A 235,082-nucleotide genomic window follows, 5' to 3' on the forward strand; every position below is an offset into this window, starting at 1 on the left:
GTCAATGGTCAAAGGGGCGGTGTCATAAAACAAAGAAGGTAAAATCAGATGTGTACCACATAAATATATGTATAGGAAAACAAATGTGCAGTTTTTAGTAAAGAAGCTTACATCCTTGTACCATTTTTCCTCCCTATGTATCTGATTTTTTCCTCCTTTCCTCTTTGAACTATGACCCTTATGTGGCCATACAACAGTGCAGAAAACTTCCCGCAATCCCCTTGGCTTGCATGTAAAGTTAAGACCAGCTGCCAGTACGAAACAGACAAATCATGTGACTGTGATTGAACTGAGCATGAGTGACCCAACCTAGTGTTGAGCAAACTTGTGAAAATATTTAGGTTCAGCAACGTTAGCCAAACACTCAACGTTTGATTACCATGGCTGCATAAGTTGGATGTTGTCCCAAGGAGTCCTGGAAAACATGGATACAGCCACAGACTAAATCCAATAGATGTCGTCCCAAGGAGTCCTGGAAAACATGGATACAGCCACAGACTGTATCCATGTTTTCCTGGCAACCCTACGGTGGTACGTAACTTATGCAGCTGCAGGGAATCATATGCAGAGTGTTCGGCTAACGTTGCTGAACCCAAACATTTTGACAGGTTCTCTCAACACCACTGGAAAGGCTTTAACCGAGGGTAACAGGTTACCAAACAGTGTAGCACATGCCGGACAAGCGAGTCTATAACTTTAAAGATATGCTTATAAATTTGAAACAGGTTTCATTTACCATAATGCATCACTATAACCTAGTTTTCTTTGTGACACCAACCCTTCAAAGGAGAACTCTGGCCAAAATATAATTTTTAATATGCTATTACATAGGTAAGATTAGACAAAATCCTAATATACACTAATTATGGTAAATGCACATATAGTGCTATTTCCCTCAATTTAGTAGATCAGATAGGCTTTATTTTCTCTCTAAAAAAAAAAAGGTGACGTCACGAACCCTGTGTATAAACCTAATATGTCCAGCAGGGGGGGCGCAGTATTGTGTAGAAATTACATGTAAAAAATAAAAGGAAGCAGGGGATAGCGGCATATCAATAACATTTATGGCTGGAGAGGTGCTGGAGGGATACGGGGGACATTTGGTGATGCTGCTGGGCAGGGAGGGGTTAGTGCAGCAGGAGCAGACACAGAGTCTCCTTCAGGAGATCTACTAGTGGAGAGTCAGTTAGGGGAGCCTATCGGAGCCCAGGCAGTGAGGAAGTCACCCAGCAGGAGCCCCTGCATGCTGTATGCCGACACCTGCAGGAGGTAGTTTGGGACTGGCATAGAGCAGCAGCCCTGCAAGCTTGTGTGATCGCATAATAGAGGATCCCGGAGGTCCAGGAGCTGCTGCAGGAGGTGCCACTAGCATGGTGCATTCTCTGTCTGCTCCAGAGAACACAGCATGCTAGCGGCAACTCTTGCAGCAGCTCCTGGACCTCCTGACTTTTCTATTATGCGATCGCACAAGATTGCAAGGATGCCGATCCCGATCCACCTCCTGTTGGACAAAGGTATATATTTAAGGGATGGCTGAAGCGTGGAAAAGGGGTGTAAGACTGTGACATTTTAAGATGTCTTGTGCATAGAATAAGCACAGGTACAGGTCTGCCATAGAAGATAAAATGGTGACTGGGTGGTCAGAGAGAGAATAGCTATTGAGACGCTTTCATAATAAAGAGGAAAAGAAGAAGATAGAAGAGAAAAACCTGGAAAAAGCAATGTGTGCAGAGATATAAAAAGACTAAGTAAGGTTCCATGTGGCATAAGGTAGTCTTACATATATTCTTAGCAGGTCCGGTTATCTTTTTGTTGATGTCCCAACAAAAATCTCCAGTATACTGTCTGAATGTTATGTGACATCAGGAAGCGTGGATAGGTATGTATAATTTATTATTTTACAAGGGCTGCACGGACATCGCTAATGATATATATACAGACCTTGCTGCACAATTATTGGGCTGTATAGGGGGAGATTGGCGCTCGCTTACTCCAAGTCATCAGGCCATGTAAAACGGCCCTAAGTCATGTGAAAGGGGAAGACAAGACAGAGAACCGTCTGCCAATCAGTTACAAGAACCTTTAAGAAGTACAATGTGCTCTCTGCAACTGCCGGGCCTAATATGCAGAAAGTTCCCAACTCTTCTGTGAGAGTGATTAAGAAGGTAGTGGGCGGTCACCTAACACGCCCCCATTATAATTCACCACTCTGTACGACAGGCATGGATTTCTGTTAATGACCGTGTTTCAACCTACACATGAAAATGATGATCATTATCTCCTTTAGTATAATTGGTTAATAATACACCTGACTATAATCCTATAAATCCCTGACTTTGTTGCTGCGTTCAAACGCTACATTTATTTTTTGCTGCAAATTGTGCGATCTTGGTAAAGTAAAGGTAAAAAAATATGCTGTTTCACCACGATTCACTGCAAAATAGCTGCAAAAATGCGTCATTAAGGCAAAAAAAGTCATGTGTGAACAAAGCTTAAATGCGTGTATCTAGAATTGATGCTGTATTGAACACAAAGGGCGGTCACACCAGATATTTATTTTATTTCAATTTCTCTTTTTTTTCCAATTTCCCATTTTTTCCACAACTGCCTAAAACGTTTGCACAGTATTGTACGTTTACTAGAGATGAGAGAACCTTGAGCTCGCTCGGGTTCGTCCAAATCTGAGCATGTGGCATTTGATTACCGGTGGCTTCAGAAGTTGGATGCAGCCTTGGTCCTGGAAAACATGGATACAGCCTATTACCTATGGCTCAAACACACTCGAATTTCACTCATCTCTAATGCTTACGTAGACAAGCCAACAACCCAAGGACATTATTACATGTCATGTTTTATTGCAAAATAAAATAAATCCTTTGGAATGATGTAATCTCCCTTAGTTATACATCCATTAACCAGGCAATCTCATAAACATTTCTCCAAAAAGTTGCAACGTTCATTAAAAAAATATTTCACCGTGTTGGCTTATGACCATTGTGCTGTGGTTGCAGTAACGTCTTATGGCCGTCCTGCAGTCAGTTCTCGGATGAACTATGATTCATAAAATTTTATGGGCTTCAAACTTACTATATATTAAAAAAGACACAAAGGCAATGTCTCAGAAGACTATGACATGGCCTTAAGATTTCTTTGTAATGACATGGTATATTATCTTAATTACCTAGCACATAAAATCTAATTGCCATGTAGTTGTCTAAGTTTAAACTGTCTCTGGGCGTTTGTCTTCACAAGTTCAGTAGCTGTCTGCCTGTAGGGACAGAAGCCTGGTGTATATTGGTTACTGGTGGATCATTTTTTACAACACTATGCCACATTTTCCCCAAATATTATTTCTCATTTTAGGTTGGGTTCATATTACATTGTTTACTGTATGTATGTATGTATGTTTACTGAGCGCACATACTGACGTACCCACCTAGGTTTAAGCTGTGTGGAAATTGACCTGCAATGGTTGATACCGAAATGTGCTGGATTTTTAACAGTGGAAAATTTCAACTACGTGGCTATAACGTAAGTATGTCCATAGGGGTCCATTAGCAAAACAAAAAAGCAAATGAATGTTCTTTTGGCCTCTATCTAGCTGCTGATTGGCAGTTGAATGCTTATCAACAGTATGGATAGATAACTGTCAATCAGAAGCTGGTGGGCGGAGTTTTCTGCTTCTCATGATTATTGAGGACTACCGGGCTCATGTGCTGTGACATGTCAATTCTTTGAGTGGAGAGGAGCGGAGAGCGCAGTAGTGCAAGCTATCCCATTCAAACAGATAGAAGGCAGGATTCGGTGCCGAGTCTCTGGGGGGTTTCTGTGTAGAATTTCAGCGCCAATTCTGTAGTGTAAACGGGCTGTTAGATAGGTCAGCAGAAACCTACTGACAGACTCTCTTTAATGACAGTTGGGCCCTCTCCCCAGCCATGAAGCCCCACCCAGTTGACACTGTCCACCGATGAAATGAAGCAAAAGTTAGGGGGATTACAATACCACTTTAATCCTCTTGGCATTACAAAGTTGCTACAAAGTTCCAGATGCGGACTTGTTTACATCAGCTCCTAGGACCTGATTCTGACCATTTCTCTTGATAGTTACTTGGACCTTAATACGACATCCTGGTACTTACCCCACTTTGCTGTCTTTGAGCCTCTGTCTTGCATTTAGTTAGAAAAACACCATATTTCAGTTGGGAGGTGCAGGGCAGATCATCTAACTAGACAAGGGTGTGGGCAAAGAATATGGCTGTTTAAAGGGGTTATCCAGCACTACAAAAACATGGACACTTTTCCCCCTACTGTTGTCTCCAGTTCAGGTGTGGTTTGCAAGTAAGCTCCATTAACTTCAATGGAACTGCTGGTGGTTTTACACGGAACGATTTATCGTTCGAATTTGCACGATAACGATCAAATTCGAACGATCTTTCAACATGTTCTCAAATCGTCGTTGATCGTTCACAAAAAATTCAAAGATCGTTCTGTATAAACAGTCTTTCATCGATTTCACCTCTGTGTGAGATAGACTTAAGCGATCGCAAAACGATTTTTCCGTAAGATGTATCGTTCCGTCTAAACACTGATCGTTATAAAAAACATTGTTCATTCAAAATCGTTAATCGCGCGATCAGGTGAATTATCGTTCCGTGTAAAAGTACCATGAGTTTCAAAACCCCACCCAAACTGGAGACAACAGTAGGGGGAAAGTGGCCATGTTTTTGTAGCGCTGGATAACCCCTTTAATGTCTGTTAAACAGACACATTAGGAAACTCTAGTGACAGAGCATCAGGCTTCCGAGAAAATATGCGAAGACTCTGGCTTTGGGCTGAAGCAGGGGGAATGTAATATTGCCTGTAGGTCACAAGGTGGCAGGACCAGACCTCATGCATAGCATTCACCTATCCTAGCTACTGATGCTCAGGTGCCACCAGGACTTACAGCATAGTTGAATTGTGTATCAATCAGTCAAAAGACGAATACATGATATCACATATTAAGCAGATAATGAATAGCAAGAAAAGAAATTCATCAAAAGATGACAGAAAACAAATGATGAGCATAAGGGGTGATGGGTCAAGAGGATGGTGGAGATGTCAGTTGGGACAAAAAGCAGGTAGATAAGGAATAGAAACAAAATGCAAAACCAGAGTCTAACTAGTAGGCCCTAATCTCATTATTATCTAGTTTGCCTGGAATTAGATGAAGAGAAGGATTTGAGCATCAACATCCACAAATATGGTTAGTTACTCCAATATGTTTGGAACAACCTCCCTGCCGAGTTCCTTTAAAAGCTTTTCTCTAACAGACCACCTTTTTGAGAAGACTACTCCTTATGCAAACCAGATCTAGTCCAGGTTGATTTATATTCTGCTCAATGGCATTTACAGTTCTCTCTGCAGGCTTTTGGTTGGAGATGGTGCTGATTGGCTTCCACTTCAGTGATCGCGCTCCTGCATGTATTCCTCCGGTATTGTGTAATAGATCTGCATTTTTCTGGCACTGAAAAGCAGCCCTGACACATAAACCCTACCAGCTCACATACAAATCTCCCCACACCCATTGTGCCAACTGTGCGGCGCCAAAAAAATTTCAGTCACCCCATTATTTCCCCCATGTAGTAGTTAATTCCCCAGTAGTAGGTAATCCCTCCCAATACTGTCCCATATACTAGTCGATTCCCCCAACTGTGTCCCATATAGTAGTTTAGACCCTCAATAGAAGCCCATATAATTTTAAATCCCCCTAATAGTGCCACAGGGGGGCTGAGGACTGAAGGGGCTGCCCACTGCCAGACACTCAGTGTAATGACCAAGTGTCTGGCAGCGAGTCGGCTCCGTCAAGTCCGACTGCGGCCGTCAGCCCCGATTAGCAGTGTGCTGCCAGTTCATCTTTAGTACCACACTATTTAGTTTTGCAGCTTGAACAGCCTCCTCCGACTGGCAATGTGGGCAGCGCACCGGGCATTTACCCCATCAGCCAGATTGTCAGTCTGGGCATGTTCTTAACCTCACCCAGCCACCTAGTTTTTTCTAGCTGGACTGAGTTCCCTTTACCCATAGCAACCAAGTTATATTTCTACCAAGGGGCCTTAAAGCCAAAGTATTCAGTCAACCTGCTATTTGCAGTATTTGTAATGTGATAGTAGCCAAATATTGTAACTTTCTAGCATAAAAGCTGTATCTATCTTGTGCTCTATGAGACTGTATCACTGCATTGTCTATCACTAAAGCAGCTCATTGACAGAGTATGTGGTATGCTACGCCATATGACATATCCAATGTGCTACATAACGTATACAATGCACTACTGCACCTGCTAACCCTGCACTATACGGACTCGCACAGCACCAAGGAAACCAAATCACTGAATCATGAGCAGATTAAGCAGCACACAGATCACATAAATGACACTTATGCAATAACCAGTTTGATGTATTAACTATGAAAAAGTATGAAGAATCATGAGCGGATTAAGCAGCACACAGATCACATAAATGACACTTATGCAATAACCAGTTTGATGTATTAACTATGAAAAAGTATGAAGAAATCTGAGCCCGAAGGTGTATACATATTGTACAGAAATAGAGAAGAACAATAGCAAGTGCTATATTTAGCAATCCATGTAAATGAATCAGCAAGACCTGATGACAGTACAACTCAATGACGTCTGTTCCTGTTCCTGCAATAGCAATACAGTGAAATTCTTGTGACCAATGTTTCTGCATCCAACAATCCAGACATTCTCATAGTCCAGCACTAGTTTCCAGCATATAGCTACAAAGTAACCTGATTGTACACAGCTGTATAGCTATATACACAGTAAGATTACATTATTATGATCACTCCATATTGTTGATGTCGGGAGCTCATGTATAGTGAGCTGGCTTGGTACTCTTGGTATATAAGGAGTGTGATAGGCTGCCAGCACACACATCCCTCAATGCTGTCAGGGGTCATTTGAGCTAAACATGGTCCAACTGCGAATAGGTGACAAAGAAATTACGATGCTATGATGGTGCGCAAGGGTGAACTGACATGCTAAAGTGCAGCAGATCACTGCCAAAATTAACCAGAGGGGGGCTATCGAGCAAGTGTCTAAAACAATATTTCAGGGAATCCCACTGCGTGTTGGGCTCCAGACAGACAGATGGTCACTGCACCTCCACTAACCATGTTCCTTTAGCAGAAAAGACTTCAGTTTCCACGGCATTAGTGGAATTAGACTGCTTCTGATTGGCAAAGGGTCTATATGATTGTCATATTATAAGTTACTGTACAGTATAGCAATCAGCATGTTGGGCATGTAAGGGCATAAACGTGAAAAACAGCAGCAGTTTGTAGATACAGGATGGAGCTGCAGATCCCCACAATGCAGTAGCATAGTACAACAGGCTAGAATAGAGAAACAGGGCTGCTGTCAGAGGTCTGTGTGGTCACATGACAGCAATGGGGGGAGGTGTCAGCATGGACCAATCAGGAAGTGAGAATCACAGAGCTGTGCAGGAGGAAAGTGACAGAAACTTTTCTATACAGCAGTGGGAATGGCTGAGTGTGAGTTCAGGTACATTATAGCAGCAGTGTGTATAGCTGAGTGTAAGTGCAGGCAGATTATGGCAGGAATGGAGAGGATGGGAAACACAAGGGCTGCAGGAAGCATTATTCTGCTATAATTCGAAAGGTGAGGGAGACTTCCTGGGTGAGAGTACAGTGCTGTAGACCACGTTATGCAGACCATGCCCCTCCCCAACTCCCCCTCCCACCCAGTACAGGGAGCTCTTAAACCAAAGCAATGCTCTTAAACCAAGTTACAATTTTGAAAAACGGTGAGCTCTTCTTGCAAAGCGCTCTCAATCCAAGTTACTCTTAAACCAAGGTGCAGTGTCCCAGAACAGAGTATTTATTTGTCACTTTATCTCTGCACCTTTATTATGGCCAGTTCTGTTCTGGAAAGCTATGGTCCACTGCAAACTGTGTGTATTGTGTCAACTCTCTCAGTGTTCAGGTCTGCTATTCCATTCATTTCTTGTATGCATGTTCAGTTATCAGTGCCTAATGGTATTATGTCGCCCCCCCAGTGTTCAAGTATGGTACTTCTCATGTATATTCAGTCCAATATGCCTAATGGTGTGATGATGCAATGGCTTGGTGTCACGTGACTGTCCCCTGCTGCCATGGTAACTCCAATACCTGTAGAGCTTTGGCTGGGGGATACCATGTGACTTCCTGTCTGCCTCAGTCCGGTCTTTCACCTTCAGGGGGACAGGTTGTGTGTTGCTGCTGCTCCTGTGTCACAAGGCCGCAGCCCTGCGGTATCTGCAGCAGCATTACCAGAAGTGTTTCTGGCTGTGTTCTATTCTCAAGTTCTCAAGATTCTCATCCTAACCACATAATCTGGGTGCCGTTCTTCAGTCATTCCTCTCATGATCTCTAATCATCAACAGCAAGTATTCATCTCAGTTCTATTCCGCCCCGCATCTTATCCTCAGTATCACTACTACTCCCATCATTCAGCACAGCCTATTGCAGCATCACCCATTACTCTGGCTTATCCAAGTCTGTCTTATTCCCGGTTGCATCTGGAGAGACTGTTGCTACGAGTTACCACCGTTATAATAAATACACAACTACCGTTGTTTCTGAACCTTGGCATTGGTGCAATTATTGGTGCCCTGACTAAGGACAACGAAGAATTGCTCGGCCTCCGCTTGGTCAGGATTAGCGGAGTGGCTAAGCGCAAAGATACCACTGTATTTGGGAATAACCCCTTTAAGGGTAAGGCTATACAGCCATTAAGTGCAATGGAGGTCACGACCAAACATTGCTGAGTTGGGGTGTGCTGCACCACGGATAAAGCAAAGTATATGTGGTTGTGCCGTAACCCACAAGTGGCCATGACCGGGACTCGACACATAAAATCAATCTGCAATATTTTAGTTGGGTGACTCCTAGGCCATTTGCTGTCACAGGTCACCATGTAGCACCAGCCTTATGTCGGCTCAGTCACTCAGTACTTCTTGAGATACCATAGTTTTAGTATATTAGTATAACAAACCCAGTGACTGGAAGGTGAGTGCTATGGGGAGGGGGTCACACACCGTCCCGGTATATGGAGGCGGCTCCTCCGAGAACTCAGCACACCCCACACAGTCACGAGAACTGCGCTCTGGTCTCCTAGCAACTGAAACTCCTGTCAAAAGGTCACTAGGCTGAAAAGGAGGCGGGGAAAGGCTTGGCCACGCCCGGTCTATATTGTGCAGGCCTGAGCCAGTACGCAGCGTCAGGGGGAACCTCTGCGTCTTGCGCAGTGACGTCACGGGATCTCCTAGAAGCTGGGAAGTGCGCTGTGTTGTCCCTGGGTCTGTGCGCCTGATCTCCGGGGAGCAGCAGCAGCAGCAGCAGCAGCAGCAGCAGTAGTCTCCGCCTCCTCCTCCTCTCTCCTGCCCGTCTCCTCATGACCCGCAGTGAATGTGTGCGACACAATACTCGGTGACGGAGCCCGGCTGCCTGGAGCCTTCCCGGGGGGACAGTGATGGAGCTGCCGGAGAGCTGTGAGTAGGGCGCAGGAGTGAAGGCAGCGCGCACGGTACAGCGGTGAGTGACACTTGTGGCTGCACTTGTTGCTGTCTTGTATCTCTGCGCTGACAGCTTCTTACTCCTCCATTCTGCACTCATGCTGTGCTGCAAGGGAAGCGTACAGTGTGGTATTATACTGGTGTACAGTGTGGTATTATACTGGTGTACAGTGTTATACTGGTGTACAGTGTGGTGTTATACTGGTGTACAGTGTGGTGTTATACTGGTGTACAGTGTGGTATTATACTGGTGTACAGTGTGGTATTATACTGGTGTACAGTGTGGTATTATACTGGTGTACAGTGTGGTGTTATACTGGTGTACAGTGTGGTATTATACTGGTGTACAGTGTTATACTGGTGTACAGTGTGGTATTATACTGGTGTACAGTGTGGTATTATACTGGCGTACAGTGTGGTATTATACTGGTGTACAGTGTGGTGTTATACTGGCGTACAGTGTGGTATTATACTGGTGTACAGTGTGGTGTTATACTGGTGTACAGTGTGGTATTATACTGGTGTACAGTGTGGTATTATACTGGTGTACAGTGTGGTATTATACTGGTGTACAGTGTGGTGTTATACTGGTGTACAATGTTATACTGGTGTACAGTGTGGTATTATACTGGTGTACAGTGTGGTGTTATACTGGTGTACAGTGTGGTATTATACTGGTGTACAGTGTGGTGTTATACTGGTGTACAGTGTGGTATTATACTGGTGTACAGTGTGGTATTATACTGGTGTACAGTGTGGTATTATACTGGCGTACAGTGTTATACTGGTGTACAGTGTGGTATTATACTGGTGTACAGTGTGGTGTTATACTGGTGTACAGTGTGGTGTTATACTGGTGTACAGTGTGGTATTATACTGGTGTACAGTGTGGTATTATACTGGTGTACAGTGTTATACTGGTGTACAGTGTGGTATTATACTGGTGTACAGTGTGGTGTTATACTGGCGTACAATGTGGTATTATACTGGTGTACAGTGTTATACTGGCATACAGTGTGGTATTATACTGGTGTACAGTATGTTATTATACTGGTGTACAGTATGTTATTATACTGGTGTACAGTATGTTATTATACTGGTGTACAGTATGTTATTATACTGGTGTACAGTGTTATACTGGTGTACAGTATGTTATTATACTGGTGTACAGTGTTATACTGGCGTACAGTGTGGTATTATACTGGTGTACAGTGTTATACTGGCGTACAGTGTGGTATTATACTGGTGTACAGTGTTATACTGGCGTACAGTGTGGTATTATACTGGTGTACAGTGTTATACTGGCGTACAGTGTGGTATTATACTGGTGTACAGTGTGGTATTATACTGGCGTACAGTGTGGTATTATACTGCTGTACAGTATGTTATTATACTGGTGTACAGTGTTATACTGGCGTACAGTGTGGTATTATACTGGCGTACAGTGTGGTATTATACTGGTGTACAGTGTTATACTGGTGTACAGTGTGGTATTATACTGGTGTACAGTATGTTATTATACTGGTGTACAGTGTTATACTGGTGTACAATGTGGTATTATACTGGTGTACAGTGTTATACTGGCGTACAGTGTGGTATTATACTGGTGTACAGTGTTATACTGGCGTACAGTGTGGTATTATACTGGTGTACAGTGTGGTATTATACTGGTGTACAGTGTGGTATTATACTGGTGTACAGTATGTTATTATACTGGTGTACAGTGTTATACTGGCGTACAGTGTGGTATTATACTGGTGTACAGTGTGGTATTATACTGGTGTACAGTGTTATACTGGTGTACAGTATGTTATTATACTGGTGTACAGTGTTATACTGGCGTACAGTGTTGTATTATACTGGTGTACAGTGTTATACTGGTGTACAGTGTGGTATTATACTGGTGTACAGTGTGGTATTATACTGGCGTACAGTGTGGTATTATACTGGTGTACAGTGTGGTGTTATACTGGCGTACAGTGTGGTATTATACTGGTGTACAGTGTGGTGTTATACTGGTGTACAGTGTGGTATTATACTGGTGTACAGTGTGGTATTATACTGGTGTACAGTGTGGTATTATACTGGTGTACAGTGTGGTATTATACTGGTGTACAGTGTGGTGTTATACTGGTGTACAATGTTATACTGGTGTACAGTGTGGTATTATACTGGTGTACAGTGTGGTGTTATACTGGTGTACAGTGTGGTATTATACTGGTGTACAGTGTGGTGTTATACTGGTGTACAGTGTGGTATTATACTGGTGTACAGTGTGGTATTATACTGGTGTACAGTGTGGTATTATACTGGAGTACAGTGTTATACTGGTGTACAGTGTGGTATTATACTGGTGTACAGTGTGGTGTTATACTGGTGTACAGTGTGGTGTTATACTGGTGTACAGTGTGGTATTATACTGGTGTACAGTGTGGTATTATACTGGTGTACAGTGTTATACTGGTGTACAGTGTGGTATTATACTGGTGTACAGTGTGGTGTTATACTGGCGTACAATGTGGTATTATACTGGTGTACAGTGTTATACTGGCATACAGTGTGGTATTATACTGGTGTACAGTATGTTATTATACTGGTGTACAGTATGTTATTATACTGGTGTACAGTATGTTATTATACTGGTGTACAGTATGTTATTATACTGGTGTACAGTGTTATACTGGTGTACAGTATGTTATTATACTGGTGTACAGTGTTATACTGGCGTACAGTGTGGTATTATACTGGTGTACAGTGTTATACTGGCGTACAGTGTGGTATTATACTGGTGTACAGTGTTATACTGGCGTACAGTGTGGTATTATACTGGTGTACAGTGTTATACTGGCGTACAGTGTGGTATTATACTGGTGTACAGTGTGGTATTATACTGGCGTACAGTGTGGTATTATACTGCTGTACAGTATGTTATTATACTGGTGTACAGTGTTATACTGGCGTACAGTGTGGTATTATACTGGCGTACAGTGTGGTATTATACTGGTGTACAGTGTTATACTGGTGTACAGTGTGGTATTATACTGGTGTACAGTATGTTATTATACTGGTGTACAGTGTTATACTGGTGTACAATGTGGTATTATACTGGTGTACAGTGTTATACTGGCGTACAGTGTGGTATTATACTGGTGTACAGTGTTATACTGGCGTACAGTGTGGTATTATACTGGTGTACAGTGTGGTATTATACTGGTGTACAGTGTGGTATTATACTGGTGTACAGTATGTTATTATACTGGTGTACAGTGTTATACTGGCGTACAGTGTGGTATTATACTGGCGTACAGTGTGGTATTATACTGGTGTACAGTGTTATACTGGTGTACAGTATGTTATTATACTGGTGTACAGTGTTATACTGGCGTACAGTGTTGTATTATACTGGTGTACAGTGTTATACTGGTGTACAGTGTTGTGTTATACTGGTGTACAGTGTTATACTGGTGTACAGTGTTGTGTTATACTGGTGTACAGTGTTGTGTTATACTGGTGTACAGTGTTGTGTTATACTGGTGTACAGTGTGGTATTATACTGGCGTACAGTGTGGTATTATACTGGTGTACAGTATGTTATACTGGTGTACAGTATGTTATACTGGTGTACAGTGTGGTATTATACTGGTGTACAGTGTGGTATTATACTGGTGTACAGTGTTATACTGGTGTACAGTGTTATACTGGTGTACAGTGTGGTGTTATACTGGTGTACAGTGTGGTGTTATACTGGTGTACAGTGTGGTGTTATACTGGTGTACAGTGTGGTGTTATACTCGTGTACAGTGTGGTATTATACTCGTGTACAGTGTGGTATTATACTGGTGTACAGTATGTTATTATACTGGTGTACAGTGTTATACTGGTGTACAGTGTGGTATTATACTGGTGTACAGTGTGGTATTATACTGGTGTACAGTGTGGTATTATACTGGTGTACAGTGTGGTATTATACTGGTGTACAGTGTTATACTGGTGTACAGTGTGGTATTATACTGGTGTGTGGTATTATACTGGTGTACAGTGTGGTGTTATACTGGTGTACAGTGTGGTGTTATACTGGTGTACAGTGTGGTGTTATACTGGTGTATAGTGTGCTGTTATACTGGTGTACAGTGTGGTGTTATACTGGTGTACAGTGTGGTGTTATACTGGTGTACAGTGTGGTGTTATACTGGTGTACAGTGTGGTGTTATACTGGTGTACAGTGTGGTGGTATACTGGTGTACAGTGTGGTGTTATACTGGTGTATAGTGTGCTGTTATACTGGTGTACAGTGTGTTATTTATACTGGTGTACAGTGTGTTATATTGGTTTACAGTGTTATCATACTGGGGTACAGTGTTATTTTGGATTACAGTGTTATACTGGTATACAGTGTATTATACTGGTGCACAGTGTGTTACACTGGTGTAGCAGTGTACAGTGTGTTGTTATACTGGTGTACAGTGTTATACTGGTGTAGCAGTGGACTGTGTGTTTTTATACTGGTGTACAGTGTGTTGTTATTGTACCAGCATACAGTGTGCTATAGTGTTGTACTGGTGTAGCAGCATACAGTGTGTTGTACTATTGTACTGGTGTAGCAACATACAGTGTGTTATATTTTGGTACTATTGTACTGGTGTAGCCGCATGCAGTGTGTTGTACTATTGTACTGGTGTAGCAACATACAGTGTGTTATAGTTTGGTACTGGTGTAGCAGCATACAGTGTGTTGTACTAGTGTAGCAGTACTAGTGTAGCAGCATACAGTGTGTTATAATGTTGTACTATTGTACTGGTGTAGCAGCATACAGTGTGTTGTACTATGGTACTGGTGTAGCAGCATACAGTGTGTTATAATGTAGTACTATTGTACTGGTGTAGCCGCATGCAGTGTGTTATAGTGTAGTACTATTGTACTGGTGTAGCCGCATGCAGTGTGTTGTACGATTGTACTGGTGTAGCAGCATACAGTGTGTTAGGGCCCTATTCCACCGGACGTTTAACGTTTGCATAATCGTTAACGATTAACGATCTCAAGCGACCGCTATTGCGAAAGACCTGAAAACGTTCGCTCATTTCCTTGGAACGATAATCGTTACATGTGATCGTATTTGCGATAGTTTGTTCTTCGCGATTTCTTCGCTATTGCGTTCGTATCTACTGCGAATGACCGAACGACGTCTTATTCAATGCGAACGATTGGCGAACGTTTTGCGAACGAGCAACGATAGAAATAGGTCCAGGTCTTATAAAGCGATCAACGATTTCTTGTTCGGTCGTTAATCGTTTACTGCATTTCAACCGAACGATTATCATTTAGATTTGAACGATCTGAACGATAATCGTCCGGTGGAATAGGGCCCTTAGTGTAGTACTATTGTATTGGTGTAGCAGCATGCAGTGTGTTAGTGTTGTACTATGGTACTGGTGTAGCAGCATACAGTGTGTTATAGTGTTGTACTATTGTACTAGTGTAGCAGCATACAGTGTGTTGTACTATTGTACTAGTGTAGCAGCATACAGTGTGTAGTACTATTTAACTGGTGTAGCAGCATATAGTGTGTTGTACTATTGTACTGGTGTAGCAGCATACAGTGTGTTGTACTATGGTACTGGTGTAGCAACATACAGTGTGTTATAGTGTTGTACTGGTGTAGCAGCATACAGTGTGTTGTATGGTACTGGTGTAGCAGCATACAGTGTGTTATAGTGTTGTACTATTGTACTGGTGTAGCAGCATACAGTGTGTTGTACTATTGTACTAGTGTAGCAGCATACAGTGTGTTAGTGTAGTACTATTGAACTGGTGTAGCAGCATATAGTGTGTTGTACTATTGTACTGGTGTAGCAGCATACAGTGTGTTGTACTATGGTACTGGTGTAGCAACATACAGTGTGTTATAGTGTTGTACTGGTGTAGCAGCATACAGTGTGTTATAATGTTGTACTATTGTACTGGTGTAGCAGCATACAGTGTGTTGTACTATGGTACTGGTGTAGCAGCATACAGTGTGTTATAGTGTTGTACTATTGTACTGGTGTAACCGCATGCAGTGTGTTGTACGATTGTACTGGTGTAGCAGCATAAAGTGTGTTAGGGCCCTATTCCACCGGACGCTTATTGTTTGCATAAACATTAACGATCTCAAACGACCGCTATTGCGAAAGACCTGAAAACGTTCACTCATTTCCATGGAACGATAATCGTTACATATGATCGTATTTGCGATAGTTTGTTCTTCGCTATTGCATTCGTATCTACTGTGAATGACCGAACGACGTCTTATTCAATGTGAACGATTGGCGAACGTTTTGTGAACGAGCAACGATAAAAAAAGGTCCAGGTCTTATAAAGCGATCAACGATTATCGTTTAGATTCGAACCATTTAACGATAATCTGAACGATAATCGTCCGGTGGAATAGGGCCCTTAGTGTAGTACTATTGTACTGGTGTAGCAGCATACAGTGTGTTGTACTATTGTACTAGTGTAGCAGCATACAGTGTGTTATAGTGTAGTACTATTGTACTGGTGTAGCAGCATACAGTGTGTTATAGTGCAGTACTATTGTACTGGTGTAGCAGCATACAGTGTGTTAGTGTAGTACTATTGTACTGGTGTAGCAGCATACAGTGTGTTAGTGTAGTAATATTGAACTGGTGTAGCAGCATATAGTGTGTTGTACTATTGTACTGGTGTAGCAGCATACAGTGTGTTATAGTGTTGTACTAGTGTAACAGCACACAGTGTATTCCTACATCAGGGCAGCAATGTACGTAGTTGTTGTGTTGGTGGCACTGGCGCTTGTGGTGTGCTGTCACTCAGGTGCAGTGTCACACAGTGTATTGCTATGGCAGTATACAGTGTATTGTACTGATATATCACATCATGTATAATTGTGCTCAGTGCTATTCTTGTACTATCCAGGGCAGTCAGTGCTGTCAGTTCCTCTCTTACACCTGGGGTGGAGACGTGTTTGATCTGTCAGCAGTTCGGAGTGAAGTTCACTGTCATTTGTGTATGAAGAAGAAGAACACCCCCACCCCCAGTTATCACATATTACAACCTGTTGTTGTACAATAAGGAAACAATGGGGTGGATACAAAATGAAAGAATATTTGCTATGTAAACAGCTAGATCAGTAGAAAACATTTGTTTTTTTTCGTGTTCTTTTATCTTTATTCTTTTGGTCATAGTGATATTTTTATTTTCCATGCTGCCATTTTTGCACCTGTAATCCCCATAAGCAGATGCCTACCTGTACATGCTGAGAGAGTGACGGCTTGTTGTCAGTCACTGAGAAGGTTTACCAAGTGACAACCAACCTGACACTGATCCTGCTGGTGCTTTTACAAAAGAAATGACAGCTGCAATGGAAGTATATGTGTGAGAAGAAATCCAGCAAATGGCTCCACCTCTGTAGCTGTAAAGGCAAAGAGAGTCTCCTATGATGACTGACACAAAGGCAGGTTAGTAGCAGTGAGAAAATATTCGATACAATTGGTGTCAGAAAGGTATATAGATTTGTAATTTACTTCATTTTAAAAATCTCCAGTCTCCCAGTACTTATCAGCTGCTGTATGTCCTGCAGGAAGTGGTGTATTCTTTCCAGTCTGACACAGTGCTCTCTGCTGCCACCTTTGTCCATGTCAGGAACTGCTCAGTGCAGGAACAAATAAACATAGAATAAACATAGTGTCCTGTTCTGGACACTTCCTGACATGGACAGAGGTGGCAGCAGATAGCATTGTGTCAGACTGGAAAGAATACACCACTTCCTGCAGGACATACAGCAGCTGATAAGTTCTGGAAGACTGATCAGCTGCTGTATGTCCTGCAGGAAGTGGTGTATTCTTTCCAGTCTGACACAATGCTATCTGCTGCCACCTCTGTCCATGTCAGGAAGTGTCCAGAACAGGACACTATGAGGGAGATTTATCAAACATGGTGTAAAGGGAAACTGGCTCAGTTGCCCCTAGCAACCAATCAGATTCCACTTATCATTTCACACAGACTCTTTGGAAAATGTAAGGTGGAATCTGATTGGTTGCTAGGGGCAACTGAGCCAGTTTCCCTTTACACCATGTTTGATAAATCTCCCTCTATGTTTATTCTATGTTTATTTGTTCCTGCACTGAGCAGTTCCTGACATGGACAAAGGTGGCAGCAGAGAGCACTGTGTCAGACTGGAAAGAATACACCACTTCCTGCTGGACATACACTAGCTGATAAGTACTGAAAGACTGGAAAATTTTATATAGAAGTAAATTACAAATCTGTATCACTTTCGGACACTAGCTGAAAAGGGAAAAAAGTCACTGGAATACCCCTTTAAATAAACAAATTGGTGATAAATCTGTCAATCAGGCAGCCAAGGAAGTGCTACAATCTGGTGGAGACATCCTGGTAAAGCCGTGCTGTGTATGGGCTACCATTATCTTGTTGGGAAATGTCAGTAGAAAGCTGCCATGAACGGTAGCACGTGGCCGCAGGATGTCCTGTGCATATCACTGAGCTCTTTGTGTCCCTCGTATTACTATTAGGGGTGACAGGCTGTGGTGTGTGACCGGTTGTTGGCTCCTCAGATCAACACACCAGCAGGGGGCAGTGTGTCACTCCACAGCACAGGCAGGGTAAGATAAGAAATGGTTCTATTCTCTGGCAGTCCAGGTTTCTTGTTTAAAATTCCACTTTAAACTAAGGGTACTATTACACGGTGCGCTTTAGAGGAGCAAGCGAGCGCCGATCTGTCAGGTCAGCAGTCGCATGCTCCTCATTTGCTGCTCGCTGCTGGGTAAAAGCCGGAGTGGGGCACAGGGAGGCTGCCCGGCTGATTGCTTGATCGTCCGGGCAGCCCATAGGACATAACGGCGGTCTGCTGCCACCGATCCTATTACACGGAGCGACGGCAGCATATGGCTGCTATTGTGATAGTTGATCTTTCAGCATGTTGACAGACAACGATGAGCTGACATCATGCATGTTGGCTGATTGTTGTCTTCTAGTACACAAGATGATTATCGGCCGATAATCGTTTCATGTAATAGAGCCTTAAAGAAAATTTTTATTAAAGTATTATATTGCCCCCCAAAAGTTATACAAATCACCAATATACACTTGCTACAGGAAATGCACATAAAGTGCTTTTTTCCCTGCACTTATTACTGCATCAAGGCTTCACTTCCTGGATAACATGGTGATGTCACTTCCTGGATAACATGGTGATGTCACGACCCGACTCCCAGAGCTGTGCAGGCTGTGGCTGCTGGAGAGGATGATGGCAGAGGGATGCTCAGTGTCCCTCAGTGTCCCCCTGCCATCATCATCTCCAGCAGCCACAGCCCGCATAGTTCTGGGAATCTGGTTGTGACATCACCATGTTATCCAGGAAGTGACCTCACCATTTTATCCAGGAAGTGAAGCCTTGATGCAGTAGTAAGTGCAGGGAAAAAAAACACTTTATAAGCATTTCCCATAATAGGTGTATATTGGTGATTTGTATAACTTTTGGGGGGCAATACAATACTTTAATAAACATTTCCGCCAGACTTCACCTTTTAAAGAGGATGTACCACCAGGTACACCCTCTTTAAGCTAAACCCACGGATCAAATGGCGCCGTCACGGGGAAGCTGGTGCCGCCCCCAGTGGGAGGGATTTCTCTTCACTGTATGACGCGGCTCCCGTTAGCTGTGGGAGTTGCTTGTGCTTGTTGTTGGATGAAATGATTCTTTCTGCTCGTGGTCTGTCTGACCCCTCTGGAGCCTGTTCGCCATGTTTTTATCCCCTCAAGTAACCACTGCTCCCGCAACATCTTGGTCAGAACAACCTACAGGGTGGACAGTTTATTGAAATGACCGTCCTGTTTTTTCTCAATCCAGTGATGCCCCCCACTTAAAAACTGAGTGTATTTTACAGACAGTCAACGAGCTCTCACAAAGAGGTACACAACACAGAAGTAGCCTCTGGGAGCCTTTTTATAGAACTACAGGGAAAGCAGTTTACACCCTCTTGTGGCAGGACCCAGTTTCCTGTTATATTATTAGCCTGAGACATAACCTAATGCTGCGCTTTGAAGCAGTAAGACATTGCATTGTATCCGGCATGAGAATTCACAGTATTTGTTTGGCTCCGTTCACACAGAGCAAAACTGGCGGAATCCCGCCAGCCTCAGTGTCATAATGACAATGGTAGGATCGCGTCCCTCCTCTCTCTGCATCTCTCCACACTGAAGAATTGACTTGTCCATTCTTCGGCGCGGAGAGAGGAGATACACGAGTCTCCCATAGACTGTCATTATGACAAGGAAGCTGGCGGGATTTGACAGTTTTGCTCCGTGTGAACGGAGCCTTTCTGGTTACACGTTTAGGGATTCGGTGGGATTTCTTGAGCTCTTTTCCCTGGGTTGTAAGGGCCTCCTGTCTTTCCTCTTCTGACGTTCTTTGTGTCAGTTTTCCCATCTTATTTAGACTGGGAGGGTAGGATCCTTCGTATGATTACCAAGGAGTCATTCCTAGAGGAGGCAGTCAGACATGGGAAGTAACTTGTTTTATTGTATTTTCAGGCATATAAAATATTCCTTGTGTGTGATTATTTTCCCTTCATTAAGCAGCTGTTTGGCTGATTTTGGAGCCTTGCAGTCTGTATATCCAGAATTACTGTATCTTCCTGGGTAAAGTGAACATAGATGAGAAAATGGAAAAAAAATTGCACAAATCTACACACCTTGAAGAAAGAACTCTTAATAATGCTCCTCATGGTTGGACCACTTCCTGAGGACTGCTCTTATGACCCACGGATCGGGCAGCATGAAAGGGATGACAGGTTCCCTTTAAGTTTAGTGCATACCCAGGGAATGCTATTGTGCAAGTTCTGCGTGTCAACCACAATGTGAACAGATCCCCACCCCATTCATCCTAGTAGAGTCAGCTTGTTCTTACATCAGAATAGGACAGTTCCACAAACGTAATCTACTTTGCACTTGAATGGAAATGTTCCAGTGACGTATATTGTAAAGTAGTTCTATGAAATCGAAATTATCTGTGAGTTTTACATGGGACTGCTGGTCTCTTAGCTGAATACAACTCTATAGATGTAACTAGCAGCGACTTGGGACTTTCTAGGGGGGAGATTTTTCTTCTGTAGTTTACGGTGGAACATTCACAATCCGTATCCTTGGCCTTTGGGCTTCTTATGTCATATTGACTTCCTAGGATTATCCTTACAGATCTCTAGATGTATCCTTGTAGTGATAAAACCCTGAGCACACAGCTGTATTGCAGTATCACACAGTGTGCATTAGCATGTAATACAGCCAGGTCTGAATGGGAGCTAAGATATAGAACTCCTATATTGTATGTTGAAAATCTTTAAGTTGAGAAAATGTTAGTACAACTATGAGAAAGAAGCTTGTGTAGCCTGTGATTCATATTCCCACATATTCTCCTGTGTTCAGTAACTGTACAGAAAGCCGGCAACATAAACGTATAATATTAGTGTCCCAGGTTCACACAGTGTATTTTGCATCTAGTTTAGCACGTATTACTTACTCTCAATTTGCGTTCCATCAATTTCAATAGACAAATACGCACTAGTGTTTACACGGTGCATTGTTAGTGTTTTTATGCATATGAGAAAAGGCAATGGCCAGTTTGTGTGCATTGTATGTGCACAACGCATGAAATACGTCTAATACACAAAATAGGTGCTATAATATGCTTTGCATATTATTCCCGTATTCTTTTGCCAAATGATGGCCGTCCAAAAAGGTGGCCATGAAATGGCCAAAAAAATGTTGTGAGAACATAGCCTAAAAATGCTTACAAAAAAAAAATTGCACAGATTTGAGGATGTGTTTCTGTCTTGTAATACACTTTATGGTGTGTGAATGTGGCCAAAGGGCTGTTCTAATCTTGTTTATGGACTGTTACCAGAACAAGTTTACAATTAAAATTCATAAACTAATTTTAGTCAAATGTCCGTCTGTATTTTATACCATCTTCTCTCCATCCATCCATTCATTCTCACTTTGATATGAATCTATATAATATCTTTTTTTTTTATGCGAACATCGGAGGGGATCCGGATGCTGAGACAACCCCCAACCCCCCCCCCCCCCTCTTTCCTGGATCACTAGAATAAAAAGGTAGCAGCACTCCTTGTTTCTGCTCATCTTTCTTTTGAATGTCTATGAGACTTTCACTCAGGGTGGATAAAGATCAATGATTTTTTTAAAAAAATCAAAAAAATCGGATTTTTTTTGATTTAAATCGGATTTTTTTGATTTAAATCGGATTTTTTTCAATAAACTGCTTTTTGAGGAAAATATTTTACCATCCAAAGGTTCTTCCATCATGAGATAAAGCTGAGTTGTTTAACTCAGTAGAATAAAGGCTGTATATGTTCTCAAATGTTACAACATGAACAGAGTTGAGAAAAAGACCTTAATCCTATTGTTCTACAAACCTATGAATACAGAATCATCCCCTTCAGTACCAAGTCCAAGAAGTTAGACAATATGTTTCTAATTGTTTGGACTATTTTTTTTTTTTTTTGTTTAGCCAAATTAGTTAACATGGATGTTTGTTTAAGCAAATAACGTATGCTGTAATGTTGTTATTGTTTCAGTTGAATAAATCCATTTAAATTGTTATTAAGTTCAGGATTATTTTTCTCCTTCCTAAGTACAACAGAACAGTGGTGTCCAAATATGAATGATTAACCCATTAAACTGGGGAGAAAAAAGTAATATAAAAAGTGATTCTAAAAATCTTCATCTACTTGCATGTTAAAGTAGCAAGAACTAGTTTAGGTAGAAACTTTGATTTAAATCACTGATTTAAATCAAGCCTTCCGGACTAGTGATTTAAATCGTGATTTAAATCGTGATTTAAATCAGTTTGATTTAAAACAAATCCACCCTGCTTTCACTTGATCCATACTCTCAGATCGCAGCTTTTTTAAAGCGAATATACCACCGGTACATTGCTTTTTTGATATTTAAATGGATAGAGCATGTTTGCATGTCAGTAATGCCAAATGTATGGGAGTCCACTTGATCGTCTGACAGTAATGGTCACTATACCATGGGTCTCCAAACTGCGGCCCTCCAGCTGTTGCAAAACTACATTTCCCATCATGCCTGTACAGCAAAATCCAAAGCTTTAGCTGTCCAGGCATCATGGGAGTTGTAGTTTCGCAACAGCTGGAGGGCCGCAGTTTGGAGACCCAAATAGGTAATTCAAACCTTCCACAGGACCAGTCTACTATCAAATGTGTATGGCGGCCTCATGACTGACATAACATCAGGGAAGAGAACGATCTGACATGCTGAATTTTAGAATAAAAAATGTACATGTAATACGTTCATGTGCAACCAATGAACAGTCAAAGGTTAACTTGTTTAATTTGTTTTTTTATTTTCTAGAAAACCTCTACAAAGGAAAAATGTTTGAAGTACAATAAAAAAGATATAAAACTTTTTTTTTAGGGTAGCGGATTTTCAGCTACAGATCCGCAGCAGATTTGACTAATCATCAAATCTGCTCCAGATCCGCAGCAGATTTGTAAGTGCGGATTTGATGCTGTGTTTATTCATTTAGTCAAATTCCGCTGCGATGGGGTGTGTGTGAAGCTACCCTAAATTATATTGTCTCATTGTCTAGATAGATCACACGCTGAAACTAGTGCTCCTTTCCTGTTGGAGGCGCTGTTGCTGTAGCTTTTTATATCCTATGATGTATGATACAGACTTCTTGTAGCTGACTGATTCACTTATACAGTTTATAGGCTGGGTTCACACTACATATATTTCAGTCAGTATTGTGGTCCTCATATTGCAACCAAAACCAGGAGTGGATTAAAAACACAGAAAGGATCTGTTCACACAATGTTGAAATTGAGTGGATGGCCGCCATTTAATGGCAAATATTGGCGGTTATTTTAACAGCAAATTTTTATTATTTTACATATATGGTGGCCAACCACTCAATTTCACCATTGTGTGGACAGAGCCTTTCTGTGTTTTTAATCCACTCCTGGTTTTGGTTGCAATATGAGGACCACAATACTGACTGAAATATACGTAGTGTGAACCCAGCCTATATGTAATTTTATGTCGTAGGGAAACGTGAGGCTACATTGTTCCACCCTGTAGATTATCACATAACTGTCTGCTGAGATAGGCATCGCTGTTGCTCTTTATCATATCGATGGTGACATTTTCTTCTTTAAGAAGAACTGCCAAAAACTGCCATATAAGAGAATTTTTTCTAGTAGCATAGTACTGACGTTTCAGGCTCGCCTGTCGCTGCTTCCCTCTGGCTTCACGGTGCTTCGTGCTCTGATCTCTGATGATTCAGCCTTGTCATAGGAATTTATTACCAAACTCTATTTTACATGATGGTCTTAGCTGAAGATATGTTTGAACTTCATTTATTAAGAGGTGTTTTTCCGTAATTCAAACAGTTTTTCTGGTCTTAATTGTAGTAAATTGTGTTAAACCGCTGGAGGCAATGCACTGCCCTGTAAACCCTTCCAATTTTGTGTATAAGCGGTGTTATCTGCACAGTAGTTGCACATTTTTGTGCATCAGAAAACTAACATATAGGGGGAGATTTATCAAACATGGTGTAAAGTGAAACTGGCTCTGATCAATACATCTGATCTTCACAAATGTGGAAACTAATAAAAAGTCGAGATCATGGCGCAAAAAATGATGCCCCAGACAGCCCTGTACGTGATAAAATAAAAGCGTTATACGAGTCACAATAGGGTCACTGTAATCATACCTATTTGCAAAAAAGTCTTACTGTTAAGGCCCTATTACACGAAACAATTATCGGCCATATGTGGCCGAAAATCGCCCCATGTAATAGAAGGAAACGATCAGCCAACACGGACGATGTTGACGATCGTTGCAGTCATTTGTCTTTCAACAATCTGCTGCCGTGGGTCAGTGGACTAGTGGTCACCCAAAGGGGGGATTTATGAAGACCAGCGTACGAGTATGCTGGTCTTATATTAGGCCCCGCCCCCTTTCCCCAGGCAGGATTCACTAAGAGGTGCACGCCCGGCGTACTAAATCTACACCTGCGGGAAATCATGATAAATGAGGCGTGGGAGGCCACGCCTCCTCCCCGCCTTGTCACGCCCCCCCATGCTCCCCCAGCCCGCCCATTGGGCGAGTGGGGCATACGCCAGGGAGAAGGGGCGAATCTGCACCTTCTCCCTGGCATACATTTCATAAATGTCCCCCAAAATATGTGGAATTGCATTTTTTATCCCAGCTTCACCCCATAAAAAGAATATTTTGTCATTTAATTTATGGTACAGTGAAAGATGCCATTACAAAGTACACCTTTTCCTGAAAAAAAACAAGCCCTCACATGAGTTATAGCTGTTTGAAGGTGAGGAGGAAAAAACAAAAACGCAAAACTGAAAATTGGCGCAGTCCTGAAGAGGTTAACGCTTATTTTGATTGTTTTGTATAGATGTTATATTTAAAAAATGGATAGATTATTTGAAAATCTAAATTTTTTAAAACGTGACTTATCTGAAAAATTTACATGTGATACCCCAGCAGCACCAGAGCGCTAGATGTGCATAGGGCCTTAAGCCATTGGCTTCAGGGGACATGAATAAGTGCACACTATGGGGGACATTTATCAAGACTGGCCTACAAGTACGCCAATCTTATATAAAGCCCCGCCCCCTTTTGCCCAGATGGTTTTACTTAGATGCAAGCTCCTCCTAGTAAAGCCGACTGGCCATGCTTCTGGAGCAGGCATTGCAAAATAAATCTACACCTGGAGCAGGTGTAAATAATGATAAATGTGGCGCGAGAGGAGGTCACGTCTCCTCCTTGCCTTTCCGTACCACCCTACCCGCTTATCAGGCAAACAGAGGATTTTGCGCATATTCTTAAATTCTCTCCCCCCCCCCCCCCCCCTTTGGCTTTAACCCCTTAAGGTCGGGGCCCATTTTCGTTTTTGCGTTTTCGGTTTTTCCTCCTTGTTTAAAAGGCCATAGCACTTGCATTTTTCCACCTAGAAACCCACATGAGCCCTTATTTTTTGCATCACTAATTGTACTTTGCAATGACAGGCTGAATTTTTGCATTTGGTACACTACGAAACCAGAAAAAAATTCAAAGTGTGGTGAAATTGAAAAAAAACAAACGCATTTCTTTTATTTGGGGGAACTGTGTTTTAACGCCATTTGCCCTGGGGTAAAACTGACTTGTTATGCATGTTCCTCAAGTCGTTACGATTAAAACGATATATAACATGTATAACTTATATTGTATCTGATGGCCTATAAAAAATTCAAACCATTGTTAACAAATATACGTTCCTTAAAGCGTAATTGTCATTTCAGGGTCATTTTTCTGAAAACATTAAATATCAATAGTACAAGCGATTTTAAGGAACTCTGTAATAGGTTTTATGTACTAAAAGAGTTTCCTTCTGTAGTGAAAAAGCAATCTCCCAGCCTCCCCCCTCACATCAAATGAAGCAGGATTTCTCTCTCCATTATGTGGCTATGGAGAGGGGAGGGGCTGTTAGGAGTGACTGAGCACCGGAGGATTTCTGCAAAGCACAACACCCTGCAATCTTCTCTCAGTAAGTGCATAGATCACTGACCTTTCTGATACCTGAATCCTGCGTTTTAGGTGCCCAGAGAGTCTACAAACAGCTGACCTTCATGTCACCTCTTTCTGCTACCTCATCTCCCCCAGCCCCTCCCCCCGTCATAGGCTTACAATGGAGAGAGCAGAGCCCGTCTTCACTGGCTTCTCTGTAATGAAGACGTGTTTGCCTGATAATGCACAGATAAGAAGTCAGGGGGGGGGGAGGCTGGGAGATTGCTTCTTGAGTACAGAAGGAGGCTTTTTTGGCTGATGAAACCTATTACAGAGTTTCTTAAAATCGCTTATACTACTGATTTCTGCAATAAAAAAAAATATGACAGTTACGCTTTAAAATCGCTCCATTCCCAGGCTTATAGCGCTTTTATTCTTGGGTCTATGGGGCTGTGTCAGGTGTCATTTTTTGCGCCATGATGTGTTCTTTCTATCGGTACCTTGATTGCGCATATACGACTTTTTGATCGCTTTTTTATTACATTTTTTTTCTGGATTTGATGCGACCAAAAATGCGCAATTTTGCACTTTGTTTTTTTTTTGCACTGATGCCGTTTACCGTGTGAGATCAGGAATGTGATTAATTAATAGTTCGGGAGATTACGCACGCAGCGATACCAAACATGTTTATTTATTTGTTTACTTTTATTTAAAACCTGCGAAAAGGGGGGTGATTCAGACTTTTATTAGGGGAGGGGGCTTTTTACTATAAACAACACTTTTTTTTTTTACACATATACTAGAAGCCCCCCTTGGGGACTTCTAGTATATATACTTTGATCTCTCATTGAGATCTTTGCTGTATAGATATACAGCAAAGATCAATGAGATAGGCACTCGTTTACTTCCGGCTGCTACAGCAGCCAAAAAAGCCAAAAAAGCACCCGGGACCGCGGCGCTTCAAAGCGGGGTCGCCGCGCAGCCCTGCTTTGAAGTGCTAATGAGGACATATGACGTACAGGTACGTCATATGTCCTTAAGAGGTTAAAGAAGTCCAGCTAAAATTTTTATTAAAGTATTGTATTGCCCCCCAAAAGTAATACAAATCACCAATATACACTTATTAAGGGAAATGTTTATAAAGTGCTTTTTTTCCCTGCACTTACTACTGCATGAAGGCTTCACTTCCTGGATAACATGGTGATGTCACGACCCGACTCCCAGAACTGTGCAGGCTTTGCCTGCTGGAGAGGATGATGGCAGGGGGACACTGAGGGACACAGGGCACTGGAGGGACACTGAGCATCCCCCTGCCATCATCCTCTCCAGCAGCCACAGCCCACACAGCTCTGGGAGTCGGGTCGTGACATCACCATTTTATCCAGGAAGTGAAGCCTTGATGCAGTAGTAAGTGCAGGGGAAAAAAGCACTTTATAAGCATTTCCCGTAATAAGTGTATATTGGTGATTTGTATAACTTTTGGGGGGCAATACAATACTGTAATAAAAAGTTTCACATTTGCTACTTTTATTTAATTTCTTGCCATTCAGGACTAAAATCTTGTATGGAAAACATATTTATGGTTTGACCTTGGTCGTCAGTCACCTATTGGCCGGCTTCCTATTGGAGCTCTCCATGTAGTCAGACAAACAGCTCCATGTTTGCTCAGCTTAGAACATTTGTTGTTTGCTTTTCCGTTTCCCGTTCGCCCACTCGTAGCTTCACAAGTGGTCAGTGTAGATGTAACCTTGTACTTGTCACACAAGATCTCACCTATGCACCTGCATCTGACATGTCATATTTGGCAGCAACCAGATATATGGAAGCCAAAGTGTCACTGCAGCTTGACTTCTAGGAAGTACATCACCCAATGATACTGGATGTCAAAGCCAAGGTTTTGGTCAGTACAGTGCACACTAGTGGGATTGCAGGAAGAGAACCTGTCAAATCTCCTGATATCAGTACAGTGTTTGCAATTTATTTATTTATTTTGAATAACCATAGTTACACATTGTAACGTTCCTTTGTTACACTTGAAAATTTATCGAGAATTTACAACTGGGTGTTACCATTGAAACTGTCAATAAGTGTTGACCGTATCAGATTGACTCTTGATAAACGGAAAAAAACGCACAGTTGTCGAGGGATTCCGAGGGACAGCTTAATGGAAAGATGCTCCAGGAATATTATTTTATGGGAAGTGCAAGTTAGTTATAGGTGTTCTCGGGCATCAGATATAAAAATAAACATGCTGTAGAATCATATAGCATTGCTTACCTGTCTGCTTCGGTTCTGAAACCTCTAAAAATTCCTTTATTTTGAAGTTTTAGTTCTGTATTTTGTAGTTGTATTTCCTGAGTATTAAAAGTCCCAGAATGCAATAAAGAGCACCGTGTCAGACTGGAAAGAATACCTCACTTCCTGCAGGACGTACAGCAGCTGATAAGTACTGGAAGACTTGAGATTTTTAAGTGGAACTAATTTACACATCTATATAACTTTCTGACATCGGTGGATACTTTGACATTTTATTTTTTGCACACATGTTTTTCTAAGGAGACAAACACCTAGGCTGAGAAATACAGGAGGGTATGACTTTGTATCCTGTATTGCTATAATTTCCACATCTGTCTCCTTGCCATTTGTTTTATTACAAGCCTTTCATTTAACTGCAGGCACTTTGAGAGTACAGGGGCTGCTTGGCATGTTTTATTATCCAGCCAAAGAAAATGACATGTGGGTAATCATAGTGCCCACATCAACAGAACTGTGCTATAAACATGGCCTTGTGACAGGCTGGACCTACCTAGGTGGCTATACCAATCCGGCGTAATAAAATACAGCTGGCACAGGTATGTAGATTACATAGAGTAAATAAGTGTTTTCCGCCCTGTCTGGAGCTACAAATCTGCAGGAAATGGTAGTCCTATCCATCACAGGACTGAGCGTTCATGCCTCCACAGAAATACACAAAAAGGTTAAATTCTATTAATCTGAAAATATTTAAATATGAAAAAAACTGTTCAAAAATTTACCTGATTGTTGGGCTTATGTGGAGAACCTGGGTGGGCTGCAGTAAAAGTCCTGTTCCATGGAGCAACAGCAGCAGACCGTTGCTATATAAGTCGTTTGTCTTTCAACATGTTGAAAGACAAACGACTTCAACGATCAGCCGACATGAACCATGTTGGCTGATCGTTGCCTCCTATTCCACGGGATGGTTAACGGCCGATATCAGCCAATAATGGTTCCGTGGAATAGGGCCGTAAGTAACTGTGTAACGTGGATCTCTGGGACCTTCCATTCAGGTGAAAACCAGTGCATCAGTAACCCTCCTCCCATAGTAGTCAACAAGACAGATGAGGACCCTAGAGTGTTGGTGGTGGGACAGGGAGTTTACTGACTGAGTAGTATACTTATTTATTTTTTATTTTTAATCTCCAGATGCACCCATTGACGCATACCCTAAATGTGTGGACCAGCCCTGTCCTAGATAAATACACAGAGCCACTAAACTGCAAAATATTTCTTCTCCTCCTTTAAATAATTTATATGAAATATCAGTAATTTACTGTAAAGTGAGTGCTAGTTGCTAGGTTACCTTCCACGTTCCTATGTTTTGCAACATCTCAGTTACTGAGTTACCCATCATTTCATTCTGCCGTCTCTACATTGTAACTGATATATTCTGTAACCAGAGTTCATCAACTAACGTTACTTAAAGAAACACTCCCAACAAATATTATCTTTTGTGGCCCCTTCAGCTCCCTCTGTAGTGTACATTGCTAAATATTTAGGTTTTTTTTACTGCTACCTTTATGAGTCATTTATCAGCTCAGTTCTAAAATACAGGAACCGCGCTCCTACGCACTGAAACGTGTAGTGTGCTTGTGTGCTCTCTCCATTCCTTCAAGTGAGTGCATCCACTTGCTTCTCCATAGAGTGAATAAAGTGACTTTAGCTGCACACTTAGGGGGACATTTATGAAGACTGGCGTACACCTCTTATTAGAACCGGCGGGACCTGCGTTTGTTGCAGGAATTGTGCCAAAATCAGGAGCAGGTGCAGGAGGATGCCACGCCTCTTCCTGTCTTGTCGTCTCACCCCTTCTCGCCCATTAGTCGAGCAGGGGATACAGCTGGTGTACGCCAGGGGCACATTTTGGTAAATGTCTCCCGTAAAATACTGCAAATTTCAGTGAGTCTGTCAATCACTTGATCCAGGTCAGGACCTTGAAAGGGGTTACACAGTTTTAGAAAAAAACACAGCTACTCTGCATAAAGAGCACCACCCTTGTCCTCAGGTTGTGTGTGGTATTACAGTTCAGCTTCGTTTACTTTAATGGAACCAAAGTGCATAACCCACACCCAACCTATGGACAGGAGAGGTGGGAGAAGTTACCCTGATTTTAAAAACCTGGTTAACTCCTTTAGCTGACCTGGGAACCAGTTCACATAACTGAAAAGGGTTGGCCACTTTATAGTAAAATAGTTTAATGCACAGTATTAGTAAGTGTACTCATTGTAAATACTGACAGCAGCTCCCTGTGTACCTCATAGAACTTTAATCAGGCTCCCCTCTTTCAGGCTGAGCTGCCCTGCTCTGTGGTGAGTCTGTCCATAAGATGGCCGACATGGAGGAGCATGTGACCATGCTCCGTCCCCTGTGTCCTCCATAGGCATATACAGGCTCAGTGGTGGAGCCTGAAAACTCTGTCAAAAGTTTTTAAGTGACATGTACTCTTTAAGTCCAGCTTATAGATCTGTTTTCCCAAGTGACAGCATTCCTATTCACCCATAAAGACCGGACCTTCCAACACCCAGCCCAGTCCCCACTATCAAATGGAAAGTTGTGCAGGATGACTTAGGTGTCTTGTAAAAGCATCTTACCAGTGAATAGTGGTGTTGCAGAAAGCTGCAACAAAAACATTTCTTAAAAAAAAAAATTGACATGCAGCTTTTCTCAGTAATGTAAATGACAGCATACCGCGCAAACACACAGTGCCACACACATACAGTAAGGTAACTGTGCACCTTGTGTCCTCAGAGAGGCTCAGCATCAAGTTCCAGCTTCTCTGACGTCTTTTGGGTGTTGCAGGAATGTCTTATTTTTGTTTCTTCTCTTTACTAGCAGAACTGTATTTGCCCGTGGAGAGACTTGGCGCATATGTTGTTTACAGCTTCATCGCTGACCTGCATTTTTCATCTCCAACAAGTACGGTAGTGAATAACGTGACGTTTCTTAATAGTTTTATTTTTAACTTCTTATATGCACTAAATAAATTAAAAAAGGCAATTGGTAGTTTTTGTTTTCGAATTTTTGATGATAAAAAGGTTGTTTAGCCCATATAGACAGGGACTGCCTTTCCCAAGACTGGATAGGCACTAACAAGCCATTCATGGCTCCATGGAATACTTTATTTACAGCTGGGGATTTGAGACACTTGACGTCCAAGCTTCAATGTAAAAGGAACTCTTACATCAATTCTATTTGTCACATTTTAACAAGCAATATGTGACTATTTTATGTCATTAAAAGGAAATATGTCTAGATAGTTATCATGATATAACTTCACGCCATATAAATGACTTCCTGCTCTGGACAGTTCTTGACATGGACAGAGGTAGTAGCCGAGAGCACTGTGTCAGACTGGAAAAGACATACCACTTCCTGCAGGGCATACAGCAGCTCATAAGTACGGAACATCAATGGCTGATTACCATCCATTTAGACTAAATGATTTGTCTGTCATGGGGACCACAAATGAGCACCGATTAGGGAGATTGGTGCTCGTTGGCTGTGCCTTTTACACAGCATAACAAATTAAGTTGCCAGGCTGCACAAAAGATCCATGTGTTGTTCGTGCAGCCCTATAAATTGACATATATGTGCTGTCCGTTTCCAGATCACAAGCAGTGTGTACTGTATACTTACTATCAGCACTGCTTTTTTTCCAGTCTCTCCAGTCTTCCGGCCGCAAGATGTATCTTTATGTCCCGCCTTCTCCGGCACTGCTTGTGATCTGATCTCTCCAGTCCTCTGACCGCAGGCTGTATCTCCAAGCCCCGCCTCCTACGGCATTTTGTTTTTTATTCTTTTTGTGTATTTCATATAAGCAGGGCTAGACGATTTAAAATTTTTGTTTGGTTATCTCGAAGAGGGAGGCAGAGAGAGTACATATAACTGCAAAATCAGACTACAGATAAAGTTTGTTTGTAGTCTGTCACCATAGAGACATTAGAGTGTGAAAGCAATAAATACTTTGCAAATTGTACTGACTCGTAAAGCTTACATAAAAAAAGTCAAAAGTTTGACAGTGATTGTGAACTTTACTCCATGCCACAAACAATCAAAATGTCCACACATGTGATTAGTCAGACGTGCACATTTGCATCGATCAGATCATACCTGAATCCTACTTCTCTCTGCTGTGCAATGACACTGGCACCACAATGCCATAGGGATGGGGAAGGCGTATTGATCTACAGGCTTTGAAAGGTTCTGTATGAGCAGAAATAAGTGAAAATGGAGCAGGATCATTATGGAAGGGGTCACATCATAAAAGCAGCTCTGGTAAACCGCAAACTACTGCTGATAACAAGGTAAGATGAGAGGGGATTACATTTAGGAGGCAGCTCTGTGTGCATAGCAAAAACATAGAGTGGAGTGCTCACAGCAGTGACAGCCTGGTCAGCCAATCACTGCTGCGCTTTCTCATCACAGAGGTGCTATGAAAAATCAGAGTAGATGTAGATGTGTGTGGGTTTTTTCTTATGTCACCCCTAAAAAAAAAACAAAAAAAAAAACTATATATATATAATTTTTTTTTATCTGAAAAAACTTTTTAATTCACTTACAGAAGTCACTCAGTCTTCTCTGTGTATCTTTGACTTGCTCAGTACTAGTCTCAGAGATACATACAAGACAGTGACTACTGGGGGGATAAAAGAAAAAAACAATTGTAATGTTCCTTTAAGATGTGTCATGTAATTTAGTAATGCTAATAGGTCATCTCGGTGATGGCGATGCGTTCCTGAAGTTCCATCTCCCACCAGTGATCAGAAAGAACACACTTCAATGCTTTTTCATTGTAATCAATGAGTTCTGGAAATCTACAGGTGAGACAAGATACTAAAGAGAAACCCCTTTTATGGTGTACCTTGTATGTTCTCTGCCCTTTTTAAAATAAAAATAAAAAATCCCATGAATGAGTTGGGTGAATGATGGAGGAAACCAGCGGAGCTTTCTGTTCTACCTGTATAGTGGCTCCAGCCAAGACAAACATCTTACATCCTGTTTCTCCAGGATTCAATCATTGAACTTTAATCTTTAAATGTCAGATTGGCTGCCTCTCTGGTTTATTTGTCTTCTCCCCTGCCTATTCTGATGGCCAGCAATAAAAGACCTGCTGGGATATCAGGAAGGAAGTAAAATACCATCCACCTCCCTGTTATCATGACAATATCACAACTCTGTAATGAGCTGCTGACAGGATTCTTTGTTCTGTTCCATGTTCTCACACCATTAAAACCACTTCATGGAGTTTATAACACATCTGTTGCCTATGATGGTGGTTGTAGTGTAGCGAAGCTAACAGATGGTCCGCACAGTAAGTAACATACATGCCACTATCTATTTTACATTTTTTATTTATATTTTTCCTTGTTAACTTGTTTGTAAGATTTGAAACCAGTTTACAAATAACGATGTTGTTTGTTTTCTATCAGTCATAATGATTTTTAGCAAGTGTAAATGCAAGAAACGATCAATGGTAGAAGCATTGTGTATCACTGAGCAAAGCTGATCAATCAGACATAAACACTATCATTATGGTATCTTTGCCGCATGTCCTGCAATTACATGTACAGTAGGGATCCCGCTGTGCTGGAACGTGCATGTGACAGTGCCGCACATCTACACTCATTGTACCTGCTGACACCTTTTGTTAGAGATTTGAAAAACTGATTTTTGTAAATGATCTTTACCGGGGCTCTGTATGTGTGCACAACGTTAACGGTGTGTTTACACTGAGGAATTATCTGATAGATTTTTTTTTTTTTCAAGCTAAAGCCAGGAACAGACTATAAACAGAGAACAGGTCATGGAGGAAAGACTGAGATTTCTCCTCTTTTCAAATCCATTCCTGGCTTTGAATTCAAAAATAAAATAATCTGTCTAGAGCCGTTAGAACCCAGAAAAAGTGGACATTTTCCCGCTGATCATTGACACTTTCATATGGGCCTATTATCATCCAAATTACCATTTCTAACAACTGTTGCCGATAATTGGACCATGTAAAGGATCCCTGAAGGTGCAGCAGGATGAACCACTGCGATAAATCTGGACTTTTTTTGTTTTAATTGAATTTTTAGACTGTCTACTCTATGCTCGCAACGTCGCACACAAAGGTGCACATGATAAATCTCCACCACTGTGTACACATTGGAATATCCTATAGAAATCCTGAAAGAGATGTTATATGGGCTGCAGCTTTGGCAGTATTGTCCTTTTAATTCACGGAAGAGCACACGCAGTGATCCGTAGAATGGGTGTTATGAAATGTGGAGCTGAACTGATCTCCGTTTCCCTTTCTCTTCCTGCCTGGCAGTCTGTCAGCAAGACAAACACCAGCTGAGTGCTTTATACCGAGCATTGAGATAAAGCGCTGCACAAGCTCTGGGCTTACCTCTACCATATGGATCTCTCTTTATAGCTGGAGCACATGGCTGGAGCACTTTTCAGGTTTGGGGGTCACTTTTATGTGCCGAACTTCTGTATGTAAATCCGGTAATTAGTAGGAAGGTTTGGGGGGAGGCTGTAAAGGCTAGGACATGGGGTAAGTGGGCTACAGCTATTAATGGGCTGGCTTCAAATTTCGAAAGAGTTTAGGAGATGGAATCTATTGGTTATCCCTCTACTTCTTCCTTAGAATGATTCGCATGTACCGCGAGTGACTATATAATATAATGTGTGTTTATATGAGATATCAGTCTGACATATGGAATGACACGCTATGTGCTAATCTGCAGTTGTTATAATATACAGCTGGATGTCTGCCGGCAGCAAGGCCACATGTACCTGTGCTAAATTAGCATTATCCTTTGCCTATTGTAAATGTGACATGTATTTTACAAGAGGGTGCACAGGTGGTATAGACCTGTTATCATTCAAGGGGGCAAATTTATGAACAATTAGGAAGAAATTTCCTATATATATAACCATAAAGGTGTCAGGCACCAAGAAGTTAGCAGCAGATCCCTTAAAGGGGATGTCTGGGATTTAAGCAGGGTCTTGCCTTGGCCGCTGAGTGGGCCTGAAAGGCCATATCCCAGGTCCCCACTCAGACCCAGAAGTGCCTTGGGGACTGGAGTTGCTGGATATCGTCATCAATACTGGAGTGGGCTAGGTGAGGGCATTTTACTACTTCCATCCTCCCCCTCTCTGGCCAAAAATCACCCCAGCCCAGAGTTCTTCTTTAAGGGCTACTACTTAATTATGTATGAGTACACCTTCACTTTTAGCAGAGCAGGCCCTGAGGGTATATACTGATATATTTGTACTTGCTATACCTGAGCCAGCTTTTAAGAGTCACTGTCATTAATAATAGCTTTTAACATGTCATCATGCATGTCAAAAGTCTCACTGAGACTCGCTGCGATCAGGAGAGAGTTCAGTGGCCCTGCAATCCACTCCCCCGGATGTGTCTCCTGATTAGATAATTCTGAAAATATACGTCTATTATGCTGCGTTTACACGAAACGATTATCGTTCGAATTTGCACAATAACGATCAAATTCGAACGATAATGGTACGTGTAAATGCATCGAATGATCAAACAACGAGCAAGAAATCGTTCATTTTGATCTTACAACATGTTCTTAAATCGTCGTTCGCAAAAAATTCGCAGATCGTTCCGTGCAAACAGTCGTTCACCGATTTAATCCATGTGCGAGTTAGGCTTAAGCGATCGCAAAACGATTGCAAAACAATTTTTCTGTAAGATATATCGTTCCGTCTAAACGCTGATCGTTATAAAAAAATCGTTACTTCGAAATCGTTAATCGTATGATCGGGCGAATTATTGCTCTGTGTAAACACAGCATAAGGCTTGCAACTGGTGAGCAGCCAGGGAGTGGATGGCACAGTCACTGCGCTCTCTCTCAGGCTAACTCTTCTGATCACACCGGATCTCAGCAGTGAGACTCTCAATAACTTAAACATGTCTTGGCATCTGCAGCATGGTGTTGCACTTTTCTGTTTATGCCTGATGACATGTCAAAAGTTAACTTCAATGATAGGTACTTTTTATGGACATTGTGTAGAATCCCAGAATATGTTATTCGTTAGATTGAAAACCTTTGGTATGTCTTGTGACAAGTCAATTTTTTTTTTCATTTTTCATAATGCTTTAAAGAGATTTATAGTGTTAAAGGAGAAGTCCCACCAAAGTTAAAAATCTCAGACAGGCAGGGTGGCGCAGCAACATAATAAAGAAAGCATACTTACCCATCCCTGTGCCCCCGCAGTGCAGACTTGCTGATTCCTGCCAGCTGCTAGTGTCCTGCTGGTCTTCCAGCTGCAAACGTCACATACCCCGCTGATTGACTGTCTGCTCAGCCAATCATTGACTGGGACGATGTCGCTGCAGTTACTGACTGGCTGAGCGGACAATCCATTAGCGGGGTATGTTACATTTCAGTTGGAGGGGCCAGTTGCTGGCTGAGAATGACATCTGATAGGTGATAGCGGCACGATGGGGGGGGCACAAGGACAAGTAAGTATAGTGTCGTTATTGTGTTCCCACACACCTGTCTGCCTGAAAAATTTAACTTTGGTGTGACTTCTTTTTTAAAGCGAATGTACCATCAGGTACATTCGCCTTAAGCTTTGCCCATAGATAGAACAGCGCCAGGAAACCGGTGCCACTGTCCTTTTTTTGAAACTGCGGCCTGGTTCCAGTGTACGGTGCGGTTCTGTTTACGGACACCGGCCAGTGGTGAAGCGTTGGATGCGGGCTGGTCCGTCCCCAGTGGGAGCCCCTCTATCATGCGGCTCCATTGATTCTAATGGAGCTACGTCATAGAGGGCCAGTAATTTCCTCCCACTGGGGGCGGGCCAGCCCTCCTCTAGTGCTTTACCACTGGCCAATGTCCGTGAATAGAACTGCGATATACACGGGAACACGATTCAAAAAAATTATCGCGGCACCGGCTTCCTCATGCTGGCACCATTCTATCCAAGGGCAAAACTTAAAGTGAATGTACCTGAAAAACTGGCATATTGTATCAAAATGTTTTGTAAATTTGTAACATACTTTATATCTCTTCTACTGCTTGCTTCCAGTGTGTTCAAACTTTCTGAATTATGTTCAGAACTGATAAGACTAGTTCTATTAGGGTCCTACTACACAGAACACTGGAGGGAGCATCCCCTGCCATCCTCTCCAGCAGCCACAGCCCGCACAGCTCTGGGAGTCGGGTCGTGACATCACCATTTTATCCAGGAAGTGAAGCCTTGATGCAGTAGTAAGTGCAGGGAAAAAAGTACTTTATAAGCCTTTCCCATAATAAGTGTATATTAGGGATTTGTATAACATTTGGGGGACAGTACAATACTTGAATAAAAGAATTTGCCGGACTTCTCCTTTAACCTCTTAAGGACGCATGACGTACCGGTACGTCATGCGTCCGCAAGAGGTGTTCAGAGCGGGGGGCGCGCAGCGACCCCTCTATGAACCGCCGCGATCCCGGGTGCCACGTGTAGCCCGCTAATTCAGTGCCCGCTAATTCAGTAATCGGATTCAGCTGTCAAAGTTGACAGCTGCATCTGAATACTGTATGCAGCACTTCCCTGGTGTCTAGCGGGGTGGATCGCTCCTCCGGGACGTTGTCCCGGAGGTGCGATCCACACTTCCTGCTCCTGCCGGGGTCTTCGCCAAAATGGCGCTGATCCCGGCTCGGCACTCTGATGCTTTGGGCTGCTGCAGCCGAAAGCATCTGAGTGCCGATCTCATTGATCTTTGCTGTATAAGTATACAGCAAAGATCTCACTGAGAGATCAGTGCACTTATTCTAGAAGTCCCCCAGGGGGGCTTCTAGTATAAGTGTGTGTAAAAAAAAAAAAAAAAAAAAAAAAAAAGGTGGTGTTATTAGTAAAAAGCCCCCTCCCCTAATAAAAGTTTGATTCACCCCCCTTTTCCCATGTTTTAAATAAAAGTAAATAAACATGTTTGGTATCGCTGTGCCAGTTTGGCACAGGGCTGCAAGTTTAAAAGTTGTTTTTTAGGACAATAACTAACTGCATCACCTGCCGAACGGACCCCAGGACAGATCTTGGATTAAAAGCAGCTATCTGAAGGTACAAGTGGTTTGGGGCGGACAGATTGTGGGTACAGAGTCTCTTTGAGGGATACTTAATAGAAGCCTTTTCTGTGTGGTGCCAGGAGCATAGCTTGCTGTTCCGTTGAAGTTGCATATTTGTACAGTGTTTATGTAATGCTATGATACATTCTGCTATAAATGGCGCTGTATAACCTAAGAAGAACTAAAGTTATTTAAGTTCATCTTTTTTCCCTCTGTAGTACAATGTGACTTCCTGCACAGGGTGTAGATGTCACGAGAATTGTTAATTCAGCGCGTAATAGATTGGAATAGGAAGTGCATTCTGTGCCTGTCCATGGTACTGATTTATTTCAGAGGGATTGTTATTTATTAAAGGGATTGGCTATTCTCATAAAGTCATATGGCCTTCCCTGTATCTTCATGTACCATGAGTGATAATATGTACAATTATGGATAGGCTGGCATCCTTGAGGGCAAAGTGATATTAGGTTAGTGTCTTCCAAACTATTGGGGTTTAGGTTGTAAATTATCAACTTTATATTTTATCTTTCTGAATCTGGTTCGTCTTTACTGAGCTATAGGAATCCTTAGCTATGACCATATGCATTGGCAATTTACATTCTTGTAGGAATATTCTATCCACTAAGCAATGCTATTTTGGGTGGTATGATACTACTACGTGCTCTGATAGGCAAGTGTATGCAATGACATCATTACTTGTGTCTCTATGCTTAATGCATCTATCCTCTATGTGGCCCCCAAAATGCAATTGGTCCTCTCGTCTATCAAGTAAACCTGTTAAAAATAGTGTTTTGTTAAAAAAAAAAAAAAGAACATATTTAAAGGAGTTATCTGAAAAGTACAATATATCACCTATTCACAAGTTGGGCCTATTACTAGAGATGAGCGAACCGGGTTCAGGCTCGACTCGATCCGAACCCAAACGTTCGCCATTTGATTAGCGGGGACTGCTGAACTTGGATAAAGCTCTAAGGTTGTCTGGAAAACATGGATACAGCCAATGACTATATCCATGATTTCCACATAGCCTTAGGGCTTTATCCAACTTCAGCAGCCACCGCTAATCAAATGCCGAAAGTTTGGGTTCGGATTGACTCGAGCATGCTCGAGGTTCGCTCATCTCTACCTATTACACACATCCATGTTGGTTTTGAGGTCTGCAAAACCATAGATTTGCAATGCATAGGCTGCCAGCAATTGTGGACAGCAAGGACAATAGAATTCTGGATGGACGGATCTAGACTGTATAATGACACGTCTGGATGTTTTGCATCCATTCTCCAGGCAGATGCATGGATTGTGGAATTCAGTTATGTGCATTGATATATAGAATACAGTGGGGGAGATTTATCAAACATAGGGGTAGATTTATCAAACATGGTGTAAAGTGAAACTAGCTCAGTTGCCCCTAGCAACCAATCAGATTCCACCTTTCATTTTCCAAAGAGTCTGTGAGGAATAAAAGGTGGAATCTAATTGGTTGCTAGGGGCAACTGACCCAGTTTCACTTTACACCATCTATATCATAAAAATCAAAGTCTGTCTGTCTGTCCCGTATAGACTTCCAAACGCTTGAACCGTTTGACCCCAAATTTGGCCCACAGATACATTGGGTGCCCGGGAAGGTTAGAGCGAAGGTCCCGTTCCCGCCAAATGTACAGGAGGCAAGGGGGGAGGGGGAAGAGCGCCCCATAGAAATGAATGGGAAAATCTCCACACTGCACACACTTGCCAGCAGAAACGGCAGTTGGAGGTCTTGGCAACCAATAGGATTACTACTTTCATTTTCGCAGGGAGCTGTGGTTGCTAGGGCCAGCTGCCTCACAACATCCGCAGAAATAACTGGTAGACCTCCTACTCCATCTATACAGTACGTGTATACAGGACCCCCTACTCCATCTATACAGTACATGTATACAGGACAGTATTACCAGATTCTGCTGCCCTAAGCACTTATCCTGACGACGCCCCATCTTCACTCACTAATTAGCATCAGGATTGGTAGGTAATAGCTTCAGACGTCACATTTAACACCACCACACCAGGCCTGACCAATACCGCCATACTATGACTGGGTAACAGTGACATACCAGACCTGAACAATACCGCCATACTGTGACTGGATAACACCACTATACCAGACCTGACCAATACCGCTACACTGTGACTGGAGAACACCGACATACCAGACCTGACCAATACCGCCATACTGTGACTGGATAACACCGATATACCGGACCTGACCAATACCCCTCCTCGAAAAGACACCAGATTTTCTGGCAAGTCTGAACGGGAGGGTACTGCCCCTCTGCAAGGTGCTACCATAGGCACCAGACCATGGGTGCCTAATGGTAAATACCACCCTGCAGGACACTACAGGTATACAGGACCTCAAAACTTTACACTACAGGTGCACGGGACCTCCACCAACTATATACTACAGGTATACAGGACCCCAAAACTATACACTACAGGTATACAGGACCTCCACCAACTATATACTTCAGGTATACAGCACCAATTATATACTACAGGTATACAGGACCTCTGAACTATACAGTACAGGTATACAGGACCTTCATCAACTATACACTGCAAGTATAGAGGACTTCCCAAACTATACAGTACAGGTATACAGCCCCCCCAACTATACACTACTGGTATAGAGGACCTCCCTCAACTACACACTACAGGTATACAGCCCCCCCAACTACACACTACAGGTATACAGGACTCCCCCAACTATACACTATAGGCATACAGCCCCCCCACCCCCCAACTATGCACTACAGATATGCGAGACTTCTAAAAACTATACACTGTAGGTATACAGAACCCCTTCAACTATGCACTACAGGTATACACTAATTCCACTAATTAACTAAAATGAAACAATACCTTTAGATTGGCCTCCTGGGCACCTTAGAACAAATCTAATTAACACACTGACAGCGCAGCGCCGGGTACATTTTCTAGTGTTTGATAAATTTCTCCCAGTGGGTCTAATTTTGTACACAGTTTTGGACAGTATGCACACTGTGAGGCACGAATGTGTGCAAGTGGCCATAGTTCATAGCTGATCAGTGGAGATCTGACCACTGGGCTCCCCACTAGTGTTGAACGAACTTGCCAAATGCCCTAGGGCTACATGCAGGGCCGTTTCTAGTACCGTGCCAGCCGGGCGGCCGCACAGGGCGCTAGCAGTTAGGGGGCGCCATAATCCAAACATAATAATAGCAGTAAAAAAATTTAAAAAAATCTAATTGTGGGCGGGGTCACGGGAGGCGGGGCGGGGCCAGGCCAATATCGCGCGTGGGGGGGAAGGAGAGTGCTCACCTCGGTCAGCTCCACACTTCAGGAGTGGGGCAGGCAGCGTAGCTGACAGAGCTTCATTGCTCCTCCAATGAAGCAAGGAGCTGTAAGGGCCGCCTACTGCCAGGGGAAAGACAGGCCACCCCCCCTCTTGCACCACTGCCTGGGCCTGGAGGAGAGGAGGACTGCCCTGGATGTTTTAGGTAAGGCCTGCTGGTGGAGGGGGTGGAGCCAAAGTTGGAGTACTGCCTCTTCATATACTGTCTAGGACCTAGTGAGCAGTATACAGGGGGGTCCTGATACAGTACTCCTCCCCCACTCCATGTACTGTTCAGGGCCTAGAGCCCATATATACAGAGGGGTGGGGGTTCTTTATGGGCACCAGGCTCTGAAAAGTACATGGAGTGTGTGTGTGTGTGTGTGGGGGGGGTACTGTATCATACAGGACCCCCTCTCTGTATTTTGTTCACTAGGCCCTGAAGGTTACATAGGGGAAGGGTGGGGAGGTCACCCAGCTTTCCTAGCATCTTGTAGGTAGTATAATGGGGTCATCCAGTTTGCCCAGCGTTCTATACTTAGTATGATCAGGATCACCCAGCTTTCCCAGGATCCTGTAATCAGTATGATAGAGGTCATACTGATGGGGGGTAACTGAACACATGGGGGGTGCTGGGGGTTACTGCACACATGGGAGATGCTGGGGTTACTGCACACATGGGGGGGTGCTGGGGGTTACTGCACACATGGGGGGGGGGTGCTGGGGGTTACTGCACACATGGGGGGGGTGCTGGGGGTTACTGCACACCTGGGGGGGTGCTGGAGGTTACTGCACACATGGGGGAGGCGCTGGGGGTTACTGCACACATGGGGGGTGCTGGGGGTTACTGCACACATGGGAGATGCTGGGGTTACTGCACACATGGGAGATGCTGTGGTTACTGCACACATGGGGGGGGTGCTGGGGGTTACTGCACACATGGGGGGGTGCTGGGGGTTACTGCACACCTGGGGGGGGTGCTGGGGGTTACTGCACACCTGGGGGGGTGCTGGGGGTTACTGCACACATGGGGGGGGGGTGCTGGGGGTTACTGCACACATGGGGGGGTGCTGGGGGTTACTGCACACCTGGGGGGGGGGGTGCTGGGGGTTACTGCACACCTGGGGGGGTGCTGGGGGTTACTGCACACATGGGGGGGCGCTGGGGGTTACTGCACACATGGGGGGGGGGGGGGCGCTGGGGGTTACTGCACACATGGGGGATCTGGGGGAGGGGGGGGGGGCTTAATTGGCTGACTTGGGGGAAAGGGGGTTAAAGGGGTTGTCCGGCACTTAAAAACATTCAATATTTTGCTGCAGTAATAAGAATAAGAAGCAAAATAAGAAAGAGCCTATTGTCACCACACCTGTTGTCCTCCTGTGGCATTTCTACCCGCTCAGCTAATCACTGGTCGCATGGCTGTCCCATCTCAGTCAGTTATTAGCTGAGCGGGCTGTCACCGCTGATACGAGTTCACCACAGAATGGGCAGTGGTCAGCGCAGTGAAGTGGTAGAGACGCCGCAGGCGGACCCCAGGTGTAATGAGGTGAGAGATACATATATATATTTTTAATCAAAACCTATAATTGGGGGGGGGGGGGGGGGGGGAATGGGGGCGCTTTTTTCAAATCCGCCCTGACCTAGAAACTGCCCTGGCTACATGCAACTGCTGCAGCCACCAGGAGTCAAAGTCTTCAGTTTTGTCAAGTTTGCTGAACACTTATTCCCACCCATCAGAAGAACAGGGATTGGGGAAGAGTTCTGCTGCTCTATTCACTCGCTATAGGAACATTTACTGACAAATGCCACGAGATTTACTTCTCTCAAATGAGAGGGTCGGGGAAAAGCCAACAAGTTCTGAAATTATACTTTTGTGCAGATTCCAGTAGGAAAAGTGTCAGAAAACGTCTTGGAAAGGGACATGGCATACATGCTGTGTTTTTAATAATAGAGATTTCTGCACTGCACACGCACCACTCTCTTGGCAGAGGTCGAAACACTTATTTTTAGGTGACCCCACATGAACCAGTAAATCTACAGGAAGCTCAGCATTTATGTAAAGTTACATGGCCTTCTCTCTGATCACCATACTTATTGCTCAGGGATGAGAATGTCGGCTAATGACATTTCTGTTGCTTTGGAAATACATTTATGAAGTGAAATATGCATTGTGTTTCTGTATTACAATATGATTCTGCTGCCACCACCAGAGCGTGCAGCCATTTATGATTTGTTCTGAAATGTTGTCGCATCTCAGGGGAAAAAATTGGACTGGAACAGGGCTTCAAGTCACTAGGTGGTCTCACTCTACTTCTCGACCCCAGTTTTGACTGATAGATCTCTTACTATATAGAGAGAAGTTTATAGGGGTTATCTGGGGAGTTGAATAGGTCCGGCCTGTTTTCGCTCCCTGTTGCTCCACTTCCTCTCTCTGGCTCTCATGCACCCGCACCCACCCGAGGGAGGCAGTGAATCTGTCAGCAGTAAAGTGATGGGACCTGTACCTTGTTTTTCGTCTGCCATCTGGAAGTTGCAGTCTGTTTCTGCGGTTGTGGATGCCTTCACTTACACTGATCTGTCCGATGATCTCCTGAGTTCCTTTTTGATATAGAGTGATTAATATCTAACAGTAATCCTTATCTAAGGGGTTTGTAACCGAATGGCCGGTCACTTCCTCATGTCTCATTCTTTAATTTGCTGACAAGTGGAAATACAGAACACAGTAGAGTCTGGAAGGCAGTAAGGAACAGGTAAAGAATGTTTTAATTATAATCTGGTTACTATACTTTTTAATGAATGTATTGGTAATGTAAGTAAGTGTGTGTGTGTGTGTGTGTTTGTGTGTGTGTGTGTGTGTGGGGGGGGGGGGGGGGGGATCTGCAAGAATCTAGTGCTTTCTGGAATATATAAGAAGGTTTAAGTGAGTATAACAGGGAGAGACACCAACATCCTAGGAGGCTCTGTGGAACATTACAATGAATCTATTACCTGAAGCTTCTCTTGACTCCTAGGGGGGCATATATCAAGAGCCTGTACAGCCAGGTGTAGATTTATATCATGATTTACAAGGCGCGTTAGGAGGCCCATATTACCCCTAACTGCTGCAGCTCAATGTATAATGGTACGTTTTAATGACAATTATTACAAAATAATATAACTTTATGACATCTTATACAAATTGTAACTTGAAGGGGAACTATTAGCAGGTTAGAAAAATCTAACCTGCTGATAGCCCCTTATAGTGCCAGGGATGCTGAGGAGGAAGGAATGCGTTTTACCTTCCTCCTTGGCACTGGTCCCGTGTTGTTAGTTAGAGTAATCTTCGCTCTGGTGCACTGTAAGGAGCACTGCTGCGTCATCCGGCCCACCCCCTCCAATGATTATCATTAGAAGGAGCGGGCCACAGACGCAGCAGTACTACTAACAATGCACTAGAGTGAAGATTATTCCAACTAACAGCACGGGACCAGTGCCAAGGAGGAAGGTAAGTTACATACCTTCCTCCTCAGCATCCCCCGCTCTATAAGGGGCTATCAACAGGTTAGATTTATCTAACCTGCTGATAGTTCCCCTTTAAGACTATAGCATTGTGGCTTCCGTTTATAAAGGAGCTATAATAGCTGTGGCAGTGAATGCCAACGTACATCATTGACTCTTAGGTGTGTGTTGGGGTCTCGGCATTATTTTTTGCCTCGCTATTTGTAGGCCAAAACCAGAGGTGGAACATAAACAGAGAAAGGCATCATTAAGAGATTTTCACCTCTTTTGTGTTTTGGACGCGCTCCTAGCTGCGGCTGACACATCCTATGGTTATGTGTGCACATCTTCCTGTGAAGTATAGAAAGCTATGGAGTGTGTTGGTGTTCTTTTTTACTCTCATTATTATTATTATTATAGTTCAGCTACTTTTAGGTTTTAAGGGCCTCATCTAGTATATGCATATTGTGTATATGTAACGAATAAATTATCGCCTGTAGTTTTTCTCTAACTTCTCAGTCTCTTGTGCCTTTATTTGCTCTCGGGCCCAATAGCAGAACCAGATATTAATTTGTGACTTAATATAAGCTGACACACCAGATGTCACCGCTACCTCTACAGGAGGGGTTCTTTAAAGGGGTACTCCGGTGCTGGAAAAAAAAATCAATCAATCAAACCTAGTTTTTACATTTACCATCCCTCCTGAGTCTGTCTTCTTTTGAATTTCCGGCTGTTTGCAGTTCCCTGAAGCTCCAGTTGGTGGCTTCGTTTTTCTTTACTTCCTGGTTTGAGGTTTCCCATGATGCACTTTGTCTCCTGTGATGTGTAACTGGTATTGGCACCCAATTGATCAGTTACTGAATGGTGTGGATAGCTCATCAGTCTGTTTTGCCTAGAAAACCCCTTTAAAGGGGTAGTTCACAAATTTTTCAAATCATCTGGTGTCATAAAGTGCCAGAGATGTGTACTTCCATTTAGAAATATCAAGTCTTCCAGTACTCATCAGCTGCTGAATGTCCTGCAATAAGTGTTGTTTTCTTTCCAGTCTGACACAGTGCTCTCTGCTGCCACCTCTGTCCATGTCAGGAACTGTCCAGAGCAGGAGCAAATCCCCATAAAAAACCTCTCCTGCTCGCCAGACTGAAAAGAATACACCACTTCCTGTAGGACATAAAGCAGCTGGTAAGTACTGGAAGAGTTGAGATTTTTTAATAAGAAATAAATTACACATCTCTAGCACTTTCTGGCACCAGTTAATTTGAAATAATTTGTGCTGAACTATCCCTTTAGCACATAAACAGAAGAAAGCTAGATTACAGTGGGCTAGAGAGAAGAGCGATGGAGTGTGGTGGATTGGATGGAAGGAATTACCAATCCGCACTTACCCAAGGGCTGATACTGGAACTTTTCTTTAGTACCTTTATAAAGAATCGACATGAATGACACCATTAGAAAAAAATCCTATTACCTTATGTCAGGTAAAGGCTCTAGGGAGATGGTCGTTATTACCTCAACATTCAGTGCACAGGTAGGCAAGGAAATATTTTTTTGTTTTTTTTGTCGTTCGAAAATAAGTTTGGTGATGATGAAGTCATTTTTCCTTAGTAATAATGTATATGGTTTCTTCAGGAGAGGCGAAACAGCTCAGTGCAGCGGTCAGCAAACAGTCCATGTCTGATCTTAAAATGTATGGTAGGAAATAAAAAGAGGTATGCCGGCTCAGTCCTGACAAGCGGATCTGTCGCCGCTCTGTGTGCGAGTAGGAAGCAGCTCGATGTAGAAGGTTGTTTATCATTAGTAAAGTCCATGGCCAGTCATAAAAGGTAGCAACAATGGACTAAATGAAATTTTTTGTTAATGACTCATATTGAGCGCATCTATAATTTCTTCCTCTGCTTAATCTGGGAAAACGTTTTCCATTAATTACAATTACAATTAATTTCCTTTCATTACTTTGAGGGACGTTTCATGACGCCAGAATGTTTAGCATTAAATAAACAATGAGTCACCTATATGAAAACAATTGTAAAGAATCACTTTGTTGGCCATAGCATCAGCACAGCTTTCCCCCTACAGTAGAATATGCAAGGAAAGGTGCGCTGTAATTGGTTGCTATGGACCACATTCTTTTTTTTATCAAATGGAGGGAAGTTTGACAAGACAGTGACCATTTAAGATTCCATAAACATTAGATCAATGTTGGATGAATCCAGCTATTTTGGATGGACCAGATGACTAAATTGTATAAATGAGAGTAAGGCTGGGTTCACACTACGTTTTTGCAATTTTTTATTTGTTTATTTATTTATTTTTTTGCAAAAAATGGTTGAAAACAACTGATGCAATTGTGTGCATCAGTTTTTCCGTTGACTTCCATTATAGAGAAAAACTGATCAAAACGGATCTGTTTTTTTTTTTAACATACACAAAAACGTAGTTAACCTCATTTTTGAGTCCGTTAAAAGAAACAGATCTGTTTTGATCCTTTTTTTTTCATATAATGGAATAGAAAAACGGATCAAAACGGATGCACACAATTGCATCAGTTTTTTTTTTTCATCCATTTTGCAAAAAAAAAAGGATTGCAAAAATGTAGTGTGAACCCAGCCTTACCCAATTTACCTCTGACGACAGATGTTGGAGGAAAAAAAAGGGTCCGACATTTGGACTTCAACATGACCAACCCTTTGGTTCTAATAGGAGGTAAACCACTAACGTAGGAATCTGGCAGCAGGCTGCCCTTCTGTTCCCCTTTCAGACCACATGCATGCTCGGCTGAGCGCACGTGTATGGAGGAATCAGTAGGGATGGCGGTTGAACATTCGTCCAATGGCTTTCTAATGTGTATGGCCAGAAATTCATCTGACTATCCAGCGTATCACTCACAGTTTAAAGAGTAACTGTCATGTTTTTTTTTTTATTGCAGAAATCAGTAGTATAAGCGATTTTAAGAAACTCTGTAATAGGTTTCAACAGCCAAAAAAGCCTCCTTCTGTACTCAAGAAGCAATTTCCCAGCCTCCCCCCCTGACTTCTTATCTGTGCATTATCAGGCAAACACGTCTTCATTACAGAGAAGCCAGTGAAGACTGGTTCTGCTCTCTCCATTGTAAGCCTATGAAGGGGGGAGGGGCTGAGGGAGATGAGGGAGCAGGAAGAGGTGACTTGAAGGTCAGCTGTTTGTAGACTCTTTGGGCACCTAAAACGCTAAATTCAGGTGTCAGAAAGGTCAGTGCTTATCTATGAACTTACTGAGAGAAGATTGCAGGGTGTTTTGCTTTGCAGAAATCCTCCGGTGCTCAGTCACTCCTAACAGCCCCTCCCCTCTCCATAGCCACATAATGGAGAGAGAAATCCTGCTTCATTTGATGTGAGGGGGGAGGCTGGGAGATTGCTTTTTCACTACAGAAGGAAACTCTTTTAGTACATAAAACCTATTACAGAGTTTCTTAAAATCGCTTGTACTATAGATATTTAATGTTTTCAGAAAAATGACCCTGAAATGACAGTTACGCTTTAAAATCCTCTATTGACTATATTTTCTGCTGGATGTCAACTGCTCATATTGACCTTATGTCATGTATTGACAAAGCCTCATAGGGCATGTCACTAGGGCTACTGTCTGAAACCTGATTTCCATTGTACTATTTAGTGACTGGCTGACGCGATAAGTTTCCATAGGTTTCATGGGAATAATATACGGACATGGAGAGAAAGGAGCGGCTGCACCTTACACCTATGGCTGACACTAATGCCTCTCGGCTACATTTAAAAACCAACGCCAGGATGTTTGTATATAATTTGATCAAACCATATTGTCTCATGTACCACGTGGTACATGGGGCAAAATGGTTTGATCAAATTATATACCAACATCCTGGCGTTGGTTTTTAAATGTAGCCGAGAGGCATTAGTGTCAGCCATAGGTGTGAGGTGCAGCCGCTCCTTTCTCTCCTTGTCCTTATTTTACGTTTTTCTCTTTTCTGAGTGTTAGCACTCCTCCTGGTAAGACCCACGAGACCCCAATCAGCAGGAGGCACCTGTGCACACATGACTAGTACCTCCTATTTTTCCCATTCTACCTGCAGGAGCAATGGTGAGTGATAAGACCATGTTCACACTTGTGTTGCTTGGTGGCAGCTTTCTCCGCCAGCAGTGCATGCTGGATTTTTAGGGGTTCTTGGGTATTGGTCCTGTGACAGTGGGGTTGCAGAGCCATTCTGTGGCCTCCCTTCCCTGTTTGTGCCCGTTTGCAGGGTTAGCAGTCGCTGACTGACACATAGTGGCAAGTTACTGTAGGGACTCAGGGGGAACCAGGGGACCTGCACGTGGTACATGGGGCAATATGGTTTGATCAAATTATATACCAACTTCCTGGCGTTGGTTTTTAAATGTAGCCGAGAGGCATTAGTGTCAGCCATAGGTGTGAGGTGCAGCGCTCCTTTCTCTCCTTGTCCGTAATTCATGGGAATAATATGCCATAGCGGAACACCGCAGTAATGTCAGGGGGGCTTTAGAAGTAAAATGTATTTTATTATTTTGTGCATAAATTTACCTATTTCATAGATTTATTGATTTCTTGCATATTTCTTCACATCAATTCTGTTGCAGATTATACCTATTTGCTGGGCTCTTTTATTACAGTGCTTGTGCACCTAGCAGCAGCGCTTTGCATTGTTGAAAAACATGCGGCAAGACTGGTCACAGCTATACCGCAAATTACAGTGTTCAGCCGCTTGGTTTTAAACAGGTGAAAATGTATTTTTACCGTGTTCCACCTGTAAATACAGCGTAGCCATAAACCACTTAAATACCGCCCTCAGTTCAATTTATTTTTGTCAGACTCATGGTCCTTCAAAGGAATTTATTTTGGTGGATGTACTATTTCCATTTTTACTACTTGAATTTTCTGGGCATATTTTGAAGTAGCGTACATTTCTACTGACTATAGCAAAGATGGGTAAAATTGTGTGATTTAAATCTTGTTTTTCTTTTGTTCTCCCTTTTGCTAAATTAACAGTTTTCTACTTGCAGGCAGCCTCGGATACTATTTTCATGGTACCTGTAGTATTCGTGCACCCCCCCCATAGGCAATCTCCCTGTAGTAAGCACCCCTGTAGATAAGCTCCCGTCCTTTGTGGATAATCACCCCTGTACTAAGACCCTTCCCCTGCAGGTAATTCAACACTGTAGGTTATCCCCTTGTAGTAAGCAACCCCTTTCCTCCCAGACAATTGCTTTCAAATAATCTTTCCTTTGTAAAAATGTAAAATAAAATAACAAACACACATACTCATCTGACTCTTCGGCAGTCCCCTGGTTTTTCCTCTTCCTCCAAGTCCTGCAAGTTGACAGCTGGGGGAAAGGGCGGCCTCTTGTCTGCAACCGCAAGAGTCACTGTCAAGGCGGGGAATCAAATGCTCTTTGCACTTTCGGTGCACTGTACTGCTAGTTGGGAGCCCTTAGGGTATGTGCACACTTCGGAAAATAGACGGAAAATCCGTTGCGGAATCAGCCGCTCGTGCCTCGTGTTTATTCTTTGGACTGATGACGGAATCCGCCCATGCATAGAATGGAGTCTAAGACATGGGCGGAGACGAGCGCGGCCGCCGCAGTCCACGAGCTGCGGTTTCCGTGGTGGATTTTCCATCTATTTTCCGAAGTGTGCACATACCCTCATAGTTAAAAGCATAGGCACATCGCCCAGCAGCTGAGCTCCCTCTTTAACCCTTTCTGTGCTGCAGCCTGTGACAGACATAAATGAAGCTCTGCCTCACAGCCTCTTTAACGCTTTAGCTCTAAGCATGATCTCAGATTTTTACTCTTGTATAAATACGTTTTAAAACGCTTGAGATTTTAATAAATGAAAGAACAATTCTGAATATGTTCTTAGGGTCATAATTGAATATACACACCCATCTGTACACATGCACTGCTCCCTGTAATCGACACTCCGTATAGAGCCTGCACAAGGTGCCATCAGTTGTGAGGCCCTTTCCTGCAATGAGCTGACCCAAGTAATAGGGCCCTTATTCTTGCAGGGAATCTGTCAATAAAATGACAATGCCCTTTGTCATTTGGCTCCCATAGCGGTAGAACCAATTTTTGGTGTAGATTCCAAAGTAGAATATTTTGAAATAAAATTTAAGCATCTATTACACCAGTGTTAAAAAAAGAGCAATGTTTCAATCCCTCCATAGATTTTTTATTTTTTTTTGCTTAACATTCTATATACAAGTTAAAAGGTTGCTGTTTTCCCACATTGGTGTAGTAGACGCTCAAATTAAATTCTGTAGAGCTGTTGTATCTTCTACTTTTCATATAGAGTGATGCTTTCTAATCATAGCTGACATTGTCACACTGGTTATAGACACACCCACTTGGCAATTTCTTCATAAATTTCCAGGTGGAGTAATAGAGGGAACTTTAACTAAAGGTTGTTATCGTTAGGAAAGGCACAATATAATATGATAAGAAAAAGCCTCCAGTATTGCTTTTTAATGAGGAATACAAGTATTTAATCATGACATAATAAATCTAGTTATTTATTTTCAAATATTTCCTATCACTATAGTATTTATGGTAATTGCCCGTAGTCCGTGGCAATGAAACGTATGCTCATTTGGATGCGTGTAAATGGTTGATGGAGTGTTTGGCTTTAGAAATTGACTGTGATAAATGACTCTTGGGTCGTCCCTCCCGATGCACACATGAAGCAATGCTATACCACCCTCTTGGTAGATTGATTTATGCTGATGATTTAACACTTACCTCACATAGGAAAAGAGCAAATGTTTAAACAGAGGTATCATGCAAAACTAGTGGAACCTGGAAAGAAAAATATATTCTCTAGATGGCAACCCTGACAAGTAAACATATCAATGTCTGACTCTTTGATCCCTTCGGCTGGATCGGAGGCCCTGTTTAAACCAGTCATTTGTAAATAAAGATCATTCGGAGCAGCACTAATGCCGTCCCCACCTGCTGTTCAGAGTGCCAGCTCAGGATGAAAGTAGGCATTTTTTTTTATTTTATTTTTTTTTACTTTAGGAGATGGATTCGCCACAGATATGGTTATACGTGGTTCAGTATATTCGGCTTTATAATAGGATTTTATGTGTGGGTTACTATTGGCCAGACTAGATAGGTGGATGTTGACTAGGACTGTGCAGAAGCCACATTTCTAGTCAACATTACAACATAAATGCAACTTGACAATATTTTCTGGTGTAAACTAGTGCATGAGCTCTCTTTTTTTAAAAAAAAAAATTTTATTATGTGACTGGAACAGTTTTCCCATTTTATCAAGAACAGTGTGATAGTCAACATTGGTGGCGAGATTCTCTCCTCAAAATTTGAGTTGCAGGAGATTGGCATATCAGTGGCAACACTTTATTTACCTTACAGAAGTAATCTTATTTTACAAAGTTATGTTTTCAGGACATGCCATCACCTTGTGCTCTGTGCAGGTACAAATTCTGGCAACCCCACCAATTACTTTGAAGGAAAACTAACAGCAGGTTAGAAGACTTGTGTTACCATAGTGCACAGGATGCTGAGACGTGATGGCCATTTTTTTTACCTTCGTCCTCAGACACCTTATCAGTCGTATATCACAGAACTATCAGTTGCATAAAACTTGAAGGCATACAGCATAATATTTTTTTTTTATATTGCTAGTGTGGTATAAAAATATAAAAGTGTAACTTGCTTACCTGAGTCCCCTGCAGCTTCCATTCCAGAGACTTCCAATACCCTAGTGCTCACTGCTTCTCCCTACTTTCAAGATAAAGCCTCGGAGCAGGACATATTGCTCAGCCAATCATTATATGCAGCAGAGCCATCTCTAGGGGTATTCTGTGCAACAAATCCAGGGGGACAGTGGTTGTGGGATCATAATAAAGTAGTCCTATTTACCTGTCCCTGTGCCCCCGCAGTGCAGCATCATGGCTCATGGTCCTCTGCCGGGCTCCCAATCCTGTGATTTCACGGCCCCTATCAGAAATTCCCACTCAGCCAATCAGTGAGTGAGGCGGGGCACAGCTGCAGTCACTGACTGGCTGAGCGGGTAGTTCTGTTGGACTGCAATGAATCAGGAGCGCAGATGCTGATTGACAGCTGATAAATCTGGGCCTATGGCTGACCTCTCTGTATCACTATGTGTGACCCCTCTATCACAAGTATCTGGCATTGTTAGTAGTGTTTCTTTGTGTATGGTGAATATCTAGTTAGAGACATAGAAGACTGTTAGCAGGAAAAGACCACCTGCTCCATCTAGTCTAGTTGTGAGTTGTTCAGGACATGGAGGCTGGAGACTGGCTGCATCCACTGCACACACAGCAGAAGCTGCTTAATATCTTTCCTTATTCCCTCAGAAATTGCCCCAGGATCATGTAGGACATTAGGGAGAAGCTGCTGAGCCAGTGTGATAAATAACTCCCCTGGTATATGACTGTCCATTTATGAAGGAGTCTGAGTCTATGCCCGATAAGTTCTGCTTACCGACTCAGCCCTGAGAAAAAGTCCAAATAGGTTTCTGCTCCTGTGAATTAGGGGTCATTGGGCGATAACAGGGATCAGACAGTGACAGATCATAAAATAATAAAGCTGATTAAGCCTATAGGGTGTTCTTGAGATACAAGTAGCTGCTCATCGGCTTATTATCCTTATTGGACGCACATCTCTTCGTGTAAATAGGAGACGTGTGGCAGATAACAATAAATGTTAAAGGCTGCATAATTTGTTGTGCTTGGTAAAAGCGCCGCAAACGAGTGTGGAAGTCCGAAGATTTTTTAATGTGAAGGGATCCTAAGTTAGGAGAGAAGGGTATGACCATTGCTGGGGCTTTGCGGCCCAGGGAACACCCCAACTTTACAATTTTTGTTTTTGAACTATTCATCCACATGTCTTAAAGGGTTAGTGCGGCGTTAGAAAATTATTCACTAAATAACACACATTACAAAGTAATACAACTTTGTAATGTATGTTATGTTAGTGAATGTCCCCCCCCCCCCCCCGGAAGTGTAGTGCACTATACATACCTGATTCGTGTCGACTCCGGCCGCCCTCCGGAAGATTACATCATTGTCACAAGATGGCGGCCGGGCGTCAACACGAATCAGGTGAGTATAATGCACCACACTTCCGGATTTAGCGTTGGGGGGGGGGGGGGGGGGGACACGGGGAAGGGGGCCATTCACATACATAACATACATTACAAAGTTGTATAACTTTGTAATGTGTGTTATTTTGTGAATAATTGCTTAGCGCTGCAATACCCCTTTAAATGTGTGAAAAATCAGATGCCTGCATATTCATTTAGGCTACAACTATGTGGAAGAGAGCAATTTATATCTGCTAATCTACCAATGCGAGAACTGACTGCCCTTCTATACGTCTAGCTTGATAATTATTCGGGTCCACCTTGTTCCTTTTTACAATACATTATTTAATAATCGTCTTCGTGGAAAAACAAAAAAAAGCCATTAGAAGCATAAAAGGAATAAAACTTGTTTTCTGCGAGCGCAGAGTGTGAAATCAATATATTATATTTGTACAAAAAAAAATCTTGTGATTATGCCGAAGCCAACACCAGCTTATTTCCATGCCTCAAATTACAGCAAAATGTAACAAAGGAGCACCAATGCCCCCTAATCTCCCTGAAATCAGATTGTCTGCACAATGTTCCACAGTAATGAACTGCGTCTATCTGTAAATAATGGAAAATTAAATTATCTGCCGTTTACTTATTCTATGAATAGTGTTTGAGATATCGGATTTGTGGATTTACTAACAAAAATGCCAACATTGTTATCTGCCGCCTAATTGATTTTGCTGTTGAGAAACTTTCCGTACCTGCAGGTTCATGAGGTGCTCAAATATACTTACTGAATTATCAAATATACATGTATTCTTTGAAGATGATAACCACTTGACATGGCAGGGTCAGCTTCTCAAGTGTTTGCAGTTTTTTTCCCCCCCAGTGTTGAAAGAAAGATGGCTTTGGCTGTAAAGCATTCACAAGTGGTGCATTCATTAAAGGAATAAAGTTATATTATTCACGTTAAAATCTCTTCTCTTAATGGAAGCTTGAAAGGTTATATCCTAATTTATTTTTGCTTTAGGGTTGTATCACACATGGGGCAGAGGAATAAAAAATGTCTTAAGGCGGCCATACATCTTCAGTAACTGATGGAAGAACATGTGTTCTTAGAGAACGCTCATGTTAATCCAAACCCAAGCGTGCAGCATTTGATTACCGTGGCTAAAGAACTTGGATACAGCCATGTTTTCCGGGACTCCCTTGGGCTGTAACTTCTTCAACCACCGATAATCAAATGCCACACGCTTTGGTTCGGATTAACCCAACTGTGCTTGAGGTTCAATCATCTCTGTCCATTATTTCTCCCATCCTCCCCATACACATTATTCATCACACCCGCACCCTATGTCTACCAACATCAACTGTCATTGGACTTTAGGAGATACTCATACACCTTATACCCATGGCCAACAAAAGTATAAGGTCTATGGGGACCTTTAGACAATGTAAACTTGGACAGTCTATAGACGAGCCAGATTTTCAAACAGTCTGGACCACTGTGATCATACTGGATTATCTTTATACTGGTGGTGGGTTCAGACAACTCTAAAGTGTATGGCAATCTCACAACTCTCCCTTTAACCTTTACAAGGCCCAATCCATCTACCTTGTTTGTAAGGGCTGAGTACTGTTCTTAATGGTCGTTTACAGCTACAATCCTAAAACACAGATTGGTAATTGTGCAGAGAGGGCTGCACCAGTGATCGCTCGATTCTACATGCAGCACCTCCCTGCCATTATTTGTTCTGACAGGTTAAAATAAAAAATCAATGCCACACATCTCCCTTTGTCATTGACGATTTGTAGCCAGTGATTGTGTTTTTTTTCCTTAACCTGTCAGTACGACCCAATCAGCAATGAACAAATGTTTGTTCATCAGGTGATCGCTGCCGCTATTACACAGGGCTTTTTTATCGGCCTTTAAATGTCCTATAACTAAGAAGGCCTATCTTAACATGAGTTATACTCTCTGCATAAAACAGATTGGAACATTTTTTTCAAATATCTCTGATGGTGCATGATGCTGTATGTGAACAAAGGGGCCATCAAGGTTGTCAGATTCCTAAATCTGAAGAATATAATTGACCATTTAATGACTTGGAGGTTCATCATATTTACTGTAGGAAAAGTTTCTTGCATGCAGTGTGTATCTAAAAATTACATTTTTATGATTTTTGTTTTTCTTTGTACAGGGATTGAAGCCATTGTAAATGTATGTTTTATCCATGATGGCAGACCATCATCCTCCACCGCTGGACACCACCCCAATACTAACAACTGATATTCCGCTTCTGCCCGCACCCATTGTAAATGGAGAAGGCAACCAACAGGTAAGACTGCTTCTTTTATCCTTTTGTAATCTTTGAACTTACACTTATAAATGTTTGGTATACTACAGATATTTATTTTCACCTTTTAAAGAAACATGTCATTTTATATTTCTTCATATCTTAAAGGGACATTCTGGAACATTCATTTTATATTTAGAAGAAAAAGTGAAAAAAAAAAAAGTAAAATAAAATTGACCTCACTTGCCTCCATCTCTTCGCCAGTGCTTCTGGCTCCTGCCGTACATGAAATGCACACTTGGCTAATCCACTGGTTGTAGTGATGACCCACCTCACCAGTGAATGGCTGAGAAGGCATTTCCTGTGTATCAAGTAAGTGCTCTGGAACAGGCATTGGTGGGGAGATTGGGGACAGGTGAGTCCTTTTTTTTTTTTTTTTTTTTCTTGGTCCTTTTTAAATAAGAAAATGACTGGTCCTGAATACTATTTATTTATTTACTTTTTACTTACAGCAGAACAATTTTATAGATAAAGTTTCTTCAAAAACCGTTTCAGCAATATACATGCTTAGGTGACCCACCCTCATTAAATTGCTGACTATAATACCGTATGTTCAGCCATAGTAGATTCATTTGTTACAGTGTCAGCAAAGTAGATGAGAGTTTAAGACATCTCCACTTACTGTGAAAGCATTTACGTTCAGGTTTTGTTGCAGATTAGCCGTGGATTTGTGGCAGAAATCCTTGCTTCATTTGCAGCAGCCATATTCGCTGTGTGAACATACACATAGCTCATGTCAGTACTTGGTGGTATACTATTCATACCTAAGCCCATATTTTTATAGGTTACTTGTTTAGGGATTACATCAGTGCAGTATTGGTAATCTACAAACTATGAACTGTTTCAGTGTTCGCATGAAAGATGACTTGGTGGCAGACTGCCAGAAACATTTCTACACTCACTTGATTGTGCTGATAGAGTACTCTGCTTCATGTTCCACTGAGTCCACAATCTAATTTGTTGACTAAGACGAGTGACGTGCAGAGGGTCACAAGCTGCGCACGAGGGAATGCAATTCGGTTTTCCCGATTCCGATTCGAGCCTTATGGTATATTAAAAGATAAATAGATCCGGTGGTGTACGTCTGCTATTTCCAATTTCTATCATTGGGATTTAACAGGCAGAGCCAGCCAAACCAGCCGTATGCCTCATCCACCTTGCTGTGGGGTGCAGCTCATGCTGCCATCACCTTTTCTTCCGAGAAGGCGATTCTGAACTGGAATACAACAGGAATTTTGAGAAAACTTAAAGTAACATTGTCACCCCCTTTTTGCATTCTGACTTCTCTACACAGGTGTAATGGGTAAATTTAGCAGTTTTCATACCTTATTTTATATCATGCGTCATGGTGCTTGTTCAAGTAAAAAGTCATCTTTTATCATCTGCAGATTGTGTTAAATGGGCGGGGCTTCACAACATCAGCACCACTTAGCCCCGCCCACCCAGCTGGGTTTACAAATGTCCCTGCAGCTCCGGTGCTCAGGGGATTTATGTAGAGGCGCATTGCCTCTACATAAATTCCAATCGCACGGAGCCCGTGTGAAAATCATGGCACTGATTAAGGCTGCGGTTAGCAGCTGAAACGCGTTGGTGTATCTGTTGGTGGGGGGGGGGGGGGGGTTGCCGCAGTGTGTGCACGGTGTTTGGGTGAGAGGTGGGGCTCCGTCTGTATCCACCCGGCCGGGAGCTGGACTCATCTTTTCGTTTTGCTACCTATGACCTGTGACTGATATTGAGCTATAAGTACTCCACTCTGATCATTTGGTCACTAGTCCCTAAAGGATCATTTACGTGGGCCCATTATTTTCAAATTAAAGTTTGTTAGAACCTTCACTCCTATCAAACGAACAATCACTTAAAATGACAAAAGTCAAGGACCACATGAATGATCCATTAATTGTTTATGTGGCAGATCACTTTCGCCATTTTAACCCGAATGATCATTCTGTGTAAAAAGGTTGCTTGCTTAGTGGGCGCACCGTCCCTCTGTATTCTGCCACGCTGCTCTTCTGAGGCTGGTGGGACACATGCATTATGATTGAGGCATGGGCCCCTTATATTAGTTATTACAGCTGTATTCTAGAACACATTTCTATATAGAAAAAAATTAGCTGGAACAATTGTGAAGCACGCATTTCTGCGACTCGAGCCCTTCTGAGATGGCATGGTAATAAATAATGCATGTGCCAGAAACAAATAATAATGGATATGTTTTCATGTGGTGAGTTCTGTCGGATATGAGATTGTAATTGCTTTACTTTTGTTTTGTTTGATGCACATAGACAGTGTCTGCCTTTAATTGTCCCGCCGCATACTCAGCCTACTGAGACTCATTGATGCCTGCCGGAACCTTTATTAATGATATTATTCTCTGCAGGTTGTGTTCTTATTTCATATTTGTTTGTTGTGAGGTTCTGTCCGTTTTTTTTTTATTAATAAGAAAAATACAGAAGTAAAGATATACATAATCTACAAATTCTAGGGCCTTCCTGGTATTTTAAGGAAAGGAGAAAAAAAAACAAAGGTAACCACTGTCCAAAATTCTTTTTAGCTGTGAGAAATGTTGAAGTATACATTAATACCCACATTGTCCAAAGATCTTCCTGTATTTGGTTCTATTAGAGATTAGTGAACTTTGGTTGATACTGTGGGGGCATGGGGACAGGTAAATATAATTTCTATATTATGTTCCCACACACCCCTGCCTGCACTGGATTTTTCATTTCTCCTTTAAAGGGGTTGTGTCATTATGTGAAATTAAACCTAATTTAAAGTGTACAAGCCTGTCCATATATGCCTACTTCTGAGTGAAGTTTGCCTATATACATGTTGTGGGTAGGTATGGCTTAAATGAGCACTGTCACTTGAAAAAAAAAAAAGGTATATTATTATAAGTGTGGGCTAAGTGTGTGTGGCTGATAATGTAAGGAGGAGAATGAGGAGAGTGCTTAGCTGCATGCTTTTCTCACGCTCCTTCTGGTGATCAGTTAGGGTCTGAACACTAAGAGGGACATGTATGAACGCTGCCTCCCTGACGTTAACCCAGGGAGAAAGCGCAGATTTACCCCTTCTCCCTGGCATACGCCAGCCATGTCCCCTGGTCTTCTGATTAGCAGGCAAGGGGGTGCGGCAAGGCGGAGAGGAGGCGTGGCCTCCTTTGTGCCTGATTTACCATAATTTAGGCCGTCTCGCAGGCATAAATCATAACAAAAATCTACACCTGCTCAGGAGTAAGTGTACCTTTCTGCGCCTGCCATACGGCAGACGCTGGTCAGCCATATTTCACTAAGAGGCGTGCATCTCTAAGTGAATTTGTCCGGGGCCCAATTTACCACCGGCGTATGAGTAAATGTCGCCCTAAAACCTTGACAAATCAAACTTCTGACATGCCTGTAGGTGGACTCTAACACAATATTCAGTATACTGTGTCCAAGTAAATTATGATTTCAAACTTATTGATCTGGATTATGAATTATGAAGGTGCTTGGGACATTTCTAAAGCATATACAATTTTATAATATTGTTTTGTCTTTTTTTGTGTAGGCTATGTTCACACAACGTAAGTTCCGTTCCACGGAGCTTACGTAGTGCTGCCTTCTGAAGGAATCCCAGCCGAGTGTATATACATAGTATACACTCCGGCCGGGGTAAAAAACTGACATGTCAGTCTTCTGCAGCCGCTATTCATTGAATAGCGGCCGCAGAAAACCCTGTCAGTGCACACTATGGAGCGAGCGGCTCTGTCCGCTCGCTCCATTATGTGCAGTGGGGAGTTCTGATGCGGGCGCACACTGATGCACCCGCATCAGAACTTAGCGGCGCTAAAGATCATCCGGTCAGTACTGCAGTACCGGCCGAGATGATCTTTTCAGAGACCGGTCGTTCCGTGCATCTTGCAGTCAATTTTCCACAGCTCCAAAGTTAAATTGAGGGGATATTCCACCTTAAGTCACATTTCCTCGGGTCAGGATGAAATCTCATCATGTGAGGGATCAACTTTCATATCCTTATTGCATAAATCTTTGCCAAGTTTTCATACTCTAGGATTAGTAAGGAGATTGGGCAATAAAAATCATTGCCAATGCCTCTATATCTGGTTCAAGTAGAGTAAACACATCCTCTCCTGAGGAATCCGGCACGTTACCGCTGTCAAATCCATAGCTAAATATCTCAAGCAGTAATGGGAGGATATTGTCCCCATAAATTTTAAATAACTCAATTGGCAAACCATCTAATGCCTTTATGCCTCGGAGTTGATCCCACAGTTAATTTAAGTGCCCCCCTTTAGTAAGCGGTGCGTGTAACAGGAGGCTTTTATAAGGTGTCTGACTTGTTAATGGAATTCCTTCTCGGTGTGCCAGTATGTCTTTTATCTCACGATTCAATCTCAGAAATAGAGTTGTATAGTACCCACTCTTTTAGTATGATATTAGGTGTAGGGATAAAAGAATCATAGCAGATCCTAATTTCATAATGTTCTTTCCTCTAGTTATAAGGGGTCGTAAACTGCACAGTAAGCAGCAGAGAGGCTTCTCCTCCTTGTGTAGCAACACTGATCCAGATGCAACCAAGGCTGTTGAAGCCGCCCATATCCATGAGAGTTTTAGAAAGTTTATTACGGTCAATACATTTGTCTTCCTGGCAAAAAATCAACTAGAGTTCTCTTCCGGCCACTTGTTCACCTCTCTCATAAAATGTTATGCATGTTAAAGATGACCATCAGGCAGGGCTGTGGAGTCTGCGTCGTGGAGTCTGAGTCGGAGATGGAGCTAGTTTTGGCTGGCGTCGGAGTCTGAGTTTGAGTCGGAGCTAGCTTTGGTTGGAGTCGGAAAAAAATGTTCCAACTCCAGCTTCAAAAAAATATTTTAAAAATGTAGAACTGAATTTTGATATGAATTTTACAAGCTTTGCTCATGAATATATATTATGAGCAACATTCTAATAAGACACTGGCCCTATTACATAAGGGTGGTTGGGGAATATATCAGTAATAGGACACTGGCCCTATTACATAAGTGTGGTCATGGAAAAGTTGTTGGTCACTATTTGGCAGTCTGTTTCTGAGCTGGAAGAGTCCATTGTGTGGGGGGGAGATCTGTGCTGTTCTCTTCCTGGATGCTGGATGACTGTATATGAGCAGCAGTGTAATATGAAGATATCCTGTGTAATATAGAGTAGGAGGAGAAGACATATGTAGTGTAGCTGTAACCTCTGTCCTCAGTGTGGTGTTTTCTCTCTGGGAGAAGATTGTGTGTTTTTCTTCAGTGTTCAATGGCTGCAGCTCTGTGTGTGTGTGTGTGTGTGTGTGTGTGTGTGCGTGCGTACGCACGCTATGGCTGCAGTAGGCTGTGTGTGTGCTATGACTACAGCAGGCTGTGTTTGTGTATGCTATAGCTGCAGCAGGCTGTGTGTATGTGTGCTATGACTGCAGCAAGCTGTGTGTGTGTGTGTGTGTGTGTATGTGCACAATATGGCTGCAGCAGGCTGTGTGTATGTGTGCTGTGGCCAAAAGCAGGCTGTGTGTGTGTGGTGCACTATGGCTGCAGCAAGCTGTGTGTGTATGTATGTGCTATGGCTGCAGCATGCTGTGTGTGTGTGTGTGTGTGCTATGGCTGCAGCAGGCTGTGTGTATGTGTGCTACGGCTGCAGCAGGCTGTGTGTGTGTACTATAGCTGCAGCAGGCTGTGTGGGTGTGTCTGTATGCTAGGCTGCAGCAGGCTGTGTGTGCGTGCTATTGCGTGCCCCCACAGTGACCTTCTATATCACTGTGTGACCTCTATATCACTATGTGTGACCCCTCTCTATATCACTATGTGTGACCCCTCTCTATATCACTATTTTGACCCCTCTCTATATCACTATTTTGAGCCCTCTGTATCACTATGGCTGACCTCTATATCACAGGGATCTGGCAGTGTTAGCAGTGTTTCTTTAAGTATGGTGAATGTTTAGTTAGAAACATAGAAGATTGTCAGCAGAAAAAGACCACCTTCTCCTTCTAGTCTTGTTATGAGTTGTTCAGGACATAGAGGCTGGAGACTGGCAGCATCCACTGCACACACAGGAGAATCTGCTTTATGTACAGTATTCCTTTATTCCCTTAGAAGTCGCCCCAGGATCATGTAGGACATTAGGGAGAAGCTGCTGAGCCAGTGTGATAAATAACTCCCCTTGTATATGACCGGCCATTTATGAAGGAGCAGGAGTCTGAGTCGGGAGTCTGAGTCGGTCCTGATAAAATTCAGGAGTCTGAGTTGGAGTCGGAGCTGCGGCTTACCGACTCCACAGCCCTGCCATCAGGTACACTCTTTTTAAAATAACCCATGAATCGAACGGCGCCATCACGGCAAAAGCCGATGCCGCAATGATGCCGCGTCATGGAGGGGCAGGGGTTTCCTCCCACTGGGGTCGGGAAGGAATTTTTCTCCCTGTGATGAGGAAGATGGCATCTGCCTCATGAGGGTTTTTGCCTTCCTCTGGATCAACACAGTGGGGTTATTAAAGGGTAAACTTGATAGACTCTTGTCTTTTTTCATCCTTATTAACTAGATAACTATCATAGTCAGCAGACCATCTATATTAACGTGAGCATGGTTGCCCAGATTTTTCTTGCTTCACAGCAACACACATTTGACACGGAACAGAATTTAAAGTGGTTTTCTGGGCACTAAGTATTGAACACCCATCCACAGGTATCAGTGCCTGATCATTGGGATGCCTAGACACCCCCCATCAAGCACAATAAATGACTTGAAACAGCTGGCAGATCAGTGGGCGTCTCCAAGAATAAGTGCACCGCACCATATAGCCATCAATCTATTCATTCTCCATGTGGTTCTTGAACATTACTCTTGAACAACTCTACATTCCCCTTATTCCAGGGTCCAGTTTTCCTTTGTTCTTGAGATCGGAGAAATATTTGCTATTAAGTATAACAACTGGTATGTCATGAAATGAGAGCGTTCAACTACTGAGCACTGTTTTGTGTTATATCAAGCATGTCAAAAGAGGTCCAAGAAGAGTGAGGGTTCTTCTCTTCTTGGAAAATCGCACAAGAACATATTCAGACTTAAAAACACTCCCAGGGAAGGCTGCCAGCTATGGGTAAGAAGCCGCCATAGCCTTCAGACAGTCGGCACTCCTGCCACAGTTAGCCGATTTGGCCAACTTTGTCTTAAGTATATTGGGCTGTAAAGTTGTTGCCCTCCAATGTATTTTCAACTTTAAAAGTGTCAAGGTCAGGCTGAATAAAAAATAGAAAAATAATCTTGCTTGTTGTGATCTACTGGTGCAATTTCAACAGTGCCCAGTCCTTGCATCCCACCACTTTATGGAACCCCCTCCGACACTGGGAATGACCACATCAGAGTGGCAGTGGCAGAGGAGCAAGTACAGAAGTAACCTGGTCGGGCTGCTTTTAGAAGTAAAAACATTTCACTGGATAACCCCTTTAAGCATACACACAATATTGTATACATTATTATAGAAATCATTATAGTATCTGCCGTACTTTACCAGGATGTAATACTTTCTCTGAACACTGATTCAGCAGAAGCATCCAGGTCCTTTGAGGAGTCGCCATGTCCGGCGTGTGTCTAGCCATAATGATATGACACATACATCGATGTGTTTGCGTCACACCCTAATGTAGAGCTTGGAGACGTCTTCCTATTGTGCCCTTCTTGTCAGCGTTCGGTGAATTTCCTGTGACATAGATGGAGCCGCAGCTAAATGCTTATTAATTACTGTTTAGCTTGCCTGCTCCTGCTCTCTGCAATAAGCTCCAGCAGAATGTTAATATCTAATAGTCTATGTATTCCAACATATTTCCAGAGACACAAGCAAAAGCTGCCTAGTGTACAGTAGATGTCTCGGTGGCCAATAAAACCGCTGTATTTGTTTATTAAAACTCCTGTCTACCATTTATTTTCTGCCTCGGGCTGCCAGGTATATTGCCGGCTGGGGAGGCTTCTTACTTCTCCTTCTGTGATTTGCCAGTAAGCGCTCATTCCATTATTCTGTATTTTGAGAATCGGTATTATCAGAAGAGGAAAAAAAACTGAAAAAATTGTATTTATTTCTGACAGTATTTTATTATCCGGATAGGTCAGTTTGTTAGAAAATACATATAATGACATATTTTCCTACAAATAGACATATCAAGATAATAAATTACTTTACAATCAACTGGTGCCAGAAAGTGGCGAGGTGTGTAATTTACTGTTTATTTCTATTAAAAATAAGCTCCAATCTTCCAGTACTTATCAGCTGCTGTCTGTGCTGCAGGAAGTGGTATTTTTTGTAGTCTGGAGAGCAGAAGAGGTTTTCTATTGGGGATTTTCTACTGCTCTGGATAGTTCCTGACATGGACAGAGGTGGCAGCAGAGATCACTGTGTCAGACTTAAAGGGATTATCCAGCGCTACAAAAACATGGCCACTTTTCCCCCTACTGTTGTCTCTAGTTCAAATGCGGTTTGCAATTAAGCTCCATTTACTTCAATGGAACTGAGTTTCAAAACCCCACCCAATCTGGAGACAACAGTAGGGGGAAAGTGGCCATGTTTTTGTAGCGCTGGATAACCCCTTTAAGAGAATAAACCACTTCCTGCAGGACATACAGCAGCTGATAACTACTGGAAGACTTGAGATTTTTTAATAGAAGTAAATTACCAATTTCTGGCCCTTTCTGGCACCAGTTGAATTGAAAGATTTGTTTTTTTGTGAACTACCCTTTTAAATATATATAACAATATCAGTTTTTATTTGTGCTGATACCTAGTGGCTAAACAGGTTGCACCACAATGATCTCATTTTAGAGCGGTTGTACAGGGTGCCCCCATGCACATGTCATTCATTTTTAGAGTACCTGTGGTGGGCCTTTTGACTAATATAGCATAATGTAATGTACTAGTGACTACATTTGGTATGTTTCCAGCATTGATCTATTTTGTTTCCTGCATTTGAGCCCTGCAAAGAAAGTATATGTTTAAGAAACAGGTCAAGAAACTTTGTCACTCTAGTGTAGTGTAGATTACTCACGCTTTGGGTAAGGATCCTTTTACACATGATGCTTTCTCCGCCAGGGGGCGCAAAATTGCAGTGCCTTTACACAGCATGAGAAATTGAGTACCCGGGCTGCACGAACGATCATTGTATCGTTTGTGCAGCCCTGGAAACTAACAGCACAGATATGTATATATCCATGCTGTCAGTTTCCATATGACAAGCAGTCTGTACTTGGCACCCTGCTTGTGATCCAGCATCCCACTGTCCAGTCCTAAGTATTGAAGGGTTCTCTGCTCCTTGATAGTTAGAGCAGGGGGTCTGCTGTCATACAACATCCAATTTCCTGTGATATTCTGCACAGGGGACCAGTGCCAGGCTACTTTTGCCCCTCCAACAAAAGACGTTCTCTGGTCATTAAGGGGTTGGAGTACGTAAATAGTTGAAACTCTCATGTGTGCCTCAGCTTGCTGTCCATGCTATGCCATATGTACTTCAATGTGTTCTCTATGCCATGTGTCCTGCAATGTGTTGCCCATGCTTTGCCATGTGTCCTGCATTGTTGTCTGTGCCATGTCTCCTCACCATATTGTCCATGCTATGCCATGTGTCCTGCTATGTTGTCTGTGCCATGTCTCCTCACCATATTGTCCATGCTATGCCATGTGTCCTGCTATGTTGTCTGTGCCATGTCTCCTCACCATATTGTCCATGCTATGCCATGTGTGCTCCAGTGTTGTCTGTGCCATGTCTCCTCACCATATTGTCCATGCTATGCCATGTGTCCTGCAGTGTTGTCTGTGCCATGTCTCCTCACCATATTGTCCATGCTATGCCATGTGTCCTGCTATGTTGTCTGTGCCATGTCTCCTCACCATATTGTCCATGCTATGCCATGTGTCCTGCAGTGTTGTCTGTGCCATGTCTCCTCACCATATTGTCCATGCTATGCCATGTCTCCTGCAGTGTTGTCTGTGCCATGTCTCCTTACCATATTGTCCATGCTATGCCATGTGTCCTGCAGTGTTGTCTGTGCCATGTCTCCTCCTCACCATATTGTCCATGCTATGCCATGTGTGCTGCAGTGTTGTCTGTGCCATGTCTCCTTACCATATTGTCCATGCTATGCCATGTGTCCTGCAGTGTTGTCTGTGCCATGTCTCCTCACCATATTGTCCATGCTATGCCATGTGTGCTGCAGTGTTGTCTGTGCCATGTCTCCTCACCATATTGTCCATGCTATGCCATGTGTGCTGCAGTGTTGTCTGTGCCATGTCTCCTCACCATATTGACCATGCTATGCCATGTGTCCTGCAGTGTTGTCTGTGCCATGTCTCCTCCTCACCATATTGTCCATGCTATGCCATGTGTCCTGCAGTGTTGTCTGTGCCATGTCTCCTCACCATATTGTCCATGCTATGCCATGTGTGCTGCAGTGTTGTCTGTGCCATGTCTCCTCACCATATTGCCCATGCTATGCCATATGTCCTGCAGTGTTGTCTGTGCCATGTCTCCTCACCATATTGTCCATGCTATGCCATGTGTCCTGCAGTGTTGTCTGTGCCATGTCTCCTCCTCACCATATTGTCCATGCTATGCCATGTGTCCTGCAGTGTTGTCTGTGCCATGTCTCCTCACCATATTGTCCATGCTATGCCATGTGTGCTGCAGTGTTGTCTGTGCCATGTCTCCTCACCATATTGTCCATGCTATGCCATGTGTCCTGCAGTGTTGTCTGTGCCATGTCTCCTCACCATATTGTCCATGCTATGCCATGTGTCCTGCTATGTTGTCTGTGCCATGTCTCCTCACCATATTGTCCATGCTATGCCATGTGTCCTGTAGCATGTTGTCTGTGCCATGTCTCCTCACCATATTGTCCATGCTATGCCATGTGTCCTGCTATGTTGTCTGTGCCATGTCTCCTTACCATATTGTCTATGCTATGCCATGTGTCCTGCTATGTTGTCTGTGCCATGTCTCCTCACCATATTGTCCATGCTATGCCATGTGTCCTGCAGTGTTGTCTGTGCCATGTCTCCTCCTCACCATATTGTCCATGCTATGCCATGTGTCCTGCAGTGTTGTCTGTGCCATGTCTCCTCACCATATTGTCCATGCTATGCCATGTGTGCTGCAGTGTTGTCTGTGCCATGTCTCCTCACCATATTGCCCATGCTATGCCATATGTCCTGCAGTGTTGTCTGTACCATGTCTCCTCACCATATTGTCCATGCTATGACATGTGTCCTGCAGTGTTGTCTGTGCCATGTCTCCTCACCATATTGTCCATGCTATGCCATGTGTGCTGCAGTGTTGTCTGTGCCATGTCTCCTCACCATATTGTCCATGCTATGCCATGTGTGCTGCAGTGTTGTCTGTGCCATGTCTCCTCACCATATTGTCCATGCTATGCCATGTGTCCTGCTATGTTGTCTGTGCCATGTCTCCTCACCATATTGTCCATGCTATGCCATGTGTCCTGTAGCATGTTGTCTGTGCCATGTCTCCTCACCATATTGTCCATGCTATGCCATGTGTGCTGCAGTGTTGTCTGTGCCATGTCTCCTCACCATATTGTCCATGCTATGCCATGTGTGCTGCAGTGTTGTCTGTGCCATGTCTCCTCACCATATTGTCCATGCTATGCCATGTGTCCTGCTATGTTGTCTGTGCCATGTCTCCTCACCATATTGTCCATGCTATGCCATGTGTCCTGCATTGTTGTCTGTGCCATGTCTCCTCACCATATTGTCCATGCTATGCCATATGTGCTGCAGTGTTGTCTGTGCCATGTCTCCTCACCATATTGTCCATGCTATGCCATGTGTCCTGTAGCATGTTGTCTGTGCCATGTCTCCTCACCATATTGTCCATGCTATGCCATGTGTGCTGCAGTGTTGTCTGTGCCATGTCTCCTCACCATATTGTCCATGCTATGCCATGTGTCCTGCTATGTTGTCTGTGCCATGTCTCCTCACCATATTGTCCATGCTATGCCATGTGTCCTGCATTGTTGTCTGTGCCATGTCTCCTCACCATATTGTCCATGCTATGCCATGTGTCCTGCAGTGTTGTCTGTGCCATGTCTCCTCACCATATTATCCATGCTATGCCATGTGTGCTGCAGTGTTGTCTGTGCCATGTCTCCTCACCATATTGACCATGCTATGCCATTTGTGCTCCAGTGTTGTCTGTGCCATGTCTCCTCACCATATTGTCCATGCTATGCCATGTGTGCTGCAGTGTTGTCTGTGCCATGTCTCCTCACCATATTGACCATGCTATGCCATGTGTGCTGCAGTGTTGTCTGTGCCATGTCTCCTCACCATATTGACCATGCTATGTCATGTGTGCTGCAGTGTTGTCTGTGCCATGTCTCCTCACCATATTGTCCATGCTATGCCATGTGTGCTGCAGTGTTGTCTGTGCCATGTCTCCTCACCATATTATCCATGCTATGCCATGTGTCCTGTAGCATGTTGTCTGTGCCATGTCTCCTCACCATATTGTCCATGCTATGCCATGTGTCCTGTAGCATGTTGTCTGTGCCATGTCTCCTCACCATATTGTCCATGCTATGCCATGTGTCCTGTAGCATGTTGTCTGTGCCATGTCTCCTCACCATATTATCCATGCTATGCCATGTGTGCTGCAGTGTTGTCTGTGCCATGTCTCCTCACCATATTATCCATGCTATGCCATGTGTCCTGTAGCATGTTGTCTGTGCCATGTCTCCTCACCATATTGTCCATGCTATGCCATGTGTCCTGTAGCATGTTGTCTGTGCCATGTCTCCTCACCATATTGTCCATGCTATGCCATGTGTCCTGTAGCATGTTGTCTGTGCCATGTCTCCTCACCATATTATCCATGCTATGCCATGTGTGCTGCAGTGTTGTCTGTGCCATGTCTCCTCACCATATTGTCCATGCTATGCCATGTGTCCTGCTATGTTGTCTGTGCCATGTCTCCTCACCATATAGTCCATGCTATGCCATGTGTGCTGCAGCGTCTTGCCCATGTTTTATTGTGTATCTCAGAATACGTGTGCTGTCTCAGGATTTGCATAGGACTGTAAGTAAAATAAACACAACCGTGAACAAAAGAGAGCATTATAATGATTAATATAATGCAGAGCATTAATATAAACAATGAATTTGGTGTGTGTAATCTATCCCCATATAATATGCCTCATGTTTACCAGTTTTTATCTACTATATTGTTTTTCTCATTCCTCGTAGTACGGCAATATTTGTGTTTTTTACCTTGAGGTACAAATATTTCTTAACTTTTGTTGCTACGGTAACAGGGAGATATTGGCGTAACCGCCCTGTAGTTCTACCTAGGTGTGCTTTGTCTTCCCCTGCTCTCAGCGCAGGGCATTAGACGTGTCTTCTGCTATGGTTTCTGTATGAATGATAAGCTCTCTCTGTGCCAGATAATAAAATCTGGCTTTGGCGGATTGCACTATACACTGTGATTCTTCTATTGAGTTTATAGATCTGGGGATTTTATTTCATAAAAAAAAATTCCTGTGCATTGCTGCACTGTTCTCCTAGTAAGCAGCACTGTGTTCTGCCTATAGAGGTGGTAAGTGCTCCTCCCCAGGCATACCTAGTATGTCCAGACCTATTCAGTAAAGAAGTACATCTGTGTCGTCTACTAGGGGAGGTTGATGCCCCCCTGGGCAACTGCACCCAAGGCTGGTTAGACTTGGGTTATCTCAGAGAGTTTGAGCTTGGTGGGCTTTTTCTCAGAGAAACTATAGTGTAGTTTCTGCTGCAAGACCTGTGTATGTACAGGTGGCCTTTCCTGTCCTTATACTACCCATTTATAGCGGTCTCTATACAATACAAAGCTTTTATAGCCACTCTCCTGAAAATGTTGCCTGTAGTACTGAATATTTGTGTAGGGACATTGGCCTCCATTAAAATGATGGAATAATAAGAGTAATGTCACCTGAGTAAAGACAAACATGGGTCAAAAAGCTCAATGTGCATCATGATGATCTGTTTTATGAATCTATGTTCAGGAACCATGGCTGTGAGGTCAAGCTTTGTTTACCATGGCTTTCTGCACGGTCGTGACCAGGGGTTGTTTCTGTGCTCACAATCTTGACGGTCAAAACTTTTAGAAGTTAAAGGGGTTGTCAGGGGCTAAACAGAATTTGTTCCAGTGCTGGACATGGTATAAAAATAATAATATACTTGCCTCCTCCAGTCCCCTAGAGCCACTATGCCGAGCCTCCCAGTCCTCCGCTGGTCTCAGTTTCTTTCAGACTTAGTGTGATCTTGACTACGCATGACCTGCCTTCTCAGCCATCCATTGGCTTCAGTGATTCCTTCCCCATCACTGATTGCCTGAGCAGCCAAGTCCTTTGGGGCTGGGATGAAACTGAACCCAAAAGAAGTGCAGATCAATGGGGACAGGAGGTGAGTATAGATTAAAATTTGTCCACCACCCCAGCTTTAGGGTACAAACAAACACACACACCGTATACGCAGCAGATACGCAGCAAATACGAAGCAGATGTGCAGCAGATTTGATGGTGCAGATTTGATGCTGTGTTCAGTTATTTAGATCTAATCTGCTGTGTATTTGCTGCGTATCGCAGCAGTAAATACGCTGCGTATACTGTGTGTGTGTTTATACCCTTAGGGTATAAACCCACACACCGTATATGCAGCGTATTTACTACTGCGATACGCAGCAAATACGCAGCAGATTAGATCTAAATAACTGAACACAGCATCAAATCTTCACCATGACATCTGCTGCGTATTTGCTGCGTATACGGTGTGTGGGTTTATACCAGGGGTGGGGAACCTTTTCCATGTCGAGGGCCGGTCGGGCATTAATAAAATCATTCAAGGGCCGCATACCGTGTGCAGCAGTTAGTAGTTCCCCTAGTGCCCCTGCTATTGTAGTTAACCCCCAGTGATGCCCCTGCTATTGTAGTTAACCCCCCAGTGATGCCCCTTGTAGTCTAGTTAACCCCCAAGTCATGTCCCTGGTAGCCTAGTTAACCCCCCCCAGTGATGCCTCTGGTAGGCCTAGTTAACCCCCATCAGTCATGTCCCTGGTGGCCTAGTTAACCCCCATCAGGCATGTCCCTGGTGACCTAGTTAACCCCCATCAGGCATGTCCCTGGTGCCCTAGTTAACCCCCATCAGGCATGTCCCTGGTGGCCTAGTTAACCCCCATCAGGCATGTCCCTGGTGGCCTATTTAACCCTCCATCAGGCATGTCCCTGGTGGCCTAGTTAACCCCCAAATAAAAAAAATAAACATCCCACTCACCTTACCTCCGCTCCCACGCTGCCCATGTCCTCTTCTGTCCCAGGTCCTCTGTGCCGGTCTTCTCCTGCAGGCGGCGCATGATGAAATGACGTCATCCCGCGCGGCCCGCAGGAGACTGAAGACACGCGCCGCTCTGCTGGGGAAGAAGCCGGCATAGACAGCATCCTCCTGTGTCCGGCAGCTGTCACAGACACCGGAGGATGCTGTGTATGCCGGCTCCTTTCTCCTCCAGAGCGGCGCGCATCACAGGGGAGCTGTTCGCCGCGGGCCGCATCGGGAGGTCTCAGGGGCCGGATGCGGCCCGCGGGCCGGAGGTTCCCCACCCCTGGTTTATACCCTTAGAGTAATTTTTTCCCTGGCAAACCCTGTAAGGCCTCCTTCCATTTAGAGAATTTGGCAGATTTTGGCAGGACTGGCCTACTGATGTATAGGGCACTCCTGATTCTCTCCACACAAAAGAAAGTAATTGAAGAGAAAGATTAGGCCTGTTGAATTTCAACTGCCTGATCCTTTTGTCCTCCGGGAGACTAGAGGAAACTGGGATTGTCTAAGATAACATGATCACAATATCAATTTGAAGATTGAAAACAATATGGCCAGAATATATCTCATCATACATATAAGATTTTCCATGGTCCTCAGCATGGGTGCTAACTGCCTTAATTTAGGTTACAGGAAATAGTGAGCTCATTGCATTGCCTCGAATACTGCCCTTGCCAACAGGCTAATAGGATGCCCACCCACATATGTTCTTTAGCTCTGTAACACATTTGTGACTCACACTATTTAGAGTGCACAATTGGTTTACTTGATGTTGATTTGTGTCACAAAATCCATTTAGCGTAAATGTTGGCGCCAGAGTTATTCCTCCATTTCTCCCTACGCTCAGTGTCCAGTATCGTCTTCCTGTGAAATAGCTCAGAAAACTCAAAGGATGAACCGTCGTAGGTTTACAGAAGGATGGAAATCAGGAAATTGTATCGAGAAGCCATCTTTGGTAATCATCTGAATATTCTAGTTGATATAGCCCAAAGACCACTATGTGATGATCCACCTGGTTGCCGTGTATAGCAAAGTAAATTCCAATTTATAATAAGTGTTAGTAGCGCCAGAGCCACAGTTGAAACCAGGCAGTATACATTGTAAGTCAATAGGATCTGTCAAGGTTCATTTGGGAACTGATCCTTCATAACTGGCATGGTCCTTTTATAATCGGAAGTCATGACTTTGATGTAACAGGAGCCTTATGAATTAGGATTACAGAGGTCAACAGAGACTATAATACAAGGGGCATTGGGCTTAGTTTCTATGGAGTAATCGATATAGATCTGACAATCATATACACCCTCCATATTGGAACTGCAATTTGCAATTGGAACATTGAATTTGCCCCCAGTGTGCCAAATAAAAACAGCGTTTAGAAGGTACGAGAATCACCTTAGTTCTCAGAATCCCTGGGCCTGTGGGAACATAACAGCAGGTTAGAAGCAGAAGCCTTAGAAGGAGTATGTAAGAGATAACATTAGCTTGAGTATATATTATAATAACCCACCTCATAAATCCCTTGCTGTTCCTTGTGGCCCCTTTCAAGCTATTTATGGCATTTTTCTGGACTGATAATGTACAACTTGATGTACATAAGCTGACCGTTTCAGCCAGTCGTTGACTACCGTAACAATGCTAACATGTACGCCACATGCCCGTCAAGGGTAGTATTATAAAGATGATAAAAGTGCCAGGATAGCCCCTTTTAGGTGTTGTCAGACCTAAATGATCTTTCATTAATTTGCAATTATCGGACAAAAATCTAGTGTGTCAATAATGCGCAAAAGCAATTGTTTATTGATATATTTTAACGTTGTTAAAAGTTGACCATTTTTATAAACTTTAATGTATATGGCTACGTATTACTCCTGTGGCTGAATGGGTGAGAATTTCGGCAACCGTGGTCTAGTTCTTCTAAAGACTTCCTGGTAACTAACAAGACACACCAATGGATGTAAAAAGAGATGTTCACCAAGCACGTGCATGTGATGACCATGTAGTTTATCAGCAATTCGGTAATTCCATTTGCTTCAACTGTTAAAAAAAAAAAAAAAAAAAAAATGCATTTTTTTTTTCTCCATATTATAAACTTAAGTGCAGGAATCTTTATCGGAGAAAATAACAAACACAGTCTGGTGTTGTCTCTCCTGCTGCGAGTGATATGTTGACAGACCGTGATTCCAATCTTTTGAGCGACTCCTTCCACAGACATTAAAGGCGTTTACTTCCAAGCTGTTGTTCGCATGCATTGCAATCTCAGGCGCTATCTTATCTTCTTTCTGCACATTTTTCTCAAAGCTTTCTTTATATTTCTATTCAAGTCCTTTGCTTACGTATTTTTTTACAAAGCTGTTTCACAGAGAATAGAAACGTCACATGAGAATACAAAGAATCTATGAGGTTTAAAAAAAAAAAACAACAACCTGAATTAAAACTCTGAAGTTCTGACACCCCTGTGCATTTTTACCTGTGTGGCTTTCAGCTCAGAAGCAGTAGTTGTTGGATAGCTTTTCCTAGATTACCTGAAGTCAGCCCTACGTGATTATTCAGCCACACTATGGAGAATCAAAAATTCCCCTACTTTATGTTAAACATTATATTTTGTAAGGCCTGTATGCTAATGTTGATGCGAAGCCATCCCGCATTGGACTAATTGGACTACTGTATGGTATTGTCTGTTCTGTAGGGATCTTTTCAGCAGTCTCTTCCATATCATCACAGACCTGAGATTGTGCAACTAGGGAGCTGTATGGCACTGCGTTTCAATAAATGGCAAAAATGAGCCACTCAGTATTTTTAATTTACAATAATTTGCCTTCTTTATTGAAGGTACAGTTTCATCTCGAGATTGGGATCTTCTATGTGGAGTGAATGTCATATCTAGGTCATAATCCAGGTTCTCGATACTGTGGACCCTCTGTGCTACCCAAGCCGGTTTGGCTTTGGTCCTCTAGGGCTTTACCCTTTATCCCGCTCCATGTTGCGGAAGCTGGACTTCGACAGCTAGAGAGACATCAGGCCTCTGGTGTGGGTAGAAGTTAGTCCTAAGAACTAGAAAGAGACGGTGCAAAGCCCCTGGAGAACAGGCAAGATGTGTGTAGTTGGCAAACCAAATCAGAATTGGCACGGTACCAGGGTTGAGAGAGCAGCATAGTCAGTCAGGCTCAGGATCAGAGCAGACAGCTTTGGATGCAGGTCATACAGTTGGCAACAGGTATGACAAGCAGTAAAAAAGGGGTCAGGCAGGCAAGTGTAGTCAACCGGATCGTGATGTCCGCTCTGCTGGAGATCCCGTAGCCTAGCAGGGGTGCTGAAGAGGCCAGTTGGTATACTCTATGTTCTCCCCTGCCCCTGTAGTTAGATTTTATTTTTCTTATAGCCGGACTTCTTCTTTAACCATCGGACACTAACTTGCCCAATCAGGGTAGTCATCTGTCTTAGAACTTCTGCTTTGCTGAAAATTCATCCTGGTCAATATGTCATCTTGTAAAAAGGAACCAACAACTACTTAAAGCGCATGATCACACACATCAGACAAAGTCTGGATTCAATGGGGGTAGCATTCACTACAGTGTTATTGCAACTCCATATCCATAGAGACCCAAATTTCAGGATTAGCAGTGGATCCATCATGATATATAATAGTATGTCTGCTTTTATCTCCGATAGCAGCCAACTAGAGCTAAGCTGTCATCTCCAGTAACAAGAAATATCACATCTGATTAGTTACTGTGAACAAGAAATCCACATTTACTGCTAGATAGATTGATTATATCTCCCAGTATGTTCAGGTGTCTTTCATTTATTAAATTAACATCTCCTATGGTCAAAAATCCCGGTTTGTATATTATTACCGTTTCCATTACTAGGATATATTTTTTTTGCAACTAGTGCTAAAATTGCTACACTAAACGTATAATATATTTATGGGCTGAAAATTCCATAACCCCAGGGGGTCTCCCTCCGGCTGCACTGACTGCGTATTGTGTTTCAGTTTAACTATATTCAGCAGTTCATAGACTAGTTGTCCAGAGGACTCTGTTCACGTCAATTTTGGACTATATTTTCACCATATACATGCGGAAATTCTCTCAACATATACTGGCCATACATAAGGCCAAGATATATGCAAAATACTGCAACCTTAGGCTCCCATGCAATGTATTCCACAAAGTTTGTTGTATAGAACATTAATCACTTGCTCAATTTATCTAATCCCTAGTATTGCGAAAGATATACTTTCTAGACTCCCCCTACATCTGTATGTAGTAGAAGTTGGATCAGTTTTAGCAGTGTCCATAAAACCTGCTCCTATGTGTCTCCTATCATCTTGAGATCAGGATTCTCCCAGAGCTCTCATCTGAATGGTGCAGCAGGTAAGTACTGCTTAGACATTTTTTGACCGTAGGGGCCGCAAACAAGCACTGATGAGCAAGACTGGTGGTTCGTTTGAGGTGCCTTTACACGATCTTTGTATTGCTCATGCAGCCCTGGAAACTGACAGCACATATATGTATATAGGATAGGGCTGGGCGATTAATCAAATTAATTCGATTAATCGTCCAGAACGTTGAAATCGATTAGATTTTTTTGTGAAAATCGTAAATTCGATTTTCACAAAAAAATAATTTCGGGCTGCGGTGCAGGAGAGGAGCTGAGAGGAAGGGGGGTTGCGGTGCGGGCCGGCGGGAGAGCCGTAGAGAGGCGGTGTGGGTGAGCGGGGAGAAGATGCTTGGTGGCCAGGCTGGAGAGGGGCGGTGCGGTGCCGGTGGCCTCCAGCCACTGACAGCGCCGCCGCTGACCTGCCCCCGCCCCCTCCACTGAGCGTCCCGCTTTCCTCCCGGCCAGACGTGGAGGTCCCGGGTCTGTGGAGGAGGAGGCCACAGGGACTACAGTAGGTGGTGATCGCGGCGCTGCGGGTCACGGAGCTATACAGTGGGATCGGGGGGCTCAGTGCAGACTCCCGTTCCCGCTGTATAGCTCCGTGACCCGCAGCGACGTGATCACCACTTCCTGTAGTCCCTGCGGCCTCCTCCACAGACCCGGGAGGTGAAAGGAGGAGGAGATCTATGTGCCCTCCTGCTCCAATCACCTACAGCTGCACCAGTCACCCCCCCCAGTCCCCTCAGTGTCCCCCCAGTCCCCCAATCCCCTCAGTGCCCTTCCAGTCCCCTTCAGTGTCACCCCAGTTCCCTTCAGTGTCACCCCAGTCCCCTTCAGTGTCACTCCAGTCCCCCTCATTCTCCCCAGTCACCCCTCATCTATACCTCCACTACTACACCCCCTTTTCCACTAGACCTCCACTACTACACCCTACGTAGAAAGAGGCACAAACAAGATTTCCTATACTATATGGGGCCTCTGTTACACTGGAAAGCAATACAGTTGTTGTCTGAAATATCATTAACCCCTTAGCGACCCATGACGTATCTGATATGTCATGGTGCCGCTTGGGGTGTTCAGAGCGGGGTCCCGCCGGGACCACGCTCTGAACGGCGCTGATCCCGGCTGACATGTGCAGCCGGGCAGTGCCTCTATTAGCCGGCGCGGGTCCTGTTGCCGCGACGGCTAATTAAGCCTCTAAGTGCAGCTGTCAAACCTGACAGCTGCACTTAGAGGCACTGCGCCGCACGTCCCTGGTGTCTAGTGGGACGGATCCCCCCCCCCCCCCCCGCGCGATCGCATCCGTTCTTCTGCCCGTGCCGGGCCTCAGCGTCGGAATGACGCTGATCCCGGCTCGGCAATAGATTGCTATGGCCTGCAGCAGGCCATAGTAATCTATGACCGATCTAATCGATCTTTGCTGTGTATATACACAGCATTGATCTCTATGAGAGATCAGTGCTGTCTATATACAAGTCCCCCAGGGGGGCTTCTAGTTACAGTAAAAAAAAAAGTAAAAAAGTGTTTTTATTAATAAAAAATCCCCTCCCCTAATAAAAGTCCAAATCACCCCCCTTTTCCCATTTTATAAATATAAATTAATAAATAAATAAACATATTTAGTATCGCCGCGCGCGCGTAATCGCCCGAACTATTAATTAATCACATTCCTGATCTCGCACGGTAAACGGCGTCAGCGCAAAAAAATTCCAAAGTGCAAAATTGCGCATTTTTGGTCGCATCAAATCCAGAAAAAATGTAATAAAAAACGATCAAAAAGTCGTATATGCGCAATCAAGGTACCGATAGAAAGAACACATCATGGCGCAAAAAATGACACCTGACACGTTATACATGTTATAGATCATAGTAATCGTAACGACTTGAGGAACATGCATAACAAGTCAGTTTTACCATAGGACGGACGGCGTAAATGCAAAACTCCCCAAAATCAAAACAAATTCGTTTTTTTTTTCAATTTGACAGCGCAAATGATTTTTTTCCGGTTTCGCAGCATATGTTATGGAAAAATAATGCCTGTCATTGCAAATACAATTGGTTTCGCAAAAAATAAGCGCTCATATACGTCTCTAGGTGAAAAAATGCAAGCGCTATGGACTTAAACTTAAAATGGAATAAGCAAAAGCGCAAAAACTAAAATAGGCTTTGACCTTAAGGGGTTAAAATAGTATCTGATGCTTCAGGGAGAAAATGTTCTGTTTATTTAGCAAAAAAAGAAAAAAATAATCGAGATTTAAATCGAGAATCGTCCAAAAAAAATTTTAAATCGAGATTTTATTTTTTGCCCATATCGCCCAGCCCTAATATAGGATATGTATATATCTGTGCTGTCAGTTTCCAGATCACAAGCAGGCTATACTTACCAGCCACACTGTTATCTGGCATCTGGTTCTCCGGCCTTCTGGTTACTGGCTTTATCTCCGCCTCCTCTGGGTGTCAATCATTGTGGAGGAGGTGGGACCTGAATATACAGCCAGCGGACTGGAGAACCAGATGCTGGATAACAGGCAGCATAGCTGGTATGTATATATGAGTGAATCAGATTCATTTTGCTTTGTACGAAGCAAAACTAATCTGATTCACTTATCTCTACTGGTATGTAATAGACTCCTGCTTGTTATGTGGAAACTGACAGCACGGATATATACTGTACATATCCTATATACATATCCGTGCTGTCTGTTTCTCATCTTTCTTGGCCGCACAAAACGCTGTTTACACAGGGAGGTGTGCGGCCAATAAAGTAAAATTTTTGAACAGGTACAAGAGATGTTATCAGCCGATAATCGGGGCTCATCGCTGCCCTGTTTACGTGGGCCGATTATCTACCGCAGGATGATAATCGGCTGTGTAAAAGGACCCTAAGGAGAGGTGGGGATAGCAGAGTACAGCTTCTAGCTATTTTTCTCATTCTCAAAGACAATCAATACAGCACCTGTGCACGTTCTTGACTGCTGCTCTACTAAGATAGGAGCTTTGGGCATCCTCTTCTCGAGAGCATACTCTTATACCCTATCCTGTGTATAGGAGGTAAGTGTTGATGGTGGCAAACCCTTTCATGAAAGATCCTTTTTTTTTTTTAGATTATTGCAACCAAAATGGCTATTTATCTAGGTAGTTTACAGTATTCCACCTGGTATAGTGGTAGCTGTTTGCAGTGCTGTTATATCTCCATTACCACCTCTTCCCCAGGTAGTAATTTTATCTAGAATCATCTTAAGCATCTGTCTCATTTTGTAGATAATTGAAGGAACAAATCCACAGTATTCCTAGACACTTAATCCAAACAAATAAAAGCGACATTGCTTTGATCTCTCTGGAGATGCTTGGTGCAAATTACATTGAACTCTTTCTCTCTCTGGTATATCTGTTGCTGCCCATTGTCTTCCATTTTATTGGGTTTCTGCTTTTTTGTTGTAAAGAATATATATGATCCTATCTAGTGGAACAAAATAAGAATAGATATGACCATGTATTATCTATAGCTTAAGAGAGTAACTATTTATTTATATCACAAAATGTGCTTTAATGTATGATATCTGAGGTGCATGCAGTATAATAGTTCACTTGGGACCATCAATGAATTCAGTTCTCACTCTGGTCTACATGGCGCATCCACATATATAATCATTGCCCATTGACTTCAAAGAGTTTAGTGCACTAACCAATTTACCCTAAGCAGCTTTGCGTGAACACACACAGCCTGTAGAAATGTTCCAGACAAAATAGCAGCGAAGGAAGCAGTGAGCGCTTTGATCCAGTGCTCTGTGTGGCAATACACCTTCCTTAAGCCTTTATAATGCCGATTTATGGGTCCATGAAATCCGTTTGGATTGATACCAGTGTTGGTACCATTGTTTATTACATGCTGTGAAACTCAAGCGGCACAAAATGCAGTTATTGATGTGTCCCCTGGGCAGAATGGTCGCACCTCTCCAAATAGTCAAAAATCTGGAAAGCAGGTTGTACACCACTTACTATCCTGAAAACTAGAGATGATCGAACAATCCTAGGTTCGATCGAACTCGAACATTCCCGAACCTTCCGCATTAGATTGCTGATGCCTTCCCGGTCCGTGGGGAAGGAGGAGAGTGCCCGGGACCGCCTAGAATTCCGGGATTCAGCCTAATACATAGGCTGAATCCCGGAACTCCAGGCGGTCCCCGGGCATGCTCCTCCTTCCGCACGGGTCGGGAAGGCATCGGCAATCTAATGCGGAAGGTTCGTGAATGTTCGAGTTCGATCGAACCTAGGATTTTCTGATGATCGATCATCTCTACTGAAAAGATAGTAAAATAAGCACCAGTCAAGACAGCTGTTTTTAGAGTAGAGTGGTGGTTGGTAACCCAGACAACGAGCTGTCAACAATGGAAGGAAAGAGCAGCATATCAGAGAAGGAGATGAGTTTGCCAAATGAATGTTTTCACAAAAATATTTAACTTGATGAGCCCTACAAGATTAACTATGTTGATTGATATGAGAATATTCTTTTAAAGTATACTGGTCACCTGTCATTATAACTTTCAAAATCTAAACCAACAGTAGATGTGATATAAAGCAAGTTTGCAATATACACTCATTATTTTTAAGCTGTAAAACAAAGCTGAACTTACCAGAAATCCAGGTCCAGTCTCAAGAAGGCAGATTTTCTGACTTGTGCAGATGGAAAAAAACAGACTAAACGCGGGAATTACGGCCAGTACAAAGAGTCACTTCTCTATGTGTCCGACAATCACATGACTGCCTTCTCTCTGTGAGCACTCAGATGGCCTGGGATACACAGGAATTCCTGATTGATTTCTGACTCCTTTTTTTCCTTAAAAAGTCAGAAAACAGGAAGTGCTGTGTTTTACAGCATGATAACTAACAAAAAAAATAATAATGTAAATTGCAAACATCTACCGTTTGTTTAGATTTTGAAAGTTATAACGACAGGTACACTTTAAACTCGGCATATATTAACTTTTCAGTTTGTAGTCCCCAGATGCCAGATAACTTTGAGCTATACAGGTACTTTCTTTTACACTAGTTTTTATAATAGCTGTCAGCTGATGTCGGGAATCTGTGTCCTCAGAGCTGGTGGCTGTAGCCGAGCAGCCTCTGTTAGATGCTCAGCACTAATACTGTATATGCACTTTTGTAAACTCCCTATAATTGTTACTTATATGTTTTTATCTTAAAGACTATACAGGGTGCCGTAAATTTCAGCTTATACCGCACTGAACTCGGCGACTGCAGTGTTAGCGTACCTGGAGCTTGTCCTTGGATTATACATACACTATATCAGACATTGTATGTCTGCTGCTATTTATGTAGTCTTTCTGCATTGTTCTCAGCAGGTGACATTACATATGCATATCACCCTCTATGTAAGCAATAAAGGGTTAAAGGGCTTATTTGTATGTTAGTGTTTCTGGAGGTTCTCTGACCTGGAGACGTGAGATAAAGTTGTGATTGTAAGTAATATAATTTTATTTGGCAAGTACAGAGCATAAAAGACTTACATTTACAATGTTAGGCTTTGCTATAAAAAGTATAATAAAATATATAGTCCAAAAGAATCCAAAGTTGCAAGGAGAAAAAATGGGCAAGAGTAGGATTCTGGGTGACTGTAACGTGTACCTCCAGAGCTTTCATCAGAAATGAGAAAAGTACAATGGATTGATGACTGGTCAGAGCATCTCCAGAACAACCAATTGTCTAGGGTGTTCCTGGTACATAGTTAGTGTCTACAAAAAGTGCTTCCTGGAAGAACAACCACTAAACAAGTGCTGGGGGCCATGGCCACCTAAGACCCATTGATGTGTATGGAGGAGATTTTGTAGCACAGACTGCTGAAAAAGTGACTACTGGCCACAATAAAAAGAATTTCATAAGACATCACTTCCTTTGCAGAAATGGAAAGAGACCTGTCTATCAAGCCCAGTTGGACAGAGAGAAGCTTGAAGGGGTCCCCCATTTTCTTTCTTGTGCTATTCCCAGCTCCTTTCTAAATTTAGGACTTATAAATTATGCCGTGAATTATTTTTATGCAGTAAACAAGAGGGAAGAATAGAAGGCGTTGCCCCAAGTTGCAGGTTCATGGTTGCTGATGATGCACTGTCCCCACAGGAGCAGGCCTGTTCAGCCAATCAGTGATGGAGGTGGGACACCACTGGGGCCAGTGATTAGCTAAGTGGGGCACTTCCTGCAGAGACAGCACATCATCAGCAACCAGGAAGTAGGCAGCAGGATCAGGATGGGTGAGTATACCATCCTTTTTTTTTTTTTTTTTTCAACTACAATTTATTATCCTCAGGTAAGCCTTTCCGTGCTTAGAGTGGCTTGGCCATTATGTTAAGAGTTGTCAATAGTTCAGAGAGACTTTCCAAAAAAAGTCTGTATGTATATAATCTATGCATTCATAACCTAGGACATAATGCACGTATGAAGAGGTGTAGTCACAAGCAAAAGCACAAAAGCCTCTACAGCTTGTATAGCCTGAATTTCCTGTAATGCCAGTTCTGCTATGACCATGACAGATTCATCTGTTGCACTATGCTGCTGTATATGTCTGCCGTTAATTCACATTTTTAGAAATTGTATTCCATGTGAGATACTTTTTTTTTTTTTTTTTTGCAAGATCCCAATGCATTAACCCTTTAAGGACATGGCCCATTTTCGTTTTTACGTTTTCGGTTTTTCCTCCTTCTGTTTAAAAGGTCATAGCACTTGCATTTTTCCACCTAGAAACCCCCATGACCCCTTATTTTTTGCGTCACTAATTGTACTTTGCAATTACAGGCTGAATTTTTGCATAAAGTACACTGCGAAACCAGAAAAAAATTCAAAGTGTGGTGAAATTGAAAAAAAAAACGCATTTCTTTTATTTGGGGGAAATGTGTTTTTACGCCATTCACCCTGGGGTAAAACTGATATGTTCCTCAAGTCGTTACGATTAAAACGATATATAACATGTATAACTTATATTGTATCTGATGGCCTGTAAAAAATTCAAACCGTTGTTAACCAATATACGTTCCTTAAAATCGCTCCATTCCCAGGCTTATAGCGCTTTTATCCTTTGGTCTATGGGGCTGTGCGAGGTGTCATTTTTTGCGCCATGATTTGATCTTTCTATCGGTACCTTGATTGCGCATATACGTCTTTTTGATCGCTTTTTATTACATTTTTTCTGGATTTGATGCGACCAAAAATGCGCAATTTTGCACTTTGGGATTTTTTTGCGCTGACGCCGTTTACCGTACGAGATCAGGAATGTGATTAATTAATAGTTCGGGCGATTACGCACGCGGCGATAGCAAACATGTTTATTTATTTATTTATTTGTTTACTTTTATTTAAAACCTGGGAAAAGGGGGGTGATTCAGACTTTTATTAGGGGAGGGGGCTTTTTACTATTAACAACACTTTTTTTTTTTTTTTTTACACATATACTAGAAGCCCCCATGGGGGACTTCTAGTATATACACTGTGATCTCTCATTGAGATCTCTGCAGCATAGATATGCTGCAGAGATCCATGAGATCGGCACTCGTTTGCTTTCGGCTGCTGCAGCCGGAAGTAAACGAGTGCCGAGCCGAGGACGGCGCCATCTTGGACGCGTCCCCGGCCGGCATCAGTAACGGAGATCGCTCCTCCGGGACAAGGTCCCGGAGGAGCGATCTCCCCCACTAGACACCAGGGAAACGTTGCCTCCGGTAATCGGAGGCAGCTGTCAACTTTGACAGCTGCCTCCGATTAGCTAATTAGCGGGCACGGCGATCAGACCGTGCCCGCTAATAGCGGCGGTCCCGGGCTACACGCGGCACCCGGGATCGCGGCACTTCAATGCGGGGCCGCCGCGCGGCCCCGCTTTGAAGTGCAAGTGAGGACATAGGACGTACCGGTACGTCCGATGTCCTTAAGAGGTTAAAGAGTCACTGTCGTTTTGTTTTGTTTTTTCTTTTTTTTGCAGAAATCAATAGTCCAGGCGATTTTAAGAAACTTTGTAATTGGGTTTATTAGGCAAATATGCCATTATCTGCATTCAAAAAGACTTTTCCCAGCCCCCCCCCCCCCCCTCCTAGTTTCCATTAACTGCAAAATATCAGGAAATTGTGACTTGTTGCATTAGACACAACCCTGTATGTTCCATAGATAGGGGAGGGGTGAGGAGGGAGTTAGTCTGCAGCAGAGAACAAAGGATTACACAACATGGAGGTGGGTCACAGCAGTATTCAGAGGTCTGAGAGGTCAGTGCTGACTTTCAGAGGAGATAGCCGGGTGATCAAAGAGGTTATCCAGCACTACACAAACATGGCCACTTTCCCCCTACTGTTGTCTCCAGTTTGGGTGGGGTTTTGAAACTCAGTTCCATTGAAGTAAATGGAGCTTAATTGCAAACCGCACCTGAACTGGAGACAACAGTAGGGGGAAAAGTGGCCATGTTTTTGTAGCGCTGGATAACCCCTTTAACTGTAGATTAACTCATCTCTCTCTACCCCTCCCCTCTCCATAAGCAAGCCATGAAGACAGGGGTGAGAGCTTCAAACTGTTTTTTCATGATAAAAATTAATTTTTCGGCTAATAAACCCAATTATAAAGTTTTTTAAAATCGCCTGTACTATTGATTTCTGGAAAAAAAAAATTAAACGACAGTGACACTTTAAACAGGGTAGTTAGAAAAAAATAAAGCAGCTGAAAAGACATGCGTTTGCTATATATTTGACTATGAGAGTCTATTGGCATGTCAATGCATACATTGCAATGTCCTGCAGGTGTATACACTGTACGCACATTAGATGTTTTAGTATAGTTTATCATGTCTAATGGGACTGTGACAACTTCTTCCCCTTTTGTTTTGTAAGTTGTAATATTTCTGTTTTTGTAATATTTGGAATACCTTGTCTTCTGGAGTATCTCCAGAAAGCTGGCGTCGGGCACACCTCCTGTGTGCATGCCAGCTGTCATATTGCTGGAGTGGGCGATTTATCAAGCCGTGTCTCCCGTGGTTTTCAAATCACTGTAAGAAAAAAATTTAGCAGGAGAAATTAAAAAGCGGTGGCGGCAGACAGTGTCTGACAAGTCTCAGGCCCGCAACTCGGCTGTTGTCTACATTCATATCTACTTTAATTTCCACCACAAAGTGTCTTCATGAACTTTTTTTTTTTTTTTTAATAAGTTTCCCCATGTCTGGATGGATTGGCCAGGGCACAGCTGATGATGTTGTTATAAGTCACATGCCACAGGCCACTCCAGGATCTTTGCTAGGTTTGTAACTAGATCTGTCAGTCATTCTTTCTCTCTCAAGTTCTTCAGCCTTCTGACTGGTAAGCAGTAGCTGTGCCCGGGGTGAGGGCTAAGTGAGGACAATGGCTCACGTTCTGCTATAGTAGAACAGCAATCTTTACTATGACTGGCAACATGCACAAATGTGAGTGATGCTGAAGTTTATATTGCTTTTTTGACCTTGATTGTCTGCCTTGTCAGACGCCACTATATGAAGTGCCATGCCGGATATTTGTTTGGACAGATTGTCCTTATATTGTAGGCATGTCAGTGTGAATTATACTTTGGGAATACAGATATCCCCTACAGTGCGTATAGTGCGATGAGTTCATGTTTTTGGTGAAGTAAGCCATAATAAACACACACAGGCCTCTTCAAAGGATTCGGTGGTTACTGCACATCTGTGCCAGTTGTCACGCCATGGCACACCAATATCAGCACATCGCTCTTGAAACCTTTGCCCTGAGCCTTTCCTCGTCTTTAGGCTTGCCGCAATGCTCTGTATATTTTCAGACTTGTAGCCCTGTTATGACAGCTGTAAGAGGATTGGGTGATATTTGCATTTTTGTGCATTTATCCTTAACACCTTAACGATGGATGACGTACATTTATGTCATGTCGTCGCTAGGGGAGTTTATTGGGGGGGGGGGGGCGCTCTGAACTTCCACGAATTAATGTATACGTTTTTTTTATTTTTAAGTGTTTTTATTAATAAAAAAAAAACCATATTTGGTATCGCCACATGCATATTTGACCGAACTATTAAATTATCTCTTTCCTGATCTCACATGGTAAACGACGTAAGAACAAAAAACTGCCAATTGCTAAATTACGCATTTTTGTTTGCATCAAATCCAGAAAAATTGTAATAAAAAACGATCAAAAAGTTGCATATACGCATGCAAGGTACCGATAGAAAGTATAGATCATGGCGCGAGAAATGAAACCTCACACAGCCCCATAGATCAAAGGATAAAAGCGTTATAAGAATGGTAATAGAGCAATTTTAAGAAATGTTTGTTTTCTGTAAAATGGTTTTATTTTTTTAAAAGCCATAAATATTATAAAGGTTATGCAAGTTGCATATCGTTTTAATCGTACCATCTTGAGGAACATATATAACATGTCAGTTTTACTATAGGACAAATGACGTAAAAACAAAGGGCCCACCCCCAAATAAAAAGAATTGTGGGTTTTTGTTTTTCCCAATTTCACCGTGCATACAATTGTTTTCTGGTTTCTCAGTGTACTTTATGCAAAAATTAAGTCTGGCATTGCAAAGTACAATTAGTGGCGCAAAAAATAAGGGCTCATGTGGGTCTGTAGGGGAAAAAATACAACTGCTATGACCTTTTAAACACGAGGAGGAAAAAAGAAAATGCAAAAATGAAAATTGGCTCAGTCATTAAGGGGTTAAAGGGACCCAATCATTATGAGGCTATGTTCACACTACGTAAAAGTACAGCGTACTTTGCACGTTGTGGAACAATACCTATTTTATGGGATCCCAGCCGGAGCGTATACACATCGTATACACTCCGGCCGGGATCCCGTGTGGCGCCGCAAAGAACTGACATGTCAGTTTTCTGCGGTCGCAATTCAGTGAATTGCGGCAGTAGGAAACCCTGTCAGTTCACACAATGAAGCGAGCAGCTCCGTCCGCTTGCTTCATTGTGTCCTGAGGGGAGTTCTGATGCGCGCTTGCTGATGCCGCCGCATCAGAACACTACGGCCATAAAGATCATCTGGCCGGTACTGCAGTCACGGAATGGCCGGTCTCTTACTTAGGGTGCCTTCACACGTACCGTATCGCTGCGTATTTATCGCTACTAGTTTCTTGCACATAAATCCAAAGTGATACTGATTGCTATCAATCCAATGTATGTGTATTCTCACTGCGTGTTTGGTGCGAGTTTTGATTGTCACTTGATTTTCACAGCCGAGGTTTAACAACACAAAAAACGCAGCTACTTTCATGCAAGTTTGATGCGAGTTTTGTGCAAGAAATACGCAGCGATACGGTACGTGTGAAGGTACCCATAGTGTGAACATAACCATAGGCTGGGTTCACACTATGTATATTTGAGGCTGTATTTGTGAGGCTGTATAGCAACCAAAACAAGGAGTGGATTGAAAACACAGAAAGGCTATGTTCACATAATGTTGTAATTGAGTGGATGGCCGTCATTTAATGGCAAATATTTGCTGTTATTTTAAAACAACGGCTGTTATATTGAAATAATGGCAGTTATTTACCGTTATATGGCGGCCATCCACTCAATTTCAACATTGTGTGAACAGATCCTTTCTGTGTTTTCAATCCACTCCTGGTTTTGGTTGCTATGAGGACCTGACTTGAGGACCAAATACAGTCTGAAATATACTGTGTGTGAACCCAGCCTAAAACTGTGTCTGCAGTTATAAATACAATGTAATATAGCCTGTAGCTTTGTTCAGCATTACTGCTATTCCTCCCTTTGTAAATCACATGCACCATATGTAAATGATATCTGTGTAGACATTGGGGTGACCATCAGTGGGTAAGTAGCCAGGTCCTTTGCTAAGAATCAAGCCCAGAGAGGCGTGATTAGACAGGCTTTTTCCCGCCATCTGTGACTACTTACCCACTGAGCACAGCCCCGATACCTACATAGGTATCATTTACCGGGAGATGTACAAAGTGCTTACTTATATGGTTGAGAATAGTGCTGTAGGCTATATCGCACTGTATTTATAGCTATAGGCACAATCTTCTGGTGACTGGTTTACTTTAAAGAGAATCTGTCAGCTGTAATTCATGTTCAAAGGTGCTGTCACTGTTAGATTGCTGTTAGGGCCAGGAGACACATGTTACCTTTCATTTATCTGGCTTCCATAATGTTAAAAAAACTTTAAATTTTTTCTATTACACATGCATAAATGGGTTTAAAGGGGTAGTGCGGCGGTAAAAAATTATTCACAGACTAACACACATTACAAAGTTATACAACTTTGTAATGTATGTTATGTCTGTGAATGGCCCCCTTCCCCGTGTCCCACCACCCCCACCCGTGTACCGACACCCGTCTCCGATCTTCAGCGAGTGACGTCTTCTTCGGGCGGACGGCGAACAGCTCCGACTGTCCCGAATGCTGGCCGCCCTCAGCAGCATCATCCGATGCTCAGCCGCGATTGGCTGAGCATAACTGTGCTCAGCCAATCGCGGCTGAGCACAGTTGTGACGCGGCGGAGGGGGGATGGGCGGCAGCGACTCGGCCGTCCGTCCGAAGATGACATTTGGCACAAGATGGCGGACGGCCCTCAACACGGATCAGGTAATGTATAATGCACCACACTTCCAGGTACACGTGCGGGGGTGGTGGGACACGGGGAACGGGGCGATTCACAGACATGTAATGTGTGTTAGTCTGTGAATAATTTCTGAGCACCGCACTACCCCTTTAAAAAAAACAAACCCTTATGGATTTGGCTTGTGAACTTGTCAGATTGGCAGAAGTGTACTGTTTGTGCCAACCCTCCATTCAGCACCATGGACAGCACACACACCATGGCATGCACAGTGCCTCTCAGCAGCATGGCCACATAACGTCCAGTCTTATCATTAGATTAGCTTGCTTGCTGATTACATTGCTGAATCATCAGATTGTGTTTGGGAAATGTGAATATGATTTCGACATAATAATATTTTACTGGAGTATGTTGGAGCTGATTGACGTGATCACTAACCATTGTTTGACGTTCTTATCGTTCATGAGTATTAAAGGAAGTGAAGGTCTTCTGCTAATTAATGTAAAACTTCTGATTTAAAAATACAGATAGAACAGCTTCTCTTTAAGGTAATCAGAAAAGTTAGGGAAACTTTTTTTTTTCCATATATATATATATATATATATATATATATATATATATATATATATGATTATTTCTTACTACGTAATTCTTTGTTTTTGAGGATACCACATTTATGACATCTATCTGTCCTGCTAAAGCATCAGAAGCGGAGTTTACTACATAACACAACCAATGTAATATTCCTGCTTTACCTTTAGGGCCAGTTCACACGGAGTAAAACTGGTGGAATCCTGCCAGCCTCCGTGTCATACAGGCTGTCTATGGTAGGGCTTGCGCGCCTCCTCTTTCGGTGCCTCTTCGCTTGGAAGAATTTACATGTCAATTCTTCCGAGCTGAATTCTGCCAGTTTTACTCCGTGTAAACTGGCCCTAACGCAGTCAAAGGAGTTCAAAAAAACATATAGTTTGTTTTATGATGCTGGAAACATTATAATCTGTTAATGTCCGCCTATACTTGCCACTTAGTTGCACTATATTCGGCCATTATACAACATATATAATTTGCAATGTCTATCAGCAGTTTCCCCCTCTGTAAACGCAATGTCTAATTTTCAGTTGTGCCTGAATTAGTGGGTGAACACTGGCTGCTATGATGTCTCGCAAACAGTGCACATACAGAAGAGAGTATGTCTTTAGTACCCCAGAAACAGCATGGCGAACATTATAGAGCAGTACTGAGCAATGTAAGCTTTTGTCTCCCACTCAAAGAGATGATTAAAAAAAAGTGGAGAAAAAACCCCCAACAATCCAGAAATCCCTATTCATCTTTCTTGTCCCTCTGCCACCACTGATATCCTAGAATGTAGTGATTCTGGGTCTAGTGACATCTCAAGCTCATTCAGCCAGTCAGTGACTGCAGCAGTGTCCCACCTCAGCCACTGATCGGGTGTGTGACTTCATGCCCACAAACCTGGAATCTCTGCAAGGCAAGAAATTGTTCTCTAAGATAGAAGCGATGGGGAAGCAAAAAAGAAGTGTGTTTTTTGTTACTATTTACTCCTTTTGTGAGTATGAGTTAAAAAAAAATTAATGGTGATGCCTGGACAACTCCTTTAAGCACTGGGCTGAAAATCTTATGCTGACTACATGCCACTGCCGCTTTTGCCTCTGTCTTGCTTTGCACTTCCCTCCTCCCCTCTTTGTAGACTTCTCGATGCCCTCACACATTTTTTAGAGTATATAATGAGCTATTGGGTTAAAGAAAGAGAACAGGAGCCTAAAAAAGGGTAGAAAGTGGCATTTTTCTTTTAAAGGGATTGTGTCATCAGAAAATTACATATTGTTTAAATAGTGTTTTTATGTTAAACATTTTTTAACAATATTTGGTGACTTTTTTAAAAATTTCCATTTTTCTATCTATTTTAAACTAATCTTAAAATCTTGCAGTTTTCATAAAACTGTGGATAAAACTAAGCTGAAACTTCCTGTTGTGTCTGTGGTGATAAGAAGAGGCTGCTGTAAAGGGATCTCAACAGCATTGCAGCAACATGTGACACCAGTAGGTAGAGGAGACAATAGCAGCTCCCTGTTGAATGACCTTTTGAAAAGTCACAGAATACGTTCAGTAATGTTTTACATTCATCTCAAGGAGGCAGAGTCTGTCTATTGTCATCTATGCTTGCTGTAAAGCATGTCACTAAATGCTGTTAAAAACAGCTAAGGCAAGATGGCCGCCCCCATAAGAATGTAAAAAAAAGTGTAATAAAATTTTTTTCTGAAAATAGAAGCAGATTAGAATAAAAGAACATGTTTTAGTATCTGACTGAAAATTTAGATGATACATTCTTTTTAAATGGAAACTAACAGCAGGTTCATACTTACAAGCCTGCTGATATGTACCTGTAGGGGGGAGAGATGCTGATTCCAGCGCTAGTGTATTTATATTTCTCAGTTCACCAGCCCCTTGGTGCACCGTTCTACCTGCCACTTGCCTCCTACTTATACTAAGTAGTGAGATCTGAGCCAAGGAGAGAGACGTATGTAGAAGGCAATAAATAAGCTGACAGGTGGGTGGGACAGTGCACAGGGTCAGGGATTGCACCCAGCGCACAAAACAGACAAATTAAAAAATTTCATTTGGGCTAGAACGATCATAAAATGGTTCAACATAGGATAATACAAGGACTAGCGTCATATTCTGCGTCTCTCCCCATACAGGTACATATATCAGCAGGTTTTTATGTACAGTATGTTAGCTTCCCTATAAGATATTTTACAGATTTTCTCACACTCACTTGTACTTTTGATTGATGTAAAGTTAGCTGGAAGTGTGGTGACTGTAACTTTGTATGTCGGAAATATCTATATATAAATGTGTAAAATGTTGAACAGATGCAGAATATTGATGGAGATGAGTTAGAAGTAAAATCAGTAACTCCATGGGCAGGTTAGTAGATGTTCCGTATTCTTCAGGGTTAGCATGATGTTATTATGGAAACAGATTTCTTCGGATGATTGAGATCTCCATGGCTGGTTCAATATGAGGCGTAACCCGAGGTGATCCTTATTCAGTAATAACATGTCTATAAATTGGGAAAATCCAGCAGGCTAATCGCATTGTCACCTCCAGATTAGCAGCCGTGATCTCTGGAGCTGCCGTACAGATGTAGCTGTGATTGTGGTAATGTTCTGCTGTAATAAGGTTTTCAGCAAGAAGCAGATGGGACATGTTGGGAACCTCTTTACATGCCTTGTGGAAAATACTACATGGTTAATAAAGGCTGATGCGCAACCTGTGGCTTCCAATATCATGGCTCAATGCCGGGCAGGTAAAGCGCCTTGTTTATGTGTAGTACAATTGTAGTTGAAATTGTATATTGTATTAACCAAAATACTATTTTATGAAAAAAAATTGCATATGTTTGATCAAGATTAATGTGCCATCAATGCGGTCTCAGTCTTAGGTTTACTATGCAGAACCCCCCCCAAAGCCGGAATTAGAGCCACCCACTATGACACTCTCTCACTCTAGCCGGCTATATATTAAGTAATAACATAATTATATATTATTGCATGATAACAGCTGATCCATTTTTTCCTGTACAAGGCTGCATAAGGTCTCGTTTTTTATTCCCATGGTTGGTGTCGTTTCAGGGTAGCTAGTAGAGATGAACTGAACTTGAGTCTGATGGCTCAGCATTTAAATACCGGTGGCTGAAGAAGTTGGATGCAGCCCTAGAGAGTCCTGGAAAACATGAACACAGCCTGTGGTCTATGGCTGTTTCAATGCTCTCCAGGAAGCCTTAAAGCCGTATAACATGGCCCAATGACTAGTGTAAACCTAGTATCCAGCTCGATAATTGTGCAACAAAGGCTGTATATATGTACATGCAGCCCTAGCCTTAAATAAAAATAAAAAAACAAACTTTACACTTTACCTTTCCCCGGTGTTCTAGCTTCTGTCCACTACCTGCAGCCACCGCTTGCACTTTTGAGCTAGTCTCAAAAGTGACAGGCTCAGCCAATCACTCGCGGAGACAGGGAAGTGCCGCTACCAGTGATTGGCTGAGCAGCCTGTCACTTTAGAGATCGGCTCAGAAGTGCTGGCGGAGGCTGCGAGGAGCTGGCAAATGCTTTAGGACACCTGGGCAGCATGGACAAGTAAAAATAAAGGTTGTTTTTTTTTTTTTACACATCCCTCAGCCGTCGGCTGGGCATCACTATTACATGTACGATGCACTGTTAGTGGCCGATGATTTTTAAGCTAGCCTAAATGACAATGATCAGCCGAAGACTGTTTCTTCAGTTGATTGTTGTCTTTATTACACAGGACGATAATCTGACAAATCAGCCTGATTTGACAGATTATCGTTCAGTGTAATGGGGCCCTTCAACTTCTTTAGCCACCAGTAATCGAATGCTGCGGCCTCAAGCATGCTTTAGTTGCGCTCATCTCTAGGACTTCTTCGTCACTTTTTATTCAGTTGGTAGTGTGTAGGCCCCGGGTTGCCACTATGCCAGATGTTATGGAGGTCACGGTTATGGCTCGAGGGATGAAGTGGCTAGACCACGGGATCCTAACCTCGGGTGGCCCCGGCAATTCTTTGTTGCCCTTAGTCAAGGCACCAATGACTAGACCAATGCCAGGGTTCAGAAACAACGGGAGTTGTATGTTTATTGACACGGTAAATGCTAATAGCAACAGTCTCTGGATGCAACCAGGAATAGGCAGAGTCAAATACAACTGAGGAGATGGGTGGTGTTGCGATAGGCCATAATATGGTATTGACTCGGTGGTTTGGAAAGATCTTTACGGAGGATGGGAGTAGTAGTTCCCTTGAGAATGATGCTGGGTGTAGTGATAATGAGGAGAATACTTGCTGTTAGCGATGGGACGAATATGGAGACTTAGGAGGTGTACCCAGATCTTGGGGATAGGCGAGAATCCTGAGAATAAGCCGGGTCTGGACTGGACCGGAATGCGTTTTGGAGATAACGGACTAAGGAATACCAAACAGCTGCCTTCTCCCTGAGGAGCAGAAAGGAAACACACCCTTCCCTCTTGAAGGTAGAAAGAGGACTGACTGACCCCAGCCAAAAGCTCGACAGCTATTGGGGTTGCTATGGCATCTGGGGAAGTCACGTGACACTAGGCCGTTTGCATCACCACACCATGTGACCAACATATAAGAATCAATGTACATAGCAGAATACTGAGAATATAAAAGATGAACACTGGGGCAACATAAACCAACCCTTTGCAGTGGCCACTAACCTTTCCAGCACTATAGCAAATATATATGGATATGGAGAGAAAGAACCTTTCGTGCTGGGACACTGCATAGACAGCAAGACTTGATAAACAACCAGAGGCAGCATGAAGTTTAGTAAATCAGCATCACTGCATTGGTTGAAGGGTCTTCCAGCCTTATAATATGGATAGTCTATCCTCAGCATAAGCCATCAATTTTACTTTGGCAGGGGTCTGACTCCTGTCTCCTCTGCTAATTTGCTTTTGGACGGGGCCAAGCGTACACTGGAGCTACAGTATGCTTCTAGTAGTGGGAGTGCAAGGTATTGGAGCATTGTCCTATGTGAAGATACCACAGTGTTGTGGTATCTAGTAGTATTGACCTATAACTTCATGTGGTCATATCTCAGCATAGGAGTTAACAAAAAAAAAAAAGTGTTTTTGTTTGGTCTCCATATACATAAAGCATTTGTACATGGTCTTAGATGGGGATTGAGTCACTAAGCACTAACCAAACTTGTAGAAATTGTGTGGTCCTATAGACAATAACCTCTCCAGAATTTGGCCTCTGGTTGGGCTGACCACTGGTACATTCTGTGCCCCTAATAAACACTTTTTTGTTCCTTTTTTTTTCCCTTCAGAAAAAGGGTTGTGGGTAAGTGTATCTTTGATATGCTCCAATTTTTTTATGCTCCAGTTTTTTTAGGACCGTGCAGACTCAAGGCCCTATTATAAGGAATGATTATCGGACGATAACCGTCCTGTGTAATAGAACACAAGGATCAGCCGACGTGAACAATGTCGGCTGATCATTGTAGTAATTTTTCTTTCAACATGTTGAAAGACAAACGACTCATATAGCAGCGATCTGCTTCCGTTGCTCCATGGAATAGGAGTGGCGGCAGCAGACTGCTGATATATGCTATGGGCTGCCCGGATGATCAGGCGATCACCTGCGAAACCACCGCCCCCCAACCCCCCCCCCCCCCACAGCTCCCGTGGCTCCCCGACTCTCACCTCCTCCCTGCCGTCGCATGTAATAGCGGTGGCAGCAAGCGGGGAATGACCAAACGAGCGCTGACAGCACTCGTTTGCTCCTCACAGTCGCCCCATGTAATAGGGGTTTCAGACTAGACAGTCTAACAATACACATGATTTATGAACGTACATCATGCTGTTGTTCATTATGGTGCATCTCTGGACTGTCTAGTCTAGGTTTAAACCAACTATTGGCTTACTTCAGAATGTAATACTACAAATTTAGCGAGTTATGCCCCCCACCCCATTGTATATAACCATTGTTGAGTCAGGCTCTCAAGTGCAATTCTGGTGCATTTTCAGTAGTCGCTAACCCCCTTCTGTACTGTATAGGTTTGTTTCAGTTTTGCAATTATTTTCAATGCAGTTTACCCCCGGCTTTTCAAGGTCTATTCTGTCTGATTTGTGGTCTATAAATTAGATGGTCCATGGATGACAGTAGTAGAGAAGCATTTGTGGCAGGGAGGGGCAGACGTCCCTTTTCTTTTTTTGCCCGGCTGTCGACCATTCGATGATGATGATGATGAAGTGCAGAGTCCCTGTTACCATGGAACCATCCCCTTGACTTATCAGAGTTAGATGCAGAAAGCTGTGACTTTTATCCCGGAATCGCAGCTAAATATATAAAATGTGGCGTTACAAGGGGGGCATTTGGTTGCCCGAGTTCTCTTAAATCCTAACCTTCTGCCGGCTGACGTTTGCTAATCCAGAAACAGATGCTGCCGCAGCTATTTGTTGATTTAGTTTCCATGGAAACCTGATACATTCGTCTACAGTAGGAAGCTCCCTGCACATTGGTTGATTTGATAGGAAGCGAGTCTTGAGGTAGGTATTGATGACTGCACTGATAATTGGTCATACCTTTTAACATTCAGCATCTTCATGCATTTATCCATGGACTGCCAGATAAGGGGCCACAAAAATCTGATGCTATCGGAAACCAGGAGGTAGGTTAGGTCGCTGTGTTCAGCAGAAAAGGGCCCCATGACCTAGACGTCAGTGCTGCTTATCTCACTCTGTAGTGAATGAAACAGATTGGACTCTCGAGCCTCCCTGCAGCCTTTGTCAGCGTGCTAACGCCTCTCTTGAATGAGCAACATCAAAGGATGCGAGCAACAGTAAGTGGAAGTGTTAAGGGTTTTTTTTTCTTTTTCTATTATTTCCCCCCCTTTTTTCCCCCAGATGCTTTGTCAGATGGTGCATATTGCCAGACTACAATGCTGATCGGCTGTGTTAGCTAATGTGCAACACAAAGGAACAAGAAGGGGAAGGCTTTTTGAGTGATCCCAAGACACCGTCGTCTTCAGAGCATGTGTTCGGCATTTTCACAGCGATACTCGGGTGGGATTCATTTAGCCATTGTGTCTCCGTGCAGCCCTGCAGTGCGTTCAATGGGGTCTGACAAATGGCAAAGTGATGTGCCATAGTGAATCACCGGACTGCCACATTGGGCTGTCACGTTTAGCTGCCTCGGCACAGGCCATTCTGGCAGGGGAAGGGTTAGCGGGTCGTCTCCGTGTGGGTTCCATATAGCACTTCAGAATATTCAGCCATGAGTTACATCTGCATATCTCGAAGTCTGGTTTATTTCTAGAGTTTTTGAAAAACTTTGATGTACTTTGAAATTCATTATGTTGCCGTGGTTTATTAAACTGTAGAGTATTGTAGCTTACATGTTTATTAGTAAAACTTTACGTACGACTGTCACAAGGCAGCCAATATATGGCCGCATATAATGATTGCTTTCCATCTGATGAACATGAGGAGCAGACTTTCCCATGGCTTTCCTTTTTATAACGTGTTGGTAATTTCTTTATATACTCAGTTTGTTAGTTCTTTTTTTATTTTACTGTCATTGTGCATGTTATTAGTTCATTCATTCTTTACTATCAAAATGTTAAATTAAAAAAACATATATATATGTATATATATAAATTATTATTTTTATTTTTTTTTAATGCCCCCATTTCTTATATTAGGTGCTCCTCTTGTAAGCTATGCTTTTATAGACTTTGTACTCTGAGGTTTGGTTCTCAATAGTTTAGGGTGTCCAGCCACAGGTGGCTATATGTCATACGTACATAGCAGTAAATGCATACATTGATTTGCCGCTTTTTGTTCAGTCCCTTTGTATTACATGTAAAGACTTTATATCCAAGGAACCATTATATTATAAAGTATTCCCTCACCATCATTGTGTTACAGAAAAGGCAAAGGTGACCGTCCCCTCTATTGGCACGTCTCCATGATGACAGACATGCTGAAGGGGGTGGGATTTTCCCATGCTACGTATGTTCATGTTGTTTTTGCTACTTTTCAATGAAGTGCCCTGTATGGTGATTCCTAGTTTTGCATTTGCCAGTCCCCGCTGGGTATAATCCAGTGTTTGGTGTCTGTGTTATCTCCTTCATTGTTGTGGAGGGGCAGAGGGGATCGCTTTTCCCTGGGATTGGAAACCACACAAAATGCCTGGTTTGTGCTTTATGTTTAATCATTTCCTTCAAAGGAGAATCTCATCAATGGATATTTAATCTGTAGGAAAAAAAATTATCATTTTACATGAGGCATTTGCAGAGTGGCGGAAACATTGACATGCATTTATTTGCATTGACTCATTTACCTTAGTAAAGTTAAAAAAAAAAAATCCCTTAACTATAGAAATAATGGTAATCTATTGCATGCCTCGATTCATATTTTAGTATTTTGAGCAGTATTTTTAGCCAAACCCAAGAGTGAAACCAACACAGAATAACTAATGTGGAAAGTTTTAGACCCACTCTTGGTTTTTGGTTAAAATACTGACCACATGAACTCAGCTTAACACTTGGAAAAACAAATGTATTTGTGTGCATCCGTTGTGATCAGTTTTTCCATTGACTTCCATTATTTAAAAAAAAAAGGGATCAAAATGGATGTTTTTTTTTAATTTTTTTAACAGACACATAAATGAGGTTGACTGCGTTTTTAATGTTAAAAAAACGCATCTTTTTTGTTCCGTTTCTTTTTTTTTTTTTATGATGGAAGTCAATGGTAAAAAGGATTCACACAAATGAATTCGTTTTTCCATCTGTTTTTTTGTTTTTGTTTTTTTAATCCCTTTTTTGCAAAAACAGATGAAAAAACGGATTGCAAAAACATAGTGTGAACCCAGCCTTATGCAGAAACGGCTGTGGAACCTACACATAGAACATATAATGGAAATAAAAAGTATAAATACCCTGTATTTTGGGTCTTCGACTAGTTATAGAAATAAAAAAATTCCAGCAGTAACGACTAGGTTCTGTTTGTTTATTGCAGAATCCCACAAAAACAGATTTCACTCAAACGAACAAACAAACAAACTCGTTTTAGTTCAGGTGATCTTACTCATAGTCCTAACATCACATGTTTCATGCTTCCTTTTAAATGGTAACCCCATCCCCTAAAGCCAAATCCCACCTCATGTCATAGGGCGGGGATGGAAAGGATGGGGGGGGGGGAGGATGATTACATTCCATGCTTGATAACAAACATAAGAAAAACATGGTTACATAATGGTGACTATATTGCAACACTTAAAGATATAGTACACAGAGTAGATATAGGTCAGGGTAGGAAAGCAACATTTAGGGCCAGTTCAGTAAAACTGGTGGAATTCCACAGCGGAACTCTCCGACGCGGAATCCCGCCAGCCTCTGTGTCATACAGGCAGTCTATGGGAGGGCTTGCACCTCCTCTCACCTCGCCTCTCCACTCAGAAGAATTGACATGTCAATTCTTCCGCACGGAGAGAGAAGAGACGAGCCCTCCTATAGACTGCCAGTATGACACAGAGGCTGGCGGGATTCTGCATTGGAGAGATCTGCTGTGGAATTCCGCCAGTTTTACTCCGTGTGAATTAGCCCTAAGAGTATATCTGATCAGTAGTGGTGCATAAGATCATGATGATAATTTAGCCCGACTAGATACCTTGCATTTAAAGAAAATATACAGTACGCCTCCCTACTTAAAAGGAGACTCACATTCGATTGGTTTCTCTGTGTGCTCTATCCCTATACCTAGTTATCGTTCACAGATACCCGCCAATACCCTGCCGCCTGAAAGCGGCCTTAATTTATTCAGTCATTTGTATTTCGTCTGTATAATGATAGATTGCTAAAGCGGACAACCATTAATGCCAACGATTACTCTGCCCTTAGTGTTAGTACTCCGCTTTCAACAGGGCTCTAATGGCAATATTAATCTATATTTGTTGGAGAGATAAACATCTCTCCCTCCCCCGATCCTGTAAATTCACTCTCTCCATTCTGCTAGTGTAAATGTCACAGTAGTCCTGGTATCGTAGTAAAGTGGTGTTGGGATATTACTGCAATGCATAGGAATTAGAAGGTGGCTGGCTTCATTCATCATCATGCCAAAAGGCAAACAATTTCGGCGCTCATGAAAGTCTTTTAAAGCGACTCTGTACCCACAATCTAACACCCCCCCCTCCCCAAACGCTTGTACCTTCAGATAGCTGCTTTTAATCCAAGATTTGTCCTGTGGTCCATTCGGCAGGTGATGCAGTTATTGTCATAAAAAAACAACTTTTAAATTGGCAGCCCCGTGCCCTTTGACCGTGGCTTAGTTGTGTATGCATTAGGCTAGCACAACCTCTCCGTCCCTACTCCCCACCCTCTTCACCATTTTTCCTGTTCCTCTTCAGTGAAAACTACACAGATGCCTTAACAATCCAGCCCATGTGCCGTCCTCTCACAGCTGATGAATAGGAGGCAATCTGCCTGGAGCATTCCTAATGATGAGGAGGGCGGGGAGGAGGGACAGAGAGGTTGTGCCAGCCTAATGCATACACACTGTACGCCACGGCCAAAGGGCACGGGGCGGCCAGTTTAAAAGTTGTTTTTAAGGACAATAACTGCATCACCTGCAGAGTGGACCCCAGGACAGATCTTGGATTAAAAGCAGCTATCCGAAGGTACAAGTGGTTTGGGGAGGCAGATTGTGGGTACAGAGTCACTTTAATGAAGAACTCCGCACACCTCTTTGAATTGTACATTGAATATATGTGAAGTGTCTGTCCTGTTTTGATGGACCCTCTTTAGATAGACACTGTGTGGAATAGTAAAAGGAAAGGCTTTATGTCAGTGATGGGGAACCTTCCACCCTCCAGCTGTTGCAAAACTACAATTCCCATCATGGCTGGGCAGCCGAAGCTAAAGCTTTAGCTGTCCAGGCATGATGGGAATTGTAGTTTTGCAAGAGCTGGAGGGCCGAAGGTTCCCCATGCCTGCTTTATGTGAATTCCTAATGTATATCAAGTCACGAGTGTCAGAATCATATAAAGCGATCCAAGGTCAGCGCTGTAATGAGAAGAGCCAGTACAGCCCCAGCGTGTGTGTGTGAAGAATAAGTAAAGTCCAGACATATAAGGGGGCCATCACATCAGGATGTAGGATGGCTGAACATAAAGGAACCAAAAAAATGTGATGTGTAGGTAGGGGCGGTGATAATCTACTGTATATGGGGAAGTATGCCACCTGAAGAGGTATGCTGGCATTTTCCCTGAGTAGCCAGTATACCCAGACTCATGCACGTCTATCCATTAGAGACAGTTCTCGCTTGCTTTATTTGCACCTTTCTACAAATTTTTCTCAGGCCTGAAAATTCCTTGATTGGATTTTCCTGAATATTTAGGAAGAAAACATATATTTTTGGTATATAAATCATAGTAAACTAAGCAGCTTCTCTTACTGTAGTCTGTAGGAGTGTCTTGTAAAGGTAATGCATGCAGGATGAACCCTGTAAATGTAGGGGGTGCTACGTTCCAGGGTTTTTCAAGCAAGCACAAAGCCTCTCCATCAGTCCTTGGTAATATTCTACACAGTCATGTTGTTGGGATCCTTGGCTCTGGCCCCCATCCTATTTTTTTTTCTAATAATAACCCTACCTATCTAAAAATGCGAGCATTTTGCCTTATTCGTTTAGAAAGGAGCTTTGTTCATTATTCTTGAGTCCATGCAGTACGAATGCTTGTGATGACGACAGACGAATCCTCAGACTACAGGATTGTATTGTGTGCAACTCAAGGTTAAGCGATGACTCATTATTCTCAATATACATCTATGCTGCAGTTTTCTCAGTGGTCAGATAGTTTTAGTAAAAACCAATCTATTATAATGAAACTATTACTGGGCTTGCTTAGGGAAAAAATGGAGTCGTCTTGGAAATCTCATATTGAAAACTAATGCAGGCTACACAAGGATAAAGATTCGTCAGTTTATATAGATCCATAATGGAAATGTTTGTATCAGGAATTGGAAATACTAAAAATGTCCGCTTTATAAGGTCCCCCAAAATTAAGTAGATTGCAGGGAAGGTTTGCTCCCATTCATGATAAATTACACGCCAGATGGTTCCTGGGTCCTACACCATGCCACATTTTACCACATGGGGCAACTTATGTAATGTTGGATGCAAATAAAATCTAACGTGTTGCATCAAGCATACCCATCGAGGATGCCAGACATATGCTAATCTAGCTGCATCAGATGTGGAGGGATGCGATAGTCATACCAAAAGAGAAATTAAGTATTACATGACACCTAATAATTGAAATATATAGGCTGAGTCCACGAACAAGAGACTCCTTGCAGCCTTTCTCGACTTCAGCCGATTGACAGAGGTGCCAATACTATGGAGTCCCCTGTGTATTCACTAAAAAATTTTCACATTTAAATTCATTTTAAACCACTTTAATACCTTGATGTAATATTCTCCACATATATGTGCCCCAGTGTCCTTGGGCAAAGGGGTTATTCCATCTGTTTGTTGGTGGTCTGACCACTTTGGCCCCTACCAATCATAAAAACAGGTTCATTGTTCCTCAAGTAAATAGAGCAGCAGTGAATATTCTCTGCCAATTCTCCATTGGGACTTACAAGCATAGCTGAGGGCTGTATTTATAAGTCCCATAGAGAGCAAGGGCCCTATTACACCAAACTATTATCGGCCATACTTTTCATGTTAAAAGGCAGTGATCAGCCAACATGCAGAGAAGGAAAATAATGCTTTGGAATACTGTGTATCCCAAAGTATTATGTTAATGGTCAAGAGATTGCTTGGAAAAACCATATGACTATGAGAGCCAAATTGTTCAGGTGGATAGATATATGGTATGTTTAAGAGACATGGCATTTTACCCAAGAAAAAAAGGTACAGCCTACCACTTCGATCACTACCTGCACAAATCCTCACTCCAATTTAGTGTAGGGAACATAAAAAAGGAAACAGCTGGGTTCAGCAAGTTGGAAAACACGTCCATCCACTTTATTTATAGCTCTTAAAGTGTACCCACAATCTGACCCCCCCCCCCCCCAAACCACTTGTACCATCAGATAGCTGCTTTTAATCCAAGATCTGTCCTGGGGTCTGTTCGTCAGGTGATGCAGTTATTGTCCTAAAAAAACAACTTTTAAACTTGCAGCCCTGTGTCAAATTGGCGTGGCCTAGAGTGTGTATGTCCTAGGATTGCAACGCCCTCCGACCCTCCTCCCCGCCCTCCTCATCACTAGGAACTTCCCCAGCCAGGATTTTTCCTATTCATCATTTGTCTGAACATTGCACAGGTGCCTTAACGATCCAGCTCATGTGAAATGTCCACACAGGTGATGAACAGGAGAAATTGTTCTAGGGGAAGTCCTAATGATGAATGAGGAGAGACGGAGGCGTGTTGTAATCCTAGGATCGGGGTACTCTAGGCCACGCCAATTTGACACAGGGCTGCAAGTTTAAAAGTTGTTTTTTTAGGACAATAACTGCATCACCTGCCAAACAGACCCCAGGACAGACCTTGGATTAAAAGCAGCTATTTGACGCTGCAAGCGGTTGCGGAAGGGGGGGTGGTCAGATTGTGGGTACAGAGTCACTTTAAAACCACCACAGTGATCGCATACAGAGAGCACCCCCAGGATCAACTCCGACGCATTTCTAGTGCGATTCCTGCACAATGGTTCTTCATTGTTGACATGACTTTGGGCATTGGTACATCATTGAGATCTTCTGTTTTTTGTCATTACTAGAGATTATTGCAACCTCGACTCCACTTGTTCGGTATTTCATTACCGGTGGCCGCCCTAGGGAGTCCTGGAAAAACATAGCTACAGGCTATGGCTCCCTATGGCTGCATCAGACTTTTTCAGCCACCGTTATTTAAATGCAGAACAATCGGACTTGAGCATGCTCGAGTTGCACTCTTGCCTAGGTTCACATGACATAACATTTGGTCTGAACACAGACTTACTTATTGTGAAGCACTTATTGTGACTTTACTGCATTGTGAAGCTTGGCTTGAGATCCCTGTTGCTTGTCAGCCTGTTTTGATACTAAGGCCCAAATTCTTTTCTCGACATCTCCTCCTTTTTTTCTAGGACATAATAGGCTGACTTATTTATCCCAAAGCTCAATGAACTATAGAGTCTGAGGAAGTCTATGCAAATTTTGAAGGTTTTTTCCCCCCTGATTACCATAAATTACAAGACTTTTGTCCGTAGAAACCCATTGAAATAGTTGTGTGGCTTCTGTCTGTTTTGGTAATTGGCGTATCTTATTGAGGCCAAGAACAATCCAGTGTTAAATACATCTGGCGACACTAGTTAAGTGATGTCTTGTCTGTTTGTTAGAAGGAGAAGGGGCTTGCTTCTGCATCCAAGTCTTCACATGCCTTAGTCTTGCCTATGGGGACATGTTCGGCCCACCATGAATGCTGGCCTGCATAGCATTGTTGTAGAAATACAGTATTATGGACAATTTCAGTATGCAGAGTGCCTTAAATGTTTTCTTATGACTGTTATGGTTCATGTATTATATTCTACACAGTAAGAGGTAGATTAATAACCCCCTATGGCCACTGTAATATGGTGCCAGCTGTCTCTTTCTACATATAATATATCCTCACTCCATAGTAGCTGCATAGTAGATGCTCTTCATATGGTCCCAGGCTCTGAGACCTTAAGGTATGTTCACACTATGGAATCCGCGCAGAAACCTTAAACAGATTCTGCTGGGCGGCCTTTGCTTGAAGTTCCACCCATCCCATAGACTCAGTGATATTTTCCAGTGGATTTCGCCATCTGCCCAATGTTAATTCTTTGGGTGCATGGCGTAATCTGTCGGGTAATTTCATTAAGTCTATGGAACAGGCGAATCTTCAAGTGGAGGCCGCCCGTCAGAGTCCGTTAAAGCTTCTGCGCAAAATTTACCCTAAGGGTATGTTCACATTGAGTAAAACAGGTGAATTTTGCAGCGGAATGCCATCCTGTCTCAGTGTGCCATAGCCCGTCTCTGGGAGAGTGTGCGCTCCTCCGCAGCTGCCGCTCTCCGCTCAAAGAAGTGACATGTCACTTTGAGCGGAGAGCGGCAACCGCAAAGGAGCGCGCGCCCTCTGATTCACTCACATCGGGACACTGAACTCGGCGGAATTCCGCCATATTTGCTCAGTGTGAACATACCCTTACACTGGAAGCTGAGAGATTGGCTGCTTCCCTTCCCTACTGTGATGTTGTTTTCTCAAAACTAAGTGAACTTGCTATCTCTGGGGGAGACTGGGATAGAGCATGCCCTTCCCACAGACTAAAATGTTTGCATTGTTCAATCTATTGGCCTACAGTATGTAAAGTAAATAGGGTGCTCTCTCTGTCTCGCACACCCAGTTTATGTGCAAACATTAGAATCACACCAGAATGTAAATTGATGCAAAAGCAGTAAAATATTATAATTTCTGAATGCAGGAGCAGCAGGATAGTGAGAAAGGTAAGTGTCTATATGTCTCCACATTAACTTTGTATGCACCATCCTATAGTGACTTATGGATTGTGATTCCCCTAGAAGCGGTTCTTCTAGGGCAGAGTTTCTGTGTAATACTTGTGTTACCACCATATTGCAGCCCACAGAGTGGATATGGCCTGGAGTCCTAAGCCTGCGTGATGTTTTTGCCGCTGTTGCAGAATAACATTATAATAGCAGCCTATCCACATCTGCGTCTTATCTAGTGCTTTTAGGCTCTAGTTTCTGAGCTACGTCACCATGGCTTGAGCAGCGTGGAGCTCTGAGGCTAAAATGCTCACTTTGCATTGTGGCACAGGCCCTGATTGTCAGGCTTTCAAGAACCCTACACCTCAGGGTTTTCGTTTCCCAAACCAACAGATATATTAACGCGTGTAATGGCCTTAGTAAGTCTGGCGGGTTTCTCACTTGACAAAACTTAAACCCAACCTTCCCACCACACTAGGGGTAGCTAATTTTGAGACCGCAAAACCCGTCAACAAAATGATGGTTCGTTTAATAAATCTTGTTATGTGCATGAAAGGGGCACACAAATAGGGTGTGTGTGTGTTTTTAGAGATTTGTGTGGTATTAATAAATACAGTGAAATGAGAAACCTTCGGGGACATCTAGTACAAACCATCAGTCTGATGACGGAAACACATTAGTAAATCAGGGCCACAGGGCCTTGTTCCGCAGTGCTCACCATTACATTCATAGAACTGTCAAGGACTGTTACTATAGAGGAAGCTGTCACGCTTTTATATGACTGAACCTTGGTTGTGTGGTCTGAGTCATTTGGCCATCTTATGTAAGCTATAGTATGGAGGAAGTTTCAGCTTTACCAAGGTGTTACAGAAGTAAGCAGCCAGACTCCTCTTCCTCTCCAGCCGTTATACTGACGTCTCCCCCCTATGCCAGGCACTGCACTGGTTACCCATTAAATACAGAATACAGTTCAAACTCCTCACCCTCACCCATAAAGCGCTCCACAACTCTGCCCTTCCATACATCTCCTTCCTCCATCATCCTTCCCGTGCTCTATTCTGCTAATGACCTTACACTAACCTCTTCCATCATCAGAACCTCCCACTCCCGCCTCCAAGACGTCTCTCGCGCTGCACCAGTTCTCTGGAATGCTTTACCAAAAGACCTCAGACTTATCTCCAACTCCCACAGTTTCAAGCGTGCCCTGAAAGCTCATCTCTTCACCGCTTATAACATTGCCTAATCTCATCTTCCTCTCTGCTATCCCTTCTCCATCCACTCTATATCCTCCTTGGAGCCATGTACTTTCTACCAGAAACAAGACAACGGCGTTTGGACTGGCTCGCCCAATCACCTATAGGCACTTTGTCACTATGTACAATGACTGGAACATTGTGTCACCTCCAGTCATCCTAGTCTGTAAGCTCTCGTAAGCAGGTCTCCAACTGTTTGTATTGTTTTTATTCTATTTTATTTATTGTATAATGTATTATAAATATTACCTGTTTTGTACTTATATATTTTTTAAAAGCGCTGCGGAATCTGTTGGCACTATACAAATTAAATATTATTATTATTATTATTATTATTATTAAAACTTGATTGTACATTTTGACCTTTTCAATTGACTTTACTGCTGGTTATTTCTATTATGATGCCACAAGTTAGGCTAGGTTCAAAAAACAGATGCATTTTTTTTGACTGACACAAAAACATAGCTGACACTTCTTTTGTGTCAGTTAAAAAAACGGATCGTTTTTTGTTTTTTTTACAATGGAGGTCAATGGAAAAATGGATCAAAACGGATGCACATTAATGCATTCGTTTTTTCCATCAGTTTTTTTTCCAAAAAAAACTGATGAAAAAAACTGATTGCAAAAATGCAGTGTGAACTTTGCCTTAAAAAAATATATATTTTTTTTCCAAAAAACTAAGGATGAGTTTGTCCGACAGCGTTTCCCCTTGGCCCGGGTAGCAAAGTGCCCGAGGGAAATGGAAATTTTAACTGATCCCATTCATTTTTTGGGACAGTTTGACGCATTCGGTGCTTCAATTGGGACCCTGGACCGATGAGTAGGTCAGACGGCAGAACGGATCTTGCAAGGTTCTGCTGTATTCCCTTGATAGTTAATGGAAAAAGTATAAGACTGATGCATTTTTGCGGGCACGCAACTGCGAACAGAACATGAAACCAATGTTATCCTATGGCCCCGTTCACACGTCCGTACGTGTATACGGGGCTGCGATCTGTGCCGTAAAAAAAACGGACATGGGGTAATGATGTGTGAACGGAGCACTACGGATACACATACGGTAGTGCGGGCCGCGGCCTGCACTACGGGTGTGTGAATGTGGCCTTACTTATTTCTTGCAAGTTCTAGTTTTCGGGACGCATCTTGTAACAAATGGATTATTCACAAGGGCTGAGCTATACAATGTAACACATGAGAAAGTGGTATAAAACACTCAGCTTATATAGATATTAGTACTTTTCTCTCTTGGTCTCACTTGCAGAGCTTTTCCCCCATGTAATCCATGCCTCCTGTTGTGTGCTGAATCTTGATATAAGAATAATTGCACGGTGCTAATCATACGTCTCCCCTCTCCTCGTGTCACAACTCGCAGCGCTGCACCTTTACTCTATAATTATACATTTCCCATTCCTTTCATGCATTGTGTTGCTAATAAGTTTTGATGTTCCTTAATAATGGCACTAGGCAACCTGTGGCTTAACAGCTGTTATTGAGGATGACAGCCCCAAGCAAAGCATACAGCTGTTGGGAAGCCATGTGTTTTCTGCTTCTATCAAAGTGGGCTCCTGAAACCTTGCAGAGCGAATAATACTGGCAAACCTCTTGACCATACTTTTAACCAGGCATTTATGCAGATTCATATACATTGGTGGAGATGTCCATACTGTATATCCCCCTATTAATCTCCTTTACCGTATATATATTAGGACTTTACTTGTAGGCCTCTCTAGATTTAGTAACTAACTAATAGGAAGGATGTCTGCTTATTTCTGATCACAATGGGCTGTAAACGTTAACCGCTAATCCAGCGTAGCAATATGTCAATGGTGCCTTTGCCATAGACTTCCTTTGTCTGATCCCCCGCAGGTGTCACCATTGGATGTCTTGTTGGTCTTTGTCTTATGTCCTGCCAAGACCTCCTCCATTCCTGCAGTCATCCTGTTGACTCTCTGGCTGGAGTTCTGGCTGCTGCTTCTCATGGTTTGTTTCATGTAACATTGAAGACTTTGTTCTAAACATCCAAATCGCAGGTATCAGAGACCTCTGGTTTCCAACATGTTTTCCAGCATTTCGTTTTTAAAACAGAATCCCATTATGTATGAGTAAACCGAGTGAAGTTATCCTGGCCTGTCCTTCCAGCTTTGAGTGCATTGATTCTATTGGAGAGGCTATATCTTCGGACCCACACGTGGGTCTAGAAATGGTCCAAGCACAACTGCACTAACATACTCAATGACCTTATAATGCATATATACTTAAAAAAAAAAAATACAACCTACAGCACTCTATACTGACGTCTCACCATGGCTACAGACTACAAGCAGGCCCTATGTGTAATGTCTAATTCTGGAATTATGGATGGTTTCCATCTGCTCCCTTGTCTTTCCCCATGGAGACACATTGGTCCATTTAGATCTATCATGTCAATCTCTGGCTTGTGGGCCAAATCTGGCCCATGGCGCCATTATTTTTTTTTGCCCACCAGGCAATTTACAGATTGAATTGCATCTGGCCCACTGATATTGCATTATAATATAATAATACAGACGCTCAGACCGTCCAGATTGTAATCTTGTAGGCCACAGGCAGTTTTTAGCCTGCTGCCTAGGAGTCTATGAGCGGTTTCCCGACACCGTCAGCACAGTGACATCATCACACATGTCCTGCGCTGGGCGCCTCCCACGACCTCTGAGCCACAGAAAAGGGTGAGTCTAGGCTAATAGGGTAAGTATGTGGGGCTGTATCCAGAGGTAGGGTGGGTTCAGGGGCCATCCACGGGTGACAGGTTTCATTTCACAACTGTTCTAGGGGCTGGCTACTATATAAGAGACTACAGGGGAGGGCTGGCTACTATGTAAGAGACTATGGGGGTGGGATGGCTACTATATAAGAGCCTCAGGGGGAGGGCTGGCTACTATATAAGAGTCTATGGGGGCCGGCTGGCTACTATATGAAACTATTGGAGAGGGCTGGCTACTATATGAGACTATTGGGGAGGGCTGGCTAGTATATGGGACACTTGGGGGCTGGCTACTATTTGGACACTTTTGGGAGGGCTGGCTAATATGTGGGGCAGTTGGGCAGTTTTGGATGGGTTGACTACTACATGGGGTAATTGGGGGGGATTGGCTATTACATGGGTTGGGGTTTAATCATATCACAGCTATTTATCATAGTGCATGGGGCTGGAGATGCACTTCACTGACAGTGCCAGGACTGCGGCATTCATGCTTCAATAATTATCAAGGTTGGCCCGCGACTTTGTCCAATTTATTAGTTTCGAGTATTCGAGTTTGACACCACTGCTTTAGATGCTACAAACACAAAACCATATATATTGTCAACTTCATATGTAAAGTTACTTTTTTTTTTCATTCTTTTAAAAAGGGGTACACTGGCCCTTATATATATATATATATATATATATATATATATATATATATATATATATATATATATATAATATATATATGTAACATAATAGCCTATTCTTATCCTACCACATTCCCCAGGGGTCCCCCTGTATTGTCTCTGGTTCCCCTGCTAATCGCTCTTGCTGCCACCACTGAGACAGACTCATCTCAGCAGGGAAGGGAAAGCTAGCTCAGCCAATTACTGGCCACGCTGCTGTCCCGCTTCAGTCTGTAATTGGCTGAGCAGACTGTCACTGCTGAGATGAGTCCGCCTCAGAAGTGGCAGCAGGAGGGTTTAGCAGGGGACCCGAAGATGCTGCAGGGGTACACCAAGGGAGCATGGTTAGGTAGGAATAGGCTCTTTATTATGTTCTATATAAGGGCAGCAATCTTTTTTTTTTTAAGTGCCAGAGTACCCCTTTAACAATGTTATGAGGTAATACCAAAATTGTTGTAGAAGTAAGTACCTTCCTCTCAACCCCCATCCCTTTGAAAGCATGGGCATACTCCTGTGTTCTTCCTGCATAACCAGTTCTTCAATGAGTCCTTTAAATGTCAGGCAAAATCTCCATCCTTGTTGCATATTTATTTTCTTACTTGTAGTGTGTGATATTATACTGCCTAATAGAGATGAGAAAACGTGCCAAAAGCTCGGCCATAGGCTGTACCATGTCTATCATGTCTTCGGGCTGAATCCACCTTCTCCAGGCAGCTGGATTCACATGCTCTCGTCAAGTTCTAATATAGTAATATAAGGGTTTTTAGTGTAACTGTTGGGCTGTGACTGGTAGGTGAAATGTAAGTGGAAGTGGTGTTTCTGGTGGGAGATGAGAGGAACTACTGTGATTACTGGTAGGGGCAATTACTTTGACAACTAGAGATTGAAGAAGAGGACACTGCATTGACTAGGAGTGGGGCAATGCTGTCACTATAGTTATGTGGGGTGTCTCTCCACCTCTCGTCCTACTCTGCTGAGGTGGTGGGGCACATAACACAGTTGTGATTATTGGTAAGAAAGCAACACTTGCATAATTACTGAACATTTTAGGAGAAACACTGCTGTGACTACTGGGGAGGAAGAGACACTGATATTGAATACTAGATATCTGGGGGAGAGGAACTGCTGTGACTACTGGGGAGGAAGAGACACTGATATTGAATACTAGATATCTGGGGGAGAGGAACTGCTGTGACTACTGGGGAGGAAGAGACACTGATTTATAATACTAGATATCTGAGGGAGAGGAACTGCTGTGACTACTGGGGAGGAAGAGACACTGATTTATAATACTGGATATCTGAGGGAGAGGAACTGCTGTGACTACTGGGGAGGCAGCCACACTGATTTATAATACTGGATATCTGAGGGAGAGGAGCGGCTGTGACTACTGGGGAGGCAGAGACACTGATATTGAATACTAGATATCTAAGGGAGAGGAACTGCTGTGACTACTGGGGAGGAAGAGACACTAATATTGAATACTAGATATCTAAGGGAGAGGAACTGCTGTGACTACTGGGGAGGAAGAGACACTGATTTATAATACTGGATATCTGAGGGAGAGGAGCGGCTGTGACTACTGGGGAGGAAGAGACACTGATTTATAATACTAGATATCTAGGGGAGAGGAGCTGCTGTGACTACTGGGGAGGAAGAGACACTGATTTATAATACTAGATATCTAGGGGAGAGGAGCTGCTGTGACTACTGGGGAGGAAGAGACACTGATTTATAATACTAGATATCTGAGGGAGAGGAACTGCTGTGACTACTGGGGAGGAAGAGACACTGATTTATAATACTGGATATCTGAGGGAGAGGAACTGCTGTGACTACTGGGGAGGAAGAGACACTGATATTGAATACTAGATATCTGAGGGAGAGGAACTGCTGTGACTACTGGGGAGGAAGAGACACTGATTTATAATACTGGATATCTGAGGGAGAGGAGCTGCTGTGACTACTGGGGAGGAAGAGACTGATTTATAATACTGGATATCTGAGGGAGAGGAACTGCTGCGACTACTGGGGTGGCAGCGACACTGATTTATTATACTGGATATCTGAGGGAGAGGAACTGCTGTGACTACTGGGGAGGAAGAGACACTGATTTATAATACTGGATATCTGAGGGAGAGGAACTGCTGTGACTACTGGGGAGGAAGAGACACTGATTTATAATACTGGATATCTGAGGGAGAGGAACTGCTGTGACTACAACTTCTGCAAAGAAAAGGGGATTGACACAAGTGTGAGGGGGGCACTGCAGTGACCACTGAACTGTAAAAGCAAGACCCTGCTTTGACTACTGGATCGCAATGAATTCAATTAAAATAAAAAATATATACATTGTGCAGCATATAGACTTCAGCAGGGTTATAAGCACCTAGCACCATAATATTGCATTTACGTATAGTATATTGAGCATTACATGTTAGTATAGGCTACCTTTTTTTTCAGTGTATAATTATAGTTTTAGCTACACAGCACTGTGGGTGGTGATAAAATAGAAAAGACAACAACAATTTTCTCTTTGTGCTATACAGCGTGTTTTACTATATTTTTTTCTATATCATTTTTTTATTTTATCTGTTTTCTCATTTGCTTGCAGGTTATTTTGGTCCAGGTCAACCCAGGGGAAGCATTTACAATAAGAAGAGAAGATGGACAGTTTCAGTGCATTACAGGTCAGATCTCTACTTTAAATTGTTTCTTTACCTGGAAAAAGACTGTGTAAATAGCAATTTTGAGTAAAGTTTAAATCGAGACTTCTTTTTTTGGACACCCACATGTTATAAAGCCTTTTTTACTGTCAGTCTGGGGTACTCCAGAGGGAAAAAAAATCTTGAAATCAGCTGGTGTCACATATTTTACACATTTGTAAATGTTTTTTAAAAAATACCAAGTCTTCCAGTACTTATCAGCTGCTTTATGCCCTGCAGTAAGTGGTATATACTCTTCAGTCTGACACGTTGCTCTCTGCTGCCTTCTCTGTCCATGACAGGAACTGTCCAGAGCAGGAGAGGTTTTCTGTAGGGATTTGCTACTGCTCTGGACAGAGGTGGCAGCAGATAACACTGTTTGAGACTGGAAAGAATACACCACTTCCTGTAGGGCATACAGCATCTCAGGGGCGTAACTACAACTATAGCAGCCATAGCGGCTGCTATGGGGCCCGCCGCACCAGGGGGCCCCATGGCCTGCTCCTGCAATACACTGGGCCCCCTGAGCCGTCATCATTTGCAGCACCGGGTGGCCCTGCTGGTCTCCTGGGTTTTGCAAATGTCCCTTTAACTGCAAGCACTCCTGACCAGAGCTAGCAGTTATGTAGTTATGACTTCACTTGACCGTTTAGTGGTCAGTCGGGGGGGGGGGGGGGGGGCAGGGCAATCAAAAGTTTGCTATGGGGCCCAGCCATTTCTAGGAATTGTCCGCCGCGGAATGCCGTTAGCCTCCCGCTCATAATGGGAGTCTATGGGAGGCGTTCATTCTTCAACGCGTACAGAGCAGGAGCGCGCGCCTCCCATAGACTCCCATTATGAGCGGGAGGCTAACGGCATTCCGCGACGGACAATTCCGTCGCGGAATTCCACTACCTTTGCTCAGTGGGAACGGGGCCTTATACTATAGAAGATGTCAATAAATAGAGACTTTTCATATGACTGTTATTAATAAAAATCTTCCTTTAAAAATACATTCTCTTACCATCTACAACAGTTTTCATGCATGTTCCTGTTTTTTTTTTGCTTTTCATTGGCTCAACAAGGATAAGCTAATGATTTCCTTTGGCTGGGTTCACACTGGGTTTTTTTCATCCGTTTTTTGAAAAAAAAACGGATGCATTTGTGTGCATCCGTTTTGATCCGAATTTCCATTCCCAAATAAAAAACAAAAAAAAATCAAAACGGACCCGTTTTTTGACGGACACAAAAACATAGCTGACACTATGTTTGTGTTCATTAAAAAAACAGATCCTTTTTGATCCGTTTTTTTTTTTTTTTTTTTCCAATTGAAGTCAATGGAAAAACGGATCAAAACGGATGCACACAAATGCATCCGTTTTTTTCATCCGTTTTCTTTTTTTTTTTGTGCAAAAAACGGATGAAAAAAAACGGATTGCAAAAACGCAGTGTGAACCCAGCCTTATTCTATCCGCCAGATTCAATGGACAGGTGTCTTTTTTTTTTTTCAGCCATAAAGCCTTATAATGTTTATAGCTATTTATGGGACTACAGAATAACATTTGTCCTTTAATTAAACTTATATAAAATAATTATTGTAAAAGCAAACAAATAAAAAAAAGCTTAATAGAAGCCCCATTTTGTCCAAGATGTTTCCACTATTAGGCTAAGTTCATACAATGTCTAAATTCATTAAACAATGGCCGTAGTTACAGTTTTGCAACCACGGCCATTATTTAATGAATTTGCTGATCGCTTTAATTGCTATGGAATCCCCGCCGGAGTGTGTACACTATGGGGGAGATTTATCAAACATGGTGTAAAGTGAAACTGGCTCAGTTGCCCCTAGCAACCAATCAGATTCCACCTTTCATTCCTCACAAACTCTTTGGAAAATGAGAGGTGGAATCTGATTGGTTGCTAGGGGCAAATGAGTCAGTTTCACTCTACACCATGTTTGATAAATCTCCCCCTTGTATGCACTCCGGCCGGGATTCCATGCGGCCGCACTAAAAACCGACATGTGTTTTTTATGACAGTGACCGTTCTGTGACACGGCCGTGTCACAAAAAGGCCGCTGTCTGTGAAGTACATGTGGCCCGTACTACAGGTACTTCACAGACAGCGTCCTTTTTGTGACATGGCCGTGGCACAGAACGGTCACTGTCACACAGCGTGTAAACCCGGCCTTATACTGAACCCACCACTTTTTAGAAAGTACTTGGGGCTTTGTGTGACAGGGTGAAACCTCCATTTCTAGGCAAGATTAGTACAATTCACACCAGAAAACTACCTTGAATTATAGCTGAAGTGCACAGCACTAGCTGGTGTATATTCAGGCTGTGGGGTATGGGCATGGAAATATGTATTTTACTACTTGCAATATAAAAAGCAGAATTTTCAAGGATAACTTTGGATTTTGGCAATTGTAACTCAGCACCTAGAGGAGAGGAAAATATTGCAACTTGGCTGCCATTATATACACAGGCTTTGAAACTGTGGCTTCTACTATAACAAAAAGGCAACTTTTTTAAAAGATGCAAATCATAAATTAGGGGTGAGGATGCAAAACTATTTTTTTTAAAGAGGTCAGAAATTCACTAATTTTCTAGCAAAAATGTGCGCAATAAACCCTCCCGGAACGTTTCTTTTTGCGCAAAAGCCACTGCAGTCTGGACACTATGTAATCAAGACAATGAAAATCTATAGACATAGCGTAAAGACTTGAGTCTAAGTTATGAAGCGAGCAGTGGGTTCATCCATCAGTAAAAAGTGTATGGGGCTCTCCCAATACTGCACTGACGGATGATGTCTGGGGTCGGACTTGATGGAAAATCACTGCCCATTCTCTTTGTTCTCAGAGAGATAAGCCACCACCACAGTAATCTGGCTGCAGCTTACCCTGCCCATTTCTATAGATAACATAGCTTTGCTGAACGTTCCTGTATATGTGGAGAACAGACGGGAGAGAGAAGTGACAGGACGGGAGTGAGAAGTGACAGGACAGGAGAAACATAGAAGATTGTCGGCCGAAAAAGACCACTTTGTCCATCTAGTCTGCCCTTATATTCTTTTCTATCTTATTATCTTAGGATAGGTATGTTTATCCTAGGTAGGTTTACATTCAGTCATTGTAGATGTACCTACCACCTGTTTAGGAATTTTATTCCTAGCATCTACTACTTTTTTTCTGCAAAGTAATGTTTTCTCGTGTTGCTTCTGATTTTTCCCCCAACTAACCTCAGATAATGACTCCATGTTATTGTGTTTAGTTTTTTTCTTAATTATGAACACTTCTTCTTAAACCTTATTTAGTCCTTTAACATATGTAAAGGTTTCGATCATGTCCCCCCTTTCCCTGCTCCAGACTATACAGATTTATTATCCTTAAGTCTTTCCTGATATATTTTATGCCTGACACCCTCCACCATTTTTGTAGCCCATCTTTGGACCCGTTCTTTTTTATCAATGTCCTTTTTGTAAATGAGGTCTCTAGAACTGGACACAGTATTCCAGATGTGGTCTCACCAGAGCTCTATACAGCGGGATCACAATCTCCCTCTTCCTACTGGTTATACCTCTAGCTATACAGCCCAGCATACGATTTGCTTTCCCTACTTCCTGGCATTACTGGTGACTCATTTTGAGGCTGTCAGAAATAACTACCCCTAAATCCCTCTCTTCTGAAGTCTTTGCCAACACAGAACTGCTGATATGATATTCTGATAGAGGATTCCTCCTCCCCGAGTGCATTATTTTACATTTGGGACCATTGAATTGCAGCTTCCATTATTTTGACCATTTACTTATAACTATTGTTTGGCCGACAGTTATTAATGATGTATGGACTCCTTTAGGCACAACTTCTTGACAAAAAAACTTTGGTGTAAATGAAATAGAATTAATGTTACAAATGTGTCAGATGATGAATCCTCCCTCAGTGTCTTCTCACAGGCTTTTGTTTGTAGAGTCTAGTTTATTAAAGAGGACCTGTCACCCCCTGTGCCGGGGTGACAGGCTCCCGACCTCCAGCTAGATCCCCTTATACTTACCTCATGTCGCCGAGTCCCCGGACGGAGATATCCCGGTCAGAAGCTGGCGCGCGTGCTGTGGACATAGGTCCGGTGTCCATAGAGAATGAATGGAGCTGTGCGCGCGCTGCAGAGATGAGTCTGGCTCTATTAATTCTCTATGGACGCCGGACCTATCTCCACAGTGCGCGCACCGGCTTATGAGCGGGATATCTCAGTCACAGCTCCGGGAGCTGGACTCGGCGACATGACAAGTATAAGGGGATCTAGCTGGGGATCGGGAGCCTGTCACCCCAGCACGGGGGGTGACAGGTCTCCTTTAAGAGGCTTTAGTCCTATCTGGTTTCCAAGCCACCATTGAAGTCCCCCCCCTCACATGCTCCTACTGCCGTCTTGCACAGTCGAGCAACCTTTTACCTGCTCCCCCACTCACAGACACAGATATTTTGTTCTCCTTCTCACTTGCCCCCTCCTCTCTTTACTCCCACTACAGTGTAATTTAAAATCAATGGACGCTGTGGATTCCTTTGTGACAAGGCCTTATTAGATAACTTTTTTTTGTATACTGGTAGATATGGCCATTATTTCTTCCGATTCCCCCCTGACTAGGTATGTTTGCCCGTTCCTGGTTGCACTCGGCAGATGTTGCTGTGTCTTCATCCGTCTGCTTGCATTTTGCACTTATAGGCTATCTTTTTACATTAATCTTTAAAAATGTATTTATTGAGACTTCCTGTCCCCGGTGTTAGCCTACTATAGGAAGGTTACGTGTTTCAATATAAAAGCCTATATGGTAGCTGGAGGGGTTATAGTATGATAAATAGCTGTCTGCAGGGAAGACATGCCTACTAAACCATTACATTAATCATTGTGCGAAAGGCATTGTGTAGGACCACTGCAGGAGCAAGTGTGCTCAGATGTCGCTGCTCTTCATTATGCTTCACTTGTTGTTTTTAATGAGGAGCTTATGCTTTACAGAGGCTTGTAGGGTATGTAGATATACATGTGAGGACAGGGCTACAGTACTGTACCCAAGTGACGAAAAATATATATGCAACAGATATATAGATGTGTGTGTGTGTGTATGTATGTATATATATATATATATATATATATATATATATATATATATATATATATATAAATAATCAGGACACCCTTTTATTTCAGCAACAAAGTGGAAAATTACATACCTGAATACCCCAGCGAGTAATGGGTGAGGGGGCCTAGCTTTTATGCTATGTCTAGAGCATGGTAGTAAGCTTGAAAGCCACAATTTTTTCCCCAATAGTAAGGTAGTCATGTAGACCATCATAGAAGACCATAAGTGAAATGAATTTCCGCAATCAGATTTGCAGTATCACTTTTATAGTAGTTTTTAAACCAAAGTTGCAACAACAATCAGGAACGTTCCCTGTGATGCGCAGCTATTTGACGTGTTCAGTATGTTGTCCATGGTGCTGAACACAGAGCTGAAGCCAAACACAAAGCAATTTCCTTTGTTAGAGAGATTATGAATATATCCTACATGAACACCTTCCCATTGAAAAAACCTTCATCCAGTATGGCGGCTTTCTAGATGGTGGCCAGGTTCCTGGCACAGCGTAAAACAGTGTTTCTCAATTCCAGTCTTCATGGCCCACCAACAGGTTTTGTGGATTTTGTATGGGATCCTGTCTGTGTCAGGAACTGTCCAAAGCAGGAGAGGTTTTCTATGGGGATTTGCCCCTGCTCTGGACAAAGGTGGCAGCTGGAGATGAGCGAACCTCGAGCATGCTCGAGTCCATCCGAACCCGATCGTTTGGCATTTGATTAGCGGGGGCTGCTGGAATACATGGATATAGTCATTGGCTGTATCCATGTTTTCCAGACAACCTTGGAGCTTTATCCAACTTCAGCAGCCCCCGCTAATCAAATGCCGATCGTTCGGGTTTCGGGTTTAACAAAAAGCACTGTGTAAAAGAATACATCACTTCTTGCAGAACATACAGCAGCTGATAAGTACTGGAAGACTTAAGATTTTTAAATAGAAGTAATTCACAAATCTGTATAATGGTCTGGCACCAAATGATTTTAAAACTATTGTTTTTTTCTAGAGTACCCTTTTAAGTAACAACTTAGTGGATGTATAGCCTTTAGAGATGAACGAACCTCGAGCGTGCTTGAGTACATCCGAACCCGATCGTTTAGCATTTGATTAGCGGTGGCTGCTGAAGTTGGATAAAGCCCTTAGGGTGGTATTACACGAGCCAATCGGGGCCCGATAATACCTGTAAACAAGCAGCGATCTGCTAGATCGTCGCTCGTTTACTGGACCTATTACACGGCCCGATAATCGTTAAACAAGGGCTGCAGGGACATCGTTACCAATGTCCTTGCAGCCCTTGCTTAACTACATACATTACCTATCCACGTTCCAGGGCTGCTGCTGCGGTCACTCTGAAGTTAGAGCACGCGGGACCCAGGGAGAAGAAGACCGCAGCAGCAGCCCTGGAACGTGGATAGGTATTGTATATCGTCAGTCGCCGGCGGCGCACCGCTATTACACGTAGCGGTGAGCGGTCGGCGCCCAAAGAAAATAGGTCCAAACCTATATCAACGATCGTTGTATTTATTACATGGATCGATAATCGGCCGAATTGGGCCGATTCGGGCGATTATCGTTCCGTGTAATAGTACCCTAAGGCTATGTGGAAAACATGGACGTGTTTTTTTAATGAACAGTCATTCTGTTACCATCTACAACCGTTTTCCTGCATTTTTCGGGCTATATACACCTCAGACATATAGGAAAGCAGACACACTTATTAAGGATGTCCTTTATTAAACTTGCGCATAAAATAACTTCATCTTTTTATTGGGAACCAGAAATTTTTCCAACTGCAACTTAAAATAATATACCCCCCCTTTCTGTGGTTGTCTAGTCCGTGGTGGTAACACTTTGCCTTCTAGGAAATAATTATATATCTCCCTGCTACGATGGATTTGACTGTTAAATAATAATCTGTGTCTGAACACACGTGTAATTTTACTCCTGTGACACGCTTAACACACACAACTCCATAAGGTGCAAATAACCTACTTAGACTGAGGCAATCTTTTTATAGCTCCCAATGACTCTGAATTGTAGCATGAAATACATGTGTGTGTACAGACTGTCACCGATATGTAAAATATTTGCTCCGTTCCCCGGAATAGACATATCGCCTCTATACTAGCGAGTGGAGTCAGAATCGTATGAATGGGCACCATTTGTAGCTGAATAATCCATTCATGAAAATCTGTGTGCTGCACACATCGTGAATGGAGATGACTCATTCAGGGCACAGTCCCAAGCCTCTGCTAAGAGCCATTAAACGCTGCTTGACATCACAAGGAAAACCATGCTATAGATGGTTTGGCTGGGAGGAAATTGCCACACATCCAGAGAGCTTGGAGGAGGGGGGGGGGGTACCGAATGCAGATCAGGATGAGTCATTTGTAATTAAATCCTGAAGAAGTAATAAAGCATCTTTAGATGAAGAGGCGGCGACAAATCCTAACTGCAGCTCTTCAATAAAGTCGCCTTCTGCAGTCATTTCATTTTGTACATTACCTGGGTGGGAAGGGAACCTGCTATTACATGAAGTAGTTAATGGAGCTACGAAACTCAGGGCATCCCGTTTCTTTTCTGCAATGTTACTGATCTGTAATGGATTTCTTTCCGCAGATTACTTACGGCGTAGGTGTTGAGGTACTGTAAATTTTACATAACAGTCGGGCTAAAAACAGCTGCCGGCACACATCGCGCGCTAATGCTTTTTAAAGAAACTCAAAAAATATATTTTTTATTATACTTCATCTTTACCCAGTAATTTGGGTTTTGCTGAAATATTTCATAAGCACTTAAAGTGGATGGAAGACCGTCTGATAACTACATAGTGGTGGAGGGGCAGTGCATCCATTCCTGTGGAATGATGTAGGCATAGATCATGGGTCTCCAAACAGCGGCCCTCCAGATGTTGCAAAACCACAATTCCCATCATGCCCGGACAGCTAAAGCTTTGCATTTGGCTGTCCAGGCATGATGGGAAATGTAGTATTGCAACACCTGGAGGGCCGCAGTTTGGAGACCCATGGCATAGATCAGGAATGGGGAACCTTCGGCCCAAAAATCACACCCTACAAAAGGTCTTTTTAGACATAAAGATTTGGGGCCACAAATGAGCGCTCCTTTGCAGTGCTTTTACACAGTGTGACAAATCAACAATTGATCCTTGTATCCTTTGTGCATACCTAGAAACCTATAGCATAGATATGTATATATATATTATAGGGGAGTTGCTCAGGTATAGCTAGGTAGCGGTAGCAGACAGAGGAAAACAGGCAATTCACAGTTCAAATCTTAGTGTTTATTCACACCACAAAAACAAATGGAACAAAAATCCAGCATTACCTTCATGCTGCCATCACACATAAGTGCAGTTCCAGCTTGGCCTTTAAAGCAGTAACAGAAGTTCTAAGTGTTGGTTCAGACCTTACCGCAGCAGCTGCCTTGTACACAGTCCATGTGTCTGAACACAGTCCAACCAGTCCTCCTAGACAGATCACATAGGTGTACTCCAGACTTGAGCACACACCACCTCTCTCTGCCCTCACTCCCAGCTCAGCTTTGTATGTTGGGAAATGCCTAAAAACCTGGAATGGCTTAATAACTCCAGTCCAGTCCTTGAACCTAGCTCTCTGCATTACTCAGAGCAAGACAAGCTGAGAGGAAAATACCTCCCATCCAGCAACAACCCCCGGACTGTGTCACAATATATATATTTTTAGATCACAAGCAGTGTATACTTACCATCTGCACTGCTTGTAATTTGGCATTCCCTCTACCGGCTCTCCTGTCCTGTATCTTAAGGCCCGCCTCCTCTGGCTGTCAAGAATTATGGAGGAGGAGGAGGGTCCCGAAGATATAACTGAGCTGGATCAAAAAAAGTGCAGATGGTAAGTATGCACTGCTTGTGATCTGGAAACTGACAGCACTGATATACATATCCTTTATACATATCTGTGCTGTCATTTTTACTGTTGGGTAAAGGTTGCTTACCATACACATAAGTTGTTGTGCAAATAATTGTTGTGTCAGGGATCATGTTAACCCTGGCTACATCTGTAGTGTGATCAACATAGCCCAAAGCTGCATGAGATGGTCACCCAGCCAGTATGACTTTGTGTGCAGGTACGAAGTGCATTAGGGTGCAGGGGAACGTGATTGTTACTAGTTAATGAATGGATTAAGTCCTTAGGTATAATAGGGATACATTTTGACACTAATCCAGTACAGTATATTGTGGCCCTGTTTCCATAGGGCCCTCGAAGTTCAGTTTCTGCTTATTGGCTGTCAGTAGAGATGAGCAAATCTCGAGGGTGCAGTATTTGATTATCGGTGCCTGAAAAAGTTGGATACAACCCTGAGGCTGCCTGAAAAAGGATTCCCTAGGGCTACAACTTCTGCAGCCACCGCTAATAAAATGCTGCACGCTTGGGTTTCCTCATCCCTAGCTGTCCAGTTAAGGGTGTTATCCACTGCTCCAAAAACATGGCCACTTTCTTCCATAAAAAGCATCACTCTTGTCTCCAGTTTGCTGCGTTTACACGGTGCGATGATTCACCCAATTGAATGATTAACGATTTTGAAGTAACTATGTGTTTTTTATAACGATCAGCGTTTAGACGGAACGATATATCGTTTGGAAAAATCGTTATTGCAGTTGTTTAAAGATCGCTTAAGCCTATCTCACACATAGGGTGAAAGACTGTTTACACGAAGCGATCTGCAAATGTTTTGCGAATGACTAACGACAATTTGAGAACATGTTGGAAGATCAAAATGAACGATTTCTCGTTTGTAGCTTGATCATTCGCTGTGTTTTCACGAGCCGATTAGCGCTCAAATGCGATCGTTATCACGAAAATTCAGACGATAATAGTTCAGTGTAAACGCAGCATTGCTCAGTTCCATTAAAGTGAATGGAGCTTAACTGCAAACCACACCTGAACTGGAGACAAGAGAGGTGTTGTCTCTGGAGGAAAGTGGTCATGTTTTTGTAGTGCTGGATAACCCCTTTAACCTTACAATGACAGGAGGCTAGTCCTTGTACGTCCTCATATGCTCTCTTAACACCATTGCGTTTATTAGAAGTGCTATATCTTGAAATAATAGGTTGTTATATTGTTTCCTACTTACACTTGTTCTATATAATGTTAATAACTTACGGTTATTGTATGCATAATGAGCCACATTATATTATAAAGGCAATGGCGCGTACAATGATTAAACTGATACATAGTGCTAAAATAACACTAAATATATTTTATGCATGTAAATGATGCAAGCGAATGCAGCTCTGAAAGACTTTCTTAGTGCTTGGAGTCATAAAATAAATAACGACTGGTTATAAAGATAGTGACTCACGGACAGAACAGCTGGATCATTATCTGGGATTGTAGCCATTTAGGAATCATGTACAGGGTAATATATGCTCAGTTGTCAATATCAGCTGAGATATGGCTGGTTTTATAGACAGGCCGTCCTGCCGCCCACCCAGCTCATGTAAGAGCTAATGAACTGCTATCCAAGATATGGACTATATACTCTAGTCTTTGGATGGTTTAGTATAGGAAACAAGTTAACTTTTTTCATGATCAGGAAATAATGGAAAAATGTCTAAATTGTGGTCGACAGGGCTGGCGTCATGACAGGGCCTACATGTGCAAGTGCCGTGGCCCCAGCACCTCTAGGGGCCCATAGAGGGAGAGAGGCCCGGTGCTCTGATGTTCAGCCCCTTCACTGTAGTGCAGGAGGGAGCGCTGAACATCAGAAGACAAAGAAGGAGCAGGACCTGTCAGCATCCTGTAGAGCAGGGGTGTCAAACTCAAATACACAGTGGGCCAAAATTAAAAAATTGGACAAAGTCGCGGACCAACCATGATACTTAATGAAGATTGCATTCAGCGTTTCTGGCAGCGTGTAGCATTCCTGGCACTGCCTATCCTAATGTAATTTTCCCCACATGGAAGTTACCAATTATATCCCTCAAGCAGTAGGTAATCCCATAATTGTGCCCCATGTAGTAGCCACCCCAAACAGTGCCCCACATACTAGCCAGGCCTACTATTAGAAACCTACATAGTAGCCAGCCCTCCCGATAGTGTCCCATATAGTAACCAGCCCCCAATAGTGTCTTATATAGTAGCCAGCCCTCCCAATAGTGTCTTGTATAGTAGCTAGCCCTCATAAGTGCCCTATATAATAGCCAGCCTTCCCCAATAGTGTCTTATATAGTAGCCAGCCCTCCCCCATAGTCTCTTTTATAGTAGCCAGCCCTCCTAAGTGCCCAATATAGTAGCCACCCCTCCCCCATAGTCTCTTATATAGTAGCCAGCCCTCCTAAGTGCCCAACTTAGATACTTCTAGGCCACAGGCTAAAAACTGCCTGCGGCCTATGAGATTATAATAAGAATGGTCCAAGCAGCTCTACGGACCACCCATATTATAATCTGCTGCAACGTCAGGTGGGCCAAATTTAACACCGCAATGGAAAAGCATGGCGGGCAAAAAATTATGGCACCACGGGCCAGATTTGGCCCGCGGGCCAGAGTTTGACATAACTGCTATAGAGAGAGGGGAATGAAGGACGTGATCATGTGACCCGCAGGTCCTCAATAAATTACAAACCTCGGGCACTTTCAGACACCAGTTGATTTGAAAGAAAAATTATTTGGGTGAACTACCTCTTTAATGGATTTGCGATTCTGAATCCTTCGGTTTGTTTAAATAAAATTGTGCATTTTTCCCTGAAAAAAAAAAGTCTTGTTTGGAGCTTCTGTTCTAAATCATCTGCTTATAAAATCAATCCAATATGAAAGACTGGAATTAACCTTGTCTTATATAACGGTGCGTTGTGATTGACCGGAAAAGGGCCATCTGTCACCTGGATTGTCAGAATAATTTAACATGATATTCCTAGTATTGTTCGTTATGGGACTTAATGTAGCTAGTCCAGCACTATCACCTATTGTTCATGCAGGGAACAATGTTACCACCAAAACCTTTTTTTCAAGCTATTTGGGGTTTTCTTTCACGCTGACCATAGAGGTGCTGATCAGCCCTGCGGCCATGATTGGGGAGGAAACAGGAAGCAGAAGTAGGTGGTGCTCTACACTAAGGGTCCATTTACACAGAAAGATTATCTGACAGATTATCTGCAGATTTGAAGCCAAAACCAGAAATGGATTTAAAAAGAGGAGAAATCTCAGGCTTTCCTTTATGACCTGATCTCAGTTTGTAGTCTGTTTCTGGCTCTGGCTCAGATAATCTTTCTGTGTAAACGGACCCCAAGGGTGGTATTACACAGGCCAATGGGGGCCCGATAATACCTTTAAACGAGCGCCAATCTGCTAGATTGGCGCTCGTTTACTGGGCCTATTACATGGCCCGATAATCGTTTAACAAGGGCTGCAGGGACATCGTTACCGATGTCCTTGCAGCCCTTGTTTAAACTGTATTCATTACCTGTCCAGGTGGCAGGGCTCCTCTTGTTCTGTGCTTCTCACAGAGTCCACACGCTCAAGCTTCAGAGCGGCCTGTCTCAGCTGACAGGCCACTCAGCCAATCACTGGCTGCGGCGGTCCCGGCCTGTGATTGGCTGACCGGTCTGCCAGCTGAGACAGGCCGCTCTAAAGCTGCAGCGCGGGACCTGGGGAGAAGCATAGAGGAAGAGGAGCCCTGCAACCTGGATAGGTATGTATTCCTCTTTTCATATTGTCAGCGTCGGCCGCGCACTGCTATTACACGTAGCGGTGCGCGGTCGGCGCCTGACGATTATAGGTCAGAACCTATATCAACGATCAGCCGATGACAACAATCATCGGCTGATCATTGTCTTTATTACACGGAACGATAATCGTCCACATAGGGCTGATTATCGTTCTGTGTAATAGTACCCTAACAGTCTGTAATAATACACCAATGTGAAGAAGGGAAGAAGTGGCGATCACTCAGTAGCTATATATCAGTGCTGTTTAGTTATCCAAAAAGTGCAGGACGGAGCAGGACAGAATAACAGATTTTTGCAGGCAGTTTTGCTTGCATAAACGCTTCAGAGGACGGCTGTTATTCTTTCACAATATTTTAAGCAGTTTTAGTACATTATATGGCGGAACATCCCCTTGATGAAATAGCTAGTGCACTAGCATTTCAAACTATCGAATGGGGTATTACAACTATCCAGTTTTCTCTAGATAAGTCATTGTATAATTTCTTTACAAAATTAAACTGAAGAAATTAAAAAATTTTATGCAAATGTATCTTCTATTGTCTGAGATCTCCCCAGGAAGGAAAATGAAGGCCCATATACAGAACAGGGAAGGAGGATAAGGAGAAGAGAGACTGCACTCTGAGGACGAGACACATGACGTGACCTCAGTCGGCAGCTTTGTCTGCTACAGACTAGAGATGGATCTGCGATGACGCCCTGACTTGTGGAGATACAAAAGAGAAGCCTTATTATACTGGTGGTTAGAAGAGGTTAAAACATAGAAGATGACTGGAAGAGAGTATTGAGGACATATGAGTATACAGTTGTGAAGTTTGAGGCCAATAGGGAAATGTATGTGAATTTATATGAGATGAAGAGAAAATTAACAAATGCTGGAGGAGATCTTGGGGGATGGTTGGGGGCTGCCTTGTTACCGCTGAGGTGGGAGATAATGAACAAGAAAGGTTGTTGGTGTATATCATACTGTCATTCCTATGGTTCATTACTGTAAGTATAATATTACATCTAAGCCGCTGTGTGTGCCTTCGGCTGTCAGGCCATGATGGGAGTTTTGCAACAACCGGACAGCCCTAACATGGAAGAACACTGGTCTAAGCTATTGTTGGATTCCATCAATATGGGTTAAGAAATTGTTGATCATTTTCTGTCAGCTTTAGTATTTTTTTCTCACAGCCTACCAGGTTACACCCTTTATTTTTCTAGGTTATAAAATAAAAGAACTAATAATTATTGCAATGTAACCTATCAATATCTTTTGGGGCTTAGACAAGTAATGTGTAATGTGTCTGATCACTCTTAGGCTATGTTCCCTCACAGTATTTTTGCTCAGTATTTTGTAACCAAAACCAGGAGTGGATTGAAAACACAGAAAGGCTATGTTAACACACTGCTGAAATTGAGTGGATGGCCGACATTTAATGGCAAATAATTGCCATTACTTTAAAACCACGGCCATTAAATGACGGCCATTCACTCAATTGAACACTGCACAGGTGCTGGGTCATTAAGGCACATGTGCAGTGTTCAGACAGGTGATGAGTAGAAAAGAAAACGGAAACAGAGGGGCGTAACAATTCTAGGGCATGGATACTCTAAGCCATGGCTGTTGGGCACAGGGCTGTAAGCTTACAAGTTGTTTTTCAGGACAATAACTGCATCACCTGCCGAACGGACCCCAGGACAGATTTGGGATTAAATGCAACTATCCAACGCTGCTTTCTTTTTATATCCTCATTGATTGTCGCAGGCTCGGGGTTACTGGTGATGCAGTGCTTTTTGTTTTTAATTGCTGTCTGATTCCTGCGCTCGGTGCCAGTCTTTTCCCTAGCATCGGTCGACCCGGAGCTTCAGGGGCAGGTCTGCCATGTGGCAATATCCCCTCCGCTCTGTGACGCAGGCCTGTGTTCGGGAAAAGACCGGCGCCGGGCGGCATCCCCACACCAGTAAAAAAAAAAAAAAAAAAAGCAGCGATGTAATTGATAGTATATTTGCTTTAAGCAGATCTGCTGCATTAAATGTGCACAGATTCTACCCCCAAACAAATCTGTGTGTATACAGTCCGATACAGATCAGCATGTGTGAACGTACCCTAGTGGAGGAGTTTAGTGCCGCTGTTTGATATGATCTCTGTAATCTCAATCTGGTCCTTCACAGTCTGCATAAACATAGTAACATCCTAAAATAAATCTTCAATGAGCATCCCGTGCAAATAGGAAAAATACTGGGACCATTCCTTGCCTCCAAGGCTATTGATCCAATACAGTTTGTTAGTTTTGATTGGTTAGGTGTCGGCGTCAGCAGCGATCTCTATTGTTTCAGAGGGCTGTGGTCTTTGTGTTTGATCCTGTCACTGTCTGCGTCAGTGATGCATATCATTGGCCATGTGATGTCAAAGTGTGGGTGTTCTGTTAGAGAGAGACAGTTCATCTAATGTGGTGCTGTAAAAAGCCAGCACTGTTGCCTCTCAGGGAATAACAGCGAGTGATTCATCGCTGTTCACATTAGCCTGATGCTAAGTATAGAACCATTCACGACCCGCACATCCGCATGGATTAGTATCTCCGCTTGCTAAGCTGAGGGTGCCAAAATGCTAAGCTAAATAAAGAAAGAAAGGAGAGGAAAATACATCTTGCCTGGACCCTAAAATATAAACCTCAATGACTATACAGTCTATGCAATTCTGTACCTGATGGCTTTTTTTTTTTCTTTCAGGTCTGGTACTTATATTATTAGAATGAGCAAATTGCAGTTTCACTTGGCGGGATTTCCTGTTCTATGTGGTTCCTTGCCAGACATAACACCCTTACTCTCTGTGTTGGTAGTGTAATACTAATACAGGGTACATAGTTTAGTCGGAAATAGTTGTAAATCCATTAAGTTAAACAGCAAAATCCTAGTTCACCTGGCTGATACAGAGACTAGTGATAAACCGCTGAAGAGTGGTCTAGTTTGCCTTTCTTCCTGACCTCTAGCGGTTATCATAGTGAATCAACATTTAGCTAAGCAATGGTTTTGTGTTCTTTTTTTAGCGGTGCTCCGTACATCTGGGGGCAATCGTTATAATAATAAAAAACAAAGAAGATTTATTTAATAAAAAGTATGTTTTTTTGTTTTATAAAGAAGAAAATGTTTAAGAAAAACTGCAGATATTATGCTGCTTTTGCACAGCAGTTGTGTTTTTTGTTTTTTTGTTTTTTAATATGCTGCAGCAATTGATGTAAATATTGAGGTTTACTTAATAAATAATAATAATAATAATAATAATAATAATAATAGCAATAATTTTTCCCCACTCCAACAAGAAATTTTCCAAATGCTGAAAGGGAACCTGTAACATTGGGAATACAGTTTATTATGCATTATACATGTTACAGAGTTAGGGTTCACACTATAGAATTTTAAGCGGAGCGCACACCGCTTGATTATCTGCCTGTCCCATTGATTCTGTCCGCCCAAAGTATTGACAGAGCTGACAAGTATATCATATGTGTTTGTGGGAAGTGTTATTTATTGATCTAAATCTATGCTCATTATAGTCTTGGGAGTCCAGTGGGCGGTACTAATCAGTGTTAGAACAAAAGGTGCCATGGGCAAGTCTAATTGTACAAAAGATCATGTAAATAACTGTAGAGGATGTTGCAATTTATATAAAACTACAGTATTTTCCGGCGTATAAGACGACCCCTCAGTTTTCCAGTTAAAATATAGAGTTTAAGATATTCTCACCGTATAAGACTACCCCTTCTCCAGTGCACACCACAAAAAAAAATATATATATATATAAAAACCGTCAGACAGCAGCGAGATGTGAGAGGCAGAGAAGGAGGTACAGTAATACTGGTTTGGATGAAAGAGGTGTTTTTCTAACCTTTCTAACCTTTTCTAACCTTAAGTCCCTATTACACAGGGTGACTGTGAGGAGCAAACGTCCGCAAACTGTCAACACTCGTTCGCTCCTTGTTTCCCGCTCTCTGACGCTGCTATTGCGTGCAGCGACAGCGAGCGGATGAGAGCTGGGGGGGCTGGGGGAGGTGCGGGTGATCACTTGATCGTCCGGGCAGCCCATACTAGATAACAGCGGTCTGCTGTTGCCGCTCCTATTTCGACAGCAGCAGATCATTGCTATATGAGTCGGTTGTCTGTCAACATGTTGAAAGACAAACGACTACAACGATCAGCCGACATCGTTCATGTCGCTGATTGTTGTATTCTATTACACACGACGATTAACGGCCGAATACTTATAAGACAACCCCTGACTTTTGAGAAGATTTTCCTGGATTAAAAAGTAGTCTTATACACAGGAAAATACAGTAAAGAGTTAACTTGTGCCACTCAAAGAGTAATAATATAGTTTTATTAAATACATATAATTACCAACATAGGTGGATAGAGGTAAATAAATAAAAGGCAGCAGCGAGGTATGTCACTATACTCGGATGCACAGACGGTTCATAACTATTAGAGTTTGCACCTATACACACTCCTGGTATTAAATGTATGGGGTGCACCCTAATCCTTGTTTCTACACCCTAAGTATAGAGAATATATAGGCACCACACTTTGGGCCCGTAGGCTCTTTATAAAGTGTCCCTTAGGCCTTCTTTACACGTTCTGTAATTTTGTCCGTAGTTGCAGATGTGCATTTAGGGCCCATTGATTTCTATTGGGCTATTTACACTCGCTGTAGTTTTACATATCAGCAAAAATATAGGACATGATAGAATTCTATGGGATCAATACAAGTCTATTGGATCCACATTTTTTGCGGACGTTATGGGTGTAAAGTCTGTAACATCTGCAAAAAATGTTGATCTCCTCAATTTAGAACTATCACCTTCCCATTTTTTTTGCAGATCCACAAAACATCCAGATTGCGGATGGCAGACATAATATACAGTTCGGAAAAATTACTAAACGTGTGCATGAGGCCATTGTGTCTGTGCTACTATTACAGATGGTTATTTAGTCAAAGGGTCCCGTACTTCCAAATTTGAGGACTAAATAGAGATTTCAAAGACACTCAGAGCATAACTGTGTGTACTACTCTTTACTTGGTTACTTACTATAAGGGATAGATTTGATTAAAATATTTAGATTTAGTTTACATAATACAATACAATGTATCATCAAAGAGACTGGGAAAACTGGGTGAGGCTTGTCCACGTGACTAAATAGAATTTTTCATTCCATAGCAAGCAACATAAAGGAAGTTATGAAATTTATTTTACCTTTTTTATTTTTTATTTTTTGCTTCCTCGTTTTTAAAAAATTGAGCTTGAAATAAAATCTTCTTTTTTGCATACCCTTTTGGACTTGAGTCATTTGTCTTGTTTGCTTTGTTTTCCTTGCACACACGCACACACGACTCACCCCTTACAGAATGTCATGTGACCTGGTCATGTGGTTTGCTGGCTGCTTTTCCTGTATCCCACAGTGCCTGCTAACGTGTGTATTCTGCATACCCAGGACCTGGCTCTTCTTTTCTCTTTTCTGGTTGCAGACATGAGTGGTAAGGACTGCAGACTATGTTTACACCCATACGTATCCATCAACCAGCACCACACGTCCACCGTGACTGCACATGCTGCTATGCCTCCATATGTTGGCAGGCACTGGCATGCCTAGCTTTGTGTGCAGATCTTGTCGTGAATGGATTCTATCTGCACCAGGAGGGTGAGGGGATCTGGCACGTTTAGTGACAATGCAGACACCAGCTGTTAGGAAATGCTCAGGAGCCATCATTGGTTAGAACGTGCCGCTGAGTGCCGCCTGCATTGTACTGACTCTTCTGACTCACTCATCCAATTGCTGAATCACTCGGCTCTCTACTGAGGTGCATTTATATAGAAAAAAATGACATTGTTTTCATCTTGTCTGCAGCTTGGAGTTAACAAATCCAGCTAAATGTCAGGTCTCACCCCTGGCTACAGCAAGCTAGCTGTTATGCCATCATTGTGACAGGTCCTGGGTAACCCTTTCAGGGCCGTCATGGCTGAACTAGCTGCTGCAAAGAGCACTTGTCTGATTGTGGACATCTGCAGGGCTTTCTTTCATTCTAGTCTGCATCTTTTGCTATTATTCTTCTAAACAGCTGTTGTTTTCTGGATTTTTTTTAATCATGATGTCATATTGTGCCTTTCGCTTCACTAGCATATCTTTAAAAAAAATTCTATCTATTTTTTCCCTTGTATTTAAATATAACAATCAACAGAAAACACGGTCACAATTTCATATTTCATTCGTTATAGTTTTATATATTTTTCCTGTTATTAGAGACAAGTTTAGGACATTGGAGGGGCGGGGTGAGATGGGGGGGGGGAATCATCTCTGTACATAGCTGTGCTATTAAATTATTAAAAATAGGGAAAATATGGCTGCTTTCTTCCCAAAAGCCACCATTTACACAGGTTGTATCTGGTTTTGTAGTGCTGCGCTTACACGAAGCGATAATTCACCTAGTTGAACGATTTTGAAGCAACGATTTGGTTTTTATAACAATCAGTGTTTAGATTAATAAATCTTTAGAAAGATCGTTAGAAAATCGTTTTTTAAGATCGCTTAAGCCCATCTTTCGCATAGGGTGAATCTTTGAAAAACTGTTTACACGAAGCGATCTGCAAATTTTTAGTGAACGACAATTTGAGAACATGTTGAAAGATCAAAATGAACGATTTCTCGCTCGTCGCTTGATCGTTTACTGTGTTTACACGAAACTATGATCACTCAAATGCGATTGTTATTGCGAAAATTCGAACGATAATCTTTCCATATAAACGCAGCATAGCTTTGCTCAATTGAAGAGAATGAGATTGAGCTGCAATACCATTTACCACATACAGCATGTGGACAGCTGTGGTGTTTTTTTCTGGAAGGAAGAAACTATGCTTTTCTAAACTCTTAAAGGGGTACTCTGGTGTCAGAAAGTTATATCAATTTGTTTATTGGTTCTATCTGAAAAATCTCAAGTCTTCCAGTACTTATCAGATGCTGTATGTCCTGCAGGAATTGCTGTATTCTTTTTAGTCTGACATAGTGCTCTCTGCTGCCACCTCTGTTCGTGTCAGGAACTGTCCAGAGCAGTAGTAAATCCCTATAGAAAACCCCTCCTGCTCTGGACAATTCCTGACACAGACAGAGGTGGCAGCAGAGAGCACCCTGTCAGACTAGAAAGAATATACCACTTCCTGCAGGGCATACAACAACTGATAAGTGCTGAAAGAGTTGAGATTTGTTAATACTGGTTACTGGGTACTGGTGAATGTCTTAGTTTTGAGTATCACGGGGCAGGCCCTACAGTGTCCACAGCAGTATGTGCCTGCACCTTGTTTTGGTTTATTCTTATATAATGTCTGTCTAGTCTTATATAAACATTGTCTGTCATTCTCTGTGCAGGTCCTGCTCAGGTCCCTATGATGTCCCCGAATGGCTCAGTCCCTCCAATCTATGTGCCTCCAGGATATGCTCAGCAGGTATTTCCATTCACCGGAGAGATTTTGAAATCTTTGTGGTGTTCGTGCAGTAATCGTCTTAACTCTCACAACAACACGTACAACACATACTAAATTAGCAGGTCGACATCATGTCCTTTCAGTCTCTTCTTTTGGCTACAAGCAGCTGATCTTCAGTATAGCCTAGGGTCAATCAGTAACCTCATTTGACCATGGATAATACTAAAAAAAGATCAACCTCCTGCAATAGTTTCCATCTACAATAATAAATTAGATATTTTTTTATTTTTATTTTTAAGAATTTGACAAACTCAGTAGAATCTGCCCCTTCTGTTTGTCAAACCTCTAGAGCCCTGTCGTATCAAGAGGTTACACTGTAGAACATGCAAGGATCAGGACTGTGTAAAAACTATATAGTAGTTATTAAATTGCAGGTCAGATCTGGCAGCTTTGGATAACCTTCTACCCAGAATTGTTGCTGTTTATGGATCTTATTTTTCAAAAATGTTTTTTTTTTTTTTTTTTGGTTAATGCCTGGGGCTGCCACCCTGCCTAAAAGATACATGTAAATAGTCGAATGGTCTGCATAGTTTGTTAATATATTGATTCCTACTTCATACTTATGTTGGGGATCAAGCTGAAGCAGCTGTAAAAGAGCTGCACCCACTAAGCTGTGCCCTGGAGAGAAGAAAAAAACTTTGGTTGAATCCATACGGTCATCTGCAGCTCTTTCATTATGTTATCGATTTGTGATATTTCAGGAATATACTTTACTGTCAAGATATGGATACTTGACATTTTCTGCAGAATAAGGTCATATTCTCTTGCTTTGATACACACATTGACTGCTGCCCGGTGCCATAACCTTTGTTCCATCTAGATAGATACAGTAGATACCGTTAGTTAAACTTTAATTGTTAGACTGGTATATCTCCTGAGGAATAACTATGGAAGGAACGGCCTCTGATCATATAATGGAAGTTGTAAGTTCTGATGAATATATTTTCTTATTTACCAGATATTCTAGTTTTAAAAGGGGGACTATGAGCAGGTTAGAAGAATCTAACCTGCTGATAGCCCCCTATTGTGCATGGGCGCTGAGGATGAAGGGAAGTCTAACCTGCTGATAGCTCCCTATGGTGCACGGAGTACTAAGGATGAAGGTATGTATCTTACCTTCATCCTTGGTGCTGTTTCTGTGCAGGTTTAATGTAATCCTCTGTCCGGTAAGGCTGTTTGGATACTGTGTGTGAACCCGGCCATAAGCCTGGATAGGCACTCTGGGGAGGAGCAGTGCTCCAAAGAGCCTTTCCAGACAGAGCATTAAGGCCGGGTTCACATACAGTATGACACCGGCTGTTCTGTGACACTGCCGTGTAACAGAACGTCCGCTGCCAGTAAAGTTCATCCCGACCGATACTTCAACACTTGCCGGATGAACTTAATTTCTTTAGAATTGGCATGCAGGCACATTCTGGTGTGCCTGCATTCCAATTACCCATAGCCAACAATGTAAAGTGCATCCAGAGCTGCACTTTACCTTGTCAGTCTTGTGCGGCTGCTATTCAATGAATAGTTGCCGCACACAACTTACATGTCAGTTTTTGGTGCGGCCGCAAGGAATCCCGGCTAGAGTGTATACACTCCAGCCGGGATTCCATTACAATCTATGCAATTTTTTATTTAGTAACGGCCGGTGTTACAACGGCTGTTATTAAATGAAAAAAATATGTTGTGTGAACTTAGCCTAAAACTGCACAGGAACAGCCCCATAGATAAGAGACTTACCTTCTTTCTCAGCGCCATGTGCGCAATAGTTACATATCAGCAGGTTAGATTCATTTAACCTGATAGTTCCCCTTTAGTAGTTGATGTATCTGAATTTATGTAAAGGCATTTAGATATGTATCTACAGTGTAACATTGATGCTACTGGTTTACTCACTTCTCCTTCATGCAGAGTGCGCACAATAGCAGTTCTGTTGTGGATCTAACAATAGTTTTGTCTAAATCAGTTGTACATGATGTTAGTTTTCTGCCTTCTGCACTTTGGATGTCCACATGTTGGCCAAACAGTTCCCGGTACAGGGCAACGGCCTGAATGACTGTAAATGTAGTGGAATGTGTCCTGTCTAAAACAACAGGGGCAGGTTAACACTGATAAAGAATGAGGACAGTTCCTTGCTAAAGACCATTTCTAGTTATAATTAAATAGTTAAAGGAGAAGGATAGTTAAAGGAGAAGTCCGGTGAAAATTTTTATTAAAGTATTGTATTGCCTCCCAAAAGTTATACAAATCACCAATATACACTTATTACGGGAAATGCTTATAAAGTGTTTTTTTTCCCTGCACTTACTACTGCATCAAGACTTCACTTCCTGGATAACATGGTGATGTCACGACCCGACTCCAAGAGCTGTGCGGGCTGTGGCTGCTGGAGAGGATCATGGCAAGGGGATGCTCAGTGTCCCTCCAGTGCCCTGTGTCCCTCAGTGTCCCCCTGTTATCATCCTCTCCAGCAGCCACAGCCCGCACAGCTCTGGGAGTCAGGTCGTGACATTACCATGTTATCCAGGAAGTGACATCACCATGTTATCCAGTAAGTGAAGCCTTGATGCAGTAGTAAGTGCAGGGGAAAAAAAGCACTTTTTAAGCATTTCCTGTAATAAATGTATATTGGTGATTTGTATACCTTTTGGGGGCAATACAATACTTTAATAAAAAATTTCGCCGGACTTCTCCTTTAAAAAATATTATAACTTAGCTAGTGTGTTATGATCATGAGTGTAGCCCTGAATGGAAATTCTGTATAACACTGGAACTGTAGAGCTCAGGAGAATTATAGGTGCATATCTGTGAGGATACGTCCTTCCAGAGACTGGGAAACACAGATGACTGTCTAAAAGGTACCCATACACATTAGGCTAAGTGTAATCATCTATGGTGTCTATGTTTAACAGCAAGTATGGGGGATGGAAGAATCGGCTTGTTGGATTTCAACATACCTAATCTTTACTGCTGCCAGACACCTGCAATATGGTGTATGCTGTTTGCATTATCCAGATGATATGATATGGTATGATAAACAGTGTCAACTATGATTTTTATTACAGTTGGAGAAAAAGGAATATAGAGGTATAGGAATAGGAGCAGCGGCAGCAGACCGCCGCTATCCCCTATGGGCTGCCCGGACAATGTAGCCATCACCCGGGCAGCCTCCTGCACTCACCCGCTCGCTGCCGCCTCGTGTAATAGCGGTAGCAGCGGGTGGTGAACGAGTCGGCCCGTGGAATAGGGGCTCAACTGCCATGAAGCCCCATCTAGGTGACACTGTCAACCTATGAAAATGAATTTTAGAGCAGAAAGAAGACACAAACAATTATATACAGGTATATATCAATTGTGCAGTATCTAAGCTTCTGGGTGGCGTGGAGAACTACACATAGAATGAGGGGGGATGAAAATATAACTTTGAGGGTGCCTTTACATGTACCATAGAGTAGCGGATTTCATGCTGCGATACCTCTCTGTGATACCCTCTATGTGTACTGTCATGGCCTATGGGCTCTACATTCTCACAGCAGATTTTCATTCTGGTCCCAGAATTATGTAGCCAAGGCCGACTTAACCCAGCATCTGCAGGGCTAAAAAGCGAATACATTACTCGTCCTGCACTCCAGCTTGCTCCATCTTCTCTTCTAGGTCATTGAAGACAATGGTGTGCGGAGAGTTGTAGTCGTTCCACAACCTCCAGAGTTCCACACAAGCGGTCATCCTGTCATTCATCGGCCACCTCCCCCTCTGCCAGGTTTTATACCCCTTTCTGCTATGATGCCTCCACCTCATCGCCACATTTACTCAGCAGTCAGTGGAGCAGGAGATATGACTGCCCAGTACACCCCTCAGTATCACCCTTCACAGGTATATGGAGATTTGGGTAAGTACTCTACCTTTGCAGATGCAACAATTGCTTGTCAGCTCTTATGTGTTGATCCATCGTGAAATGACCTGTTAATATGCATTGAAAAAAGATTGTGGCCATTCCTGAGATGTAGGGGTATCATCAGATGGGCAGAAACTTTATTGCAAAATGGGATGTGGTTAAATGAATGAAATGTCTTGCAAGAACTACATCACGTGCTTGTTGCCCGGTTAGCCAGTACACTGCTCTTTACCGAGAAAGGTAAAGGACCTTTTAAAAGGGGTAATCCAGGATAACAATTACTACTTTGCTAAAACAGCTCCACCCCTGTCCTCAGGTTGTGTGTGGTATTAAAACTCAATTTTATTCACTTCAATAGAACTGCAAATCCACACGCCAACTGAGGACAATATTGGTGCTGTTACTGGAGGCTATTGGCCATGTTTTTCTAAGCCTCAATACCCCCTGTAATGGGTCAGGCAGGGATTTACAGGGTAGCTACCCATATGTGACTCAGTCCAGTTTCCCCATTGACGCAGCAAATGACTTTAAAGGGGTTATCCAGCGCTACAAAAACATGGCCACTTTCCCCCTACAGTTGTCTCCAGTTTGGGTGGGGTTTTGAAACTCAGTTCCATTGAAGTAAATGGAGCTTAATTGCAAACCACACCTGAACTGGAGACAACAGTAGGGGGAAAAGTGGCCATGTTTTTGTAGCGCTGGGTAACCCCTTTAATAATGGGATTCCTCCTAGCATCAGTTTCTCTCCAGCGTTTAACTAGGGAACACTTAGCCCGATGGGTCTACAAATGGAAAAAGGGCCTATATTAGTCCTTGGCAAAATAATTATCAACCCCATGAAGTATGGGGTTATCTAAGGGGTTAAGTAGGCATTAGAGATGAGTGCAGCTCGAGCATGCTCCAGTCCGATCATTTAGCATTTGAATATCGTTGGTGGTAAGAAGTTGGACGAAGTCTTAGGGTATGTGTACACTAAGGAATCCTGACGGAACACCCGTCGAGGCTCCGCAGCTCGTGCTCACTGGCGGACTCTGGTGGCCACGCCCATCTCCGCTGCTACCATAGGCTTTATTCTATGATTTGCCAGATTCTGCCGTCGGCCAGAAGGATGAGCGGGTTCATTCTTTGGGCGGTTGGTGTAATCTGGCAAACCATCGAATGGGGTCTATGAAAGCAGTGGAGATGTGCACGGGTGCGAGCTGCGGAATCCGGACGGGTGTTTTATCAGTGTGCACATACCCTTAGGGAGTTTGGAAAAATATGCTGTGCCCATGTTTTTGAGTTCTTGCTAGGGCTTCATTCAACTTCTTCAGCCACTGGTATTCAAATTCTAAACAATGGGGCTAGAGCATGCTTGAGCTGCACTCATCAGAACTGGAGTAGTTGTTTAATCTGGTGTCCTTTTGATTTTTTTGCAATCTGTTGGCAAACCTTCATTTGGATGTACATTATACATTCACTAATGGCTGACACTCATGGATGCGTCTCTTCTGTATTGACAGCATTTGGAAAATACAACATATGCTTCACAGTAATTATATGTTGTCACAGATCCTTTGTCGTCACTATAAGACAGTTGAATATTTTATACCATTTTATGGCATTTGGTACCTTGTCAAAAGTTTTCAGAAATGACCGTCACACTTTACCTTTCTGCCACATAACACTACAATTCTGTTACATTAGCCAAAGCAATAAAAGTCTGTGGGCAGGTGAAACGGACCTGGAAAAATCAGCTGGTTTGGCAGGGGGGGGGGGGGGTGGACAGGCTCCTGGAGTGACACCTGTGGCGATCAGCCAATATCTCTGAGAAGTTTAGTGAGAAAACAAACCCCCTAGAGCCTTTGGGTTTAATGGAAATTGCATGGATTGGGACACTTTAATGTCTTTACCATTATATCCTATTCATGTGCATAGAGAATCCTCTGCTATTTGCCACTTTATATAGGGTTATATAGCTTGAATGTTATTTCTTATATAAATGTACATGGCTAAATGTGTGCACTTAAAGGCCAGAGTTCTTATTTAAAGTTTGTTTAAATTGGACTGTTTTTCTCATGTTAATCTTTTAGATGCTCTTTCTAGTCATGGGAGGTCCGGACTTAGGGATGAGCGATCAAGTAAAATCCACGAACGGTTGCAGAAGAAGTTGAAAGACAGACATGGTGCTCAGAAAGACAAGCTGAATAGCCCTCCCTATTCACCCAAGAAAAGCACGTCGCCGGTCAATGAATCGAATGGAATTATTAAAGGGCAGAATAGTCCGGGATTAAATACGGGACAATCTAAGAACAAACAGAAAGGAAAGATTTCATCCCAGGTAGAAACAGAAGTACAAGGTAATTGTTATTATTGACAATGTGGTAAGAACTATGTACCAGAACTGAAAGGGTGAAGTTCTCATAAACTATATGGTATTGTATCATTTAGGCAGTAAAGTGGTATTCCAGAACCTTAAAAGAAGATAAAAATCTTAAAGGAGAAGTCCGGCAAATTTTTTTATTAAAGTATTGTATTGCCCCCCAAAAGTTATACAAATCACCAATATAAAAATGGTGATGTCACGACCCGACTCCCAGAGCTGTGCGGGCTGTGGCTGCTGGAGAGGATGATGGCAGGGGGACACTGAGGGACACAGGGCACTGGAGGGACACTGAGCATCCCTCTGCCATCATCCTCTCCAGCAGCCACAGCACGCACAGCTTTGGGAGTCGAGTCGTGACATCACCTTTTTAGTCAGGAAGTGAAGCCTTGATGCCGTAGTAAGTGCAGCGTAAAAAACACTTTATAAGCATTACCCGTAATAAGTGTATATTGGTGATTTCTATAACTTTTGGGGGGCAATACTATACTTTAATAAAAATTTTCGCCGGACTTCTCCTTTAAGCTAAACAGCTTCACTTTTGCCTATAGGCTGTGTCTGGTATTGCAGCGCATGTTAAGTGATTTATTATGGGGAAAGATAGTATGCAGAGTAGCTCTTCTTCAGAAAGAGTGCTAGCTCTACATTGCCACCTACTGGAAGCAGCCTATACAGCAAGTTATTTTATTTATGGTGAAGAGCTACTTTGAATACTATTTTACCCATAGAGCGTTGCATGGCTTGTAAGACTATATACTCCAGTTATCAGTCTCCTCAAGGAGACATGCACCCCTCCCCTTGCCCCAATGGGGGAAAGAATTGCTTTCACTAGTTGTATAATAATAATCATCTTCTTTATAATTTACCTTTAGTACTGCAGACAAACTTGTATAATTCTGTATCGAAAAAGTTTACAAAACAGCATCATATCCCATGCATGCATATACTGCAATTAAGTGTCTAAAGCTTATCGTAGGATAGCACTGGATATTTTTTTTTTGTTTTTGCAAGACAGTAACCTAATAGAATAAAATCACAAAAAATACAGTGCAGCAGTAGTGTCTGTACACAATTTATCCTACTCCATAGGGTGGGTCCCCTACACAATCCGACACTGTCAAGAAGCAAAGGGCCAGTCTAGACAAGGAAAATGGTGACACACAGTTGTCAATACTGTAATATATATATATATATATATATATATATATATATATATATATATATATATATATATACATATATTAGCTATGTATTTACAAGCCACTATTTAGAGCAGAGGTGTGGTCAGTAACTTAGACAACAAGCTGACAAGCTGTAGAAAAAGCAACTTATCAGAAGAAGGAGGCAAGTATGCCTAACTAATATATTTAACTTGATAGGCCCTCCAAGTACAACTATTGGAAATGGAAATACCCCTTTTCAGAGGCGCATCCCATTTGAAACAATGGGACAGGCAGAATTCCCAAGCGACGTCTGCGACGCGGGTTCTGCTTGAAATTCTGCTTCTTTCGCTTAGTGTGAAAGGGCCCTAATTGGGACTACAGCTGTTTTTCAAAATAGGTCTGGGGGGTGGAGACTGCTTATTTGTTTCACTTTACTTGCATCCTATTTCACAAGTGACTTTAAGGCTTCCTTCACACATCCGGTAAATTTATCTAGGTTATTTAACAGGAAATCCTGATAAACTTCCAGGTCCGTAGGGTTTTATTCAGCACGGATGCTGTTCAGAATTTCTCCTGAAGGGTGTCTGTGATGGAAAGTAGAGGACATGTCCTATATTTGTCTGGAATTCTGGCACGGATGCCCCATAGAAACCCATGGGGACATAGAGCGCTGGCCAGTGTTGGCAATTGGACAAGTGCCACCGTTTGCGGACACTGGCCCTTTAACTGTACAGGCTCCAAATCAGGAGTGCATACAGTAAAATGCAGCGCCTTGATTGACAGGGCCGGGAGCCATTGGCTCACGACCCTGTCAATTCCTCTTATGGCCAAAGGGAGCATAAACCTCCAGCCACAAGAGGCCGCTACCTCCCCCAACATTGCAGTGCACATTGCAGCAAAGCTAAAAGAGCAAAGGAGAAGCTGGAGGAGGACGCCACTGCACCCTGTAATATGTTTTGTTTTGGGGGGGGGGGTTGTCCTCTGTTTTTACTACCAGGAAACACTGATGGTTTCCTGAAGCTTCCTGCAAGACTTCTCTATAAGTATTTACTGCCCGAAAAAAACAGCCACGGAAGTGTGAAGGGGGCCTAATAAGGTGATTCGATGTAATTGTATGCAGTGTATTGCGCACCTCATCTTACAATATCATCTAAGGAAATAAAAACAAATTGCATTTATTCCCATTATAGAAAAAGATGAAGAGACAAAAGCATTGGAAGCGCAACTCTCCAACATTTCAAAGCCAGCGGTAAGTAGTGCACTTATGGTGTCTATATATTTCTAGCAGCTCAGTTTCTCCATTTTCACAATGACAGATGACAGCTCTATTGTACCACTGAAGGCTGTGTGCATAGACGATACTGATGAGGTATAATTATTTGTTAAACATAAGTAGTAAAAGGGATGCGTATTTGCATTCACAAAGTACTTGTTTAACCCTTTTTCACCGTTCCCCCCCAAATCCCCCCCTCTAATTGACATAACTTTTTTTTATTTCTCCGTTAACACAGCATATGTAGGACAAGCTGTACTTTTTATTGATGCCCTTAATTTTACCATATAGTGAATTATTTGTGTAAAGGGGATAAAAAGAAGAAAACCTCAATTCTGATGTTTTGTGGTGGTTTACTTTTTTACAGCATTTACTTTGCGGTAGTAATGGCATGTTAATTTCTGTGATTATTGCAAGTATAGGGATACCACAATTACCTTGCTCTATAATGGTCACCCACAGTCCTCTCTATGACTTTGTGCCACTGCCCCCTCTTTATGACTGTCAGCCATAGCTGTTGATGTTTATTCCTAACATGCTAAGAACATGGGGACTATACATTACCATATTTGCAGTACACATCCCAATATTGGCAATATATTTAAGTTTTTGTACTTCAGTTTAGAGATATGTCCTCTCTCTAGAGACATGTCAAAAATTTTGATCGATCCGCCTCTTAGTGCTCAGATGCGTACTGATCGGGAGATGGAGCCGGGAGAAGACGTGCTGCAGGGCATCCTCTCCGAGCTCTGTGTCACGTGATCAGTTGGACTTACAACAGAGCCGACTGATCATGTGACACAGAGTCGGGAGTGGACGCTCTGCAGCACGTCTTCTCCCGGCTCTTTCTCCTGATTGGTATGAGTCTGAATACTCAGACCCGGACCAATCAAAACTTTTGACATGTCCCTATGACATGTCCAAAGTTTCGTGAAGTGACATTTTAAGTATGTGAAAGGACTAAGTAAGGTTCAGGAGGAAAGTGTTTTTAATTTAAAAAAAATGAATAAAAGAAAGAGGAGGACACAGTGGGAGGTTAGTTGGGGAAAAGATCAAGAGGAATATGAGAAAATATCACTTTACTGAAAGAGTAGTAGATGCTTGGAACAAACTTCCAGCAGAAGTGGGGGGTAAGTCTACAATAACAGAATGTAAACCTGAGATAAACATATATCTTTCCTAAGATAATAAGATACTATACTAAAAGGGCAGACTAGATATACCAGATGGTCTTTTTTTGCTGACAGTCTTCTATGTTTCTATGTAAGCTGTATGTGCACTGTGATTTAGGTATTGCCATGTCACCGGTATAGGTATTGCCATGTCACCGGCACATACCAAGACGTAGGATGTGACACAGATCAAAGCTCTAAGAATCAGAAATTGCTTGCTGCTCATTTTTACAGAGATGAAAGATAAAAGTAAAGCATTCCAGTCATTGGCAAATGCTTTGGGACCTACATCAAGAGCCCAAGATCCAGGGAACCTCTTTTATCAAGCACTCTTTATTAACTTTGGTAAAAGGCTGGACAGTCTGTAATAACATTAGTAATGCTGAAGTGACTATAGATAAAAGCCTAACATTAGAAACAATTTACAATTGGGGGTGGCTTTAAAGCCATGTGGAGCTGCTAACCATGTTCACTGTAATGGACACTGTGACATGAATAGCAGACCAAGCAAAGTCTTGAAGCAGGATCTGTTATATATATATATATATATATATATATATATATATATATATATATATATATATATATATATATATATATATATTGTAGGGATCTTCCCGGGGGATGGTGTGTTTGGACACAGTTCACAGCAGACTTCGACTTGTAAAATAACAGCTTGGCGTTTATTTGCAGCATAAACAGTCCATCAAACAGAAATACAGCAGCACCGTGCTTTAAGAATAAAACAAACAAAAAGGTCTTGCCCGTCTGGGCACTTACTAACAAAACAGGTCACCTATCTGTCACTTCGATAGACAGTATCGCAGGGTATGAATAAGCCCCAGCAGCGGTGGTATCCCTTGCTCCCAGCAAACAGAGCATGCAGGCTGTTCACTCCTGGCTGAGAGCAAGGACCTGTACCCTCTGCAGGGCTTTTACCTTCTGAGGCTGATTAGGGTGAGATCTCACCTGATCCCAAAACCTGAACTGGATCGGGGGGAGGGAATGGAAAGTCCCACTACCAACCTACCCGCCATTCCAGTAAATCCCAGCCCGGTAACAATAAATAATATCTCAGCAGCATAATACTGCTGAGTAACAGATCTCTCCCAGATTTACCATCTCACACTAAGCAGTAACCTAGGTGAGATGTATCTCCCCTCGAACACTTTACCAGTGACATGTCCACAATATATATATACAGTATATATATATATATATATATATATATATATATATACACATATACATATATATATATATATATATATATATATATGTATATGTGTATATATATATATATATATATATATATATATATATATATATATATATATATTTGGTTGGTCCTTTAGATATTGTCAGAAGTACTTTTTAGGTGTAAAGCAATACTGTCATTTGGAGAAACTTGTCATCTGACACGGACTGTGTCTTAGTGGCCACCTGTGGATAGGAGATATGTTCTGTTATAAAAGAACACTTTTACCTTCATGTGATAGTGACTTTTGTGTAAGATCACATCATGTGGTCATGATGAATGCGATGATGTAGCATCGTAAGATTGAAACAGAGGAGACCAGTGATAAATTTTATATAGTTTGTATATCATTAGTGAAGAGAATCAAAATTTTTCAGCAGGCATGGTGGAACATAATAAGTGGTGCTTGCCTTTCCCTGTGACCTTGAAGCGCTGCATCACTGGCTCTTGGACCGCTGGCAGAACTACTTTCTCCAAGAGTTCGTGTCCTCACGACTCTCGAGAAAGTACCTACCCAGCCAATCAGTGACTGCAGTGGTGTACTGACTGGCTGAGCTGGCAATCCATCAGCTGAGTTGTGATGTCACTGAAAAAGGAGATCCTGGAGCCTGGGGGGCTCCTGGGGCAGTAAGGCAGTGCTGCAGAGGCATGGGGAAAGGTAAGTAGGGCTTGTTTATTATGTCTGCCTGGTGGCAAATTTCCCCCAGACTTTCCCCAGAAAAAAAAGTTTGCCCCCAGAGTGCATAGAGTGAAGTGACAACTGCTATAGCATCATTTCTGGCTTATCATATGGTATGTGTCATTACAGGTGTCTGACATTCAAGCACGGTCTGTCATTTTGACCTGGTCACCTCCTTCCAGTCTGATCAGTGAGGAAAATGATGGGACAGTTACCCCTGAAGTTTACACCTATGAAATACTATTATCTAACAATGGGAAGGATGGAAAATACAAGGTTGCCTATAGGTATGTATACACATTTTTAATTGCAAATATTGAAAGGTTTAAATGTAACTTGTCAATGAGCTCCTTGCCTGGCAGATGCTACTTCCATACCTACACAGTGATAAAATCTCCCAACCGGTATGTAGATGCGACTGCTGCCAGAAAATCTGGGCAACCCGATCATCCACCAGCAACGTCGATCCCAAACATTGGCTTGCAGTAACTAATACACTTCTCAGCATGAAGCATGTCACAATGAAATAGACAATATTATATAGGCTAAAGACATTGGACCAATAATAATCCCCACACACACACTATAGCACGCAAGGTGTTATTCTTCTGCATGTGACTGTAGGAGTTTAAAATGCCCAAAACCCATCATAATAAATGTGAGGCATGCCTTGTATCGCACTATTATGACAGCTTTCCACAATATATTTCCTTTTGGTTAACATTGCTTTCAGTGCTGCCGTTTATACCTAGAGCCCCCCAACCTTTAATGCACTGATCCAGAGAGAAAGGCCCCAGTGATTATGCTGTGAGCAAATCCTCTCAGTGGGATCTCAATGTAAATACATAAGACGTCGGGGAAGTAAATTATTGTCACGCACAAGTCACTGAACAGCTGAGTCACATATCATTTCATTTTCTTTTCAGCGGAGAGAAAACCAGCGTTACTGTGGATGATTTGAGGCCTGCGACAGATTATCACGCCAGGTCAGCGACACCTTTCTGTTTTATTCCGTATAAAAGCTATTTGTGGAAATGATTGTGTCTCTCTGTGGCATTATGTATGATAAGTGTATTCAGTGTATAAAGTGACTGCTCGACAATTACTGCTCGACAGCCATAGCTAAAAGCAATTAACTATATTAGGGGCTGAGAATCTCTTCTTGAATAGTACATTATAGAATGATTTCCAATGCAGAAGACCTTATTTTACAGTAAGCATTTTTTTTAAAGGGGACGTCCGATATTATCCTAAAAAGAACACTGTATTAATGTTTTCTTTAATGATCTATCATGGACATATAGTATGGAAGCTGATATTACATATATATATATATATATATATATATATATATATATATATATAATATAAATCTCAGCCTATCGCAATGGGTTCAGCTGCAGAAAGTTGTGGCAATTTGCTTACTAATATGTTACCTTTGAATGCCCACCATGATGTACTACATAGATACGGCATGAGATGCTCTTTGTTTGCAGCTCTCCACTAATAGATGAGGGTCAAACACATAAGTATCATCTGACATCAAGGGGTTGACACACAAACAAAAGATATCACCTATCCACAGGATGGTAAATATACAATTGCAGAGGGTCTGGGGTTCCCTGTTTTAATGGAGCAGCAGTCATGTATATACTACCTCTTCAGTAATTGACTATAGGACTGACAGAAGTAGGGTCTTTACTATATCCATTGGTCCCATGGGCAGTGACTGAAGTAGCAGGTTAGTAGGTATGTATGGGGGACCCATACACCCATATCTGTGATCGCATTGGTCCCAGCAGTCAGATCCCCAGGATGCATACGTTTATCAACTGAACATGCATCATCCTGTTATTTGTGGTCCATATCATCTGTTGTACATGAACAGATACTTAGAAGCGAAGGACAAATGCCAGCAGAACATTCTTCCATTAACATGCATCACCGTAGACTTCAGAAGCAAAAATGGATGTTTCATTTGGTCTCGGACAGAGATGATCAAACCTTAAGCACACTGGAACACGAGCGAGCAACATTTGATTACCGGTGGCTGAAGAAGTTGGATGCAGCCCTAAGGCTGCCTGCAAAAGCTGGCAGCATTTAACTCCTTCAACCACTGGTAATCAAACATTTGGGTTTACTCATCTCTAGTCTCAAATAGTTAGCGTATGCAACATTTTTCTCTATTAAAGGGGTAGTGCGGCGGTAAAGAATTATTCACAGAATAACACACATTACAAAGTTATACAACTTTGTAATGTATGTTATGTCTGTGAATGGCCCCCTTCTCCGTGTCCCACCACCCCCGCCCGTGTATCCGAAAGTGTGGTGCGCTTTACATACCTGTCACGTGCCGACTCGTCTCCGATCTTCAGTCAGCGATGTAGTCTTCGGACAGCCGGGCCGAATCCCTCCGACCGTCCTGAGTGCCGGCTGCCCTCTGCCGCATCATCGGCTGCTCAGCCGCGATTGGCTGAGCCAAACTGTGCTCAGCGAATCGCGGCTGAGCATCTGATGACGCTGAAGAGGGCGGCCGGCACTCAGGACGGTCGGAGGAATTCGGCCCGGCCGTCTGAAGACGGCATCGCTGACTGAAGATCGGAGACAAGTCGGCGCGTGACAGGTATGTATAGCGCACCACACTTCCGGGTACACGGGTGGGGGTGGTGGGACACTGGGAAGGGGGACATTCACAGACATAACATACATTACAAAGTTGTATAATTTTGTAATGTGTGTTATTCTGTGAATAATTCTTTACCGCCGCACTACCCCTTTAAAAGAATAGTGGAGTGAATGCAATCTAATATCTCACTGAGATCAATAGGTATTTAAATGTATCAGTTATTTCCATTTCTCTGGTGGCCAAACTGATCAGGACTGGAAAACAGGCAGAGGAGCCATTACAACTGTAAACCCAGCCTTATTGGCCACAGGCCTCAGCCCCCTCCGCACGGTGGTGTTGCCACCCTTTCAAGGGCAATCTCTCTGTAGACCAGTGCTTCTCAATTCCAGTCCTCATGGTCGTGTTTTGAGGATTTCCTTAGTATTTTACAGGTAATATAATTATACTCAGTACATCAGGTATTATCACAGCTGTTCTTTGTATGGAATATCGTCAAAATGACCCTCCTCTGCAGTGGCAGATCTTCTATATCATTTAGTGTTTGCTTTATTTTTTATCCCTTCTTCTGTATGATATTGTGTATGGATAATAATTCATAGCTCCCAACCATCCCGGATTCCGCGGGACAGTCCCGTTTTCAGGGTTGTGTCCCGCGGTCCCGGAACGGCCCCCCGTGTCCCGCATTTTATGTAGCCCCACCAATAAACCAATAACTCACCTGTCCGCTGGTACCAGCAGCTCCTCTCCCGGCAGGGCGCGAGCTCCTGTCATCCTCCGGGGCGGGCAGCGGGGTACAGAGTCACTGACTGTACCGGAAGTGACCTGCAGCCTCTGTCATGAATTACTTCTGGCACAGTCAGTGTCTGTATACCCCGCTGCCCGCCCGGAGGATGACGGGAGTGCGCGCTCTGCCGGGAGAGGAGCTGCTGGGACCGGCGGAAAGGTGAGTTACTGGTTTATTGTTTTTCTGGTCGGGCCACACAAATGGGGGGATTGGCTACTATGTGGGGCGCTATATGGGGGGATTGGCTACTATGTGGGGCGCTATATGGGGGATTGGCTACTATGTGGGGCACTATATGGGGGATTGGCTACTATGTGGGGCATATATGGGGGATTGGCTACTATGTGGGGCACTATATGGGGGGATTGGATACTATGTGGGGCACTATATGGGGGATTGGCTACTTTGTGGGGCACTATATGGGGGATTGGATACTATGTGGGGCATATATGGGGGCATTGGCTACTATGTGGGCACTATATGGGGCATTGGATACTATGTGGGCACTATATGGGCGATTGGCTACTATGTGGGGCATATATGGGGGAATTGGCTACTATGTGGGGCACTATATGGGGGATTGGCTACTATGTGGGGCACTATATGGGGATTGGCTACTATGTGGGGCACTATATGGGGGGATTGGCTACTATGTGGGGCACTATATGGGGATTGGATACTATGTGGGGCACTCCATGGGGGATTGGCTACTATGTGGGGCACTATATGGGGATTGGCTACTATGTGGGGCACTATATGGGGGGATTTGCTACTATGTGGGGCACTATATGGGGGCATTGGCTACTATGTAGGGCACTATATGGGGGCATTGGATACTATGTGGGGCACTATATGGGGGGATTGGCTATTATGTGGGGCACTATATGGGGGATTGGATACTATGTGGGGCACTATATGGGGGATTGGATACTATGTGTGGCACTATATAGGGGGATTGGATACTATGTGGGCACTATTGGGGGTATTGGATACTATGTGGGGCACTATAATGGGGGATTGGATACTATATAGGGCATTATTGGGGGGATTGGATACTATATCGGGCACTATTCAGTCAGCAGCATGTGGTGACTGTAGGGGAGTTGCTATGGGGGAGTGGCTATGAAGCGTCGCTATGGGGGCGTGGCTATGGAGGGCCGCTATGGGGGCGTGGCTATGGGGACCGCGGCGCACATGTCCCTCTTTGCTCTTTGCAAAAGTTGGGAGGTATGATAATTGCATGCGGTCTCTTAAATGAAATACAATGAAATGAGCTCCTTGTTTTAGGTTATAATAGTTGGTGTTCTTTATTAGGCTTAGCCAAGCATTTACACCGGATTAGGGTTTTATCACTAATAGAACACAGTCCTGATATCCCACAAATATTCTATGTTTTTTATTGTAAGACCTTTAGGTCTGGGGTTAATTTACTTGTCTCTTTGGGTAAAGGGTTTTGCTTCTTTTTAGGTTGATGCATTCTGTGTGTCAGCCTTTAGATGGCGCTATGGTACAATGAATGATGTAGGAAAGGCACTGACAATGAGGCACCACTGCCTCATCCACTTTAGCTCTCCCTAACCACTATGTTTCTTTGACCCTTACATGTGTAGAATATTCATTTTTTTTTGTTAAATATATTAGGACACAAAACCAGATTGTCTTGTTTGTACATGAGATTTATAAACTGGGCTTTGGTAAAGATCTTCCTACAATACATTATCTTTATAGGTACGCATACATTTACCCTGGGGTGTGCAGGCACCAAGAAATGTTTAGTCATCCCTGTGCCTTATGGAGCAACTAAAATGTATTTTTAACTGCAAAATGGTCAAAACCACATCTTCTATAATCTCTACAAGTGACCTATTCATTTACTATTCCTAAAAGCTGGGGATGGGCTAAGGAATAATATCAAATGCTGCCAGGGGTTAATAATAGTTTTCCTGCTGGCCTAGCGGGGCTTAGCATTTAATACATTGTAACCCAGATACAGTGGTACCTCTGTTCTCAAACTTAGTTGGCTCCGGAAGAAAGTTTGAGAACCGAGCAGTTTCTTCCCATAGGAAATAATGTAAATGTGTTTAATTGATTCCAGCAGCCACCAATAATTACCTACAATACTCATTTATTACACTGATAAGTGCTCAGTTGAATCTCTACAGTACAATATAGAACAGCACTATACTGTACAGGACATAACAAAACAGCACTATACTGTATAGTACATTATATACCAGAAACATTCAACAAAACCAGCAATTCTAGTACAGTAGTCACTAACTCCTAACTCATCCTTTACTGTATAGAGTCCCCTCCATCCCAGCACTGTAACAGATGGGAGATGGTGGTGCACCGACTATACTACTACTGTACTGTACTTATACAGTGCTGTACTGTATGTGAAGCCTCACCAGTGCTTAACTCCCCGGGTAAAACTCACAGTCCACGTTGTCAAAGACATTCCGATACTGAGCAAACATCGAGGTATTACTATTACTGTAAGACTTGGGGCCAAAAAAATGTTTGGGAATTGAACAAGAGTTTGAGAACTGAAGCAAACTTTCTTTGAAAATATTGTTTGAGAACTGAACTGATTGAGTTCAGAGCAGTTTGAGAAGCAAGGTACCACTATATAGAAGCTATGGGTAATAGTTCTGATAGACTAATATTGGGAGGAGACCATCATGTATTGATGAAGGGAACATCCCTACTGGTCTAATGCTCTTTGCTCCTTGCATACCCCAACAGATCACAACTTGTGCATAATTCTTAAAGAGAACAACTCTAGCACTTGGGCTGCACTGACAAAAACTTGACCTTTTGGGAGCACTCGGAAACAAGAGACATTGGTCTAGTGTGGGAAGGGGTCTACATCATTAAAAGGGTAGTGCGGCACTAAGAAATTATTCACAAAATAACACACATTACAAAGTTATACAACTTTCCCGTGTTCCCCGCCCCCCGCCCGTGGACCCGGAAGTGTAGTGCATTACACATACCTGATACGTGTCGACCGCCGTCTTCTGACAGTGATGTAATCTTCGGGAGGCCGGCCGACCCACTCCTGCCTTACCTCATGCCGCCCCCCCCCCCTCTGCCGCGTCATAACTGTGCTCAGCTGCGATTGGCTGAGCATAACTGTGCTCAGCCAATCGCGGCTGAGCAGCTGATGACGTGTGCCGCGTCTTCAGCTGCTCAGCCGCGATTGGCTGACAATAACTGTGCTCAGCCAATCGCGGCTGAGCATAGTTATGACGCAGCAGAGGGGGGCCGGCATGAGGGACGGCAGGAGCGGGTCGGCCGGCCTCCCGAAGATTACATCACTGTCAGAAGATGGCGGACAGGGGTTGATACATATCAGGTATGTATAATGCACTACACTTCCGGATACACGGGTGGGGGTGGTGGGACACGGGAAGGGGGCCATTCACATACATAACATACATTACAAAGTTGTATAACTTTGTAATGTGTTTTATTTTGTGAATAATTTCTTAGCGCCGCACTACCCCTTTAATTTAGCACAGTGAGGAGTTCAATGGCTTCCTCCCTAGGCTTTATTCTTGTTACAGAGAGCTGCTCTGATCTAGCCATCATTAGAAGTCCAGATTAAGTTGTAAGCGTCCGATAATCGTTCCTTGTAATAGAAGGCAAAGATCAGCCGACATGAACTATGTTGGCTGATCTTTGCAGTTGTTTGTCTTTCAACATGTTAAAAGACAAACAACTCATATAGCAGCGTCTTGCTGCCGTCGCTCTGTGGAATAGGAGAGCCGTCTGCTATATGCTATGGGCTGCCCGGACGATCAGCGATCACCCAGGCACAGTTCCCCGCGGCCCCTCCTGCACTTACCCGCTCGCTGCCGCCGCATGTAATAGCGGTGGCAGCGAGCAGGGAACAAGGAGCTGACAGCGCTTGTTTGCTCCTCACAGTTGCCCGTGTAATAGGAGCTTTAGAATGTAGGGGACCCTGCTGCTGGTTCATAGAGAAGAGCATTTCATGCAATCTTTGCCTCATTGCTATGCAAAATATGGGGGGGGGGCAGCGGGTACCTTGTATTCTTGCTCTGTGTCGCAAGCCAATTAATTAGAAAAGGGTTAGTGCGCAGAACTTGCTGGACATCATGCAGCAAGCTAACCACCCAGCGTGGGCTAGGTCTCTCTATGCCAAACTTTGCAGAATGAAACGATGAACAGAAGAGCAACTGTAAAGGAGCACTTTAAAGTGGACCTGTCAGCGGATAAAAGGGTTATATATAGTCATTGCTAGATGACTTGATAATCCTTTCCATCAAGAGGATAAGCCATTTTATTCATATGTAATTTTACTTTTATTTACCCTTTCATTGAAAGCAAACACAGAGGTGGTGAAGAAGAGGACATAGGCTGGATAACCTTGGGCTCTTGCCATGCTGGGGGCACCCCCTGGGCATTAGGCCCTTATTTATATATCCTGTCTCAGCATAGGAAAGGGTTATGGAGATTAAAAGGTTTCCCTGGAATCATGATTTCCAGCCCTATCTAGCCATAGGTGTATTATTGCCTGCTGCTAGCAGGCAAAGGATTGAACCGTTGTGCATTTTGCACTTGCTTGCCCATTGTGACTAGGACCATACATACATATATAGGAAATCAATCATCCTTACTAATCACCTAATAAGTGATGTAATCCTCTTGCTTGCCCCTCGCTGTGGTTAGTGCAGTTGCTTTCCTCCGTGTTTTTATCTCCATTACTCATGTAACTTCCCTCCCACAAGCCGTGACTAATGCCACCTACTCGCGGCACTTCAGGCCTCACAGTCGCTGAGACTATGAATACCCTGAAACATTACTCAGTTTACTACCACATGACGATGTTGTCCTAACATAACCCTTTGTACTGTGCAGATATGGATGCCGTCTGCCCTCTGCATGATAAGAAGGAGCAGGGTAGATTGTACACGTGCCCTGCATGAAGAAGAGGCAGATTGATGGCTGTTGTGTTTGATAGGACTCATCGCCCAGCCTTTATATCAGAAACATTTCCTTTCTATCATACACTGATTGTTTGTAAGAAGAGATACTAAATGACACTTATCTGCAAGACCTTCTGCCGCCCTGCATCTTCTGTCTATTATTACTAGATCAGTCTTTAATATTCATGAACAAGTGGGATTTTATACTACATTAGGGGTTTGTTCACACTGCGTTTGTATTGTCCATGTATCTGCATGTTTTAGAAGGTTCCCCCCTATGTTAGCTGTTGTAGTAGTAGTGGAAACTCCTAACATCAGCAACTTAATAGACCTAAACCAGCATGGCTTTACTGAGGGCCAATCATGTCAGACTAATCTTATTGATTTCTTTGTCTGTGTCACAAAAGTGCTGGATAAAGGTAGTGCCGTGGATATGGCCTGTCCGGACTGACAGCAAAGCCTTTAATTCGTTCTCTATTAAGAGCTGAAACAGACAGTATTGGAAAATGGACTTAATCCCTGGATAATTCAGTGGATTTGTGGGTGGCTGAAGGATAGATATCAGAGGGTTGTAGGTAATGGTGTATATTCTGAGCATAGACTGGTTACACATAGCTCCCACAAAGGTCTGTTCTGGGTCCTATTCTTTTTAATATGTTTGTAAGTGACATAGGAGAAGGTTTAGTAGGTAAGGTTAGTGACGTAGGAGAAGGTTTGGTAGGTAAGGTTAGTGACGTAGGAGAAGGTTTGGTAGGTAAGGATAGTGACATAGGAGAAGGTTTGGTAGGTAAAGTAAGTGACATAGGAGAAGGTTTGGTAGGTAAGGATAGTGATATAGGGGAAGGTTTGATAGGTAAGGTTAGTGATATAGGAGCAGGTTTGGCAAGTAAGGTTAGTGACTGGAGAAGGTTTGGTAGGTAAGGTTAGTGATATAGGAGCAGGTTTGGTAGGTAAGGTTAGTGACATAGGAGAAGGTTTGGTAGGTAAGGATAGTGACTGGAGAAGGTTAGGTTGGTAAGGTTAGTGACATAGGAGAAGATTTGGTAAGGAAAGGATAGTGATATAGGAGCAGGTTTGGTAGGTAAGGTTAGTGACAGGAGAAGGTTTGGAAGGTAAGGTAAGTGACATAGGAGAAGGTTTGGTAAGGAAAGGATAGTGATATAGGAGAAGGTTTGGTAGGTAGGGATAATGACATAAGAGAAGGTTTGGTAGGTAAGGATAGTGACATAGGAGAAGGTTTGGTAGGTAAGGATAGTGACATAGGAGAAGGTTTGGTAGGTAAGGTTAGTGACATAGGAGAAGGTTTGGTAGGTAAGGTTAGTGATATAGGAGAAGGTTTGGTAGGTAAGGTTAGTGACATAGGAGAAGGTTTGGTAGGTAAGGATAGTGACATAGAAGAAGGTTTGGTAAGGTTAGTGACATAGGGGAAGGTTTGGTAGGTAAGGATAGTGACATAGAAGAAGGTTTGGTAGGTAAGGATAGTGACATAGGAGAAGGTTTGGTAGGTAAGGATAGTGACATAGGAGAAGGTTTGGTAGGTAGGGATAATGACATAAGAGAAGGTTTGGTAGGTAAGGATAGTGACATAGGAGAAGGTTTGGTAGGTAAGGATAGTGACATAGGAGAAGGTTTGGTAGGTAGGGATAGTGACATAGAAGAAGGTTTGGTAGGTAAGGATAGTGACATAGGAGAAGGTTTAATATGTTAGGTAAGTGACATAGGAGAAGGTTTGGTAGGTAAGGTAAGTGACATAGGAGAAGGTTTGGTAGGTAAGGATAGTGACATAGGAGAAGGTTTGGTAGGTAGGGATAGTGACATAGAAGAAGGTTTGGTAGGTAAGGATAGTGACATAGGAGAAGGTTTAATATGTTAGGTAAGTGACATAGGAGAAGGTTTGGTAGGTAAGGTAAGTGACATAGGAGAAGGTTTGGTAGGTAAGGTTAGTGACATAGGAGAAGGTTTGGTAGGTAAGGATAGTGACATAGGAGAAGGTGTGGTAGGTAGGGATAGTGACATAGAAGAAGGTTTGGTAGGTAAGGATAGTGACATAGGAGAAGGTTTGGTAGGTAAGGTTAGTGACATAGGAGAAGGTTTGGTAGGTAAGGTTAGTGACATAGGAGAAGGTTTGGTAGGTAAGGATAGTGACATAGAAGAAGGTTTGGTAAGGTTAGTGACATAGGGGAAGGTTTGGTAGGTAAGGATAGTGACATAGGAGAAGGTTTGGTAGGTAGGGATAGTGACATAGAAGAAGGTTTGGTAGGTAAGGATAGTGACATAGGAGAAGGTTTGGTAGGTAAGGTTAGTGACATAGGAGAAGGTTTGGTAGGTTAGGATAGTGACATAGGAGACGGTTTGGTAAGGTTAGTGACATAGGGGAAGGTTTGGTAGGTAAGGATAGTGACATAGGAGAAGGTTTGGTAGGTAAGGTTAGTGATATAGGAGAAGGTTTGGTAGGTAAGGTTAGTGACATAGGAGAAGGTTTGGTAGGTAAGGTTAGTGATATAGGAGAAGGTTTGGTAGGTAAGGTTAGTGATATAGGAGAAGGTTTGGTAGGTAAGGTTAGTGATATAGGAGAAGGTTTGGTAGGTAAGGTTAGTGATATAGGAGAAGGTTTGGTAGGTAAGGTTAGTGATATAGGAGAAGGTTTGGTAGGTAAGGTTAGTGACATAGGAGAAGGTTTGGTAGAGAAGGTTTGGTAGGTAAGGTTAGCGATATAGGAGAAGGTTTGGTAGGTAAGGTTAGTGACATAGGAGAAGGTTTGGTAGGTAAGGTTAGTGATATAGGAGAAGGTTTGGTAGGTAAGGTTAGTGATATAGGAGAAGGTTTGGTAGGTAAGGTTAGTGATATAGGAGAAGGTTTGGTAGGTAAGGTTAGTGATATAGGAGAAGGTTTGGTAGGTAAGGTTAGTGATATAGGAGAAGGTTTGGTAGGTAAGGTTAGTGACATAGGAGAAGGTTTGGTAGAGAAGGTTTGGTAGGTAAGGTTAGCGATATAGGAGAAGGTTTGGTAGGTAAGGTTAGTGACATAGGAGAAGGTTTGGTAGGTAAGGTTAGTGATATAGGAGAAGGTTTGGTAGGTAAGGTTAGTGATATAGGAGAAGGTTTGGTAGGTAAGGATGCTGCATGACAGCTGCATCCAATTATCTAATTAGCGGGCAAGGCGATCAGATTACCTGATGCAGCCGTTCCCTGGTGTCTAGTGGCAGAGATTGAATTTTTTTGGGGTTTCGCAGTGTACTTTATGCAAAAATTCTGCCTGTCATTGCAAAGTACAATAAGTGGCGCAAAGAATAAGCGCTCATGTGGGTTTCTAGGTGAAAAAATGCAAGTGCTATGGCCTTTTAAGCACAAGGAGGAAAAAAGGAAAACGCAAAAATTGAAATTGGCCCGGTCCTCTAAGGGTTAAGGTGCGTACAGCCTCCCTGTCCCCTGCTCTATTAGAATCTATAGTAGGTGAGGATCGCCTAAGCTGCTGCTAGAATCTCTTTAAATAAGGTTCAAGGAAACTAAACACAACAACAAGGGGGACATCATCTGAGGTTAGTTGGGAGAAAGATTAGAAATATTACTAAATATTGGGGAAATATTACTTTACTAAAAGAGTAGTATATGCTTGGATCAAACCTCTAGCAGATGCGGTTGGTAAATGTATAGTAACTGAATGTAAACCTGTGTGGTATAAACATATATATTATTTCCTTTATCATTATCTTAGTATAGATATATGGGCCGATTAGATAAAGCATTATGTCTTTTATGTTTCTATGAGAGTTTGTTGAGCCGTAGTGGCCTCTGTATCCTCCGTGCATTCATCTGTTTTCTCACTTTCTTCTGTAGAGTGCTGGCAGAATTAAACTGTGTTAAAGGAAACCCTTCTGAAGCTGTAAGCTTTACCACAATGAGCTGTGAACCAGAAACGCCCAACCCTCCACGAATCACAAACCGGACCAAAAATTCACTATCCCTCCAATGGAAGGTGAGTCATATTGTGTCATATTGGATATAGAATAGCTGGGCTGAAAGTAGCTGTAGTCTTTATTGGTAATATTTTTCAGGGTACAAATAACAATTTTGATCACGTTTTGTGGCATTTTTCTAGGAGATGATCCAACCTTGAAACAGAAATTCTCGTTTTTTCAAAATAATTTTTGTACATATTTTATTACATGGCATAAATATTGTGCTTTTTTAGTAGGTTTTTTTTTACAGATTAGATGGCAATTGTTGTTCTTTCAGTGGTTTTAATTTTTTTTTCCTTTTTACCGTTTATTCACCTGTATCTGAACCTTACTGAAATACTGCCCTTTGTGGAGCTCTTTATCTGTCAAGTCCCTTTTGCAAATCTTTCACTTTCTGATCACCTACCAAGCTAGTGGCATCACTTGCTTACATATCCGTAAACATACCTTTGTTGTCTGTGTCTTTGTTTTCATAGAAAAACAAATTTATTTGGCTTGGGGCCTAACATTTTCTGGGCCCTATGCACTATGCATATGGCACAGTAAGGCATAGCAGTGCTAGGGAACGATAGGCTCTGCCTTTTTTACACCATTTACATAAAAAAAAATGTTCTCAACGCTTTCATTGATATTCAGTGGTGCCAATAGCTTTATAGGCATTCAAGGGTTGACAGATTCACTTTAAATGACTTCATTGCTGACTGCAGAATTCAATAGATAGGATCAGAGTTATCTCCGATTCCATCTGCTGCTTGGACCAATATATAGCCGACACCTGCTTATGGAAATCCTGAGTCTGCTGCTTGGGCATCCTCCTGACGGTCATTGCACATATATATGGTGGACGTGGTGCTAATGAGTAGGATACGATTTGCAGAGCACGTGTCTGATGTATACTGTATCTTCCTACATGATTGCTAATGTAGCATGATGTAAATAAACTAGACCATTGCCCTCAGAGATGTGAAGTAAAAAGATGACAGATTTGCAGAAACAATTATGGAAATCCCCTAGATATACCATCTGTTCTGTTTTTATAACTGGAGGAAATGGATTTTGTATACCTTTCACTATCTTTTCTATTGAACACATTAATATAATAGTAGTTGCTCATTTTTCTAGCAGCTTTCCTCCACACATTGTGGCGCCCCTTGGCAGGACATTTCTAGCTAGATTGAGATAATGTCGTCTTTTCTTTTCACACCTACTTCGTAATGAAAGGACGATGCCAGGCAACATGTTCAAACAACCTGGATGGTACGGCTTTGTTTTGATGTAATGAGGTGGAAGTGCTGTTTTCGGGTCTGTAAATCATAACATACTGCTTATCAGCGCTAACAGTAGAACGCCATGCTGTCATGTTATACTTTTATAAAGTGTATAACCGCATTAGGAATCGGGGATCTGGACGTTTTATTACAACGTGGAGGCTGTAATATAATTCCCTGTCATGTACAAACCTACTGATCCAGCAGTTCACATGAATACACCAACTCATACATGAGATTTGTACAACACTGTGTATTAATCTTGGACAATTCTTCCCTGGATACGTTTTATCAGTGTTGGCCGTGCCACAGCTTTCTAGGGTTAAATCTAATTCCAAAAAGTTTACTTACGTATAGGTCTTACTGTATATACTATTACATGCCATCAAATAGGTGGCTGAACATGTAGGCATAGAAGGTGGGGGGGTATGTTGGTGAACAGCTCTCTGCCCCAGCTCATCCAGGGCTTTCAGGAATGGGCAACCTCATAAATAGATATATCAATATATATTCTTTTTCTTTGTTAACCTGTTGCTATTTTCCAAGTAAAAAGTCTGACAATATATTCACTTTTGTATTTTTGTTCTCTTTTTAGGCTTCATGCGATAATGGCTCAAAGATACACAGTTACCTTTTGGAGTGGGATGAAGTAAGTTAAACACAATGTTGTCTGAACAATGTTGTTTTTTTTTTTTTAATGAACCTTGTAGAATGTACATACCATATAATTAGATGCACTATAGATTGCCTAATTTTACAAAAACAAATTACCGTGATCCCTCAACTTACAATGGCCTTAAGATACAATATTTTCAACATACAATGGTCCTTTCTGGACCATCATAACTTGAGACCAGACTCAACATACAATGCTACAGTCAGGATCTGCGGAACATGTAAATAACTAGATGATCAACCAATGAAACTGGCCATTTTACTGGTAAAACCCCAGTATTAGTGAAATACATGCACTGGTTGGCTGTCTAGTTGTGAGTGAGTAGTGAGTATAGTGTGATACTACATGTCTTGCGTTGCTCTTTACCTGGGCCAGTTTTCCATAGAATTTTGGTCTCAACACACAATTGTCGTCCTGGAACCAATTAATATCGTATGTTGAGGGATCACTGTATGTGTAATCCCATCCTAGGCTTTAGCTATTAGCAGGCTTAAACATAATACATTGATCCCTTTGTTTTATGCTGTGTTCAGCTACATTTTAAAGAACCCTTGGCTTTTAGGGAGTCTCTATTGAAATGAATAGGAACTATGCAGAAGACTCTGTATTGAGATGACCTGGGAATTGTCCACCAATGTGGTGACAGCATCTTCTATTGTCACATCAGTCTTTGGTTGGGCGACCCAGAAGATGTGATTGTGACCCTGATATGGTTTTACTTAATCATTTTTTTGTTTAAGGACAATCAGTCAGAGGGAAAACAGGGGTGTAAATAAGGCCATGGCTAGATAGGGTTAGTCACTGAGATTCTGGATATAACTTTATCTCCATAGTCCTTTCCAGTCTTTTGTTAATATATAAAGAGGCGACAGCCCAGGTAAAGCCCCTTTTACACTGGCAGATTATCGGCAAAGAGCGTTGGTAAAAACCTTGGCTGATAATCAGAACGTGTAAAAGTGTCGGCATGCAGCTGAGGAGCAGGAAAACCCTCTCTTGTCGTCCGATTGCATCTTTTGTGCCCTGCTAAAATATATCGGCTTCTTATCTCCCTGTCTAAGCAGGCCCCATATCAGGCCAGAAGGACCTTTTAGTCTAGCTTATGTCCTCTTTATCTAGTGGCTGTCAATCAAATGGGGTAGGTGAATAAGAGAACATGGACTGGACTGGACTTACCTGGGATCTTACCATGCTGGGAAATTTCCTTTTGGACACTTGAGCCTAATTTGGATAATAATAAAAAGACTTAGCCTTTAGCGCTGAAAATGACTATGGAAATTTAAAGTATGAGCAGAATCCTATTTACTACCGTAACTGTATTTCATCGGAGACTTATTTACAACATATATATATACATTCATATATAAAAGTATTATTATTCATATTAGTATTAAATTTAAATCATTTATGTTTCCTTCAGGGTAAAGGGTGCCAAGAATTCTGTCAATGTTACTATGGACTCCAGAAGCAGTTTAGAGTAACAAAACTATCCCCAGCAATGGGATACACTTTCAGACTTGCAGCAAAAAATGACATGGGCATGAGGTAAGAGCCACCCTTCTAGGCTCTCACTGTACTCATAGGGCTCACACTGTACTCATGGGGCTATGTTTCTCTTTTTTGTTTCCATGTCAGTGGTTTTAGTGAAGAGGTTTTATTCTACACCTCGGGCAGTGCTCCAACAGTGCCAGCGAGTCCAGTACTCAATAAAGCCGGAATAAGTTGGTTGTCACTGCAGTGGACTAAACCCTCAGGTACACCGTCCGATGAAGGGATTTCTTATATTTTGGAAATGGAAGATGAAACCTCGGTATGTGTCAAAATGATTTTTTTTCCAAATTTGTTTTCATTAACATTTTTATATCATACAGAATAGCAAGGTGCAAAGAAATACCTGCACAGTCAGTAGCCAATGATTTTAGGTCTGGACCTACAGAAATAATCAGCCGATAATTGTTTCATCGTTTATCATTGTCTCTATTATACAGAGCAATAATCGTCCGAATCGGCCTGATTTAGCTGATTATCGCTCTGTGTAATAGGGCCCTTAGTCCTACATGTTCAGACAATCTTCAATGTTTATTGCATATCCAAAAACACAGTGTGACATTATCAAGCATACATAAAGACTGGGTCGAAACGTCACACTATGCTTTTATATATATGCAATAAACTTTGAAGACCACATTGCACTGTTTTGCTGCTTTCCGAATCCTTTAGTTTCATATATAACATTGCCTGCATTGGGATAGTAGGCGCTGCGGCATACATCCCATCTTCTACTTGGCCTTATTTTGACCTGATTTCATTATTACATTTACATTTGGATTGTCTCTATGACATGCCAAAAGTTTGTTTTAATGACGGTAACACGTTAATAGCATAAATCCAACATTATTTTACTTATTTCCTTATCAAGAAATACAGTTGTCTGTTACTGTTTTCTGTTATTTTTATGTTGACAACCTACTTTTGACATCCCTGCAGTCAGCTGATCAAAGGGGATTAGCTTTGTGGGTAAGGCTTCTTCATAGTTTACCAGGCATAACTTTGTCTATATTACTATGTTAGTGTCGTAAAGCACTACAAAAGCCCAGAGGCATGCCTGGTAGGCAATAAAGAGAGCCCGAGCCCCTTCGATGAGCTGGTTCAGACCTCCAATGATCTGATATTGGTGGCCTATCTTAAGGTCATAAAGATACCTAAAATCTAAATAAATAATAATCTTTAAGGAAAGAAAGAAACCAGTAATTGTATAATAACCATATAATAGAGACTTGTTAATGTGCTGGCATGCTTGTGCTGTTTACACCGTTGGTGTTACTGTTGTATAATATCATTATATGAAAAGAACATTGCTTTGCCTAGCAACAGAAACAATAATCATTTCTTTCTTTTATATATTAAATTGGCTTATTTAATGGTATCAGAATACCACTGCGAGTATAAGGTGGTGCACAGCGATTTTGGTCAGAGATAGCTTATATAACAGCTTTTGTTATATATTGTGTGATCCATATGGTGTTTGTATTTAACCCACAATCTGCCCAAACCAATCCAAGTTATCCTCAGAATTTGTACAAGCTTTCATCCAAGCACCACCCATTGTGGGGTCAATGACCAGATGTAGAACTGGACAATTGTTAAAGTCATTCCATATTGTGAGAATTACACATCCAACAATCTGTTATTGTGTTTTGTTTTTTGTAATGCTGAATTTTTATAATCCATTGCCATTCCATAATTTTTCTATAGGGCTATGGATTCAAGCCAAAATATAATGGAGATGACCTTACCTTCACAGTGATGAACCTGAGGCGCAGCACAAAATACAGGTTTAGGGTAGGTCTATACTCCTGTATGGTAATACACCAGAAGCAGCACTAATACCACCCGATATGTGTTATTGTGTGATTTTATAGGACATCATCCAAAGTGTATCTGATTGGTTTTCAGTAGCCATGTGGTAAAAGGAGATAGTTAGACTTCTCTCTGTAATAAACCTTGGTGTGCTCGTAGCATATCCTCATTTTGCATTGCAGTTTAGTCTGCAGACATCATTTTATATAGTAGGAATGGGAAGAGTGTTTTGTTGGAAAAGTTAAAGGATAACTTTTTTTTAATGTAAATATCTTCTTATCCTGGGCCAAGTAGTCAAGAGGACGATCCTAGTCCGTGAGTAGCGGCTCTTTCTATAGGCATACACAACTGTCAATCATTAAGTACAATAACCCACATGGCTACTTATACAAGATTTATACGAACAAACAACAAGATATCCTGTAACGTTTTCCACAAAACTGTATATCAATCTGCTTAGCTTCTCCTTGTTTATAACATGTCTACAGATTAGACTTGTTTCAACATACCAGGTTTCCTTTAATAGTAGCCCAGCTAAGTTAGCTGTCCCCGTGATCACAACAGAAAATAGGGATTTACTAAAGCTGAATTAAAAACAAATCAGAAGAACAGAATATGTAACAGGTTTTAATTGCTAAAAAAAATAGGTGATACGTTCCCTTTTAACCACATAAGAACGCCTGCAAACGTCCTTGCTTCCTTGCGTTCGGCTCTCTCCATTAAGAGAGATTTACTACCAGTGTTTATCCAAAAATAAGACAGGGGGTTTTTTTTAAGGTCTAGGTCTACACGTCTGACATGTCTCTGTGATGTGAAAAGTTTATTAAAATGACAGTGACACTTTGAGGCTATGTTCACACATAATATTTCCGTCAGTCTTTTGTCACCCAAAACCAGGAGTGGGTTCAAAACACAGAAAGTGTGCAAATCTTTTCATTATAATTTTGCCCTGTCAGTTGCTCTCCTGATTTCGGTTGAAAAAAGACTGACCAAAAAACTGATGGAAATTCTGTGTGTGAACATAACCTAAAGGAAAATCTAAAATAGGAAAGAAAAAAAAAACAAGTCTACCCTAATCTCCTCTCTTCACGTTTAGGACAACCTATCTACAGTTTACCAGCCATTCTGCAGAATGTATGCAAGACACCGTATATATTTTTATTGTTTATTTTTAGTGTTTTAGGGTTTCTTTAAGCTAGATGGACTAGGTGTACTTTTTTTGCTATGAGTCTTCTGTATGTGTGTGTATACAGTATATATATACATATATATATATGTATGTGTGTATATATATATATATACATACACACAAAATAGGAAAGCAGTGGCACTCGAAAATATAGTGAAAAAAGTAAGTGGTTTATTTGCCCTAAACCGCAACGTTTCGAAACGTTGCGGTTTTGGGCAAATAAACCACTTACTTTTTTCACTATATTTTCGAGTGCCACGGCTTTTCTATTTTGTATATACCCAGCACCTGTGGTCGCAAGGGTGCATGCTGGAAGGCACCGAACCTATTTATCTTAAGGAGTGCTGCACTAAAGACTTTGTTTTGTGTATGTATGTATATGTATATATATATATATATATATATATATATACATATTATTTGTTTGTTGTTGCATTTACTATTGCCCTGTATTTTATTGCTATAGTGTTATGTTACAACTAGATTGAAAGTTTTGTCTTCTGATTTTCAATCTGAAACCCCAATTTTAGGTTATTGCATATAACTCAGAAGGGAAGAGCGGTCCAAGTGAGGTGGTGGAATTTGTGACTCTTCCAGACAGGCCAGGTGCACCCTCAAAGCCTTCTATTAAAGGAAAAGTCCATGCTCAGAACTTCCGTGTTGCTTGGGGTAAGTGCTACTTATTTCATCTGTGCTAGATTGCTATAGTATGGAACACCTACACAGAAATCTATTTTGCAGGTATTAGTAAATAAAAGAACATTAAAAAACAATAATGCATTTTAATCTCATTGTCTGTTCATTTTTAGATAGTAGTACGTTATAGTGAATGTTTTTGCACAAAATTTATAGATCTTGCTTTAAAACATGATGCCAGTAGACAGTAGGCCATTAGTTTCTTCTTCAGGTGTTAGATTTAGACATTAGAGGGGGCATTTATATAAGAACAGCGTAGTCATACCCCCCTATGATTCTACCTGTAGTTACTGTAGGATATTGCAGCTTAATAGTTCAGTGTATTATACTATGCACCTCAAGGCTGTGAGTACCCAATAAAATATTCAGGCCCCTGTAAGAACTCTAATGTACTAGAAGAGAAATGTAAAACATTGTTCACAACTGACCTGAAACGTCCGTGCTTTTCAGAGATAAGTAAATTGATTATATTTCTTTCTGTTTAGATCCACCAAAGGATAACGGAGGAGCAACAATTACTAAATACATAGTGGAAATATCCGAAGAGCAAAACGGTAATTATCTCCTAATATCTATGTAATGATGTTTGCTATGGTGTCTGCACAGCTCTGGAGTAAGACTCTCTTGACCATAATGATAACCGCTGAACAGCAACGTCACAAAGAAAATCATTGCCATGTGGCAGAGAGAGGTAATCTCCTGTGTGACTTAAAATCCTCATGATATCATTGTTTTCCAGGAATAAAAATAACTTACATTTTGAAAGCACATATAAAAAGTCACATAAAGGAACTGCAGTGTACCTGTCCCATTATCTAAAGTAGTGAGTTGAAAGTGTGGTTCCCTGGGCTTGGTCAGGGGATCCCCAGAAGTCTGCAAGAGCTGTCATTTTTACACCAAGTGTCAGCAAATAGATGCTTACTAAGGATACAAGCTAAGCAATCTCTAGTCACACATTGCAGCAGGTTATGACTGTAATTGGTGACCACAGGTTTACCTTTTTCTTTGCCGAGCTTCTCTGAGATAGAAATGGGGGAAGTGGCTATTTGAGAGTAAAAAAAACATATCAGTGGTTAAGAATCACTGGTGTAAACTGATTACTATTTAAATGAGTTGTTCAGGGAAAGAAAATTATATATGGGTGGGTGGTGGGGTTGCTATAAAAATAAAAATATAAAAAGGATATAAAAGGATTCCCTGATCACCTGCAGCTGCCCCTCCACCGCTTCAGGTCACTATATTTTGCTTGTTTCAGTGAAGTGTCCTCCCCGCAAGAACTGATTGGCTGAGGTGAGATACCACTGTGATCAGTGACTGGCTGGGCTGAGCAGTTCATGTGGGGATGATACAAGGTGATGAGCAGTGAACCACAGCATCAGAGTCACAGCTGTGGAGATCAGGGCAGGTAAGTATGGCTTTTTTTATTTTAATGTGTATTCAGATATCTTTACTATCTGCCAATGTCATGTTACTTAAAAGAAAGGTTTAGCATGTTGGACTTTGTCATGCCGATTCTTTGTTCCTATGGAAAAGGAGTCTTACAGCAGCTTATTCCCTGGTCCTTATTGAAAATACATGCATACAGTACATTTATATGAGGAATCGGGAAACAGCCCTACTCTTAATTAATCTACTCTTACTCTAAATTCCATAATTTGTGTGTGGTTTTGCAGTTCAGCTCCATTTAAGTGAATGGAACTGAATTATAATAACACACACAACCTGAGGAAAGGGGGGGGGGGTTTGCTGTTTTTGCAAGAAAGTAGCTGTGATCTTTGAAATCCTGGATAACCTCTCTGACTGTATCGGGGGCCTTTAGTTTGCTTGGGGTTCTGAGAAAGAGAGAGCGTTCACTGTATTATGTGCCATGCTTCTTCACAGAGGCTTATTTATGAACATGTGATGATGTGTACCATTGGCTGTTGCAGCATTTTTTATGTGTACGCAGAGTTAGTATTAATAATGATAAAACCTTGATAGACTGTTCCTTTATCTGTGTGTACTCCAGCATGATGTTCCTTATTTGTATAACCATCCGGCTTTTGTTTCTACATTCTGTAATTACAATATGGCTCTTCCCCTGTCTGTTGTCACGTGACGTCTGTTCATCTGAAGCTATTCAATCCGCCATCCACCTGATAACCATATATTTGTGGCAGATTGTCTTTGTTAATCCATGTGTACAGTACACATTATGTGAGATTTCTCATCTGCCGCTCTATCAGCGCTGATCAATGAGCTTACGCTTATGAGTTTATTAAATTGATTCTAGGAAGCTTTGATGTTTTGTTGTGCTTTGGTTTATCTCAGAATCGTAGCTTTGGCGGTTCCAGGAAACCAGCCCTAGATATTGTTAAAACAGCGGCTTGCGTTTGACACCAATGTAATCTTTCAGGAAGCAATTGGGACATTGCATACTCCGGGCCCGCGAGGGAACATGTGTGTGACCACCTGAGCCCTGGCTGCACCTATAGGATCCATGCTTTCTGTGTCAGTGAAGGTGGACAAAGCTTGGTATGGATTTCAGAATTTTCTTTATTTGCTTTGTTCATAACAATGATACAGATACACTTCATTCACTATTTTTTGTTACAGATGCTCTAGGTTCTTTGTGTTAAAGCAATGGCCTTCTTTATGGTCAACCAAAGACTTTGCTTTGTCACAGGCACAGCCACAGCACAAAATGTATAGTGTTATATATAATGCGGAGTATGTGTGGACCTGTACCAAGTATAACACAATGTGCCTGTTTAGCACTGAGGGGGTTATTATCTGGCAAAAGCGGCTCAGATGGGAGCAGATTGCAAATGCACTGCTCACACCAGAGTGGGTGGCGGAGTAGGTGCGGCCTCTGCATACTCCGCATTTACCTTTATTTTGGGGGAAAGTAAGTGAAATCTACAAAACACAACAATCACTGACCTCAGGGAGATCAGCAGAAAAATCCAATGAAGGACTCTTTCAAGAGTCTTCGTTGATACATTGCCCCCTGAAAAATGCAAAAACAAGGTCCATGGAGCCTCAGTTACGAGTCTTAAAACATGGGAATAGTCAGAAATCCCTCCTGGGAAGGAAACCCATTGCCAAGGGGTGCCTCCCAGTGGGGAGATCACCAAAGTGAAATCTATGCCAGCTCTGGACTGGCATAAATAAATCTTGTGAGCCTGCACTGACAGGGGGATTTTTGAGACATACGCAGGAGATTTTGGTTTTTATGAATCCACCCTCTCGCCAGTTTGTTATGTGGTGCTTACGAAAAGGCAAGCAGTCTTATTTCTACCATTTGGATGGCATTGTCATTGCTTCTTATGCCAGAAGCTGTTCCCTTATTCACAGAACTGGAGAAAAATAGCTAATTATTTGGTTTCCAGCTGCTTAACCCCCACCAGTTAGCTAGTTATCTACTATCCTGTGGATCAGGAGAATGGAGGTCAGTTGTCCCCTGAGTGAGTGTAGTTGCAGGTACATGTTCAGTCACTCATCCATTCATTCACCATGGGGCTTACAAACATTGCCGAGTTCTGTGATGGGTAGGGGTCCCAGCGACTGACCCACACCAATCAACTAGTATCCCCTGTCCTGTGAGATAACCCCTTTAAGTGTAAGTTGCTACAATATTTGTATGTTGTATCCCTGCAGATTCTTTTCAGTAGGGATAAAGTTCTGGCTGCAGACCCCAAGTGTAAGCAAGCAGAATAGTTAGCTTTCCTGTTTACCACAAAAAAAACTTTTTTATTAAATATTTTACAATAAAATCCCACTTGAAGGATGCCAATTTCCAATCATTAGATCCATAATCCTAGTAGACAGTAGAAGTTTTGCCAGTGACAGTAAGTGCTAATGCAAGAACTCCCAAGGGTATTGGCTTGGCACCAACAAAAGCAGCAGAGAAGCATTAATGTCCCCAGGCCAGTTGTTACTTGAAGAATAGATAGCAAAACTGTGTGGCAAACACATTATTTAGTCCACCAGTAGTTTGTGTGGTTTGCAGTACTGCCATAAGTTATTATTTACCAAGTTGTGTTTTTTTGTGTGACATCTCAAGGCTTCAGACATTTTGACAGTACAGACCCCAGCTGTGATACCTGGACCCTGCCAACCGCCAAGACTTCAGGGCAGACCGCGGGCAAGAGAAGTCCAACTACGATGGGGTAATCAATTCCCACCAATGTATATCTTATGTTATTAGGTTATGTGTAGACTTCTATATAAAAAAAAAAATCTTGCCTATATATGATATTTTAGAGAAAGCCTCATAATTCTTTAGTATTTCTGCATGCCCTATAAAATAACAATTCTGGTATATGTTTTCAGAGCACTCTACACACTCTGTTCATGCCCCCTGGTCTTCTGTTAAAAGATTGACAAATGACCCCCCTTTTCCATAGGATGCACCCTACACTCTTTCAGGGACCAGTGGGACACATTTTACTGACAAAACAAATGGAAACACCCAGTTGTCAGTTTAGTCATATGTTTCTAGGAGGAAGAAACAAGGACTGGTATAATGCAGAGTTGTTAGAAAAGGTGTCCCATATTATTAGGTGTACCATATTTTTTTATAAGAAATGCAAGAGAAATCAATATTAAGTTAAAATGACACATCATCCTTAATGTGTGTGCCAAAAAAGGATTTTTAAATGGTTTTTGCCATGTTGGTTCTCTGGTAGTAATAGATCAGATGTCCTGGACTAATATGGTTGGTAAGCTCATGTATGTATTTCTGCCATCATGTGTAGTGCCTTACTCCCTGTTGTATTTGCAGCGCCCCCTTCAGTAGATGGCGGCTCTCCAATCACCTGCTACAGCCTGGAGATGTCAGCTGGTGAAGGTGACCAGAGAGAGGTATACCAAGGAAATGAGGTAGAGCACACAGTTTGTGGTCTTCTTCCAGGAAAAGCTTACAGCTTCAGGATACGTGCAGCAAACAAAGCTGGGGTATGTGTACTTTTGCAATAAACAGACTAAATTAGACTTTCAAGTGTAATTTTTGCATTTGATTCTCATTTTTTTGTGTTAGTGATTGTGGTCAATTTCTTTTGTTAGTGTTATTATTTTATGCTGACTACTTAGGTTTCATCCAATAACTGTGATGGAGAACATAGGTACCCTATATACATATAAACCTCAACTCATATTTGCTGCCAGTAACGACAGTGATGGTCTGCTGCCGCCACCCCGAGTCATAGGTGCAGCGGCAGCAGACCTATAGAAATAACGTGCTCTTACCTCCCCCGCTCCAGCGCTGGGGAGCATGTTATTTTTTTATCCTCCCCCTTCCCAGCACTTCTTAAAAAAATAGCTTTGCTCGGATTTCTTCTTTAATGGAACTGAGCTACAAGGCCACACCCAAAGAAGAGTGGCACTGTTTTCCGGAAGAAAGTGGCCATATTTTTGTAAGCCTAAATAACCCTTTTAAAAAGTGTTGCGTACTTCCAAACATATAGGGAGAGATTTATCAAACATGGTGTAAAGTGAAACTGGCTCAGTTGCCCCTAGCAACCAATCAGATTCCACCTTTCATTCCTCACAGACTTTTTGGAAAATGGAAGGTGGAATCTGAATGGTTGCTAGGGGCAACTGAGCCAGTTTCACTTTACACCATTTTTGATAAATCTCCCTCATGGTGTTTAGGTTGTTGTAAGTTTAATTCTAACAATTTGTCTATAAGACTGTCTTTCGTATTTATTCTTTAGTTCGGACCGTTTTCTGAAAAATGTGAAATCATAACAGCACCAGGACCCCCAGATCAGTGTAAACCACCTCAGATAACCTGCAGATCTGCAACTTGTGCACTTATACATTGGGAGGTAAGAGCATTTATATTAAGTGCAGTCTGAATAGCAGTGCATATGTTTTAGACCAAAACTAACCAATAAAAAAAACTGCTTTACACAACACATTGTGATCTTGACTAAGGGCTCGGCCACACTAGCGTTTTTCTTTGTTTCTAACGGATCCGTCCATATTAATTAAACGGATGAGCATAAACTGATGAGCAGACTGATTCAAACTGATTGCAAAATGTTCATCTTTTTTTAATCGTCCGTTTGTATTTTGTCTTAAAAAAACTGACTTTTGTCTATCAGTTTGCATCCGTTTGCATCAGTCAGCATCCGTTTTTCTATCCGTTTATTTTTCTTCTTTGGTTTCTTGCTGCTTCTGTGCATGCTCAGTGCAAAAACGGATGAAAAAAACGGATGTGAACGGAAATACCTTCCGTTTTAGATCCGTCCTCATTGACTACAATGTAAAAAAAAAACGGAAGTGCACTTTCCGTTCGTGATCCGTTTTTTTAAGCGGAAAGAAAAATACTGCAAACACAATTTTTTTTCTTCCGTTCAAAAAACGGATCTTGAACGGATTGCATGCAATAGGAGCACAATTAGGGCAAACGGAGCACACTAAAATATCATGGGAATCTATGGGGATTTTAACGGATCCGACAGTTTCCGTTTTGCTTACTCCAAAACGGAAAAGGTAGACAGAATGGTGCCGGATGGTCAAACGCTGATGTGAACGTAGCCTTACAGGGATATGAACAAGGGAGAAAAATATCTGCGTCTAGATCTGCAGCTATTTTATTAAAATATTGACTGGTTTATCTGTATGTAAACCAGCAACCTACATGTGTTTTGATACTTGGTGATAGTCGGCTATCACTTCTCACATTTTCAGTTGGGGCGAAATGTATCCTTCTATATTATCACCAAGACTATACTCTAAAACATTGGGATAAGATATAGCCCCTTTTGGCACCTATTTATATCCAAAAGAAGAGATGTGCGAAATAAAAAAAAATGCAGTACAGGCAGGTAGTGGGGGGAACATAATAAGGAATGTATGCATAACCATCCCTATGCCACCACAGTGCTGCATTAAGGCCCTATTCCACGGAACGATTATTGGGCGTATTCGGCCGATAATCGTCCTGTGGAATAGAAGGCAATGATCAGCCGACATCTTTTATGATGGCTGATTGTTGCAGTCGTTTGTTTTTCAACATGTTGAAAAACAAGCTACTGATATAGCAGCTCAGCAGAACAGGAGCGGCGGCAGCAGACCGCCACTATCCTCTATGGGCTGCCCGGACGATCTAGCAATCACCCGGGCCCCCCTAACACCGCCCCCCTCCCCCCCCCCAGACTCGCCCGCTTGCTGCAGCCACGTGAAATGCTGACAGCGCTTGTTTGTTCCACTCAATCGGCCTGTGGAATAGGGCCTTTACTGCTCCTGGACCCCCCGCCGGCATCCTTCTACTCTCCTTCCTGCAATGTGAGGACCCGACTGATGGATTGCTCTTTCAGCCAGCCAGTCACTGGCGTGGGACACCACCGCAGTCACTGACTGGCTAAGTGGTTAATCCATCAGCCGGGTAGGTACTTTCCCCCAAGTATTAACGTAGCAGGAATCAAGGAGAAAACTAGTTCCTCCTGTGGTCAGACAGCTGGTAATGCGGCAGAGCGGGGGAGGGGCTGGTAAGTATACTTTCTTTCTTATGTCCCCTCACCCCTTTATGCACTGTAGTTTTTTTTTTATTTCACTCTACTTCTCCTTTAAACTCTGACTCTACTCATCTTAACAATTTCATCATATATGAATTCCACCATGTTTTTACCCCAAATTGCATATCATATGGGTTTGTCACTAAGTGGTTTGTATGTGCAGCTTTCAGTGTTGCTGTGTACTTTTTATTGGTGTCAGTAATAATAAAAAAAAGCCATGTGAGTCTATAGCTTCCTGATGGGCTCCACTTTAGCTTTCTCACTGCAGCTGCACACTATTAAAAGAGTATGTTAGGAGACTAAAAATAATAATGTTTTTGTGTTATTCTATGTACCATACCATTTTAGACTAACTTTTGGGGGGTTTTGTGCATTTTACATTTTTTGTGTATTTTTTCATGCTTTTTAGTTGGAGTTGAACAAACACAAGTAAACCTTATGGACAAGTGATGTTCCAAGAATAATTAGATATTTTTTTATCTTCCACAGGCCCCCAATAATAATGGTGCTGACATCACTGAGTACCGGGTGGAGTGGGGAGGCATGGAAGGCTGCATGCAAATTTGCTACTGTGGACCTGGTTTTACATATGAGATAAAGGGCCTTTCACCAGCAATTGTCTACTACTGCAGGGTTCAGGCAAGTTCATGTATAGTTACCTGGTTATTTTTCTTTAGACCACTACCAAAGTCTGTCCTGGCACCGCTACCATGATTTATATTTTTCTATGATTTATTCTCATGATTGCAGGCTGTGAATGTTGCTGGCACAGGCCTTTTCAGTGAGGTAGTCGCATGTTTGACTCCTGCTTCTGTACCGGCAGCCGTGACAAACCTCTGGGGAATGAAGGAAGAGGAAATAGAGAGCTCGCATTATTCTCCCTCCAACTGCCTTGCTATACAGTGGGAGAAGCCGTGTGACCATGGCTCCGAGATTACTGGCTACAGTATAGACTACGGAGACAAGCAGACCATCACCGTAGGAAAGTCATCAAGCTACATTATTGAACAGTTACAGCCAGACACCACATACAGGTAGCTAGCAAATTGCATTCTACAATAGTTATTTCCTGATCCCTTGTTCTCATGCAAACCTTGTCAAAGTATGCCATAAATATACTCCATAGCCTACACACTACACACTACATGTGACCATTTATTCTTATTAAGCCCAGATAGATCACATCAACCTCACAACAACTGTCCCAAAGAAACCCCTTTATAAGGCAGCTATCGGTTACCCCATACGAAGGGAAAAATTACTTCCCAAGTTCAAATACAGCAATGAGAAAAAAAACCTGGATCATTGTCCTACCTCCAGAAATCTGGTATCCAGGCCCCAACATCATGTGGCTGAGAATCCCATAGTCCCACTGCTCTTACAGTAAGGAAGGTGAAACCTTTTATTCTCTAGACGTAGAAGATGCCCCTATGGTTACAGGCCAAGTTTAAAATGTAGAAAGATCTATGTGGTTTGAGCTCATGTGCTAGATACAGCCCATTTGCAATGGTAATAGTGTAATTTATTAGAAATTCTATTTCTCATAATTGCCAGTCTTCTAATGACACGTTTGTTTGCTACTTCCTAGAATACGGGTTCAAGCCCTGAACAGTCTGGGAGCAGGTCCTTTCAGCCATTCTGTAAAATTGAAAACCAAACCCCTTCCCCCAGAGCCCCCGCGTCTGGAATGTGCTGTGTATAGTCACCAGAGCCTTAAGCTGAAGTGGGGAGAAGGTACGTCCAAAGCTCTCCCAACAGACTCCATCCAGTATCACCTTCAGATGGAGGACAGAAGTGTAAGGTAAGGAGATACCTGTTGTGCTTTCATGTGTGCTGATATATTCTTGCTACTATAAAAAAAAAACTGTGACAGATATGATTTTTATGATTATTGTAGCAAAATGCATTAGATGTATTTCATACTTTAGTGTTTATACTAGACACCCTTAAAGCCAGCGATCTATATTACCAGAAACACTTGTCAGTATCTTTAGAAGGAATCAGCCCAATTAAATATCTGATATCCTGTTCCCCCCAAAAAATAAAAGGGGCATGGCAGCACACATCTGTATATAGGAGTGGTTACAACTGGTGTTTCTCTATGGATGGAGTGGTCACTTAAAGTGTCATAACTTTCAAAATCTAAATCAAGAGTAGATGTGATATAAAGGTTTTTTTTTTTAGTTATCATGCTTTAAAACAAAGCTGAACTTATCAGAAATTCAGGTTCAATCTGCTGAAGCTTTGACTGTCTTCTTTGTGAGCGGGCAGATGACCTGGGAAACATGGGACTTCCTGTGTTTAGACTCTTTGGAAAAAAAAAGAGTCTAAACACAGGAAGTGCTGCGTTTTCTATGATAACTTAAAAAAAAATTATTAATGTAAATTGCAACTATATCACATCTCGTGTTAATTTAGATTTTGAAAGTTATAACAGGGGCACTTTAAAGGTCTGCTGCTACAGGTGTGCCACATCCAGCTACAGGAGATGGCTCAGAGTAGAGATGAGTGAACTTACAGTAAGTTCGAGTTCGCTTAAAACCAAATGCTCAGTATTTGAATCCTGCTGCCTAGAGAAGATGGATGCAGCCCTAGGCCTGCCTGGAAACATGTATGCAGCCATAGACTGTCCCAGTGCTGTTATGAGTAGTTTCCATACCAGCATCAGGAGCATGTGCGTTCAGATCAGCAGAGTGCCCAGGGTGCTGCTGGCTTGAACATTTGGACTTGATTCTGCTCTGTGTCTTCCACTGATGGACATTTATTTTTTATTTGTGCTAAATGCTACCATTTGTGTTTACGAATGTTATGAATTTTCCCTTTTACTTCTCCTCAGGTTTATATCCTTATACAGAGGACCATGTCATACATATAAGGTGCAAAGGTTAAATGAGTCCACCTCATACAAATTTCGCATTCAGGCTTGTAATGAAGCTGGAGAGGGACCCTTCTCCCCTGAATATGTTTTCACAACCCCTAAATCCCTCCCTCCTGCACTGAAAGGTAAGTGGGGCTGTTTATTTATCTACGTGCATGTCACAAAAGACTGTTCATTCATTTTTTTTCTTACTAAAAAACCATTGCTCCTTTTTTTCTGCATATGTTTACTTACTAGCACCAAGGATAGACCGAATAAATGATCACACGTGCGAAGTCATCTGGGAGTCCCTGTCTCCAATGAAGGGAGATCCAATCATCTACGTTCTACAGATTATGGTTGGAAAAGACTCTGATTTTAAACAGGTATTCCACTTCTTGGTTACAGACATATAATGATTTTAAAGGGGTATACCCACAGCTACCCCTTCTTTACTACCCCTGCTTTACTTATCTTCATGAGAACGGAAACCCTTATAAACTAGCTGAACCCCTAGCATACCCTCTCACCAAGTGCACCCGGTAATCCCTCAGGCTGTATATTCTTAACATGTTGGCGGCAGACTATCTCACCTCTACTGCAGTCACGGTTTCTCATGTTTTAAAACAATACCTTCAGGGTTTTCCTTAGGAACCCCAATTACTATATTCTTGTTTGATTATTTTATCCCCCTGCACAGGCTTTCTTTACCCAGTTGTCTTTTTGCTACTGAACTGATAATCAATAAAACAGATTTCGCATTAAAGGGGTATACCCATTTGGGGCATACCAACAGGATATGCCTTAAGTGTCCCTCTAGGACTCACATCTGTATTCAGATCGAGGGCTCCCCGGCTTCCTCCAGCCCGTTCACAGCTGCCGAAGGTGATCGGCAACCAAAAAACAGCCAAGGAATTGTTTCTAACACACCTGCCTTGTCGAGTTAAGCCAATGTGCCCAAATTTGAAGTTGTTTCTGGAGTTTTCACAGTGAAGATTTATTAGATTTGCATAGGGCAATAACTAATGTTAGTAATTTATTGGCCAAGGTGTAGAACTTGATCACTTTTTAATCATTTGATCATTCTGCAGTCAATACAAATGACAAACTGGTGTAAAGTAGAATTGTCTTAGTTTCCCCTAGCAACCAATCAGATACCACCTTTCATTTTTCAAAGCATCTGTGAGGAATGAAAGGTGGAAACTGATTGGTTGCTAGGGGCAACTAAGACAATTCTCCTTTACACCAGCTTGATAAATCTTCCCCAAAGTGTTTTTAAATATTTGATAATTATTAAAAAGTAAAAACTAAAATCAGTGACATAAGTATTCAGACTCTTTACGCTTAGTTGAAGCACCTTTGGCAGTCATTACTCATTACTATGTTGTTACATTCAGCTTTACCCAAGTCCTGACCAGTCGCCCTATCCTAGCTGCTGAAAAACACCCCCATAGCATTACACTGCCACAGCTTCACTGGAGGCAGGGCCGTATTTACATCTCAAGCCACTCCACGCAATCGGACTGAATACATCCCAAAGCTTTGGCTGTCCAGGCATATTGGGGATTGTAGTTGTTAAATAGCTGGAGGGCCAAAGTTTGACGCCCATGTTCTATGCCAACATTCTATGTTAACATTTCAAGCCTATATTCTAAGCATTCTACATTCTGTGCCACCATTATTATGCCAACTGTGTAATACTTAGCCTAGGTTCTATGCCCAAATCCTATGTCAACATTCTTTGCCAACATTCTAAGCCTACCTACTATGCCAATATTCTAAGCCTAGATTCTGTGTCAACATTCTAAGCCTACATTCTATGTCAACATTGTAAACCTATATTCTCTGCCAACATTTCATACCAACATTCTATGCCAATATTTCATACCAACATTCTATGCCAACATTTCTTGTCAATATTCTATAACAACATTCTATTCATACATTCTGTGCAGGGCCATATTTACAGCTTGTGCTCCCCTAGGCACTAAGAGTGATTCAACAAACATCAGAATTTTTTTCATGTAGATTTGCAGCAACAAACACGAGTTACATTTACTATGGATCTCACCCCATACGAAGAAAGTAGTAAAGTCAATTATAATTCCACAACATTATGAGTGGCTGCAAATCTGTAGGTTAAAGGGGTTACAGGCATTCCACGTCCGTGCTCTGTCCAGAACACCGAATGTGTGAATGCGGCCTTCATCTTCCTTGTTGATGTTGTCTGCAGTCTCCTCTTATTTGAAGCAGATTGTTATTTAGAACACATCTGTAAGGGTCCTTTTACACACAGAGATTATCTGGCTTTGGTTTCAGTTTTCTGTCAGATAATCTGTGCGTGTAAAAGGACCCTTAGTCTGAGCTGTATAGCGGCCGCGAGCGGTCTCTTACTAGCCTATACATGACTTAACATGAGAGAAACATCTTTACTCAAAAGAAAATCTGATAAAGTTAAAGTACAAAGTAAGATACAAATGAGTATTGGCTTCCTCTCAGGAGATCAATGCTGATGTATTTATTTGGCTTTTAATACAAGGTTTTGTTCTTTGGTACATGATAATACTTCACCTACAATTGGCTCATCCTTTTGTGGTCTGCGCATACATTTGTTGTTGTAATTCATTTTAATGCATTACCAAACTTTTATGTCCGACGCAAGAAAGAAAACTGTCAAAGGCAAATATAGATTTTTCATGTTATTGAATTACATTTATAAAAATATAACGCTGCAAAGTATATTAATTTAGCAAAGCAAACAGGGCTGTATTAAATTAACTAATAAGACTTCCTGCACAACTAATCCTATTAATACGTGCTTGGCTAACCAATTTACTGAGGACATGGAGTATACAGATACAGAAAACTTCAGGGGCTTTGAAACCATTCTTTATAGTTCTTAAGTTACGATGCATAAAGGGTAAAGGTGTGGGCATACACCTTCAATAGCTGTCTTTCAGATGACCGTTACCTCTACTGTAGTCCCTATTCACATGAAGATTTGGTACGGCTGATTGTTCCTGTATTCTCAATGGAGTTGCAGCAAGACAGCTCTGGCGGCAAATTATCTGTCCGAGAACAAAGTCCGGTAGTGATTTTCCATCCGGCCTGACCCCATCTCCACTGACATCATCTGTCAGTGGAGTCTCGGGAGAGCCCCATAGTGATCCAAACCCAATGACACAGAGCATTGTCCTGATAAAAATTGACACTGTGGTTGGGAGAAACCACCTAAAGATATGGGTGCGGATGACCAGTAAACAGGTCTCCATAGCATTAACCTTTGATGGATTGTGGTATGATAACTAGAGGTAAGTGAACCGGGTTCGAGTCCATCCGAACCCGATCGGCATTTGATTAGCGGGGGCTGCTGAAGTTGGATAAAGCTCTAAGGTTGTCTGGAAAACATGGATACAGCCAATGACTATATCCATGTTTTCCACATAGCCTTAGGGCTTCAGCACTCACCGCTAATCAAATACCGAAAGTTCGGGTTTGGATGGACTCGAGCATGCTCGAGGTTCGCTCATCTCTAATGATAACGAGTGGTCCTAGGGTATTCCTGAAAAACATTCCCCAGACCATGACACTGCAAGCACTGGACTGATGAACCCCCAGCGGTTCATCCACTGGATACAGCAGCTTCATGCTGTTTATGTCAGATGTCCAGCCACCCAATTGATACAGCAGGAAACAGGACTTATCCCTCCAGAGTTCCTTCTGCCATGGATCCAAGGTCTGTGGATGTCTTACTTGTGTCTTGGCTTGTGGCAGGTATTGTTCACTATGATGCTAGTTGTCGGGAGGCACCTTTGTTGGTCTTAAGCTATTAAGTCCAGTTGACGCAAGGCATGATGCATGATTAATGTGTAAATTTGTCTTATGTCCAGATTGTATTACTGCTGGTCCACTTGGTACTTTGTTGCTGATAAACATGTCACCTAGCACTTGCCAACCAACGTGGTCAGCCACTGTGTGATTCTCTGTTGGATGTCTGTCCAATATGTAAGTCTATGGAAGCAGCAGAGGTGCATGGAGAGGATGAACATAATGTCTCCTAGGGGTCGAATTACCAAGTCAATAGACAGATAACCCAACCCCCAGAAAGGAGATCCCATGTCCTGTGACTACAAATGGAAGAAGAGAGAGCTGAGCGTGGTCAGAGTGGACCCAGAGTAGAGGATTTTATACTTCTAGAGCAGATAAGAATGAGAAAAACAGGGAAAGGGTACAAGATAGGTTATACATGTATATTTGACATAGGGTGGTATTGGGAAGGGGGATTGTTTCGAATATTGTTTTTGTTACCCGGATAACCCCTTTAATATTAGCTGATCCCTGGGAACCCAGCTGCAGAGACTCTTTGTGATCAGCTATAATCTGCTGAGGAACCTTTTAGCAAGTATTTACTTTTATCCTAACACAGCAACTAAAGCATTACATGGTGCCTACTGAGATCAATAGGCACTCCATTTAAGCAAACAGCATGGATTGGCAGTGACTTTTAGATGGGGAGACGTTCTTTGTTGCTTAAGTTCAATATTTGAAGTCCCAAATGACACATACTTTTTATTCAGGTTTTTTTGTATTGTTTGTTTTTGTATTTTTCTAAGATGAAACACGAAGCATCTTAATTAAAAATCCCCTATTGTTTTGTGTCTATAGTTTCTATAGAGACACATCTTCTGCCCCTTCATACTGCTTATCATTTTATCTCATACTTCTTGTACCATTTCATATTGAAGTCCGTAAGAAGTAAGGAAAATATAAAAATAGAGAATGATTAAAGGATCAGACCACAAGGTTTTTTTGTAGTCTGTTAACATGCCAACACACAGCTCTGCATAGGAGCTGCTGACACAAAACAACAAGTGATGACTATTTGCATAGTTGGTTTATTTTTCATTGACATTTACTAAAACCTTAAAGTGTACCTGTCTGCATGTCCGCTGACCCAACTGGCAGTGAATTTCTCTCAGCGTCTAGAAGTTAGGGTATCCATGGCTACTAATATGCGTGGCCGTAATGCCCGCGACTCCCATGGATACCCGAACTTCCGGCTGATAAGAGGAATTCACTGCTGACGGACACACTTTAAAAAAAGTAGCATAGTTGGACTTTGCATTCATGTATACAGTATATTAATTATTAAAATGATTAGCTAATATAATGGCATGCATAATTTCATATGAACTTTAGTTAAGAACACTATTAAAAGACTGTTCTAAGTATTTGACTGTTGAAATGCAAAGTAATTGACCTGGTAATAATTGATCCTATTTCTTCCTCCAGGCATATAAGGGACCCAATACGTCACACAGATACTCTGCCCTCCATTTGAACTGTGAATACCGATTCCGCGTATGTGCCATTCGCCAGTGCCAAGACGCTGCCGGACCTCAGGATTTGACTGGTCCTTACAGTGCCACAGTCCTTTTCATCTCACACAGGAACGAATCTCAAAGCAACACCAGCAAAGACATTACTGAACCCACAAGGACAACAAGGACGCTGAGTGACGAGCAGTGCGCTGCCGTCATCCTTGTGCTGTTTGCTACATTCTCCATCCTGATTGCCTTCATCATCCAATACTTTGTCATAAAGTGAAGGAAACCCATTTAGCTTTATCCTGATCCCTATACTTTATTTTTTTACTTTACATCTTCTAAAGAAAAACATACATTTTGTTTTCCAAATTATCTCGCTTTTAAAGAATACATGGTGGCATGTAGTACAACATCAGGACTACTGTAGCATGTCATGTTGTCACTTCTGTCAGCCACAAAAGCTTCTACCATTATATGGTCCTGAGTACTGAAGGCACAAGCCAGACAGACCTCCACTCGTATGCCACCCAGTGTGATGTTTACACACGTCCAACGCTCCTCAGTTCTTTCATGGTTAAAAGATTGACCTTGTGCAAGGATGACAGAGATTTATTTAAGGGTCACCTTAAGTGCTGCAAAAAATTACATTGTTAAAAAAAGTGGGGGTGTTCTTCTCATTGTACTTCTACCTCCTCTGTGTCTTAACTCTATATACGGTAATTTCAACTCAGGCAGTAAATATAACTGGAATTTGTAGAATAGTATATAATCCATAAATAAGAGAATAAGAAGGTATTTATTATAGATTGTACAGATGGCACAACCGGTTTAATATACGTAATGCGGCTCGATCAGAAGACTTATGCCTTGTAGAGATGTGATGGGAATTGTCCTTTTTGAGGCTAAGCAGGTTTACATTAACTTGCTTCTAGTGTGAGACACCAGCCCTTTATCTAAAGTGGATGAAGCACTTTTATTTGGGCAAAACGTGTAGAGAGGATGATTTCTGCTGATCAGAGCAAGTCTTCCCTCTTATGGCTGGCTGATGGCTTAATTAGATACTGCATGGGATAGCATAACCTTGTCCATGGTGGCAACTAATAAGATACATACACTATTTCTTGTATCCGCTAACAGGATGAAAGATAAAAAGGAGGAAGCATTTTCTCGTCTTTTCTGGTATACAACTTAAGGCCCTATTACACGAAGTGATTATCGACAGATATCAGCCGTTACAGCTGATAATCATCTTGTTTAATAGAAGACAGCGATCAGCCGACGTAAACGATGTCGGCTGATCGTTGTCTGTCGTTGTCTTTCAATATGTTGAAAGACAAACAACTATATAGCAGTGATCTACTTCCATCGCTCTGAGGAATAGGATCGGCAGCAGCAGACCACCGCTATCTTCTATGGGCTGCCCGGGGCTTTACTGAGCTGCTAAGTAGATGATTACTCTTATCCGCTCACCTTCTTCATCTCAGTGCTTGGAGGGCATCTCCAGTGGGTTGATTTACTGCTGCCAAACTAAAACATCAACCAGATGACAGAGCAGATCTGCCATTAATGTCATTTGTAATGTTAAGTCCACTTTAGCATCTAAGCATTGCAGGATATGCAAGTACCAATCGGTAGTGAGATGCATGAAAAAAAGCCTCTTCACCATGAACTAGTTTTCAAACATGTATAGGTTAGCACACTGAATAGTGGGTGTAAGAGTCAAATCCATCTATGAGTAAGGAATGTAGATTACCAAGGTGAAAAGGGGGCTTCAAATCAGGCTAAAACCTGTTCCTATAGGGACCTTCAGCAGTTATCTGGATTAGGAAAATAAAATAATCTATCATTGACAAAGTATGTCAAATGACATATAATACGTTGGTGAATTTTAAATCTGTATTTATGCATAATGTGTCGGTAAACTTGAACCTCCGCCCCTTCACAGATTCGGCATAGAGCAATGCAGTTCACGCTGGACTGTCAAGTTACCAAAGCAACCCAACACTTTCTATACATGTGTCCTATTAAAGAGGTTGTGTGGGGAGCAGAAGATTCAATCCTTTCCCATACATAGGACTTACACCTGTGTCCTCCTCTCTTGGAAGGTATGCTTCTGAGACTTGGAAAGAAAGGAACTAAGCAGTGGGGTGCAGAAGGCTTCAGAAACCCCATGAAATCCCTTTAATTAGAAACTGGCTCATGTACAGGACTTACGTAGAGTTGTACAGTTGCCTTAGCAGGTGGGAGTTCAACTTTACAGGTTCTCTATGAGGGCCTTTAACATGGGGAGATTATTTGCCAAACAAGTAAATTATTTTCTTGTGTTAAACACCCCAGAGATCGGCCAGTGAAGGAGCAAATGTTCATACATTGGCTGATTGCTGGGATTTTGAGTTGCTCTAAACATGTTTTTTAGTTGCCAGCACATCTTCTTAAGTAAATGGGGAACACGCTGCTGATCATATTGTAAGTGAACGGTTGCCTGTTCCTTTGCATGGCCCTTCAGTGTAATTGTCCGTATAAGGGCTCTTAAGTGCCAATCTATCAGTGCTTACGCTCTGTAGTGGTCTATGAGGAGCCATAGTCTGTTACTACATGAATAGTTATAAAAATTAATTTTATTTACTTGTTTCAGTGACTGATGAAGGTCCAAATAGAGTTAAAATAAGCTTCAGCGTCCTACGGTTGCCTTACCAGTCTATCCCAACTTGCCTGCAGTTTCCCACTGGTTGGAATAGCTGGTATTATCTGTACCCTAAACTGTACTTTAAATCACGTTTTACCTTCATAGATAAAGTTCTGACATGAAGCACCTTTACCTTGTGGCTGATAATTCCTATCATGTAGTGTATGTACAGATGCTTCTGACTGGTTGTCTATTTAGTTATGCTAGTGCTTACAGTTCTCTGTGGAGTCAGAGAGATGGCACCTGTCCATGGAGAGCCCAAATAATATCCTCCCACCATGGAGGAGATCAGCCTTGTTGTAATCAGCAGAAAGATCCAACTACATTTGCTTCTGTCCCGTTTGACCACAGGGAACCTATGGCACTTCATTTTCTAGACTCCATGGAGGGCTCGAGGGTTAACACTTCAGATTACTCTTCGGAAATTCAGGTATGTATTGGCACTTTTAGCTAACTAGTATCTAGGTTGATGGGCTACCACTAGTCTTACCGCTGTTGTGTTCTTGTGGCTACCCTCTTCACATCTGTGCTTCATCTCTAGTGTAGCCATCTTTGGTTTCCTTATCCCTTTTTGTTACCTCTCTCACCAAAATCTAAAGGCAAAATGTTGTAATTTGCACCAGAAACCTTTTTTAAGCTGCTTTATTTCTTGGAGATAATGTTTAATGTTTCGTCTGTCCTGAATTTGTACCAAATTGTTATTTGCATGTAGTCAGTGTTGCATAGAAGCACTTTGCAGTTTTCTCCTGTTCTGTGAGCTTGCGTATGTAAGTTCTCTGATGAGCAGAATGAAGTATGATACTGGATACCCTTGTGCGGGTATCGATGAACTGCCAGCTTATATGGTGAACCATAACCGAAACCTTACACCGTCTGTTCCCTCACCCACCCTCGTCCTTTTTTTATTTATTATCCGCTATGTCAGGAGGTGGTGAATCACTATTGTTTTAGTTTTCTTGGGATTGATTAGCATTTTAATGACAATAAGCACTTCGGATAAATAAGCGGCTATTTCGTGCTATGAAGATCTTTTCCAGAGCTGTTTCTACAGTAGTAATGGGCATGTATCGTAATTGTTTGTGTCAAATAATGTGTTTGTAGAATTTTTATTTTGTTTTGTTACGACGGATGTTAAAATTTCAGTCCTCTAGTGGTAACAATGCTTTGTCCTATGAATTGTGATGTGTGTTTACCTTTGTTATTTTTCGCTTTCTTTGTCACCTTTTTATGTATCGGTTAATATGTTCTCACAGGAAATTATATATGAATATATTTTTTTCTAGAGCCTTCTGTATGTGCCATGTTGGGCCAGTATAAATGAGGTTGTGTGTATCTGCCCAGAAATTTCCACACGGTTGAATGTTTAAAATTAGGGTCACTGGGAGATGATCTATAGTGACTTGTTTTTTCATAGCAAAATTCAAGATGAATTCCTATTTTTGATAGTAAATGTCATTTAATAGTGTATCTGCCACTGGGTCTCAGTGCAGATTTCTGCAGATATAAGAAGAAAAAAAAATTGAAAACAATTTTTAATCGAAACTTAATTTTACCTCATACACTGTACATTCCAAAAAAAGAAGAAAAAAAAACGCTAACCTTTTTAAAATCTTATAGGTACACTACCAAACATATCACTATAAATTGTATAATGTTGGACTTCATAAAAAGGAAAACATGTATAATCGCATAGAAATACATAAACAATGTAGCAAAATTCTATCAAATCTGTGGAAAATAAAAGCTGTATAATTCTTTCTCTTGCGTATTATTTTTTATTTGTAATATTAATCTGCTTCTGTTCACAATAATTTTGGTATAATATGTGTTGTGTTGTCATCTAAGGTCCCTTTCCCACCTCCACTTATAATAAAGACCCATTTATTTCAGTGGCCCCATACACACACAAGTATGTGTTGGGGCCGGGATACGCCACCATATGGCCCACGTTTGCGGCACAGATCCCCTATATTGAATTAAGTGGTCCATGCAAATGCAGACAGGTTGTGAGTGCACATCCTGGTCCACGGCTATGTGCAGGACTACGGATGTGTGAATTGGGCCTTAATGTGTACCTCCAGTGATTCTTGAAAAATGTGCACATTGGTCATTTTTCTAATATACATCAATTTTGAATTTGGTGCAGGTTTTCAAGCACCCGTTCTCCCGGCTGCATATATAATTATACCTTATGAGACAAGCTTCCCCCTCCCATCTCTATAGCTGCCATCTCCAGGTTGGGACCCAGTGGATAGCCTTACATTATACTGGGTCTCACTCATATGAGGCATGGGAAACGGGCACTGAGAAACCAGTGAAGTCAAGTCCAGTGAAAAAACTGACCCCCAGCATTGGAGGTACACTTGAAGGCACCTTATTCTAGGGGAGACTACCTCATTAATATGGCATATATTTGGCCATGTGCTTGAGGCTTAATAATGCAATGACTAAAATATTCACTGTAAGGCTATGTTCACACTACGTAACAGACCGGCCGTTCCGTGACCCCGGACAGGTCACGGAACGGCCGGTCTGTGGCCGGATGATCCGTCTGGCCGCAGACCTCTGATGCAGGCGCATCAGCACGCGCCCGCATCAGAGCTTCCCATAGCCCACAGTGAAGCAAGCGGCCGGAGCCTCTTGCTTCACTGTGTGCACTGACAGGTCTTTCTGCGGCCGGAATTCACTGAATTCCAGCCGCAGAAAACTGACATGTCAGTTTTTTCCGGCGCCACATGGGATCCTGGCCGGAGCGCATACGATGTGTGTACGCTTCGGCCGGGATCCCATTGCACATAAGACTATGTTCAACTCCTTAAAACTATGGCCGTAGTTCTGCGAGAACTACGGCCGTAGTTTTACGTAGTGTGAACATAGCCTAAGGCTGGGTTCACACTGCATTTTTGCAGTCCTTTTTACTGATCCGTTTTCAAATGGTTACTTTTAACGTACACAAAAACGCGGTGAACCATGTTGTTACATACGCTAAAAATAGAAAAAAATACATCTGTTATTGTTTTTTTCCGTTTCCCATATTTTTATCAGTTTTTTTTTTCCATTTCCATTGGAAATCAATGGAAAAAACGATCCAAATGGATTGCACACAATTACATCAATTTTTTCATAATTTTTCCCCCCACAAAAGGTATATGTTAAACGGACTGCAAAAATGCAGTGTAAACCCAGCCCAAATCATCCATTAAATGTCTTATCCAAGATTAGAACAAAAAAACAAAGCTACTTTCTTGCAAGAAACAGACAATGAATGCCTTATGTTTAATTTCCCTCATACCACTATTACAATTACATTATAGGAAACTTCTGCCCTATTGTCCTGCCCCTCATGAATATAAAGGTGGTGCCCTGCAGTGACTTAACTACAGTGCTCATCACTGTGGAACGTTGGATGAATATTCAAGAGCAGAGGTGGTCCACCTAATTTGCATGTAAAATAATTAAAAAACTACCTTCATCCTCAGCACACCATAATCATTTTCAGTGTCCTCAGCCCTATGGGAACATAACAGCAGGTTAAGAGTCTTCAAACCTACTGTTAGTTTCCCTTTAAAGGACAACTCTGGCCAAAACTATTTTTTAATATGTTATTACTTGGAAAGTTAGACAAATTTCTAATGTACATTAATTATGGGAAATACACATATAGGGCTATTTCCCTTAATTTAGTAGATCAGGGAGTCTTCAGATTCTCTGAAATTCTGTGACGTCACGAACCGGGGGTGTAATTACAATTGTGTGTCCAGCAGGGGGCGCACTATATATAGAAGTCAATGAGTACCATTGACTTCTATATATAGTGCGCCCCTGCTGGACACTCCATTGGAATTACAATGGATGTGTATATAACACAAATAACAGCCATTGTTTTAAAATTACAGCAATTATTTGCCATTCAATGACTGCCATCCACTCATTTCAACAGTGTTTGAACATAGCCTTTCTGTGTTTTCAATCCGCTCCTGGTTTTGGTTGCAAAATACTGAGCAAAAATGCTGTGTGTACATAGCCTTAAAAATGATACAATAAGGAGACAGGAATCCCCCCCCCCCATTTCATTTACAACATGGGGTTTGAGCCAGGGATTCAAGTGCTGGCAGGTCTCTAGACAAGTGAGTTACCCCAGGACTACAGCTACAACACATTTGGGTTCAGAGATTCAACTATATCTGAGTGTTTCTTTCAGACATAAACTGCCTACAGAGGACTGACCTGCAATCAGAGACACTGGCTGACAGCTGAGCGAGCAGGAGGCTGGGCAGCATTGATAATTTATGAAGAAGAGGGAGGAGCAGGGAGTGGTGAGGCTTGCCAGAGTGTGGCACGAACAACTCCTCTTTGACTCTTCATTACAGTAGGAGCCGTGAGATTTTACATAATCTACTGCACGGAAAATCACCAAAAGGCACCATGCTCAACAGGTGACTACCAGCTACAGCACACTGTCACCACCTCAGGTTGGGCCCGGGAGCTGACAGATTCCATTTAAAAGTCAATCAGAAAACCTGCAAACCTACATTGCAAGTAGGGAAAATTATAGGGAGTGAGCCTGCTGAATCAGACTACCCAGGGTTTGTTTGTAGTCTGTTACCACTCAAACATATAGGTACAGGAGCTCCGTACAGGAGCTGTTTTTATTAGAATTTGTTGCTGTGCTGCTTTATTTGCATGCTTTGGTTCATTGAGATACATTGGAGAAATGAAAAAAATTGGTTGTAAAGGTGAAGATAGTCTTTCCTCCCCTTTGTCCAGCCTTCTGTTTACCAGCGCTACTATTTCTCAGCCTCTCTGATATTGATAAAGTTTATATATAACATTTCTGAGGGAATATGATGAAATACACTACAGTATGTTCCCATCTCACATAGACAATCAATTTACCCTTGGGACTCCCAGAAACTCAATGCTATTGCTAAATTTAATTGTGTACACCCAATAAATTAAATAGAAGCAGATGTCAGTCGGTTATGCTTCATTTACATTCATAAAATGTATAATGTCAGATATTTGCACAGGATATATCTATACATAAATGAAGAAGGAGGCAGGGATGCAAAAAAAAAAAAAATATTTTTGTGGACATGGTGCATCCATTGGAGACACAGTCTAGCTACTCAAATGGAAGTGGAAATAGTGAAGAACCACTTCTACTCTTTTTCTGTTTACAGCTATTTTCTAAGTCAACAAACTTGATCTCTTGGGCCAATCTGGTACTTACAAGGATTTGTTGATCAGAATCAGACAAATTGTTTCTCATGTCAACCAAAGCGGCAGCAAAACATCAACTTTATCTTCAGCATGGTGCGTGTTCAGCATATAAGATCCTGTGAAAAGGGGGCAACACAATTGGGAAATGTATATAACTATGGCTTCTACTTGCATACATTGAGGCTTATACTGTACCTTCAACATAATTGCTGGGCCTCTTTTCCAGAAAGCCAAACCCCCTCATTAGCTGGTTCCAAAAAAACCTTATAATTAATATGGGGCATGTCAAGATTTTGGTGCAAATACTCCAGAATCTTGGCATGCTTACATTAGTAGATCTGTCCAATTGTGTGCAGCGGCTTATGCATTGGCCAGCGTTAAGAATTACTAAACAGAGCCTGGTGCAGACAGGGTCTTGATGCCAATCCAATGGCATGCCTTGAAGCACCCTGAAGTAAAGTATATTGATGGTCTATGGCAGGGATATCAAACTCGGGCCCTCCAGCTGTTGCAAAACTACAAGTCCCATCATGCCTGGACAGCCTTAGCTTTAGCTGTTTAGACATGATGGGAATTGTAGTTTTAAAACAGCTGGAGGGCCTAAGTTTGACACGTCTGGTCTATGGTGTAATCTGGGGCCTGTTTTTAATTTTTTTTAATATTTGATCTGGACTGATGGTCTGAATGAGTGGAGGGGGTCTGCAGCAGCTAAGCAGAAAAAAGGGCACTTTTTTTCTAAGTGTATGTCTTGAGAATGAACAAAAATGAGTAAAGACCACTTATTAGCATCTATGCATAATCATGTTTGATATCATTGTTGTGGGGAGGGGAGCCCTTTTTTAATGTTCACTCTGTCTAACCAATTTTTCTAGTAACCAACTAGGTTAGAAGGAAAAAGCAATTGCAACACCGGCTATATATTACTATTATCTATCTATTGATTGCTGCTCACATTTTAATAGTGATGGTGCTCATCCATGCAATCCAGTCATACAGGTGGAGTGGAATGAATTACAAATACGTAGTTCTCACTTGATTTCAGTGCAGCATTTGCCTTTGACAGCTTTTAAAGCACTGCATATTAGTGTATGCTGAGGACTGTAGTCTTAACTGCCGGATGGCATTGCTAATGTAAACTCTCATTATACAGAATAGCATTAGGCAACACTGGACTCCAAATCTTTGTAGCAATGAGTAAAAGCAGGAGGCGTATTCTACAAAGAAGTGATAAAGCTTTGGGGTGGGGACATTGCTGCTTCTCTAAGCACCAGCCTTAAGTTGTTTGCAGCTAATGTGCAGAGGACTTGATACAACAGAGATCATCCTAAACCCATCTCGTGCTGGCTGCATGTGGACTGGAAGATTTCTTTTTTTATAGGGATCCAACCTATGATGATAGTGCAACTCTCTTGTCTGAAGAAGAACCTATTTACTTTAACGGGCTTGAAGTCTATTCTCTTAGAAGTACAGAGGATTGTATGGATACCACAACTGAAATAATCAAAGTCTTGCAGAGTTTATTGCCAATGAATAAGACCTTCTAAGACTGAAAAAGGGATCACGTAGAGCGAAGTGGCTTTCATCGCCCATAACAAGATGCCCTACGTCTCGGTTTTCGAACATTTAGAACTTGCCTTGTAACTTACGATTCTCCATTGAAATCAATGAGTTCGAACCTTCGCAAGCATCACTGGTTGTAGCTCATACAGTGAAGCAGGATCCATCTTGTACTGAGTAACTTCACCCAGATTTCAATAATGCAGAAGAATTCCACAAGTTTCTATGTCAGCAATGAAGTCAATTATAGTTATGCTCAAATTGACCTTCCGCCATGCACAGAAAGCATTTGCTCCTTTTTCTCCATCCAAATACTCATTCCAATCACTATAATCTGCCTTGTCATAATGGTTGCTGGGCTCATTGGGAACACCATCACTATCCTTATAATTAAAAGGTATAAAGAAATGAACACAACCACAAACTTCTACCTATCCAGCATGGCTGTGTCCGACATGATCATTCTCCTCTGCTTGCCTTTTGACCTGTACCGTCTCTGGAGGTCAATACCTTGGATCTTTGGAGGATTTCTTTGTAAATTTTTATGTTTCATTAGTGAAGGTTGCACATACTCCACCATTCTACACATCACTGCATTGAGCATTGAGAGATATCTCGCTATATGTTTCCCTCTTAAAGCCAAAGTCTGTATTACCAAGAGAAGGGTGAAGATGGTGATTGTTCTTCTATGGGTTGTTGCACTCTTGTCTGCTGCTCCTCTTTATAACCTTATTGACAATGTACAAATTTACAACTCCACTGCTTTCTCCAAAATCAGCTGGGAGTGTAGGTATACAAGGTACGCCATGGAGTCTGGACTCCTTAAGATCATGATGTGGGTGACAACGGTCTATTTTTTCTTTCCTATGTTATGTCTGACTGTTCTCTATGGCTTTATTGGTAAAAAGTTATGGAAAAGCAAAAACACTCTTCGTGGTCCTAATGTGGCAAATCGAGAAAAATGTCACAAACAGACAGTCAAAATCCTAGGTAAGTGTCCAACATTGTACTTTATCATTTTACTAGATATCTTTAGTGGATTGTTATACAAAGAGGAAGAATTAACTCTTACTATAACGTCCATGATGCAACCAATAACCAGTATGATATTTAGAATACATGAATGGAGACAACCACCCTCTTCTAATATCCCTGAGTTGTAATGTAGCAGTGCTTTAGGGTCAACTACAAGAACCCTTTTACATAAAGGATAAGGGGTCTAACCGAGCAGATTAATAAGGGAAGGTGAGCTTCACGTATTACGTTCTTCCTTTCCATTCATATGAGACAGTAGAAATCCCTTGTAATTTACAATCCATTTGACATCAGTTTGCACCAAGCTTCAGTTTAGTCACTGCCTGCCAGAATATTACTGTGTTTAATGAATCTTATTATAGCTTTATATAACTAATTCCATAAGGGTTTATATATACGTAAATCATGCACAGCTGCCTTTGGAGATGCCATCCCCCATACATGGCTGCAGATTTTTACTTAGAATATCAGCTTTGGCATATAACCACATTACAGCTTCTTTTTGGACAGACTAGTGATATGGTTTACTGTAATCATATATGTCTAAGGTTTCATATAGTTAATCCCGGCTTTATCTTAAAAAGTGATTGAAACATTACAGAGTTGTTCTATAAAATGCTGTGTGTGATTTCAGCCTTGGGGAGGGATGCTCTTCTAAAAGCATTACTTGTAAGGGAAAATGCAGTGTTCCCTGGAGGCAATATGAGAGGACAGAGTATTTATGTGTGTGTGTAATAAAGACCTTCAGAGTATGTGCACACTGAGGAATTGAAGAGGAAAGTTTTCTGCTTGAAATTCCTCACCTATTCAGCTCTGGCAGAATTTGAGTGGAATTCAAGCAGAATTCAAATCCCATTGACTTCTATAGGGTTCCTCTAGTGGAATCTACCCAAAGAATTTACATGTCAATTCTTTGGGTGGAAAGCAGATCTGCGGCAGAAAATTCAACAACAGAGTGGAAACCCCAGAACACAGTGGGTCATTGCTCAAGAGCGGATTCCGCTTCAAATTCCTCCCCTATTCCTCAGTGTGCACATACCCTTAGTGTTGCTGCAGATGGTCTGTGCACATTGCTGTGAGCATGAAACAAGGTGACAAACGATATTGCAGTTACACACGTATCAAATCACTGGGAACAATACAAGGTTTACTGTTATTTAAATAAACCTATGTTAAAAGTCTATACTGGTCAGGGTCTTGGTGCTCTGACCTCAGCTTACTAGATATAACCATGAGGAGTGCAAAGTTTTACTCCCTGGCTCAATCCTACTGATTACAAGAGATGGTCTGCATAGACCAACAAAGCCTGGGAGTGAAGCATTGCTGTATGCTTCACCTGGCTATATCTAGATTGGTTGGGGTGTCATTTTAGCATTGAGATTCCAACTAGATTCCAACGAATCGCTCATCTACACAAAGTGAAGCTCTTTGTTTGATCTTCGCTCCGATCATCTAGCAGCCAGCCTTTTAGTGCTGCTCTGCTTTCCGCTGCTCTACCCCAGGTGCTGGGGAAAAGTTGGATCCAATCTTGGGATACTGAGAGAAAATTCCCAGGATTGGATCCAGCTTTTCCCAGCATCCTTGGAGGAGTGACAGGGAGCAGAGAAAGGTTGCCAGTTTGATGAGCGGAGCGCAGATCAAACAAAGTACTTCGTTTCAGTTAGATGAGAGATTCTCTAATTCCAACCAATCTAAACTTTTGGCGTGTGCAAGAAACATCAACTTAAATGGCAGTAATGCTTTAAGTCTGACAGTTTGAGAAAGAGTTACGTGTGTTGAGCAGAATCACCAAACTGGTTGAGTTCAGCAACGATCACCAAACGCGCTGCATTTGACTCCTGGCGGCTGGAGAAGTTAGATGCTGATATAAGGAGTCCTGGAAAACATGCATACAGCAGTAGGTCATAGACTGTATCCATGTCTTCCTGGCAGACCTAGGGCAGAATCCAACTTCTCCAGCTGTCAGTAGTCAAATGCTGAGCATTCTCTAATGGTGCGTTTTACCTGATCCCTGTTTATAGTCTGTTCCTGGCTTTGGCTTCAAAAATCTGTCAGATAAATCTCTCTGTGTAAACGCACCATTAGAGAACATTGCTGAACCCTAACAGTTCAGCAAGTCTACTCAACACTAGTTATGTAACTTTTCACCAAACTTCTAAGTCCAGGAGCCAATGATATCAGACTGGGTTGTTGAGTGACCATGAGACCATTGCTTCAGTTATCAGTCAGTAAATGATGTAGCTGAAATGTCTGGATCTTTGGGGATCCATTAGATAAGCTGGAAGGCATTATACACACATGATATCCTAACAAGATTCTCTCCTCTTGTAAATGAGCTGTTCTGGATTAGATACACAAGTCTGCTTTTTCATCTTCGCATTAGCTGTATCTGGTATTGCAGCTTTATGCCCATTTATGTTTTCCTAATGCTTCACCTATCTCCAAGGATTATATACTGTACTGTCCAAACGCTTTAGACAGATGTGGGGAAAAATGCTGTCAAACTCCTTGACAATGTGTGTACAGGTGTACCTAGAAGCATTCTTTTTGTGCAGAATTTTCCTACACCTTCTGGAAGTTTTGCACAGTACTGTACTACTGCTAAATTTTAGCTTGAACCCTTATTTCCTCCCATGCAACTTCTCTTCATGGCCATCAGCTGTGGCTCACTGTATCTTATGTGGTTGGTGTTTTTAGTGTCTTAAAAGATCAAGTATATACGAAATACACAACCTGAGTCCATTAGTTTTTGCCCCTATTTCCAGTAGTGTTTGCATGTAACGAAGATTTGTTCGTGCGCCAAACACCATAGACCAGGAATGGAGAATCTTTGGCCATCAAGCTGTTGCAAAACTACAATTGCCATCAGGCCTGGACAGCCAAAGCTTTTGCTGTTCAGGCATGATGGGAATTGTAGTTTTGCAACAGCTGGAGGGCCGAAGGTTCCCCATCCCTGCCATAGACAGTCAGCTAAACCCACCAAAGTCATCTTTAGTCTAAGGTGTATGATGACCGCCTTTAGGGACTGACACCTCATTACACTATAAATTTATCTGTATTCTCTCCTTTTGTTTTGTAGCTGTGGTTGTACTTTCTTTCATAATCTGCTGGCTGCCATTTCACATGGGAAGAATCATCTTCATGGACACACATGATTATGAGTCAATGACATTTTCACAGTATTTCAACCTAGTCGCCATGCAGCTCTTTTACCTGAGCGCCTCCATCAACCCAATCCTCTACAACTTCATTTCAAAGAAATATAGGACTGCAGCCTACAAGCTCCTCCGACTTACCACTGCAGATGAAAGGGCCTACAATGTCATCAAGGATGAAACAGGAGGTCACTCCGAGACTACATGTATCCACAATGAATATATCACTCACATATGATGCGGCCATAATTCACATATACAATCATTGACCAAAAAAAGATAAAAATGCACCATGAACGGATTGTTGGAATCAAATGAAACTTTATGTGAATATAATGACCATACAGTATATAGTAGAAGGGAGGGCAATATTAGTGAAAGGGTACTTTTTTTTGGGGGGGGGGGGGGGAGGGGGAGGATACAAAATATGGTTGGGTATGGAGGGATAGGGCAGAGACAGGAGTCACCTGTGTCTGGATGGTGGACAAGTCTTAGATGCTGGGCAATTTGTCAAAACAACCATCTTGCTTCTTGAGTCCAATGATGCATCTCAAAGTCTGCTAACTGGGCAAAATGTCGGCTAGTACATTTAGTAATCATAGAGATATGTCTAACAGTCAACTATCTCTCACCAAGAGGTACACTACCAGAAAGTAGTCTCTAAGAGCCATTATAGGGTAGGAGGGAAGGCACTTTTATGGCAAGATCCAGTGTCTGGTAATCCTTTACATATCTGCACGCTGAGTTGTGCCGCAATCCAACAATTCTATCTGGGTGCATTTATTTTTTCCATGTCAATAATTGATTAAAGATTAATAGGCAGGAAAAATGAACGCTAAATAATCTTGCTGAAAGAATTTAAAATAGAAGAATGCACAAAATCAACGTTACTATTATTTTCTTCTAACCTATGTAGGTTTGCAGGCCTGACTATACGGAATCTGGTTAAAGGGGTTGTCCAGGGAGCAGAAGACGACTAGCACACGATGATTGTGACTTGGAATAACATGGACATGGAAGGTCAAGGAAGTAAGCGGTGGGGAACAGAAGGCTTAAGCCATCTACTGCTCCCCGGACAACCCCTTTAAGTTACAATGAATAACTACAGGTACGATTATATCTGGTGACCATAAGGGCTTATAATAACACCAATAATTAACTAATGGATAGGAGAGAACGTTATCTCTTCATGACTATTTCTCATGTAAATATTCTGATCACGCCTCATCAATTTTATGTTTTGATTATGTCCTGATTATCACCTATAGCCTAGGCCAGCTTCCCAATTTACTGCAATCTACCGTACTAACAGATCACAGATGGGTGCCAGGTAGATCACAGGTCTATAGTTCAGTGCTCTAGTTGGTTCAGTCCTCATTGTAGAAATACAGCTAACGGGTCACATTATGGCTATGTTTACAAAACGTTGAAATGACGGCCGTTTTAGTCGAGAGCAATCATTCAACGGCAAATAGCGTCAGTTACTTAAAAAAACAAGGGCCATTGTTTTGAAAAATTGCCCAATATTTGCTGTTAAATAATAGCCTTAATGTAATGCTTGAGCTCGGTGTGAACTAGGCTAAAACTAGCTGAATCCACCTTCTGGCACTCCCTGATGGTTGGTCACCTTAAGGCTAGATTCACACAGGATGGATCAGCAGCTGATTTCACGCTGCGAATTCGCAGGGAAATACGCTGCAGATGCCTTAACTGTCACTTTTAATAGGATTAGATAACTACTGCAATTCTGTCCTGTGTGAATCTAACCTAAAATAATAATAATAAAAAAGTTGAAATTGGTAGAGGGATTGGTGTTAAAAGGGTATTCCACTAAAACATAACTTTTGATGTGTTTCTGCCCATGGTGAGAGTAACAATTCTTTCTGTACTTATTATCTATTCAGTCTCCTTCCCCTAGTTCTGAGCTTCTGCTTTCTGCTGAAAACACAAAAAATCTGTGTGTGAGCCTCTCTCTCTGTCTCCCCCTCCTCCCCCCTCCCTTCTGAGACGGTTCATGTAAACAAGTCCCCGACTGGCTTTATCTGCAACTTTGTAGCTTCTTTGTAATGCTGGAAGTGGTATTCTGAGGTCAAGTTGATAATGAACACACTGTGATTAACCCTCCCAGCATTACAAAAAAGTTACAAAGTTGCAGATAAATCCAGTCAGGAAATTGTTTACATCAGCTGTCTCAGAAGAGAGCTGCTGTCTCACATAGATTTTTGTGTTTTCAGCAGAAAGCAGCAGCTGAGAACTGGGCGAAGGAGACTAAATAGATAATAACAAGTATGGAACGAATTGTTAGTCTCACCATGGGGAGCAAAAAATATAAAAAGTTATGTTTGAGTGGAATACCCCTTTAAGAGCCAGACCGATCACTAGAAAGAGATGGGAGAAGAGTGTGGCTGAATACTTACTGGGGCTGAACAAACGTCAAGCATGTGACATTTGATTAGCGGTGGCTGCTGAAGTTGGGTGCAGCCCTAGGGAGTGCAGAATAATATGGATACAGCCATAGGCTATGTTCAGACTGCGTATGAGACCGGGCCGTTCTGTGACCCGGCCGGGTCACGGAACGGCCGGTCTCAGGAAAGACCATCCCGGCCAGATGCTCAGTACTGGCTGGATGATCTTTAGCTCCGCAGAGTTCTAATGCGGGCACATCAGTGCGCGCCCACATCAGAACTCCCTACAGCATACTATGGAGCGAGCGGCCGGAGCCACTCACTCTATAGTGTGCACTGACAGGGTTTTCTGTGGCCGCTATTCACTGGATAGCGGCTGCAGAAAACTGACATGTCAGTTTTCTACGGCGTCACTAGGGATCCCGGCCGGAGTGTATACTATGTTTAAACAACGGCCGTGATTTCCATGGAACTTAAGTAGTGCGAACATATCCATAGGCTGTTTGCTCAACTCTCTCCCTGACTGCACTACTTGTTTGATTGCAGGAGATGCGCTCCATACACTTACTATAGAACCCAACTCTTGCAATGAGATGGGGACGGGGGGTGCTGCACTCTTCTCCCTGCTGTATGTAATTATCAGTGGGGGTCTGTGGTACATGTCAAGGGAAGTGACAGAAGTACTTTTTTTTTAGCAAAAACTGTACATGAACTTGTACTTACCTATGATACTCAAGTGGAACAAAACCATGCAAAGACTGGGCGCCTTTGTGAACGTTCCTTGTGTGTGACATCCGTCTATATGTACCTATCAACCACAGAACGATTTCATCCATAATATTATACAAGTATGTCACCCTTCCCAAGCGTCAGTAATACCCTGTGCAATATCCAGAGGAGACCCTTGTATTACTCTCATTTCCTAATTATTAAGGTGTATATTATATTCTCATGTATGTAAAGGGCATGTACAGTATGTATAGTAACTAGCAGTGATTGTTTAATTACCTGGTTATATTCTTTTTCAAGTATTTCATATCTAGGCTATATTCACACACGTTTTTAGTGGACGACCTTAAAATTTGTTGTATCTCTGTGTAATGTGTCATTAAAGAGGGCTAATAGGATCATGTATATCCACATATTCTAACCATACATTGTTATAGAAACATTATAAATAATGTAATGGCTGTAAATATACTCTAATGCATACAGACTGACAACTTGAGTGCATTTATTTTACAAAGTCCTTAGTAAAGTATTTAAAAAAAAATAAACTTTATGTACCGTATATGAAGCTGTTTGAGTCTGGAGCCTCCTATATATACCAGATAAGGTTGCCAACCCAATATTTCTTTTTTTTTTCTGAACAGCTTAGGCTGGGTTCACATATGTCTGGCAGTCCAACACTGTCCGTGATGGGTACAAAGGCCTACACCAGATGCAACATTCTGACATGTCATCTGTTGCCCAATAGGCTGAACTAGAGCTGCAGACATATCCACCATCAGGCATGCAGCATTTATTGATCTGGTGCCTGAGAGATGTGACCTTAGCCTTATCCAAAAATAAGAAATAACCAACAGGTTTAAGGAACACATTGGAAAATCACAGGAAATGATAAAGACTACAAGTAATATGAATACATAGTTTAGAATACCAAGATCAGTGGAACACTTCAGCGTGATGCACAGTCCCCGACCAGGTCTGCTTCTGTCTAATATGTCGTATTTTTCTATGCAGATTAGCACAATAAAGTAATCCAGCTTACCACCTTGGAGAGATGCTGTCTTTGGTTGCTTTTTTCTCTCTAGTTTAGAATACTGATATCAACACATTATGCTGCGTTTACACGAAACAATTATCGTGCGAATTCGCACGATAGCGATCGAATTCGAACGATAATCGTACGTGTAAACGCTGCGAACGATCAAACCACGAACGAGAAATCGTTCATTTTGATCTTACAACATGTTCCAAAATCGTCGTTCGTCGTTGGCAAGAAATTAGCAAATCGTTCCGTGTGAACAGTCGTTCGCCGATTTAACCAATGTGTGAGGCTTAAGCGATCGCAAAACGATCGCTAAGGGGAATTTCAGTACGATATATTGTACCGTCTAAAGGCTGACCGTTGTGAAAAAAAATCGTTACTCCGACATCGTTAATCGGGCCAATTATCGTTTCGTGTAAACGCAGCATTAGTAGCATTTATAATGATGATTATCACAATAACCTGTACAAGGTCCTCCAGATTTATTATGGACACATAAGGTTTTTTTTTCCACAAACACTAGAAAAAGTTTTCAATGTGTTTACAGACTGTTCAGGAACTTACTTGGAACTACTTGGTCGGGTACAATAAGCGATTGTCACCAAAACCAAAAAAAAAGCTCAACTTTTAAAGGGGCTTTCCAGGACTAGCTGTATGCATGTTTTCCTGGCAGTCCTTAGGCTGCATCCACCTTCTCCAGGCAGCGGGATTCAAATGCTGATCGTTCAGGTATGTGCAAACCAGAACTTCTGAAAAGTTTGCTTACCACTAGTAGTGAATTTTGTTTTAAAATGTGCCTGTCATTTACAAAAACTTTTGACATGTCACTGGGTCTTACTGCTGAGAGGCCCATGATCATTAGAACAAGCGAGGGGAGGCAGGCAGTAGCATACCTTACTCCCTGGCTTGGGTACTAGTCTTACTGTATGTCAGTGTTCTTCAACCCATGTTTTTCCAGCTGTTATAAAACTACAACACCCATCATGCTTGGATAGCCGTTGGCAACAAGAGGAGATCTACAGGTTGAAGACCACTGCTGTATGTTTACATGGTAGGGTTAGGTTAGGCTTAAAGGGGGTTATCCAGCGCTACAAGAACATGGCCACTTACTTCCAGATACATCACCACTCTTGTCTCCAGTTTGGGTGGAGTTTGTTAATTCAGTGCCATTGATGTGAATAGAGCAAAATTGAAAATCTCACCTGAACTGGAGACAAGAGTGGTGCTGTCTCTGGAAGAAAGTAGCCTTGTTTTTGTAGCACTGGATAACCCCATAAAGCGAACCTGTCGTTATAACTTTCAAAATCTAAATCAACAGTAGATGTGAAATAAAGCAAGTTTGCAATATACATTCATTATTTTTGTTGTTGTTATCATGCTGTAAAACAAAGCTGTACTTACCAGAAATCCAGGTCCAGGCTACTGAAGGCAGATTTTCTAACTTGTGCTGGTTGTAAAAAACAGACCAAACACAGGAATTCCGCCCAGTACAGAGAGTCACGGCTCAATGTGTCCATCAGTCACATGACTGCCTTCTCTGTGAGCGCTCAGATGGCCTGGGATACACAGGACTTCCTGTTTTCTGACTCTTTGAGAAAAAAAAAGAGTCAGAAAACAGGAAGTTCCATGTTTTTCATGATAACAAAAAAAATATTGAATGTAAATTGCAAACAGGTCAAAGATTTGTAGCCAAAGCCAGAAATGGATTTGAAAAGAGGAAAAATCTCAGGGTTTACTTTATGATCTGATCTCTGTTTATAGTCTGTTTTTGGCTTTGGCTTCAAATCTTTGGCAGACAATCTGTCAGATAATTTTTCTGTGTAAATGGACCCTTAGATTTTGAAAGGTATAACGACCAGCTTAAGTATTGGGTTGTTCAATAATGAATGATGGCCTGAATGATGGCTCTGATATATACACCTAACGTTAGAGGCTACTTAACCCTTTTGGTAGCCGTTTCCAAGCACCCCACACGTTTTATAGGGTTCACCTTTTGTTCTGCATTCAAATAGTAACATAGAATTCCATCTCTGCGTTATCCAGTGAGAGACCACTATTTGTATGGAGACATATGCATTAAAACGTACATTTATTTGCACATGCCTCGATGAGCAGTCTTCCAGTAATAATATAATAACAACAGCCCATTAGTTCATAAAAAGGTTTGCCATCTCATTTGTGTTTGTCCCCATACAAATATTTGCAGAATTGGCTCTGCGATAGTGTAACCAAACACATGGAAATGACATTCACAGGGATTGTACGGGCCTGACCAGTGACGCTGGAACCCTGGCACCTCTTGGATATTATCAGAGAAATATGCACATCCAGTTTGGCATACACCATGGACAGAGATCCCAGCAACCGCACTTGTCTTGTACATTTGCATCTCTCTATTGTCCTTCTGTTTGCTCAGATATCTGCAAATATGACCCTAGAATGATACAGCTGCAAGAAAGATTTCTGGGGCATTGTAATAAGAGTACAAAAGCTGACATTCTCTAATGGTCACTAGAACCTTCAGGGTGGATTATAGTCCTAGATAACCGCTGTTTTCCAGGTACTCCAATACTCTCACTATGAATTTATCCACCGTGCAGTAGCGGGTCATCACGCAGAACGAAGATGGGGTCCAGACAGGGTCAAGGCTGCACGGCCATAGCAATAAGCAATGTAATAAAAAATTACATGTATACAAAGGAGTTTTCAGAGTTTCTCAAAATGAGGTTCCATTCACATCATGTTAGACATATATGCTTGGAAAGGTTCTCATACATATGTCAAACATAGCCATAGGTATATAGAGTCAGCATGGGATATATCAATATAGCTTTTTACTGCCTACTTGATATAGTATTAAAGAGGACCTGTCACCCCCCATGCCGGCGTGACAGGCTCCCGACCCCTTGCTAGAGCCCCCTATACTTACCTGATGGCGCCGGTTAAGCATTGTTTCTAATTGTAAAGATCACTTTTCTAGTAGTAGAAATCTGCAGGCAGCAATAAATGGGTCACAGGCACTAAGGAGTATAGGAGCCATATTATTTTGGGGTCCAGGCTCACTTATCTCCAGTAGTTGTTTGACATGTACAAAAGTTTTTCTCTTCCCAGAAAGGGATGGCGTATCACAGTATCACAGTAATCTTGTGGGGGTTATGGCAGATACAGAGATGGCACAGCATTTACCCTGTACTATGACACTCCTGGACAGAAACTTCCAAGTAATCCTATAATCCTAGATTACAAGAGGGTCATATAGTTGACCTTGTTGTTGTTTCCCCTGTTATCTTTAGGAAAGCTGACATCCAATCTCAGGACCATAATTATCAAGCTACTTTATTAGGCTATGTTCATACAATGTCAAAAAAAGAAAAAAGCAGACGCCTTTCCTCTGTTTTTCTCTTCGTTTTTGCCGCAATTTAATTCACTTCAATGCAATGAATTGAAGTCTATGGAATGACAGAAGTCCAATGCACACAATGTATTAAATAACGGACTTTATCTGCACAGATTTTCGGACGTCTAGTGCAAACAGCGGACGTTATTTTTTGTTGTTCACATACAGTTTGGCTTGGTTCATACCACGTCTTTTTTTGGGCCATTCGACAGCCGTCTTTTTGGACTTCCGTCAGTTTGAGGTCAAATGACGTTCGTAATTTTGCAATGACTTCTGTGATTTCCAAGTAGTGGACGTTATTTGGCCTCAAAATGACGTACACCCAAAAAGAAAGCCATCGAACAGCCAAAAAAAGTCATTCTGTGAACCTAGCCTCTTTTCAATTAAAGACATGAACAAAGGCCAATTAGTCCACCTGAACTAGAATAATGTACCAGCAGCCATCATTGCACTGATGGGCGGCCAAACAGCAAAATGACGTCCGTCATTTTAACCTAACCTAAGGCATTGCATTTCTGTACCCTGATATGTGAATAAACACACCTTTTTTCACCCTGGATGCTGTGGGAATCCCTTTTTCTACAGTAGACTGCTTTATGTCTTGTTCAGGCTGTGACATGTTTATTGATACCTACAAATGTATATAAAAAAAAGTTTGTATTGCAGTGTATTCTACTGGCAATCACACCACCTAGTGGTCAAGTCCCACTTTAGTATCATGTCATTGAAATTTAACATGTCACACAGACAGATCTGAAGTTTACATTGGTCAGGGTCTAAGTGCTAGATGTAGCCAGAAGAAGTGCATGGCTCTGTGCTTCACTCCCTTGCTTGCTGCTTGGTGCAAATAATTACAGGAGATGGGCTCTATTATAAGCTGCTACCCCAACTTTGTCCAAAGAATGCACTTCTATATATACAGATATGGGGACGCATCTCTTTACAAACATTAGTGAAAGAATGGGTCATTCTAAATTCCAGCGTGGTTCTACAATAGGATGTCACTAGTCAGAAATATCTTCCTTCTAGGTGGGGAGGGAGCGTCCTCTCATAGTCCTGTGAAGCATGTGTTGGAATCAATAAAGGTGAAATTTTATGGTGAAGTGCCGCTGAATATTCTCTTCCTTTGTATGGTTCTAGAATAGATCACCCACCATGAGTGGAGTTATTCAGAAATGGAAACATTTAGGAGCCACAGCAACCCAGCCACGGAGTAAAGACCATGAAAAATGACAGAGCCAGATGGTAAGTGTGTAGAGCAGTGCTTCTCAAACTGTGAGGTGGGCCTCACCAGTGAGGCGCCCCCTAGTTGTTGGTGAGGCCCAGCTGGGGAGCCAGTTTCACAAAAGTAACTATGAGCTGCACAGTCCTTTTGCTGTTTGCGAAAATCTTAATTTTAGCAACATTATTAATATATTTTGTACTAATTTATTAGTATATAGAGCTTGGGAGATGGGTGAAAGGTAGCCCTAGTATTGTTTTCAGCTTTTAAATGGACTTTCACCACAGATAGTGAGGCCCAGGCATCCTATTGGTCAGTCTGGTGAGGCCCAGGCATTGCCTTGGTCTGTTGGCTGAGGCTCCAGTAGAAATAGTTTGAGAAGCACTGCTGTAGAGTATTGTCACCAACGCTCTGCTGACTAAATCCAAACCTCATCTGGTATTAAAGCACTAAACTTTTTACATGTTTTCCAGGTATGTGAATAGTTTACATTGCGCTGGGTCTAAGTGGGTGAGTAGATTATAGTACAGTGAATGAGCTGGATCAGTAAGCCAGCCCAGGAGTAACGTGCATCACTGCTTGCTGTATCCACTTATAACTGGCAATGGCGGTGGTCTTAGGACTGAGACCCAATGTGATTGAAACTTTCACATGTCTGGATAACAATGCTTCAGTACACCAAGATGTTCTATACACTTCCCTTCCAACTTTGTGGGAACAATTTGGGTTTCTCCTTTTTGGTTCTGTCATGAACGTGTCCCAACGTACAAAGCAAGTTCCATTAAGAAGAGCTGGACTGGTTGTACATAGCGCCGACCTCAACCCCATCCAACACCACTGCCGTGAAATAGAACAGAGATTATATTCCATCTCCTCTAACATCTGGATGAATTGGGCAAAAATTTCTAAATACACCTCCAAAAGCTTGTAGAAAGTCTTGAACATTGGAAGCTTTGGTCTGACGGAGGTTCGTGGAGTACGAAACCAACTGGTGCCACAATACCTGTCTACTGTAAGTCTCAGGTAGGTAGCCGTAGGCCTCCAAGATGCCCCTTTATGTCCTCTTTGAGGTACCAAGTGGAGTGCTTGTGGGGTCTCACAGAAGCATTTACAATGGGCTGTCCTAACAATTCCTGTAGGTGTAATATGGAGGTGCCCCAGTACTGTTGTCCTATATACCTCAGCATTATCTCTCTCCTGTTTTCCCACCACACACCCTCACCATTACTGTTACTGTTATAGAGAAACAAAACTGAAACACTGTACACAGCAACAGTCAAACACATCCCAACCCCAAACGACAGAGGCAGAACCGAGAATAGGACAAGTTGTCGCCACAAAAGGGAGGTGTGGCGGCCATTTTTGCAGCGATTGAGCTAGCGTGGGAGGCGTAAATGGTCTCCAAGAAGATGGCGGCTCCCATTGACCTCCGTTCCTGCTTCTTATTACTAGGATATACAAGTGACATTTGTAAGGTCTTTGCACGGGTGTCTGTTTACCTGTCATGTGTATAGGTAGCTGATGGGCGATACGTGCGCTGTCATCCTGCTGTAGGTAATGCAGAAGTATAGTAGAGAGGAGGACACCCGGCTCACCCGATGTCCAGGAGCCCGCAGCCCGCTGTTACCTGCTGCTCCACCGGGACACAGACGGACAGTATGCAGGGTGAGTGTGTGCTCTGTGCCTGGTATTACAGGATGGATGCCCGAGCTCTCATTAGGGTTGTCACCCAGTGCCATGTACAGGGGGGCTGCTGCAGCCCTGATCCCCATACTATGCCTGTACAGCAAAACTACAACTCCCAGCATGCTCTTATAGCCAAATGCTGCCTGGGCATGCTGGGAGATGTAGTTTTGCAACAGCTGGATAGCCACAGGTCCAGTGTAAGGGATAGCTCACTGCTGCTAGGTGTATATTGACATGGTCAGAATTTGCCTATGGAAAATCTGACATATATCCACAAGAGGATTAGAGTTCTGCCATGGATAAGCATTCACATCAGACAAATTCTATCCAGAATATTCACACATTCCAATGATTGTATTCAGGCAGACCCCACCTGTATGACTGGCAGGTCCCAGTGCCAGATCTCTATGATGGTGTTAGATCTGGTCAGTAGACCCGCAGCCAGAGCAGAAAGGTGGTGAATTACTGTATGACGATGTGAAAATGGTGGAAATCCTAATCAAATCCAGTGTGTGAACAGGACCGATAGAATCTGTAGGTCAGGGGGATCCAGGTCTCATTCCCCGCACTGTAATCAGTGATGATTCTCAGTAGATAGGAGAAAAGGCTGGTTATTTGCATACAGTACAGGTGCACATCTCCTGCTCATAGTAGTCATATGCATTATAGGGTACCTATCCTTAGTATAAAGGCTGTATAAGTCATGTTTTTATCTGTCTGGGTCTGGATGCTGGGTCTTCTACCAATTTCTAAAATAATAGCAACAGAAGCTGTTTTGTATGGATTGTATGGATATGGGGATTTCTATACTCCCATACACCGTATGCTTAGCTTTCCAAGGAGGACTGAACAGTAAAGAATGGACACAGTGCTCAGATTAATAGTACGGTGGGAGTCTCAGCACCTGGGCTTCCTCGGATCATACTCCAGCTATATCAGTATGACGTATCAGAAACCTATAAAAGCCATAGCAAAAAGTTTCCATCAGTCAGGGTCTGGATGTTCAGACAAACACTGATCACTTTTCTATCTGGTTCGCTGCTCTCCCATCTTATTGTAGCAGATGGATTCTATAGTAAGGCCTTATTCACGCGTCCCGTAATTTACGGATCCGTATTTACGGATCCGAGTTAGTGCACATTGATGTCTGTTGGGCTATTCACACTATCAGTAGCAGAAATGGATGAAAATCAGTCCTGAAAAAAAAAGGACATGTCCTAGTACGGACCCAGTGTGGTCCCAGATTTTTTTACGGTTGCTCTCATTGAAATCAATTGTTTACTGATTGTTTACGGATTGTAACATGTTTGGCATCCGTATTTCCGTAAAAAAATACGGATGAAGTGCAACTTGAAAAGCAGTGAGTAGTAAAAACTGATTTACAGAAGTACGGATGCAGTACGGATGCAGTACGGATGTCCAATCTGTAATTTTTAGTGGGTTGTTTCAGGACCAGAAAATATTACTGAATGTGTGCATAAGGCCTAAGACTATGGAGTCCAGCTCCTGCAACATGGAGAGATGAGGAGAGAAGTGCTTAGCTCAGTGCTTCTCTCCAAATGTTCTAGCGATTGGTGAGGGTCCAAACATTCAGACACAGTCCAATAAAAAACGTTTGATGTGTATGACATCTCAAAGGTTTTTTTCAAATGATAGGGAATGGGAGGTAGGTGACTACTTGTTTTATGTTATGTCCCACCCTGAAGCCTTTTTTTTTTTTTTTTTTACATATAAAAATATTCTCTTGGACAACCCATCAAAATGAACATAGACTTCATACCATGTATATCTTGCTTTTATCTTTTAGGTCAAGTTCCAAGGCTTTCTAAAGTGAATTTATTCACACTACTAAGCCTGTGGATGGAGGTTTTTCCTTCTAAAGATGCTCAGGACAAAAAGAGACCCCAGGTACATGAATGTATTTTTCTCACTAAAAAGCCATTTAACTACTTAGTAGCAAAAACATTTTGACTGACCAACCCCCTGTCCAATCTGATCCTGCAGTTATAGCTCTGCATCTTGCCCTTCTTATAGCCAACGTGCATTTGTTAGGTTGTCTAGAAGGAAGTATGCATGACTACACAGGGTTTGTTTGTAGTCTGTTACCATAGAAACACATAAATCTGCATTGTGATGGTCATGTGACCAAAAATCAGTTGACTGTCAGGGCTTGATGTCGCTGATCGATAAGAGAGCATATGTAAGGTTTGGATTTGGCTTCTTTATCTAAACCATTGGTTGTTTTGATGCCACTCCCCAGGCCTATTGAGTATTGGTGGTCAGACGTGACTTCAGTCACATTTCTTTCGCTATTGTAATTGCCGGGTGGAGTGAAAATACCCACCTTGACTGGATTGCTATTGTTTTACACCCCTACGGAGCACACACCATGGTATGGAGTTGCCGTAACAGTGTTTGTTTTTCTTGGTGTCAAAAATGTTTTAGATTTCTTCCCTGTGATATTGTCTCTCTGGAACCGACTGCTTACTGCAGTACCTATACTGCGTCGATCCATTGCTACAACCTGCTATAGCCAGCTTGTATTAAAAGGGTTATCCAGCGCTACAAAAACATGGCCACTTTTGCCCCACTCTTGTCTCCAGGTCAGGTGTGGTTTGCAATTAACCTCCATTTACTTCAATGGAACAGAATTTCAAACCTCACCCAATCTGGAGACAAGAGCGATGCAAAAGTGGCCAAGTTTTTGTAGCGCTGGATAACCTCTTTAATAACCAGCAGCTTTATAGACCTGGCAGAGGCCTGTGACTTTCATGACTGTGGATCGACTCCCTGCACTACTAACATTTAAAGGGGGTTGCTAAGTTATTTGTACTTGTTTCCTATCCACTGTATAGAAGACAAGTATGAAATTATGGAAGTCTGACCTCTGAGACCCTCAGGGGTCTCTAGAATGGCACCCCATTGTAAAAAAAAAATGTGTTTAGTTGGAATAATCTCATTAGTGACCATTGTAAAAAGGTAGTATTGGTAGGCACTATAGCAAGAGTAGGGAACCTTGGCTCTCCAGCTATTGCGAAACTCCAACTCCCATCATGTCTGGACATCCAAAGTTAAGCTTTGGCTGTCCAGGCATGATGGGAGTTGGAGTTTCACAACAGCTGGAGAACCAAGGTTCCCTACCCCTGCACTATAGGAATAACTTGTATCCTGAGCCCTCTGTATACCTCCATACATGAATATGCAGTGATATCTATTTATTGCAGTTTATTGTGTTCTATTATTGGTCTTTGTAGGAAAGAAAATTGGGGGAGATTTATCAAACTGGTTTAAAGTAGGACTGGCTCAGTTGCCCCTAGCAACCAATCAGATTCCACCTTTCATTCCTCATAGATTCTTTGAAAAATGAAAAGCGTAATCTGAATGGTTGCTAGGGGCGACTAAGACAATTCTACTTCTCACCAGTTTAATACATTTTGTTGGTATTCTCGATATCTGGATTCACTTTACACGATGAATGTGTTGTTTTTTTACAGCAGATAAAGAAGACTGGGCTTGTAGTTGTAAGAAACATGAAGATCATTGGTCTCCACTGCTCCAGCAGCGAGCTTCATGCCGGTCAGATAGCAGTGATAAAACATGGATCACGTCTCAAGGATTGTGATCTCTATTTCTCCAGAAAACCTTGCTCTACTTGCCTGAAAATGATAGTTAATGGTGAGCTATGCGCATACGTTTCTTATCGCTTACCAGCAATATATAGTATATTAATGTATATTAAACGATTTCTCTTCTTCCTCCAGCTGGTGTGAACCGTATCTCATACTGGCCGTCAGATCCTGAGATGAGTCTGCAGCAAGAAACCAGCATTGGAGACGCCAGGCTGGATGCCAAGGCAGTGGAGAGGCTGAAGTCGAACAGTCGTGCCCACGTGTGCGTGCTCCTGCAGCCATTGGCGTGCTATATGGTGCAGTTTGTGGAGGAGACCTCCTTAAAATGTGACTTTGTGCAGAAGATCGACAGGATCAAAGAGGCTGAATTTACGAGAAGCACTTTCTATGAGTACCGCCAGGAACGGGTTAAGGAGTACGAAGCACTTTTTTTAATCTCCAATGAAGACGCACACAAGGAAATTCTAAGATTGATGGGACTGGAAAATCTGTGTGAAGACCCATATTTCATTTGCCTGAGGCAGAACATGAAGGATCTTGTCCTTATTCTCGCTACTGTTGCAGCCAGTGTTCCCAGCTACTCCGATTTCGGTTTCTACCTCAGTAAGACCAGCGATGAGGACCAAAAGGGACTTACCCAAGAAATTGCCCAGCACTGTATGATACAAGCACGACTGCTGACGTATCGAACTGGTTAGCCACTCTTCCAATTCAGGGATTGTATTACTTATTAATAATAATATAGTATAACTGTAAGCCCCTTTAAGCTGGCCATACACATTACTTGGAGGAGCCTGCCAAACTCTGATTGGTCAAAGTCCGAAAGTGTATGAGCAAATTGTGAGGGCCACATGGGTGATCCAGCAGTCATTCATATGGCTCTGACCACATGGTAGTCGAGTTCTGGAATAGGCTCCTTAAAGGGGATCAGCAGGTTAGACAAATCTAATCTGATATGTCCCTTATGTCCCTCCTCAGTGCTGTTCTCGTGCACAAGCTCTGAGGCACATGTTAGGAGCACTGCCCGATCCGAGTAGGAAGGTATGGCCGCATTCACGCGTTCCGTGTTCTGCACGGACATGAATGTGGCATGCATGTAATGGACTGGCGGGCAGCATCTGTAATTAGATACTGAGAGCAGGGGAACTGTATTCATATGCACCTCGCTGTAATGAATCAGCCGTGCGGCACTGAAATTACAGTGCGGCACATAGGCATACAGTTCCCTCGCTCTCAGTATCTAATTACAGATGCTGCCCAAGCGGGGTGGAAGTCTGTTACATGCATTCCACATCCGTGTTCCGCGCAGAACATGGAACGTGTGAATGCGGCCTAAGACACATACTGTACCTTCCTCCTCTGCGTCTCCTGTGCAGTAGAGACATAGCAGGTTAGATACGTCTAACCTGCAGGTAGTTCCCCTTTAAACTAGTGCCAATCTACTTCAGTGCTTGCTTCAGACATAGGTCTACTCATGTAAAGGCCCTTTTACACGGACCGATTATCCTAAATTCCTAGGACCCAATAATTGCCCCGTCTAAAAGGGCCAGCGGTCAACTGGTGAGCTACTGAAATCGGTGGATTTGGCTGTTATATTCCTTTTGGGTATGAGCACCACAACTGGTTTTGCACAGCTGCTGGCATGTATAACAAAGGTACTGCCCAGGGTGTAGTTACATGTTGTGGTTTTTTGCTGCAATGTTATCTTTAAACATATTTCTCATTAGGGCAGGATATAAATACAGCGTATTATATAGTAGAGGTATGACAAGGATCTAAAGCACAGGTGTCAAACCGCAGTCCTTCAGCTATGGCTAAACTACAAGTCCCATCATTCCTGGACAACTGAAGCTTTGGTCATCCAGGCATGATGGGAATTATAGTTTTGCAACAGCTGGAGAGCCGTATGTTTGACACCCCTGATCTAAAGGAACCAAAAATCCTTATAAATGTATCAATCCCATATTATAAGTTTTGCCTTTTACATTCTAAAAAATGATCCAGTCAAGAGTGATGACATTACATGACGGGGTGCATAGTGCCTAGGGAAAAATTACGCAATAGAATCGCAGTCAAGAAGGAGTTAATAGAGATCTTATTAACAGCTCTTCCGTCACATATCAAACAACAATACCGTTATCCCTCATTTATAGCAGCTAATGATATGACCTTTCCAGGTTATAAGCCTGTAGGTTGGCGTTGGCTTTTAATATGTTGTCTGACATCTGGTATTTGAATGTTAATTGATTCATTTTATTGTGTTTTGCTTCTTTAGAAGATCACAAAATCGGAGTTGGCGCCATTATTTGGGCAGAGAGGAAATCTGTAAGTAACTGAGTGTATCTGCTGACTACCTGATGCCGGGATTAGGACACTTTTATATGCTAAGGTATCAGCTGCGGCTGACATGTAAGATCCTGCACTGCAGATGGCACCTGGCCCTAAACATTTGCAAGTCTAGGTGCCACAATTAGTGGTGAATTGCAAGCACTGGTAGCTGATAGCCTCTATTGATTGAAATTCACCAATAATTGTGGGTGGCAGTTAAAGGGGTACTCCAGTGAGGTTTTTTTTCTTTTTGAACCAACTGGTGTCAGAAAGTTATACAAATTTGTAAAATACTTCTATTTAAAAATCTCAAGTCTTCCACTACTTATCAGCTGCTGTATGTCCTGCAGGAAGTGGTGTCTTCTCTCCAGTCTGACACAGTGCTCTCTGCTGCCATCTCTATCCATAACAGGTACTGTCCAAAGCATAAAAGATTTTCTATTGGAATTTGCTGCTGCTCTGGACAGTTCCCGTCACAGACAGAGGTGGCAGCAGAGAGCACTGTGTCAGACTGGAAAGAATACACAACTTCCTGCATCCTTCCTACTAACCTGTATAACTTTCTGACACCAGTTGATTTGAAAAGAAAAAAATTCCACCAGAGTACCCCTTTAGGCTGCATTCACACTACGTATATTTCAGTCAGTATATTTCAGTCAGCATTGCAACCAAAACCAGGAGTGGATAAAAAACATAGAACGGATCTGTTCACACAATGTTGAAATTGAGTGGATGGCCGCCATATAACAGTAAATAACTGCCATTATTTCAATATAACAGCCGTTGTTCTAAAATAACAGCAAATATTTGCCATTAAATGGCGGCCATCCACTCAATTTCAACATTGTGTGAACAGAGCCTTTCTGTGTTTTTAATCCACTCCTGGTTTTGGTTGCAATACTGACTGAAATATACTGACTGAAATATACATAGTGTGAACGCAGCCTATAGGAATACAAGAAGTAACGGCGGATGATTTCGCCGCATGTAAGACTGGATGTATGAAAGAAAGTCATTCAGTGTAATAAGCTAAACCAGCCATGGACCACAGTACTGTGGCGGGAAGAACATTTCTAGAAACATAAGTTTTTTTTTACAGGGGTTTTAGGGCGAAAACACTCAAACTGTTGACCGCACAGAGTCGAAATACAGCAGCCTGTTGCCACATAAGTTTGCCGGAAAGCTTGTGTGTTTTCACCTTAGGGTTTTATTAATCTACTCAATCTACTCGGCTCACAATTGCAAAAAAGTGGTTAATGATTAATGATCACAAAGTCCATTCCCAAAGGGATTTATTGGCTTATCATTATAAATTACAGGTCGCCACCCTGCAATATCTATCACAACAAGCACAATGCACAGTATGTCCACAGATATGAAAACTATATAAAGGTCCTTTTACATTCATTTATCCCCGGGCGCAAAAAAGTCCCGATCAGCAAGATCGCCACTTGTTAGAAGTGCATTTAGAAGCGGCCGGGCTGCACGAACAATTACAGTATAGTTTGTGTGGTCATTCAAATGTATTGCTATCTCACTCAGGGAGCTGTGCGGCCAATAGCTCTATATTTCGCTGCAGTACAAAAGAGTCAGGCATTTTCCCAGTCCTCGGCTGATCGCTGTCACCTGTTCTTGGGCTGATTATTGGCCAAAGGAGTATGTATTTTCCTAAGGGTGCGTTTACACAGAAAGATTTATCTGAAAGATTTTTTAAGCCAAAGCCAGGAATGGATTTAAAAAGAGGATAGATCCCAGTCTTTCCTTTATGACCTGATCCCTGTTTATAGTCAGTTCCTGGTTTTGGCTTCAAAGATCTGTCAGATAAATCTGTCTGTGTAAACGCACCATAAGGTGTACAGAGCATAGATAAAGGGGCAAAGCACACACAGCTGAGCCTGTTTAGCCCAAATTTAGCATTTAGCAGGATTTCAACCTCTCCGATACAAACTTGTGACATGTCTTTTACTTTTAAACCTATGGAGTTTTATGGGAGAAATAACACATGAAAAACTCCCAAGCTGACTGAGAAAACACCAAAAAGGAAAAAAAATGCAACTAAGACTAAATAATGTATATGTAACATGTCATCTTTTCCTTCTTGCCTTCAGAGCACCACAGATTGTGATGGGACAGGGTCCATGTACTTCGTCGGCTGTGGATATAATGCCTTTCCTGTAGGTTCAGAATATGCTGATTTCCCACATATGGATGACAAACACAAAGACAGAGAAATCAGGAAATTTCGGTACATTATTCACGCAGAACAGAATGCGATAACATTCAGGTAATATTTTTTCATCTGTCAGCTGATCATCAGACATTAATAACATTCTCCCCATAATAGTTCAAGGTTTTCATGAAAAGAGTGCGTCCCCGTCTCCCCCACCTCCTTACCGCATTTGCACATATACTCATACACAGCTGTCAGTCACTGCATAGAGCAATGCTCTCAGTATAAATGTATTGGATTCATAGCCTAAAGGCCCTATTCCACCAACAGATCTGACGACAGATTATCTGCCAAAGATTTGAAGCCAAACCCAGGAGTGGATTTGAAAAGAGGAGAAATCCAGTCTTTCCTTTATGACCTGTTCTCTGTTTATAGTCTGTTTCTGGGTTTGGCTTCAAATCTTTGGCAGATAATCTTTCATCAGATCTGTTGGTGTAATAGGGCCTAAAGCATCTGTTGTATCCCCTGATCACCCTTGTTATCCAATTAGCATGATATTCATGGTTGTATTTTGGTTAATACAGAGGTGGGTCTGTCCCGATGCTGTGCTGCTCTTACATGGCACTTCATATATTAGGCTGCAGAGTTATAAGCCTTTATATTGTGTGTGTGTATAATATATATATATATATATATATATATATGTATATATACATATATATACTTCAGGGAAGAAAAAGAGTGCTGCACCTCACACCTATGGCTGATACTAGTACCTCTCGGCTGCATAAAAAACATCAGAATTCTGTATATGAATTGATCAAGCCACACTGCCCCATGTACCACAGGTATCTGATACACATGGGTCCCTACACTAAGTCCACACTGTGTCGGTCAGCGACCACCACCCCTGCAGGCGTGCACAGTCAGGGAAGGGAGGCCATGGAACGGCCCTGCAACCCCCATGCCACAGGACCAGACCCAAAAATGCCACACCAAAACCCAGCTAGCACCACCGGCGGAGGAAGCTGCCCCCAAACAGCACAAATCTGGATAAGGTATTACACTCACCATAGCTATCAAAGATAGAATGGGACAGACAGGAGGGATTAAAACCATGAGCACGCAGGTGTCTCCTGCTAATTGCGGTCATGTGGGTCTCACCAGGAGGAATGCAAAACACGGAGAAAAGAGAGAAACAAAATACGGTTCAGGGAAGAAAAAGAGTGCTGCACCTCACACCTATGGCTGATACTAGTACCTCTCGGCTGCATAAAAACATCAGAATTCTGTATGTGAATTGATCAAGCCACACTGCCCCATGTACCTCGTGCAGGTATCTGACACACATGGGTCCCTACACTAAGTCCACACTGTGCCAGTCAGCGATCACCACCCCCGCAGGTGTGCACAGTCAGGGAAGGGAGGCCATGGAACGGCCCTGTAACCCCCATGCCACAGGACCAGACCCAAAAATGCCACACCAAAACCCAGCCAGCACCACCGGCGGAGGAAGCTGCCCCCAAACAACACAAGTCTGGATAAGGTATTACACTCACCATAGCTATCAAAGATAGAATGGGACAGACAGGACCGACACAGTGTGGAGTTAGCGTAGGGACCCGTGTGGACCAGAGGACCTGCGCGGTGGTACACGGGACAATATGGCTTGATCAATTCATATACAGACACTCTGGTGTTGATTTTTAATATAGGCCAAGCGGCATTAGTGTCAGCCATAGATGGGATGTGCAGCCGTTCCATTCTCTCCAGTTCGTGTATATATATATTAGGGATTTTCCCGGCGGATGGTGTGTTTGGACACAGTTCACAGACTTGGACTTATAAAAGAGCAGCTTGGCGCTTATTTGCAGCATAAACAGTCCAGCAAACAGAAATACAGCAACAGTGTGCTTTTAAGAACCAAACAAACAAAAAGGTCTTGCCCGTCTGGGTGCTTACTAACAGGTTTCTTCACCTATCTGACACTGTATAACAGTGCGTCTTTCACCTGGATCCCGCAGGGTGTATATAAGCTCCAGCCGTGGCTGTATTCACAGCTTCCACCAAACACACAGGCTTATCACTCCTGGCTGAGAGCAACCACATGTACACTGTGCAGAGCTTTATCCTCCTCAGGCTCATTAGAGCTCACCAGATCACAAAACCCAAACTGGATCGGGGGGAGGGAATGGCAGGTCCCACTATCAACCTACCCGCCATTCCAGTAAATCCAGGCCCGACAACAATAAATAATACCTCAGCAGCATAACACTGCTGAGCAACAGATCCATCCTGGACTTACCATCTCACGCTGTGTAGTAACCTCAGTGAGATGTACACCCCCTCGAACACTTCTCCAGTGACCTGTCTACATATCCCCCCCTATTTTTCAGACCGGAGGGCTGAGCGTTTTGTCCCCACAGACAGTGTACCCTTGATAAGGCGTCAGCATTTGCCTGTAATTTCCCTGGCCTGTGTTCTACAGTGAAATTAAAGTTTTGTAGGGACAGAAACCACCTAGTCACCCTTGCATTTTTCTCTTTTTTAAGCTTCATCCATGTTAGGGGGGCATGGTCTGTCACTAACTTGAATTTCCTGGCTAGCAAGTAATACTTCAGGGACTCTAGGGCCCACTTCATTGCCAGACACTCTCGCTCCACAATGGCATAATTTTTCTCGGACGGGGATAGCTTCCTACTCAAGTACATCACTGGGTGCTCCTTGCCATTCACGACCTGTGAGAGAACGGCACCTAACTCTGTTGGACCAGGCATCTAACCCATCTGTCTGGACCAGAAATTCTCGCCTAAAGTCAGGGGTAACTAGCACAGGTTGTTGACTTAAGGCTTTGAAAAGCCTTCTCGGCCTCTGGAGTCCATGTCACCATTGCAGACTTTCCACCCTTTGTCAGGTCAGTTAGCGGGGCTGCAACTGAGGCGAAGTTTGGCACAAACCTATGGTAATAGCCCGTAATACCCAGGAAAGCTCTGACCTGTTTCTTTGTGAGGGGTTTAGGCCAATTCTGTATTGCCTCAATTTTATTTAGTTGTGGTTTCACTAACCCCCTCCCAATAATGTAGCCCAGGTATTTGGCCTCTTCTAAGGCTAATGCACACTTCTCTGCATTGATGGTTAACCCCGCATCACTTATGGCATCTAACACCGCCTGGACCTTACAGAGGTGACTTTCCCAATCGGGGCTAAAAATGACCACATCATCGAGGTAGGCAGCGGAGTAATCACGATGTGGTCGCAGAATCAAGTCCATCAACCTCTGAAAAGTGGCAGGGGCCTCATGTAACCCGAAAGGCATCACTACATATTGAAAGAGTCCATCAGGGGTGGAGAATGCAGTCTTCTCTTTAGCCTCAGGAGTGAGTGGGATCTGCCAGTAGCCCTTTTTTGAGATCGAGGGTAGTTATGTACCGGGCATTACCCATCCTTTCAATCAACTCATCTACCCTGGGCATGGGATAAGCATCGAACTTGGAGATCTCATTTAACTTTCTGAAATCATTACAGAACCTCCAAGTTCCATTGGGCTTTGGGATTAGCATAGTCGGGCTGGACCACTCGCTCTGGGACACCTCAATGACTCCTAGGTCAAGCATACGTTTTACCTCGGACGATACCGCCTCCCTACGTGCTTCTGGTATCCTATAGGGCTTGAGGTTTACTCTGCTTCTAGGTTCAGTTTCAATGTGATGATGAATGAGATGCGTACGCCCTGGAAGGTCAGAAAACTTGTCTTTGTTTTTCTGCAAAAACTCCTTAGTCTCCTGCTTCTGTGACACTGATAGAGTATCGCCAATCTTGACCGGAGGGATTGGTTGTGACAAATTATCAACAGTGTTTGTCGCCACCAAGGATTCCCTGTCTTTCCAGGGCTTGATCAAGTTTATGTGATAAACTTGGAAAGGCTTCCTTCTACCTGGTTGGTGTACCTTGTAGTTGACCTCACTGACCTTCTCTACAATTTCAAAGAATTTGATTTCTACCGTGGGAACAAGTATGAGTACCCGGTCACCTGGGCTAAATGTCCTGATTCTTGCAGAACGATTGTAAATTCTGCTTTGGCCCTCTTGCGCCCTCTGGAGGTGTTCCCTTACTAGGGGCATTACAGTGGCTATACGGTCCTGCATTTGTGCTACATGCTCTATAACACTCTTGTATGGGGTGGACTCGCTTTCCCATGTCTCTTTTGCAATATCCAACAAACCCCTAGGGTGACGACCATAGACCAACTCGAAGGGAGAGAACCCTGTGGACGCTTGGGGCTCTTCCCTAATAGCAAACATCCGGTAAGGTAGTAAGTGATCCCAATCACGACCATCTCTTTCCACCACTTTCTTTAACATATGTTTCAGGGTTTTAATAAACCTCTCCACTAATCCATCTGTCTGGGGATGACATACAGAGGTACGTAGGTGTGAGATTTTAAACAGTTTGCATAGATCCTTCATCACCTTTGACATAAACGGGGTGCCTTGGTCAGTCAAGATTTCTTTGGGGATCCATGTAAAACATATAAAACAATTCACGTGCAATTGTCTTAGATGCAGTGTTTCTTAGGGGCACAGCCTCAGGATAACAGGTCGCATAATCTAGGACAACCAAAATGTACTGGTGTCCCCTTGCCGACTTTACAATAGGACCCACCAAGTCCATTGCAATGCGATCAAAAGGTACCTCTATGATGGGGAGTGGGACCAAAGGACTGCGGAAATGCGACACTTGGACGCTAAGCTGACAAGTGGGGCACGACTCACAGTTTTTAATGTCCGCATAAATCGCAGGCCAATAAAACCTCTGGAGGACTCTCTCCTGCATTTTGTCAGTCCCCAAGTGGCCCCCAAGAACATGATTATGGGCCATGTCCAGTACCTGACGCCGGTACGACATAGGCACCAGAAGCTGTTCCACAACCTCATCATTAATCTTAATGACTCTATAGTAGAGATTGTTAGTCACAGAAAAATGTGGAAACTTTTTCTCAGCTTCTGGTTCCTGAGGTACCCCATTCATAACAGCAACCTGCTCTCTCGCATTTCTGAGAGTGGGGTCCTGCACCTGTGCAGTACCAAAATTATCCCTAGACACCTCTAAGTCTGGAACATTCTGCTCAGTGGGAGGAGCCTCTTCCTCACCAGCCAGGACCTGCAAAGGAAAAACATAATTTTCATCCTGTACATTTTTATCATTTACCGTGGGTAATCCAATAGACCTAGGGGTATCCTCACTCCTTTCAGGGGATTTTCTTTTTCCCCATAGAGCTCAGAACAGTGGAAAATCACGCCCCAATATTACATTATGCATGAGGTTTTTAACCACACCCACTTCATATTGTACAGCGCCTAGTTCAGTCCCGACATTAGCCAGTACTATAGGGTAAACCTTTGTATCACCATGTATGCATACTACACTCATATGTCTTTTTGGCACAAAGTCCCCAGTCACCAGGCTGGCATGCACCAAGGTGACAAGGCTTCCTGAGTCCAGCAACGCCTTAACAGGGAAGTCATTGACCGTAATGTTGCAGACTTGCGGTTCAGTCTCTAGTCCAGTGACCACAACAAAAGACGGTTCCGCAAATAGCGACTGACGCCGGCTAGCGTCACACTCCATGGGCTCAGTGGTAAGAGGGCAATGGGCAGACACATGTCCCGTCTCATGGCATCTCCAGCACTGGATAGGGCCTGGTCTCCTTGGCAGGGAGTCCTTTTTAGGGCCACTTAGCCACCTGGGACCATCACCAGTCTTTTGCCCCTGAGCGCTCTTCCCTCTATCAGCCCCCCTCCACACTCCCCCAATAAATGGAAGTCTCTTACCAGCTGACGGCACAGGTCTGGCACTCCGGGGAGGTGAAGGTGCTGCAGGAACATCACAGAGGTAGTCCTCAGTCGCCTGGAACCTCTCCACAAGGTTGAAAAGTTTGTTGGCATTCTTAGGGTCGCCTTGTTCCACCCAGCGTTGCAGATCAGCAGGAAGTGCTCGGAGGTAGCGATCCATTACGACCCTCTCTAGGATCTGGGCAGGAGTAGAAGTGTCTGGCTCCAACCACTTTCTTGCCAAATGAATCAGGTCGTACATCTGGGACCTCGCTGACTTGTCCAGACTGTAGCTCCAGTTGCGGACCCTCCGGGCACGAACAGCAGCAGTAACTCCTAGTCGGGCGAGTATCTCTGCTCTTAGCCGAGGATAGTCCTTGACCTCTTGCTCACTGAGGTCATAGTAGGCCTTTAGAGGTTCGCCTGTTAAATAGGGAGCAATGACTTCTGCCCACTCAGTGGATGGTAACTTCTCTCACTCAGCCACACACTCAAAGACAGTTAAATAGGCCTCAACATCGTCATCAGCCGCAATCTTTTGCACGCTGCACAGCTCTTCTCACATAAAAAGTCTCTGGAGCGGCTGCTGCCACCGGCTGTGGATTAGCACCTGCAGGCGCCTCTTGCTTTGCTATCAGGTGCTCAATGAGTTTCTGTTGTTGAGCCATTGCCTGTTCATGGCGCAGGTTAGCGGCTGTCAGAGCCTGTTCATGGCGCAGGTTAGCGTCTGTTAGAGCCTGTTGCTATTGAGCCATCGCTTGCTGATGTGCAGCCATTGCCTGTCGTTGTTGCAGACTCACTTGCATTAAGTGCTTTATCATCTCCTCCATGTTGCTTGTCTGTTTTTGGAGTGAAGCAGCAGCCTTCACCCAGGACATAAGCAGCTGTAGCCAAGTTGATGCACACCGTTGCCCCTAGCAACCGTTTTGCCCGCTCCACAGCACCAATTGTAGGGATCTTCCCGGGGGATGGTGTGTTTGGACACAGTTCACAGCAGACTTGGTGTTTATTTGCAGCATAAACAGTCCAGCAAACAGCAATACAGCAACACCGTGCTTTTAAGAACCAAACAAACAAAAAGGTCTTGCCCGTCTGGACGCTTACTAACAGGTTTCTTCACCTATCTGACACTGTATAACAGTGCGTCTTTCACCTGGATACCGCAGGGTGTATATAAGCTCCAGCAGTGGCTGCGTTCACAACTTCCACCACCCATACAGGCTGATCACTCCTGGCTGAGAGCAACCACATGTAGGGTATAAACACACACACACCGTATACGCAGCGTATTTACTGCTGCAATACGCAGCAAATACGCAGCAGATTAGATCTAAATAACTGAACACAGCATCAAGTCTTCTTACCATCAAATCTGCTGCGTATCTGCTGCGTATTTGCTGCGTATACGGTATGTGTGTTTGTACCCGTACACTGTGCAGAGCTTTATCCTTCTCAGGCTCATTAGAGCTCACCTGATCACAAAACCCAAACTGGATTGGGGGGAGGGAATAACAGGTCCCACTACCAAACTTACCTGCCATTCCATGTAAATCCAGGCCCGGCAACAATAAATAATAACACTGCTGAGCAACACATCCATCCTGGACTTACCATCTCACGCTGTGTGGTAACCTAGGTGAGATGTACACCCCCTTGAACACTTCTCCAGTGACATGTCTACAAAATATATAAATATATATATATATATATATATATATATATATATTTTTTTATTTTTTTTTTAATTAATATTATTAAAAAAAAAATTATTATTTTTTTTAAAGGGGCATTTTTTTTATATTTTATATATGTATATATGATATATATATCCCAATTGAAATATAAAAAATAAATGCATTTATTACACGCACACACACACACACACACACACATATATATATATATATATATATATACATATATATATATATATTTACCAACCCCAGTCCTCCATAGGTCCTCTTTTGGCTCCTTTCTGTCCCCCGCTGCTTGTCTTTTCCCTGCTTGGTTGGAGCAGGACCTGCCTACTGGCTGAGATTGGACACTGTTGTGGCCAGGGATTGGCTGAGCAGGTGTGCCCAGCTCTTTCCTCTTGTTTCACAAGCAGGGAGAATTGATGAGCAGTGGGGACTAGAGGGACTGGAGAAGGTAAGTTTAGCAGCCCCAGCAAACTATATATTATTGCGCTGTAATAACCCTTTAAATAAACAATTAGTCAAACTTGTAAAATCTCTGAGACAAAATGCATTGTTTACTTAAGATCATGGGTAGATATGAAGGGTCCAGTTGGTGGTCATCGTGTAACTTTACATATTGTTGTTATTGCAGGTGCCAGGAAATCGATCCTGAAGAACAAAGTATGATCTTTGTGACCAAATGCCCATGTGACGAGTGTGTGCCCCTGATTAAGGGTGCCGGCATCAAGCAGATCTATACTGGAGACATAGACAGCGGTAAAAAGAAGGCCGACATATCCTACATGAAATTTTCTGAACTCAGGGGCGTTGGGAAATATAGTGTAAGTATTGCTGAATAGGTACAGTTTTATAATGCAGGTTTAGGGCGGTTTCACACGTACAGGATCTGCAGCAGATTTGATGGCGCAGATTTGAAGCTGCGGATTTGTGCCATCAAATCTGCTGCAGATCCTGTACGTGTGAATGCACCCTTAAAGGGGTTGTCCAACTAAAAAAAAAATATAATAACTAAGTAAACTAAACCAATTAAAAAACTATCTGCCTATGGGCCCTTTTACACAGAAAGATTATCTGACAGATTATCTGCCAAAGATTTAAAGCCAGGACTGGATTTGAAAAGAGGAGAAATCTCAGGCTTTCCTTTATGACCTGGTCTCTGTTTATAGTCTGTTCCTGTCAGATAATCTTTCTGTGTAAAAGGGCCCTATCTCTCGCCGATCCAGCGCACATGCCCTTTCATTTGACCACTAAACCCTCATTTAGAATTAAAGTATATACCCTAGGCCCTGTTAACACTGTGTTTTTACCTCCATGTGTGGCAAGTTGGTGCAGCCCTTCTCATGCACTTACACAACACTATGGCTATCTATGTTCACACACCATTTGTGACTATTAAAAAGGCCATTTAAAAATCAGGTCATTTCCACATAAAAATAAAGGCCACAAAAATTACTACCTCTGATTTATCCGAGGTCTGCCCCCTGTCAGCTGATTTTACTTTGAGTACAATAGAAATTATTATTACAAGGAAATGTGATGATTTTTATCCATCTTCTGTTTAACCTTGAGAATAGCGTTTTATGGGGGGAAAAAACCTGTAAAAATGTGTGTAATCATTGGCTAATGGTGCATTTACACAGGCAGATTTATCTGACCAATTTTGGAAGCCAAAGTCAGGAATGGACTTGAAAAGACAGGGAATCTCAGTCTTTCCTTTATGACCTGCACCCTGTTTATAGTCTGTTCCTGGCTTTGGCTTCAAAAATCTGTCAGATAAATCTCTCTGTGTAAACGCACCATTAGGCTGCTCTTACACAGTGCAGTTTTTTATGATGCAGTTATAAAGCTAAAACCAGATATGGCTCATAATGAATTAGGTTATATAGAGAACAGTTACTGTTTATACTCTTTACCCCCCCCCCCCCCTTTTGGTTTTTTAAAATTTCAGGTGAATTGTGTAGCATGTACTGAATCAGCTGATAGCTATACTGTGTAACTAAAAACTGCATGCACCTGACCTTCACCTTTCCTGACCTGTCTGTTTTAGCAGATACATGCAATGCCCATGTAATAACAATTCTGGATCACCTATTCTTATAGCTCTGTGATATGCCGTTCCTCTGTTATTATTGCTAGAAATGTATGACTAAATAACCAACTGGGTGTTACCAATTGGAGGCGTGTCCCTACACAGTCTGACACCATCCAATCAGAGCTCACAGTGCCAGATCGTGTAGTGAGACGCCCCCTAGTGGTAACACCCAGTTGGTTATTTAGTTATATCTTTCTATCAAGAATAACAGAGGAACAACACATCACTGAGCTATACAGGAAGACAATTCAGAATGGTTATTTCATGGTGAATACAAGTGATTGCTAACACAGAGAGGCCAGGAGTGGTGACAGGTACAAAATAGAGAGTAAATTCCCATTCTGTTGTCTGGTTGCAGTCTGACCTTACTGTAGCTATTGTTTGACAGCTGTTCCTTTCTGCTTTGCGCCTAGTTAGTAGAGATCAGGATACAGGCTGGGTGGGTAAGATCTTTTGCCTGTAAGGGTCCCTACATCAGATACATCTCTGCAAGGAGAAACAGTGCCCCAGCGACCAATCCTCCAGTACAGATACATTTTCATGCATCATTGTGATTTCAGTACAGTATATGTTCAGCTCTGGATTATTTTCATAACTAGGAGCAGCCAAGCACACTATGCCATATACATGGGGTGCCATAACTCTCAGGCCACTGAAACAACTGTAACCTCTATATACACTTTATAAACACTTAGTAACCTCTTATTTACATGATCAGTGACGCAGCACACAGCACATGATCAGTGCAGTTAGCTCTATTTAAAGCTGACATATTGCTGTAGGGCGGCCATGTGTAATGAGGCTAGGTGTATGACATTTTCAGTACAGACAGGCGGTCATGTGTCTGTCCTACATTAATGAAGGTGACAGCGGCTGTGGCTATTTTCAGCACTTATAATTATTATGTGAATGTGCATTGATTCAACTAGTCAATACAGTGATCAATGATACATCCGTGCAAAAATACAACTGTACTGCAGGGAGATTACTCTGGATCCAGCATGTGTCTCAGCAATGGTTTGTGTGCACTGGACATATATATATATATATATATATATATATATATACTGGCGCAATAGGGAAAGCAGAGGAGCGGGCAATCACAACCAGTCAAATGGCTTAGTTTACTGTCAAAGAGGCCTGTAAGAATAAAGAGTGATTAATGTATCTAATGGATTTTTGTGGGTGAAGGGTCTAAGAAAGAACATTGGCCAGCCGAGCTCCGGTCTAAGGCTAGGGCTATAATCATTTTTATTGGTTTTTCCACCAATCAAGTTTATTATCTCTTCAATCCAGGAAAGGTGATAAATGTGTGATGTCGCCAATATCCCCACATAGAATTAGATTAGAAATAATGGAGAGAAAAAATGTTACTACTATAGTTTATTTCACTAGGATTGACTCCATGTTACTCCATATGTATTAGGTTATTGTTGATTTTTATTGGTAATATCTATTTTTTTTTTTTTATCATCATCAGTGGCAACAAAATCCTCATAGGAGAAGTCCTAATAACATGACGGCTTCCAAGGCTGCAGAAAGTGAGTATATTATACCATGGCTCCATAGTGCCGTGCTGTGATGTATATACGGTATATAACACTGAGCTGTCTTTACTTATCTTTTTTTTTTTTTAAACTTTTATTCGTCTTTACTTATCTTAATTCATTTTATAGATGGAGATCTGGAGAACAAGGAAGATGATGATTTAGGCTTCCAGAATAAAAGGATGTGCTATGGGGCCAACTCGGGAACCTGACCTCGCATTATCTGCACTTTAAAGTTATTTTAGAAGAGATTTTATTTATTTGCAGAAACAATTCTATTTTAAGATGGAAAAACAAATGTATATTTATTTTTTTTTGCTATTCAGATCACTAAAGCTAGGCGCTGTGTGCATGGTGCCTGTGGATGCTGTGCAAGACACATGAGGACTGAGAGTCTACACACTAAGTGACTGTCCAGAAATAGGATATGGCAGCAGTACTTTATATATATATATATATATATATATATATATATATATATATATATATATTATTGTTAATGTTAATGCAGTTAAATTCCTTTAATTCGGCTGCCAATTATTCTGGTACAGAGTTAACTACAGAGATTTGTTTTTTTAATCATAGGAATTTTCTATGTAACAATGTATCAGCATGTCTTTTTAAGCTGTCCTCCTGAAGGATCCATACATTTACATGTGTGTTTTTAGAGTGCTTTAAAATATTATGATTTTACACATTTAGGCCCCACTAATGCCTAAATTTAAAAAGTTTTATTGCAATTATAATTTGCCATATCTTCCTATTTAGCTAGTGGCATGAGATGATTAATGTTTCACTGAACATGGGATGTGTCTTTGGGTATGTTCACTCACCATAAATCTGGCCCTGTTTGTTTTTTAGCCTTAAAAAAGTGTTTTTGCAATTAGAAAATCACAAAAAAATAATAAAATAAAAAATAAAAGGGTTATCCAGAGAGCAGAAAAGATGTTACCTCTTCTGCTTCCCAGTGCTCCTCTTTCTACCTCTGACTGTCTCTGGTGATAAGAAGGGGTGGGAGAATGTTGCAGGCATTTCATGCAGACGAAACCATACCCGTACACAGTGTCCAATAGCTACCCCATGTCACCACGACATTGGTAACATTAGGCAGCTATTGATCACTGCCCACAACATGCTCTCATCCTTCCTCTCATCATGGAAGTTATCACTATAGGTGGTCAGAAGAAGAAAGTGGAGCACTGGAGAGCAGAAGAGGTAGGGCCTGTTATGCTCTCTGGAGAACCCTTTTAATGTGTTTCATTGTTGTCAATTTAGCCAAGCTCAGGAGTGGAACAACCACAGAGAAAAAAAAATCACACTTATCTTCTCTGTTTTGACCCATTCCTGGTTTTGGCTAAAAATGAGGACCCAATACACACCTAAATAGTATATGTGAATCCAGCCTAGTAAGGAGAATATGCACCATGTGTTATGGAGAAGCTTAGAAGCCTCCGCTTATACCTCACATGTCTGCAGAACATCATCCTTATCATATATTGTATCTTGTCCACCACAGCATATCGGCCAATTTAGTCTGCTCAAGAGATGAATGAAGCTGCGGCACTCACCCGAACTTCTTATCAGATTTTATTGTAGCAATCAATACATAGAAGTCCAGCCGGACAACGTACAGGTGAGGGAGGACATACAGGAGTGCAGAAAGCTCTTAAAGTGTACCTGTTGTTATAACTTTCAAGACCTAAATCAACAGTAGATGTGATATAAAGCAAGTTTGCAATTTGCATTATTTTTCTTTTTTAGTCATCATGGAAAACACATCATTTCTTGTGTTCTGACTTTTTTTTTTCTTCAGAAAGTCTAAACCCAGGAAGTCCCATGTTTCCCAGATCAGCTGAACGCTCACAGAGAGAAGTCAGTCATGTGACTGGTAAACGCATTGAGCCGTGACTCTCTCTACTGGCTGGGACTTCATGTGTTTAGTCTCTTTTTTTTTAACCAGCACAAGACTAAAAAGCTTTAGGAGTAGTAGATAGTGGTCAGAACTCCGACGGGTGGCGGTGCCTGGGCCAAGACACAGTGCAAAAATAGAAAATTCCCGGCACTCACCAATCTTCTGCAAAGTGGTTTATTTACATAAGTGTAAAGAGTCCAATACAGACACACTGATAGGACGTTTTCGGCACGTGGCCTTTCTCAACAAGTCTTGAGAAAGGACGCGTTTCAGCACGTGGCCTATATGTCTGTCTGTATTGGACTCTTTATACTTATTTAAATAAACCACTTTGCAGAAGATTGGTGAGTGCCAGAAATTTTCCATTTTAAAAGCTTCAGGAGACTGGACCTGGATACAAGTAAGTATAGCTTCAATTTACAGCATGATAACTTAAAACAAATACAGAATGTAAATTGCAAACTTGGTTTATTTTTCATTCCCTTTTGATTTAGACAGTTTTGAAAGTTATAACGACAGGTACACTTTAAACTTCCATTAAAGAAGTATTGTATCCGAGAAAGGGAGCTAGCCTCTCGAAACGTGTCACTTTTGTGCATTTAACAATAAATTCCTTTTATTTTATTTACTGGACTTCAGGACATTCTATTGGGCAGCGCTGTTTTTTTGTGCTTGTTTTCAATCTGTTAACTTTACCCGGGACGTGTTGTGAAGATCCAGTTCATAGTACTCTGGCCAGCTTTTAGCAGCCCTTCCTCCATCCAACTAGATTATCCTTCTGATAGACGGCACCAAATCCAGACCATCTGTACCCCTATTATTGGGGTGATATAAATCCCAAAGGGCTGTAAGGTTAGCATATTACTCGAGCAGACTTGCCTAAGGCTGCCTGGGAAACATGTTTTCCAGGACTCCATATAGACCGCATCCAGCTTCTTCAGCCACTGGTAATCAAATGCTGCACGCTTGGCACAAACCCAATCGTGAAAGAGTTTCGCTCATCTCCACTGCTCAGCTGTCCTCTGGGTGCCTCTATGGTATCGCAGAAGGTGCTGCTTCCTGCCTATTGTTTCTCTCCCTTTTTAACTTTAGGAATGTATCAGATGGCCTGATGCCTCCTTTAAGATCGGTGCTCGCTTCCCGAGCCTGTTACAGAGCTCGATATTAGTTTAGCAAGGGCTGCATGGAAATCCTTAGTGACGTCCCTGCAGCCCTTGCCCTTAAACTGTATATATTACCTCTCCATGGTCCCTGGTGTTCTGCCCTCTGCTCGCTTCCTGGAACCACTGCTGTCGCTTCAGAGAGATCGGGTCTATGAACTGACAGGCCACTTAGCCAATCACTGACCGGGACCGCCGGTAGGTTCAGAAAAGGGCAGAACAACATGTTGGGCATGGGCCTTTCAAAAAGATCAATCTTGATCAGAGAAAAATAATCCAAAGGACTTTTATTTTACTCCACAAAAATAATTCACATGACAGCAGTCAGCTTGCTGCTTTCCACCTTGTAACATAGTACAAAACTTCACAATCCACACAATCATTTACACCTGATGGGGTTTTATACCCTTGTCAACTCCCACAATGCTTTGCACATTTTCCTATAAAACCCCTGAGTGTCTGCTGGTCTGCCTCTTACATGGTCAAAGCACACACCTTGCTGCAGCTGCTCCAGGCAGGTAAGTTAAATGAAAATACACAATTGTTATAATGTTACATTTCACATCACAGCACTTTTACTTAGTTTTAGTACATTGTTCCCTGGTGGCAATACCAGAAATGAAAGGGAAAAATGAGAGCATTAGGTGGCCAGCCTAATGAGAAAAGCAAAGCAAGAAACAAAAGAACCATTCACACAGGTGGTTTGTCAGTCCAGGGAAATTCATGTACCAACACAAAGTTTACAAACATAAACAGTTTTTTTTTTTTAATTCACATCAATCTACTAACATCTTCACATTCCTCCCTCCTTAGAAGGAAGCCTGTCCTTCCTCAGACAACTCCTTTACCTCAGCACCATACCTAGACAAATGATCTGCATTCTGGTGCTTCTTCCCTGATCGATGTCTTATCTCAAACTTAAACGGCTGTATGGCTAAATACCACCTTGTAATTCTAGCATTCTTGTCTTTCATAGTATGGATCCAGGTAAGCGGGTGATGATCCGTTACTAAAGTGAACTCTCTCCCTAGTAAATAGTAACGTAAAGTTTCCAAAGCCCACTTAATGGCTAATCCCTCTTTCTCTATGGTGGAATACTTCTGTTCACGCGGAAACAGTTTTCTACTTACATAAAGAATAGGGTGTTCCTCACCATTAGTCTCTTGACTAAGGACGGCACCAAGTCCAACTTCTGAAGCGTCAGTCTGTACAGTAAATGGTTTGTCAAAGTCTGGACTCTGTAAAACTGGCTCTGTACACAGAATCTCTTGTGCTTTCCTGTAGGCTAGATCACACTCTCTGGTCCATAACACTTCCTCTCTACTGGTCTTCTTCGTTAGGTCAGTCAGAGGGGCAACTATGTCAGCAAAATTAGGGATAAAGCGTCTATAGTATCCAACAAGACCTAAAAAAGACCGAACCTCTTTTTTTGTGGTTGGAACACTAGCTGATTGGATGGCTTGTACCTTTGAAATTTCTGGCCTTACTTTGCCATTACCAACAATAAACCCAAGGTACTTTGTTTCCTGAAAACCTAAAGCACATTTACGTGGATTAATTATGAAACCTGCGTCTCTAATTTCAGCAATTACTTTTTCCAAATGATGTAAATGGTCTTTCCATGACTTGCTAAAAATTACAACATCATCTAAGTAGGCAGCACTGTACTCTACATGGTTTTTTAGTAGGATGTCCATTGCTCTCTGAAAACTGGCGGGAGCACCATGGAGACCAAATGGCATTGTTCTGAACTGATACAGACCACTAGGCATCACAAAAGCGGTCTTCTCTTTTGATTTCTCATCTAGAGGAATTTGCCAATAACCCTTACACAAATCGAGGGTAGAAATGTAGGCTGCATTTCCCAATCTGTCAATGAGATCATCAATGCGAGGCATTGGATAACTGTCAAAACTAGAGATGGCATTAATTTTACGGAAATCTATACAAAATCTTATTGCTCCATCTTTTTTCCTGACCATCACTACAGGTGAACACCAAGGGCTTTTAGATGGTTCAATGACTCCCAATTTTAGCATTTCCTGAACCTCATTTTCTGCCTTAACCTTTAATTTTTCTGGTATTCTATATGGTTTTTGTCTGATCGGAGGATGATCCCCAGTATTAATTTCATGAGAAATTAAAGATACACGGCCAGGCTTACTGCCAAAAACATGTGAATTTGCCTGTATAAGGTTCTTTAGATCACACTGTTGCTCCATAGATAATTTAGGATTCATAGTTACATCCGACCACTCTGCACAATTTTTTAACAAATCATAAACCTCTTCAGACATATCCTGTGTGGAATCTGTAACCACAGTACAAGATGAGTTACTGTCTGAATAAACCTCTGGTTCAAGCCAACGTTTTAGCAAATTTACATGGTAGACTTTACTTTTTTGTTTTTTATCTAGGGTTTCAATTTCAAAGTCTACGGGGCCTGTTTGTCTAAGCACTTTGTATGGTCCTTGCCATCTGGCTAGCAACTTATTTTCACTACTTGGCAGTAAGAGAAGAACTTTATCACCAACTTTAATGGATTTATTCCTAGCATGTTGATCATACCATTTCTTTTGGTAATCTTTAGCCTTTTGGACATTATCATGGGCTATTTTAACTAGTTTAGGTAGTTTTTCTCTCATTTGTAACACATACTCCACCACATTTTTCTGATGGCCTGCTTTATCCTCCCAAACTTCTTTAATAACATCTAAGAGTCCTCTAGGTCGTCTTCCATATAATAACTCAAATGGGCTAAATCCTGTAGACTCTTGAGGAACTTCACGATAGGCAAATAACAGGAAAGGTAAAAATTTGTCCCATTGTTTTGGATTATTATGTATAAATTTTCTAAGCATGCTTTTCAGTGTCTGGTTATACCGTTCAGCCAACCCATCTGTTTGTGGATGGTAAGGGGTGGTTCTGAGGGGCTGAATACCAAGAAGTTGGTACACTTCTGACAGAAAAGAAGAGGTAAAGTTACTACCCTGATCTGTCAGTATATGCTTAGGTAACCCAACTCTACTAAACACATTCAGAATTTCCTCAGCCACTCTCTTAGCAGTAACTGTGCGCATAGGAATTGCCTCGGGGTACTTAGTACAGTAGTCTACTATGGTAAGAATGAAACGGTTACCTTTAGAACTCTTTTCAAGTGGACCAATAATATCCATACCAACAGTATGAAATGGTTCATCAATTACTGGCAATGGTATAAGTTCTGCTTTAGGAGGGATAGAAGCAGTATATTGGCATACTGGGCAACTACGACAATAAGTGGTGACCTCATCATAAACACCAGGCCAATAGAAGCGATAAAGCACCCTGGCCAATGTTTTTTTATAACCCAAATGACCAGCAATAGGAAGATCATGTGACAATTTTAAAATGTCCTTTCTAAACTTTTTTGGCACAACTAACTGTTGTACTGTCTCTCCTGTCTTCGGATGACTACACACCCTATACAGAATATTATTTTCAACAAGGAAATAAGGTGTAGTAGGTTGCCTACCATTGTTCTTAATCAGATTACTGTTAGTTAAACCTTGTTCATATAAAGAACATAAGTCAGTGTCCTGTTTTTGCTCAGATGCAATATCAGTGTCCCATAGTCCAGCAACCATATACTTGCCTTCCCTGGAAAGTCTTTTCCTGAAGACATCCTGCTGCTCTGGAACACTTGGATGTTTGGCTGATGGCGGCTCCAAGATGTCATCATGAAATGGGAAAATGTCCTCCAAGGTCTCCGCTTTCTTCTGCGTCTGTGCTTGCGCTCTTGTAGTCACAGCAGATAATTGGCCTTCTCCCATTAGCAAGTCTTTAAATCCCGGAGTGGTTCTGCCAAGGATTACTGGTACTTGTAGTTCAGGAACCACCACAGCTGGCATTACATAAGATTTTTCATCCAATTGTAGTTCAACATTTGATGTGGAGTAATTCTTTGTATCTCCATGAACACATGTAATGGGTACTTTAGGAAACTCTGTCTTACGGGTTATCAAATCCTCCTGTACAAGACTTAGTTTGCTACCGGAATCAAGCAAAGCTTCCACATTGTGTCCATTAATCTTAATAGGCCGGATAAAGTCACTACAAGCAAAGAATGAGGCAGATGTTGGGCCTTTAGCACCTTTCTTAGGGCAAAACTTGGCCACATGTCCCTTCTCCTGACAGATATAGCAGACTCTGTCAGCAGTGACTGGCTTTGATGGCATCCCGGCTACTTGAATCCTTCCTCCAGAGATCATTCTGGGGGCTTTGTGTATACCAGCTATAGATTTGCTTATATCCTTCTTTGCAAGAATAAAGTCATCTGCTAAAGAAATCGCTTTGTCAGCAGTGTTGGGTCGGTGTTTCTTAACCCAAGCATTAACATCGGCTGGAAGAATCTGTAGGAACTGTTCAAGTATAATCACTTCACCAATCTGTTGAGGAGATTTAGTATCTGGTTTCATCCATTTCATATACAAATCTTGCAGATGGGTGAAAACTTCTCTTGGACTATCAGTGTAGCAATACTTGAGTTCTCTGAACCTCTGTCTGTAGGTTTCCTCACTGATGTCATATCGCCTTAAAATCATCTCTTTAACCAAGTCATAGTTATTTGCATCCTGTACATTCATGTGGCTATACGCCAGCTGGGCTTGTCCAGTAAGATATGGGGCCAGTCTTACCACCCACTGTTCCTTAGGCCACTGACAGGTACTTGCAATCCTTTCAAATGTGGTTAAATAAGCCTCAATATCATCCTGTGGAGTGAGTTTTGTCATATGAGGGTCTTTCCAAGGAGAGATAGTTACAGATGAAGGATGAGGAGGTGGAACTGTACGCTGTTCTTGTTTTAGTGTTTGGAACAATTCCCTCCAGCGTTCATCCTGACGTCGCAGCTCTTCATGATATCTCCTGGCTTCCTCTCTTTGTCTTTGGTCTGCTTCCATCTGCTGCACAGCTAGCCATTTCATCAGGTCAGCAATGCTCTCAGGTAAAGTCTTCTCAGCAGGTTCAGCAACCTTTTGCACTGTTGGAGCAGCAGCACCCAGCACCTCTGCTTCCTCTTCAGGACTGGTTTTAGGTCTGGCACCTTGACTTTCCATCTGTTTGAGCTTTAGCTTTCCTCCAGCAGTTTTCTTTGCAGATGCAGGCTCTTTTGGCTTAATGCGCCAGGAACGGGTTTTATACATAAGTCCTTTCAATAAGAGTACTTGGAACAATACTTAAAAATGTATCCCACTTCTGACACCATATGTTGGGCATGGGCCTTTCAAAAAGATCAATCTTGATCAGAGAAAAATAATCCAAAGGACTTTTATTTTACTCCACAAAAATAATTCACATGACAGCAGTCAGCTTGCTGCTTTCCACCTTGTAACATAGTACAAAACTTCACAATCCACACAATCATTTACACCTGATGGGGTTTTATACCCTTGTCAACTCCCACAATGCTTTGCACATTTTCCTATAAAACCCCTGAGTGTCTGCTGGTCTGCCTCTTACATGGTCAAAGCACACACCTTGCTGCAGCTGCTCCAGGCAGGTAAGTTAAATGAAAATACACAATTGTTATAATGTTACATTTCACATCACAGCACTTTTACTTAGTTTTAGTACATTGTTCCCTGGTGGCAATACCAGAAATGAAAGGGAAAAATGAGAGCATTAGGTGGCCAGCCTAATGAGAAAAGCAAAGCAAGAAACAAAAGAACCATTCACACAGGTGGTTTGTCAGTCCAGGGAAATTCATGTACCAACACAAAGTTTACAAACATAAACAGTTTTTTTTTTTTAATTCACATCAATCTACTAACATCTTCACACAACACCAGAACCATGGTAATGTATACAGTTTTTTTTTTTTTTTTGCACAATCATAAGCCGTCAGCCGTGCCGATGATTTTAGGTCAGGATCAGAAGACAAATGAGGTTCTTGGGGTTGATGGAGACTTGTCAAGGCTCAGCAAATGAGATAGGTGCTTGTGTTCTGGAGCTCGCTGGTCCATCTCAAAGGGTCTCAAGTCATTTAAAAGAGTCTCGGGTGTCATACTCCAGAGGTGCATCAACCGCAGCTCACTTGTAGACTTCTATGCAAGCCGGTAATCTAATTTTGTTAAAACAGCTATAAAGAAACAATGTTGGAAGTGGACCAAGCAGACTATTTTATGTTGATCTCTCCAGACTTTAATACTACAGACTAGCCTAACAAAAAAAGATTTCCTGTTCTCTCTATATACAGTATTGCAGCTAAATTGATCTAACAAAGGATACGTTTGTGTGTGTTTTAAACTTTTCAAAGATTACTTCACTACGAACTGATTAATCCCAGAACATTAGAGGAATGTTGGCCAATCACTGGGATCCTCCAACCATCCAAGATATATGGATATGTTGAGCCTTTCCCCTGAAGGCAAATGTTCAGTGTTTTCGATTTCAACATGCCTGATCCTTTGTTCTCACAGAAGATAAGTCACTGCCAGGAGTGTCTGGCAGCAGCTTACAGTTAATGGATCCACTCTCACCCCAGTCCCACATATCTGCTACCCTGGGGTCACCTTTAAAGAAGAAGTGCAGCGTTTTCTAAAATGCAGCAGTCAGCAGGGGGCCAAATTGATTACAAGTAGGAATTTTTCTCACCCCATGCCCACGGTGAGCGCCTGGACAGCTCCCACTGGGCTCTGGGATCTCCAGTGCTGACGCCTCATGACATCAGTCTGGACAGGCTTTTTCCCCCTGAGTTGTGATGTCATTACTATTCGGGGGGAAATGCCTTCCTGAAGCCGGTCCCACCACTCACCATGGGCATCGGGAGAGGTAATTTCCTACTTGTAATCAATTTCCCCCTCCTTTAAGGACTGGACTTAAGAAATACAGTATTTTAAACCACAGATCCTTACCAACTTCTGCTGCCTCCATCCCTAAAACATTTCTTAGCAAAAATGTGATTTCAAGCTCTTCTCTCTCTTGGATTACTGCAAAATCCTTTTTCTGGCTTTCTATCTAACACACTCGCATCCTTCTATCCATCTATTGCCAAATTAATTCTGTGCTAGTACTTGACTATGTGATATGTTATATATATATATATTTTAACCTCATATATAATGTACAGTGCCCTGGAACTAATGATGGTCAAAAAATCTATAATACTAACCATGGAACAGTGATGTGATTCGCCCACTTTGTGTTTGTATTTTTTTGTCCACTGTGTGAGCGTAACACCATTTTTTCCACATTCATTCACTTTTTAACAGCAAAGCTGAAAAGCACTGTGCTCTTTTTTTTTAATATAAATGTAGGCTGCACTGACCTCTAGTGGTCTATGATATAGCTACAGTCACTAATTTTCTGATTTTGACATCAATGGTTGCAATAAAACTATGAGATAAGCACTCTAGATAAAAAAAAAAAAAAGCCATTATGTACTAATATCCAGAGGGCTTATCTTTGCAAAGCACTTGACTAAGGGCCCTATTCCACCGGACGATTATCGTTCAGATTATCGTTAAATCGTTCGAATCTAAACGATAATCGTTCGGTTGAAATGCAGTAACGATTAACGACCGAACGAGAAATCGTTGATCGCTTTATAAGACCTGGACCTATTTTTATCGTTGCTCGTTCGCAAAACGTTCGCAAATCGTTCGCATTGAATAAGACATCGTTCGGTCGTTCGCAATAGATACGAACGCAATAGCGAAGAAATACGGAAGAAGAAGCGATCGCAATTACGATCATAAGTAACGATTATCGTTCCATGGAAATGAGTGAACGTTTTCAGGTCTTTCGCAATAGCGGTCGTTTGAGATCGTTAATCGTTAACGATTATGCTAACGATAATCGTCCGGTGGAATAGGGCCCTTAGATGCAATTAATAAGTGTTAACACAGCAGAGGAGGCAAAAAGGGGGTGCTATCCCGTGCTAATGCTTGTTTGTGAAATTACATCATGCCTGAACAGGTCAGGCCAATACCTGTCCTCCTTATATAATGGGGCTTTCTGTCAAAAGTTACTGACTACTTAAGGCACTATTACACAGAACGATTATCGAAAGATATCGGATATTACAGACAATAATCGTCCCGTGTAATAGAAGGCAACGATCAGCCGACATGAACGATGTCGGCTGATTGTTGCTGTTGCTGACTGTGATAACAGCGATCTGCTGCCACCGCTCTGTGGAATAGGAGCGGCGGCAGCAGACCGCCTCTATCCTCTATGGGCTGCCTGGAGTGATCACCCGGGCAGCTCCCCGTGGCCTCCCCTGCACTTACCCGCTCGCTGCGGCCGCGTGTAATAGCGCTGGCAGCGAGGAGCAAACAAGCTGACAGCACTTATTTGCTCCTCTATGTAGCTCCATGTAATAGGTGCTTTATCCTCAGGATAGTCCTTCAATATTAGCTGTCTGCTCCCATCTCTGTGCATACAGCTATGGCAAATAGCTGATCAGAGAGGTGTCAGAGAGCGCTATACATTGTGTAGTGGCCATACTGGGTTACTGCAGCTTAGCTTTCACTTTAATGCAAGGATGGGGAACCTCCGGCCCTCCAGCTATTGCAAAAATACAATTCCCATCATGCCTGGACAGTGAAAGCATTAGCTTTGGCTGCCCAGGCTTGATGGGAATTGTAGTTTTGCAACAGCTGGAGGGACGAAGGTTTCCCATACCTGCTTTAATGAGAGCTAGCTGTCTTGCT

General features: G+C 42.3%; 3 protein-coding genes across 8 annotated transcripts; all 3 read left to right on the forward strand.

Moving 5' to 3' along the window:
- Positions 1–9,405: 9,405 nt before the first annotated feature.
- FNDC3A (fibronectin type III domain containing 3A) lies at positions 9,406–180,590 on the forward strand. Of its 5 annotated transcripts, XM_069970013.1 has the most exons (27): positions 9,406–9,599; positions 16,834–17,052; positions 56,647–56,784; positions 112,471–112,546; positions 132,783–132,859; positions 136,541–136,775; positions 138,854–139,120; positions 141,497–141,555; positions 144,818–144,975; positions 145,615–145,674; positions 156,890–157,028; positions 158,875–158,928; positions 160,373–160,497; positions 160,588–160,762; positions 162,208–162,294; positions 164,032–164,170; positions 164,683–164,751; positions 166,593–166,711; positions 168,243–168,348; positions 168,963–169,135; positions 169,894–170,007; positions 172,192–172,341; positions 172,453–172,736; positions 173,291–173,503; positions 174,539–174,705; positions 174,818–174,945; positions 179,852–180,590. In XM_069970013.1, the coding sequence occupies exons 3-27, from the start codon at positions 56,665–56,667 to the stop codon at positions 180,164–180,166; spliced, it is 3,609 nt and encodes a 1,202-aa protein (XP_069826114.1). In that variant the 5' UTR covers positions 9,406–9,599; positions 16,834–17,052; positions 56,647–56,664; the 3' UTR covers positions 180,167–180,590. The 5 variants fall into 5 exon arrangements, with proteins under 5 accessions (XP_069826114.1, XP_069826113.1, XP_069826117.1 ...); XM_069970012.1 differs by lacking the exon at positions 16,834–17,052; XM_069970016.1 differs by lacking the exon at positions 16,834–17,052 and having other exon boundaries at positions 9,406–9,556.
- Positions 180,591–189,104: 8,514 nt separating this feature from the next.
- Positions 189,105–193,918, forward strand: MLNR (motilin receptor). Its single transcript, XM_069972130.1, has 2 exons — positions 189,105–190,342; positions 193,467–193,918. The coding sequence occupies exons 1-2, from the start codon at positions 189,553–189,555 to the stop codon at positions 193,778–193,780; spliced, it is 1,104 nt and encodes a 367-aa protein (XP_069828231.1). The 5' UTR covers positions 189,105–189,552; the 3' UTR covers positions 193,781–193,918.
- Positions 193,919–203,781: 9,863 nt separating this feature from the next.
- CDADC1 (cytidine and dCMP deaminase domain containing 1) lies at positions 203,782–225,853 on the forward strand. Of its 2 annotated transcripts, none has more exons than XM_069970017.1 (9): positions 203,782–204,002; positions 205,831–205,931; positions 207,518–207,698; positions 207,785–208,345; positions 209,928–209,977; positions 212,089–212,264; positions 220,310–220,499; positions 223,251–223,311; positions 223,447–225,853. In XM_069970017.1, the coding sequence occupies exons 1-9, from the start codon at positions 203,936–203,938 to the stop codon at positions 223,527–223,529; spliced, it is 1,470 nt and encodes a 489-aa protein (XP_069826118.1). In that variant the 5' UTR covers positions 203,782–203,935; the 3' UTR covers positions 223,530–225,853. The 2 variants fall into 2 exon arrangements, with proteins under 2 accessions (XP_069826118.1, XP_069826119.1); XM_069970018.1 differs by having other exon boundaries at positions 207,521–207,698.
- Positions 225,854–235,082: the final 9,229 nt, after the last annotated feature.

The sequence above is a fragment of the Dendropsophus ebraccatus genome, chromosome 5 (genome assembly GCF_027789765.1).
Source record: "Dendropsophus ebraccatus isolate aDenEbr1 chromosome 5, aDenEbr1.pat, whole genome shotgun sequence".
Lineage (NCBI taxonomy): Eukaryota > Metazoa > Chordata > Amphibia > Anura > Hylidae > Dendropsophus > Dendropsophus ebraccatus.

Coding starts and splice junctions, on each gene's coding strand:
- MLNR (XM_069972130.1), top strand. CDS start 189,553: ATGCAGAAGAATTCCACAAGTTTCTATGTCAGCAATGAAGTCAATTAT. Junction 190,343..193,466: donor ACAGACAGTCAAAATCCTAG/GTAAGTGTCCAA, acceptor TTTGTTTTGTAG/CTGTGGTTGTACTTTCTTTC.
- FNDC3A (XM_069970013.1), top strand. CDS start 56,665: ATGTATGTTTTATCCATGATGGCAGACCATCATCCTCCACCGCTGGAC. Junction 160,763..162,207: donor AAATGGAAGATGAAACCTCG/GTATGTGTCAAA, acceptor ATTTTTCTATAG/GGCTATGGATTCAAGCCAAA. Junction 174,946..179,851: donor AAGACTCTGATTTTAAACAG/GTATTCCACTTC, acceptor TTCTTCCTCCAG/GCATATAAGGGACCCAATAC.
- CDADC1 (XM_069970017.1), top strand. CDS start 203,936: ATGTCCAGGAGCCCGCAGCCCGCTGTTACCTGCTGCTCCACCGGGACA. Junction 209,978..212,088: donor TTTGGGCAGAGAGGAAATCT/GTAAGTAACTGA, acceptor TCTTGCCTTCAG/AGCACCACAGATTGTGATGG. Junction 220,500..223,250: donor GGGGCGTTGGGAAATATAGT/GTAAGTATTGCT, acceptor TATCATCATCAG/TGGCAACAAAATCCTCATAG.